This window comes from Pan troglodytes, chromosome 19 (genome assembly GCF_028858775.2).
Source record: "Pan troglodytes isolate AG18354 chromosome 19, NHGRI_mPanTro3-v2.0_pri, whole genome shotgun sequence".
NCBI lineage: Eukaryota > Metazoa > Chordata > Mammalia > Primates > Hominidae > Pan > Pan troglodytes.
Window position 1 is genome coordinate 14,940,485 of NC_072417.2, and position 254,116 is coordinate 15,194,600.

Below are 254,116 nucleotides of genomic sequence, written 5' to 3' on the forward strand. Positions count from 1 at the left end.
ATGCGGTTTGTAGCACTGGCCCACCGCGCGGGTTGTCCTCTGCTCCTTGGTCCTTAGTCTAAGGAAAGGGAGAGGGGGTGTCAACACTACAACCCTGGATCCCTGCAAGACACTGGCTGCCTCACAGAGATGCCCCTGTGTACAGAGAGCATCCAGGGGCCATGCGTTTGAAAGACTGTTCCAAGTGAATGCAAGATTTTCTTGTTCTTTTTTTTTTTTTGAGACACAGTCTCGCTCTGCCACCCAGGCTGGAATGCAGTGGTGCACGATCTCAGCTCACTGCAACCTCCGCCTCCCAGGTTCAAGCGATTCTCCCACCTTAGCCTCTTAAGTAGCTGGGATTACAGGCACATGCCATCACACCTGGCTAGTTTTTTATTTTTTAGTAGAGACAGGGTTTCACCATGTTGGTCTGGCTGGTCTCAAACTTCTGACCTCAAATGACCCGCCTGCCTTGGCCTTCCAAAGTGCTGGGATTACAGGCATGAGCCACCGCACCCAGCCCATATTTTTGAATGGGGATACAGTTCTAGCTATTTTACTGATGTAGGCCAGAGCATCCTTTGTTGAAATTCAGAGCCTACTATTACTCCCAGGCTGGTGAGGCTGATGGCCTGAGAAGCTAGATTTATTCACTCATTCAGAACACCTGTTTTGTCTTCCTGCTCTCGACAAGGCCTGGGTCAGCGGGAGGCAGAAAGGCCTCCTTTCCCTCGAGAGCCTCACTGACCAGTGGAGGAGACAGAAAATCCTAATGATGAGCAGTAAGTGTCATAATAAAGATAAGCCAAGCCAAAAGGCTTAGCCAAGCCTGGCAGCTTCCTGGAGGAGGTGATGTGTGAAGTTTGCACTAGTAGGAGGTGGCATCAACAGGCCCATGGGGTGAGTGTTGAAAGTTCAGAAAGCTGGGGATGGAGGGAGTTTGGAGCATTCTCTTTCTCCTTTTCATCTATCTCTGTCCACTTCCTCTTTCCCTTTCCCTGCTTCTCTTTTCCCAGCTTCCCCTCAGTTTGCCAGGCCCTCTCATTCCAATCTCTGTTCCCAGTTTTGGCCCACTGCTCACCAAAGCTAGGTCCCTAATAACCGTGGGTCCCTATATTTATAGATTCCAAAGGAAAGGGGAGATTTTCCACACTGCTGTCTTGTGTTTTTTTTTTTGAGACAGAGTCTCGCTCTGTCGCCCAGGCTGGAGCGCAGTGGCATAGTCTCGGCTCACTGCAAGCTCTGCCTCCCGGGTTCACGCTATTCTCCTGCCTCAGCCTCCCAAGTAGCTGGGACTACAGGTGCCTGCCACCACACCCGGCTAATTTTTTGTATTCTTAGTAGAGACGGAGTTTCACCGTGTTAGCCAGGATGGTCTTGATCTCCTGACCTCGCGATACACCTGCCTTGGCCTCCCAAAGTGCTGGGGTTACAGGCATGAGCCACCGTGCCCGGCCTTCCACACTGCTGTCAAATCAGGAGAGCCCAGGCGAAGAGGCAAACTGGGCCTTTGCAGGCACAAATTCCTGACCTTTCTGGCGTAGCTACATCCATGTGGCACCTGCAGTCCTGAGCCCTGGAGCTGTGTGGAGAGCACACATCATTTGCACATTTTGTTTAGTTTCAAAGCATTATTTTTTATTTCATTTTATTTATTTATTTGAGACAGAGTCTGGCTCTGTCACCCAGGGTGGAGTGCAATGGCACGATCTCGGCTCACTGCAACCTCTGCCTCCTGGGTTCAAGTGATTCTTCTATCTCAGGCTCCTGAGTAGCTGGGATTACAGGTGCCCACCACCAAGCCCGCACTCATTTTTATATTTTTTAGTGGAGGTGGGGTTTCACCATGTTGGCCAGGCTGGTCTCGAACTCGTGACCTCAGGTGATCTGCCTGCTTTGGCCTCCCAAAGTGCTGGGATTACAGGCATGAGCCACAGCACCTGGTGTATTTTTTATTTTTATTTCTTCATTTATTTAGAGACAGTGTCTCACTCTGTGCTCCAGGCTGGAGTACGGTAGTGCGATCATGGCTCACTGCACCTTCAAACTCCTGAGCTTAAACAATTCTCCCACCTCAGCCTCCTGAGTAGCTGGGACTACAGGTGCATGCCACCATGCCTGGCTAATTAAAAAAAAATTTTTTTTTTGTAGAGACAATGTCTTGCTATGTTGCCCAGGCTGGTCTCGGAACTCCTGGGCTCAAGCAATCCTCCCAACTCAGCCTGTCAAAAAGCTGGGATTACAGGAATGAGCCACCATGCCCAGCCAGCATTATTTTTTTTCTGATTATAAAAGCTATATATCAGGCTGGGTGCGGTGGCTCACACCTGTAATCCCAGCACTTTGGGAGGCCAAGGGAGGCAGATCACAAGGTCAGAAGTTCGAGATCAGCCTGTCCAACATGGTGAAACCCCATCTCTACTAAAAATACAAAAACTAGCCGGGTGTGGTGGTGTGTGACTATAATCCCAGCTACCCTGGAGGCTGAGGCAGGGGGATTGCTTGAACCCAGGAGGCGGAGGTTGCAGTGAGCCTAGATCGCGCCACTGCACTCCAGCCTGGGTGACAGAGCAAGACTCCGTCTTGCGGCGGGGAGGGCGGAAAAAGGTATACATCCCACTGCTTTTTCTTTTCTTATATTATTACTATGCAAGCGACACACTGCAGAAAAATTAATATACACAGATAAGACAGGGAGGCAGTACAGCAGAGAGGATAGGAGCACAGAGTTCAGAGCTACATGGGGCACTGACTTAGCTTCTTTGTGTCTCAGTTTCCTCGCTTAAAAAGTAACTATAGGCTGGTCGTGGTGGCTCACGCCTATAATCTCAGCACTTTGGGAGGCCGAGATGGGAAGATCACTTGAGCCCAGGAGTTTGAGACCAGCCTGGGCAACATGGGGAGGCCCCCTCTTTAAAATAAATAAATAAATAAATAAAAAATTAGCCAAACATGATGTTGCACACCTGTAGTCCCAGCTACTCAGGAGGCTGAGGTGGGAGGATCGCTTGAGCCGAGGAGGGCAAGGCTGCAGCGAGCTTTGACTGCAACACTGAACTCCAACCTGGGTGACAGAGAGAGTCCCTGTCTCTGCCTGCCCCCGCCAAAAAGTAAGCATAATGAGAATTTTTTTTTTTTTTTGAGATGGAGTCTTGCTCTGTTGCCCATGCTGGAGTACAGTGGCATGATCTCAGCTCACTGCAACCTCCGCCTCCCAGGTTCAAGTGATTCTCATGCCTCAGCCTCCTGAACAGCTGGGACTACAGGTGTGCACCACCAAGCCCAGCTAATTTTTGTATTTTTAGTAGAGATGGGGTTTCACCATATTGGCCAGGCTGATCTCAAATTTCTGACCTCGTAATCCACCTGCCTCGGCTTCCCACAGTGCTGGGATTCCAGGAGTGAACCACCGCGCCCGGCCAGCATAATGATCATCGCCAATTAACAGGCACTCAGCACATGGTATGTGCTCTGTTAGTGTTTGCTATTATTATTATTGGCATGTAGCAATAGAAAAAAGAAATAAAGGAAAAAAGTTTACCTATAGTTCTATGAGCCTGAGATAAGTACACTGTTAAGCCTTTGAGATATTGCCTTCCACACTTTCACTATATGAACATACTTTATAAATATGGCCAGTTCCACAACGTGGTCTAAAATATGATCGTAACTCTAATTTTCCCAATGAATTGTTCATGCTTGTGTATGCCTTATTATTATTGTTATTATTTTAGACGGAGTCTTGCTCTGTCTCCCAGGCTGGAGTGCAATGTCGCAATCTTGCCCCATTGCAACCTCTACCTCCCAGGTTCAAGCAATTCTCCTGCTTCAGCCTCCGAAGTAGCTGGGACTACAGGCATGTGCCACCATGCCCGGCTAATTTTTGTATTTTTAGTAGAGGCGTGGTTTAGTAGAGGCTGGTCTCGAACTCCTGACCTCGTGTTTCGCCCTCCTTGGCCTCCCAAAGTGCTGGGATTACAGGTGTGAGCCACCACGCCGGGCCTGTGTATGCCTTATTAAAAAGAAATCCAGGGCCAGGTGTGGTGGCTCACGCCTGTAATCCCAGCGTTTTGAGAGGTCGAGGCAGGTGGATCGCTTGAGCCCAGGAGATGGAGGCTGCAGTGAGCTGTGACCACTGCTACTGCACTCCAGCCTGGTTGATAGAGTGAGACCCTGTCTCAAAAAAAACAAACAAAAACCATTCAGGATCTTGAGACCACCCTGTATCACCCAGAAACTTTGAGAGACCACACCATGCGGGGCATAGGTCATGACTGCTATTTCCCATCATGACCACATGGTGTTGCCATTGAAGCCTGGTTGTAACCAGTCCTCAGGACTTGGTGGTAATGATGCTTTTTGAAATCGTGCTAACCTCAGCGAGAAGGGTTCTAGGCTTGAGATGTCAAGCTTGCTGTTCTCAGGGTTCAGTGGCTGTATTTCCTGCACACTTTCCACCATCTAGGGTGACTCCTAGCTCCAGGAGGCCTGGGTTAGGACAGCTTCTGACATCTGCCACCTTCTAGATCTAGAACCTAAAATTTTCCCTTCCTCCTTGGGAATCCATACCAGGAGCTCGTTTCAGCCCTGCAAGCATCGAGGCTGGGAGGTGGTTAGCCATCTGCGAAGACATAGTCTGCTTATCCCGTGGCCACTTTCTTTTTTTTTTTTTTTTCGAGACGAAGTCTTGCTCTTGTCTCCCCAGGCTGGAGTGCAGTGGCACAATCTCGGCTCACTGCAACCTCTGCCTCCTGGGTTCAAGCAATTCTCTTGCCTCAGCCTCCCGAGTAGCTGAGATTACTGGTGCCTGCCACCACGTCTGGCTAATTTTTGTATTTTTAGTAGAGACAGGGTTTCACCATGTTGGCCAGGCTGGTCTCGAACTCCTGACCTCAAGTGATCCGCCCGCCTCAGCCTCCTAAAGTGCTGGGATTATAGGCATGAGCCACTGCGCCCGGCCACCCTGTGGCCCCTTTCTTTCCCATTCTTCCTCAGAGACAGAGGCAGACTTCCCTGGCACCCACCTTCCCAGCTTCTCCTGCAGACGTGGCACCGACGTGTGACTCAACCTGGCCAGTGGGCTGTGAGGGAGCACCAGCAGGGGAATTTCTAGGGCAGATTTTCCTCCCTAATAAATACACATGAACACATTTCAGGATGAATCTCCTATCTTCTTATATGTGAGACGACAAGCCTCAAGATGGAAACTGTGGTAGCCAGCCTGCAAGATCTCGTGGCAGGGCGTGGTGGCTCAGGCTGGTAATCCCAGCACTTTGGGAGGCTGAAACGGGTGTGTCACCTGAGGTCAGGTGTTCGAGACCAGCCTGGCCAACATGGAGAAACCCTGTCTCTACTAAAAATACAAAAATTAGACGGGCATGGTGGCAAGTGACTGTAATCCCAGCTACTCTTGGGAGGCTGAGGCAGGAGAATTGCTTGAACCTGGGAGGCGGAGGTTGCAGTGAGCTGAGATTGCACCACTGCATTCCACCCTGGGCGACAAGAGCAAAACGACATCTCAAAAACAAAGCAAAACAAACAAAAAAAAATTGGCTTGAATAAAATACATAAATCTTCTTTTTTTAAAAAAGATCTCCCACAAGCTTTCCCTCCTGGTATTCATGCCCTTCCACGTGGACGGGCAGCAGAGTATGGGAGCACAGAGCATAGACTGGCCTGTGTGGCCAACGGAATGCAGCTGAGTACAGACCTAGGAGTCCAGGTCAGGAAAGATGCAGGCCAGACGCAGTGGCTCACACCTGTAATCCCAGCACTTTGAGAGGCCGAGGCAGCTGGATCACCTGAGGTCAGGAGTTCAAGACCAGCCTGGCCAACATGGTAAAACGCTGTCTCTACTAAAAATACAAAAACTAGCTGGGCGTCGTGGCATGCGCCTGTAATCCCAGTGACTCAGGAGGCTGAGGTGGGAGAATCGCTTGAACCCAAGAGATGGAGGTTGCAGCGAGTGGAGATTGTGCCAGTGCACTACGTCCTGGGTGACAGAGCAAGACTCTGTCTCAAAAAAAAAAAAAAAAAAGATGTTGCAGTTTCTGCCTTGGTCCCTAATGTATTGTTCCCCCTGCAGGAAACTAGCCACCATACCATAAGGATGCTCAAGCAGTCCTGTGGAGGGACCCATCTAGACAGGAGCCAACAGGCAGCACCAACTTGCCTGCCACGTGAGTGAGGCCCCTTGGAAACAGAGCTCCCAGCCCCAGTTAAGACTTTAGGGGACTGCAGCCCTTCATGGCAACAAGAGACCCTGAGCCATAGTCCTGCATCTCAGCTGCTCCCAAATTCCTGACCACTGAAAAATGCAAGAGATAAATGACTACTGTTGTTTAAAGCCATGAGTTCTGGGGGGATTTGTTTTATAGCAATTAATTAAGTAATCAAAGGCCAACACTATAAAGATTTCAGAGGGGAAAGATGAAAAACACTGAGTTTTTTATGATGTCATGGAGCCACTGAGTTAATCAACCCTGAAACTGCCTACTTCTTGATTTGCAGTGCAAGAGAACGAATGAATGTCCTGGTTTGGCTGCTGTTACTTCTGCTGTTACTTGCAGACAAAAGCATCCTTATTGATTCATCACATAAAAGATGACTCCCTGGGGATTTCTGAAGAGTGATTCCTGGCTGGGCTCGGTGGCTCACGCCTATAATCCCAGCACTTTGGGAGGCTGAGGCGGGTGGATCACGAGGTCAGGAATCGAGACTATCCTGGCTAACACAGTGAAACCCCGTCTCTACTAAAAATACAAAAAATTAGCTGGGCGTGGTGGCAGGCGCCTGTAGTCCCAGCTACTCAGGAGGCTGAGGCAGGAGAATGGCGTGAACCCGGGAGGTGGAGCTTGCAGTGAGCCGAGATTGCACCACCGCACTCCAGCCTGGGTGACACAGGGAGACTCCATCTCAAAAAAAAAAAAAAAAAAAAGTGATTCCTGAGTGACTTCCTGTGACCTTCTTTTTTTTTTTTTTTTTTTTTTTTGATTAAGGGTCTTGCTCTGTCACTGAGGCTGGAGTACAGTGATGCAATCACAGCTCACTACAGCCTCGACCTCCTTGGCTCAAGCAATCCTGCAATCCTCCTGCCTCAACCTCCTGAGTAGCTGGGACTACAGGCACACCACCACCATGCCTGTCTAATTTTTTTTTTTTTTTTTTTTGCAGCGATGGGGGCCTGTTGCCCAGGCTGGTCTCAAACTCCTGGGTTCAAACAATCCTGTCACCTTGGCCTCCCAAACTGTTGGAATTACAGGTGTGAACCACTGTGTCCAGCCTGTCACCTCCTATTCTGTGAGGCTGGGCATTTCTTTTGTTAAAAAAAGGACATAAATTTAAACTCTGATGGGAGCCACTCTGGAAGGGTCTCCACTAAAAATCATCTCAAATGAGCTTTTTTTTTTTTTTGAGATGGAGTTTTGCTCTTGTTGCCCAGGCTGGAGTGCAATGGTGCGATCTTGGCTCACTGCAACCTCCGCCTACTGGGTTCAAGGGATTCTCCTGCCTCAGTCACCCAAGTAGCTGGGATTACAGGCACCACCACCATGCCCGGCTAATTTTTTTGTATTTTTAGTAGAGACGGGATTTCACCATGTTGGCCAGGATGGTCTCTATCTCCTGACCTCAGGTGATCTGCCCGCCCTGGCCTCCCAAAGTGCTGGGATTACAGGTGTGAGCCACCACGCCTGGCCCCCAATAAGCTTCTGTATCAGAATTCACGAGAAAAAGCAGCCAAATAAGCTATGACTCGCCAGTTCACAAGTTTGTCTTTGATGTGTTTTTATTATTTTTATCTGAATGGAATTATCCTGGACATGGATTTTGTAGGCTCTTGTTTATTTTTCACCATCAAATTCTGAACGTCTTTCAGATCAACATAGACTAACATCATGTACAGGGCTGTCTGGTGCCTTATTGTAGGGAGGTACCATAATTTATTTATTAATTTAATTTTTTTTTTTTTTTTTGAGATGGAGTTTCGCTCTTGTTGCCCAGGCTGGAGTGCAATGGCAGGATCTCAGCTCACCGCAACCTCCGCCTCCTGGGTTCAAGCCATTCTCCTGCCTCAACCTCCCAAATAACTGGGATTACAGGCATGTGCCACCACGCCCGGCTAATTTTGTATTTTTAGTAGAGACAGGGTTTCTCTATGTTGGCCAGGATGGTCTCGAACTCCTGACTTCAGGTGATCCGCTTGCTTCGGCCTCCCAAAGTGGTGGGATTACAGGCATGAGCCACGGCACCTGGCCTGGAGGTACCATAATTTATTTAACCGGCCTCTGAAGCTGGGAATCTAGAATGTTGCCACCGTTCTGATATTACAATAACCCCATTTACTTTTTTTTAAATTGTGGTAAAATAATATAGAATTTACAATTTAGCCTTTTTTTTTTTTTTTTTGAAACAGAGTCTTGCTCTGTCGCCCTGACTGGGGTGCAGTGACGCGATCTCGGCTCACTGCAATCTCTGCCTCCCGAGTTCAAGCGATTCTCCTGCCTCAGCTTCCCAAGTAGCTGTGTCTACAGGCATGTGCCACCACGCCCAGCTAATTTTTGTATTTTGTATTTTTTTTGACAGACTCTTGCTCTGTCACCCAGGCTGGAGAGCAGTGACATAATCTCAGCTCACTGCAAGCTCCGCCTCCCAGGTTCACGCCATTCTCCTGCCTCAGCCTCCCGAGTGGCTGGGACTACAGGTGCCTGCCACCATGCCTGGCTAATTTTGTTTTTGTATTTTTAGTAGAGACGGGGTTTCACCATGTTAGCCAGGATGGTCTTGATCTCCTGACCTCGTAATCCACCTGCCTCGGCCTCCCAAAGTGCTGGGATTACAGGCGTGAGCCACCACGCCCGGCTAATTTTTGTATTTTTAGTAGACACGGGGCTTCACCATTTTAGTCAGGCCAGTCTTGAACTCCTGACCTCAGGTGATCCGCCTGCCTCAGCCTCCCAAAGTGCTGGGATTACAGGCGCGAGCCACCGCGCCTGGCCTCAATTTAACCATTTTTAAGTGTAAAGCTCAGAGGTACTAAATGCACTCACGTTGTGCAACCATTACCACCCTCCATCTGTGAAACTTTTTCATCATCCCCAACTGAAACTCTGTGCCCATTAAGCAATAACCCCATTTCTCACTCGCCCCCATTCAGTCCCTCCTAACCTCTATTCTACTTTTGGTCTCTGTAAATTCACATATTCTAGTCCAGGCGCCGTGGCTCTCATCTGTAATCCCAGTACCTTGAAAGGCCTGAGGTGGGCAGATTGCTTGAGCTCACGAGTTTGAGACCAGCCTTGGCAACGTGGCAAAACCCTGTCTCTACAAAAAATGCAAAAAATTAGCCAGCAGGGTGGCGTGTGCCTGTAGTCTCAGCTACTCGGGAGGCAGAGGTGGGAGGATGGATTGACCCTGGGAGAAGGAAATTGCAATGAGCTGAGATTGTGCCACTGTACTCCAGCCTGGGTGACAGAGCCAGACCTTGTCATTCATAAATAAATAAATAAATAAATAAATGGCTGGGCGCGGTGGCTCAGGCTTGTAATCCCAGCACTTTGGGAGGCCAAGGCAGGAAGATCACCTGAGGTCAGAAGTTCGAGACCAGCCTGGCCAACATGGCAAAATCCCGTCTCTACTAAAAATGCAAAAATTAGCTGGGCATGGGGGGCACGTGCCTGTAATCCCAGCTACTCGGGAGGCTGAGGCAGGAGAATGGCTTGAACCCAGGAGGTGGAGGTTGCAGTGAGCTGAGATCGTTCCACTACACTCCAGCCTGGGTGACAGAGTGAGACTCTGTCTCAAAAAGAAACAAATAAATAAAATTAAAATTAATAATTAATTTAAAAATTCACTTATTCTATAAATCTCATATAAGTAGAATCATACAATCAATATTTATCTTTTGCATCTGGGTAATTTCACTCAGCATGATGTCTTTTTTTCTTTTTTTTTTTTTGGAGACAGGGTCTTGCTCTGTCGCCCAGGCTGGAGTGCAGTGGCATGATCGTAGCTCACTGCAGCGTTGAACTCCTGGCCTCAAGCCATCCTCCCCCCTCAGCCTCCCCAGTAGCTGGTTTTACAGGTGTGAGCCACCGCACCTGGCCAGTTGGATATATTCTAATGCTGCTCTCCTGGCTAACACCCAGCCTCCCTGACTTGCCCAACTCCTGGGAGTTCTGGCCTCAAGAACCCCTCCCTAGTCCCTGACTGGCTCTGAAAACCACCACAGCGTCTCTTTCTTGTTGGGTAAAGGTGAGGGCTGGACCCTGGAAAGGTCCTGTTTGGGGCAGCAGCTGCTAGGTGGGGGCTGCCAAGGTCCTCACTGCTGTGTGGTTTGCATGAGTGTGTGTGAGTGGGGGTGTGGGTGCTTGTGTGCCCACCTTCTCCTCATGCACTCACACTTGTGGATGTAGCTCTGCCCACTACTCTTTGGCTCTGAGGGCAGGGGCTGAGAACAAAGTTTCATCTACGTGTGCTGGGGAAAACCTCATTATATTTAACACTCACAATACTTCCTCCATACCAAGCATAGTTCTAGGCACTTTTCAAACATCATCGTATTCAAGCCACAACAGTCCCATGAGGTGTGTACTATTTTTATCCCCATTTTATTTGTTTTATATTTATTTATTTTCAAGACAAGAGTCTTACTCTGTCGCCCAGGTGGGAGTGCAGTGGTGCGATCACAGCTCACTGCAGTCTTGATCTCCTGGGCTCAGGTGATCCTGGGATTACAGGCATGCACCACCATCCTTGGCTAGTTTTTGTATTTGTATTTTTATTAAAAATTTTTTTTTTTAGTAGAGACGGGGTTTCACCATGTTGGTCAGGCTGGTCTCGAACTTCTGACCTCAGGTGATCCACCCGCCTCAGCCTCCCAAAGTGCTGGGATTACAGGCGTGAGCCACCGTGCCCGGCCTTAATTTTTATATTTTTAGTAGAGACGGGGTTTCGCCATGTTGCCCAGGCTGATCTCCAACTCTGAACTCAAGCGATCTGCCTGTCCTGGCCTCCCAAAGTAATGGGATGACATTCACGAGCCACTGCGCCTGGCCATCCCCATTCTGTAGGTGAGAAAATTGAGATGGAGAGAGGTTGAGTGATCTGCCTGAGATCCTATGGCCAGTGAGCAGTGAGTCTAGCTGCGGAGTACAGGATCTGAAGCAGGATGCAAGACAGCCTGCACGTGCGCATGGATGATCTTGAACTTCCCCTTTATTCAGCAACTGTAGACCCCATGTGGGTGGTCACCGAGACGGTATGCGGCTGAACCAGGCAGTGGATGCCAAGGACCTCGTCATCATCGTCACCACCACAATAACAATACTCTACACTCTGTTTGTCACATGACAAGCTCTATGTTGGAAACAGTATGTGTATCTATATTAGTTCATCCTCACAATTAACCCCTGAAACACCGTCCTATTATTCTCTTTTTGAGACTTACTGAGTCTTGCTCTTGTTGCCCAGGCTGGAGTACAATGGCGCAATCTCGGCTCACTGCAACCTCTGCCTCCTGGGTTCAAGTGATTCTCCTGCCTCAGCCTCCTAAGTAGCTGGGATTACAGGCATGCACCACCACGCCCGGCTAAGTTTTTATATTTTTAGTAGAGACGGGGTTTCACCATGTTGGCCAGACTGGTTTCAAACTCCTGACCTCAGGTGATCTGCCTGCCTCGGCCTCCCAAAGTGCTGGGATTACAGGCGTGAGCCACAACGCCCAACCCATTTTATTATTCTCTATCACAAATGAGAACACTGGTTGGGCGCAGTGGCTCGTGCCTTAATCCCAGCACTTTGGGAGGCCGAAGCAGGCAGATCACCTGAAGTCAGGAGTTTGAGACCAGCCTAGTCAGTATGGCGAAAGCCTGTCTCTACTAAAAATACAAAAAATTATCCAGGCTTGGTGGCTCACGCCTGTAATCTCGGCGCTTTGGGAGGCCGAGGCAGGCGGATCACCTGAAGTCAAGAATTCTAGACCAGCCTGGTCAGCAAGGCGAAAGCCTGTCTCTACTAAAAATACAAAAAATTATCTGGGCATGGCGGTGCGTGCCAGTAGTCCGAGCTATTCGGGAGGCTGAGGCAGGAGAATGGCTTGAACCCAGGAGGCGGAGGTTGCAGTGAGCTGAGATTGCACAGTTGCTCTCCAGCCTGGGGCAACTCTGTCTCTAAACAAGAAAACAAATGAGAACTCGGAGGCTCAGAGAGGTTACAGACTTGCCTGAGGCACACAACTAGAAAGCAGCAAAATTTGATTTTGAATCCAGGCCGGTCAGACTGTAAAGCTCCTACTTTTTTGTTTGTTTGCTTTAACTTTTTTTTTAAAGAAATAGGATCTTGCTGTGTTGCCCAGGTTGTTCTCAAACTCCTGGGCTCAAGCAATCCTCTTACTTCAGTCTCTCAAGTAGCTGAAACTATAGGCACGAGCCATCAAGCCTGGCTTCTTTAATGTTTTTTAAAAATTGAGGTAATTACATTACTTAAAATTGTAACCATTTTAAAGGATATAATTCAGTGGCATTGAGTGCATTCAGAGTGTTGTGACACCATCACCTCTATCTGGTTTTGAAACATTTTCATCGCTCTCCAAAGGGACTGTCTTCCCATTAAGCATTTTCCTCTCCTGTTAGCCTCTAGGAACCATTTACTTTCTGTTTCTGTGACTATACCTGTGCAGGACATTTTCTATGAATGGAATCATACAATATGTGGCCTTTTGTGTCTGGTGTCTTTCACTTAGCATAATGTTTTCTTTTTTTTTTTTTTCGAGATGGAGTCTCACTCTGTTGCCCAGGCTGGAGTGCAGTGGCACAATCTCGGCTCACTGCAACCTCCACCTCCTAGGTTCAAGCCATCGTCCTGCCTCAGCCTTCTGAGTAGCTGGGATTACAAGTGCGGTGCCACCACACCCGGATTATTTTTGTATTTTTAGTAGAGATGGAGTCTCACCTTGTTGATCAGCCTGGTCTCAAACTCTTGACCTCAGGTGATCTGTCTGCCTCGGCCTCCCAAAGTGCTGGGATTACAGGCGTGAGCCACCGTGACCAGCCAGCATAATGTTTTTAAGGTCTATCCGTGTTGTAGCATGAATCAGTACTTCCTTCCTCTTTATGACTGGATACTATTCCATTGTATGATTATGCCACATTTTCTCGACCCATTTATCAGATGGGCGTTTAAGCTGTTTCCACCTTTTGGCTGTTATGAACAGTGCTGCCATGAACATTTATGTACAAGTATTTGTTTGAGTCTTTGTTTTCTTTTCTTTTCTTTTTTTGAGACAAAGTGACAAAGTTGCTCTGTTGCCCCAGCTAGAGTACAGTGGTCCCATCTTGGCTCATTGCAACCTCTCCCTCCAGGGTTCAAACAATTGTCATGCCTCAGCCTCCCGAGTAGCTGGGACTACAGGTGTGTGCCACAATGCCCAGCTAAATTTTTTGGATTTTTTAGTAAAGACGGGGTTTCACCATGTTGGTCAGGTTGATTTCAAACTCTTTTTTTTTTTTTTTTGAGATGGAATCTCACCCTGTCGCCCAGGCGGGAGTGCAGTGGCGTGATCTCGGCTCACTGTAAGCTCCGCCTCCTGGGTTCATGCCATTCTCCTGCCTCAGCCTCCCGAGCAGCTGGGACTACAGGCGCCCGCCACCATGCGCAGCTAACTTTTTGTATTTTTAATAGAGGTAGGGTTTCACTGTGTTAGCCAGGATGGTCTCGATCTCCTGACCTTGTGATCTACCTCCCTCAGCCTCCCAAAGTGCTGGGATTACAGGTGTGAGCCACCGCGCCCAGCCTTGAACTCTTGACCTCAAGCGATCCGTCTGCCTTGGCCTCCCAAAGTGCTGAGATTAGAGGCTCAAAAGAGTCTTTGTTTTCAATTCTTTTTTTTTTTTTTTTTTTTTTTTTTTTGAGACAGAGTCTTACTCTGTCGCCTGGGCTGGAGTGCAGTGGTGCAATCTAGGCTCGGTGCAATCTAGGCTCACTGCAATCTCTGCCACCTGGGTTCAAGTGATTCTCCTGCCTCAGCCTCCCAAGTAGCTGGGATTACAGGCGCCTGCCACCGTGCCTGAATAATTTTTTTGTAGTTTTAGTAGAGACAGGGTTTCACTGTCTTGGCCAGGCTGGTCTTGAACTCCTGACTTCGTGATCCACCTGCCTCGGCCTCCCAAAGTGCTGGGATTACAGGTGTGAGCCACTGCACCTGGCCTGTTTTCAGCTCTTTTGGATATATACCTAGGATTGGAATTGCAGGGCCATATGGTAATTTTATGTTTAACCTTTGGAGGAACTGCCAAACTTTGTTCCACTGCGGCTGCCTTATTCCACATTCCCAGCAATGCATGAGGCTTTCAATCTCTCCACCAACATTTGTTATTTCCTCTCTCTCTCTTTTTAAAATTATAGCTGTCTTAGTGGGTATGAACTGATATCTTATGGTGGCTTCAATCTGCCATTTTCCTAATGACTTGTGATGTTGAACATTTTTCTTTCTTTTTTTTTTTTTTCCCCCGAGATGAAGTCTTGCTCTGTCACCCAGGCTAGAGGGCAGTAGTGTGATCTCAGCTCACCGCAACCTCTGCCACCTGGGTTCAAGCAGTTCTCCTGCCTCAGCCTCTTAAATAGCTGGGATTACAGGCACATGCCACCACACCCAGCTAATTTTTGTATTTTTGATAGATATGGAGTTTCACTATGTTGGCCAGGCTGGTCTCGAACTCCCAACCTTGTGATCCACCCACCTGAGCCTCCTAAAGTGCTGGGATTGCAGGCGTGAGCTACTTTGCCCAGCCTGAACATCTTTTTATGTGCTTGTCGGTCACCTGTATATCTTCAGAGAAATGTCTATTCAACTCCTTGGCCCATTTTTGTCCCCCTGATGTTTTTTTTCTTTAGAGATGGGATCTCACTCTGTTGCCCAAGCTGGAGTACAGTGGCATGATTATAGCTCACTGTGGCCTCAACTTCCCAGGCTTAAGTGATCCTCCCACCTCAGCCTCCAGAGTAGCTGGGACTACAGGTCCATGCCACTATGCCCGGCTCTTCACCCATTTTTAAATTGGTTTGTCATTTTATGCTTTAACTTTTTGTTTAGATATAATTTATAACTTATAGAAAGTTTACCATATAGCACAAAGAAACTCTTATAATCTTTACCCAGATTCATCTATTATTAATATTTGCCCCATTTGTTTTCTTACTATACATATCTAATATTTTTTCCTGAACCGTTTGAGAATGAGTGGCATAAATCATGGCCCTGTATCTCTAGATACTTCAGATAAGGATATTTACTTATTTACTTACATAACCATAGTTCACAGATGCTGATATGCTATTTCTTCCTGATCCAGTTTTATCAGTTGATCCAGTACAGGAGCGAGGTTGGGATCCTGTGCTGCCCTTAATTGTCTTATTGTCTTGTCTCTCTTTTTTTTTTTTTTTTTTTTTTTTTGAGACGGAGTCTTGTTCTGTCACCCAGGCTAGAGTGCAGTGGCACGATCTTGGCTCACTGCAACCTCTGCCTCCCGGGTTCACATGATTCTCCTGCCTCAGCCTCCTGAGTAGCTGGTACTACAGGTGCACACCACCACACCCAGCTACTTTTTTGTGTATTTTTAGTAGAGACAGGGTTTCACTATGTTGGCCAGACTGGTCTCGAACTCCTGACCTCGTGATCCGCCCGCCTGGGCCTCCCAAAGTGCTGGGATTACAGGCATGAGCCACTGCGCCTGGCCTGTCTTGTCTCTTTGTCTCTTTTAATCCAAAACAGTCCCTCAGAATTTTTTTTTTTTTCGAGACAGAGTTTTGCTCTTGTTGCCCAGGCTGGAGTGTAATGGCGTGATCTCGGCTCACCACAACCTCTGCCTCCCGGGTTCAAGCAATTCTCCTGCCTCAGCCTCCCGAGTAGCTGAGATTACAGGCACCTGCCACCATGCCTAGTTAGTTTTGTATTTTTGGTAGAGACAGGGTTTCTACACATTGGTCAGGCTGATCTTGAACTCCCGACCTCAGGTGATCCACCCACTTCGGCCTCCCAAAGTGCTGGGATAACAAACGTGAGCCACCACGCCTAGCTCCCTCAGTCTTTCTTAGTCTTTCATGACTCTGACATTTTTCAATATACAGTCCCTTTAAAGAAATAGTGTTTCTCAATTGGTGCTTGTCTGATGTTTTTTCATTTTAAAAATTAAAAAAAAATTTTTTTTTTTTTAGATGGGGTCTTGCTTTGTCACCCAGCCTGGAATGCAGTGGCACGAACATGGCTCACTGCAGCCTCGACTTCCCAGGCTAAGGCGATCCTTCCTGCCTCAGCCTCCCAAGTAGCTGGGACTGTAGACGCACACCACCACACCCTGCTATTTTTTTTTTTTTTAAATTTTTAATTTTTTTGGTATTTTTGTAGCAACGGGGTTTCACCATGTTGCCCAGGCTGGTCACAAACTTCTGGGCTTGGATGATCCTCCTGTCTTGGCCTCCCAGTGTTAGGATTACAGGTGCGAGCCACCGCGTCTGGCTGATGTCTTCTCATGATGAGATTCCGGTTGTGCCTTCCTGGCTGGAATGCCGCATAGATGATGCTGTGACCTGCGAAGACCTTCACATCTGGAGGCACACGACACCCTCCTGCCTCTCACAGGTGATTTATTTTAACCCCTTGGTCAAGATGTCTGATTCCTCTACTGTATAGTTACTGTTTTTCCTTTTGTTACTAATAAGCAATCTATCAAGAGATGCTTCGTGACCGTGCTGACACCCTGCCCCTCACTGAAGTCTTCCCCCCAGATTTAGCCCCCACTGATGAGTTTTGCACACAGGCTGTCTTCTTGTGGGCAGCCCCCTCTGCTACCTTTGTTTCTCCGGGAAGGACCTTAGATCCTGGGTAGGTGCTCATCCTGCCTGGCAGTCGAGTGCAATGCTGCTGTCTTGGCCAATGCCCAGCCTTCCTCATTTGCCCCGGCTTCAAGGCATTGGTTCATAGTCCCATACGGGCAGCTAGACCATCTCACAGCAAGCAGCACTCTGGGAGGCTCATCTCATTTCCTGCCCTGGAAGCTTCCCTTCCTCACTGCAGCCACTGAAGCTGCAGGCTGGATCAAGGGGACCACAGAGTTGTCCAGTCCCCCAGGGTGGGGGTGCCAGGAGCCCTTCTCCTCTGTAGCAGGTCTCAGAGGCTGACGATGGGGAAATCGCACTGGTGAGGCTGCCGTGGGGTCAGGAGGAACCTGCGATAAGACGCCCAACAGTTAGGGCAGGTGCTTTGAGGTTTGGAGCCTGGGACCCCACAGGAAGTGACTTCATGCTGAGCTAATGTTGCTTCGTCCTGGCGCCGGTCTCAGGCCAAGAGCTGCAGGCTGGCATGGCTGGGGGGATGTCAGCGGAGTGCTCTGAGCCTGGGCCAGGAGGGCTGCAGGGCCAGTCCCCAGGGCCAGGCAGGCAGTGTCCCCCTCCCATCATGCCCACCTCCTGGAGCCTGCCCCCGTGGAGGGCCTACGTGGCTGCCGCCGTGCTCTGCTACATCAACCTCCTGAATTACATGAACTGGTTCATCATTGCAGGTGAGGAGGGGATGGCTACCCTGGGCAGTACCTGCTGCTGTGCCCACCAGCCAGGGGCTGCAGATCCATGGTGGCCTTCCAGCCATCACCCATCTTTCTGCTCCTGGGCCCATCTCTGGTGTTCTCACCTCTAGAGGTGGTTTTCAGCTGTGCTCGAATCGGGGAGGACCAACCGATGTTCCCAATCCAGCCTCAACTAAGAAGGGACACAGGCTGGGCATGGTGGCTCCCGCTTGTAATTCCAGCACTTTGGGAGGCTGAGGCAGGAAGATTGCTTGAGCCCAGGAGTTTGAGACCAATCTGGACAACATAGTGAGACTCTGTCTCTATTTATTTATTTATTTTTTTGAGACAGAGTCTCGCTCTGTCGCCCAGGCTGGAGTGTAGTGGCGCAATCTCAGCTCACTGCAACCTCTGTCTCCCAGGTTCAAGTGATTCTCCTGCCTCAGCCTCCCGAGTAGCTGGGATTACAGGCATGCACCACCACATCCGGCTAATTTTTGTATTTTGAGTAGAGGAGTAGGGACGGGGTTTTACCATGTTAGTCAGGCTGGTCTTGAACTCCTGACCTCAGGTGATCCACCCGCCTCGGCCTCCCAAAGTGCTGGGATTACAGGCATGAGCCACCGCGCCCGGCCTTTTTTTTTTTCTTGAGACAGAGTCTCAATCTGTTGCCCAGGCTGGAGTGCAGTGGCACGATCTCGGCTCACTGCAACTTCTGCCTCCCAGGTTCAAGCGATTCCTATCTCAGCCTCCCGAGTAGCTGGGGCTACAGGCGCATACCACCATGCCAGGCTAGTTTTTGTATTTTTAGTAGAGACGGGGTTTTGCCGTGTATGCCAGGCTGTCTCGAACTCCAGACCTCAGGTGATCCGCCTGCCTCGGCCTCCCAAAGTGTTGGGATTATACGCATGAGCCCCTGCACCCAGCCGAGACTCTGTCTCTATTTAAAAAATTAAAAATATTTTAGGGCTGGGTGCAGTGGCTCAGGCCTGTAATCCCAGCACTGTGGGAGGCCGAGGTGGGTGGATCACTTGAAGTGAGGACTTTGTGACCAGCCTGGGCAACATGGTGAAACCCTGTCTCTACTAAAACTACAAAAATTAGCCAAGCATGGTAGCGGGCACCTGTAATCTCAGCTACTGGGGAGGCTGAGGCAGAGAATTGCTTGAACCTGGGAGGTGGATGTTGCAGTGAGCCGAGATCCCACCATTGAGCCGAGATCCCACCATTGCACTCCAGTCTGGGCGACAGAGCAAGGCTCTGTCTCAAAAAAAAAAAAAAAAAAAAAGAATAAATATTTTTAAAAATTAAGGGAGGGCACAGTGGGGGTGGGGCCAGAGACATAATGAGGGGTGGGTGGGTGAGGACAGCAGGGAGGACTTCCAGGCAGAGGCCCCCAGGTTCTAGGTGGAGGACAGGGTAGCCTGGGCCAGACAACAGTAGCTCCTGCTGGCTGTGTTTTTAGGACAACAGGCTGCTCGCAAACCTCACACGTCCTGCCTTCCTTCTCGCAGGCTTCAGGGCTCAACCTGCTCTGTCTTCTGTCACTCATTCACTAACTCATTCGCTCATTCATTCATTCAAGACTGATCAGGGGCCAGGCGTGGTGGCTCACGCCTGTAATCCCAGCACTTTGGGAGGCTGAGGTGGGTGGATCACCCGAGGTTAGGAATTCGAGACCAGCCTGGCCGACGTGGTGAAACCCCGTCTCTACTAAAAATACAAAAATTAGCCAGGCATGGTGGCAGGCGCCTGTAATCCCAGCTACTCGGGAGGCTGAGGCAGGACAATCGCTTGAACCCAGGAGGTGGAGGTTGCGGTGAGCTGAGATCGTGCCACTGCACTCCAGCCTGGGCGACAGAGCGAGACTCTGTCTCAAACAAAAACAACAACAATAACAACAGCTGATTGAGGCTCCACTTGCTCTTCTCTTCTTGTCATTCATTCGTTCACTCAGTCATTCATTCAAGACCGGCTGAGCACTAACTGTGGGCAGGACCCCCTGGTGGCTGCTGTGGACCCAGGGAGGAAATCGGACTTGTAGTTCCTGAACTCACGAATGACCATCTCATGGGGCAGAGATAGAGGCTGGTTGATGGCAGTCCTGCGAGGCGGAGAGGTGCGGCCAGACAAGGGGGAGGCACAGGCCGGGCTGGGAGCTCAGGAGGGTGTCTGCAGCTGCCAGGCATCTCTGAGACCTGGGCATCGATCTGTCAGTTACCAGCTCAGCATGCCAGAGAGTGGCTATGGAATCATGAAACTCTAGGGGCTGCAGAGCCATCCCCAGACCTAGTCATCGTCTTTGAGGAGCTCAGACGTCAGGAGCTTCTCCTCACTTGAGGTCAGGAGTTCGAGACCAGCCTGGGTAACATAGAAAAACCTTGTCTCTACAAAAAATTTTAAAAATTAGCCAGGGACAGTGATGTCTTCAGCCTCTCAGGAGGCTGAAGCAGGAGGATTGCTTGAGGCTGAAGCGGGAGGATTGCTTGAGGCTGAAGTGGGAGGATTGCTTGAGGCTGCGGTGAGCCCTCTAGCCTGAGTGACAGAGCAAGATCTTATCTAAACCCCTAAAGACAAAAAGCCAAAACAAAGCAAAACAAAATACATGAAACAAACAAAAAACCCCAAAGGGGTGTATGGGGTGAGAACAGAGCTTCTTGGGTGCCAGACTGGGAGCTTGGACTTTCTGCCTTGGGCAATGGGGAGCCATATAATTGGATTTGAGGCCCTGATGGAGGCAAAATGAGCCAGGGAGTCAGTTCAGAGGCTGCTGTAGTGGATCAGGCCAAAGCTGAGGAGGCCTGAGTTGGAGTGTGGGCCAAGGGCACGCAAAGGCGAGAAGGAGCAAGAGGTGGGTGGGAGCCAGGAATCACCAGTGTGGAGCTCCCTGAACCCACGAGCCTGGGGACCCGCTATCTCTGCCGCTAGCCCTGGAGGTCCCTGGCTGGGCCCTAAGACCCTGAGTCTTGCCTGTCCAGGTCCCTTCCCCATCAGCACTTCCTCTGTATGTGCAAGAAAGGGGGCTGTGGTTACTGTGGGGATAGAGACCTGGAGAAGTGAAACTGTGCTGAGCATCTGGGAACTGGTGGGGGTAAACAGCTAAAATGTTCTTGCAGGAAACAGCTCTTATGGGGCCAGGGTGGTAGGCTACAGATGAAAGCAAGGGTGGGTGCACGCTTGGCTCTGGATCACCTCTAGAGCACCATGGGGCTGGGAGGAGCCCAGGAGGAGAGAAAACAAGGGGATGAGTCCTCATTCCTGAAAATGGAAGATGGGCACAATTTGGAGCATTTTCGTTTAGCTATTTATTTTGCTTACCCGTGTTGTCTACTTTTTTTCTTTCCAATGACTGTCTTCTTTGTGTATTTAAAATAATAAAAGGGGGACTTTGAGAGGCCGAGGCAGGTGGATCACCTGAGATCAGGAGTTCGAGACCAGCCTGGCCAAAATGGTGAAACCCCGACTCTACTAAAAATACAAAAATTAGCCAGGTGTGATGGCGGGCACCTGTAATCCCAGCTACTCGGGAGGCCGAGGCAGGAAAATTGCCTGAACCCAGGAGGCAGAGGTTGCAGTGAGCTGAGATTGTGTCACTGCACTTCAGCCTGGATGAAAGAGTGAGATTCAGTCTCATAAAAATAAATAAATAAAATAAAAATAAAAAACAAATAAAATATTAAAAGGGGGAAAAGACATAACCGTTTGTATGCCAGGTTGCAGTGGCAATTGGGGACAAATTAAATGTCTAAACAAAGATTTCTTTTTTTTTTTGGAGACGGAGTCTCACTCTGTCGCCCAGGCTGGAGTGCAGTAGCATGATCTCAGCTCACTGCAACCTCCGCCTCCCAGGTTCAAGTGATTCTCCTGCCTCAGCCTCCTGAGTAGCTGGGACTACAGGCCTGTGCCACGACATCTGGCTAATTTTTTGTATTTTTAAATAGAGATGGGATTTCACTGTGTTAGCCACGATGGTCTTGATCTCCTGACCTCAAGATCTGCCAGCCTCGGCCTCCCAAAGTGCTGGGATTACAGGCGTGAGCCACCGCGTCCCGCCCTGAACAAGGATTTCTTGCTTTGCTCCTCTGATCCCTTGATCTTCATGTGCATGGGGCAGCTCTTAGAGGTGTGCACGCAGGGCTTTCTTGGTGTGGGTGTTTCTGCGGGGACCCACTTGGGGGCTTCTGCTCCCCTTCTGTGGTTCTGGGGGTGTGGACAGGCTGCCTCTGGCTGAGATTTGAGCCCCAGCTCCCCCGGCTTCAGACGGGCAACCTTGGGCCGCTAAAGCCTCTGTGTCCTCATCTGTAGAATGGGGGCAATGACAGTCCCCCTCTTTTAGGATGACAACTGCGAGTGTACAGCTCAGGGCCTGGCTGTCAGTCACCTCCTGACTGATTAAAGTGAGGATTGTTCTTCTTCATAATAATGACAGCTGCCTTTAGAGGCCAGGAGGGCTACTTCCCGTTTCCTGAGCACTGTCCCTCTGTCTGCAGGAGTGCTGCTGGATATACAGGAGGTTTTCCAGATCAGTGACAACCATGCTGGTTTGCTTCAGACTGGTAAGGAGGAGCCCTGGCTCTGGAGCCGGGGCCCTGGGTTCATGCTGGGGTGGGCTCTTTCTGTGGGTCATGTTCTGTGCCCAGCTCCAGCCCCACTGGGTCCCCTGGCACAGAGGGTGGTTGGGGTATGGGCCTGAGGGACAGTCTAGGCAGGAGCAGGAGAGAGCCCGGGCTGGAACAGCCGCGGTAGTTTGAGTGTAGGGTGCCGCGGGAGAGCAGGGGGAGGTGGGGCTGGGAGAGGTCCCCGAGCCTCAGGTCCTGGCTGTGGAGCTGGCCATTCCTTCCCTTCGTGTTGGTGAGGCTCAGCGGTACACCAGAGGCTTGCTGGGCTTTGAGAAATCCTGATGTGTGCTTTCCTCTCACAGACCTGAAAAATCTGACTACTGGGACACACAAAGTCAAACAGACAGACACAGGCAGACACATCCCCCCGCATGGGCTCAGATGGACTCTGGGCCCACAGACAGCCTGACACCCAGCAGCAGGGAGCAGCCACACGTCCCATCGCAACATCAGAGCGGTTGGGGTCATGAGGCATTAGCTTTTCCCTTGTGGGTGCCTGGATGGTGACACACACCCACAGTGTGCATATCCACACACCCACATGTGCACACACATGGTCACAACACGTGATACGCCTGTGCACACACCCAGGCTGTAACCAGCAGGCACCGAGGGTCCTCACAGTCCATCATCTCAGGGCTTTAGAACATGGCTCTCAAACCGGGGTACAGGGATCCCTGGGGATACACAGTCACTTTCCAGGGGTTACATGAACACAGAGAGTTTTGAGAGACTGATTTATTTCTAGATTCTCAAGCCTGTATGTTTTTTTCCTAAAATGACCTGCCTGAGGGGGAGCCTGTGGTCGGCCTGTGGTTCTCCTTCCTCTCCTTCCATTGTACAATTCCCTGTCTACCATGGTAAGCAGAAAGGGACTCCTCTCCACATCCTGGATGTGCTTGCTGCTCCTGGGTGTAAAAACCTCCGGGGTATCAAACAGAGGCCCCCGCATGGATGCTCGGCTTCTCCCGGGGGGACCTTGGGAGCAAAGCAGAGAGCATCAAGAGAAGCGTGCTGGGGAGATTTGCCCCAGGCTACAAGCGCAGGCAAGGAGCCAAGCCTTATCTAGCTGTTTCCGTGTGCAGTGTCTACTATTTATCTACAAATTAGAATTCAAAGTGAGATAGCGGTCTCAGGGATGCATGTCAACACATTTCTTTCAATGAAAGAAAGTGAAGCCAACATTTTTCTTATAATCAGTTTGACGTCTAATTGCTTTGGCAAAAGAGGACAGGCATTATTACTTAGATTCTACTGTAGACATTTCCCATAAACTGAATAAACTCAACCCTGTAGCTCCAAGAGTTTGGATGAAAATACAGTTAAAAAAAATACACAACAACGCTGGAAATCCCATCCTTGGCAACGATTCAAACTTGGGATAAGAACATTTTAATGTTAGCTGAAAATGTGTGGAGGAGTACATAGTTCTAGAAACTTCTTTAAGAGTGACATGAGAGTCGGGTGCAGTGGCTCACGCCTGTAATCCCAGCTCTTAGGGAGGCAGAGGCGGGAGAATAGCTTGAGCCCAGGAGTTCGAGACCTGCTTGGGCAATATAGTGAGACCCTATTCTCCACAGAAAGGAAAAAAAAAAGACAAAAGAGTTACGTGAGCAACAGTTAGAAGATCATGGCTTTAGAACATGCATGGTTTCCAATTGCCCCTCAATCTCGTGGCCAAGAGGCAGCAGCTGATGCTGATCTTCCAGCCATATCTGTGGCCAAAGTGAGACCATCTTGGTTCAACACCCACAACCTTCTCGATTAAATAGATAATGGTGGTTTAGTCAACATTTCCCTTCACTGGTTCTTTTTTTTTCCTTTTTTTCTTGAGACGGAGTTTTGCTCTTATTGCTCAGGCTGGAGTGCAATGGCATGATCTCGGCTCACTGCAACCTCTGACTCCTGGGTTCAAGTGATTCTCCTGCCTCAGCCTCCCAAGTAGCTGGAATTACAGGCACCTGCCATCATGCCAGGCTGATTTTTGTACTTTTAGTAGAGATGGTGGGGGTGTGTTGGGGGGGGTCTCACCATGTTGGCCAGGCTGGTCTCGAACTCCTGACCTCAAGTGGTCCACCAGCCTTGACCTCCCAAAGTGTTGAGATTACAGGCGTGAGCCACCACACTGGCCCTTACCATAGTATGGTTCTTACCATAGTGGTCAAGATTATTACTACAAGTCCTGGGCCACGGAGGGAGAAGTGTGTGTGTGTGTGTGTGTGTGTGTGTGTGTGTGTGTGTGTGTGTGTGTGTTTGGGAGTAGGTGAAGAGAAGGGTCATCTTTGCAGAAGCAGCTCAAAAATTTCATGAAAGGACAGTGGGCTTAGAGGCCTGATGACCAGGCTGGTCTCTGGTGGCCTCAGGTGAGTCTCTTTACCTTTTCCGGTTGCCGTGCTATGGCCCTAGACCCAGCCTGTTGTCTGTCCACAGGGCTGCTGAGAAGAGGAAACTGATGACTGAGGGAGAGGGTGTTGAAGAGATAGAGGGGTTGGGCTGGGCACGGTGGCTCACGCCTGTAATCCCAGCACTTTGGGAGGCTGGGTGGATCACCTGAGTTCGGGAGTTTGAGACCAGCCTGGCCAACATGGTGAAACCTCGTCTCTACTAAAAATACAAAAATTAGCCAGGTGTGGTGGCAGGTGCCTGGAATCCCAGCTACTTGGGAGGCTGAGGCAGGAGAATCACTTGAACCCAGAAGGCAGAGGTTGCAGTGAGCTGAGGTTGTGCCACTGCACTCCAGACTGGGCCACAGAGCGAGACTGTCTCAAAAAAAAAACAAAAAAAGAGAAGAGGAGTGGAAGGTGAGAAGAGGCAGTGGTCAGGCTCCCTCCAGCCACCCATGGGATAGAGAGGCTGCTGGAGTGAGTTCATTAATTAATAATATTTAAAACTAACACTGACTTGGCCCTTACCACATGTCAGGCACGATTCTAAGTGCTTTAAATATCAACTTATTTAATCTTCACGACAATCCCACCAGGCAGGTTTTACTATTATGTCCATTTTACAGATGATGAAACTGAGGCTCAGAGAAGTTATGAGACTTGCTGAAGCTGGGATTTGAATCCAGGAAGTGTGCCTCCAGAGTCTGTCTTTTAACTCTGGGAGCATTCATTTCACCCACTGTGTCACAGAAATGATTTGAATTAGGAGACCTTGGGAATGAGGAGTGTCTGTTTTCCCCTTGGGAAGGGCATCTGCAGATTCACAGAGCGTCTGCAGGTTTAAGGCACTTAAAATAGCCTGCAAGTGATCCCTGCATGTGAGGAATATGAGGATATATATATATTTGTTGTTGTTTGTTTGCTTTTTTTTTTTTTTTTTTTGAGAGAGACTCTCGCTCTGTCACACAGGCTGGAGTGCAGTGGTGTGATCTCAGCTCACTGCAACCTCCACCTCCCAGGTTCAAGCAATTCTTCTCCCTCAGCCTCCCCAGTAGCTGGGATTACAGGCGCCCGCCACCATGCTCAGCTAATTTCTGTATTTTTAGTAGAGATGGGATTTTACCAGGTTGGCCCGGCTGGTCTCGAACTCCTGACCTCGGGTGATCCACCGGCCTTGGCTTCCCAAAGTGCTAGGGTTACAGGCGTGAGCCACCGCGCCCAGCTGGGAAATAGTTTTATAACTTTTGGATAAAGAAGATATGCATAAACAAGATATGAAATAACACTTGCCCCTCCAGAAGGTTAATAAATTTGACTACAAAGCTAAACACTTCCGTATGATGGTGATTGAAATTATGCAATCAGTAATAATAATAGATAACATTTATTGGACATTTACATGAAGCTATGCAGATAACTTTTATGTGCTTTATTTTACTTAATTATCTCAGTAACCAAACAAGGGAATAGCACTGTTGATGAAAGGGGAACACGAAGAGTTAAGGAATCTACCCAAGGTCACAAAGCTAGAAAGTGGCGAGCCAGGATTTAAACCCAGCCAACTTAGTCCCAGAAGTTGCGTTTCTAATTCTTAAAACAAATATAAAAGACTATGGGAACTTATTTCCAAAACATATTAACAAACAACAGCCCAATAGAAAAATGGACAGTGGGCCGGGCACAGTGGCCCACGCCTGTAACCCCAGCACTTTAGGAGGCCGAGGTGGGTGGATCCCTTGAGCCCAGGAGTTCGAGACCAGCCTGCACAAGATGGTGAAACCCCGTCTCTGCAAAAACTACAAAAATTAGCCAGGTGTGGTGGTACGTGCCTGTAGTCTCAACTACTCTGGAGGCTGAGGTGGGAGGATGGCTTGAGGCCAGGAGGCAGAGGCTGCAGGGAGCTGAGATTGAACCACTGCACTCCAGCCTGGGTGACAGAGCGAGACTTTGTCTCAAAAAGTAAAATAAAAGTATAAATGCAGCTGTGTCCAGGGAACATTTTACCTATGTAGGAAAACCAACTTTTTCCTGGCTTCCTGGAATCATCACTAGTTCACAGTCAATATGCTTATTCTTTTTTTTTTTTTTGAGACCAAGTCTTGCTCTGTCGCCCAGGCTGGAGTGCAGTGGCGTGATCCCGGCTCACTGCAACCTCCGCCTCCCAGGTTCAAACGATTCTTGTGCCTCATCCTCTCGAGTAGCTGGGAGTACAGGTGCCCACCATCACGCCAGGCTAATTTTTTTGTATTTTTTTTTTTAGTAGAGATGGGGTTTCACTATGTTGCCCAGGCTGGTCTTAAACTCCTGAGCTCAGGCAGTCTGCCCGCCTCAGCCTCCCAAAGTGCTGGGATTACAGGCGTGAGCCACCGCGCCCGGCCCAGTGTGCTCATTCTAAAGCGTCCTCATCTGCTGCTCAGAGTAGGCCCAGGCTGACTTCCGTCTTTCCCCGCTCCCCGTTGCCCCAGTAGGTGCATGAATGAAAAATCAGACCTGTCCCCATATCCAGGCTCACGGGGGTCATGTGTGTTTGTAAAGCCGGGAAACTGGCATCTGCTCCATGCCTCACGCTCCACATTCAGTTCCCATCTCACCTTCACCATCCTGGGAGAGGATGGTGACCTCTCCAGTGTTGGGGTGACACTCAGAGCAAGCGGCAGAGCTGGGCTTTGGGTTTGGGGCCAGATTGAGGCCTCCACACTCTGGGCTGGGGCTGCATGTTGGCCACGCACTGTGAGGTTCACCTTATCTTTTCTTCCTCATACCCTGGGCCCACTGCCAAGATGCCAGCTTGTGGCATCTGAGTCAGGCTCCTTCCCTGGGCCTGCTGGGCCATCTGCCCTGCCACGGTCGTGGGGGGAATCCAGGCTGCCCCTGTGTGTCTCCTTCAGTCTTCGTTAGCTGCCTGCTGCTGTCTGCACCTGTGTTTGGCTACCTGGGCGACCGACATAGCCGCAAGGCTACCATGAGCTTCGGTATCTTGCTGTGGTCAGGAGCTGGCCTCTCTAGCTCCTTCATCTCCCCCCGGGTACGTGTCCATGCCCCTGTCCAGGCCCCTGAGGCCCCTTCCCCACATGCTTCCTCCCTGATTCAGCCCCGTCAGAGCTGCGTGGGGACAATTCTGCTCCATTCCTGGCTGTGACTGGATCAGGGATTGCACTGAGGGCTGGGAGAGAAGGTGAGAGCACAGTCTCCAGTCTCCAGCCTGAGTCTGCACAGGGCAGAGCTGGTGGACTTTTTTTTTTTTTTTGAGACAGAATTTCGCTCTTGTTGCCCAGGCTGGAGTGCAATGGCGTGATCTCGACTCACTGCAAACTCTGCCTCCCGAGTTCAAGCGATTCTCCTGTCTCAGCCTCCAGAGTAGCTGGGATACCAGGCGCGTGCCACCACGCCCAGCTAATTTTTGTATTTTTTAGTAGAGACAGGGTTTCACCATGTGGGCCAGGCTGGTCTCGAACTCCCAACCTCAGGTGATCCACCCACTTCGGCCTCCTAAAGTGCTGGGATTACAGGCGTGAGCCACCATGCCTGGCCAAGCCAGTGGACTTTCTTAACAGGAGGCCCCCTCTCTCCTACCTCTCACTGCCGCACCAGCTTCATTTCTGCCCGACTCTGCTGGGGGTGGGGCTGGGGGTAACAGCTGCTGTCTTGGGGAACTGGCCTGGTTAGCAATGGTGGGACCCAGGAAAAGGGCTCCCCTGGGCAGGGGGGCAGGTGGTGGCTGCAGGGGACACACGTTTGACTTTGGGAACCTGGAGTGGAGAGGTGTCTGTAGCCCCGATCCCCTCTCCCTACTCTGGGGTCCTGTGTCATGAGGTCCCCTTGGCTCCTCCGACAAACCCTCGGGTCCCTGGCCCTATGGGTGATTTCTGGAACTCACCGTGGTCTTGTGCCTGCTCGCCCAGTATTCTTGGCTCTTCTTCCTGTCCCGGGGCATCGTGGGCACTGGCTCGGCCAGCTACTCCACCATCGCGCCCACCGTCCTGGGTGACCTCTTCGTGAGGGACCAGCGCACCCGCGTGCTGGCCGTCTTCTACATCTTTATCCCTGTTGGAAGGTTGGTATCACCCATGGGTCTACTTCCCCGGGTGGTAAACTGAGGCCCAAAGGAGTCAGAACAGGGGCTGGACGTGGGTAGGAGAGGTCAAACCAGGAGGGCTGGGATTTGAGTCCCAATGCTGCCCCTCCCTCACCATGTGAGTCTACCTCTCCTAGCCTCAGTTTCCTCATCTGTAAACGGGGGCAGTGACACCAGCTGATGGGCTGGGGGAGGAGTAGAGGTGATGAGGATGTGCCGTATAGATTCATACACTCGGCAGTGTGGCCCACCCAGGGAGGGGCCGGCTATGGGAGGTAAGGTGAGGAAGCGTGTTAGGGCCAGGCCCTGCACCCCACAACAGGCTAGGCCAGAGCAGGATTTGCAATCAGGACCCTGGCCTCTGACCCAGGTTTCCTGAACTTGCCTGACTCAAGCAGGGCCCAGCCTTGGGCAGGAGGGTGTAGGGTATGTGTTTCCATAGGTGGAGAGAGTGGCGCTGGGGGTGGGCCAGGAGCCAGAGGTCATTGGTGACCTGACCAAGGGCAGTGGACATCTGGGCCTCACGTGGCTTACTTTCCTCAGTGAAACAGGTCTGAGCCTGCAGAGAGCCAGCTCCCTGGGGCATGGGGGGGGGCACCCTGGGTCAGGCTGGTGGTGGGGTCTGCCTTCCGCCTCCCTCCCCTCACAGCCCATCGCCCCTGCCCCTCTGTTGCAGTGGTCTGGGCTACGTGCTGGGGTCGGCTGTGACGATGCTGACTGGGAACTGGCGCTGGGCCCTCCGAGTGAGTCCAGCTTCCTTTTCTTCCCTCCGCTTTCCCTCTGGACCGGCAGGGACTTTCCAGCCTTGGGTGACCTTAGCCACTTGGCGTAGCACCCGGCGCCATTAGGGGGGCGGGGGGGTGGTCAGGCGTTGGCAGCTTTGGACATGTGCGGCCTCATAGGGAGCATGGGGTGTGGAAGTGGTGGCCGTGGGCTCAAAAGCTGGCTGCTTAGTTTACCAGCTGTGTGATCTCAAGCAGATCACCTTCCTCTTCGGAGCCTCAGTTTGCCTGTCGGTAAAGCGGGGGTAGTAAATGCTACCTAAGGCATCTTGAGGATCAGTGAGATGAGAGATGGAAGTTCCAAGCCGCAGGGTCAGGGTGTAGAGTAGGCCCTTGAGGACTGGCAGCTAGGCTTGCTCAGCAGTTGAGCAGAATGCTCAGGAAGATGCCGGGCAGGCCCCACTGGGGCTCCAGCCCTTGTGTTTCCAACGTGGGCACGGAGAGGGACCATTCTGAAGAGGAAGGAACTCCACAGTGGAGGGTGCTGAGCTCAGCCCTGGGAGTGCAGCTTAGTGGGAATGCAGGCTGCGCGCAGACCACTGTGGAGCCAGCCCAGTGCCGGGGAGCTGGCGTGTGAAGTGCTGAAGCCAGATTTGGAATCTTGGGAGTGGGGTGGGCTTCAAGGAGGCAGGTCTGACCTGGCTTGAATAAACCTTCTCGTGGTCTCAGCTGTTTGAAGGCTGCCCCAAGGTGGGTAGTGAGATCCCCGTCCTTGGGGTTTGAGCAGAGGGGCCGCTAGGAGAGGATGCCAGGGCAGGACTGTGTGGCAGATGGAGGCCTGGACCAGGGAAAGATCAGCTCTAGGACAGCAAGTACTCAGGAGGCAGGGCCAGTGTAGCGAGGGTCCCTGTTCTCAACCGTCTCAGGCCCACTGACCTCAAAAGAGTGGTGTCTGTACTGGAAAGACGGGAATTACATGAAGTCCCAAACAGTCTCCACTCCCTGGAAAGGCTGCAGTGGTGAGGGCTGAGAAACAGTGGTACATCCTGCTCTGTGGATACCAGCATCCAGGAATCAGGTCACCCCCACTACCCCCAGGGCTTGGACACCAGAAGTCAGCCACTGGCTGATACTGTGGCCAGTTGCCCCCGGGGGTCTCTTGGGCTGTGATAATATGCGGCCCTGAGCTTCCTGGGCCCTCCTGTCCCCAGGTCATGCCCTGCCTGGAGGCCGTGGCCTTGATCCTGCTTATCCTGCTGGTTCCAGACCCACCCCGGGGAGCTGCCGAGACACAGGGGGAGCGGGCCGCGGGAGGCTTCAGGAGCAGCTGGTGTGAGGACGTCAGATACCTGGGGAAAAAGTGAGTGTCCCTGCTACCCCCTGCAAGGCACAGAAAAACCTATTTGTCTGCCCCAGCATCACTGACCCTCTCTCTCCACCTCCAGGGAGCCCTCCCTGGTTGTCCCAGTGTTCACAGCCCTCCTCTTCCTCTGAGATCGCACTTACCAACTGAAGTCCCTCTCCCTCCCTTAGGGCTCAGCCTCCATCACCTTGCCATGTGACAGAAATATGGACAGAGTGGGAGGGAGATGGCGTGAGCCCCAGCCTTCCCTCTGCCCTGCCCATAAGTGGCTCCAGCACTCACAGCCTCAACGTCCTTTGTATTCAATGGATGGAATTCTCCAGCCTTGCCCCCTTCTCCGGGTTGCTGGGAGGATGCTGGGAATTCATCACTCACCTCTCCAAGCCTCATGGCGTGCATGATCCTCTGTGCCAGCCATGCTGGGGGAGGCAGGCAGGAGTCAACTGCTGGTCCCAGGCCTCATGATTCACTGCAAGGCAGGGCATGGACAGGATTCAATTCTGTTACTGAGCTGTGAAACCGGTCGGGAGGACTCAGAGGAAGACAGGGCAGGCAGGGACAGCTTCCTGGAGAATGTGATGCTGGATGGGGGCCTCCCAGGATGGGGAGATTTGGTCCTGCAGAGAGGAGGGAGGAGGAGGCAAGGTGTGTGAGTTGGGGGGGTCTCAGAAATGTTGGGGAGGCTGGAGCTCAGGGTGCTGCCAGGAAGGATCTGGAGGCTGGAGCTTGGGGTAACCTGAGTGTCTTCTTCTTCGGAGCCTCAGTTTGCCTATCTGTAAAGAGGGGGTAGCAAATGCTACCTATGGAATCTTGAAGGTAATGAGACAAGATGGGAAAGTTCCTAGACTGCCCAGGAGTGGGGAGGAGTGGACAGGCCCCTTCAGCCCCAGCCCTCTCCCAACTCCAGCTGGGGCACCTCGTCTTGCAGCTGGAGTTTCGTGTGGTCGACCCTCGGAGTGACCGCCATGGCCTTTGTGACTGGAGCCCTGGGGTTCTGGGCCCCCAAGTTTCTGCTCGAGGCACGCGTGGTTCACGGGCTGCAGCCTCCCTGCTTCCAGGAGCCGTGCAGCAACCCCGACAGGTGAGGGTATCCGGGGGCCCTGGGCACCTGGCCCAGCTCGAGGGCTCTTGCTGAGGAAGTTCTGAGGTTCTGAGCTCCAAAATTCAGTTTCTTGGGTTGGGGCATGTGGTGCTGACAGTGGAGCTCAGGACCCAGATGGCAGCAGGAGGCCTGGCTCTGGCTCTGGCTGAGCCTCTGCCACTCTGGGTGGCCATGGCCAGTTCTCTTGTCCTCTCTGGGCTGAATTCCCCATATCTCCACTCTTGGGGCTGCTGTGGGCTCCAGAAGGCACTGGTGGGAAATGGGGGTGAGGCTTCTGTGGGGCTGTGGGATGAGAGGAGCCTTAGGCAGCCACCCTTTAGAGGGGCCTGTAGCATCTTCCATGAGGGCATCCCATTTTACAGATGGCAAACTGGGGCCTGGGAGGCCTTGTTACTTCGCTGGTTTTGGGATTTCACGTGTGTGGGAAGGCTGCCGGGAGGGGAGGCGCGGGCACTCTGCCCTCAGGGCACGCCCTCTCCCGCTTCCTCCCTGGCTGTCTGCTGCCCGGCTGGGCTCCACTTCTGTTCCTATCGCCTTTGACCCTGTTCTCCAAGAGCTCCAGTGACCACTTGATGCTGAGTCAAGGACACCCTTCAATCCTCCCTTCCTTCTCTCCTCCTCCTGGAACCCTTCACCCCGGCCTCCTCCCTGCCTCCAGGGGCTGCTCTCCAGCCTCCTTGCGGTCCCCTCCTCCTGTCTGACCCTGTCCTGGTGGGTCCTGGGGGCTCCTGGGGATGCTGTCTTCTTCCCTGGAGCTCCATCCTCCCCCAGGGTTTTGACGACACTCGTCCTCTGCTGACTGCACCTACGCCTACCTTCTCGTTCCCTCCTCCTCCTCCTTCCTCCTCTTTTCTCTCTTCTCTTCTCCTCTCTTCTCTTCTCTCCTTCCTTCTCTCTTTCTTTCTCTCTCCCTCCCTCCCCCTCTCCCCTCCTCTCTCTCTCTCTCTCTCCCCCTCTCTCTCCCTCCCCCTACCCCTCCCTCCCTCCTTCCCTCCCTCCCTTCCTTACTTCTCTTCTTTTCTTTCTTTTTTGAGTCAAGGTCTCGCTCTGTCACCAGGCTGGAGTGCAGTGGTACAAACACAGTTTGCTGCAGCCTCGACCTCCCAGGCTTAAGCAATCCTCCCACCTCAGCCTCCCAAGTAGCTGGGACCACAGGCACAGGCCACCAGGCCTGGCTATTTTTATTTTATTTTATTTATTTTATTTTTTTTTGAGACAGAGTTTCACTCTCGTTGCCCAGGCTGGAGTGCAGTGGCACAATCTTGGCTGACTGCAGTCTCCACCTCCCGGGTTCAAGTGATTCTCCTACCTCAGCCTCCCGAGTAGCTAAGATTATAGGCATGTGCTACCATGCCCAGCTATTTTTTTTTTTGTATTTTTAGTAGAGATGGGGTTTCACCATGTTGGGCAGGCTGGTCTCGGACTCCTGACCTCGAATGACTGGCCCGCCTCAGCCTCCCGAAGCGCTGGAATTACAGGCGTGAGCCACCGCGCCCGGCCGAACTTACAGATCTTTAAGGGTTCTCTTGGATGTAAGAGTCTGTGATGCTGGGAAGGCCCTGTGTGGATGGAGGGAACATGAAGGGCTTGGTAGCTGCGGCATGTCCTCTGGCTGCCCCCCCGCTCAGGGGCTGGCGGGGGTGCCTTTTCAGGCAGCCTGTTTAAATAATCAATCCTAAGTCTCATGAATATCTCGAGAACCTGCCAAGGTCAGCTCAGACCAGGACTCAGAGGCAGCTAGCATACATCCGGGATTTGGGTCATTTGACTGGGCTGAGCCAGACCTCGCACAGCTTGGAAGCCTGGGAAGGTTTGGAAAGCACTTCTTCTTCTTCTTCTTTTTTTTCTTTTTTTTTTTTTTTCATTTGAGACAGAGTCTTGCTGTGTTGCTAGGCTGGAGTGCAGTAGCACGATCTCGGCTCACTGCAACCTCGGCCTCCCGGGTTCAAGCGATTCTCCTGCCTCAGCCTCCCAAGTAGCTGGGACTACAGGCGCACACCACCACGCCCAGCTAATTTTTGTACTTTTGGTAGAGAATTTAGAGAATTCTCAGTCATTTGTGCAAAGTGAGGGTGGGAGAAGAGAGGGCAAGCTACGTCGGTCAGCGTGGACCAGTCCCACAGAGTCATCAGTGCTGGTCAGGAGCTTGCTCAGAGGATGACAGGGAGCTACTAAGAGGTTGGAGAGATCCTGGTTGGACTGGAGTTTTCAAGAGTTCACGCTGGGCACAGTCTCAGCGTTCCCTTTGAGCTCCTTTATTTGTTTTGTTTTGTTTTGTTTTTGAGACGGAGTCTTGCTCTCTTGCCCAGGCTGGAGTGCAGTGGTGTGATCTCAGCTCACTGCAACCTCCACCTCCCGGATTCAAGTGATTCTCCTGCCTCAACCTCCTGAGTAGGCTGGGATTACAGGTGCCCACCACTGTTCCCAGCTAATTTTTGTATTTTTTTTTTTTTTTAGTAGAGATGGGGTTTTGCTGTATTGGCCAGGCTGGTCTTGAATTCCTGACCTCAAGTGATCCACCCACCTCGGCCTCCCAAAGTGCTGGGATTACAAGCTTAAGCCACCTTGCCTGGTCCCCTTTGAGCTCCTTTAAAAGGGGGCTGGAGGTTGCACAATGGACCAGGAGGGTGAAGATGTGTATTCAAATCCTGGTCTGTAATTTACCAGCTGGGTAATCTTGGCCTTGACTTTTCTCAGCCTCACCTTGCTCACCTATCCATCTGGGAATTGTTGCCCAAGCTGGAGTGCAGTGGTATGATCATAGCTCACTGTGGCCTCGAACTTCTGAGCTCAAGCGATCCTCCTGCCTCAGCCTCCTGAGTAGCTGGGACTACAGGTGCACGCCACCAAGGCTGGATGATTTAAAAATTTTTTGTAGAGACGAAATCTTTCTGATCTGGAACTCCTCCCACCACAGATCTCCTGCCACAAAATGCACTCCTGGGGAGCCTGTGTGGAGGTTATTTTGGAGGGACAGGTCTCCACAGGAAGGATGTACAAGGGGAAGCCAAGCAGAGTAGAAGTGGCTCTAAAAGTGGGTGGGAAAGGGACAGAAGTCAGGTAGGGGCTGCCTGAGAGGGGTTCAAAGACGGGGAGTGGAAGGATGGGATTCAAGGAGGGAGGGCGTGTAGAGAGCCCAGACAAGGGCCAGGTGTATCACAGGGGCTCAGTAAATACATGTTTGCTTCCCTCCATTCCTCTTAGTACTGGGAGCTGGAAAGAGAGAAGGTTGGGGCCAGGGTGGGACCCTGGAATTCAGATTTTGAGTGGGGCAGTTTTGGGGGGTGAAAGGGTAAGGGTCAATGGAGATGAGGCAGGCTGGGACCTGGGGTGCAGGGTGATCACCCACATGGCCAGTGGGATCCCCAGGATGAGACAGGGGATGAGGCAGGAAAGGGGGTGGGGGAGAGCAGTGGGACATTGGTCCCTGGGAGTATCAGTGAGGAGGGTGGGTAAGGTCTGGGTCAGGTCAGGGGCCCACAGCCATATTCCCTGTAGACACCAGACCATGCACTTGAGCCGAGGGGCTAGACCTGGGGCTGGGAGCAGGATAAGAGTCCCTGTGCTAAGCTCACCCAGCTGACCAACCCTTCTGTGCTCTTCCCCATCAGCCTGATTTTTGGGGCACTGACCATCATGACCGGCATCATTGGGGTCATCTTGGGGGCAGAAGCTGCGAGGAGGTACAAGAAAGTCATTCCAGGAGCTGAGCCCCTCATCTGCGCCTCCAGCCTGCTTGCCACAGCCCCCTGCCTCTACCTGGCTCTCGTCCTGGCCCCGACCACCCTGCTGGCCTCCTATGTAAGTGAGAGCCTCTATGGAGGTGGGGACAGGGTTGGGGGGGCGAGGAACTCCTGTTTCCACAGGCTCATGCTGTGCCCGGCCTTTATGTACAATTATGTTGATCACTCCTTCTGAGTAGAGCTTGTTATCCCCATTTTACAGATCAGAAAAGAGAAGCTTGGCTGGACGCGGTGGCTCATGTCTGTAATCCTAGCACTTTGGGAGGTCAAGGCCGGCCTGGCCAATATGGTGAAACCCTGTCTCTACTAAAAATACAAAAAATTAGCTGGGCATGGTGGCAGGCACCTATAATCCCAGCTGCTTGGGAGGCTGAGGCAGGAGAATCGCTTGAACCCGGGAGGTGGAGGTTGCAGTGAGCTGAGATTGCGCCACTGCGCTCCAGCCTGGGCAATGGAGCAAGACTCCATCTTGGGGGAAAAAAACAGAGAGAGAAGCTTACCAGGAGTTCCACGGTGAAGAAGGGGCAGAACTGGGATTTGAGCCTGAGCTTTTCTGACTGTAAAAGGTGTCCTCTGAGCATGGGGTTAATGTGTTAATTTGAGAAAATAGGACTCATTTATTGCCAGGGCATATTGTGGGCCCAAGAAGAAATAGAGCAATTCTCCCCAGGTTACAGAGGAGGGAAGCAAGGCCCAGATTGGTTATGGCCAATGTGGACGCTGCTTTAAGGGCAATAATCATGGTAATATCAAGTGTTCCAAATCCACATCCCATCACACCCCTTCATGGGCCTCACACTCTGGCTGTGCCAGCCGTGTGGGCACACACTTCCCAGACTTTGCACGCGTCCATTTCTTCCACCAAGAGCACCAGTTCCTCTTTTGTGCATCCTGAAATCCTCCTTCTGCAAGACTCAACTCAAAGTCCGCTTCCTCCAAAAGCCTTCCCCTACCACTCTATCCTCACACCAGAATTCACGTTCCCACTTGGGCTCAGCACCTGTTTGGGTCCCATGAGGCACCAAGGTTTATGGGGCCTGTCCACAGACAGGGAGCCCAAAGGGCGGGACCAGAGCCAGAGGGTCCCTGTGTGCAGCCGTGTCCCTGGCTCCCCAAAGCCCCAGCCCTGCCTCTCCCCCAACATGGGAAAGGGCCACTGCTTCTGGGAAGATGACGCCAGCCCAGCCACAAGCAGAGGGGCTAGACCTCTCCTCCTTTCCCAGCTCCATGGCCCTGGGCCCTGTGGCTGCAGACACAGATGCGCTTGCACATGTTAACCAGGTTTACTGAGCAGACTGGACTTTGGAAAAGTAAACCAGCCACAACTTTATTGTCCTCACACTAGTTTGGCTGCATCTCCTACCCATGGCCAGAGCCCATCTGTGTGAGAAGCGATGTGGGACCACATGAACTAAACAGTCTGGTCCCACTGAAATCAAAACAACTTTAGCCCTGCTTCCAAATAAAGCTTTTTTTTTTTTTTTTTTTTTTTTTTTTTTGAGACAGAGTCTTGCTCTGTCGCCCAGGCTGGAGTGCAGTGGCACGATCTTGGCTCACTGCAACGAACCTCCACCTCCTGGGTTCAAGTGATTCTCCTGACTCAGTCTCCCAAGTAGCTGGGATTACAGGCCCCTACCACCAAGCCCGGCTAATTTTTTTTTGTATTTTTAGTAGAGACGGGGTTTCACTATGTTGGCCAGGCTGGTCTTGAACTCCTGACCTCGTGATCCACCCACCTCAGCCTCCCAAAGTGCTGAGATTACAGTCGTGAGCCACTGCACCCAGCCTTTTTTTTTTTGAGACTGAGTCTCACCCTGTTGCCCGGGCTGGAGCGCAGTGGTGCGATCTCAGCTCACGGTAACCTCCGCCTCCTGGGTTCAAGCGATTCTCCTGCCTTAGCCTCCCAAGTAGCTGGGATTACATGTGTGAGCCACCACGCCCAGCTAATTTTTGTATTTTTAATAGAGATGGGGTTTCGCCACACTGGCCAGGCTGGTCTCAAACTCCTGACCTCAGGCGATCCGCCTGTCTCGGCCTCCCAAAGTGCTGGGATTACAGGTGTGAGCCATCACGCCCAGCCCCAAACAAAGCTTCTATCAGGACCAGAAAACTGCCTTGGGAAGAGGCAGGGCTATAGTCCGGTTTTGTTCTCCTTGTTCCATCTTCTACCCCACATCCCTGACATCTCCCCTCCCCTTGCGATTCTGTCCTCTCCAGAGATGAGCAGGCAAGGAAGGATGACTGAGAACAGGCCAAGTATTGCCTGTGTCCGGAGCTGTTTCTGCTGACTGTCAGTGCCCCACATGTGGCAGATGCCCAGAGGCGGGGTGTGGGGGGCACTTTGTGGGCGTTTTGGGGTCTCTGGCCCTGGTTTTTGCTTTGCCCAATTCCTTGATGCAAGGGTTGCCTTTCCAGCCAGGCTGTCTTGCCCAGGTAGGCAATCCTGCAAGGGGCCCCCTCTCATGAGCACCGTGTCTCCCTCCACGGTGTCCATCTGAGCCCTGTAGGATGTCGGGAAGGGAGGCCTCCCCCACTGCCGCCCTCTCCCCTCCCACGACACTGCAGACTACTCCATCTGGCATCCCCACCCACAGACTTCCCTTGGGGGAGTCAGGGCCCAGGGTCCATTCTCCCCGAATGCCAGATGACATGCATCTGAGTGTCCTAAAGACGTCTTCTGTGCACACCCCTCAGGCTGTCCTGGTATAGGACGCTCAGCATTTAGCCAGCGTACAGTCAGGGAGAAAAGGCCAGCTTCCTTCCTGGCAAGCACTGCCCTCTGTGAGGGGGTGAGTGTCACCTGAAGCCCCTCACTCAGCTTAAGAGTAGAACTCTTTATTCTTTATTTATTAACTTTTTTAGAGATGGGGGCTCTCACTATGTTGCTCAGGCTGGTCTTGAACTCCTGGGCTCCAGCAATCCTCTTGCCTCAGCCTCCTGAACAACTGGGACTACAGGCGTGCACCACCACACCCGGCTAATTTTTGTATTTTTAGTAGAGATGGGGTTTTGCCATGTTGCCCAGCCTGGTCTCGAACCCCTGTCCTCAAGTGATCCGCCCATCTCAGCCTCCCAAAGTGCTGGGATTACAGGCGTGAGCCACCGCGCCTGGTCAAGAGCAGAACTCTTTCAATAAATCCTCCCCTGAGCATGACTTCCACGCAAGCAGTGGGGGGCCAAATGGGATAGCTCTGTTCTCTCGCCGAGTCCTGAAGGTGTGCTGGCACCTCTCTTGAGATGTGGGCGCTGCTCATCCCTTGTTCTCAGCCTTGGGTCTCTGCAGAAATTCCTGAAGACTAGAAAGTCTTGTCATTCTCTTCTGCACGTGCTCTTATTTAGTCCTCACGACTGACACTTTTGTGGGGAAGGTTTTTTCTTTTCATATTTTATTTTATTTTATTTTTTTGAGACGGAGTCTCTCTCTATTGCCCAGGCTGGAGTACAGTGGCACGATCTAGACTCACTGCAACCTCTACCTCTCAGGTTCAAGCAATTCTCCTGCCTCAGCCTCCCCAGCAGCTGGGATTATAGGGGCATGCCACTAATTGTTGTGTTTTTTTGTTTTTGTTTTTGTGTTTTTTTTTGTTTTTTTTTTTTGAGACAGGGTCTCACTCTGTCGCCCAGGCTGGAGTGCAGTGGAGCGATCTCAGCTCACTGCAACCTCTGCCTCCCAGGTTCAAGTGATTCTCCTGTCTCAGCCTCCTGAGTAGCTGGGATTACAGGCCCATGCCACCACACCCAGCTAATTTTTGTATTTTTAGTAGAGATGGTGTTTCACCATTTTGACCAGGCTGGTCTCAAACTCCTGACTTCAAGTGATCTGCCTACCTCGGCCTCCCAAGGTGCTGGGATTACAGGCATGATCCTCCACGCCCAGCCTGGAAGGTTTTTTCTTATGCCATTTGACAGGTTGGAAAACTGAAGCCCACAGATAGAATCAGGTAAATAGTGGGACAGACAAAACTCCAACACCTGGCTGGGTGCAGTGGCTGACGTCTGGAATCCCAGTATTTTGGGAGGCCAGAGTGAGAGGATCACTTGAGCTCAGGAGTTAGAAACCAGCCTGGACAATGTAGCAAGACCCTGTCTCTACAGAAAATTAAAAAATTAGTTGGACATGGTTGCACATGCCTGTAGTCCCAGCTACTGGGGAGGCTGAGGCTGGAGAATTGTTTGAGCCCGAGTGATAGAGGCTGCAGTGAGCTCTGATCATGCCACTGCACTCCAGCCTGGGTGACAGAGTAGGACCCTGTCTCAAAACAAACAAACAAACAATCAACCTCCAACTTGGCCGTGACGCCTCCAAATTCTGTGTCCTTCATAGTGCACTGATCCGGAAACAGAGCGGGGCACACCCCAGGCACTAGTAAATCCCTTAATGCTTATTGACCGAGGGAGGGGACCATCACTTCTGGCTGGTGGGAGCTGATGGGGGCTGGTGGGGCCTGACCTCGCAGGGAGGCTGGGGCCCAGGCAGATGGAGGCCCCATCAAAGCTGTCCCTGTACCAGCCAGCTGGGGCTGGGGGCCCCCTGCCAGCCCTGCTTCTGCCACTGTCTTGGTTGGTTCTGGGAGGTGCTCCTTGGCTGTGTTTTGGGGACACAGCTGCCCCCCCCCACCCCCTGCACCCTGCAGCCTGGCGCATCTCTAGAGCTGGTTGGCTCATCCAGAAATGACATTGCGTCTTGGCCGCCAAAGCCAGCTGGAGAAACTCTTCTTTAGGCCTGCCCTGGGGGTTGGGGCTGAGGGGCAGAAAGGCGGGCAGGGCCAGAGTGCATCCCTCCTCTGGCGCTGGGAAGCTGCTGGGTCTGGCGTGGTACCCACCGATGCTGAGCCTCTGCGGCCAGAACTCTAACCCTCCAGAGGTGATGCCATCCCGCCCCCACCCCTTGGCTCTGTCTGTGCCTCCGTAGAATGCTCGGATGTTCTGACCTGAGATTCTGGCTCCAGTTCTTCCTTCCCAACAACTGTCAGTCACAAAGCCCTTGACCTCTCCCAGGCCTACCCTCCTCTCCGTCCTCTCTGCCCTTCCCTGGCTCATGCCTTGCTGTCTTTCTCCAGAACTGTTCTAGAAGCCACCTTCCTGGTCTCCGTGTCTTCCTGCTCACCCACTACAATCTGTTCTTCTGTTCTTCACACACTGCCAGAGTGAGCTAGCTAGCTTGCTTGCTTTTTCTTTCTTTTCTTTTCTTTCCCTCCCTCCCTCTCTCCCTTCCTCTCCCTCTCTCTCTCCCTCCCTCCCTCCCTCCCTTCTTTCTTTCTTTCCATTTTCTTTCTTTTCTTCCTTTCTCTTTCTTTCTTCCCTCCCTCCCTCCCTCCCACCCGCCTGCCTTCCTTCCTTCCTCCCTTCCTTCCTTCCCTCCTTTCTTTCTTTTCTTTTCTTTTCCTTTCTTTCTTTCTTTCTTTCTTTCTTTCTTTCTTTCTTTCTTTCTTTCTTTCTTTCTTTCCTTCCTTCCTTCCTTCCTTCTTTCTTTCTTTCTTTTCTTTCTCTTTTCCTTCCCTTCCTTCCTTCCTTCCAGACAGGGTCTCCCTGTGTTGCCCAGGCTGGTCTTGAACTCCTGGCCTCAAGTGATCCTGCCCATGCTGCCTCCCGAGTAGCTGGAATTCAGGCATGTGTCGCTGTGCCTGGCTGACAGAGTGAGCTTTCTGACACCACCTCCCTTCCCTGCTCAAAAGCCTCGCATGGCTCCCTGGTGCCTGTGGAACTAGGCCCAGCCCCTTATCCCGGCATTTAAAGCCCCTCATGAACTTCTCCGATAACCTTAGGAGCCTTATTCCTCCACTGAAGTCCTGCCACGCAGGCCCCCTCTTGATTCCCTAGTCATGCCTCCCCTCTCCCTCTCTTTCCCCATCCTCACTCCCTTCTCCATGTGTCCAGAGCATTCTAGGCCTTCAAGGGCCAGCTTACCACCGTCTCTCCATGGATTCCTCCCTGGTTGCTGGGCCTGACCCTCTCTCCCTTAGTACACCCAGTGTTGTCTTCCTGGGGTCTCAGTTACGTACGTTCTGACTCCTCTCCCAGCCCTGTCTGTGAGTTTAGCAGGGTCCAGGTCTGGTTCTAATCTTTCTCTGCACTCCAGCTTGAAGCACAGTGTCAGGCACGTGGACGGGTGGGTGAGGTAAGTCACTGCTGGCTGAGTGAAGAGTCGAGTGACAAACTGTTTGTATTCATTTGTTTATTCAACCAATATTTATTGATTGTCAATTAAGTGGCATACTAGTTTAAATGCTGTAGATATAGGCAGCTGGGTGCGGTGGTTCATACCTGTAATCCCAGCACTTTGGGAGCCCGAGGGGCGGATCACCTGAGGTCAGGAGTTCAAGACCAGCCTGGGCAACACGGCAAAACCCTGTCTCTACTAAAAATACAAAAAATTAGCTGGGCATGGTGGTGTGTGCCTGTGGTCTCAGCTACTGGGGAGGCTGAGGCAGGAGAATCGCTTGAACCCAGGAGGTGGAGGTTGCAGTGAGCTGAGATTGCGCCATTGCACTCCAGCCTGGGTGACAGAGCGAGACTCCATGTCTAAATAAATAAATAAATAAACCAATGCCGTAGATATAGCAGTGAATAAAACAGATAAAATTGTCTCTGTCCTGAGAGAACTTACATTCTAGTTGAGGGAGATAGATAACAAACAAGATATATAAGTATTGTGAATTTTATTGTAAAATTCAGAGTATTTCAGATGATAATAAAGGCTTAGGAGAGAAGTATTGTTGGGAAGGAAACAGGGAGAGTGTGAGTATTGGGAGGAGAGGGTAGCAATTTTTTGTAGGGTGGCCAGAGAGACCTCACTGAGAAGGTAGTTGTTGAATAAAGACCTGTAGGGGGTGAAGTAGTGAATTATGTGGATATTCAGGGGAACAGTGTTCCAGGTAGAGGGAACAGCAACTGTGAAGGCCCTGAGTCAGGAGTGTACCCGGTGGGTTTGAATAACAACAAGGCGGCTACTGTGATTAGTGCAGAGAGAGAAGTGGGAGAGGGACGTGAGGACAGAGAGATGATGGGTGCCAGATCATGTAGGATGTTGTGGGCATTGGGTGAGATGGAGTTTTGTTCTAAGAAGTGGGACATCTGACTTTTGTCTTCCGCATCTATTGAAATGATCATGTAGTTTTGTCCTTTATTCAATTTCTACAGTTTATTACATTGACTGATATTTATATGTTTAACCAACCTTGCATTCCTGGGATATGTTTGCCATGGTCATGGTGGGTAATCATTTTTATATATTGCTGGATTTTTTTTTTTTTTGAGACAGAGTCTCGCTCTGTGGCCCAGGCTGGAGTGCAGTGGCATGATCTCGGCTCACTGCAAGCTCTGCCTCCCGGGTTCACACCATTCTCCTGCCTCAGCCTCCCGAGTAGCTGGGACTACAGGTGCCTGCTACCACGCCTGGCTAATTTTTTGTATTTTTTTTTTTTTTTTTTTTTAGTAGAGACGGGGTTTCACCGTGTTAGCCAGGATTGTCTTGATCTCCTGACCTTGTGATACACCTGCCTCAACCTCCGAAAGTGCTGGGATTACAGGTGTGAGCCACCGTGCCTGGCTGAATTGCTGGATTTGAGTTTGTAGTATTTTGTTGAGGATTTTTGCACGTACATTCATAAGAGATATTGGTCTGCAGTTTTCTTGTGGTGTCTTCATCTGGTTTTGGTATCAGGGTAGTGGCCTTGTAATGAGTTGGCAAGTGTTCCTTCCTCTTCTGGTTTTTGGAAGACTTCATGAAGAATTTGTTAATTTATCTTTAAACATTTGGAAGAAGTCACCAGCGAAGCCATCTGGTTCTAGGCTTCTGTTTGTGGAAAGTTTTTTGATTGCTAACTCAATATTTACTTGTTATAGGTCAATTCAAATTTTCTATTTCTTCTTGAGTTGTTTCAGTAGTTTGTATCTTTTTAAGAATTTGTACATTTATTCTAGGTTAATCTAATTTGTTGGCACACAATAGTTTATATTATATAACAGTTCCTTCTAATTCTTTTCACTTCTATAAGGTGAGCAGTAATGTGCCCCCTTTCATTCCTAATTTTAGTAATTTGAGTCTTTTTTTCTCGGTCAGTTTATCTAAAGGTTTGTCTATCTTGCTGATTTTTTCAAAGAACCAACTTTTGGTTTCATCAATTTTTCTCAATTTTTTTCTATTATTTGCTTTCTTTTCTTTTCTTTTTCTTTTTTTCTTTTTTTTTTTTTTTTTTGAGACAGGGTCTTGCTTTGTTTCCCAGGCTTGAGCTCCTGGCTTCAAGCAATCCTCCTGCCTCAGCCTCCCCAGGCGTTAGGATTATGAGTGAGCCACCCCATCTGGCTTGCTTGTGCTGAGTAGAATCACTCTGGCTACTCTGTTGAGAATAGACCTGGGGGCAAGGGCAGAAGCAGAGAGGAGTGAGGAGGCTGTTGTTAGAATGCAGGTGAAATGATGCGGTTTGAACAAGAGTGGCAACAATGGGGATTGTGAGAGGCAGTTGGATTACATATGTATTTTGAAGGTACAGCTATCAGAATTTCCTCATAAATTCCAGGAGGGGTATGAAAGAAGAGTCAGAGGTGAGTTCCAGGTATTGGCATGAGCAGCTGGAACCGGGGAGGGCCCATTAATTGAGGCAGGAAAGTGAGCAGGAGCAGCAAGTGTTTTGGGGAAGGTCAACAGCTTGGTTTTATACATTCTGAGTTTGTCGGGGGAGGTTGATATCCAAGTGGAGGTGTTAGTAGACAGTTGGATACAGGAGTCGGAAGTCCAGGGGATATGGAATCATCCCTAAAACTTCAAAGGGTGAGAACATTTTTGGGGAGCAAAAGGAGTCAGCATTAGGATGGGTGTCCAGAGGGTGCTGAGGAATTGGCTTCTGCTGGGATTCAAAATATGATGTCACCTTACTTTCTTCTACTCATCCATCCACCCATTCACCAATCCATCCATCCATCCATCCATCCATCCATCCATCCATCCATCCATCCACCCATCCACGAATCCATCCATCCATCCATCCATCCATCCATCCATCCATCCATCCATCCATCCACCAATCTATCCATCCATCTATCCATCCATCCATCCATCCATCCATCCATCCATCCATCCACCAATCTATCCATCCATCTATCCATCCATCCATCCATCCATCCATCCATCCATCCGTCCATCCGTCCATCCACCCATCCACCAATCCATCCATCCACCCATCCACCAATCCATCCATCCACCAATCCATCCATCCATCCATCCATCCACCCACCCACCAGTCCATCCACCCACCAATCCATCCATTCATCCATCCACCCACCAATCCATCCACCCACCAATCCATCCATCCATCCATCCATCCACCCATCCACCCATCCACCCACCCATCCACCAATCCATCCATCCATCCATCCACCCACCCACCCACCAATCCATCCATCCACCCACCCACCAATCCATCCATCCATCCATCCATCCATCCATCCACCCACCCACCCACCCATCCACCAATCTATCCATCCATCCATCCATCCATCCACCAATCTATCCATCCATCCATCCACCCATCTGCCAATCCATCCATCCATCCATCCATCCATCCATCCATCCATCCATCCACCAATCCATCCACCCACCCATCCACCAATCCATCCATCCATCCACCCACCCACCCACCCACCAATCCATCCATCCATCCATCCATCCATCCATCCATCCACCAATCTATCAATCCATCTATCCATCCATCCACCAATCCATCCATCCATCCATCCATCCACCCATCCACCAGTCCATCCATCCACCAATCCATCCATCCACCCACCCACCAATCCATCCATCCATCCATCCACCCACCCACCCATCCATCCACCAATCTATCCATCCATCCATCCATCCATCCACCAATCCATCCACCCACACATCCACCAATCCATCCATCCATCCATCCATCCACCCACCCACCCACCCACCCACCAATCCATCCATCCATCCATCCATCCATCCATCCATCCATCCATCCACCAATCTATCAATCCATCCATCCATCCATCCACCAATCCATCCATCCATCCACCCATCCACCAATCCATCCATCCACCAATCTATCCATCCATCCATCCATCCATCCATCCACCAATCTATCCATCCATCCATCCATCCATTCAACCACGCACCCACCCACCCACCCACCCACCAATCCATCCATCCATCCATCCATCCCCTCACTTCTCAGATGGCAGGAACCAAAGTCCTTCCTGCATGATTTCTGCTGTTGAAGGAGTAAGTCCTGGGGAGACAGGCTCCAAACTCTTCTTGGGAAGGGCCCAAGAAGGGTATAGACAGGCTCCAAACTCTTCTTGGGTGGGCATGTGTGCTGGTGTGTGCATGCATCTGAGTGTGTATATGTTCATTCTTGTGTGTAGACATTAAAATGAATATACTGGCTGGGTGCAGTGGCTTACGCCTGTAATCCCAACATTTTGGGAGGCAAGGTGGGTGGATCACTTGAGGTCAGGAGTTCAAGACCAGCCTGGCCAACATGGTGAAACCCCGTCTCTACTGGAAATACAGAAATTAGCCAGGCATGGTGGTAGCGCCTGTAATCCCAGCTACTCAGGAGACTGAGGCAGGAGAATCACTTGAGCTCAGGAGGTGGAGGTTGCAGTGAGCCGAGATTGCGCCACTGCACTCTAGCCTGGGCAACAAAGCAAGACTCTGTCTCAAAAAAACAAAACAAAACAAAACAAAAAACCAAACCTGAATATACTAGCCAGGCATGATGACTCATGCCTGTAATCCCAGCACTTTGGGAGGTCAAGGTGGGCGAATCACTTGAGGTCATGAGTTCAAGACCAGCCTGGCCAACATGCTCTCTCCCATGCCCCTGTCCCCACTAAAAATATATTAAAAATTTAGCTGGGCGTGGCGGCATGCGCCTTTAATCCCAGCTACTTTGGAGGCTGAGGTAGGAGAGTCGCTTGAACCCGGGAGGTGGAGGTTGCAGTGAGCCGAAATCGTGCCACTGCACTCCAGCCGGGCAACAGAGTGAGACTCCATCTCGAAAAAAAAAAAAAAAAAGAATATACTTGTACATACAATATACATTTAGCATGTTCATGCTAAATGTATATTGTATGTACAAATATATCTATTTTAATTTGTATGTATGTGCATGGTGTGTATAAGTGTGTCGATGTGTGCTGTTTTGTACACTTATCTGTGCACAAGCATGCACACCCAACTCAGGACATGCAGATAACTGCGTGGGACGTGCCTGTGTGCACATGTGGGCCTACAGCTAAGTATAGCTTTTCTCCTGCTACTTTTGTGCCTGTAACTGCATTGTGTGGGCAGGATGATTTTTGGTGGCACTGTGTGTCTGTTCCCAGATTTCCTGAAGTAGGGGCCAAATCATGCTGCTTGTTTCATGGAAATGAGCTTTTCTGAGAATATAAAGTCTGGTCTGGGGCCTTCCCTGGGGGAGCCCATGCCCTGTGGCCACGTACAGAAACAGAGGGTTCCATCTCTTCCATCTTTCCAGTCCTCTTGGCAAGGGAAGTGGACTTCTCGGCTGTTAATTAGGGTCCAGACACGCACACAGCAGGTCTTGGCTTATACCACCTTCGTTGGCCTTCTTCCCAGAGCTGCTGCCCTTCAGAAGAGAATAGGTTTGTGCTCAGAGGAGGGACTGCACCCAAAGCAGGGCCTCCACTGTCACTGACCTGATGGCTGGAGGATGTGGCTGAACGTCGGCTATCCCCTCTTAGGTGGGCTTTGTGGTCAAGGTGGAGGGGCAGGAGTGGGACATGGGAGGGAGCATGCCGTGAGCTGTCTGAAAGACCTGGCCATCATTCCTTCTTTCCTTACCAGTTGTGTGACTTGTGTGACCTAGGGCAAGATCTTGACCTTGCTGAGCCTCGATTTTCTTAGCAAGAAAATGGGAGTGCTACTCTTTACCTCTCGGCTTCATTAAAGAGATAAGCAAACTTTTGAGCCTGTTCTTTTTTATTTTTTTATTTTTTGAGACAGAGTTTTGCTCTTGTTGAGCAGGCTGGAGTGCAGTGGCGCAATCTCGGCTCACTGCAACCTCCGCCTCCCAGGTTCAAGCGATTCTCCTGTCTCAACCTCCTGAGTAGCTTGGATTACAGGCATCCACCACTATGCCCGGCTGATTTTTGGTATTTTTAGTAGAGATGGGGTTTCACCATGTTGGCCAGGCTGGTCTCCAACTCCTGACCTCAGGTGATCCACCCGCCTTGGCCTCCCAGAGTGCTGGGATTACAGGCATGAGCCACCACTCCTGGCTGAGCCTGTTCTAATTACTATGCATATGTAACAAAATTTAATGGCTTAAAACAACAAGAACATTTATTTTGCTCACAAATTTGCAGTTTGGGCCAGGCTTGAGAGCAAGAGGGGATGACATCTCTTTTCCACTTGGTGTTAGCTAGGCTGGATAAGGGTGAGGGGCTGGATCATCAAAGGGGTGGGGCCTGCCTGGCAGTCGATTCAGCTGTTGACTGAGACCTTAGCATTGGCTGGTACACCTGTCTGTGGCCTCTCCGTGTGGTCTGTGCTTCCTCACAGCATGGTGGCCGGGTTAAACAAGGACTAATGTTCTGAGATAGCGGGCCAGGTAGAACCGTGCTGCCTTTTATGACCTACCCTTGAAAGTTACCATGAATGTAACTTGCATTCTCTGCATTCTATTTTTTTTTTTTACCTGAGCACAACTTTCTGCTCATATTAGTGGGGCAAAGAAATGGACTCTAGGCCATGCGCAGTGGCTCATGCTTGTGATCCCAGCACTTTGGGAGGCCGAGGCGGGAGGATTACCTGAGATGAGGAGTTCAAGGCCAGCTTAGCCAACACGGCAAAACCCCGAGGCTACAAAAATACAAAAATTAGCCTGGCATGATGGCAGGTGCCTGTAATCCCAGCTACTTGGAAGGCTGATGGGGGAGAATCACTTGAACACAGGAGGCGGAGGTTACAGGGAGGTGGGATCGCCACCAATGTGCTCCAGCCTGGGTGAGGGAGTGAGACTCCATTTCAGAAAAAAAAGAAATGGACTCTATCTTTTGATGAGAGTATCAGTGATCTGAAAGAACTTGTGGAACTGGAAATATTGCAGTGACTGTCTTTGGAAAATGCAATCTCCCATCATGCCCCAGGGTTTCCTTCTCTTCTGTCCCCTGGGCCCTGCCGACATCTGACATTGCATGGGAAAGTGTTTTGTGTGCACAGTGGCGAAGCCTACCAGGGTGGGTCTCTAGTTCCACGCTGCTCTTTTGGTCTCACGGTGAGAAACCCGGACTCGAGTGCTCACCCTCACACCCCTGCTTGGCCTCATGGGCTGAGGGAGCAGGTGTGCTTGAGATCTCAAAGGGCCAAGCCTATGGCCATGGCCGGGTGGCTGAGACGCAGGTCTCCACCAGGAAAAGCAGCAATGTCCACTCACGTATGAAATCTTTCCCCAGCGCCTCCTCTTTCCCAGACGCTGTTCCAGGCACTGGAGTACAGCATGAACAAAGCAGGCAAAAGTATGTGTGTGTAATACAATAAACATGGAAAATCAACACCATAGGCCAGGCACGGTAGCTCATGCCTGTAATCCCAGCACTTCGGAAGGCCGAGGTAGGCAGATCATGAGGTCAGGGGTTTGAGACCAGCCTGGCCAACATGGTGAAACCCTGCCTCTACTAAAAATACAAAACTTAGCCGGGCATGGTGGCACGTGCCTGTAATCCCACCTATTTGGGAGGCTGAGGCAGGAGAATCGCTTGAGCCCAGGAGGCGGAGGTTGCAGTGAGCTGAGATCGCGCCTTTGCACTCTAGCCTGGGTGACAGAATGAGACTCTGTCTCAAAAAAAAAAAAAAAAAAAAAAAAAAAAAAACCAGGCACAGTGGCTCACACCTGTAACCCCAGCATTTTGGGAGGCCGAGGCAGGCAGATCACTTGAGGTCAGGAGTTCGAAACCAGCCTGGCCAACATGGTGAAACCCTGCCTCTACTAAACATACAAAAATTAGCTGGGCATGGTGGTGGTGGGCACCTGTAATCCCAGATACTCGGGAGGCTGAGGCAGGAGAATCGCTGGAACATGGGAGGCGGAGGTTGCAGTGAGCCGAGATCGCACCATTGCACTCCAGCCTGGTGACAGAGCAAGACTGCCTCTCAATAAATAAACAAACAAACACCATAGTATGTTAGATGGGGATGAGTTCTCTGGAGAGCAACAGCAGGGAAAGGGGACAAAGAGAGCGACAGGGGCAATGCATGGGGCCAGGGGAGGCCTTGTTGAGACGGAGACATTCCAGAAGCAGGTGTGGGGTGAAGCCATGTGGGTGGGGGTGGAGCGGGGAAGCGCAGTCCGTGCGGAGGGCAGCCTGTGCGGAGGCCCTGAGGGAGAATGCATGGCTGGTGTGTTGGGGAGATGTGGCTGGAATGGGGTCAGCCAGGGAGCAGCAGAGGCGATGAAGTCAGAGGTCACGGTGATGGGGGAGTGAGGGTGCGGATTATGGAGGGTCTTGTACATAGATTCACTCTGGCTTCCCATGTCACTGACATTGGAAGCCACCAGACTGTCCAGCGCAGAGGTGAGAGGATCTGACTTAGGGGTTGTATCCGGAATCTACTGCTGCAAAAAAAAAATCACCCCAAAACTTTGTGGCTTAAAACAATGCCCAATTATTTCTGATTCTGTGGCCTGGCTGGATGGTTCCTCTGCTGGTTTACCTGTGTCCGCTCATGTGGCTGCTTTCATCTGGATGATTACTGCACTGGAATGTCCACGCTGACCTTACTCACCTCCGGCTGTCCCCTGGGTCCCCTTCATTCTTCTCCGTGTGGCCGCTCACCCTCCCCTAGGCTAGACCAGCTTCCTTATATGACCATCTCAGGGCAATGCTCTAAGATAGCAAAAGTGGAAGTTGCAAAGTCTGTTAAGCTCCAGGCCAGGAACTTGAAAAGCATCACTTCCACCTGATTTATTTCATTTAATTAAATTAATTTATTTATTTATGACAGAATCTCGCTCTGTCGCCCACGCTGGAGTGCGGTGATGTGATCTCGGCTCACTGCAACCTCTGCCTCCTGAATTCAAGCGATTCTCCTGCCTCAGCCTCCAGAGTAGCTGGGATTACAGGCACCTGCCACCACGCCTGGCTAATTTTTGTATTTTTAGTAGAGAGGGGGGTTTCACCATGTTGGTTGGCCAGGGTGGCCTCGAATTCCTGACCTCAAGTGGTCCACTCGCCTCGGCCTCCCAGAGTGCTGGGATTACAGGCGTGGGCGACGGCGCCTGGCTACTTCCACCTGATTTTATTGGCCAAAGCAAGGTATAAGGCCACCCCAAGTGTACCATGGCAGGGGACTTCATACAAAGTGTGAATGTCAAGAGGCCTGATTAATTTGGGACCATTTTGTAGCTTATGGACCACGTGGTTTAACAGGCTCTCTCTGGCTGCCACGTTGAGAATAGAATGAAAGAGGACAGGCTGGGCGTGGAGGCGCACACCTGTCATCCTAGCACGTTGGGCAGCTGAGGTGGAAGAATCGCTTGAGCTTAAGCTCAGGAGTTTGAGACCAGCCTGGGCAACATAGAGAGAAAAAATTAAAAAAACAAACAAAAAATAAATTTAAAAAAAAGAAAGAGGACAAAGGCAGAAACAGGGAAATCACTCCAGAGGATCTGTAGTAATATAGGCAGGAGATAGTGATGGCTTGGACCAGGGTAGCTATGGAGGAAGTGTGGAGAAGTGGTCAGATTCTGGGTATATTTTGGAAGTAGAATGAACAGGGTTTCCTGACAGACTGGGTGTGAAAGAAAGGAAGGAGTCCAGGGCGGCTCCAAGGTTTTTGCCCTGAGCAGCTAGAAGCATATGGAGTTGCCACTTACTGTGGGGCAGGGGGCGGTGGCGGCGGGGGAAGACTGAGGGAGGGGCAGGGGTTTTTGTTTTGGAGGGAGGGATTAGCAGTTCCATTTTAGACATGTTACATTTGAGGGGCTTCTTAGGACATTCAACTGGACCTCTTTTCTTTCTTTCTCTCTCTCTTTCTTTTCTTTCTTTCTTTCTTTCTCTCTCTCTCTTTCTTTTTCTTTCTTTCTCTCTCTCTTTCTTTTTTTTTTGACGGAGTTTTGCTCTTGTCACCGAGGCTGGAGGGCAATGGCATGGTCTCAGCTCACTGCAACCTCCGCCTCCCGGGTTCAAGTGATTCTCCTGCCTCAGCCTCCCGAGTAGCTGGGATTATGGGGCATGCCACCAGGCCCAGCTAATTTTGTGTTTTTGGTAGAGACGGGGGTTTCACGATGTTGCCCAGGCTGGTCTTGAACTCCTGACCTCAGGTGATCTGCCCACCTCAGCCTCCCAAAGTGCTGGGATTACAGGCATGAGCCACGGCGCCCGGCCTCGGACCTGTTTTCTAAGACAGGTTCTTGCTCTGTCACCCAGGCTGGAGTGCACTGGTGCGATCTCAGCTCACCGCATCTTGGACCTTCTGGGCTCAAGTGGATCCTCCCACCTCAGCCTTCTGAGTAGCTGGGACTACAGGTGTGAGCCACCGTGCCCAGCTAATTTCTGTATTTTTTTTGTAGAGACGGGGTTTCGCTATGTTACCCAGGCTGCTCTGGAACTACTGGGCTTGAGTGATCCGCCTGCCTCGGCCTCCCCAAGTGCTGGGATTACAGGTGTGAGCCACTGTGCCCGGCCTCAACTGGACATATGAAGAGGCAATTGGGCCGGGCGCCCAATGCAAACATGGTGAAACCCCATCTCTACTAAAAATATAGAAATTAGCCGAGGGTGACGGTGGGCGCCTGCAGTCCCAGCTCCTTAGGAAGCTGAGACATGAGTATCACTAGGACCTGGGAGGTGGAGGTTGCAGTGAGCCAGGATCACGCCACTGCACGCCAGCCTGGGCGACAGAGCGAAAGACTCCATCTCAAAAAAAAAAAAAAAAAAAGCAATTGGATATGTATGTGTCTGGAGTTCAGGAGAGAGGTCCAGGCTGGTTATTTAAAGCCATGAGACCAAATGAGATCACCAAGGGCATGAGCATAGACCTGAAGCTCGAGCTTGGACGCATTCCACGTCAGTCAAGGCTGTGAATGCGCAGTGCTACCGTGGTGAGGTCAAGGGTGGGACCAACAATTCACTGTATCATGTTGTATCAAATGACTTTTATATTTTTATTTGGGAAACACTAAAAAAACAAAAACAAAAGCAGAAAAGTACAGAGAAGAAAATAACCGTTATTCACGTTTTCATCTACAAGAATAAATAATTCTTCACATTTTGGCCTTTTTGCTTCTATATTTGTTATTTAATTAGGTAACCGTCATTCCATACATGTGTCTCTCTATACATTCACAGGCTTATGGTTAGGTAAAAATCGTTTTATTAAACTGGGGTTATATGGTAGTGCAATTTTTAAAAACAGATTTATTGAGATACAATTCATATATCAGGCCAGGCACAGTGACTCACGCCTGTAATCCCAGCACTTTGGGAGGCCGAGGCGGGCGGATCACTTGAGGTCAGGAGTTCGAGACCAGCCTGGCCAACATGGTGAAACCCCGTCTCTACTAAAAATACAAAAATTAACTAAGTGTGGTGGTGGGCGCCTGTAATCCCAGCTACTTGGGAGGCTGAGGCTGAGAATCGATTGAACTCAGGAGGCAGAGGTTGCAGTGAGCCGAGATCACGCCACTGCACTCCAGCCTGGGCAACAGAGCAAGACCCTGTCTTAAAATAATATTAGTAATAATTAATATATTGGACAGTTCACCCAATAAAGTGTATAATTCACTGGTTTTTCGTACATTCACAGAGTTCTACAACCATCACCACATCAGTTTTAGAACATTTTGCTCACCCCAAAAAGAAATTTCATGCCTATTAGCAGTCACCCCCATTTCCCTTCAATCTATCTCTCTGCTCCCCAGCCCGGGCCCTAGGCAGCTGCTAAATCTACTTTCTGTCTTTATAGATTTGTCTGTTCTGGATAATTCATATAAATAGAATCATATAATATGTTTAATTTATATGAATCCACTTGAATAAACATAAAATCAAAGGAATTAAGTTTGAATTAGTTGTAAAACCGTGGACTTATTGATGAATACTAGCTATGAAAGAGGACACCAGCCTTCTTATACCTCCTCTCTCCCTTCTCTCCCCAACCTCCTGATTTTTGTTATATTAATATCTTTACTTTTCCAGATGTAGAGCATTCACAGTCTGTTCTTTTTTTTTTTTTTTTTTTTTTTTTTTTTTTTTTTTTTTTGAGACACAGTTTCGCTCTTGTTGCCCAGGCTGGAGTGGAATGGCACGAACTCAGCTCACCACAACCTCTGCCTCCCGGGTTCAAACAATTCTCCTGCCTCAGCCTTCTGAGTAGCTGGGATTATAGGCATGCGACACCACGCCCAGCTAATTTTGTATTTTTAGTAGAGATAGGGTTTCTCTATGTTGGTCAGGCTGGTTGTGAACCCCCAACCTCAGGTGATCCACCCGCCTCGGCCTCCCAAAGTGCTGGGATTACAGGCATGAGCCACTGTGCCTGGCCACAGTCTGCTCTTTAAGCGTCATCCTTGTAGTGGCTTGACAACAGTTTCATATTGAAGTAGATTCAATGTTTGTTATCAGTCTGTTTACACAGATTCTTTATTCCTGAGTTTTTATTTTGCTTCAACTCCTAACTGGGTAGATTTTATGATTAAGGAGTTTTTATCCACCCCCATGTCCCCCAAAAGGCTAGAGAGTTTATTTTCTTTTGGTTCATTTATGCGTGAGATTGTCTTTTCTTTGATATTTATTTATTTATTTTGAGACAGGGTCTTACTCTGTCACTCAGGCTGGAGTGCAGTGGTGCAATCATGGCTGTCTGCAGCCTTGACCTCCTGGGCTCAAGTGATCCTCCCACCTCAGCCTCCCAAGTAGCTGAGACCACAGGCATGCACCACCACACCCAGCTAATTTTTGTAGTTTTTGTAGAGACAGGGTTTCACCATGTTTCCCAGGCTGGTCTCAAACTCCTCGGCTCAAGTGATCCACCCTCCTCGGCCTCCCAAAGTGCTGGGATTACAGGCATGTTCCACTGTGCCTGGTCTGAATTAATATTCTCACTGCATTGTTTTATAGCTTGAAGCCAATATAAGGAATTTCCTTCTGCTCCTTCTCTTATCACCTATCTTTTAGGTTGGATTTTTTTTTTTTTTTTTTGAGACAGAGTCTCACTCTGTCGCCCAAGCTGGAGTGCAGTGGCACAATCTCAGCTCTCTGCAACCTCCACCTCCTGGGTTCAAGCGATCCTCCTGCCTTAGCCTCCCGAGTAGCTGGGACTACAGGCGTGCTCCACGACGCCAGCCAATTTTTGTATTTTTTAGTAGAGACGGGGTTTTACCATGTTGGCCAGGCTGGTCTCGAACTCCTGACCTCAAGTGATCCACCCGTCTCGGCCTCCCAAAGTGTTGGGATTACAGGCATGAGCCACTGCGCCTGGCCAAGTTGGATTTTTTTCTCCTTGTCTCCCTCCCTTCCTTCCTTCTTTCCTTTTCTACAATATGTATCCATAGTTTACATGCAGAATACTTTCCTCTGAGCTGGGTGTAGGCAGCTCTGCTCAGAAACTGAATTTGCTTTGATGTAATGTGGATGACTCTTTGTCTTTGACTCTCCCTGCCTTCTCTGTGACCATTCCGTTGTCCAAAGGGGATGCAGTTTGAGTTGAGCTTAGGCTCTGCAGACTTTTCTGTTGCCGGAGGGAAATGCAGGGCTCAGGCAAATGAGGAGTCTGTGAAAACACCTGGGCTCTGCTCTGTCTTCTGGGATTCAGGTAAATGCTCTACAACATGGTTCATTCTACTTAATTACTGGATGCATTCCCTTCTGAGATGGGGGTTGCCCTCAGGCCTTGAGTGGAGTCCGTGATTGGAGCCATTGTTGGCTTTCTCTGTTTTTCCTCTCCCCAGCAGCTTTCCCTGCTGGCTCTCAGTTAGGGACTACTACTCAGTTAATTTCTCTCCAGATATGGGGGTTTTAGTGAATGGCTTTGGGGAGGGGAAGCCGAGAAGGGTATTACTCTCTTCTACAGAATTGTCTGCTCTTTTGCTTGGCAGCCATTTTTTTTTTTTTTTTTTTTTTTTTGAGGATTTTGCTGTCACCCAGGCTGGAGTGCAGTGCAGTGGTGTGATCATGGCTCACTGCAGCCTCAACCTCCCAGGCTTAAGGGATCCTCCCCCTTCAGCCTCTGGAATAGCTGGGATCACAGGTGCATGCCACCATGCCTGGCTAATTTTAAAATTATCTGTAGAGATAGAGGCTCACTATGTTGTCCAGGCTGGTCTTGAACTCCTGGGCTCAAGCAATCCTCCTGCCTCAGCCTCCCAAAGTGTTGGGATTATAGGTGTGAGCCACTGCGCCTGGCTGCCAGTATTGAATGTTTATTTCACTAGGTTTTCTTCTTTTCTTTGGTTAAAAAATCACTTTTTTCTGGCTTACTGTTTCTTGCTTCTGTGTGGGAACTCAAGTCTATGACGCAACTTTCAATCCTCCATCTTTGCACAGGAGTTGACCCAGCTGATCTTGAAGGCTGCTCCTTGCCCAAACTTCATGATAGCTCTGAGTTCCCTCCTTGCCCAAGGAGAGATGTGGCCACCACTGCACAGAGCAGAGCCAGCATGGCCGTCACTGAGGCCTTTAGATCAGGGAGAGGACACTGCCCTTCCCAGTCTTTTTTTTTTTTTTTTTTTTTTAAAGAGAGAGAGTCTCACTCTTTTGCCCAGGCCAGAGTGCAGGTGCGATCTGTCAACCTCCACCTCCCGGGCACAAGTGATTCTTGTGCTTTAGCCACCCGAGTAGCTGGGATTACAGGCACCCACCGCCACACCTGGCTAATTTTTGTATTTTTAGTAGAGAAGGGGTTTTACCATGTTGGCCAGGCTGGTCTCGAACTCCTGGCCTCAAGTGATCTGCCTGCCTCGGCTTCCCAAAGTGCTGGGATTACAGGTGGGAGCCACTGTGCCCAGCCCCTTCCCAGTCTTGAAGACTCCTGAGTGAGGACCTGGGATGGAGGCCTGATAACTGCCCATCTGGTGTCCACAGGGGAGCTTGCAGGGTGGTTGGCAGAGATCAGCCAGGACGTGGTCCACCATAGCTGTCATCAAGGGTCAGCCCAGGATGCAGGGGATGGCTGTGGGATCTGCTCTGTGGCCCCTGGAGTGGTGCGGAAACCTGGGCTATGTGAGCTCCCCAACTCTGGGAAGCGTTCCTACCACTTCCCAGACTTGGCCCTTAGAGAGCCTCTTGGATAAGCCCTTTCTACCTGGCTTTCTGGGCTGGACAAACCAGGCCCCACCAAGGGCTGTCTGAGAGGGGCTGAGACAGGCCCACTCGTCCTTCCTCTGAGGGCCCCACCTCTCTGCCAAGATCTAACAGGTGTCTGTTGGCTGGCAGCACGGCCCACCAGAAGAGCTCACAATCTCAGCCGAATTGTCTGGGAGGACGCAAAGGTTTTGCTCCCTTCACTGCCTCAGTCCCCACCTGCCTGCCCACTGGCTTGTTGGGCTGCTGCCGGCCCCTGGAAACCAGGCGGTGCCCTTGTGCCCCAATGCCAGTCCTTGCAATTACAGGTTGGCAAGCCCAGGGACAAAGCGTGCCAGACGGTGCAGCAGCTTGCTGGCGGCTGGTCTGTGTCCTGGGGCCTGTGTCCTGACTGGCTCAGGCAAAGAGATCGTCCGTGAGGGAGGAGGCTTGGGTCTCAGCTCTGCCCCAGGGACAGCGAGCCCCTAGGGGATATTGGCCTTCTCCCTTCTTGGTGGGCCCAGAATCCATTCTTTGCAGTTCAGAGTCAGTTACCGCCCAGTTGGAAGAAGGTGGTGTTGAGATTACGGTCTGTTAATAGTATGGTGATGCCAGCAGCTAGGACTGGGAGGGATAGGAGAAGTAAGACTGAGCTGAACCAAGATTGAAGGCACCGCCCCTGCCACCCCACAGGGGCTGACCCTTTCCTCCTGCTTCCTCCTCCTGCTGACCTGTGCGTGCAGGTGGACAAGAGGAGAGGTGTGTGTGTACGCACATCCACTCTTGTGCATGGATGTGCACAAGAGTGAGACACAAGCATGTTTGTGTACGTGTGTGTGCGTGTGAGCATAATTACTATGTTTATGATGAGACCGCAGGTATGCGTGGGTACATGCCAGGCTGTTATTCGGCAAGTCCACCCCAACGAGCCTGTGCCAGGGTTTATAGTCATGATCTTTCTGGTGCCCTCGCCACACGTTTTGATATTTTGAATGGCTCCCTGCATATGTACGTAGTTGTGGCGTGTGAGTTCTTCGTGTGTGTCTCAGGTTATGGGTGTCTGTGTGTGGGTGCATGTGTGTGAGTGTGCTTGTGTGTTGGTCTCGCGTGCACGTGTGAGAGGCCTCAGCTGTGCGTGTGTCTGGGCATGTTTGCGCGGCCGCCGCATGTGTGACAGTGTGAGCATGGATACTTCTGTGTGTGGGTCTCTGTGGCCGGGGATGACTAAAGCCAGGGACATTTATCATCACTTTCCTAGCTCGAGGGGGAAATTCTCTTGGTCTGGAATGGCAGAGGCCAGGGGCTGAGGGGCTCCATGTTTCTCAGGCTCCAGGCAGTGTTCCCAGGCCCTATCTCCCAGAGGGATCTAAGTCAGGGTGCAGGGAGGCCACACAGACTCTGAGGAGACAGGGGCAGAGTCAGATTTCTGTTTCGGAAGTCCCCTCCAGGGCTGGTGTCTGGAGGGATGGTGGGGCCTGGGAAACTGGGGAGGAGACGGCCGGGGAGGCCTGGAGTGCACTGGCCAGCGGCCATGGACAGGAGGAAGAGGCAGATTTGAGGAACATGCGGATGCAAAACGGACAGAAATCAGTGATGAGGGGAGTGAGGGTGAGGAAGGCATGTAGGGACCCCCCAACCCCAGCGTCTGGCCTGGGTGATGGGGACCAGGCGCGATTCCTGAGCCAGAGGAGATCAGCTCCGGCAGCTTGCTGGTGACCAGTCCGCGCTGGGGCCTGTCTCCTGGCTGGCTCAGCCACACTGGGCAGGAACAGAGATGTTTGGGGACAGGGGAGAGAATGAGTTTAGGCAGCTGTTCAGTGTGAGGTGCCTGTGGCCGTCCAGGAAGGACCTGGGACTGCAGAACTGAGATGCTCCTGTAGGAGCAGCTTCGAACAGTCAGCTGAATTCTACAAACCAGGGCCCTTTTTGTGTGTTTTCTTTGCTTTTGAGTTGTGGAGCCCGGGTTTGAACTGCTCATGGAAGCCACTGAACGCTAGGACCCAGCATGCACTGGCCTGTGAGGAGCCCCAGTGCAAAGCGGGGTTACCAGCTTAACAAGCAGGGGCTGCTGGTGCTGAAGGGCCCTGGTGGAGCATCTGGGGCACCCTGGCATCGTACCATTGGGGAAACCAAGGCCCAGAGGCGGGGACCACCCCAGGCCTGCTCAGCAAGGCAGGGTGGGGCTGCGCCCGTCCACCCCAGGAGGTCACACCCCTTGGCTGTGGAGCCCCTCCTGGAGCTGAGTCAGCCCTGGTGGCCGCTGCCCCGGGAGACTGTAATTACAGGATTAGAAGGTGGCCTCTCCGCAGCCGAGCCCTTTGCCCCTCAAAGCTGCCAAGTGGAGACGAGGATTTTTGGTGCGGTGCCGGCCTCCAGGTGTGTCTGAGGAGACCTGGCATCATCGGGCGGCTTCTTCAGCCTGAAAGGCCCCATTGTAGCTGCAGCCTCCCTCTGATGGGCTCTATTTTGGAGCCGGGATCCACCCTGTCCCAGCTGGAGGAAGGAAAGGGTGTATTTCAGCATGTCCTATGGGTGTGGGGTGGCCGGGGAGAGCAAAACGGGGGGCTGGTTGGGGGACAGCGTGCCTGGGCTGCACAGAGGTCGCAGAGGCAGACGCTGGCAATGTGAAGGGGGGAGAGGCCTGGAGGGCCAGGTGCAGGTGCCCGGAAAAAGTCAGAGGGAGATGGGTGTGAGTCGGGCTGGGCTTTCATGTGGCCCCAGGAGGCAGCTGGCAGACCCTGCTAGGCTGGAATGTGGATCCGCAGCTACCCAGGCCCCGCCTGAGACCTGCCTGCCAGCGACTTCCTGATTCCTGCCCCTGTGGGTGCCCGGCCCCATGTCCTAGGCCTGAGGGAGACCCACCTGCCCTCAGGGGCCTCTCAGTTTGGGTGCCAGGGACCAGGCACTGCAGTCCCAGGGGCTGGGTTAGGCCAGGAGAGCGCATGGCTGCTGGGACTCCTTGGCTGGTTCTGCTCTCCCTCCACCAGAGCTGGGCCGCGTTCCTGCCCTGCCCGGCATGGTGGCCACATCCCAGCCCCTTGCCTCCGCTCCCGTGGGTCCCCGGCTGGCGTGGTCTTGTGGCTGTCCTGGGCCTGTCCTGATCCTGACTGTGCTTCAGGGCTCTCCCTGGCACCACCTCTGTCCAGGGGCCCCCTGCCCATCTCGGGGTGTCCTCTGATTCCCCAGTGCTAGCCTCACCAGGTACTGTGGATGCTGGGAATCCCCCCTCCCCTCTTCCCCCCGTGGCCTCTTCACCCTCACCATGCACAGGCCATCACGGCGCTGGGGGGTGGGGGGCGCTCACCAGGACGTGGCTTGATGCATGCCCTCCGGCCTGAGTTTGTCTGTGAAATGGGTGTAATGACGTCTGCCTTACAGGGCACCTGACCTGAGGGGTTAGACAGGGTCACAAGAGAGGACAGGGCTGGTGCGTGGCAGGTGTTAGGTTGGCGGTCCTTCAGGTCCTCCATCCCGGGTGCTCCCTGGCCACTGATCATCAGGTCTCTGGGTGCCTGAGCCTGGGCTACCCTGGGGACAGCCCCGTGATCCAGGAATGACTAATTCCACCCCTGCAATAAGCTCTTGGAAGCTTTGAGAAATGAGACTTTTTCTTCTCTCTTTCTTCTTGCTGCTTCATTAAACTCTTCTTGAGTGAGGGGAATGAGGATTGTCCTAATCCCTTGGCACGAGGTGAAGGCAGGGGGGGTGTTCTGGGCTTGTGGTGACCAGAGGACACTGGGAGCAGGGCTGGGGGTGGGCACTGGGCAGGGGCCGGAAGCCTCACACTCCAAGCAGGCTTTACCCAGGGGCAGCTGGTGACCCCAGACAAGCCCCGTCCTTGACCAGGCTCAGTTTGACTGTCCGCATGATGGGTGTACCAGGCCTCGCCCACCTCCCTGTGCTGCTCCAAGGGAAGGGGATGGCCCGGAGGGTCCTTTGGTGGGGTGCCTGGGGCTGGGCACACTGGCTGGCACACGGTAGGTGCCTTATCAGTGTATACGGACTTTTGGGGAAAACAGAGGAGGGGTGGACAGCCTCCGAGTTGTCTTTTACTCTTTGTCCTCTAAAGTCTGTTTTTTTTCACTTTTCCTTTTTTTTTTTTTTTGAGGCGGAGTCTCACTCTGTCACCCAGGCTGGAGTGCAGCGGCGTGATCTCGGCTCCCTGCAACCTCTGCCTCTTGGGTTCAAGCTATTCTCCTGCCTCAGCCTCCTGAGCAGCTGGAACTACAGGTGTGAGCCACCACACCCTGCTAATTTTTGTATTTTTAGTAGAGATGGGGTTTTACCATGTTGGCCAGGCTGGTCTTGAACTCCTGACCTCAAGTGATCCGCCCACCTCAGCCTCCCAAAGTGCTGGAATTACAGGCTTGAGCCACCATGCCTGGCTTAAAGTCTGTTTTCTTACCTTTAAAAGTGGCCTGGGAGGAGGCCTAGCTGCTTCCTCCTGGGCCCCAGTGAGGGACTCCAGGGGCTGGACACTCGCTTATGGGTCCTGGCTCTGTCTACCTACCGTCAAGGCTGCTGGAACTGGAAAAATAGTTCTAGGCCTTCCTCGCTCACTCCAATAAGTCTCAATAATGCCTTTCTCTGTAGCGTCCCAGTCTCTCCTCTCCACAGGTGGGAAGCAACAGGTGGGGTTGGTGACTGGGATCTGGGAATCCTCACCCAGGCCACCCTCTGTCCACAGGTGTTCCTGGGCCTTGGGGAGCTGCTTCTGTCCTGCAACTGGGCAGTGGTTGCCGACATCCTGCTGGTAGGTGTGGGAGTCGGGGTGGTGGGCTGAGCAGGGGGAGCTGGAGAGGATTGGGCCTCTGCTGCTGAGCAGCTGGGCACTGGCGGCGACATCAGAGACCATACATTAGGGGACCAAAGCCGTTCACGGTTATCTTGGACCAGAGGCCTCTCTGACACTCTCAAACATCTCTGACCATCATCCCGATTTTGCAGATGAACAAATGGAGGTTCAGAGAAGGCAGGTGCCTGTTCCAAAGTCACACAGCCCCAACGCAGGGAGCCAGGACCGGAACCTAGGCATTTTGACTCCCTGAGCTACTTCCCTCCCTCTTTTCTTTTTTGAGACGGAGTTTCACTCTTGTTGCCCAGGCTGGAGTGCAATGGCCTGATCTTGGCTCACTGCAACGTCTGCCTCCTGGGTTCAACTGATTCTTCTGCCTCAGCCTCCCAAGTAGCAGAGACTACAGGCACCCGCCACCATGCCCGGCTAATTTTGTATTTTTAGTAGAGACAGGGTTTCACCATATTGGCGAGGCTGGTCTTGAACCCTGACCTCAGGTGATCTGCCCGCCTCGGCCTCCCAAAGTGCTGGGATTACAGGCGTGAGCCACCGTGCCTGGCCCCTCCCTCCTTCTTTCTGTAGCATACTGCTTCTCAGCAAGCAGGTTCCTTGGCCTCTACTCTGGGGCGTGCAGACGGGATGCCATCCTTCAGGACAGTAGCCACTGAGGCCCATTGTGCCAGCCCACACCAGCTCGTGTGTCACAGGCTGCCATGCAAGGATCAGCCCTGCCTGTAAGAGGCCTGACACTGTCTCGACCACATGGCTGCTGGTCCAGAGTCCCACACGGCCCCTCCCTGAGCCCCATGCTCTTCGTCCAGCCTCCTTGCCTCCTTCTGGGAGGCATACAGGGAAGGACTTTGAACACATGAAGGGCTGTGCCTTTGTAGATAACGCAGGGCCCTGGGCCTGTGAGCACCCCGAGAGCCTTCCTTCTGCCTCCTGGCAGCCTGGCACAGTCTGGTGCTGGCCACAAGGGAAATGGACCAGACTGGCAGTCAGCTGAGAGCTGTCCTGAGGGCATTCAATGCCACGGCACCAGCCTGGATTCAGAAAACAGACCTGGCTGTCAGCCCTGGTCCTGCCACTTATGGGCTGTGTGGCCTTAGGCAAGTCCCTGTGTGTCTCTGAGCCTCAGTATCCGGATGTGGAAAGTGGGGATGATAATGGCACCTGCCTTATGGATTGATGTGAGGGTGAAATGAGAAGATCCATCTGCCTGGCACAGAGAATGCTGGCTAGGATTCTCACAGCAATCCAGAATTTTCCATTTTCTCATTTTCTATCCCCCAAAGAAATCATGGTGCCCTAGAATCTGAGTTTGAAAGGGTTATGGGCATGCATAGTCGTTGAATCCGTCAACAAACCCTGCTTGAATACTACTGTGGACGGGGTGCTCACTCCCTGCCAAGATGTCTGCCCCTCCCCGGCAGATCCCCTGACCCCTCCCCACGGCCCAGGCCCAGCGAGTGTGGAGAGGCCTGCCCTGTCTTTGGCTCCTGGGTGAGTGGATCAGCTGCAGGACTGGCAGGTCTTCCCTGCCCCTCCCTCCAGACAGGAGACTTGGGCTCCAGCCCAGAGTCAGCCGCAGACCTGCTACATGGCCCTGGGCCTCAGTTTCCTTGTCTATAAAAGGGGTAATCACCACCTGCCCGGTAGGGTGAGCAAGGCAGCCTCCAGGAATGCTCAGGAAAGGGGAAGGCATTGGCAAATGTTTTATTCATGGGATTGTCCACTTTTAGGCTCAGGGAGATTAACATCCCCCCAGCATAGCTGGTTCTCTCTGAGGTGGTCCAAACAGAGCTGCACCTGCCCCCACAGCTTCCCTGGCCTGCCCCCCACGGCGCAGCTCCCTCTTCCACATGACAGCCCCACAGATATGTGAAGGCTGCACCCGTGTCCCCCAGCGTCTGCATTTGTAAGAATGATTAACCTGGCAGAGCCAGGCTCTTTGTGGGGTTAAAGAGGAGAGTGTGTGCTGGAGAGGGCGGGTGGGGGAAGGGTGGAAGGAGAGTTAGGGGCTGGCCAGCTGCACAGTTTTACCCATTTGGGGAGCTGCCCAGGGAGCCGGCTGGACAGGAACCAGCCCACCTCAGGGCTCCCTGTGGCCCTTCCTTGGCTTGGAGGCCTCCAGCCACAATGCTTTGCACCACCATCCCAGAGCCTCCCACCCCCTTCCCTGCCTTCCCACCTGCCCGGAGCCCCGTGGCCAAAGATGCCTTTTGGCCTTCGGGGATCAGAGCTGAGCAATCCTTGTAGCCCCTACAGTTCGGTTCCTCCATGTTGCTGCTTCCTCCCTGTAAAGGCAGGTGGTGGGGGAGCCCTTCTGTGCAGTGGAGGGGCAGATGCCAGCTTGGAGCCGGGTGAGGAGGGCAAGGGAGGGGAAGCAGGACACCGAGGGTAGACAATTCCCTTGAGGAGCTGAGCTGACAGGAGCAAAGGGCATGGTAGCTGGAGTTGGCAGAAGATCCCAGGAAGCTGGCATTGCTTTTCAAGAGGGGAGGACAGAACAGCCTCCAGGGAGCAGAGAGGGGCAAGCAGGAGGAGAGAGGGGGCCATGTTCGAGGGTGAGCTGGGGGTGGGATCCAGCACTGGGGGAGGAAGTGGCCTCCCAGCAGAGCAGGGGCAGGAAGTGTGTGGGGACAGGGTCTGTGGCAGGAAGTAGAGGAAGGTCCCCTTTGCCGGCCGGCACTGGCTCCTGAGACAGGAGATCGGCTTCTCTTTCAGCAGGGGCCCAGGGAGGGAGGAGGCCTTAGGGTGTGTGTGAACAGGGGCCACAGAACAAGGGAGCAGGAAGCTAAGGGCAGGGCACATTCACGTGAACAGCTTTGGGCGGCCAAGAAAGCCATGAGGAGCTGATAGGAAAATGGGTGGAAACTGCAGGTGTCTGGGTGGTTGGAGCCTGTGGGTTAGGTCAGAGGGCAGAAGGCAACAGAGCCCAGGCTCGAGGACTCTGCAGCAGCCCATCTGCTCCCACTCCCAGCCTGGCTCCTCACTAGCTGTGTGACCCTGGCCAAGTGACTGAACCTCTCTGGGTCTTGGTTTGCTCACCTGTCCAGTAGGTAGAGCGGTGGCAACCACCAATGACACCCCAGGCTATAAGGATAGAATGAACTCACACCTGCGTCCTGCAGATTCCTGAGTGGGCGTGTGGGCCCCACTGACTTCCAGATCATCCCTTCCTTGGGACACTGCTCTCTCTCTCTTTTTTTTTTTTTTTTAAACTTTTGAGACGGAGTCTTGCACTGTCGCCAGGCTGGAGTGCAGTGGTGCGATCTCAGCTCTCTGCAACCTCTGCCTCCTGGGTTCAAGCAATTCTCCTGCCTCAGCCTCCTGAATAGCTGGGACTACAGGCATGCGCCACCACGCCCAGCTAATTTTTGTATTTTTAGTAGAGACAGGGTTCACCATGTTGGCCAGGATGCTCTTGATCTCTTGGCCTCATGATCCGCCCCCCTTGGCCTCCCAGAATGCTGGGATTATAGGTGTGAGCCACTGCGCCTGTCCAGGACACTGTTCTCTTTGATGCCATCTCCACAATGGGGAGAATCCAGGTTCTCTCTGGAGAAGGGACCTCAGGGGCTCTCCGGTCCAGTGGCTTGGAGACGTCATTGTGCATGAGAGTCAGATTTGAGGGAGCTTGTGACAAACCCAGATTCCAGGCCCTGTGTCCTCTGAGTCTGATTCAGTGGGTCTGTGCTGGGGTCCAGGGACCTGCATTTCTGATGAACTTCCCAAGTGATCCTGCCGTAGCGTTCCGTAGAGCACGCTTTGAGAACACTGGTCTCACACCGCAAGCTCCCCAGTCCATAAATGCTTTGCCAAATTCTAGCCATCCCCTTGTTGACATACGCCTCCAATGGGGAGCTCATTCTGCATACCTCGGGCAGCCCCTGCCTCTCGGGGGGCTTTCTGTTGATGAAAATGATTTGGCTCAGTCACAGCCAAGACCCACCTCTGCCAGCCTCCCCTTGACCCCGCTGGGCCATAGAGGGGCCCTGCTCCCTGGAGACTGAGATTGTGTCCCCTGAACCCGCATCTCCCCAGGCAGAGCTCCCTGCCTCCCCAAACCTAGTCATGAGGTCTTCAGCTCCCTCCCAGCCCTGCTGTCTGTCCCCGCCCCACTCAGGATGGCCCAGAGCCAGCTCACCCCAATCCCCCTCCAGGCAGGGGACAGTTGGGGGCTAGAGCAGAGGGGAGCTCGTTCTCTCTTTCTCAGGCCTGTCCTCCGGGGTCCTGGAATCCAGCCACAGGCTCATCTCCCACCCCTCAGCAGACGTCCCCACAGTTCCCCGGAGAGTTGTCATCTCTGCGTTCTCCCCCTGCCCCAGGTCTCAATGCTTCCCTGCTCAGCCTCTGCCCCTCAGGTAGCTGTCTGCTCACTGGCCTGTCTCACCCTCCCAGGGGCGTCTGGGGGCGAGGCCTGGGTGGGGGTGCGGGAGGCAGGCTGCCTGGTGGCTGCTGCTCCGACTTTCTGCAAGCCCTTGGGTGGCCCTGGTTTCGCCCTGGGCTAGAAAGGGAACGGCCCTTCTAAGAAGGGAGAGCCAGAAACAGAGGTGTTTTTGTCTCAGAATAGAGTGAGCCTGGATTTTTGGGAACCCAAAGCCTCTTATTTCTGAAATTACCCCCTGGGCTCTCCAGCTTCTGTGGGCCCAGCCTTGGCTGCTGGCTGCACGGAGACAATGAGGACTTGGAACAGGCTGGGGGAGACCCACCTCTCTTGCCACTGGCAGCAGTGACTGAGCTGGGCCCAGCAGGTTGGGGTTCCTGGGAGAGGAGGAAGGGGCCAGCCTACCTGGACCTAACTGTGGGGGTCCCAGCAGCCCCAGCCTCCGTGTGGACCTTTTTGGACATTTGGGTTCCTCCCTCCAGGAAGCCTCACCTGCCTTCCCAGAGCCACCAGTGAGTAATCACATAATTATGGGGTGAGAAGGAAGTCCTTGGGGAAGGTGCAAAGCTGTTGGTCAGTTCCTTCTCAGGCCTGTTGACAGATCCTGGTGATGGCAAGAGGCCCGGTTTCTCTTGCCACCTGCACATGCTGGCTCAGTGCCAGTGACCCTGGGACCAGCGAGTCACTACAGTGACTCCTGCCACTCTGCCCTGCCCACCACCAAACCCCCTGCATCTGTCCCCTGGGATTCTGGAATCCAGAGATCATGTCCCTGGGATCCTCCCTCCACACCGTCGCTTACACTGTCCCCTGCCTGGAATGCCTTTCCCCGTCTCTTTGCCGGTTACTCTGCCATCCGTTTACAGGGCTAGTGATGAACTTGTCCTCCTCATCTTTCTCAGATTTCTGAATGTTCTATTACAAATGCATAAATATTGCTAGAAACACCGGCTCCTCCTTGCCCATCACAGCAGAGTGGTCAAAAGGCCAGATCCTAGAGGGAGAAGGCCTGCAATCCTCTCTCAGCCCTGTTATTTCAGGCTGGGTGATGTTGGGCAAGTCACTTGCCCTCCCTGTGGAGGTTTTCCTCATCTGTAAAAATGCAGGTGATCATCATCTCTCTCTCATGGGTTGTTCAAGTTGATATATAAAATGTATACAGCAAGCATTCAATAAATGTTGGCAATTATTATTATTTTATTATTTTTTTTTGAGACAGGATCTTGCTCTTTCACTCAGGCTGGAGTATAGTGGTGCCACCTCAGCTCACTAGAACCTCCACCTCCCAGGTTCAAGCGATTCTCCTGCCTCAGCCTCCCGAGTAGCTGGGATTATAGGCACCTGCCACCACACCCAGCTAATTTTTGTATTTTTAGTAGAGATGGGATTTCGCCATGTTGGCCAGGCTGGTCTTGAACTCCTGACCTCAAGTGATCCACCTGCCTCAGTCTCCCAAAGTGCTGGGATTACAGGCGTGAGCCACTGTGCCCAGCTAATATTGATTAACTCAAGGCCTCAGATCACGGACACCTAGGTCTTGGGGATAAGGCTCCAGGGTGTAAGCGCCCCTGTGGCTGTCCAGTTGGGTTCATGTGACCATGTGGTCTCTGCTTGAGTCCCCTCCCCCTCCCTCCTTCCATCCCCTGCTGTAGCCCTGGGTTCTGGCAGACTTTCTCCTGGGAATAGTCTCCCAGATGGACCTACTTGAGTTATTTGGTTGGCAAACTTTCAGCTAGTCCCCTCTGTGCCTGGTGTCTTGCAGGGACCCCAAGAGAAATTAAGGGTCTTTGTTGCCCACACAACATAGGGAATAAGGGGTGGTGGACAGAGAAAGGGCCCCTCCCAGTTCTGGGAGACATGCGTTAATTAGGGGTGTGCATAGGAGTTGCGGGAGCTCAGGGCAGGTACCTGAACTCTGAGAGGGCTTCACAGAGGAGATGACCAAAATGTAAGTCCTAAATGACAAATATAGATGCTCCAGCTGGACCAGAGAGTGGAAGGCACACCAGGCAGAAGGCGCAGCTGAGTTCAAGGGCCTGGAGCATTCTGTCTCAGAGCGTTATTTTGGTCTGATGTCCACACGAAGCCTCCAGGTAGCAGACGAATAACGATAATGAATAAAACTCTCAAGATCAGTACCATTATTACCCCCATTTGGGGATGGAGAGACTGAGGGAAGAAAGGTGAAGCAGTTTGCTCAAAGTCACACAGCTAGCGAGTGGGGATCTGGATCGGAACCCGAGAGTGTGACACCAGAGTTCTTTCTTTTTTTTTTTTTTTTTGAGATGGGATTTTGCTCTTGTTGCCCAGGTTGGATTGCAGTGGTACGATCTCAGCTCACTGCAACCTCTGCCTCCTGTGTTCAAGCAATTCTCCTGCCTCAACCTCCCGAGTAGCTGGGATTACAGGCATGTGCCACCACGCCGGCTAGTTTTTGTATTTTTAGTAGAGACAGGGTTTCACCATGTTGCCAGGCTGGTCTTGACCTCTTGACCTCGGGTGATCCACCCGCCTCGGCCTCCCAAAGTGCTGGGATTACAGACGTGAGCCACCGCGCCTGGCCCAGAGTTCATCTTCTTAATGTTCTCAGCCTTGTCCGTGGAGTCGTGTGGGCTTCTCCAGCAAGGCTGCCTTTGGTCTCTGCCCCAGGGGCCTTGAGGTTCCTGAGAGGACTGAGCCCTCCGTACCACCCTTGCCCAATTGCAGACACCTGGCATGCACCCGCTCTTCGCCCTGCCCGCTTGCGCTGCTGCATCGTGGGCCCCTGAGCTGGGACACCCCAGCCTCATTCACTGTGGTCACATGCATGCTTGGTTCCTTCCCAGTTCAAGAGCAAACTCTCAAGAGGGGTGGCCCTGATCAGAGGCCTTGGCACCCCCATCCTGGGGCACTGGGGAAGCTTCAGATGGGCTTGATGTTCTGGGGTGGGACTTCAGACCTTGGGGACCGTCGACTCCCTCCCATCCCACTCACCTGAATGGCCTGTCACTCCTCCAGGCAGGTCCTTGGCAGGTGGGGAACAGCAGGCAAGGGTGCCCTCACTTGGGGTGCCCCCCTGCTGTGCCTATGTTTTGCAGTCTGTGGTGGTGCCCAGATGCCGGGGGACAGCAGAGGCACTTCAGATCACGGTGGGCCACATCCTGGGAGACGCTGGCAGCCCCTATCTCACAGGACTTGTAAGACGTGTCTGCGTGTGTGGGGTGGGGAGGGCCTGGGGGCCAGCCTGGTGGGCCTGGCAGACCCACCCCTGCTCCTCTGCAGATCTCTAGTGTCCTGCGGGCCAGGCGCCCTGACTCCTACCTGCAGCGCTTCCTCAGCCTGCAGCAGAGCTTCCTGTGCTGCGCCTTTGTCATCGCCCTGGGGGGTGGCTGCTTCCTGCTGACTGCGCTGTACCTGGAGAGAGACGAGACCCGGGCCTGGCAGCCTGTCACAGGTACCCTACCCCTTGCACCAGGCCCGGCTCAGGGCCGGACACCCTAGGGACAGACAGCACTGGCCACCCCCTGAATCCCTGGCCAGTTTGTTTGTTCATTCATCCAGAAATGCTTAGTACACCCCTGCTATGTACCAGGGAAGGTTGCAGATGCTGGGGAGTGAAAGAATGAGGCCAAGTCCAGGCCCCTGTAGAAACTGACACTGTAGTTGGTAAAGACAGACCAGAAACAGAAAAGGTTAAAGATATAGCATGTTCAGGGTGACGAGTGCTATGGAGAGGTATAAAGCAGGAAAGGAAGGAGAAAGGGGCCGGGCACGGTGGCTCACACCTGTAATCCCAGTACTTTGGGAGGCCAAGGCAGGCGGATTACAAGGTTAGGAGTTCAAGACCAGCCTGGGCAACATGGTGAAGCCCTGTCTCTACTAAAAATATAAAAATTAGCCAGGTGCGGTGGCACACACCTGTAGTCCCAGCTACTCAGGAGGCTGAGGCAGGAGAATCACTTGAACCCGGGAGGCGGAGGCTATAGTGAGCTGAGATCTCGCCACTGCACTCCAGCCTGGGCGACAGCAAGACTGTCTCAAAAAAAAAAAAAAAAAAGGGACAGGTAGGTGCAGGCTGCAAGGATCCCCACTGCACAGGTGAAACTAGAGCAAAGATCTGGAGGAAACGAGGGAGTGAGCCGTTCAGCGACCCGGGGAAAGACGCTTCCAGCAGTGGGGACAATCAATGCAAAGGCCCTGCCATGGGAATGCACCTGATATGTCTGAGGATCAGCAAGGAGGCCAGTGTGGCTGCAGCAGGAGCAAGAGGGACAGTGGTAGGGGTGAGGGATACGGGGCCAGAGCAGGCAGTCCTTGTAAAGACAGTGGCTTTTGCTCAGAGTGAGACGGGAGCTGCAGGAGAGGAGCACTGAGGTGGTCTGATTGATGTTGCCAAAGCATCTCCCTGGCTGCTGTGTTGAGAACAGACTGTAGGAGGGTCAGTGTTGAGGCCGAGAGGCATAGCCGACTCCCCTTCCAGGGGAGAGTGGTGCTAAGACCACGCCAGTGGCATTGAAGGTGATGACAAGGGGTTGGATCTGGAATGTATTCTGCATTTGGGACAGAGAGGATTTCCTGACAGCCCGTGCCCAGGCTTGGTCCCAAAGCACCTTCTGCAACCTTCGGGCAGGCTGAGCATCTTTCCTCCTGCAGGGACCCCAGACAGCAAGGATGTGGACAGCAACGACCTGGAGAGACAAGGCCTGCTTTCGGGCGCTGGTGCCTCCACAGAAGAGCCCTGAGGTCCCTGCCTGCACTCGCCCTGCCTGCAAGCCTCCCGTTGGTCCCCACAGTAGCAGTGGCTCGGTTCCTCTTTGGCTGTCCTCGGGGACTCTGGCTGAGGCACATCTGCCACTTTTGAATTCCCGGCTGGAGAGCTGGCAGGACCCTGTGGCTGGGCTGGGAATGGAGCTGTCAGCACTCTGCGTGGGAGGCCTGGGCCTGTGCCTGCATCCCGCTCAAGGCTGCCCCAGCCTGGGGTCCCCACCCTGGCTGCTGCTGGGCCCTGAATAAAGAGAGGCCAGTACAAAGCCCATGGATTTTGGGCCTGTAGACAGCCGTGTTATTTATAGCCTCTCGTGCCTCTGCTGGAGGGGAAGTGGGTGAGAACGGGATGGGCAGTCCAGGCCAAGGATGCAGGGCTGTCCTAAAGTGGGGAAGCTGAGGGGCTGGCTCGGCATGGGTCTCTAGGGGTCCGCAGCCTGGACCTCCCACTCTGACCCAGCTTCTCCATTCTGCAAAGTCATAGGCACAGGACACCCTCTATGTGATTCCACTCTTTGTTTTGTTTTTTGTTTTTGTTTTGTTTTTGAGATGGAGTTTCGCTCTTGTCCAGGCTGGAGTGCAGTGGCACAATCTCGGCTCATTGCAACCTCCGCCTCCCAGGTTCAAGAGATTCTCCTGCCTCAGCCTCCTAAGTAGCTGGGATTACAGGCATGCGCCACCACGCCCAACTAATTTTTGTATTTTTAGTAGAGACAGGGTTTCACCATGTTGGTCAGGCTGGTCTTGACCTCCCGACCTTAGGTGATCCGCCAGCCTCGGCCTTCCAAACTGCTGAGATTATAGGCATGAGCCACCGTGCCCAGCCAACTCCACCCTTTGAACAAAACGTGGGGGCTGAATCTTGCTCTTGGAGATGAGTTTCCACTTGGGCGCTGGGGTGGGGATGTGGCTCCAAGTTCCAGGGAACCACACAGAGGAGCACCCACGCCTATACAGACACGGGCGCAGCTGCCCCAGAACCCTGCTGAGGATTTGAGTGGCCGTGCAGGGATCCTCCTGGCCTGCCCAGTTCTGTAGCCCCGGTCTTCCCTGGGTCCACGCTCTGACCCCAGCACAGCGTATGGGGAGGGCTGGCTCTGCGGGGCCCACGCTTGCCACTGGGTTCAGAGCAGCTGGGCTCAGCGGGCCCTGTGGGAGATCAACAGCTTCCAGGCGGGCAGCAGTGGGGAGGCTTGTTCTCATGTTCTTTCCGCCTCCCCTGGTGCCCAGCCAGGCGATCACTTGCTCACTCACTGATGGCCACCTTCGCTGTGCCAGGCTGTGCCTGTCTCCCAGCAGCTGCAGGCAGAGCAGTGACCGAGACTCCTGTGCAGCCCCTGATGCCTGCTGCTCTGTCCCTGCCTTCTGTGGGGTGCCCCCCAGCCCTCCCTGTTGGCTGCAACAAGCCCCAGGAGCAGGGCCGCACCACAGCCAGCCCTCCCTGCAGGCTAGCCAGGCCCTTGACCGTGACTCAATGCTTGGAGCTCATGCAACAGGCAGCCCTTCAAGTTACAAGGTAAAAGATCTGTGAGGATATTTTGTTTTTCCTGAGAAGGAGGCAGCAACTGGGCAGGAGCCAGGATGCCACGGTCCCTCTCAACATTCACTGGCTGTGTGACCTAGGTGGCTCCCTGACTCCCTGAGAGCCACTGACTCCCTGGCTGTGTTTGAGAGGTGTGTTGACATGGCTTTCTAGCCTGGGCCTCATGTGATTAGCACAGGCTGGGTCTAGACCCACAGAAGCCCAGCTCCAGGGTCTGAACCTTCCTCCCAACAGCCCCAGGGAGGACCCCTGCAAGGCGAGGCTCCCGGAAAATGAGTGAGGGCCGCCCAAGGGTCAGAACACTCAGCTGGGCACAGCGGCTCACGCCTGTAATCCCAACACTTTGGGAGGCAGAGGCTGATGTATTGCTTGAGGTCAGGAGTTCAAGACCAGCCTGGGCAACATGGTGAAACCCCGTCTCTACCAAAAATACAAAAACGTACCTGGGCGTGGTGGCACGCGTCTGTGGTCCCAGCTCTGGGAGGCTGAGGTGGGAGGATCGCTTGATCCTGGGGATGGGGGGTGGAGTTCGTCGTGAAGGGAGATGGCACCACTGCACTCCAACCTGAGAGACACAGTGAGACTTTGTCTTAAAAAAAAAAAAAAAAGAACACCAGCCGCCACCTCCCCACCCAGAGTCCAGTAGAGGAAGAGCAAGAACCTCGTTCATGCCAACTCTACAAACATGCATTGGTATCGGCGGGTGCCCATCAGGGTGTCCAGCAGTGAATCAGACTCCAGCCCTGCCCTTGGACCTCGCAGCCCACAGCAGGACAGGCAAGTGTGGCACACCTATGGGCAGAGTAAGGGCTTCCGTGCCCCAGAAGCCTTCAAGGAAGTGGCTTTGGAGTTGGTAACAAGGTGGGGGGCAAAGGGAATTCTAGGTGCAGGGGATGGACCCACAAAGAGGGGGAGAGTGGGGCAGAAGATTTGCAGTGAGTCATGGAGGGGTGTGGTATGGCCAGAGAGGAGGGTGCGTGTGTCATTGAGCGGGGAGAGGAGGTGAGAGAGGCCATCTGGGATCAGAGGGGCGTCAGATGCAGGTCCAGGAGCTGGGGCTTTAATCCTATAATCCAGGGTAGTTTCTTATGACTCAAGTGCACTCTGATATTTGGGTTGCTGGGCAGGGCAAGGCGGTACTTCCCAAGGCTGAGCCACACGAGGTGCCCAGCTGGGAGTTTATAGGAAGCTATTGTCTAAAGTGGTTTGGGGCAGATCGGGAGCTCTGGGGCTGGTGGACGCGGCAAGTGACAGAGACCAATATCTCCTCTGCAGCCAACCCAGACTCCCACCTCCTGCCTCTTTGGGGCCAGTCCTGGTGGGTCGAAGTTACGATAACAGCCTGGGGGAACCCAGCCACTCAGGCTGGAGTGGAGTCTGGTAAACAGAACGCATCTCCCTCGCCTAAAGGCCCTTGTTGGGTAATCTCAGCCACGAATACTCTGGACTTGTTTGTTGGGAATGTCAAGAGGAGGAAAAATGCTGCTCAGCAGGATGAGTCCTTAAGCCTGACCTGACTCTCTTTATGTGTTAATTGCTCTTTCCAGACATAAGCTGCATTCCAGCTGTCAGGTATTATCCAGGCATGGAGGTATCTCTGTGTGCGTGTGCCTGTACCTGTGTGTGCATCACCATGTTGGCGTGTGGCCACATGGGGGTATGCTAGCTATTGGAACCAATACCAACAGGTATTAGTAAAGCTTTTTTTTTTTTTTTGAGATGGAGTTTCACTCTTGTTGCCCAGGTTGGAGTGCAATGGTGCAATCTCAGCTCACTGCAACCTCCGCCTCCCGGGTTCAAGCGATTCTCCTTCCTCGGCCTCCCAAGCAGTTGGGATTACAGGCATCCACCACGCCCGGCTAATTTTGTATTTTCAGTAAAGACGGGGTTTCTCCATGTTGGTCAGGCTGGTCTCGAGCTCCCGACCTCAGGGGATCTGCCTGCCTCGGCCTCCCAAAGTGCTGGGATTAAGGCATGAGCCACCGCACCCAGCCTTAATTTTTCGTATTTTTAGTAGAGACAGGGTTTTGCCATGTTGGCCAGGATGGTCTCGAACTCTTGAGCTCAGGCAATCCACCCGCCTCAGCCTCCCAAAGTACTAGAATTACAGGTGTGAGCCAATGCGCCTGGCCTAAAAGCTCTTTTTCCACTTTGTCCTGAAGGTTGCGGGGGTTGAACCTGTGTGTCTGGATTCCCACACCCTAACCCTGGCTTGTTCCTCTGCAACATCAAATATTGGTCTGTTTCATTCCCTAAAGTGTTTGACTTTCCTTTGTGCCCAGGTGGGCTTGGGAGGTTGTTTAATCTAATGCAGCCTCTACAGACAAAGCTGGCAGCAGGCAGCTGGAGGTTCCGGGAGCCATGCTTTATCTCAGCACAGACAGGTGTGTGACTGCGTGTGCTCCTGTGTGACCATATCAGTTTGGGTTGTGGGGTTGTATGCAACAGAAACAGACTGACTACCTCTACCAGGCAAAGGATGCATTGAAAGCACATCAGGAACTCATAGAATTGATGAGAAGGTTGGAGATTCAGGAGCCAGGGTTCCTGGGCTATATTATTTTGGGGTCTGTGCCAGAACTCCAGATATTTTATCCCTATTCTTTTGCCACCCTCCTCAAGATTTAAAGCCCTGGGCAAGAGATTCCAGTTGGGTTAGCTTCGATCCTATACCCATGCCTTGGTTTATAGCCGCATTAAGACCAGCAGACCAGTGTGCTGTTAGGAAGAGGAAGGAAGTCTCAGCACCAAAACAAAACAGGAATTAAAACAAGATGACAGGCTGGGCGCGGTGGTTCATGCCTGTAATCCCAGCACTTTGGGAGGCCAAGGTAGGCGGATCACCTGAGGTCAGGAGTTCAAGACCAGCCTGGCCAACATGGAGAAACCCCGTCTCTATTAAAAATACAAAAATTAGCTGGGCTTGGTGGTGCGCACCTGTAATCCCAGCTACTCAGGAGGCTGAAGCAGGAGAATCACTTGAACCCGGGAGGCGGAGGTTGCAGTGAGCCGAAATCGTGCTCCAGCCCGGGCAACAAGAGTGAAACTCCTTCTTGGAAAAAAAAAAAAAAGAAGAAGAAGAAAGAAAACAAGATGACAGAAAACAAAAACAAAGGTAGCATCCACTACAATATCTCGGGCAGGCCACTGGCCATCTCTGAGGTGCAGCCTCTCCATGGGATGGGGAAGAGGCTGGAGTCGATGCCCTTCGGTGGAGTCTTTATTTCTGATAGTCTGCATCCATGATGAAAAGAGACTGAAGCTTCTGTAATGTAGAAAGTGTTAAAAATGTTCAAATGGCAGAACAGGAACTTCTGTGTTAGTGGGGACTCAGAGCCATCTGTTCTGAGCAGGAGAGAGAGGCAGAGACGAAGCGTTCTGAGCAAAGGCAGGCTCAGGCTGGGGGAGGGAACGGGGGCCCCAACCAGTCCTCAGCTTGGCAACAGCAAGAGCAGAGAGGAGGTGCCTTCTCCCCACCGTGGGTGGTGACCTGCGGGGAAGGCTAATCAAAGGGTAGAGGCAAACGGCAGGTGGAAGCTTATGGAGGGTGGAGTCAATCAGGAAGAAAATGCCTTTTCCAGAGGAACCAGGAGACGAATCTGGTTCTGAGTCATTCAGAGCAACAGACACATGATGCAAATCAATGTACATTTCCTGAGCACCTGCTAAATGTCATTTACTCATTCAATCAACAAACATTCTTTGAGCACCTCCTCTGTACTGGCTCGTGGAGATGAATCAGAAAGGGTACGGGCCCTCGAGGCTCCCGGTCTGTTGGTGAAGGGCGGGGGACAGATTCTTGCACCGACAAAAATCAGCACAGTGTTGGTGTGATGGAAGGATACACAGGTTGCTCAATAGCCCAGAGGAGGAAATGGTTGTTCAGGTGGGCCGGGGAAGGCTTCCTGGAGGAAGCTGTTTCTGTGCTGGGTTCCTGAAGGACAAGTGGGAAGAGTGAATAGGCCGCGCAGGCAGAGCATGCCTCAGTCAGGGTCGGGGTCAGGGGTTGCACGTGGGATGCTCTCCATGGTCCTGAATCATCGCTGTGCTAGTGGGACAAGGGCTTTTTTGTTGATAGGAGGACAGGGGCTATAGAATAGTGCCCCAATTCTTGCCCCTCCCCCAGGCTCCAGGAAGTATTATAACTGTGAGTTCAAGAAGCTCCATGTTCAGTGTGGCAGAGGGTAATTTTGAGAGATGGGCCGTAGGATCTGAGGCTGGAGATTGTCATGGGTTGTGAAAAGTTGTGAAGGCTCTTGGAGATCATTAAGGAATGTAGTTTTTTTTTTTTTTTTTTTTTTTTTTGAAACAGAGTCTCGCTCTGTCACCCAGACTGGAGTGTAGTGGCGCGATCTCGGCTCACTGCAAGCTCCGCCTCCTGGGTTCTCGCCATTCTCCTGCCTCAGCCTCCCGAGTAGATGGGACAACAGGCGCCCGCCACCACACCCAGCTAATATTGCTTTTTTATTTTTAGTAGAGACAGGGTTTCACCGTGTTAGCCAGGATGGCCTCGATCTCCTGACCTCGTGATCTGCCCACCTCGGCCTCCCAAAGTGCTGGGATTACAGGCGTGAGTCACCGCGCCCGGCCAGGAACGTAGACATTTTTAACCCTATAGCCAGTGAAGAGCCTTAGAAAGGTTTTGCTCAAGGTAGTGATGAGGTCCTTTGTGGGATTCAGAAAGTGACTGATAAGCAATATGGAGAAACGACTGGAGGGCCGGCCGAGCACAGTGGCTCACGCCTGTAATCCCAGCACTTTGGGATGCCAAGGTGGGTGGATCACTTGAGGCCAGGAGTTCGAGACCAGCCTGGCCAACATGATGAAACCCCGTCTCTACTAAAAATAAAAAAAATTAGCCAGGCATGGTGGTGCACACCTGTAATCCCAGCTACTCAGGAGGCTGAGGCAGGAGAATTGCTTGAACCCAGGAGGCAGAGGTTGCAGTGAGCCGAGATTGTGCCATTGCACTCCAGCCTGGGTGACAGAGCAGGACTCCGTCTCAAAAAACAAACAAACAAAACTGGAGGGGTATGTGGGAACAGGTAATGTTGAGCTTTACAAGGGTCCAGGTAAGACACAGAGAGGCCTGAGCTAAGCCAGTGGGCAATGTGGACGTGGGGAGATGTTCAAGAGAGGAAATTGAAAGCCCTTAGATGTGGGTGTTGAGGAGAAGGAGCCCCACATGGCTCCCAGGCTTTCTGCTTGGCGACAGTGTGGATGATGGTGTTTTTGACAAAAGATAAATGATACCAGAGTGGGAGCAGGTTGGGGGAAGGATGACAAGTTCAGTTTCAAATGTGCTGAGCCTAAGGTGCATGTGGGATATCTGGTGGGGGGCACATGTAGGAGGCTGCATATGGATCTCGTGTTTGGAGATGAGGCCCTGTCTAGAGATGGAGGTTGGGGTGTCATAGTCACATGGATGATCATTGAAAGTTGAGGCCACAGCTGCACATGGTGCTCACCCCTCTAACCCCAGGATTTTGGTAGGCTGAGGTGGGAGGATCACTTGAGCCCTAGAGTTTGAGACCAGCCTGGTCAACATAGTGAGACCTTTTTCCTAAAAAAAAAAAAAAAATTGCTGGGTGTGGTGGTGCACGCTTATAGTCCCAGCCTTTTAGGAAGCTGAGGTGTGGATCATCAGGAGAGGAAGACTCTTCTTTTTTATATATATATTTTTATTTTTTATTATTATTTTTTTCTCCCTGAGATGGAGTCTTGCTCTGTCACCCAGGCTGGAATATGAAAGTCTCCGTTTCTCTGTCTTTGCTCCTCTCTGTCTTGGCTCTCTTTTTTTTGTTTTTTGTTTTTTTGTTTTTTGTTGTTGTTGTTGTTTTGAGACAGAGTCTCACTCTGTCACCCACGCTGGAGTGCAGTGGTGTGATCTCGGCTCACTACAACCTCCGCCTCCTGGGTTCAAGCAATTCTCCTCCCAAGTAGCTGGGATGACAGGCGCATGCCACCACACCCAGCTAATTTTTGTGTTTTCACTAGAGATGGGGTTTCTCCATGTTGGCTAGGCTGATCTTGAATTCCTGACCTCAAGTGATCTGCTCGCCTTGGCCTCCCAAAGTGCTGGGATTACAGGCATGAGCCACCACGCCCAGCATCAGGAAGCCCCTTCTTAAGGAGGATCCCTTGAGCCCAAGAGGTCAAAGTTATGATGAGCTATGATTGCACCACTGCGTTCCAGCCTGGGTGACAGAGAGAGACCCTGCCTCTTAAAAATTTTTTCAAAAAAAGTAAATTTCAGGCCTAGGTGAGAGGCTGCCAAGGGGGAAGGGAAACAACCGAGGCCTGAGCCCTGGAGACACTCCCATGTGGGAGGATGGGCAGAGGGCAGATGGTCTGAGCTCCCAATTACCAGCCAGGGAGGAGCAAGTGCATTCTAGGCCAGTGTTTCTCAGAGTGTGTCCTGCAGAGCTCTCGTCTTGCAAGACATTCTGTGGTCACACACACCTGGGAACGTGGCATCCTATATCTCCCTCTGGGAGACTCAGAGCATGTATTCTCATAGTAAAGGCTCTCAAAAGTGCCTAAGGAAACCTACTTTTCTGTGTTTATCCCACTACTTCCCAAGTATGCCTGCTCTTTGAATAATGGCCATTAATGTTCTGTGCCCCATTTTTTTTCTTTTTTGTGTGTGTTCTTTTCTTTTCCCCCACCCCACTTTTGTTTTTTGTTTTTGTTTTTGTTTTTGAGATGGAGTCTCACTCTGTCACCGAGGCTGGAGTGCAGTGGCGTGATCTTGGCTCACTGCAACCTCCGCCTCCCAAGTTCAAGCAATTCTCCTGCCTCAGCCTCCTAAGTAGCTGGGATTACAGGCGCGCCCCACCACGCCTGGCTAATTTTTGTATTTTTAGTAGAGACGGGGTTTCACCATGTTGGCCAGGCTGGTCTCGAACTCCTGACCTCAGGTGATCCACCCACTTCGGCCTCCCAAAGTGCTGGCATTACAGGTATGAGCCACCACGCCCGGCCCCCATTTGTTTTGAAGCTGTGATCTAGACCTAATGAATGAATATCAGAAGGTCCTTTAGCCACGGAGTTCAGCCTCCTGTTATACTGATGAAGAAACAGAATCCCGCCCAGTCTGAGGGCAGCGTGCAGTGGAGGAAGTGCTGGATTAGAGGGCAAACACACCTGGGTTTAGTCCATGCACTGTCATTTACCAGGTGTTCGACCTTGGGCAAATTACTTCTTTTCCCTGGGCCTCAGTTTCTTCATTGGCGAGATGGAGGAAAGAATACCAGTCCTCTGTCTGACAGCCCCAGGTTACTGCCAGAGCTTCTCAGAAGGCTGTAGGGATTTGTCCTGGGCTGCACAACCAGAAAGGGCTTCTTGTCCTCCCTGTCCCTCTGCCCTTGGTGGCCCCTTATCCCACACAAGGACTTATTCTAGAGACTGCCTTTGAGTTGAAACCCCAGTGAAACACAGTGGGAAGGGCTGGCTTGCTTGGTGGCAGCTCAGAGGTCCCCCAGGTTTGAAAGGCTCATGCCACCCTCTTCCCCTGCTCTGGGACCTTCCCAGTGGTGAAAAGGGAAGGCAGCAGAAAGAGAATGCTCCCCTTTCTGTCAAGGCCGAAAGTGTCCACCTGGACAGGACTGTGGCCAAAGGGATGAGGAGTTTTGAGGCACGGGAAGGGGACCCTGGGGTTGGGTCTAGAGTTGTGGTTGTGCCTCCTTCACCACTAGACACAGTTCCACAGCTGGGCAGCCTCCCACAGCTGGACTCTGTCCACCTGCTGGCACCATCACACACTTATGAGATCATTGCTGGGGCCGGGTTCTAGCCCCATGGAGCTCCTAGCTCTCTGTCCTTGTTTGTTAATCACCCGTCATGCCAGGCCACCATGGGGAACTCCCCCCATCCGCCTTTGCAGGCCTGAGCTCAGCGAGCTGGAAAGAGGCAGCAGGCAACTTTGAGAATGAAATCTGTTTTCCTAACCCTCCCGTCACAGTCATTCATACCCAGCACGCTGAAGCATATTTTTAGTCACTTTGCAGAATTAAAATACACCTCGAAGGCGCCAAGAAACACCAGCTTGGGGATTAACTCTGCTCACAAGAGACAGTGGAGGGGGGCGGGGGGGTGCCTCGTGCTGTGTCACCCGTTGGCTATGCCATGACTCACTGTGGCCGACAGCTTCATCAGATGCACCTGCCTGTGGACGTGGGGTCCGGAAAAGCCTGTAGTGGGGAGTGAGCTCCAGCCCTCGGGGATGATGCCAGAGCCTGGGGCAGCTCCAGCCCTGCCACAGCTTCACTGCCTGTTCGTAATGGGTCACATTCGTGCCCTGGGACTTGTCTGTGAAACACAGGGAATGATTAACTGGTTTCCGAGGGTCTGTCCAGTTCTAACATTCTGTCCTCTGCACTTTCTACAGGATTTTAATTTCGATTTTAATTCCCCAAACAGGTGAATGGGGGAGGGAAGGGGGAGATCGTCACAGAGCCACAGCACCTCTAAGGAGGGGTGAAACCGTGATGGGATGTCAGGAACACAGAAGCACCCCAACCACTCTCCATAGGAGGCAGACCCCCGCCCCCTCCCACCAAGGGGAGGTGACCACCCGTGGATTTCCAGACTGAATCCCATCCTGCCATCTGCCCCCAGATACAGAAACGGAGACCCAGAGAGTGGGTGTCACGTTCAGGATCATGCCACACACCAGGGCAGAGCTGAGCTAGGACCCAGCCTCCTGTCTGCCACTGGGGGCTTTGTACCCTCTCTAGCACGTACCTGGAAGTCTGAAGCTTGGAGATGTGGTCCCTCAGGAGAGAAAGCCCCTTCTGAATATCCTGTTTCTGTTGGGCCCCAATCACAGCCCTTGCTCTCCCCGCCAGGGGCTGCGGGCCACTCTGTGGGGCAAGGGTAGGGTCCGGGTGCCCACACAGGAATGGGACCGGGGTAGGTTGGGGGCTGGATCTGGGTTGCCCTGGGGAGGTGGGCGACACAGCCCACCATGACTGGTGGAGGTCTAGGTTCTGGGCCCTCCTGAACTGGTTAAATCCGGGCGTGTGAGTATCGGAGGAGCCACCGGCTCTCCAACTGGCGCCCCTGACTTTAGCCATCTGAGACTCCTCTCTCCAGTTCTCCCAGATACGCTAGGCTCAAGCCCTCAGCCCGGCTCCCAGAGCCTCCGCCGGGAGTCCACGCCCGAGGCAGGGGTTGGGTGAAGGGTACTGAGTAGGTGCTGGGAGCCCCGTCACCAGCACCCTGCTCCCAGCTCCGTAGCCAGAGCAAACCCTCTCCCGCTCCCCGCGGGCGTTCGCGGCCGGGCGGCCCCGGCGTGACTGCGCCCCCATTGGCAGGAGGGGCTCTGCCGCCCGGGCCCCCAGTCCCCGGGCCCCCCACCCCCAGGGCAGCACGTGCGGGGCGGGGCTGTGGCCCGAGCCCGGAGCTGATTGGGCGCGGGCCTGGTGGGCGGGGCCGGGCCGCAGCTGTCAGAGCCGCGGCGGCGAACGAGGCGCAGCGAGCTGAGCTGTGGCAGCGCCGCAGCCGGGGCCGGAGCGCAGGAGCCGACGGTGCCCGACCAGGATGGTGCAGTGGCGGCTCCGCGGCGCACGCACGCGCTGAGCGGGCCCAAGCTGGGCCCCGCGCCCCCCGCGCCCCCCGCCGCCCCGATCCGGGCCGGCATGATGTGCCTGGAATGCGCCTCGGCGGCGGCGGGCGGCGCGGAGGAGGAGGAGGCGGACGCGGAGCGGCGGCGCCGGCGCCGGGGGGCGCAGCGAGGGGCTGGCGGTAGCGGTTGCTGCGGGGCGCGGGGCGCGGGCGGCGCTGGAGTCTCGGCCGCGGACGATGAGGTGCAGACGCTGTCGGGCAGCGTAAGGCGGGCCCCGACCGGACCCCCCGGCACCCCCGGCTGCGCAGCTACTGCAAAGGGCCCCGGCGCTCAGCAGCCCAAACCGGCCAGCTTGGGCCGCGGGCGGGGGGCAGCCGCCGCCATCCTCAGCTTGGGCAACGTGCTCAACTACCTGGACAGGTACACCGTGGCAGGTGAGCGAGTGCCCCACCCAGCCCGAGGACCAAGACCCCACCCCATCCCACCACCCGCCTCGAGGGAGGTACCCCAGAGAGCTTTTGGTCCCAGGCCTGCTATCTCCAGGCCCTACGTGAGGTCCCTACGGACCCTCTGCTCAGGCACAGCTGGGCAAGGGATGCCTCCGTGCACCACGGGTACAATCCAGCTCCCCGCTCATACACACCCGGGGCCAAGGGTTAGAGGAGTCCCCACCCCTGGAGCAGCCCGCGCGTCCTCGCCAGCCCTTGACGGCCCATCCGTTGTCCTCTTCTCCAAGAGTCTCCTCTGCGTCTCTCTGTCTCCTTGTCTCTGCGCCCCCTCCGACCCCAGCTGCAGGTTCCCGGGCCTCCTTCCCTTCCCCCAGCCCAGGCCGTCTGTCCGTCCATGGCCCGTCAGTTCCTTCCTTTCTCCGCCGCCTCCACCCCCCTGCGTGCGTGCGGCGAGTGCGCGCGCCCCTTGCGGGTGTGCGCTAGGGAGACCGGGTGTGTGTGCGCGTGGCGGCGCGGTTGTGTGTGAGCGCGTGGCTGACAAAGGCTCCGGGCTGCGGGGAGCGGAGGGAGGGGCGGGGCGGGTCCGCGGCGCCTGGGGACCCAGGCTGCGGTTTGCAGCTGGCCCTGTACAGAGGCCTGGAGACGCCTCCCCCTGCTCTATGGTGCTTGGGGTGTAGGGTAGGGCGCAGGCCTCTGGAGCTAGAGACGTGGAGCCTCATCCTCAGGGAGCATCTCTGGGAATCAGCCTTGGGGACGGGATTGGGATCGATAGAACAACTGGGTTCTAGCCCCAGCTTTGCTCCTAATGTGCTTGGTGTGTGACCTTGGGCCAGTCTCAGCGTGTGTTTAGGTCTGTTTGCCCGTTTGTGAGTTGATTGATCATTGGGCCTTTGGGGGACGCACGTGTTTCTGGAATTGCCTTCTGCTGGCTCCCTTCCCCAGCAATTAGGGGTGGGTCTAGGGGTAAGAATTTGCCCTAGACTGAGCCGCTACTGGTTGGGAATGGTGGAGCTTTGAGAGGGAAGGACTTTGGCCAGACTGGCATAGGAAGGGGCTCCCTGCAGGAGGAGAGCAGTACTGTGTGCCTGGCATGCTGGCCCAGAACCTGCGTAACTATAGCTTAGTAAAATCTGGAGCTACCAAATACACACACAACAGAGAGAGAGAGGAGATAGGAGAGAGGGAAGGATTTATTTTTGGACAGACTCTAAAGAGAACTTTGCGGCAATTGAGAGAAGAGAGCCCGGGCATAAACCACATGCCACCTGGTGCCCTTCTCCGGGCCTCAGTCTCCCCGTCTGTTAAATGGAGTTTTGTGTCAAATGGAAGGGAAGAATTCTGATGGGAGGGCAGAGGCTTCCCCCTCCCCCCATTCCTGCTTTCAATCCCCCTTGGCTCTCTGTCCTTCCACTGGAGGAAATTGGAAGTGGGTACCAGTGGCATCAGTTTCTGGGTCGAGCTATCCCAAAGAGAAACTTACTTTGGTCTAGAAAGCAGGAATATTGAGCACCTCCCAAAAACACCAGCCACTGTCACGCATGCACCATGCTGCCGGGGACCTGGGAGCATAAGCGCCATCCTTTGGGGGAGAAATCAGAGAATACCTGGGACCTGTAGTCAGTTCACAAAAGGCTTCTGTACACAGATAGGGGGACCAATGTCCCTGTACAGCACCTGTTCAAGATGGCCAGGAAAGTGACTGGCAAAGCTGGTGTTAGATCTAACAGTAAGGCTCTGCCTGGGAGGAGGTCTTCCCACCCTTTCTCAGCTGAAGAAGGAATGGTACTACTTCTGGCACTGTAGCGCTCTCCAACTTGTTTTTTTTCCGGCCCCAGACCACCCCCTTTGACGTTCTTAGGGGAACTGCCTCTGCCAGGGGCAGAGCCAGAGAGGGTGGGATCAGGGAGGGCTGGCACTTATCTGCTCCCACTTCTACTCAGGTCTCTGAGTCAGATTGTCAGAATGGGGGAATGAGATAGGAAATTTGTGGTGAATTGGTAAAGGGAGGTGGGGAGTGGCGGCTAAGAAGGGCGTGGGGCAGTTAGGGAGGAAGGCCCGGAAAGTCCTGTGCAAACACTTGCCTGGGCTGTGCCTCCCTCCCTCTCCTGGCCTGGAGTGGGAGCTCACGCACTACCCCACCCCCAACACACAACAGACACAGGTTTCCTCTCCGGATAAGCCTGGTTGCCCCTCTCTCTATGGTAGATTTCCCCATCTCCACTTCCCCAAGTTCAGTTTTTAGGAATATTTATTATCTCTATGGTAACTACTATGGCTTGATGTGCTAGGGCCAGGGGAGTGCTCATCCCAGGCCTGAGTGCACCTGTTGCTGGCTGGCCCAGCTGGGACAGAGATGGGGATGCAGAGACTCAATTGCTCAGTCTTTGATGCTTGCACCTACCTGGCCCCAGCTCCCCACCAAAGATGGAAGGGAGGTCCCACTCTCCTTCTTTAACTCTGTCCTTTAAATCTGTTTTTTCATAGTGTAGACTAGCTTTGTCCGAAAGAAATATAATGTAAGTCACATATTCCTGTCAAATTTTCTGGTAGCCGGACTAAAATAGTACAAGAAATAGGTGCGATTAATTCATAATATATTTTATTTAACTCAATATATCCAACATATTTCAACATGTAATCAATATAAAAGTTGTTAGGGCCGGGCGCGGTGGCTCACACCTGTAAACCCAGCACTTTGGGAGGCCGAGGCGGGTGGATCACCTGAGGTCGGAAGTTCGAGACCAGCCTGGTCAACATGGTGAAACCCCCATCTCTACTAAAGTAAATACAAAAATTAGCTAGCATGGTGGTGCACACCTGTAGTCCCAGCTACTCGGGAGGCTGAGGCAGGATAATCGCTTGAACCCAGGAGGTGGAGGTTGCATTGAGCCAAGATTGCGCCACTGTACTCCAGCCTGGGTGACAGAGTGAGACTCTGTCTCAAAAAAAAAAAAAAAATTATACACACACACACATATGTATGTTGTTAATGGGATATTTTGCCTCCCTTTTCATACTAAGTCTTTGAAACCCAGTATGTGTATTTTCCATTCACAGCACATGTCAGTATCACGGTGGCCAGGGGCCACTAGAGTGGACAGTGCAGGTCTAGAGTCTTTGTTGCCAGAGTTCGAGCCAAGGCTCTTCAGCTTCCCAGCCGTGTGACCTTGAAGACATCACCTGAGCCTTCTGTGTGATCATTCCCCTCCCGCCTGCCTCCCGGGTTGCGTGGGATAAATGAGACTGTATCTCGAGCACCTGGGACGGGGCCAGATTCCTAGGAGGGCTTCACGAGTGCCAGCTGCCTTCTCCTTCATGCCTCTGCTCAAGCTGGCCACGATGCCTTTCCTGGGTTTTTTTTGTTGTTGTTGTTCTGTTTTTTGTTCTGTTTATGACAGTCCTTTCAGGACACCTTTGCGAACCCCTCCCTTCTCCAGAGGGCTGGTCTCCATCCTGGGAACTCTAGTAGCTTCTGCCTCTGCGCAAGCATTCCCAGCGCCACCCGGTGAACCTGCTAATTACGGCCTCTCCTCCGCCCCATGAGAACCCCCTGAGGGCAGCAGGCCTCAGAGCGGGTGAGGAGGGCCAGGCTCCTGTGCTTGCTCTTCTTACCGAGCGTTGCTTCAATTGGATGAAATTGAGGTAGCCCAGAAACCTCTTCTAAATCCTTCCTTGCACCTCCTTGTGCAGATGGGAACACAGCCATCCAGAGAACAAAGACACTTACCCAAGGTCACACGCGGGGCGGAGCAGGGCCACACCAGCCAGAGCGGCATCCTCTCCAGTCCCAGGAGCCCCAGGTGGAGGTAGGGGCATGACCCTTGCTTCTGGCCTGGGAACGCAGAGGCTCTGCTGGCTTAGGCAAGAGCCCTTTGGGTAGATGAATTTCAGTTTAATTGAGCCAAGGCAGTTTGAGCTCCCCTAGGGCACATGGCTCCTGCTCCCATGGTCCCTAGCAGCCACCCACTCTGCATTCTGAGCCCACTCCTCGCTGCCAGGTCAGGAGAAGGAGGGAGTCCCTCAGACGGGGGTCTCACGCCCCCTCTAACTAGCTCTGCTTCCTGGTGCCAGAGCCACCTCTGCCACCCAGGCTGCCATTCTTACCTCTGTGAAATGGAAGCAGAGCTGAGGGTGTAGGTGGCAGCATTTTGCTCCTGGAACCAGGCCCCACAAGAGGGAGGTGGCCCTGGCCTTGTTTATGGGTGGTGAATGACTATTTGGGAACTGAGATCCTTCCCCAACTTCTGTGGGGTACCTGTTCTCTTCTCGAGACCTATTTTCTTTCCCTTTGATCCAGCCTGGGGCAGCCTGGGCACTTGGAGTTGGGTGGAGTGGGGGCTGTTGAGGAAAGGCAGAGCCTTGCCCTGGGGGAGTCCTTTTCTGCCAAAGAAGCTGAGACTGGTATCCATGGCAACTGCTCACTAACACAAACCCAGAAGGAGCGATGAGCATAGGGACCCAGCTGGGAACACAAGCAGAGAGGGACTTGGGGGCTTCCCCGGAGCAGCTGAGCTGGGTGCAGGAGGAGGGGGTGCCAGGCTGGGGCTCACTCTCCTATTGGCTTTTTTTTTTTGGTCTGTCCTGTTAAGTCTATCCAGAATTGAAAGATGGGGAAACTGAGGCCCAGGGTCTTTTATAGGGTCACCTGGTGGGTAGGGGCTAAGCCAGGCCCTGTCTTGTGGCTCTGTGGCTCTCTCTTTAGATAAGGATGGCCACCTTAAGGATAAACAGTGCCCCTGCCTTGCCCTCTTAGGTGGCCTTGTCCTGGCCACTGCCACATCTGCACTGTGGAGAAACCCCAGCTGAGGTCTGAGGGGCAGGGCATCCAGAGTGTCTGACTGGCAGGCTCAGCACCCAGGTGAAGCGCCAGGTGGCCTAGAATGTCAGCGCCCTTGTGACTAACTGCCTGCTGCCCACTTCCTTGCTCCTGCTTCCTTTTCAAGGCACCTTCCAGCAGGCTCTGCCAGCCCCTCCGCTGTGCTGTCATCCATCAGAGGAAGTGCTTTGAAACATAGTACCTTGGTCTGGGGCCCTGGACCGGTGATGGGCCTGGCCTGTGCCTCTGTTTCTCATTTTGTGGATGAGGCAGGAAGGCTGCAGGTCTGCAGGTGATAGGCTGTTCTGAGAGGGAGGCTGCCCTGTTCACAGCTGCTCAGAGGAGGAGCTCCTTGTCCCTTCCCCAGAACCTTCTGCAATAGGAAGTGGCTTTTGTTTCTGCCTGTTGGGGCCTGAAATCTTGAAGGTAGAAGGGGGATGAGAGTGAGGGAGTCCAGGAGAACACTGGCCCGATCCCTAGGCTTCTGGGGCTGGGCTCCCTCTTGAGCTCCGAATGTCTTCTGGGCTGAGCTTCCTGTTCCTGGCTCTGCCAGCCTTCGCCAGCTTTACTGTGTGACTGGAGGCAAATTCTGACTCTCTCTGATGCCTGAATCCATGACAGATGATTTTTGTCCCTCTCTTGCTGTTGTCAGTGTCTTGCTCCCAAGGATAGTGTGGTGCGCTTGGTCTCAGGAACTCCAGGCTGCTGGTCCCTGGCTCTGCCTGCACCTCCTTTCCCCAGGACAACCAGATGTGCTTCCCGGGAGCTACAGTAGCCAACTGCGCTTGTCCCTGGTGGGTCTCAGCGGTGTCCTCTTTCCAGGATGCCGTCTCCAGTGCTCTGGTTTGAACCAAGTGCCTAACTCCCGGTTTTGAACTGTGCTCTGCTCCGCCTCCATCACAGCACCTATCCCCATGGAGAGTCACCATCCCCCTCTAGCCATGGTCACACCTGGGACCCCTGCATGCATAGGAGACTGCCCCAGGCTTGAGCTCTGTTGACTGAGTCACAGACTCAGTTGACTGAGACTTGGGTTGACTCATACCTGCCTGACCCAAAGCACATCCTTCTGGGCTGAAAGGGCACTGGTAGGTTTGGACAGCTCAGGTGAAGGGCCAGGCCCCTGTGCTGACATCAGGGTTTCTCCGACAGTGGCTGGTGCTGTCTCTTTGTTCTGACCAGGGCTCACAATGAGCCTCAGGGCCTGAGTCTCCAGGAAGGAAATGAGAGGATGTAGTCAGGCAGTCCCTGTCTACCCAGTCCTCAGCCCTGACAATGAGGCCGCCCAACCCCCAAGCTGGGCAGAGCGGCTTTTCTACATGGCTTTTCTACATTCAGGAGGGCACAGTGGCAGCTTTGCCCTGTCTCTTCTGCAGATAGGGCTGGCCCAGGTCACACAGTGAGGCCGTGTGAGGAAGAGCACCGGTCTGCTCTGGGCCTGGTCCTCGCCTGGTGGCTGGGAGGTTGGTGAGTGGGGCCACAGGGGAGATGAGAGTAGAGCATCGGCATCGGGGCAAGAAACAAACCTGGAACGAGGCACTAGCCAGAGCTTGGAGGCTGGGGACAGGGTCCTGTCCTCCTGCCTCCCGTTTTCCTCGGCCCTCTTGGAGCCCTTGCTAGGGTCTCCCCACTCCCACTCCTAGAGCCACGAGGTCTTCGTGATTCCTTCCCTGTCAGGCATGGGGTTCCTGAATGGGCTTCCAGGAGGCAAAGAGCAGGATCAGGCTTTGTAAACTGAAAAGGGCTGTGCCTGGGGAGGGGTGGGGTTACTTGGTCACACAGCTGTTTCCAGCACCCGTGTGGGGATGCTAGGGTGTTGAGGGGTGACTGCTTGCAGCCTTTTTGTGGGGAGTTGTCGGGGTGCAGGTGGGGAACATAGGCCAGATGTGGGAGCCTGGGGACCAGCTCGGCCTGGCTCCTGCAGCCTCTGTCCCGCTCACGTTCTGCACGTCAGCTTCCATCCGAGGCGGGGAGCAGCAGTCCCTGGCTGCCTTGGCTCCTGAAGCAGCACGTGGGGAGAAGGCTGAGGGTTTGTGGGCTTGAGGGGAGCCATTCTGAGGTCTCCTATCTCTTCCCCACCCTCTTCCCCAGGCCCCTGCCTTATCCTGTGTCTGGCTGGCATATCATGACCCACTGGCCACACCCCCTGTGGGTCACGATAAGGCTGTGGTCACCTTATCCCTGGCCCCTGGTGGTCTTGGGAGTCCCTGGGCCAGGACAGGGCTGGGGAGGCTGAGCTGGGGAAGGAGTAGCCGTGCAAAGCCCCCAGACTGCTAAGGCAGAGCCTGGTTCCAGTAAAGCTGGCCCCAAATGATAGACTAGAACCACAGGCCAGAGGCCCGGCGGCCCGGCCCCGCCCACTCTTGGCATAGAGACACAGCAGGGAGGAGGGGGACACTCTGGGCTCCAGGGTGGTGTCTCTCTAGGGCTAGCGGGGTCTGCGGGCAGGACTCGTGGGCGGGGAGGGGTGTTTCTCTAAGGGGCCAAGGCTCTGGGCTGGGGGCCTCATCCTCATGGTCTCTGCAGAGACTGATCAGTAAGCTGCTCTGCCATTAATGACCCAGATTTGCAGGGTGGCTTGGGGGTAGGGGACCAGCAGATGTAGAACAAACCCAGTTGAGATTCAGAAATGAACCCAGCAGGGATGTCTTGGGATTCTGGGCCACTTCTGAAATGGGCAACCTGAGGCCCAGCTGCTCCTGAAGATCACAGCCTCCTGCCGGCAGACGGGGGCAGGATCTTGCCCTGGGGAAGCCTGGGGGTGAGTAGGAGTGAGTGTGCCTGAGTCCAGAGCCCTGGCTCAGGGACTGCCTTGGCCCAGTCCCTAGGCTGGTGGGGTGCCGGCAGGGCCGGGCTGTGGGTTCCCAGCCTTAGCCATCCAGCGCCAGGTCAGCAGAGCCAGGCTCTCAGGCCCCTGTAATTACCGGGGTGGGAGCTGCAGCCGAGCCGTAGCAGGGGTAAGACTCCCAGTGTGAGCCAGCACTGAGGCCTCCACATGGGGACCTGGGTCCCTCTGAGAGAGACTGGTGAAGGGCATCAGGGCCCATCCTTTCAGATCCCTAGGCCCTGTCTTTCCAGGCATCTGCCCCCATTTTGGATAAAAGAAAACCAACGTGGGAATGCCCCATTGTTCTCAGGTCATAGCTGGGGCTGTGTCCTGTCCCGCTAGTTAACAACCAATGATAACATTTATGACATTTATTGAGGACCTACTATGTGCCAGGCACTATTCTAAACACCGAATGTGGATTAACCTACTTAAACCTCACAACAACCATATGAAATGAAGCAGGTCTTCAAATTAAGCCATATTAGAGGAGGAAACTGGCACAGAGAGGTTATGTTATTTCCCCAAGGTCACACAGCAGAGAAAGTGGGAAAACCAGGATTTAAACCCAGATGCTCCAGTTCCAGAGCCCATGCTCTTGAGAATTTAGCTAAGCCACCTGCTGCTCTGAGACAGGCTCAGGTAGGGTGAACGTGGGCTGATACTGACTGTGCTTGGGGAAAGCAGGGGGTACGTGGGGACAAGCTTGAGTGCCAGGTGCCCTGTCTGGGCTGCCTAGGAAGGAAGAGACCTCAGGATCACGCTGTTGGCATCTTGCATTTGAGGCTGGCCTGAACCGAGGGCTCTTGAGGTCAGTGTGGATTTCCTCTTACACCTTGGCTTTTCGAGGATTCTGTGATGTCAGCAGATTGGGCCTGGCTCGAGGAGGGAGGAGGAGGCCAGAAGTCCTGGAATCGGGGCTTGACTCCTCTCAGGGCTACTGAAGAACCAGCAGTGACGGGGAATCACTGTGAGTGTCTGGGGCAAGCTGTTGAGTGCGTCAGGGCCAGAGTCCATCCAGTTCTGGGGGTGCCCTTGAGGTTACAGGTACCACTTCACCAAGAGCCTCAGAGGAGAGAGGCAGGTATCCTGGTAGATGCGACCTTGGATCTGCGCCCTAGAGGTGAGGCAGGTCTTAACGGCTAGAGAGGGATAGCCCAGGAAGAGGCACAGCTGTGGCCAGGGCTGGGCGGCCTACAGCCTGTGATGTGTGATTCCAGGGAACTCAGAGCAGCCCGGCCAGTGGTTTCCAATCACCTGGGCGGTGCGTTTATAGATTCTTAGGTCCCACATCTAGAAAGGGTGACTCTGCAGATTTGGGGAGGGCCCCAGGAAGCTGTATTTTAATAAGCACCTTCCCTAAAGGTGATTGGGATTCTCAGGCAGGTTTGGGGATCTTCCCAGTCTCTGCATTTACACAGGAAGAAATAGGGGTCCAGGGAGGTGAAAAGTCATGGCTAGCGGCATTTCCCTTTGCCTGGAGTCAGGGGCTGTATGTGTGTGCAGTGGGCACTGTGGTTGGGAGAAGAGCTGGCTTAGGGCCAGACCGTGGAGGCCTCAAATGCTAGAATTCTGGGCAGCAATGGGGCTGCTAAGTGTGAGTGGGCAGCCGTACCCACTGGGCCAATAATCGTAGAACAGCGCCTGGCACAAAGTAGTCGGCGGATACGTGTCAATATGTGCATTGTCGCTGTTGTTATTGGTACCATTACTGAGCCAGGGGTCTGGGCCAGTGGATCTTAAAGGACTGATGGACGATTCTGAGGCCAGAGGTCACCAGTGGGCCACAGCGTTAGCTCCTTGAGTCCAGGCACTGTCTTGGGGTCTCTAGAGGCCCAGACCAGGACTTAGAACTCAGTAGGAGATTCGTAAGAGCTTGTGAGATCAGGCAGCAGGAGGGATGCCGGCCGGCCGGCAGGGGCTGGAGGCAGGGAGTCCAGGGAGGAGGCTGGATGATAAAGCAGATGGAGAATCACCAGGGCCCATTCATGAGGTGGAGGGAGCCACAGGGGTATCCTGGCTGACTCCCAGGGTCCTGCAGTGTCCTACAGGGTCCGCTCAGGGAATGGGGACCCAGTGGTGAGCTGAGGAATCAGAGTCAGGAGGCTGGAAAACAGGGATGAGAGCGTCCGGGGGTTGGTTGAGCATCCAGGAGGTGGTTGGTTTCAGAGGAGGAAAGGAGGTGAGAATATTGACTTGGGAAGGGAAAGAACTCTCCAGAGTTCTTAGCCGAGTGTCATGGTCCACGCCTGTGGTCCCAGCTACTCGGGAGGCTGAGGCAGGAGGATGGCTGGAACCCAAAAGGCTGAGGCTGCAGTGAGCTGTGATTGTGCCACTGCACTTTAGCCTGGGTCAGAGAGCAAGACCCTGTCTCAAAACAACAACAAATGCTGTCACCTGTGAAAGAAGGAGAGGAAAGGAACAGCTGGCAGAGGGGACAAGTCAGAGCTGTTCTCACCACCAGGGTGAGGGAGGTGTGGGCGTGTTTGTGGGCTGCTGTGCAGGAGCCGGAAGCCAGGGAGAGGCTGAGTGCACGGGCCCAAGCCAAGGACTGACCCAGCGCAGCCTCCCTGCCAGGCGAGAGAGACAGTTGGCCCAGAGTAGGGGACGTTGGCCTCAGACAAGAGGTGAGACCTCCCGGGGCTTGGGAGGTACGTAACTTGTCAATGGATGTTGTTCCAGAATGTTTTCTTGGATGATGAGGACCCTGTGGCCAGGAGACGATTCCGGCTGTGGATTTGGGGTACTGCCTGGAGAGGCCTGCATTGTGGCTGTGTTGGCTGGGGTCTGCATCTGGGGTAGGAACCCCACTTTGCATGCACGCCTGGCGGGGTGGGCTTGGCCTGAGCTGTGGGAAGCTGCTCCTGGGCGTGAGGCCCGTCCTGTGACCCACCAAACCTCAGCCTCCAGGAAAGAGGCTAAAAATAAGGCTGTGGTGAAGAAGGGAGGGGTGCGTGGGCCTGAGCCGTGCTGGAGCCCAAAGGAAAATCTGAGGCGACCCGCCGAGCTGCTGTGACACACGCTTCCCGTGCCAGCGGCCAGCGGAATCTCGCCCTCCTGTGGCTGTGGCCGCCTCCAGGCCCGGAAGAGGGAAAGCAAGCCGGAAAGATTCAGCCCAGGTCCGACCTTGGGCCTCGCAGCCTGCAGGAAGCCCTGCTCCCTGGGAAGGTTCTCTCTGGTCTTCTTCCTGGAGCTTGGACTTGGACCCAAGACTGGGCGCTGGGGAGTGGTGGGACGGGAGCAGGCCATGTTATCCAAAAGCTTCCTGTGTCCTGGGAACTGCCCAGGACTTCCTAGAGACCTTAGACGCCCATCTGGATGTGGAGGAATGTTCTCCCTCTACCAGGAGCTCTATGTGGTAGGAAGTCAGGGGAAGGCTTCCTGGAGGCAGAGGCAAATCCTGGACCTTGAAGTCATCGGATGGGGAAGTGTGCAGCTGGATGGCTAGATACTGCAGGGAGGAAGCGAGAGTGCTTTGATTTGCCGTGGACACAGGATGTCGTCATGATGGCTATTTTGATATGGCCTCCCTCCCAGAAATGGAACCTGCAGTTACTGCAGACCCGTGTCCCTCCTCTGGACTATGGATGGGGACCCTCCTGCCTCCTCCTGACTCCGCCCATCCTCTTGTCCACCCGACACCAAAATCGTGACAGTCCCTGCTCTGGGTCCTGGAGATGACCGGCCACGGCTCCTGCCTGGCTTGTGGTCTAGTGGAGGATGAAGACACATTCACCCACGTGTGAAGTCCCTGTGGGCCATGTGTGTGCTGGGCCCTGGAGGACACCAGCAAACCACGCAGAAGGCAGCGTGGCAGGAGAACGAGCTTTGGTTTTTGGCAATAGACCTGGTTTCAGATCTCACCTCCAAAACAGAATGTACTGTGTGACAAATTACTTCATGTCTCAGAGCCTCGGTTTCTTCCTATATAAAATGGGATGAGAATCATAAATACCAGCACAGATAGTGAGGACAGCGTCTGTACCATCTTCAAAGCCTCACGCAGTTCCTTGGAACTTAGCGGGAAGCAGTAACTAGCGGCTCTCAGCTCAGGAGGAGCTCATAGCTGTGCTTCTGTGTGCATTCCCTATAGAACCCACTCATCCTGGTAGGCCCAGTGCTAAAACGAGTTTGGACGGGGGAAGAGTTGGGGGCAACTAACTTATTGAGGGTGGTGGGAGGGGAGCAAGCAGGGGAGATATTCCAGAACAGGAGGCATCTGAACTGGCCTTGAAGAAGTGGCAGGAGTGAGCCTGGTTGACGGAGTTGTACCGGAATAGAAGAGGAAGTGTGCAGAGTCAGGGGGCCATGAGTAGTTTGGGGTGGCTAGTGGAGGGGTGGTGTCCTGAGAAGTGAGGCCGGAGGGCGGGGCTGGCAGGGCCACACCTTCACCCTGTGGTCTGGTGAAGGGCCTGGACGCAGGGGAGCCCCAGATGACAGTGACTGTGCCACAGAGGGATGAGATCAAACCCACACATCAGGAGGGGGAACAGAGTCCTGACCCAGAAAGGAATGGGTTGTGGGGCTGTGAGCCTCTGGGGCTGGGTCGGGGCACCTCAGAGGTCCCTCTTGCTGGCTCTGCCATCCACAGGCCTAGGATTGGCCCCGGCTTCTACCTTCAAGGCAAAGCCACAGCCTCTGCCTTGGTTATTAAGTCATTAACTGGGCCTCACACAGCCTCTTCATTACGGGTAATTATGGTCAACCCACTCAGGGCATTAACAAGGAGGAAGACAGCTTCTCTGGCTGTCAGGCTGCTGGGACATCTGCCCGTCTGTCCTGCATTCCGGGAAATTGCTCAGGATTCCAACCTGGGTCTCGGAAGGGACAGTGACGTTCCAGCCTCCCCACTCCTTCCACACCCCCAGTCCCAGCTGCCAGCAGGATCCTCATACAGCACCTGGAGATTCCACTTTTTCCTACTTCCCTGTGGTGTGACTTTGAGCCCACGGCCTAACTTCCTATGCTCCAGTTTCCTCATCTGTCAACTTGGATCCTAGTACCAGCCTCCTAGGGCTGTGTGAGGATTAAACAGGCATTTAATGCTCAGTTCGGCAAACCATCATCTGTTGAATGCTGCCATCATCATCGTCATCATGAAGAGCTCTGGAGTCCCCCAAAGGCTTCTGTCCCTGCCTGTGAGGCCCCCAAAGGCAGGGCCATCTCCTCTTCCTTCTTCCCCTGTCCCTTCTCACTGCAGATGTGCTATGGTCAGCGGGGCTCTGGCCTGTGGCCTGGGTCCTCCTGCCTCAGAGATCATGCAGGCAGGGACCCTGAGGCCCACGGGGATGGGGGTTGTGCTTACTCAGGAGCCCTGGCTGAGTGCTGCGAGGGGTAGAAGGTCCAAGATCCTGCCTGTCCCCCAGAAGCCATGGCTCTGCCAGTCTGCTGGGGCTGTGGGTGGTTTCTGGGTGGTCCAGCTGCTGCCCCCACCCCGTGACGTGCAAAGCCCTAAAGTAGTTGGGCTTGGAAGCGGGTGTGGCCTCAAGAAATCCACTTCTCCCAAGAAAGCGGGCCTGGAGCCCCGCCTGCTTCCCTCTGTACCCTGGGCCAGAATCTGAAAATGGGGGGGCCCGGTTATAATACTGAGGGCAGCTGGGGTGACAGCGTGTGTGTGTGTGTGCGTGCGCAGGTGTGTGTGTGTGCGCGTGGGTGTGTATGCGTGTGTGCAGGTGTGTGCGTGCATGTACAGGTGTGTGTGTGTGTGCGTGCACATGTGCATGTGTGTGCGTGTGCGAATGTGGTTGTGCACATGTGCAGGTGAACCAGAGTGAGTGGCTGCCCCTCCCAGGCCAGAGGGCTCCCCGCAGCTTTCAGGGCCCCTGCTGCTCTCTGGGTCATGGGCTTTGTGGTCCCCCTGAGGGAAAGGCCTATGTCTATTGCACTGATCCACGGCCTGGGCCACAGGTAGGGAAGAGGCCCAAGCTGGCAGATAGGAGGTGTGGTTGCCCATGGGGCAGAATGACCACAGAGGAGCCCTGCCTTTCCCTGCCCCTCGGGTCCTTGTGAGTGATGGGAACAGGCTGAGGACAGGAGGTCCCCGGGGAGGCAGGAGGGAAGCCTGGGAAACCTGGGCAGGGTAGAGGTCGCAGCAGAGCAGGAGTGCTGCAGATGCAGCCAGGCTGGGCCCTGCAAGGCGGGAAAGAGGCTGGTCTGGTCTGTGGGGACACCAGCCATCAGACTCGGCCAGTGAGCACCCTCTGTCTTCCCTCCAGGCGTCCTTCTGGACATCCAGCAGCACTTTGGGGTCAAGGACCGAGGCGCCGGCCTGCTGCAGTCAGGTGAGGCCCACCTCCCACCTTCCCCCACCGCCCAGGCGTTGGTGTCGTGGGTCCTGTCCTGTTGGCCGTCATCTGCCACCCGGTCTGTCTTCCCCTGTCCTGACTCCTGGAAAGAGTGGGCTTTGCATCCCAGTCTCACTATTGCCGCCTGCCAATGGCACTGCTTCTCTGAGCCTCTGCTGCTTTTCTTGTGTAACAAAATGAATAATACCTGCCCTGAGGGGCTATGGCAGGTAAAGGAGAGTGCAGGCAGAGGTTGCAGAGGTGACCTTTCTCTGGGTCCTGGGGCCTCATCGGGACCCAGTGATCCAGGCTCCTTCCTGAGGCTCGTGCAGGGAGCTCCTTAATTCAGTAAGTTGGGCAATGCCAACAGAGCTGTGGTGACCCTGTTTTTATCTCCTGCCCTCCCCCACATTCCTTCCAATACCATCAACCCTGGGAATCACCTCTTAGGTGACGAGGCAGAAAACTCCACCTAGTCAGCCCCAGAGAGGTTCCCAAGCCCGGGGCAGGCGCCTGAGAATCTGGGCCCCGGACTGGACGTGGGCCTGAGGTTCCCTGCCACCCTCTCCCCTGGGGCCCAGGCTTCTGATGGGCTGCCAGAGCAGGGCCTGAGCCCCCAGGCTGCTGGAAGCTGGGCCGGGACAGTGTGGGAGGCCATTAAGCACTTATGGCAGCCCACCAGCCCCTCCCTCCAGGGAACGTGCCTCCCTTGTCCCTGCCCTCCCCATGACATGGCCCTGTGGGAGCTGGGCCCTTGGCTCCCTGGCCTTCCCACTGGCTGAGGCCATGTTGGCGATGCTCTTAGCAGCACCCCTCAGGCCTGGGCAGAGACTAAGGCCAGTGCTGCCACCCAGGGCTGGGGGCAGGAGGCCTGGTCCTGACTCTGCCCTAGTCATGCTGTGTGGCCCCAGCCTGGATCCTGCTTTCTCTGGGCCCTTGGCCCTGGAGTCCATCTGGCTGTGAGCCCCAGTCAGATGCAGGATGAGGTCCCCACGGTCTGCATTCCAGTCCAGTCGGTGAACCCCTTCCCCTGCCTGGGCCCTCCTGGGAGGGAGGGGGTGGAGTGAGCTCGTTCTGTCCAGGAACCTGCCTGACCTGTCTAAGTGGCATTCCAGTACTCACAATCCCTCCTGAGCTCACAGAATGCCACAGCCACTCCCCCCACCCCCCTTCCTAGCTGTCCTTACAGCCCAGATGGGGACTTTGGGGCTCAGAGAGAGGGGTTGCGATGGTTCTCAGGCTCAGGTGAGACTTGACTGTTCTAGGATGGGGCAGGGCTGTGCGGTCCAGTATCCCCTATAGGTGGCCAGGTCCCTGCCCTGGCAGACATCATGTTTTCCCAGGCCATGAGCCCAGCGCCTCCCCTACCCCTTCCTGGGTCTCCCTGGCTAGGCCAGAATAAGTCTGCCTGCCCTGCCGCCTGAGACAGGTTCCTCTAGCCCTCTGGGCTGTGTGCATGCAGTGACCAGCACTGCAGCCGGGAAATGGAGTTCCAGCCACATGGGCGCATGGGAAGGAGTGGGCTGCCAGGCTGGCAAGGAAAGGGTGGGAGAAGGCCTAGCTGCCCAACCCCCGCCCTGTGTGGCCCCTGACTCACTGGGAACCTGGCCCGAGCCTCATCCCCCTCCTGGTCCCGGCCTCACTGTCTCATCTGGAGCAAGGCTCTACCCCACGCATCCTCCATTTAATGACCACTGAGCATGGTCGGGGCCAGCACAGCCCAGGGAGGGGGCGGGAGGTACAGGGAATGGTGGGGAGGGTCACAGGCCGGGCAGGGGGTGGGGGGCTCGGCTCAAGGCAGGTGTGAGGGTTCCCTGGTTCTTTCTGCGGTTCTGTCCCAGGCTGGCTTCTCGGGCTCATGAAAGAGAAGTCACTCCGTCCCTCCTCATCCCGGTGGCCTGGCTGGAGGTGGACAAAGCACACACAGGCATTGTCTTGTTTCATTCTTCCAGTAACCCTACGGGCTCTGTTTGTCAGCTGCACTTACCAGATACAGGGACAAAGGCCCAAGACAGGGAGATGGCTTGTTCGAGGGCTGGCAGTGGAGAGCAGCCGGCCTGGAATAGGGACCTGGGCCTCTGCCTCTGCTGCCCATAGGCTGGGGGGGAGCCTGGATACCTGGCATCTCAGTGTCCCCAGGGCAGGTGCCTCTGGGCCATGGTGAGAATTGCCAGCATTCTCAGGGACCCTCTAGTCTGTACACCATGGTCCTCACCTGTCACCTACCCCTGGCACAGCTAGGATGGCTCCCCAGGGTGCCCTCACCCCTTTGGCCACCTAAGCCAAGAAGCCAGTCGAGTAGACCATGATGTGACTCAGTGGACAACTAGGCAAGTCACATAATTGGCCTGTGTCCCAGGCACCTGTGCCTTCCCCAAGCCCGATAAGGTCGGAGCCAGGTGGAGGGCGCCAGCCAGGTGTTGGTGCTTGCCCAGATCAAAGGGCCAGGGCTGAGAGCTGGGCTGCCTGCTTATTTGTGGGCACCAGGGGCTGCTGGGCCAGGAGACGGGGAGTGGGGGTGGCTGAGGGTTAGGCCTGGGCTTGCCCCTGCTGTTTCCCTCTTGGGACCAGGCAGGAAAACTGCTGAGGATGAGCCCACTTTCAGCAGCCCCTTTGCAGATTAGATGGCTGCTGGTTTGGACCTGGCCCCTGGACCCCCTGCAGGAGCCATATCTCAGCCTCTCTGAAAGCCCACAGCAGAATTACAGCTCATAGGCTGGGCGCCTATGGCTTACGCCTATAATCCCAGCACTTTGGGAGGCTGAGGCAGGTGGATCATCTGAGGTCAGGAGTTCGAGACCAGCCTGTCCAACATAGTGAAACCCCATCTCTACTAAAAATACAAAAATTAGCCAGGTGTGGTGGTGGGTGCCTGTAATCCCAGCTACTCGGGAGGCTGAGGCAGGAGAATCCCTTGAAGCCAGGAGGCGGAGATTGCAGTAAGCCCAGATTGCGCCATTGCACTCCAGCCTGGGTGACAGAGTGAGACGCTATCTCACCAAAAAAAAAAAAAAAAAAAACCGCTCATAGGTTTTGCTGTTTTGGGAAATCAGGAGCCCCCATGGCCTACACCTAGAGAGGCAGCTGCCACTAAACCTACTGCCTGGCAGGCCGTGTGCTGGGCTCTGCCCAGACTCAGTTCCTACCCTCAGGTAGATTCCCTCTATCTATGGGGGCAGAAAACGTATCATCAAGTCACCACCCAGGCACAGGGGGCTGTGGGAGCCTGGGTGGATGGCAGAGAGCGTGCACCTAGCTCTGGCCGGTGGCAGGTGGAGAACACTTCCCTGAGGAGGAGACGTTTGAATGGGGCTTTGAAGGATGAGTTAGAGTTTGTAGTCAGTGTGTGAGATTGAGTAGATGTGTGAAGCCCTCCTTTCCCCTCCAAGCTAGATAAAATATGCCAAGAAAACATGTTGAAATTACAAAGCTGAGCTTGACAGCTAAAGCTAGCAGGGAAATTCCCAGATGCCAGAAGCAGAGAGCTGAACTCAAAAACCGGAGTGGGAGCTAGAATTGAAGCCAAGTGATGCAGAGTGTTTAGGGACCAGATAAATGTCTTCGAAGCTTGTTACAGTATTTTCAATATAAACATTTTAATCATGAACAATTTTAAACAGACATAAAAAGTAGTGAGAATGGCGCAACAAACTTCCATAGAACACATCACCCAGATTCATCAAGGGAACGCCCGCCTGGCTCAGTTTCCGGGCCTGGGGTTTCTTCGTTCTAACCGTGGGTGATTTTGTTTCCATCCAAGCTTCCTGATTCCAAGCTGTGTCCCCAGGCTGCTGGGTAGTTTTTCTGGTAGAGTTCCCTTTCGAGAATGGGCATTTCCCACCTGGCGCTGGCTAGTTCCAGCCCCTGCTCCGTACAGGCCTGGGGCTTCCACTTCCTTCCCCATAGAGGCCCCCTGTGTTTCCAGGGACCCCGGCAGAAGCAAATCCCAAACCATTCCTTAGGGAATTCTTCATGACCCAGAGCCTGCATGGGACACAGGGGACAATTTCCACTGAAGACTAACTCAAATTCAAAATTAATAGAGCCGGCCGGGTGCGGTGGCTCACACCTGTAATCCCAGCACTTTGGGAGGCCGAGGCGGGTGGATCACGAGGTCAGGAGATCGAGACCATCCTGGCTAACATGGTGAAACCCCGTCTCTGCTAAAAATACAAAAAATTAGCCGGGTGTGGCGGCGGGTGCCTGTAATCCCAGCTACGTGGGAGGCTGAGGCACAATCGCTTGAACCTGGGAGGCCGAGGTTGCAGTGAGCTGAGATTGCACCACTGCACTCCAGCCTGGGCGACAGAGCGAGACTCCATCTCAAAAAAAAAAAAAAAAAAAAGGCCGGGCGCGGTGGCTCACACCTGTAATCCCAGCACTTTGGGAGGCCGAGGCGGGTGGATCACGAGGTCAGGAGATCGAGACCATCCTGGCTAACATGGTGAAACCCCGTCTCTACTAAAAATACAAAAAATTAGCCGGGCGTGGTGGTTGGCGCCTGTAGTCCCAGCTACTCGGGAGACTGAGGCAGGGGAATGGCATGAACCCAGGAGGCGGAGCTTGCAGTGAGCCGAGATCTCACCACTGCACTCCAGCCTGGGCGATAGAGCGAGACTCCGTCTCAAAAACAAAACAAACAACAAAAAAAGATGTGTGTCTCAGGATATTCATTCTGGGACCAGGTGTGGAAAGGGGCAGCAGAGGAAGCTGAAGGCTACTCAGGGCCGGGGTTTGTAGGCTCACGAGGAAGTGCCAGGATGGGGATGGGGGAACGGAGGGAGAGTGGGGACAGAGAAAGAGCCAGCTCAAACCGAAACCAGACAGTGCCTCTGTTTTGGGGGTAAGTCTCCTTCTGCCTGTTCTCCCCTCCCCTCTTTGGCCAGCCCAGCGACTCCTGCTTCAGCAGACTTGGGTTCTGAAGGCACAGCCGGGCAGCCCCTGCGGCTGTTCCCCAAAGCCCTCCTTTTCAAGGGGTGGCCCCAAAACCTCATTCACCCTGAGGCCTGAGAGCCCAACACAAGGTTTACATCCTGAGTAGGGGATCACAGAGCAGGTGTTCCCGTCCTTCCACCGGGAAGTCTGAGTGTGGTGAGCTTTCAGGCGCTGATGGGGCCATCTGTCCTGAGCATTCTCCGTCAGCTTGGCCAGCCCAGGCCGTCCCTTGGATGGCAGAGCCTGGCCCCCGCCCCACCCGTGCCTGCCTGAGCACCCTCCCTGCCCACAGGATGTGGAGGATGGTAGGTCTTCTCCAAATAACAGATCAGCCATGTAAAAATAGCCGTGGTTCTGCCCAGGCCGAAGCAAGGGCTGAATGCAGGCTCCAAGGCCACAGAGTGGGGGCTCAGGGCTCCCCCAAGCTCAGACTTGCCCTTTCCTGCTCCAAAACTGCTTTCTGGGGTCATACAGGCCATGTGTGCCATGGGGATGGCTCCGCTCACCATGGACAGGGGTCTTGGGGCTGCCCACCAGGACACCGAGGGCCCGTGGGGGTTCTGAGCTCTGGGCTGCCGTGAGAGGTGGACAGCACTGGCTTTCTGACGGCCTCCTGCCAGCCTGGCGAGGAGGAGGGAGTGAGGCCCTGGCCCAAGACCCCGAGGCAGGCGGGCTGGTCTGACCCCTCCCTCCCTGCTGTCACGGCCCTGCCCGCTCGGCCCTGGCTCCCTGCCCTGCCTCTCCATTGTCCTAGACCTGTGGGCTCAGCACACGTGAGCTGAGCGAGGGCTTCCCCACACCCTCCACAGGATGTCCCTGCGGGAACTGCTGGGAAAGCCGCCCCTACCAAAACCAGGGGTGGGGCTGCCAGTCTGCCCAGAAAGCTCTCCTCAAACAAACAAAGACCACGGGATTGCGGGGTGGTGGGCAGGGGAAGCTTCTAGCTTGGAGGCCCAGCCCAGGCTGGTCTTTATTCTCAGCAGAGTTGCCTGCTGGCCTCTGTGTCCCCATCGGACACAGTTCACATGGGCAAGGCTTCGCCTATCCTGTCCCTTCTGCCAGGAACATTCTCTCAGCCCCCTCCCCGTCCCTACCCTGATTGTGTTCAGGCCCCTCCATGGCCTGTGACTTCCAGGGGGCCAGGCGGGGTCCTCCCTCCTGTCTGTCCTGAGCAGAGAGAGGGCAGCAGTGATGGATCCCACCTCCCTCCTGACCCTGGACTGCCGTGTCCCAAGGGAAGACACTGAGGGGCAGGCTGGTCCAGACTGTGCCTTCCTAATTTGGTCTGTCATCTCGGGCAACTTCCTCCACCTCTTGGGGCCTCAGTGACCTCAGCTGTTAGATGGGGATGGACGTGGGGAGGATTAGGTGAGCTAAGGGCACGTAGGTGCTTGGGCAAGTTCATCAGGCTGGGGCCGGTGGGTGGGGACGGGGCGTGCCAGCTTCTGCCAGGAGTCCACCTGCAGTCCTGGGGACTTCTGCCCATCTAAGTGAGTAGCCAGAAACCAGGGAGGGGTTGAAAGAGCTAAGAAGGGCCCGTGCTTCCTGCTCCACTGTGGGCAAGAGGAGAGAATGGAGCATGATGGCCGGGGTCTGGCGAAGGTCTGGGTCACGTCCCTCCAGTCCCTCGTCACCCCCCCGGGAGGGGGCTTTTTCAAGGGTCCTACCATGGTGTTGGGGGGCAGGGTGGAGAGAGCGCGCTGTGGTTCTCTGCCGCCTTCTAAACACCAAACCCTGTCCTGGTCCTCCCTCCACAGCCTCATCTCTCGCTGCTTCCTCTTCAGCATCCTCAGGCCATGGCCTGACCTGTCTCCTTGCTGTCCTCAGCAGGCCCTGAACTTTCCCTGACCTTGGGAACATCAGCTGGGACCTTCCCCCTTCCCAGCATGGCAGTCTGGGGAGTGATTTAGAGCAAGGACTCTGGAGTCTGCCAAACTGGGATTTAAACTCTGGCTCAGCCGCACACTCGCTGTGTGACATCACTTCTTTTGGCCTCCATTGTCTCCTCTGTAAAATGAAGAGAACAGAATCAAATGAGATCATCTGTGCATATGTCAAGGCTGCATGCTGGGCCTTGCCTATAGTAAGTGCTCCATAAATAATAACTGCAGTTATCATGAACACTACGCATCATGCCTCGTGAACCATTATACAATGTTGCTGATAAGATCTGAAGTTTATATTTCAGTGTGTATTCTTGATGTTAAGTATCATCTTAGCGGTAAACTCCTATGCATGCTTCAGTGCCCAGCTTTGACACCACCGCCTCCAGGAAGCCTCTCTTCATTATCCTGGCAGGATCTGGAGCTCCTTGGTGGTTCCCCAGCATAGGCTGTCCTTTAAACAGAGCAACCTATGAACAGGATCTGCCCCTGGCCAGACAGGGGGAAACTTCTCTTCTGATTCCTTCTGTCCACTTGCCACCTAGCACAGACAGGCACAGGGAGAACAATTCCTCCTCCTCCCCCTAACATGTGTCAGTCCTGATGCAACTGGAAATCTCCCTCCTGCCACATTCTGATCTGATCTCAGGCAGGTCCTTGGAGGCAGGCCCAGCAGGAAAAATTCTTTTTCTAAATGTGAGGAAATAATTTCTGCCTTGACTAATTTAAACAAGGGCCCAGTGTTGACCAAGGCCGGCCTGCTCTGGGCAGGGTGTGGCATTAAGCATCTTGCACGTGCTATCCAGCACCCAGACCCACCCTGGAGAGCTGCTATTTTTATCTTCATTTTACAGATGAGGATGTTGGCATGTTGGCGCTGGCTCAGGCCAGCTCATGAGAGTCAATTGTTAACATTTCAGGAATGGTGTGTGAGCTAGTCGTAAAATACAACCATTGTTAAAAACTAAATGATATCAGCTTACAATTAAATAATTAGAAACAAGGTAATAACTACTCAAAAGTCCTCACTTCCTAATTATTTTGCTGTGTTTCAGCGTTATCTGTGGTCCTATGGTGAGTGGCGTCTGTTCTATTTGTGTGGTAGAAACACTGGACAGTGGCGTGTTCCCGCACATCCCTTTCCAACGCCCATCAGTGACACGACGTGGGTAGCTTGAACTCAGCCAGGGCGGAGTGTTTACACCACAGAAATGGGCAAACATGGCCGGGCACGGTGGCTCACCCCTGTAATCCCAGCACCTTGGGAGGCCGAGGCAGGAGGATCACCTGAGATCAGGTGTTTGAGACCAGCCTGGCCAACATGGCAAAACCTTGTCTCTACTAAACATTCAAAAATTAGCCGGGCGTGGTGGCAGATGCCTATAATCCCAGCTACTTGGGAGGCCGAGGCAAGAGAATCGCTTGAACCCGGGAGGCGGAGGTTGCAGTGAGCTGAGACGGTGCCACTGCACTCCAGCCTGGGCGACAGAGCGAAACTCCATCTCAGAAAAAAAAGAAATGAGCAAACACGCCACATCAGGGCTCCCCTCGCCCCTTTTTCAGAGCCAGTTAAACATTTATCCGCACACCACTGAAGGTGAGACACAGAATGGCTGTGGCCTGACTGAGGTCACCGGCTGGGAAGGAGCGGAGGTGAATTTGAGCCCAGGGAGTGTGTCTCATGCCCGGATTTGTGCACCTGCATGCTGATTCTACCCAAGGCCTCTGGAATTAACAGGTCTGCTCGTACACCCACCACCCACGCACACTCACTGGCCTGTTCTTGCTGGCATGAAAGAGGGGCAGTCACTCCTCCAGCCAGGTTCAGGGGAGCTCTGCCTGGCCCTCTCGCCTCTCCTTCACCTCTCTCTTTTCCTCCTTCCTCCCTCCCTCTTTCTCTTCTCTCAGGTCCCATCTCGCCAGGGTCTCAGGCCCACGGAGGAGCAGCCGGGACCACGCACACATTCAGCCTGGCGGTCAGAGGCCAACTGGCTGCCATGTCTGTCACTCCCAGCCTTTGTCTGGCCATCTGCCCATCAGCTGTGGGACTGCTTTCCAGGGGGAGGGATGGGGGGCCACCTCGCTGTCTGACCTAGGGTCTACCCTACCTTGCTCTGGGCCTCTTCATCCCACCTGGGACCTCCAAGGCCCCTCCCATCACTGGCAGTGGCCTCCCTGTGGAATCTTCTAAACCTCTTGTTCTGGAAGAACAAAGCCAGGTCACGGCCTTTGCTCGACATCCCCTCATGTTTTCCTTTCTCACCCATGGACGTCACAGTCATCACAGTGGGCTCCGGGGCCCCACCCCAGCCTCTTTCCTGCTCCTCCAACATGCTAAGTAAACTCCTGCCCCAGGGCCTAGGCACTTGCTGTTCTTGCCCCAATAATTGCATGATTTGTTTCCTTACCTCCTCCAGGTCCTGGCTGAAATATCCCCTTTGACCGCTCTATTTAAAATTGTGGTGGCCGGGTGCAGTGGCTCACGCCTGTAATCCCACACTTTGGGAGGCCGCGGCGGGTAGATCACTTGAGGTCAGGAGTTTGAGACCAGGCTGGCCAACATAGAGAAACCCCGTCTCTACTAACAATACAAAAATTAGCTGGGCGTGGTGGCAGGCGCCTGTAATCCCAGCTACTCAAGAGGCTAAGGCAGGAGAATTGCTTGAACCTGGGAGGCGGAGGTTGCAGTGAGCGGAAATCGCACCACTGCACTCCAGCTGCCTGAGCAACAGAGCAAGACACTGTCTCACAAACAAATAAAACATCAGCTAACTATATCAATAAATTTCTCTCAGCCAGACACGGTGGCTCACGCCTGTAGTCCCAGCACTTTGGGAGGCCGAGGCAGGCGGATCACCTGAGGTCAGGAGTTGGAGACCAGCCTAGCCAACATGGTGAAACCCCGTCTCTACTAAAAATACAAAAATCAGCAGAGCAGAGGTGTGTGCCTGTAATCCCAGCTACTTGTGAGGCTGAGGCAGAGGTTGCAGTGAGCTGAGATTGCATCATTGCACTCCAGCCTGGGTGACAGAGTGAGACTCTTGTCTCAAAAAATATAAAATCGTGGCATCCACTTGCTCTCACACACACCCTTCCAAGCTCCTGTTTCAGCCCCTCCCACCCTCTGTAGCACTTGCCACCATCTGACAAGCCGTGTTATTGATTTGTTTATTTCTTTATTGTCTATTTCTCCTCATTCGAATGAAAGCTTCATAGGATAGGGGTTTTTGTCTCTTTTGTTGACTGATATATCCCAAACACCTAAAACGGTTCCTGGTGCATTGTAGGTACAAAAAAATTGTTGTTGTTGAATGACAAGACGGTAGAATGGACAGATGGATGACAGTGTTTTCAGCCATTAGGAAAGGCCCTGCGGCGCGCTGGGAGTGAGGGCAGCTGTGTGGTCTAGCAGGTGCGAAATCTGGAGTTCCAGGCCCAGTTCTGCCTGATTTGCTGTGTGACCTTGCGTAGATCTCTTCCCCTCTCTGAGCTTCTTTCACAAGTAGAACAAGGGGTGCAGTGTGGTAAAGTATAAGGAACACAGGCTCTGGAGTCAGGCAGCTGGTGTCAGATCCCCACTGGAACATTTACTGCCTGTGGGGTCTTGGCCAAGTCACTCTCGCTCTGAGTCTGTCTCCGCATCTGTGAGGTGGGAGGGGGCTGGAAAGATACGTAATACATGAGATACAAAGATACATGATGAGATATGGCTGGGCGCGGTGGCTCACACGTGTAATCCCAGCACTTTGGGAGGCCAAAGTGGGTGGATCACTTGAGGCCAGGAGTTCAAGACTAGCCTGGCCAACATGGCAAAACCCCATCTCTACTAAAATACAAGAATTAGCCAAGTGTGGTGGCGCATGCCTGTAATGCCAGCTACTCAGGAGGCTGAGGCATAAGAATTGCTTGAACCCAGGAGATGGAGGTTGCAGTGAGCCGAGAGTGTGCCACGGCACTCCAGCCTGGGTGACAGAGCGAGACCCTGTCTCAAAACAATAAAAATAAAATTTTAAAAAGATATGTGAGATATGACATGGTGAGCCCCTAGCATAGTGTGTGGCATGTAGAAAGTGTTCAATAAATAGATCTTGACTCTTTTAAAAAGTACCCAAAGGGCTCACCCAAACCTGGACAAACTGGGCGAACTGGACATACATGGGAGAGGATGGCGTCATGGACCTGCCTGACCTCGTAAGGCCTTTCCCACCTTCCTGGGGTGCAGGTCGGGCCGAGGTTTCCTCTCTGGGCTGCTTCCTTGGTCCCTTTGCTCCACAGACTCTTGGCCTCAAGCCGGAGTGAAATGGGCCGGGAGGCCGGGGCGCAGGGACCGGGGCTGCCCCTCAAGCTCTCCTCTCCCTGCAGTGTTCATCTGTAGCTTCATGGTGGCTGCCCCCATTTTCGGCTACCTGGGCGACCGCTTCAACAGGAAGGTGATTCTCAGCTGCGGCATTTTCTTCTGGTCGGCCGTCACCTTCTCCAGCTCCTTCATTCCCCAGCAGGTGAGGCCTGGCTCGGCTTCTCCCCGACCCCTGTGTCCTGGTCCCTCCAGCGAGTGGCTAGTCTTATTGGCCTGTTGAAGAATCCAGCCCGGGGCTTCCAGCTCCTTTGCTTGAACCCCACTGTCTTCCCAGTGCAGAAGGACAGGTGGTCTTCGGGTATTTTTATAAACCAGCCCTGCGGCTGGGGCCTTCCCCACGCTGGCCTGACCTGCGAGCCTTCCAGCCCATGTGGCCTCGTGACTCTTTCTGAGCATCCCTCTGATTTGGGATGGATGCAAAGAACAAGTCTGGCCTAGGAGTGAGGGCCTTGCGTCCTAGCCCTGGCTCTGCCATTATCTGGCTGTGTGACCCTGGGGGAGTCACTACCCCTCTCTGGTTCTTCCTCAGTTTGTGCTTGGTCTGATGACCAGCTGACATCTTGGATCGACATCCCAGAGAAGCAAACATCAATTCAACACAAACAAGAGTCTTCTCATTTAGCTCCCACAGGCCTGGGCTTGAATATCCCAACTTTGTTTTCTACTCAGCTTTGTGACCTGGAGGAACTTAATCTCTCTGAGCCTCAGTTTCCTCATCTTTAAAATGGGGATAATACTTCCCAACTCGAAGGTTTCCCTTGAGAAGTAGCTGAGCTGTGAAGGTCCAGACCCTGGAACACGGCGAGTGCTCAGCCAGTCATTGTTTCTGTTCCTCCTTCCAAAGATGAGATTGTTGCCTTGTGAGGTAGTGAGTTCCCCATCTCGAGGCGTATTCAAGCACAGAGTGGCAGTCACATGGCGGCTGCTATAGAGAAAGATGAAGGAAGAAGGGGAGAGCATGATCTGTCTTCAAGGAGCTTTCAGGATAGCCCTGTCCTTGGGAGCACCCAGGCTTCGGGGTAGGAAGATTTGACAGGAACTCCTGTGTTCAGAGCCTTCAAGAGGTGTAGAAAAAGTGCTGAGAGTCCTCACTAAAGAGACAACAGTCTCTTGAAATCCGTGGGGTCAGGGAAGGCTTCCTGGAGGAGGTGGTGTTTGCGCTGGGCAGGCAGGACTGTGAGATCAGGCCTTTTGGTGAAGGTAGCATGGGCAGAGGGAGCCAACCCACTGATGCAGAAATGGTGGAGTGTGTTGAAAGATTGAGGATTGGGCCAGGTGTGATGGCTCATGCCTGTAATCCCAGCACTTTGGAAGGCCAAGGCGGGTGGATCCCCTGAGGTCAGGAGTTCGAGACCAGCCTGGCCAACATGGAGAAACCCCATCTCTACTAAAAATACAAAAATTAGCCAGGCATAGTGGTGCATGCCTATAATCCCAGCTACTTGGGAGGCTGAGGCAGGAGAATCGCTTGAACCTTGAAGGCGGAGGTTGCAGTGAGCAGAGATCGCACCACTGCACTCCAGCCTGGGTGACAAGAGCAAAACTCCATCTCAAAAAAAAAAAAAAGAAAAAAAGAAAGAAAGATTGAGGATTGCATTTTCACTGGAAAGAAAGCAGGGACTGGGTCATGGAGAACCTTGAATGCCAGGCTAGAGGGCCTGGGCTTCCTTCTGTGGCAGTGCTGAGCTCTGGAAAAGTTTGAAGAACAATGGCGGGGTCAGATTTGGGTTGATGGTGGGGACATTGGAGGGAGGGCAGAGAGAATCAGCAGGTTTGCCAAGGACATCCTTGCTTCATGGGGCAGCTTCACAGAGGAGGGTCAGGTCAGGTAAAGCTCCAGGCCCAGGATGGCAAGCAGAGCCTGGTGGCCACAGTCAAAAATAAGGACTGGGCCAGAGGCCTCTAGGGCCCCTCAGGACCTCGTCTTGCCCCTGGCCAGGCCCCTGGTCACCAACCTCTGAGGCTGCTCCTGGGACTGACCAGTAAGTCTAGGACCACCATGCCAGGTCCGGGTCCATCTCTGGGTGTGTGGAAGGAGACAGAAGATAAGCAAAGGCAGAGAGAGAAACAGGTCACCTCCAGTGAATCCATAAATGCATTGAAATCACAATTTGCATCCCATAGGGGTTTCTGGTAGACCTCGGCAATGTGATTCTGAAGTTAATTTGGCAGAGAAAATGCCCAGGAACAGCCAAGAACATTGTGAAAAAATAACAGTGAAAGGGGATTTGCCTCTCAGTTATCAAAATACAGTGATTGTAACTAAAACAGCAGAGGGATGGACTAAGATCAATGAGCCAGAGTCCTCATTTCTGTGGGGATTTGGTGTAGGATGAAAGTTGCATCTCAAATGAGTGGTTTGGGAAGAACTATCTATCCATCTGGATTGAAAGAAAAGTTTGGCCTGTGTTCCAAACCATCTTGCAGAATAAAGTCCCGATAGGGGAAAGTAAAGCAAAAAGCAAGCTCTTAAAATCTAGAACTATAAATCAACAAGAAAAAGACAAATAACTCAGTAGAAAAATGGGCACGGGATAGCTACAGACAGTTTCAGGAGAAGACACCCAAACGGCCAATACGTGTAGGAAGAGACAGGGCTCAGCTTCTCTAGTAATCAGGGAAATGCAAATTAGAACAACAATGAGATCCCATTTCACACCCGTCAGATTGGCAACAATTAAAAAGGCTGACAATACCAAGTGTGATCAAAGCTGTGGGGAATCGGGGACTCCAGCCCTGCTGGTGGGAGTGTAAATTGGTAGAGCCTCTTTGGAGAGCGAAACGGCAGGATATTGTAAAACTCTGTTTATCTCCCGTGGCCCAGCCTTCTACTTGGGGTATATACCCAAGAGAGAAACTCCAGCTTGTAGACACATGCATGTAAGAAGCACTGGAATAGCCAAAAAAAAAAAAGGAAGCAATCTAAATGACCATCACTGGGTGTGCACAGATTAATGGTGTGTATGTATGACTCTTTTCTTTTTTTTTAGACGGAGTTTCGCTCTTGCTGCCCAGGCTGGAGTGCAATGGCACAATCTGTGTTCACTGCAACCTCCGCCTCCTGGGTTCAAGTGATTCTCCTGCCTCAGCCTCCCAAGTAGCTGGGATTACAGGCACGCGCCACCACACCCAGCTAATTTTTGTATTTTTAATAGAGATGGGGTTTCACCATGTTGACAAGGCTAGTCTGGAACTCCTGACCTCAGGTGATCCTACCGCCTCAGCCTCCTAAAGTGCTGGAATTATAGGTGTGAGCCACTGTGCCGGGCCCTGTGAGACTCAACAGGAAAAGAATGAACTAGATCTTAATTAACCAGCATAAATGGGTTTCAAAAAGATAAGAATGAGGGAGCAAAAGCAAGTTACAGGATAAGATGCGTGGAGGGTTTCCTTTCATGTCCATTTTATTTTTAAATATTGTTTATTTTGAGACAGAGTTTCGCTCTTTCACCCAGGCTGGAGTGCAGTGGCGCAATCTCGGCTCACTGCAACCTCTGCCACCCCCTGCTCCACCACCGGGTTCAAGCGATTCTCCTGCCTCAGCCTCCCGCGTAGCTGCGATTATAGGCGACTGCCACCATGCCCAGCTAATTTTTGTATTTTTAGTAGAGAAGGGTTTTCACCGTGTTGGCCAGGCTGGTCTCGAACTCCTGACCTCAGGTGATCCACTCGCCTTGACTTCCCAAAGTGCTGGGATTACAGATGTGAGCCCACCATGCCCAGCCTTAAATGTGTTTTTGAGACAGGGTCTCGCTCTGTCACCTAGGCTGATATGCAGTGGTGTGATCACAGCTCACTGCAGGCTTGACTTCCTGGGCTCAACTGATCCTCCTGTCTCAGTCTCCTAAGTAGCTAGGATGCATCATGATCCCGCTAATTTTTATCTTTTCTTTTCTTTTTTGAAATGGAGTCTTGCTCTGTCACCCAGGCTGGAGTGCAGTGGCGCAATCTTGGCTCACTGCAACCTCCGCCTCCCGAGTTCAAGCAACTCTCTGCCTCAGCCTCTCCAGTAGCTGGGATCACAGGCACCCGCCAACACGCCCGGCTAATTTTTGTATTTTTAGTAGAGATGGGGCTTCACCATCTTGGCCAGGCTGGTCTTGAACTCCTGGCCTTGTGATCCACCCGACTCAGCCTCCCAAAGTGCTGGGATTACAGGCGTGAGCCACTGCGCCTGGCCCGATTTTTATCTTATTTTTAAATTTTTTTAGAGACGAGGTCTCACTATGTTACCCAGGCTGGTCTCGAACTCCTGGCCTCAAGCAATCCTCCTGCCTCAGCCTCCTAAAGTGCTGGGATTATAGGCACGAGCCCCCATGCCCAGCCTCATGTTTGTTCTTTAAAAGCACACAGGGGGCCGGATGTGGTGGCCCACGCCTGTAATCCCAGCACTTTGGGAGGCTGAGGCAGGCAGATCAAGAGCAGCCTGGCCAACATGGCAAAACCCCGTCTCTACAACAATTCAAAAATTAGCTGGGTGTGGTGTCGGGTGCCTATAATCCCACCTCCTCAGGAGGCTGAGGCAGGAGAATCGCTTGAACCCGGGGGGCAGAGGTTGCAGTGAGTGAGATCGCGCCACTGCACTCCAGCCTGAGTGACAGAGGAAGACTCCATCTGAAAAAAGAAAAAAGAAGAAAAAAAAAGAAATCAATGCAAAAGAGACAAATGACCCACCAGAAAAACAGGCCAAGGCTGTAGGCAGGTGATTCCCAGGAAGAGAAATAGAGGCGAGGAGCTAAGGGCAAATGGGGAGATGGAGAGAGAGAGACAAGCATGAAGGGGTCAGAGATGGGCCAACCCAGGCAGCACCTGCAGGCACAGCAAGCCAGGAGCGAGGTGAGCAGATGGAGGGAAGTCAGGGAGACCCGGGGGAGGGCTGGACGCGGGCGATGCTGGCCAGATGGGTGGCCAGGGTGGGGCTGGGGAAAGATGACCAGGCTGGGTTCTCAGGCCCCGGGCAGCTGGGGGACGGAGGGAGCAGGTCCACATCAAAGGGGTCATGCTACCAGCAGCTGGCAGGGCCCCACCCTTCCCCACTCAGCTGGGCTTTGCCCTTTGGTGTGTGCAGGGGGAGGGGCTCTGGGTCCCCTGGGCTTCCCTGCCAACTCCCCACTTCACACTGGGCCCTCAGTGCTGCCAGGGTTGGCCTAGCCACCCGGCTTGGGAGAGACACACAGAGTGGAGGGTGGTGGCTTGAGGCTCCCGAAGTGGAGTCAGAACCAGGGAGGGGTCTCCCAGTTGGTGGAGTAGTGGAGACATAGGCTTGTGTCCCCAGTGCCTATGAGGACAGAGGGGGCCTACCTGGGCCATACCACTCTCAAGCTGGGATAGTCCCGTCCCATACCAGCACTGGGCCGGCCAGGCCCCGTCAGACCCACTATACAGAGGGGCAAACTGAGGCCCGGAGTGGCTGGGGGAGGTGGTCTTTACGGAGGTGCAGCCCCCCAGCACCCTCACCCTTCTCTCCCCTGGCTCCTGGGCCCTGCAGGGGGAGGGAGCAAAGTGGGAACAAGGGATGAGAGGCAGATGGCGGGTAGTCGGTCCCCCAGCATCCTCCACCCCTCCTTACAGTACTTCTGGCTGCTGGTCCTGTCCCGGGGGCTGGTGGGCATCGGGGAGGCCAGCTACTCCACCATCGCCCCCACTATCATTGGCGACCTCTTCACCAAGAACACGCGTACGCTCATGCTGTCCGTCTTCTACTTCGCCATCCCACTGGGCAGGTGAGAGCCGGAGATGCCAGGGTCTGGGTGAGGATCTGGGCAAGGTTCCCTTGGACTTCTGAGTTCTCCCACTCCCTGGGGTTCTAGCCCAGGCAGGCGTCCTCGAGAGCTAAACATGTGGGCGGTCAGCCTTTGAGAATCTCCTGGACCTGCTCCCTGGCCAGCTGGCTGGGTGGGGAGGGTGGGCAGCCTGCCTTGCAGACCAGCGGGCACTCCCTGTCCCCAGCCCCTGTCTCTGCTCAGCCTGACGTGTGTCTCTTCTCTGCAGTGGCCTGGGCTACATTACTGGCTCCAGCGTGAAGCAGGCAGCCGGAGACTGGCACTGGGCATTGCGGGTAAGCCCTACGTCCCTTCCCATGAGGACACTCTCCGGTCCAGACCTCGCCCCAGGGTTGCCCAGAGATGTAGTCCAGGCTAGGACCTAGGCCTCCAGCATTCCTCCCCCGGCTGCCTGGACTCTGAAATCCCTGCCCTTCCAGATTAGTCCAGATTGAGGTATCAGAGCGCTCAGATGTCCCGATTGAGGTGTCAGAGCCAGACACAGCCCCGCCGCCCTCAGGGCCCCCAGGCTGAGGGTTGGAATCTCCCGCCCGGGAGTCCCAGGTTGAGAGAACCAAGGATTCTCCCACCACGTCAGGAAATTCCAGGTCCATGGCGGTGCTTCCTGCTTCCAGCCCTGGCGCTGTGCTAGGGTAAGGCTGGGACAAGACCTCTGTGTGGGGGCCCCAGAGTCTGGAGCCACTTCCGGCCTCGCTGGGTTTGGGGCAAGTTACCAAGGCCCCAGGACAGTGCAATCGGAGGAAACAGAGATCCCCCGTCTCTCGGAGGAGCGGAAGCTTAAGACAAAGTGTTTTTTCCTGAAAGCAGGAAGGAAGCGGCCTCCGTGGAATTTCTTAGTGGGGTGGGGGGATGAGGAGGCGAGAGGGAGGTGGCAGGCAGAGGAACTCCCCAACCCAGGGGCTCCCAGTCCCGGGGGCATGGGGGAGAGTGTTCTGCGTGGCTGGTGAGATGGAATCCAGGCTGCCAGGATGTTACCCTCCCACCCGGAGAGAAGCCTGGGGCCTTGGAGGTTCTGTTCTGGAAAATGGGCTGGACACGGGGAAGATCCAAAAGGGCTCGGGAGCCTCTGTGGGGCCTGCATCGGGCCCCCACCAAATGCCAGCCCACTTGATCTGTCAGTCCAGCGCTTCATACCCAAACAGCACCTTCCCAGGGCCCCGCGGCTGAGGAACCTACGTGGGGAACCTGCTCCAGGAATTTTCTCCTCCTTCAAAGTCATCATCCCATCTGGCTATCTACTTATTTTCCATCCGTCTGTCCATCCATCCACCATCCGTCTGTCCTTCCGTCCGTCTGTCTATCCGTTCATCCATCCACTCATCTATCTGTCCATCCATCTGTTCATCCGTCTGTCCATCTATCCGTCCATCCCTCCATCTATCTCTGTCCATCTCTCCATCAACCTCTTTAGCCATCTCTTCTCTATCTATCCACCCACTGCTCCACTCACCCACCCCTCCTTCTTCCTTCAGTCTGTCTGGCTTCCCTGCACCTTCCCACCTCTGGTCCTGCCCCTGGTCTGGACAGGCCATCTCAAGCCTCCAGTCTCTTGACCGACCTCAGCCCCAGCTTTTCTCAGCAGCCCAATTAGGAAGGCTGGGCAGATACCTGCTCAGAGGAGAAACCTATGGCCCAGAGAAGGCATGGGCTTGCCTGAGTCCCTCCTTCTGCAGCAGGGACGAGGCTCACTGGGCCTTGGTGTTCTAACTTCCTGCTCCCTGGCAGGTGTCCCCTGTCCTGGGCATGATCACAGGAACACTCATCCTCATTCTGGTCCCAGCCACTAAAAGGGGTCATGCCGACCAGCTCGGGGACCAGCTCAAGGCCCGGACCTCATGGCTCCGAGATATGAAGGCCCTGATTCGAAAGTGAGTACCGCGGGAAGAGAGAGGGGTGCTGAGATGAGAGGGCCTGTCCCTGCAGGGCAGCCCACCAGCACCCTCAGCCAGACACCCCACCTCTGCTGTCTCAGTGCTGGGAGGGACATTTTGGCCCCAGAATCGATTATTCCTGCAGCCTGAACCCTCACCCCTGGAGCCTGTAAGACGAGGCATTTGGGGGCCTCCTGTTCCCCCAGTGCATGGGGCTGCCTAGGGGGGTGAAGGAGGTCCCTGAGCTCAGTGTCACTGCCTGGCCTCTCCCCAGCCGCAGCTACGTCTTCTCCTCCCTGGCCACGTCGGCTGTCTCCTTCGCCACGGGGGCCCTGGGCATGTGGATCCCGCTCTACCTGCACCGCGCCCAAGTTGTGCAGAAGACAGCGGAGACGTGCAACAGCCCGCCCTGTGGGGCCAAGGACAGGTGGGGCCCCACGGGGTGGGCCCAGGGCTGGCGAGGGACCTCGGACAGGAGAGCCCTGAGCTGCCTCAACTCGTGCCCCACCATCCTCTGTCCCCACAGCCTCATCTTTGGGGCCATCACCTGCTTTACGGGATTTCTGGGCGTGGTCACGGGGGCAGGAGCCACGCGCTGGTGCCGCCTGAAGACCCAGCGGGCCGACCCACTGGTGTGTGCCGTGGGCATGCTGGGCTCTGCCATCTTCATCTGCCTGATCTTCGTGGCTGCCAAGAGCAGCATCGTAGGAGCCTATGTGAGTGCAGCGGGGGGCAAGGGTGCTGGGGGAGCTGGGCCTGGGCCGCGGGAGGGTCTGGAACAGGACATTCGGTCTGACTTACTGGATGTTCCCTTCCCTCGGGGAGGCTCCTGTTCTCTGGCTGCCCCTGCTCATCCCCAGCCTGGCCACACACAGCCTGTCCAGGGCCTCTGGGTGCCTCAGGGCCGTGGGCATGGCTTGAAGTCTCTGGATAGCCCATGAATGGATATGGGCCCGGGAGGGGTGTGAGGTTTTGTGGGCTCCCTGCCAGCAGCCAGTGTGTAGGGAACAGAGGCTGTGGCTGCTGCGGATGGAGGGACTGCTGATGGTGGTTTGCCTTCTCCCCGGCAGATCTGTATCTTCGTCGGGGAGACGCTGCTGTTTTCTAACTGGGCCATCACTGCAGACATCCTCATGGTGAGCCAGGCAGGCCGAGGTCACCTTGTGCTGCTGACCCAGGCCTCTTGACCTCACAGGGGTGCCTGGGGAGGGCGAGTGAAGGGGCGGGAGAGCTGGTAGGGGGTTGGGAGGAAGGCAGGCCTGCCAGGAACGTGAACCCAGAGGCAGGGAGTGGATCAGAGAGTTTGGGGTCTGCCTCTGGCCAGGACTGGAAAACAGGGTTGGGCAGGCAGACAGAGCGCGATGTGGAGACTGAGTAGGAGGGGGCGTCTCAAGGCTCAGGTTAGTGTCTGGGAGGCTGGCAGTGCCAGGCTGGCACTGAGGTGGTGCTGCCTGCCAGCCCTCCTCCCCCCGCTGGGTCTGAGCATCCATAGGCTCTGCCCTCCCTACTCAGCCTGGCTCCCAGGCGTGCCTGCCTGAGTGCCTGCGGCTGGGGCTGGGCAGACAGAGGCTGTCTTCACAGGGCCAACAATGGGCTCTAGCCCAGCCAGCCGGGGACAAAGGGCTGTCTGAGCAGCCAGCAGGGGCTTGTGTCCCTGGGTGGGGATGGAAGCACCCTGGGAGGAGCCAGGAGTGGAGCTAGGAGTTCGTGGCCCTCTGGGGGTGGCAGGGGTGAGTGTGACACTTGGTCCTGTGCCCAGGGATCAGCCTGGCCAGGGTCAGGAGGGGACAGGGGAGTGTCTGGGAGGTGTCAGGGCAGAGAGGAAGGACTCAGGGGTGGATTCTCAGGGTGCCCGGGTTTGGGTGCCCCAGCATGGGACAGCCCGGGAGATGAGTCTGCCAGGCACTGCGGCCCCTGCTGGCTCCTGCACTTCGGGAAGCCTGCCTTACCCCACCCCGAGCCTCCGGGGGTATCCGCTTGCCCCTGGGGTGGCTGTGTCCTCCCGAGTCCATGGGCTGCCGTGGTGGGGGGGAGGTCTGACGCAGTTCAGAGCCTCAGCACAGAGCCAGGCGGTGGCAGGGGTGCGCCGGGGTCACTGCACATGCCCAGAGTAAAGGGAGGAGCCCGTGCGGATTAAGTGCTCTTGGTGCTGGGCAGGACCCCCTCCCCTGCCTCCACCCCCGGGGAGCCCCTGACAGCTGCCGGCAGGGTCAGGGTCCCAGGGAAATCGTGTCCCAGTTTATTAAGTGTCACAGTTTATTCCTGCTGGAAACAGGGCCACTCGTTTCATCAGATTCAGGCCCTTTTCCACCCGCCCCCCACCTCTCCCGCAACGGGGTGCCCCGTGGGTGCTGGTTGCTTGCACACAATGCCCACTAAGGCTGGCACTCCAAAGAGGCGAGGCAGCTGGAGCTTGGGGCACAGGGGCTGCCTGGGCACCCACAGAGCTGGCTGTGCCTGTCCCGCCCCCACCCCAGCCCCTCCTGTCTGACTCTGGCCTGCCCAGCTTTGAAGCCAACCTCCTGTAGGTTGGGGCCTGCTTGGTCTGATGGGGGTCTGGGGCCCAGCAGTGCCTGGCATTTGGTGCTGAGGGTGCCCGCGGGTGCGAGCAGAGGCTCTTCCAGGCAGGGGCCTGCCTCACCAGCTCCTGTCCCAGGCCAGTCGAGGCCTTGCTTGGTCCTCAGGGAGGGGAACCAAGATGGGTCTTTAGCTTGATGGGAGGTGAGGACAAATGGCTGTGGCGGGGGTTCGGGTTCCCTCGGGAACATATGTCTCTCTAGACCTCAGTGTCCCCGTGACCCAGGTCCAAGGGCAGAAGCCAAGGCACCCTGGTCTCAGGAATGGAGCAGGAGCCGCGCTGGAGAGGCGGCAGCATGGCCATTCCTGATGGCTCGGGTACTCCGAGGCTCGGAGGGCTCTGGGCTAATGGCCTCTAGTGACTGGCGCCTGGGCAACCCCCAAAGTATCCTTCCTTGACTGCATGTAGCTGGGAGGGAGGTGAAGATTCCCATTTCAGAGGGGTGTGCTGGGGGCACAGCAGGTTTGAGGCCAATGATGCTTTCAGTATGGGGCAGGTTGCAGTGGTCTGGGTTGGAGGTGTGGAAGCCCCTGGGGTGAGGGTGACTGCAGCTGTGTGTGGGTGGGAGGGGCTCAGGGAGGAGAGGGGTGACTGGCGGGAGAGAAGCAGCCAGGCTGGCGGGGTGGGCAGTAGAGGGGACTGTGGGGAGGAGGGCAGGGCCCAGGGGAGAGAGGTATCAAGACACAGGGCAGGAGTGAGTCTGAGGGTGTGGGGGCTTCCGAAGTGCCACGGCCCGGGGCTGGGGCCAAGCGGGTCAGCCTTTCTCCTCTGGCCGCTGACCTGCCCGCCTGTTCCACAGTACGTGGTCATCCCCACGCGGCGCGCCACTGCCGTGGCCTTGCAGAGCTTCACCTCCCACCTGCTGGGGGACGCCGGGAGCCCCTACCTCATTGGCTTTGTGAGTAGCCCCGGGGTGGGGCTGGCCGGGGGAGGCTGGGGGTCTTCAGGAGGGCTCTGCCCTGACCTCCACCCCCAAATCCTCGCAGATCTCAGACCTGATCCGCCAGAGCACCAAGGACTCCCCGCTCTGGGAGTTCCTGAGCCTGGGCTACGCGCTCATGCTCTGCCCTTTCGTTGTGGTCCTGGGCGGCATGTTCTTCCTCGCCACTGCGCTCTTCTTCGTCAGCGACCGCGCCAGGGCTGAGCAGCAGTGAGTGGGGGGGGAGGGGAGGCCCCGCTGCGCAGCCGGGAAGTGGGGACCGTGATAGCCACTGTGAGCCCTGCCCTGGGGCGGGGGGGGGGGGGGTGCGGGGAGGGTACAGACCTCCCATGCACCCAGTGGGTGACCTGGTTGCTGGGGTCCAGCCCTGAGGCCCAGTGCCAGGGTCAGCCTGGAGCTGTGGGAGGCCACGGGGGTGTCTGGTGGATTCAGACTTGGGTTTGTCTCTGGACTCAGTGGTTTTCAAAGCTGGGACCCCTCCCCTTCCTCTTACTTTCTGACTTCTTTCTCCTTTCCTCTTTACTCCTCTCTCTCTCTCCTCTCCCCACCCCTGGGCTCTCCCATCTCCCCCTGGGGCTGACGAGGTCCCTGCCCAGCACCTCCGGTCAGCTGGCCCCCACGACGCGATGTGCCAGAGCAGTGCCCGGGCCCGGCCCCCGCTGATGCACCACCCTGACCCCCGCCCGTCTCTCCCCCAGGGTGAACCAGCTGACGATGCCGCCCGCATCTGTGAAAGTCTGAGGTGGTGAGTGCAGGCCGGGAGGCCCGTGGGGGCTCCCTGCGGAAAGGGGAAGGCCAGGGTTAGGCAACAGGGAGCACTTTTCCTCCAGAGTCACCTCCTACCCCAGCACATCCCACCAACTCTGGGCTTGGTCTCTGAAGATGTTGCCAGAATTTACTGATGGAGCCATGGGTGGGACAGCAGGCTGCTCCTTCCAGTAAATTAGCTCCCCTTTCCTTCTTTTCAAGGGCTGGGTGGGGCCTCGCATAGATCAGGGCCAGGACTAGCCAGGAACTCCTCACTCTGTCCGGACTTCTGTTCTCCCAAATCCTCCTGGATGTACCAGGGCCTGACTCCTTGGCCCTTCCCTCTGGGAGCTATAGCTTCCCAGCAGCACGAGACCCAGTCTCACAGCCGCAAGTCCAGGGGAAGGCTTGCGTCTCCAAACAGCAAGAAAAGGGAAGGAGGGAGGGCAGCCTTGGCACGGGCCCCACTAAGCCCCACTGCTGACCTGACACCCCTTTCCCCAGGTGCCATTGGGACAATGAAGAACCCACACTCCCACCTCGTCTGGGAGGTGTCCTACAGCGTCCGGGACCGGCTGGGCTGCCCCAAAGCTTTCTGTGTGATCCACGGCTAGGCACCCACCCTCTCTGGCCCAGGCCTGCTGAGTGGCCCTGGCATCAAGAAGAGGCTGTGTCCTCAGTTACCCTGGAAGGATGTGTGTGTTGGAGCCACACGGTTGGACAGATTCCCAGCCCTAGGTTTGGGCCGCAGGGCCCCTGGGGCCAAGGAAGAAGACAGCCCCAAGTGGGTGTCCGGGGAGAGCCTGGCCTGCCACCAGCTTATGTGATCTTGGGCAAGTCCCTGCCCTCCCTGGAACGAAGGGCCAGGGGGCTGGACTTTCCCACACAACTTTCTGGGCAAAGCACGATCTGCAGCTTTGAAGACTCAACAGACCCTGGACCATACAGAGAGCAGGTGGCCCAGGCCTCAGGGCGGCAGTCCCGGCTTTGAGACTCACGCGAGGGCCTGGTGTGCAGGGACCACTGCTCAGCTGGGCCTCGGACCTTGGGGATATTGGACTCAACGTGGCAAATGAAGCTGGGCACCCAAGTCTCTGGGTACTCCCTGGAGGACACTGTCTCGGGTTGGCTCCCAGCCTGGAGGTCCCAGATGGGGACTGTTCTGACAAGCTGGCATCACCAGGGGTGAAGGCCCTGGCTGCAGCTGTACACCACCTGTGCCCCCAGGCTCAAGGTCTCTGGGAGGTGCACACCAGCCCACCTCTGCAGGGCTTCTCTCCCTGCCACCCACCCCCCAAGCCAGGAACCCACTCCTTCCCCGAGGCTGAGCTGAGCCTTTTCCAGGGGCAGGGCCCAGGAGACCATTCCCAGAATCCATGGGGCAGTAGCCAGGGCTCTGGCTGCTGGAGGAAGCAGCTATCCACAAAGCTTCCTGCCCCAGAGCTGAGGCTGAGGCCCCGGGAGAGGCCGGCCCCTACCCAAACACTGACTGCTGGCATTCCACCAAGTGACCCCGGGGGCCAGGCCTTCGATCACCCACCTCCCATCCATGCACACACCAGGATGCAGCTGCCAACTTCACACCAGCCCCAACCCGCTTTGGGGGAGCTTAGCCCCTGCGTCACCCACTCCCTGCACTTCTGCTGCAATCAAAGTGGTTCTGGTGCGGGGGGCGGGGCTTGTGGCCAATAGGAGACCCCCAAGAGCCAGCTTGGACAATGCTCTTCTTGCCCCTTAGTTACTGGCTGGCTGTGGCTTCAGTGGTGTGTAAGCTAGTGGAATACTCACCCACCAAGCTCTGGGGTACCCCAAGGGCCTGACAAGAGGATGGGGTGGGGGTGGTATCCTCCAAAGACCAGCCTCCACCCCCACTCCAGCCTCAGCGGGGCCCCAGCGATGTTTTCTTGTTGTACAAGAACCAGGTCCGAGTGTTGCCTCCTCTTCCTTCCGGAAGCCAAACTGCTCCTTTATTTTTTAGAGCTGCTGATTGTGAATCTCAGAGTCTTAAGAGAGAAACCAAATATATTCCTCTTGTAAATGAAGAAATAAACCTATTTAAATCACCCCCTGGTGGCTCCCTCACAGCAAAAAAGCCTGGGGGCAAAGGGGTGGCAGGCACGAGAGATGGTCACACCTGCCTGCAGCCAGCACATCAACCTGCGCCCACCCAGGCGAACACCAGAGCCCTGGAGCCAGGGTCCCAGCCCAGAACCGGGGGCGGGGAGGTCTCTGCACCCTGGGACCCCTGCAGGAATGGCTCAGGCTGTGCTTGCCAGAGCAGGATGCCCGGGCAGGCGGCAACAGCCACCCTCCCCAGTGGCAGAGCTGGCGCCTTAGAAACAGCTTGCGTATTAAAATCATGATTAAAAAAAAAAAAAAAAAAATTAGGCGTCTCAGGCAGATGGAGGCAGGGGCTGAGGGCGGCCCGTACCTGTGCTGAGGGCGGCCCGTACCTGTGCTCAGGGCTTCCCTGCCTTCCTCAGCTGCACTTTCTTCTTCTTGGCCCCACTCTGAAGCAGGCTGGGACTCCTGATGACCAAAGACAGCCTTGCCTTTTTCCGTGCCAGCGCGGACAGTGGTGATTTGCCCAAGACCCCCTTTTTGGGAAGAGCCTTCTCATGCTGCTTTTGGCCTGCAGGTTCCGTGGGAGACCCGGGAGCTCCATTCACCTGGGACGGCTTCTGGTTTTTCTTCTGCAGTTTTGGGTATTTGGCAGGGGTGCTGGGGCTCAGGGTGGGGGCGCCAGGGGCTGGACTCTTGGTGGTTGGCGTCCCGTTTGCCTGGGCTGGGACCTTAGCCTTTGTCCTGTTCCTCTTCTTCCTGCCCATGCTGGGGGGCTGGCTCCCGCCGGTGGCTGCAGGTGTGCCATCCTCCGCTGGCGTGCCATCCTCTGACTTGCGTTTCTTGCGCTTCTTCGTCTCTGGCAAGAATCCCTTTTTCTTCCGCTTCTTGCTGATGGGGCTGTGGGTGGCGCTGGGGACCTCCTTGGCATCCTTCTTCTCCAACTTGGGGCGCCTGAAGGGAAGTGAGCAAGGTTAGAAGGTGCCCAGCGAGGGCAGCAGCCACCGCCACCGCGACTGCTACCTCCACCTGGATCCTGAGGGTCCTCTGAGGCCCCTGGGTTCTGTGAGGCCCGTGAGGCCCCTGGGTCCTGTGAGGGTCCCGTGAGGGTCCCGTGAGGGTCCTATGAGGGTCCCGTGAGGGTCCTACAGCTCCCACATCTGAGCATGCGCTTGAGTGCGTGTGTGTGCAGCAGCGTGAGGGTGTTCCCAGCCTCTGCCCAAGGTGTGCGTCCCCCTCCCAGAACCTACTGGACTCCCAGGGTTTTCATGGCCTGCCAGTAGAGGTCGTGCAGGCGGCTGGAGCCGGTGGAGTGTGCCCCCTGCTGTAGGCTCTGCTGTTGCCCCTGCAGCACACCCAGGAGCACCGTCAGGTCCAAGGTCAGCTTCTGCAGAGGGTGGGAAGGCAGAGCTGTGGGGGCCACAGAGGGCAGGGCCTCTCGCGGGCTCCCAGTCTTTCCACCTTTGCCCTGTTGCTGCCTCACCAGTGACCCCTGCCCCTTCCTGGGCCTCAGCCTCTTCTTCTGCCTGTTAAGTCATCCGTGTCTCTTACCGAGGGAGGAAACACGCGCCCCAGGTGTTGGTTCTCCTCCTTCCCATAGCCAAAGGCCTGGTCTCAGAGTCTCGGTGTCCTCCCCTCCAGCAGTGGCCCAGGCCCACCCACCTCCAAGAGGGCCACTCCCCAGCACTCCATCACCGCGGTGCTGCCAAAGCGCTTCCCCACCCAACCCTGCCACCTTCCTGCACATCCTGAATGGGTTATTGTTGGAATCCGCTAGCTTCCAGGAGCCCTGCTCTCCTGGCTTCCTCACTATCAGCCAGTTTTGTAAGGCCCCGTCCCAGGCCCCGCCTCTGCCTGCCAGCACACCCTTGGCAAGCTCTCCCTCCACAAGGGCTGACTAGCACCTATGCTGAAGATTCCCAAACCCTGCCCTCTGGGCCAGACCGGGGGACCCAGATGGCCACCTCCAGCTGCCTCCCAGCCCTGCCCTGATGGCTGCCCACACTCCTGCACCAGGCCTGGAAACCTGGCTGCTCACCCTGAATCTTCTCCAACCCTTCCACAGTCTCCAGCCCTGCCAGCCCCTTCTCGGCTTTCTCACGGGATGTGGCAGTGCCACCCCCTCTCACCCTGCCCTGCAGGAGGAGGACAGGGTGGCACAGTCCCTTCCCAAGTCACTCACCCATCCATGGTTTGGTAACTGCCCAAATGGCAGCCCAGAGCCCTGGCCCAGGCACTCAGAAGTTTCCCCACATGACCCCCATTCCCACAGTCCAGCCCGGGCATGGCACTGCTGGCCAGGAGGCCCCAAGGCCCCCAAGAGGAACCCCAACACAACCCCGGACTGGGCCCCCGCCTCACCTCATGTTTGCAGGTCCTGAAGAGAACGTTGAGCAGCTCCAGGGAGGACAGTGCCTGCTGATGCTGCGCCTTGGTCTGCGCCTCCCCCAGCACGCGCAAGTTCTAGGGAAGGGTGGCCAGGCTGAGGCACTCCGGAGAGCTGCTCAAAGCCTTTCTGTTTCCCAGCCGGAAGTAAAGCCCAGAGGCAGGGACCGTCTCCTGGGACAACCCCAGTTCTCCCCACTCTGGACTCAGGCTCCAATCCTCACTTCTTTCCCAGAGATCGGTCTCCCGGAGAACTGATTCTGAGGGGGTGGGGAAAGGGCCCCCCCCCGGCTGTTACCTCAGTGACCTTTGCTAGGACCTGGCCCATCAGCTGCTTCCACTCGGGGTCCTCAAAGCACGACCTCACCTCCCGCATGGACAGGGTCTTCTGGAGCAGCAGGCAGGCCTGTGGGTGGGCAAAGGTGGGTGGCAGGAGCCTTGGCACGTTGGGTGCTCACGGCTCAGGGATGCATGAGGGCTCAGGGGCCTGCTGGGCACTGCTGTGGGCAGCGTGTGAGGCTGCCTGCTGCTCTGAGGCTGGGCTCTGTGACTACCTGCTCCTGTGCCTTTGTGTGCAGGTGGGGACACCAAGGCCTCCCAGCTGGATAGAGGTGGGACCTCAGGTTGGGACAATTCCTGCCCATTATTGGCTTAGTGCCATCTTCCTCCAGCCTGCCCCCAACAGCCCTGGCACCAGAGCAGACACTACCAGGGGCATCCTGTGTGTGGCCAGATGGGCAGCAGTGGCTGCGGGAGTGAGGCTGGCCCTGCCCCCTCAGCTCCTCTGTGTTCACTGTGTGGCAGGGGCCAGGGCACGGCCACCCCCTTCAGAGACCGTGTACCACAGCCAAGCCAGTGGGGCAGGGACAGCTGTGCCCGTGCTCACCAGGACAGCGCTCTGGGGCCTCACAGTATCCAGTCAGAAGAGGGTTAAGCACAGGCCCTGTGCTGGGAGCTGGGAAGTCTCTCACCTGATGACGGGGCCGCACCGGGCCTGTGATATGCTGGACCAGGATGGGGAACAGGCTCTGACAGAGCACCTGGTGGGGAGTGACAAGGGCTGTGAGGTGCAGGCTGGGCTGAGCAGGGACCATGAGGAAGCAGGGCAGGCCCCAACACTCACCGGGTGCCGGGAGAAGAGGCTGAGGAACATGGGAACTGTGAGGGGGCTGTTGCGCTTGGTCAGGAAGGAGCTCAGTGCTGTCGAGTACACCCGGGTCACCAGGTTCAAGTCCAAGCAGCTGGCAGCCTAGGCCAGGGGAGAGCGAGCTGGGTGAGGCCAGGAGAGGGGTCCCTGGGATGGGAGCAGAGCCTGGCCTACCTTCATCAGAGGGCTGAGGGTTGGGCCCTGGGGAAGTCCCGGCCTCCACTCCCTGGCTGTGAAATGCCTGGGGCTGCTCCTGGGCCAGGCCCTGCTCACCTGCGGGCCCGTGGGCATGGGGCTGGGGTCAGTGCTGGCTTTCTGCTTCTCCTGTGTCTCATGCACGCAGCCCTCGGCAGTGTTGCCCTTCAAGACCCGGAGCAGGTAGAGAGAGGCGTTGAAGTGGTAGAGGGCGGTGGGGGAGTCGGGCTGGCGGCCAGCCTGCTGCACCAACCGCTCCACCTGGGCGTGCAGGGCCTCTGCGCGCTCACCCAAGTCGTGGCAGTAGCGCCGGGCACGGCACAGGTGGTGCCTGTGGGTGGTGAGGACGAGAGCTGGTCAGAACATTCTTGGTCCACCCTGCTCCGCCAAGCAGAGCCAACCCAAGTCCCACTTTATAAGTGGGGAAACAGACCTAGAAGACGACAGAGGCGACCCACGCCACAGAGGAAGGCCCAGGGCCGCCTGCAGGCTGCCTGGAAGCTGTGTGGGCTCAGAGTGCTGGGGTGACAGGGGCACTCCAGGGGAGAACAGAACAGCTCCCTGAGTGGAGGCTGCACCAAGGGCCAACTGCCTGCCTGGGGCACCCCTCCTGTCCACACTTGTCTCTCATGGGGCAGTGGCCTTCAGGCCTTTTGTAAAGCGAGACAAGGGTTCATGTGCTTAGAACCCTCTGTGGCCCTGCAGGGCCGGGGATACAATGGGGGCAAGAGGCAGGATGCTCAACAAACGACACTGTCCACGCACGATGGCAGAACTATCTGAGAAGGCGTGGCCCGGGCGGGCCTGGGTTTGTGAAGAATGCACTGCCAGTCACACTCCCCACCCCTCCTGACTATCCACGCGGTGCCCCAGCTCCCAGGCGTTCACTTCCCAGCACCTGAGCTCTGAAGGCAGGTCTACCAGGTGCCTGCCTGTCTCTCCCACGCCTGCCACCGCCTCCCTCCTGGGCCCCCTGCCTCCAGCACAGCCCCTCCCAAACCCTTCTCCACGCTGCCAGCCATTTCTGAAAAGGGAAACCAGACTCAGACCCTTCCCCACGCCAGTGCTCTTGCTGATAATGCCTCTGTGGCCCCCAGCACCGCTAGGGTCAGGGCCTGCGAGGGTGCAGGGGTCTGTGGCCTCGCTGCTTGCCTGACCTTCCAGCTGCGTGTCTGACCGGCTCCCGTCGGGATGCTCTTCCTCCCTTTCTGCCCTGCCCAAGGCCTCCCAGCCTGACAAACTCCCATGCACACTACACCTCCGAGGACTGGGTTGGGTGTCCCCTGCCACAGGTGCACCCACTGTCCCCCTCCACCCCAGCACAGCCCCACTTGAGACTGTCAAGGGCAGGAATGAACCCCAGCTCCAGGGCACTGTTGGCACTGTGTCGGGAGAACACGGGGATGAAGCAAGGACTATGGGAATCACTAAGTGACGCGTGCCTCTAGGGCTGAGCAGTGAGCCTGCGAGCTAGGGGCCCAGGCTGGAAGCTTGGCTCTCTCCTTCCTGTGCAGACAGCAAGCCTAGAGCTCTGGCTCTCCTGCGCCTGGGGGCTGCCGGCCACACCTGCCCGCCCTGCACCCCCGTGCTCACGTGAAGATGCGCGCCGTCTTGTGCAGAAGGTCCTGCTCCTGTTTGGAGCTGCTGCTGCGCAGGCTGCGCCGAATGATGCTCAGCAGCGGCTCCAGCAGCTCCAGGACCAGGGCATTCTCGGGCTGCTTGGTCACTAGCACCTCCACCAGGTCCAGCACCTGCGGCCAGGAAGGCAGGTCAGCAACACGGGGGTGGGTGCACAGGGAGACGGGGGTGGGTGCACAGGGAGACGGGGGTGGGTGCACAGGGAGACGGGGGTGGGTGCACAGGGAGACGGGGGTGGGTGCACAGGGAGGCAGTGGTGGGTGCGGCCCGCCCCCAGGTTCACCCGGATCTGGAAGTCGCGCCGCAGAGCCTTCTCCTTCTGCAGCTTGTTCTTCTCGTCTCGCCGGGCCTGGATACGCAGCTTCTGCTCGGCAAAGAGGCTGGCGAGGCTCTGGTCCAGGGCCATCATGGCCTCATCCCCCAGCTCCTCCTCGTTCTCACTGTCCTCTCCACCCTGAGGGACAGAGGCCCAGCGGTCAGCCTGGCCTCGGGCAGGCACACAACACGGGGACACCCGAGCCCTCCCCGGCTGCCCCACCCTCCACCTCCCCCACTCACCAGCGCCTTCCCAGCCTGCAGCACGGTCATCAGCTGTTCCCGGAAGCCCTGATCCACGTCCCCGTCGCGCTCCTCCTCCTCGCTCTCCTCCCCTTCACTCTCCTCTTCACTCTCTGAGCTTCTGTTGTCCTCGCCTTCCTCACTCTTGTCCTGTGTGGTAGAGGCAGGCGCGTCACACACCTCCCGGATCGTCCCACTCCCCACCGCCCCCGCCCGGCCCGTGCTGGCAACACCTCTGCACCCTTCAGCCGCCGCTCATCAGAATCGTCCGTCACCACCACACGGTCATTCTCATCCTCACTGGTCTCGGGGTTCAGCACCTGGGGAGGGGTGCCAGCCACTGACCCATTTGCGGCCCCCGCCCTCCTCTCCAGGCCCCACTCAGCCTTGACCAAAGGCCTCCATTTCTCAGAAGAAAACAGAGCCTAGGAGAGGTGGCCAGGCCAGGCCAAGGCCTCATTGAGACCCCTCCCACCGGCCGCAGGCTCCCAGCAGGGAGGCTGGAGGCTGAAGCAGCACCCCTGGTGCAGCTCGCTGCTCAGTGAGCCCCAGCCCACATTCCACTCCCAAAGGTCCCAACTCACATCCAGAATTAGCTGCAGGGCACGCGGGGTCAGGTGGGAGCAGATGTGGCCAAACACGCTCCGGGCCACCTGGCGCATGAGGTGGCTGGGCTGGGCCAACAGGGCCAGCAAGATCTCCACCAGCACCTCTACCCACGGGGGCTCCTGGGGGTCTGCAAGAGGGAGGGGTTGAGCCCGGATAGGGGACCGCTGGCCCCACCCCACCACTCTAGTCCCTCTCGTGACCAAGGACACACCCTGTCCCAGGAGCAAGGACCCACCGATGGTCTTGGTGCGGCTCCGGCGGGGCTTCTCTCCCAGACTTTTCCTGATGCAGGTCTGGATGTCACCCAGCAGGTCACAGCTCTCTGCAGGGGACTGCGGGCAGGGTAGGACACACACTGGGGCCAGGCCCTGTCCCCAGCCCTTCTAAACCAGGCAAGGAGCTGGCCAAATGGCAGCAGTGGCATCAAGAAGCCTCCAACACCCCAGCCACTGGCCCACCCTGGCCAGTCACCCCCACAATCCAGAACAGAAGACCCCAGCTGGACACCCCAAAAGCTGAGGGCTTTTATTTGAGATGGAGTCTCACTCTATTGCCCAGGCTGGAGTACAGTGGTCTGATCTCGGCTCACCACAACTTCTGCCTCCCAGGTTCAAGCCATTCTCTTGCCTCAGCCTCCCAAGTAGCTGGGATTACAGGCGTGTACCACCATGCCCAGCTAATTTTTGTATTTTGAGTAGAGACGGGGTTTCACCATGTTGGCCAGGCTGGTCTTGAACTCCTGACCTCGTGATCCACCCCCTCGCCCCCCTTGGCCTCCCAAAGTGCTGGGATTGCAGGCGTGAGCCCCCGCGCCCGGCTAGCTGAGGGCTTTTTCACACCTAATACGCAGTTACAGGATCCAAAAGCCTGCAGGGGACAAGGAGTCCAACTCCCCCTTGGACACTCAAGAAAGGCAGAGCCTGACAAGGATGGTCAGGGTCCCAGAGAAGCCAGCAAGCCCCAGCCCCCAATTCATAATTCTAGATTATTCCCTCCATGCTTGGCTTGGCATGAGAGACAGAATTGAAAGTCATTAGTTTTAACTAAATTAATTACATTGAACTCATCTGACTGGGGATAACCCCAGACTCGAGTGAGGTGGCGTGGTGTGCGCATATGCGTGTGCAGGAGCTCTTGAAAACTGTGTGATCTTTGGTACCTAAAAAGCAGACTTTCCCCTCATAATGCAGTCGGCAGCTTGAACGTTTAGGCCAGGGTGGGACAAAGCAGCCCAAAGCCCTTGTCATTGCTCTCCGGCTCCCAGGCTGTGTGCCCAAGCAGGTCCCCGTCCTTCTCTGGGCTGCATCTTTTTTTTTTTTTTTTTTTTCCTAAGACAGAATCTTGTTCTGTTGCCCAGGCTGGAGTACAGTGGTGTCATCTCAACTCACCGCAACCTCCGCCTCCCAGTTTTAAGCAATTCTCCTGCCTCACCCTCCTGAGTAGCTGGGATTACAGGCACCTGCCACCACACCTGGCTAATTTTTGTATTTTAGTAGAGAAGGGGTTTCACTCTGTTGGCCAGGCTGGTCTTGAACTCCTGACCTCGTGATCACCTGCCTTGGTCTTCCGAAGTAATGGGATTACAGGTGCGAGCCCCGCGCCTGGCCAGGGCTGCACCTTTTATCTAAGGCTCTGACACAGCAAACTGCAGCCTCCTCTGTCCAAGTCAAGTTCGGAGATCCCAAGGCTGGGGGCAGGCTCCACATGTGTCCTGGAATCACCGGGACTCTGCTGCTATCAAAGGCCTGACGCCAAGAATTGGAAGGGGCATCGTGGCCAACCTTTCCCCAAACAGCTCATCCACATGCTGGGCTCAGAATAACCAAAGCTGGCAAGTAAGGCAACCACAGTCAAGTGGCCAGACAGGAGCAAGCGAGAGACCCACCTACTCAGGCTACAGAAGACCTGAAGCAGCCCCAATAGGAGCATCTTATGTCATGAGAAGAAAACTCAAAAGAAATCAGGGTACTGAGCCTCAAATGTGGTCAGGGCTTCTTGATGGGAAGAACCAAGCGGGAGAGCCCGTTGCCAGAAGGTGTTCCCACAGCTGGGGGTACAGTGCAAGCTCCTTTGCCTCTGAGTCTTAGTTTCTCCATGTCAAACATGGAGAGGGGGTGTCTGCCTCAAAGCTGTGGGGATTACGAGATCCTGCATGGAAAGCCTAGGACACCAGCTGGTGCCGCTAAGTGGCCGGAGGGATGTTTCCACCTGTGACAAGGTTGGCTTCAAAAACCTCCCAACTTAACTCCCCCAGAACCTTTCCTGGAAACCCGCACAGCCCTCAAGCCTCTCGGTAGCACAGCCCTCAAAAGCCTCTCGGTATGGGGCCCATTGTGCCATAGAACCCCAGGCTCATGGCCCCTCCCTCCCAGGCCCCAGTACCTTGAGGAGGTGGATGCCCACGAGGAGCAGAAGGTGCTGGAAGGCAGCAGCCCTGGCCTCTGCGGAGTGGGCCTCCAGCTCCTTCAGAGTCTGCAGCATCCTGCGGGGAGACAGGCGATTCCCAGGCCCCTGCACCAGTCAGACTGCAGCGTCCTGCCCACCCCCTGGAAATCCCACGTGCTCACCGGTCCCAGGCCTGGCGCTGCTGCGCAGTGAAGGGTGTCACGGTGGTCACGTTGTGGCTGTGATTCAACAGGAGGTCTGCGAACTGCACCAGGTGGTAGGTCCAGGGCTGCCCACCCTGGGTCTGGCCCGGTGCCTGCTTGAACTGCGTGCTGAGGGTCTGCAACAGACTGGGCAAGGGATGGGGCTTGGGGTCAGCAGACCGGATGAGTCAATGTAGCCGCCTCCCTCCGCCCTCCCCAGGGCTCGGTCTCCCGCCTCTCCAGGACCTACTAGAACTCCAGGGGCCTCTGCCATTGTTCCCAGCTTAGGGGACCTGGAGGGAGCAGGCGCCCTCAAGGCCTTCCCACCTTCGGACCTCTCCTGGGCTGTCCAAGACTCACCTGAAGAAGGCACTGCTGACAGCCTCTCGGGCCTGGTTTTCCAAAGGGAAGGAGAACGGATGCTTTGTCTCAGGGATCTGGGATGTGGGCTTCTTTGTGACAAAGAACGAGTGGAACAAACAAAACCTGGGGAGGGTGGGAGAGTGGCCATAGCCATTCACTGCCATTGGTTTTTACAGGCTCCCCTCCTTGGATGGTACCACCGAGGGTACAAGGCCAGGAGGAGGAGGAGCCGCCCTTCTGCCCTGGGTACAGTCCTTGGGGGCCTGACGGGCAAGGCTGGAGGGGGCTGGGCTGGGCTAGGATGGGAAGGGGCCGTTTCTCTGGTCTGGATCCCCAGCTGAATGCGGTTTAACCCGAGCTAGAGAGAGTCAGTGCCCCTCTCAAGGAACCAACAGATGGGAGGCTGTGTGGTCATGGCCAAGTCAGGTCACTGCTCCTGCGAACATGGGACAGCCCCCTCTTGCAACCGTGCATGTTGAGGGTGACGTGAGCACCCAGCTCTGCACTGGCACAGACGAGGCAGGTGTGGGGCAGAAGGCTTCCCTGACACCTCCCACGTGCAAAAGCTGCCTGCAGGGCGCGCAAGAGCACACCTGAACCTTTTAGGCCCCTGCAGCTGGGGTGCCTCCTGGGCCCCTTCCCTTCACGGGTTCCTGAGGAATTCCCAAGTCCCCTTGTGCCTGCCCCCCACTGATGACTCAACCCAAAGGCTTCTGGCTCCAGGGGATGCAAACTAGAACGAGTTAAGGGGCCCCATTCCTTGGCCACACGCCCATGGGAAGCTGGGAATCCAGCACAGCTCGCACCTGGCCACCTGCTCAGTCAAGGCCTCCTCCATCTCCAGGTGCAGGCTGTCCACAATGCTCACCAATCGAAAGATGATCCATTTCCTCAGCCGGAACACAGCTCGCTCAGGCCTAGCGGGCAGGAGGCGAGGTCATGTGAGCCACTTAGAACTGGCAGAAACAGGCTGGGCCCAGTGGCTCACACCTGTAATCCCAGCACTTTGGGAGGCCAAGGCTGGCCAATCACTCGAGGTCAGGAGTTCGAGACCAGCCTGACCAACACGGTGAAACCCCATCTCCACTAAAAATACAAAAATTAGCTGGGTGTGGTGGCGGGTGCCTGTAGTCCCAGCTACTGGAGAGGCTGAGGCAGAGAATCACTTGATTGCTTGAACCCGGGAGGCAGAAGTTGCAATGAGCTGAGATCACATGCCACTGCACTCCAGCTTAGGCCACAGAGTGAGACTCTGTCAAAAAAAAAAAAAAAAAAGAACCGGCAAAAACAGGACATTCCTTTGCCTGATCTCAGAGACAAGACTCCAAGATCTCCCCATCCCAATCGCCAGTGTGGGGACACACAAGTAAACTGAGGCCTCATATGAGAGCTAAGGCTCTTCCCCCTCGCTCCTCTCATGGTTTAGAGCCAGGACGCTGTGGAGGGCGGGCTTGGGTCGCGGGGCTCTGCAGGCCTAGGAAGTTAACTCCTAAATTAGGTGTCCTCCCCCAAGGTCCACTCACATGTGGAGCGATGAATCCTGGGCTTTCTTCTGGTTGTTGGTGCTGAAGTCAACCAAGGAGTCCAGGTCTGGCTGGAGAAACATGGCCCGCAGCCAGGCCACATAGCCCCGCAGGGCCGGAGGGCTCAGGAACCGCACGACCCGCCAGAAAGTAGGCGTGACAGGGAGGCCTTGGTTGGTGACAGATGAGAAGGCCACTAGCACGGCCAGCTGCCGCTCAGGGTCATCCTGGCACCCCTCTAGGAAGGTGCCCACGTAATCGTCCATCTCTGGGGCAAACTTGAACTGCTTTGGGAGCTGCAAGAGTTAGGCATGGCGCTGAGCCCACCAGCCCAGGGGAGCAGGCGGTTAACAACCCAACAGCCAAGGGGGCAGGCGGGCAACAGCCCACCAGGCTTGTGCCCACTACAGGTTAAACCGAGCCCCGGAAATCTCCTGTTGTACACAGCTAGGCTGTGCCTGAACTTGCAACAGTCCCGTCACCCCAGTGCTTTTGTCTGGCGTCAAGGCCTCTGTGGGTCTGACTGCCCCAGCTTCAGCACCTCCGGCCCCAGAAGGCCCCTCTTTCCGCCTTACTGGATGGGGATGGCCTGTTTTCCTGGCTCAACGCAGGGCAGAGTGGTAGTTAAGAGGCGAGACTGACCTGGGTTCAAAGCCCACGCTGCCAATTCCTAGCCGTGTCATCTTCGGGACCAAAAACAACCACCTCTCACGCGCTTACTCAGTGCCAACACCTGCGCTCCGCCTTTTTGGGCGGCAGCTTAGCATTTTTAGCAACCCTTTGCAGTTGGCCAATATTGCCATTGCACAGGTGAATACAGTGAGACACAAAAACACCTAGAGGTAACTTCTCAGGGTCAGAGGCTCCCAGTGGGATAATGTCCAGCTTCACAGCCCAAGCTGTTTTCCTTTCAATTTTTTAGACTTGTGCCCCTGGCGTGCAGTGCCATGATCATGGCTCACTGCAGCCTCAAAATTCTGGGTTCAAGGGATCCTCCCACCTCAGCCTCCCGAGTAACTGGGACTACAGGTGTGCACCACCATCCAACCCAAGCTCTTAACCACTGCCTGATACTTCAAGTCTCCCCCTCACCTAGAATGACAGCTCTCTGAAACTCACTGCAAAGATAAAATGAGCTGGTGAGAACAGTCAACCCAGCAGCACTTACTGGGCACCAGGCTCACTGGTGCCCAAACATGGTCATGACGACTGTTCTCATCACTGCCACATGGGTGGGGGCGGAGGGAGGTCTGAACAGCCCGCTGGCTATCCATGCCCACAAGGGGGCCTGCTGGCAGAAGGGCCTGACTTTATCAAAACTGTCAGAGGGAAGCCAGGTACAGTGGCTCACGTCTGTAATCCCAGCACTCTGGGAGGCCAAGGCGGGTGGATCACCTAAGGTCAGGAGTTCGAGACCAGCCTGGCCAACATGGCAAAATCCCGTCTCTACCAAAAATACAAAAATTAGCTGGGCGTGGTAGTGGGCACCTGTAATCCCAGCTACTCAGGAGGCTGAGGCAGGAGAATCGCTTGAACCTGGGAGGCGGAGGTTGCAGTGAGCCAAGATCTCACCACTGCGCTCCAGCCTGGGCGACAAGAGCAAAACTCCATCTCAAAAAAAAAAAATTTGTCCGAGGGAAAGGGGTTCAGGCAGCTCACTACCCAGACGGAGGGGACACCCATAGCTCTAGCCAAGCCCCCGAGGTGCCCTGCTCCCCTTTTTGGCAGGGAGAGCTCCACGTCTAGCCTTTCTGGCAGTGTCGAGCTGCACGGGCATTACCCACCTTAGCAGTGCACACATGCTCCCCGTAATGGCGGATCACGTCTCCCTGCATCACCAGGTGCAGCTGCTCCTTGGTGAGCAGGGGCAGGGCCACGCCCAGCAGGCGGAAACACAGGTAGCTAAAGGGGGTGCAGGACAGAGCCTGGTCAGAGCCCTTGGTGCCCCTGATGGGGATCTCAGGACTAGTGGCCTAGCCCACTTCACGGACAGGGAAGGGGGCCGAGAGAGGACACGCGTCGCCCGCACCTGGCTGGCCAGAACTGCATCTTCAGCAGCCCTTGTTCCACCACCTCCTTCCAGAACCGTGGGAACTTGTCTTCCTTGAGCGCCAGGCGGAGCAGGTCCAGAGCAATGGCGGGCAGCTTGCGGTCCTTCTTCACAGAGGAGGCGGCCATCTTCAGCACATTCACCAGCCTGCGGAGGGCAAGGGACTCAGAGAACACTTGCCTCACAGGCAAGGGCCAGGGTGACAAGAGCAGCCGGGACACCCCCAGGCCAAACGACAAATCTGGGCCTGGCCAGATGCAGTCCCTTGGCCCCAGGGAGGGCAAATCCGCCCACCTCCATCACACCTGGGGACATTCTCATCCGAGAATAGGTTCACGGATCCCACCAGCTTCTTGAGCTTGGAGGGCACCTTCTGCTGGGCCAGGAGGAAGAGCTCTAGCTGTTCAGGGGAGCTGAGTATTATATTCAAGTCGGCTTTGAGGACCTCTGGCAGGATCTCCTGCAATGTGGCCTTCGAGACCTAAGGATGGAGGGAGAAGAAATCGTGGCTTCCTCTGCGGGGTGAGCCTGGTGGATCCTGTTCTACCTGCTCCTGACACGGGGCCACCTGGTGAGGTATCAGAGTCATCAGAGGCCATTTGCTAACAAAACTCAAATTCCCAGGCAGCGAGGTTTTTGACAAGCATCCCACTGACGCTAACTGGCCCCTGGAGGTACCTGCCCCCCACCCCCTTTTTTTTTTTTTTTAAAACAGAGTCTCACTTTGCCACCCAGGCTGAGTACAGTGGTGTGATCTTGGCTCACTGCAACCTCCGCCTCCCAGGTTCAAGCAATTCTCCTGCCTCAGCTGGGATTAAAGGTGTGCGCCATCACACCCAGTTAATTTTTGTATTTTTAGTAGAGATGGGGTTTCACCATGTTGGCCAGGCTGGTCTTGAACTCCTGACCTCAAGTGATCTGCCCACCTCGGCCTCCCAAAGTTCTGGGATTACAGGCGTGAGCCACCATGCCCGGTCAAAGCTACCCTTTTAATTATTCCTTTTTTTGGTATTTCAGAGTACTAGCTCATTTCATACACAAGGAGCCCTAGGTGGAGAGCTGGGATTCGAATTCAGGTCCTTCTGGCTCTGACGTCAAGACTGCACAGTAAGCCCTGGCCTGGGGACCTGCTACCCCTGCCTTTCTCTTCGGTGGCAAAAGGGCCTAGGGTGCTACCTTCCCAAGTCGGGCAGTGGAGGCCCACAAGGGGCCAGCCTTGACCAGGATAACAATGGCAAACGTTTTGTATAACTTGCCACGTGCCAGGCACAGTTCTAGAGCTGCACTGCCCAATACGGTAGCCACAGCCACACAGGGCTGCTGAGCGCCTGAAAGGTGGCTAATCTGAACAGGGATGTGCCTAAGTGTAACATACACACTGGATTTTGGAGACACCTGACAAAAAGAGTGTAAGATATCTCAACACTTTTTTATACCAATGCACATTGAAATAATATTTTAGATATACCAGATAAAGTCAAATGTCACTAAATGTTACTAAATGACACCTGTTTCTTTTTACCTTTTCAACAAAGTCGCTGAAACGCTTCACATTATACATCTTTGTATTTCTATGGAACAGTGCTGTTCCAGATTCTCATCCGAGCCCCCTTGATGTCTCTGTAACAAAGTGTTGCCTGAGCCCGCACAGCTGGGGAGCTCCTACCTCGGAGAGGATGTCCACCAGGGCCTTCCGGGGCTGCTCCTGCAAGTGGTTTTGGTACTGGGCCAGGGCCTGCAGCAGCTTCACCGACTTCATCAGTGCCTCCTGGTCCTGGTCCCCACAGAGGGACAGAGGGTATGAGCAGGGCACACGACTGTCCCCCACCCATCCCAAGCCAGCCTACATTCCCCCAGTCCCTCCAAAGCTCTTACCTTCACCAGCCGACCTGACTGAAAGAGGGCGAGCACTCCAAACAGGTTTGCAAAGAGAGCAGGTCTCAGCATTGCCTAGAAAAGGATTCCAGGCACAGGCATGAGGGGCCCTGGGACTCCCCATTCCCCAAGCCTCCCACCCCTGGGGCTGCTGACCTCCCTGGCCCCACTCTCACCTTCTTCACCTGATGGAGGTCATATTTTTCTTGTATCTGCTGCAGGATGCTGCACAAGGGGAGGTCTTCAAAAGACTGTAACAGCTGCCAGGAGTTGTGTGGCAGGAGGAAGAGGGTTCAGGAGAGTGGCCCAGCTACGTCTTCACAAACCTTAACCTCCCTTCCCCCTTCAACTTCTCCCAAGAAGCCTCAGGTCCCTAGTCCCACCTTCTATGTACCTTCTATGGCCCCTAGATTACTAGTCTGAAATGCTCAGCCACTGGGTCTTCTCTCCGCACGTGGTCTGAGCTCCCCTCAGGCTGATCCTGCAGGCCTGGGTCTTTATTGCTGTGCCCCTTGTCAAGGCTCCTCAGAGAGTGGTCTACTCCAATCAGCTGAATGCCTCTGCAGGCCTAAGGGAGCCCACCCAGCGCTCACTGCTCCCAGAAAGTGTACCTAAGAGGCCGGGCAACCCAAGCACCAAATAGAAAACCTGGCCAGGCCTTGCTCACACCTTCTCCACTTTCATGAAGAGGCCTCCCTCAGGTTGGCCTCCAGTCAGCTCTGCCACTCCCGACCTCTCTCTCGGGCTGCCCCTCCGCCACAGCTGAGACACCACACCGGCCCTCCTCATACCCCACCATTTTGACCTGGATGGCTGGGACCCTGCCAGGAGCACCACCTCACCTGTGCCAGTGCCAAACTGTAGCAGGGCCGGGCTGTTTCTCGCCCGACCCCGAGTCCCGTGATTAGACGCTTCAGGGCATATTTCATCTCGGACCCCTGCGGAACCAAGCACACCCTCGTGTTCAATGGTGACAACAAGGTGCACGCCCCCGCGCACCTTGGCATCCAGGTTCGCGACCACGTGCCCCCAGTCTCAAATCCCCGGGCCCGCCGCCGCTTCCTTGCCGGGATATGCGCAGCCTCTGCCCCAGACCCAGCCACTCCACCTTCGGCCTGCCGCGCAGATACTCCAGCAGCTTCTCCGTGGCCGCAAGTCGCGTCTCCTGCTCGGGCTTCGCAATGTCCCAGAAGAAGTCCAAGAACTCGCGACTGTGCTTCAACAGGCCATAGCGGTCGGCAGGCCGGGCGCCACTCTGCGTCGCTTCTCCAGGCGACATCGGCTCGGCGGGATCCCGGCTCTCCATCTCCGCCACACTCACCGAAACACGAAACACGTGTGCTCTGGCCCCAGCCGCTTCCAGGTCAGGGCACGGCGCATGCGCACCGGTTTGTGTCGGCTCGGAGGCGGAAGAACCAGGAGGGGCGGGGGAACCGAGAGAGACCGGCCCAAAGAAAGAGGCGGAAGAACCAGGAGGGGCGGGGGAACCGAGAGAGACCGGCCCAAAGAAAGAGCGGCATTTCCGCCGCAGCTCTGAGCGGAAGTCCCTCGCCTAGCGGCGCGCGGTGTTTCCCAGCCTTCTGCTCACACCCGCTCCGCCCTGGCGGCTGTGGCATCTGCCCCTTTGGAGCCCCAGGGGGGCATTTCTAAGGGCCCATCTCGGAAACAAACCGAGGTGTAGCACTTCGATCCGCCTCGTCCCAGAGCGGCCCCTGCGCTTCGAACATTGAGCCATTCAACAATTACTGGGCTCCTGCTGGCGTGCCGTGCTAGGCGGTTGGAACAAAGCCTCTGCTCTCGTGGAGGAACACGGAGCCAAATGCATTTAAAAAGATCATAATTATGAAGAGAATTAGGAATGCAAGGGTCAGAAGGAGGCATTTAAATGCTGGAACGTGAATACATCACCCGTTAAAAACACAGCTAATTACTATTCAATAGGGTCTACAATAATGATTTGAGGGGTTGGTCAGGGAAGGCCTCTGTGAGGAAGTGGCATTTGGGATGAGAGCTGAGTGACAACAAGGGCCCACCTCCCCCGTACTCCTGCAAGGATCTAAGGGGACGAAATCCCAAGCCTTGCAACTACAAAGACCCAGGGCTGGAGGGGCTGAGGCTGGCGAGAAGCAAGGCTGCATGGGGCCCGGGGCTGGGATTTCATTCTGAGGGTGATGGGAAGTCACTGGTGAGTTTAATGCAGGGGCAAGCCTGGATCCGATTTACATTTTAACAAGATGATGCTGGCTGCTGTGTGGGGGATGGACTGTAGGTCTGCGCAGGTGGAAGCACGGGAAGACCATTTAGAGACAGTGGTAGACTGGACCCAGGGAAAATGAGAACAGGTCAGATTTGGGCTGATGTGGAGCAGGTGGGGTGGGTGATGGAGTTAGATGTCGGGGGAGAGGAAATGAGGGGGATGCCAGGTTTGGGACTAAAATAACCGGGTACATTGTGGTGCTATTACGGGGAAGAATTTTCTTGGGAGTGGGAGGTAGAGGTGGTGGGATCAAACAGTCTATTAAATCAGAGAAGCCTTTTACAATGGCAGGGGAGGGGAACAGCTACTGGTCACCCTCGCTTCTTGGTTTGAGAAGCTGTTTATAGAGGGCTGTGGTCCAGAGAGGACCTAACCCTTGGGGGAGGTCAGGGCTAACCTTCGCCTTGAATTTCCACACGCTCAGCTCCAACCCCTTTGTACCCAAGCCCCTGGGGCGCCTTCTCACCCTCTCGGCCGCTTCCCTGCTTTGCTGTCTGTTCTAGAAAGTGAAATGAAAACATTCACCTTGCACATCTGGTGCCCCAGGAGGCAGGAGGTGAGCGGAGCAGGGGGAAGCTGAAAGATACCAACCCAGGCTCTCCCCTCTCTGGTTGTTGGTCACCTGTGCTGCCCATCAGGGAAGGCCTCACTCCAGTTGCTTCAAAAGCTGTCGGAAAATTAACCAAGAAGCAGGAATGGTGCTTGGTTTCCGGGAGACTTGATCTTTATTTTGTACCCAGTCTGGTTGAGGCAGATAGGTAAGGGGTGTCCTGAAGGGAAGGACAGAGATGCCAACAGTACCCTGGGCTCTGCCTGTCCTGCTTCGTGGGGCCCAGGGCCTAGGCAGAGGCTCTGCACTCTTTCCACTGTCCTCCTGAAAGCTGGATCTGAACTCAGTGCTAGCCCCAGGCCCTACTGCTTTTTCGTTATTACCCTGATGTTCTTAGCTGATAAAACAGCTAGAGATTCCATCCGGTGTGGGTGATCTGAAGAATGATTGTTAGCTCTGGATGCCAGAACTCAAGTCTAGGTAACTTAAAAGGCCAGAGGTTGGGGCCTGAGCCAGCAGTGAGCACATAATAAATCCTTTTTTTTTTTAGACAGGGTTTCCCTCTTGTTGCCCAGGTGGGGTTGCAATAGTGCGATCTTGGCTCACTGCAACCTCCACCTCCCGGGTTCAAGTGATTGTCCTGCCTCAGCCTCCCAAGTAGCTGAGATTACAGGTGCCCGCCACCATGCCCAGCTAATTTTTTGTATTTTTAGTAGAGACGGGGTTTCGCCATGTTGCCCAAGCTGGTCTCGAACTCCTAGCCTCAGGTGATCCACCTGCCTTGGCCTCCCAAAGTGCTGGGATTACAGGCATGAGCCACCGCACCCAGCTATTTTTTATTATTATTATTATTTTAAAGACAGGGTCTCACTCTGTTGTCCAGGCTGGAGTGCAGTGGTGTGATCCTAGCTCTCTGCAGCCTTGAACTCCTGAGCTCAAGCGAGATTCCTGCCTCAGCCTCCCAAGCAGCTGGGACAACAGGCATGTGCCACCGCCCCTGGCAAATTTTTAAATTTTTAGTACAGATGAGATCTTGCTTTGTTGTCTAGGCTAGTTTCAAACTCCTGGCCTCGAGGTATCTTCCTGCCTTGACCACCCAAAGTGCTGAGATTACAGGTGTGAGCCACCACACCCTGCGGGTGCACACTCCATTGCTGCTGTGTCTGCTCTGCTCCTGCCCCCATGCTTCAGATAACTCTGCCTTCTGCCAGACCCACCCCCATCCTGTTAGAACCCCTGGAAGGGGCAGCAGGCATGGGGGACACTGGAGACATGGGCGTGCTCTGTGTGGGCTGCCACCTGGAGCAGGGTCCCTTGGCCACAAGTGCTGGGATGCTCTGTTGGTTCTTGCTGACCCTGATGCTGGTGCTGGGCCTGGGTAGGGGGCCTTGCTGCCAGATGCCTGAGTAGGGTGTGAGTCATGACCCTGGCCACATCAGGGGTCCCTGAAGCCACAAGCCCCAACACATCAGCCTCTGTGTCATCCAGGCTGCCACGGAGGATGAGGGGGCAGGCCCAGGCACTAGTGGTAGACTTGGCCACCAGGTTGCTGAGCAGAACCCCAGTGCTTGGGGACAGGTGTGCAGAGCCAAAGGAGCAGTTGAGCGAGGAGGTGAGAAGGAGCACAGAGCCGCTGCTGTCCACGGCGGCCAGGGCACTGCTCTCGGGGCTCACAGCAGTCTGCAGGAACGGTGGGCAGGGGTCAGGGATGGGCGCCCCGGAGCGCAGGGCTGCCTCCAACAGTGCCAGCAGTTCTGGGCCAGCTGAGGGACTGGGGGTGGTGAACAGGATGCCCTGGGGCACAGGTAGCTGCTCTGCTGGTTCCAAAGTGGGCCTGGGCACAGCCGAGGGCACCTCCACCCCCAGGTCTCCCGCCAGCAGACTCAGTAGAGCATCCCCAGCAAGGTCTGAGGTGGGAGCAAGGGCTGCCCTGCGAAGCACAGCTGCCAGCTGTGGGTTGGTGGCTCGGGCCCCAGCGCCCAGGGGTGTCCCATCAGCATGGCAAAGTAGTGGACAGAGGCCTTCTGTGCCCCGAGCCACCAGAGCCCTTGCCAGGGGTGTGTCCACCAGGAAGCCCAACTGAGCCAGCGTGGTGGGGCCCACTAGCAGGCGTGGCCAGGGCAGGCGGCCGAAGCGTGCATGCAGCAGGTGCAGGGTGGGCAGAGCCGCGGGCAGCCCCAGGCCGGGGGCCAGGGTCTGTGCTGGGCCTGATGTCAGGGCCGTGGAATTGCCTGAGGAACTATCGTGGAAGAGGCCCCAAAACATGGCACCTGCAGGAGACAGAGGGGTCCCTCAGCAGCCGCAGATCAAGGGTCACTGACTTGTTTCAGTCAAGATCCCTTGACTGAGCCTGGGATCAGGAGTTACTGACCAGGCCTGAGGTCAAAGTTCCACAGACCCGGGCTCAAGGGTCATAGCCTGGGGTTGGACTGCTGCCCAAACCCTAAGTCCTGCTCACTTAGCAGCCTTGAGGTCAGTGCTACTGACTCCCTAAGTTCCAGGTCACTGATCAGGCTGTGGGTTGGGGTTGCACTCTGGGGTCAGGGGTCACTGACCTAGCCCCGTGGCATGAGGATGCACCACTGCCAGGCACAATGCAGCTCCAACTCCAGCATCCACGACGTTGCCCCCGGCAACAAGCAGCTCTCGGCCTAGGTGGGAGCATGTGGCTGCAGCAAGGAAGGCACTGTCATGCAGCAACGAGGGGGGCTGGGCTGGTGACCCCTGACCCTCCCCTCCCCCAAGCCGCCCCCAGCACTGACTGACCTGCAGGGCTGATGATGGCACCGTGGTGGTATACGCCAGGGCTGTGGGAGTGTCCGCCGGGTGGAGGGGCCACAGAGCCCAAGCTTCCTGTCGACCTGCCCTGATTCTGGAGCTGCCTCACAGCCAGGGAGCAGCCAACAGCCAGCAGCAGCAGGGCTGCCACTACACGGGCCCAGGTTCCGGGCAGCCCGCCAGCCTTGTTCCTGCAGAGGGGGGGTGTCCTGAGCCACGGCTGGGACAGAGGGATGCCCAAGGACCCCAAGAGACCCCAGGGAATATTTCCCAAAAGGTTTGATTTAGCAAGAGGAGCACAAGTCAGCCAAGGAGAAAGGGCTTCTTGGCAGCGGGCACAGCTTGGGCAAAGACATGGAGATGGGAAAGCACCTGGGGAAACTGAGCCTAGCTAGGGAGGGAGCCTCTGGAGGGGAGATTGGTGGGGCAGTGTCCACTCAGGTGGGAGGGAGGCCCAGTGGGGTGCGGCAGGCAGGAGAGAAGGGGCTGGGGAGCAGGCCCAGCCAGGCATAGCCAGGCCCCAACCTGCCCAGCAGGTGCCTCCTGCACCAGGACTTGGGGGCTGGGGACCTTTGACAAAGCAGCAGATGGGACAGAGGCTGGCTTGGTACAAATGTCCCTCCAGATGCGCAGACATTTGATTGGGTCAGGCCAAGTCTCGGGCTACAGCCTGGGTTTTCCCCCACATTGACCGTACAGTGCCTGGAGCTAAACCCAGCAGGGAGTCGCCTGGTCCCCCTGAGGGGCTCCAGAGAGAGGGACTTGCCAACCTCAAGCCTGGGGAGCCTGGTGCCCAGACCCCTCCCTTACTTACCTGGAAGAGTCCTGGTGCCTCCAGGGGTTTAGAACCAGCACCTCTGATGTCTCCTCCTCCTCCACTTCCTCCTCCGACTCCAAGCTTGGCTCCCAGGGGAGCAGCTTCTGATAGACCACGGGCTCTTCTGCCCGCTCCATGGCCCCCCAGTGCTCGCCCCAGCCCTCCTGCCTGCCAGCCTTCCCGGCTGTGTCTCAGAGGCCCTGCCCAAGCCTGGCAGGTAGGAGGTGGCAGCGACCTTGGGGAAGGGTGGGGGTGGAATCCAGAACAGGTCTGGGCAGGGCACGGGGCCAAGGAGGCTGCATGTGAGCCTGCCCCATTAGGACACAAGGCCCGAGGAGCTCTCGCGACAGGGTTCCCGGTGTGACTGCCTGTAAGGGGCCACAGCTCAGTGAGGTCGAGAAGGAGTTCAGCCTTAATGCCACAACCTTGATACCCAGGCACCTACTGGGCTCCTCCCCTTGGGGGATGTAGCCCATGGATCCCACCTGGGACTCTAGGGACTGTGGACTTGAATTAGAGCTACGGTTACACGGTGGCTTGGGTCAGAGCTCCCACGTGCTTGAGTCTGCACGTGACTAGGTTCTGGCGTAGGGGTGTCTGGTCTCTGGCCGGGGTCAAGGCTCAGCCTGTGGCTACTCTGGTCTGGGTTTCTTTGAGGAGCAACTTGGTTCGTAACTCCCTGTGCGTGTTTTGCGACTCTTGTCCAGAAGGTAGCGCCACAGCCTGGAAACCAACATTTCTAAATTCATTCTAGGATTCCCATCAAGGACTTGTTGCAAAACAGTGCTGTTTGTAACAGTCCCAAATTGGAAAGTGCCCAAACATCCATTATCGTTAGAATGAATGATGTAAGTCACAATGGACCACTCTGCAGCAAAGAGAATGAGTGATCTACAATTATATGCAATAATATACACAGGTCTGACAAGCATAAGGACGAGGGAAAGCAGCCAGGCAGGAGACAGCACACGCTATATGCTTTCATTTACACAAAGTACACAAACAGGCAGCAACAAAAGAGCAACAACAGTCTGCCCTTAGAAGTCAGATAGTGACTGGAGGAGGTACCAGGGGGTTTCTGAAATGCTGGAGATGTCCTTTCTTTCTTTCTTTCCTTCCTTTCTTTCCTTTCCTTTTTCCTTTACCTTTCTTTTCTTTCTCTTCTTTCTTTCTTGACAGAGTTTTCGTTCTTGTTGCCCAGGTTGGAGTGCAATGGTGCAATCTCAGCTCACTGCAACTTCCACCTCCTGGGTTCAAGCAATTCTTCTGCCTCAGCCTCCCGAGTAGCTGGGATTACAGGCACATACCACCACGCCTGGCTAATTTTTTGTATTTTTAGTAGAGACAGGGTTTCACCATGTTGGCCAGCCTGGTCTTGAACTCTTGACCTCAGGTGATCCGCCTGCCTCAGCCTCCCAAAGTACTAGGATTATGGGTGTGAGCCACCGCGCCCGACTGAGATGTTGTTTCTTAATCTGAGTGTTGGTGACACAAGTGCCCTGGGTGTGAAAATGCATCGAGTTGAGCATTGATGACGTGTACTTTTCTATGTGAATATTGTCTTTCAATAAAAAAGTAAAAATGAAAAAGCTCAGGTATTTTCTACATGAAAACAACAACCATAAAAATCATCCTTTGAATCATCCATCATCCCATCTGGCTCTCCAGCTGCTTCCCTTTCTCGCGGCCTCTTCACGAGCAAGTACACGGGTTCTTTAAGATTGGTGTGCATCACGATCACCTGAGGAGCTTGTTAAGTCAGCTCGCTAGGCTCCCCTCCTAGAAAGTCTGGCTTCAGGTGTAGGGTCTAGAATGTGCTTTCCTAATTGCCACAGTCCTGGAACCACACCTTCAGTCTAAAAAAAAAGTGTGCACCTGCTGTGTTCACCTCTTTCTCTCCTGTTTCTTCCCTTAGCTGGTTTCTGTCTCTAGTTCCCCAGAGAAACCTTTGGTTTCCTTTTTTTTTTTCTTGGGCCAATAAAAAACCAACCAACCAACCAAATAGAGCAGCCTAGGGTTGCCACCTTCTAATTTTGCCAATGGTGGGGAGATGGGAATCAAAATGACCATTTTTATGATTTTATGACATTTATGTTATAAAATAATTTGGTTTCACTTTCTGTTAACACAGGGTAAGAAGGTTAGAATCTCAGAATGAAGGTCCATCCTTCCTTCCTGGGAAAAGGCATCTGAGAGCCTTAGGGCTCTGTGCTGCCCCCATCTCCTGCCCCAGCCTCAGCCTGGCCTTCGGGCTCCTAGCATTATTCCTTTTGTCCAGCAGGCAGAATTATTTTCGGCCCCTACCCTGCCCAGCCAACATTCCTCTGCTCTTAGAGCTAGGTCCTGACAAGCTCTTTGGGACAAGACCTCCACAGGTTGGGTTCTGGGAACATTTCCTAGTTCCCAGAACCTCTCATTCCTTTCTCATTCCTGCAGCTCTGGACCTATTAGCTAAGCTCCAATTCGATGCAGCTGGGTGCTGGGGATAAACGTGCTCAGGCCAAAGTAGCTTCAGGGGTAGATGGAGTCAGTCATTTGAGGGCTCAGAGTAGGGGTGGGGGTTGGCAATGGCTTCAGGAGAACTGGGTCTAGTTCTGTGTCTGCTAATAACTGAATATATGACTGCAGGTGAGACATTTAACCTCTGGGAGTCTTGACTCCACTTCTGTAAAATGAGGATAACAATATTTATCCTCCTAGGGTTTTGAGGATTACACAAGAAAATATGTTTAAAGCCTCCAGACCAGTGCTTAGTACAGAGCAGTCCCTCCAAAAGCATGAGTTCCTTTCTCTCTGCTCTGTGAGCCTCAGTCTCCCCAGTGATTATTATGGATAATCTACATTCGCATGTCCATGCACACACACACACACACACACGCAAAAGGTGGCTTGAAGTCTGTAGATTCATTAATTTCTTCATTCATTTCTTCATTCGTCCACTTATCCTAATGGTTCTCAACCTTAGATACACATTACAATTACCTGGCAAGCTCTGAAAAATTCTAATACCTATGCAGACCAGTTAAATAATGAAATCAGGACCTCTAGATTGTAGCTTCATCCATTGTTGAAGCTTCCCAGGTGTTTTCAATGGGCAGGCAAGGTTGAGAACCACTGCTTTAGCTAGTGATGTCTGCAATTGAAATCACCTGTAGCAATTGGAAAAACCCCAAACACCAATCTCCTGGTCCCTCCCTTTCTCATACTCCCACGCCAATTGAATCAGCTTCTCTGAAAGTGAGTCTCAGTCATGATGATGTTTTGTTTTGTTTTGTTTTGAGATGGAGTTTTGTTCTTGTTGCCCAGGCTGGAGTGCAATGGTGCAATCTCAGCTCACCACAACCTCCGCCTCCCGGGTTCAAGCGATTCTCCTGCCTCAGCCTCCCAAGTAGTTGGGATTACAGGCGTCCACCACCACGCCCGGCTAATTTTTGTATTTTTAATAGAGACAGGGTTTCACTATGTTGACCAGGCTGGTCTCAAACTCCTGGCCTCAGATTGATCTCTCAGCCTTGACCTCCCAAAGTGCTGGGATTGCAGGCTTGAGCCACCGCACCTGGCCTCTGACTGCTCCTTCTAACCAAGAAGGGACCCCTGAGACGAGGAACAAGGAAGAGTATGGACCCCACATGTGTCTAAGCCTTTCCCCAGGTTGACTTTATAATTGGCCTTCTTGGACATGCTGGGATTTAACTCTAATTATAGAATGGAGACAATGACGTATGCGTATGTGGCAGGGTTGGGGGTGGGGATAGAAGGGGCTTTTCTTTGCAAGGTATCTCTCTCTGTGCAATGTGACCAAAATACCAGAATATTATTGTTAAAGTACTTTTAAAAAATTATTCCAGGTGATTCCAGTTGTGATACAATGGCATTCAGAAATTCTTAACTCAGAGCCAGCATCCAATAGTCCCTGAAAGACATGGGTATTCCCATTTCCTGAGTTTACAGTTACCCTAGTAAATGGCAAATCCTCATTCTTTTTTTTTTTTTTTTTTTTTTTTTTTGAGATGGAGCCTTGCTCTGTTGCCCAGGCTGGAGTGCAATGGCACGATCTCGGCTCACTGCAACCTCCACCTCCCAGGTTCAAGAGGGAACAAGAGGGAAACTCTGTCTTAAAAAAAAAAAAAAAGGCAGTGATTCCTATCATATTTCAGTTTAATTTAGGGGCTTGTACAAGGCAGAAGACAGATGGGCCTTGGAAAATAACAGGAGATATAGTTTAAAAAAAAAGTCACTCAAATTGTAGCTGCTGTTCTAGGTGTTTCTTTTTCTTTCTTTCTTTCTTTCTTTCTTTCTTTCTTTTTTTTTTTTTTTTTTTTTGAGACAGTCTTGCTCTGTTGCCCAGGCTGGAGTGCAGTAGTGCAATCTCGGCTCACTGCAACCTCCATCTCCTGGGTTCAAGCAATTCTACCTCAGCCTCCCGAGTAGCTGGAATTACAGGTGCCCGCCACCACACCCGGCTAATTTTTGCATTTTTAGTAGACACAAGGTTTCACCACGTTGGCCAGGCTGGTCTTGAACTCCTGACGTCAGGTGATCCACCCACCTCGGCCTCCCAAAGTGCCGGGGTTACAGGCATGAGCCACCATGCCCGGCCTCTAGGTGTTTCTTTATGGGGAAAATCAACATAGCTCCTAGAAAATGCTTTCTTTCTTTTTTTTTTTTTTTTTTTTTTTTTTGAGATGGAGTTAGTCTCTGTCACCCAGGCTGGAGCACAGTGGCACAATCTTGGCTCACTGCAACCTCTGCCTCCCAGGTTCAAGCGATTCTCTTGTCTCAGCCTCCCGAGTAGCTGGGATTACAGGCATGTGCCACCATGCCTGGGTAATTTTTGTATTTTTAATAGAGACGGGGGTTTTACTGTGTTGGCCAGGTTGGTCTCGAACTCCTGACCTCAGGTGATCTGCTTGCCTCGGCCTCCCAAAGTGCTGGGATTACCGGCATAAGCCACTGCACCCAGCCAAATGCTTTGTTCTTTATCCCAATAGCCAGATAATCCAGAAGTCATTTGTTTTTACCTGGTAGGGACAGCAGTGCACCTTTACAATCTTGCCTCAGAGTTGTGGCAACACAGTATCTAATGGTCAGTGTCAGGGATACAAACCATGGCAGCTGGTGCTCAGATGAGGTGGAGACAGTGGTGCCTTCCCCAGACAGTTCTGCAACGTGATTTTGAGCACTGGTCTTGGCTGCATAGCCTCTGAGCTAGCTCTCCAACAGCTGTACCCCCCATCCACTTTCTGTGCCCATAGATTTTTCATAAATTTATTTTCTATTTAACTCAGGCAGAAGCGTGTCTTTTGTTTACAATTAGTAACACTGACTGATGCATATACTTCTAGGAGTCCCTAGAGGGCAGCAAACAGCACCTGCCGTTTGAAGCGGGAACAGGGAGGCAGAAGCAGCGCCGGATCACATTGGATCACGCTGGATCACGTTGGACGCTGGCTCAAAGTCTCTGCAAAGGTAAAGAGGGCATTTGTGCTTTCCTGACCTGTTGGCTCTCAGGAAGAGTGTGTCTTAGACCTGGACTAAGGAGACTCAGACTAAGGAAGTTCAATTCCAGCAGGAGCCCATTGCTTTGTCAATTTTTTTTTCTTCATATTTCTAAAGCAGAAGGGATGAATTATGAGGCGCTTGTGGTGTCTCTTTCCTGGTAGCATCTACTTCTTTATTCACTGCTTTTACCTCTTGTCAAACGTATTTTAGTTGCCTTTGGGCCTCAGCCTTTGTCCTGTACTGAGAGTCTTATTTATCTTAGACATTACCTGTGTGCCACCACAACCAGGTTCCTGGCTGCCTACCCTCCATTCTTCTCCCTAATAGCATCCAGATTTTCTTTTTCTTTTTTTTCTTTTTTTTGAGACAGAGTCTCGGTGTGTGTGCAGTGGCGCGATCTCAGCTCACTGCAATCTCTGTCTCCCAGGTTCAAGCGATTCTCCTGCCTCAGCCTCCCAAGTAGCTGGGATTACAGGCATGCACCACCACGCCTGGCTAATTTTTGTATTTTTTTTAGTAGAGACAGGGTTTCTCCATGTTGGTCACGCTGGTCTTGAACTCCCAACCTCAGGTGATCTGCCCACCTTGGCCTCCCAAAGTGCTGGGATTACAGGCGTGAGCCACCATGCCTGGCCCAGATTTTCTTTTCTTTCTTTCTTTCTTTCTATCTTTTTTTTTTTTTTTTTTATTTGAGGCAGAGTTTTCCTCTCCCAAGTAGCTGGGATTACAGGCATGCACCACCATGCCCGGCTAATTTTGTGTTTTTTTAGTAGACACAGCGTTTCTCCATGTTGGTCAGGCTGGTCTCAAACTCCTGACCTCAGGTGATCTGCCCACCTCGGCCTCCCAAAGTGCTGGGATTACAGGCATGAGCTACCGCGCCTGGCCCAGATTTTCTAATAGGGAATTATTCCTTGCTACTGTGTGTCAAATCCTGGGGAGAGAAGCCAAGGTCATTAGCAGTTCTAGGGTTTGGGGCTGACCTAGAGGAAAATGACCACGAGATGGCAGTAGCAGGCAATGAGCTTTATTGGGATGGCTCTGGGACAGAGTTACCTGTGAGGGGAAGTCCCCCGTAGCAGGGGTCCTTCTAAGGATAGTGATGCAGGGCCACCATCCAGGAAGAGAAGACAAGAGAGCTTCTGGGGAGAGGGGTATCAGAGAGGGGGTTTACATGTCTAGATGAGGAGGGGTGTCTCCAGGTCAAAGAACTGCCAAGGGCAGCCCTGGCTTGGGCTTTTATAGCCCCAGGGTTTGTCCTCTCTATGGCCAGCAGATGTTGGGTGCAGTTTGGCAGGGTATATAAAGCAGGCAGGCTCTAAGTGGCTAGAAATATGTTTATTTGGGCTTTTTAATTTAAAGCAATTGGATGTGTAAAAAACTGAGTTTAGCTCTCATGGGGTTTTTGAGCTAGCAGTCCTGTTGTGAAGAAGTAAACAGCGTAGGACTCAAGGTACAACTCATTTATATGACAGAGGTGAATAACAGTGCCTGCCTCCCCCACTCTCTCCCACTACAGAGGTCAAGGGAGCAGATCCTTCCTCAGTCTCCCCTGCTTGTGTAGCCAAGGGCAAACATGGGGCCTAAGCTCAGTCAGTTCGGGAATTGTCCCCAGGTCTTTAAAATTTTATTTATTTATGTATTTATTTTTGAGACAGGGTCTTGCTCTGTTACCCATGCTGCAGTGCAGTGGTGCAGTCGTGGCTCACTGCAGCCTTGATCTCCTAGGCTCAAGTGATCCTCCTGCCTCGGCCTTTTGAGTAGCTGAGATCACAGGTATGCACCACCATGCCCAGCTAATGTTTACATTTTCTGTAGAGATGGGGTCTTGCTATGTTGCCCAGGCTGGTCTCAAACTCCTGGCTTCAAAAGATCCTCCTTCCTTGCCCTTCCAAAGTGTTAAGATTACAGGTGTGAGCCCACCTCACACCTCTCACTTTTTTTCGTGAGACAGTATCTTGCTCTGTCTCCCAGGCTGGAGGGCAGTGGTTCAGTCTCAGCTCACTGCAACCTCTGCCTCCTGGGCTCACGCGATCCTCCCACCTCAGCCTCCCGAGTAGTTGGGACTACCGGCATGAGCTACCACATCCAGCTAATTTTTTTTTTTTTTTTTTAATAGAGATGAGGTTTCGCTATGTTGCCCAGACTGGTCTCAAACTCCTGGGCTCAACCAATCTGCCCACCACCTCCCAAAGCATCTAGATTTTCTTTTTCCTTTTTTCTTTCTTTTTCTTTTTCTTTTTTTTTTTTTTTTTTTTTGAGATGAAGTCTCGTTCTGTCACCCAGGTTGGAATGCAGTTGTGCCATCTAGGCTCACTGCAACCTCTCCCTCCCAGGTTCAAGTGATTCGCCCACCTCAGCCTCACAAGTAGCTGGGACTACAAGTGTGCACCACCATGCCTAGCTAATTAATTTTTGTATTTTAGTAGAGATGGGGTTTCACCACGTTGCCCAGGCTGGCCTCGAACTCCTGAGCTCAGGCAATCCGCCCACCTTGGCCTTCTAAAGTGCTAGGATTACAGGTGTGAGCCACCGCGCCTGGCCTAGATTTTCTAACTGGGAATTATTAAATAGCCTGGGTTTGAGCCACTGTACCCAGCCCTCCCCAGGCCTTTTCATATGTGTGTGTGACTTCAGTATTTGGAGATTTGGAGATTAGAATCATTGGCCAGTCTGGCCCTATCGAGAGACTCTGCCATGCTGCTTCTCGATTCTTTTTATTTACGTATTTATTTTAAGATGGAGTCTTACTCTGTCATCCAGGCTGGAGTACAGTGGCATGATCTCAGCTCACTGCAACCCCCACCTCCCGGGTTCAAGCAATTCTCCTGCCTCAGCCTCCTGAGTAGCTGGGATTACAGGAATGTGCCACCACAACCAGCTAATTTTTGCATTTTTTAGTAGAGACGGGGTTTCACCAGGTTGGCCAGGCTGGTCTCAAACTCCTGACCTCAGGTGACCCGCCCGCCTTGGCCTCCCAAAGTGCTGGGATTACAGGCGTGAGCCACTGAGCCCGCTACTTCTCGCTTCTTGATCCTTTAGAGCAGGCTTTGTCAACCAGGTCACTCCTCTGAACCACAGAACTCAGGAATGATTTTCCCAATTCTCCAAAGAGCCTTTGCCCTTTCGCTTTCTTCCTGCTGGAATTCCGACTCTAGGCCTGGGCCCCGGGGATGGCAAGGCTGCGCCAAGGACAGTGCGGCAGGCAGTAAACGGAGGCTGGGCCTTACTGACATCTCAACCAGCGGTGTCAGCCCTGGACTCTAGATCTTTACGTTTCTTGTCACATGGGCAAAATAAAGCTCTCCTTTGTGTAGCTGTGAGGTTGAACAAATAGGACTCACAGTCTGCCTTTATTTTAATCTCCTAATCTCCATTCAAATGTGTTTTGTGGGGATGGCCCATCACCATTCTTTTGAATGGAATATAGGGCAGGCCCATGTCTTTTTGGGACACTCTCTTTTGGTAAAAAGTTTTTGGGTCACTTTAAGTTATAAAAGTTTCATTTCAACCAGGCGCAGTGGCTGCTCACACCTGTAATCCCAGCACTTTGGGAGGCTGAGGCGGGTGGATCGCCTGAGGTCAGGAGTTTGAGACCAGCCTGGCCAACATGGTGAAATGCTGTCTCTACTAAAAGTACAAAATTAGCCAGGCAGGGTGGTGGGTGCCTGTAATCCCAGCTACTCGGGAGGCTGAGGCAGGAGAATCACTTGAACCTGGGAGGCAGAGGTCGTAGTGAGCTGAGATCGCACTACTGCACTCCGGCCTGCGAGATTGAGTGAGACCCTGTCTCAAAAAAAAAAAAAAAGGTTCATTTCAATAATTGCAATTAAAAAATAAGCGTGGTCCCATTCATGGAGCTGGAGGGTAGAGCAGTGGTTGCCAGGGGCTGGGGGAGGCGGGCTGGGACTTGTTGTTTAGTGTGTGTGGGGTTCCGTCTGGGATGATGAGTAGCTTCTGTGGATGGCTGCGCAACAGCATGAGCATATTTGGGGCCACTGAAATGATTGTAAATTGGTTAAAATGGTAAATTGTGTGTTATGTATATTGTATCATGATGAAAAAATGCAAAAAAAAAGTATAAGCCAAAAAAACCCAAAACACCCCACAGCCCCTCCCCCAAATGTAAAAGTCCATTTAAAGTTAAAAACTTCTCCCTTGCACCTTCTCAGTCTGTTTTGGGCAAGTAGCATGCAACAGGAAAAGGGTGTGTGTGTGTGTGTGTGTGTGTGTGTGTGTGTGTGTGTGTGTGTGTGTGTATGAAAGGGTATGGTGAAGAGGGAGAGACTCTAATTAACTTCTCAATGTACCCTCCAACCCCCACCTGCTCCTACGCCCTGGGATTCTCCTCCTCACTCACTTGGCTGCTTTTGTACCCCCAGGGTTGACATGGCGCGGGAAGAGGTAAAAAGGGGCAGGAAAGATCTGATTTTGTATTGTACGAGCTGGTACAGAAGCTTCCTGGGCTTTGTATACAGCTGACTTTTTATCTATTGGGACACTTTTTAAAGTCCTTCCAAGACCTCCAGCCGACCCCATTATTGGGGTCTCACCTCCAATTCCCCGGGTATAGCTGAACTCTTCTTGGCTCACAAGCAGCTCAGGCATCAGTTTCTTGCTGCTGGGGCCGCATCTTTCTCTCCAGGTGGTGTTCCTGGGCAGGTTTTATTCTTTGTTTGTTTTGTTTTGTTTTTTTAAATAACTCTTGCTCAAGGTTTGGCAGGTTTTAATGTGGCCTGATGCTGGTTCTCCCTCCCTCATAGCTCACATCTGGTCCATAGGAAACAATCACACATCCTTTTCCTACAATAGATTTTAGGGGTACCAGTTTCCAGTGCAGCCAACTCTCTTCAAGATGTGATCAAAACCACTATCAGCTAGCACATCTCTCATGCACTGAATTTAAAAACTTTTTTTTGTAGAGATGGGGTCTTGTCATGTTCACCAGGCTGGTTTTGAACTCCTAGGCTTGAGCAATCTTCCCACTTCGGCCTCCCAAAATGCTGGGATTATAGGCATAGCCACTGCTCCAGGACTTGGATTTTAAAAATCTGATTTATTGAGGTATTTATATATATATACGTATTTATATATATATATTTATTTATTTTTTTTTTTTTTTGAGACGGGGTCTTGCTCTGTCACCCAGGCTGGAGTGCAGTGGCACAATCTCGGTTCACTGCAACCTTCGCCTCCCGGGTTCAAGCAATTCTCCTGCCTCAGCCTCACAAGTAGCTGGGACTACAGGCGCCCACCGCCAAGCCCAGCTAATTTTTGTATTTTTAGTAGAGACAGGGTTTCACCATATTGGCCAGGCTGGTCTCGAGCTCCTGACCTCGTGATCCACCCACCTCAGCCTCCCAAAGTGCTGGGATTACAGGCATGAGCCACCGCGCCCAGCTGAGGTATAATTTACATAAAGTAAAAGTCACCAATTTTTGTGTATATTGCCAGCAACTGACACCACAATTAAGACAACAAAGGAACCGATTGCTCCCGCAGCCAACACTATAGTTCACCATGGAGGACCCCGTGGACAGTTCCAAGCCTCCCTCTGCATGACCATTTCCTGGGCGGAAGTCCTTTGAGCTAAGTGGGAAATTTGGGCAGTACCCAACCTATGTAGATGAACCACATCCTGGCACTGGGGAAGTGGAAAATTTGGAGCACCCAAATTGATGCTCGATCCAACCCACTGATGACACCTCATCCCATCACAGCAAGTTAGGTGTTTCTTTGCTTTTTGTTTGAAGTGTTAACGTGAGAATCTCTTATCTGTAGGACTCTCCAGGGAGTTGTATCTTGTGATTCCAGTAGTGGAAAGAACAAAATCAAAACACTGTGTGGCGAAATCCTCAAAGGGAAGGACCCGGAATTCACATCCTTCGAGATATCATCTGTACCTCAGCACTGTTGTGACCCGGTGGGCAACATAGTAGCAGGGTCGAGGGACAAAATGCATGCTAATAGTCTCTAGGCTCAAAAATGATTCAAGACCCTGATGGTGCCTCTCCAACGACCAACACACAGGGATGGTGCCAACCTGTCACTCAATGACAACGCAGGGCTGGCGACTAACTGGTTTAATTCGAGACCGTGTGTTGGACCACTTGTCTGTGCTTTGATAATGGAGAATTTGAGTCCCCGGAAAAAGAGCTACTCGACCAGGTTAGACTAGTGGCTGGTAGAGTGCGAATGACAACATACTATACCATCAAGATGTTCCTGGATCAGTGTACCGACCGATCTATTGCACTACTGTCAGTTGTAACCAAGATTGTTGTATTCGAGGAGAAAGACACTTGCCTGGAAAACACACGGAAAGTTTTTTGAGTATGGGGGAGCCCTGCACCACCCCATTATGATTTGAGGTCTCTCCTCGGATGCTCCCAAATCTGGCAACGGTGGCAAACTATTGGGCTGAAAGACTCAATCCAGTGTATTCTGGATTTAAGGCTCATGACATAATGCCCGGAGCGAATATCACACTTCCACTTACTCAGATGGCTGCCTCTCACTGAGTGTCAAGAGGAACAGGGACGGGCATATGGTCACTCCAACTTTGAACATCCTAAAGGATTATGGGGTAACAGGCTACAAATGAATACGGTCAGTTCCCTATTAAAAAAAAAAAAAAAAGCCCCTCATCAGACCTCAGCAGCCAAGATGGTGAAGGAGATCGAGAGCAAGCTTGCTTTTTAGAAAGCCTTGGATGCCACAGGCGATAAACTTGTAGTAGTTGACTTCTCAGCCACGTGGTGTGGACCTTGCAAAATGATCAAGCCTTTCTTTATCCCCTCTCTGGAAAGTATTCCAACGGGGTATTCCTTGAAGTAGATGTGGATGACTGTCAGGATGTTGCTTCAGAGTGTGAAGCCGAATGCATGCCAACATTCCAGTGTTTTAAGAAGGGACAAAAGGTGGGTGAATTTTCTGGAGCCCATAAGGAAAAGCTTGAAGCCACCATTCATGAATTAGTCTAATCGTGTTTTCTGAAAACATAACCAGCCATTGGCTATTTAAAACTTGTAATTTTTTTAATTTACAAAAATATATAAAGCATGAAGACTATAAACTCAAATACCATCTGGGTGACAATAAAACATTAATTATAACACTTTAAAAAAAGACAAAGACCATTTCCAACAACCAAGCATTTTCCTAGTACCCCTTTGCTCCACCCCTCACCTCTGCTCCTTGACAACCACTCATCTGATTTTGATCCCTATATGTTGCTGTTTACCTAAGAAATCATGTTGTGAGGACTTATATATTGTAAATGGAATCATACCAGATGTACTTGTTCACATCTGGCTTCTTTCACTTAGCATGAAGCCTTTGAGAAGCATCCATGTCATTGCGTGCATCCGTTTTTTCTTTTCATTGCTAAGTAGTGTTTATTGTATCTATGTACCACAATGTATCGATTCACCCATGGATGTAGACTGGATGGTTTCCAATTGTTTACTATAATGAATATAGGCATTATAAGCATTTGTGTACAAGGCTTTGTGGGGAGGTATGTTTTCATTCTTCTTGGATAAATATCTGAGTGAGATTGCCAGGTCATATGGTAAGTATATGGTTAACTCAGCAAGAAACCACCAAATTATTTTCCAAAATAACTCTGCCATTTTGCTTTCCCACCAGCGTTGGATGAACGTTCAGTTGCTCTATATTCTTGGCAACACTTAAGTATTGTCAGTTTTTAAGGTTGTGCGTGTGTGTGTGTATGTGTGTATGTGTATGTGTGTGTATGTGTGTGTGTATATATGTGTGTGTGTGTATGTGTATATGTATGTGTGTGTGTGTGTAGTGGTATCTCATTATCGTTTTAATTTCCATCTCCCTAATGTCTAATGATATTGGATATAATTTTATTCACTTATTGCCACTCATATATCTTCTTTGCTGAAGTGTCTGTTGAAATCTTTTGCCCATTAAAAAATCAGGTGATTTTGTTACTGAGGTGTTGTTATTGTTGTTGTTTTTAGATAGAGTCTCACTCTTGTCACCCAGGCTGGAATGCATTGGCGCGATCCCGGCTCACTGCAACCTCCGCCTCCTGGGTTCAAGCGATTCTCCTGCCTCAGCCTCCTGGTTGTGAGGTTATCTGGAGAGTCTGTAAAAACCAAGGCCATCTGTTGGTGGCCCCAGCTTGGTTCATATTGGGCTGGGCTCCAGACAGAGGTTTCCTCAGAAGTGTCTACTATGGGTCTCCACCTCATGTGAGTGATACATTTCTGGGAAAGTCCCTGTGAGCTTGGTGGCTCTGCTGAGCCACAGGCACGTGGCGTGGTCTTTGCCATGACCTTGGAGAGGAGGCGTAGCCACTCTGGCTCATGCTCACTAACTGGCAGCGTGGGTCCCAGTGCCAGCCAGGCTCAGGCCCCAGTCCTGCTCGGCATCTACACCATAGCCCATCACCTCCAACTTCAGCCCTGCTGTCTTCCCCGCCCCCAGAGACTGCCAGCACCAGCTCCTGTCTCCCCTGCCTGCTCCTGTCTCCTTTCTCTTAAGGAGAGGTCTCCATTTTTGGTCTACAAAACTGTCTGTTATTGATCATGTTTGTGTCATTATTACTTTTTAAAAGATCTCATGTCTATATGTTTGAAGCAGAAGGAGATGGTTTGAACTATCTCAATCAGAAACATTGTAACTTATCTACGTGTGTGATACCACTGCTGTTAACTAAATTTTGTTCCACAAGCAGATCTGCAGAAACGCACATACCCCGGAGCTGTGTGTTATTCTTCAACTTGCATTAAAACAACTCACATCAGGCCTGTTTGGACCTGTTGGTGACCAAGGTCCAGCTCAGCCTGGGGCAACAGAACAAAGGTGAAAGCAACCTCTAGTTTTTATTAAGAGTCAATTTTAAACATATATGCATATTCATTCATTTTCTTGTGTGTGTGTGTGTGTGTGTGTGTGTGTGATCACTATGTAGCAGACATAAGGGCCTTCGTAAGGGACTTACAGACATAAGCTAATTTAATCCTCATAACAATCCTAGGATGCAGATACTGTTATTATGATCCCCATTTTACAGATAAGGAAACTGAGGCCCAAGGAGTGGTGAGCCATGACTGGGATCCAGAGTCCCGCGGATCTCTCTGCTGTGTGTGCACCTGTGTGCCCTCGTGCCTTAGCTTGCATACAAGGATGGGGGACATGAAGTCCATGCTACCTCTGACAGTGGCGTGCTTGTCCACAGCCAAGAGTGGAAGGGGGAAGGACAGGAGAGGGGCAGACTCAGGGCCTGGCTTGGGGACACCAGCCCTCTGACCCAGACATGCTCTGCCCACTTCCCCCCTGCCTACTCACTAGATTCAGACGCAAGAGTCCGAGACTGCCAAGGAGGCCTGGCTGCAGCAGGGTCAATGGGGTCTCTCTCCCACTCTCTCCCATCCCCAGCCCACCATCAGGACCAATCTGTTCCCTGCAGGCTGTAGGGACCAGGGCCTGGAGAGGAGGGAGATATGTGAAGACAGCTACCTCCTTAGAGGAGAGGGCTACCATGCCACCTCACTGCGATTCTTTATGTCTAGAGACACAGCAAGATAGAGAGAATAAGGGATACAGGACCCAGGAGAGAACAAAGAATACAGAGGAATACAGAAATACAGGCTGGTGGCTCACGCCTGTAATCCCAGCACTTTGGGAGGCCGAGGGGGGTGGATCACTTGAGCTCGGAAGTTCGAGACCAGCCTGGCCAACATGGCGAAACCTGTCTCTACTAAAAATACAAAAAAAAAAAAAAAAAGAAAAGAAAAAGAAAGAAGAAAATAAAAATTAGCCAGGCGTGATGGTGGGCACTTTTTGTCCCAGCTACTCAGGAGGCTGATTCAGGAGAATTGCTTGAACCCGGGAGGCGGAGGTTGCAGTGAGCAGAGATTGTGCCACTGCACTCCAGCCCGGGTGACAGAGCGGGACCCTTGTCTCCAAAAAAAAAAAAAAAAAATACAGAGAGCCAAGATGGAGAGGAGCAAAGACAGAGAAACAGAGACTGGGAGGTGGAGGGAAGTACCTGGAGGGCAACTGAAAGTGAGCCTGTCAGGAGAGGGGGCTGGGGTGAGTCAAAGCTGGTACAGGAGGTGGCCGTGCAAGGAACGATTCCCCGGCCATGGTGGGTTAGAGCTCTGGGGAGTCCGAGTCAAAAAGGCCTGGAGCCAGGGGTTCCTCCCACCACCCGTGCGGCCCGGTATCAGGTGGGGCTGGGCTGGGGCTGGAGTAAGCGTGCATATTGTATCTAGTCCCTCCTGGCTGTTGGCCTGGTGTCCCTGGATCTGGGGATAGGCGCCCGGCCTCGTGGTGCCCTCCTCCTGCATGGGCCAGTTGGCTCCACCCTCCCGGTGCCAGTGTCAGGTTCCAGGCTGTTCCCCGGGGGAACTTTGATCTGGAAAGAATGAGGGTGACCGATCTGGCTGCTGCGCAGGGCCGAGCCGTGTCACCGAGACCTGGCCTGAGCTGCCCCTGCCACCTTCCCGCCCACTGGGACACCAAGCGGTTACCCTGGGCTCAGGAGACACAGAGGGGGTCTTTCCTGCTTCCCTTCCCTCCCTTCTCCTCTTCGTCATCCATTGTTTATTCAGTAATTCACTCATTCATCAAGTATTGGCTGATGGAGTGGGGGTGAGTGATGGGGACAGAGGGACAAGGAGACAGGGTCCTGCCCTTTAGAGAGCCCCTCACCTGATAGGGGGCAGGTGGCCCACACAGACACACCCTAAACAGAGACCACTGCTTGAGAAACACGAGCCCTGCTTTGGAGGAGGAAGATGGGGCGTGCGAGGAGGGATGTGTCCTGGTGGGCACCGTGCAGGGTTAGTGGAGGTAAGGAGGTAAGGACAGGCTTTATCAGGGAGGGCTTCCCGGAGAAGGGGGTGGTTAAGCTGGACCCTGATCTGGAGAATGAGCAGGAATGTGTCCGTTTGAGAAGTAGAAGGCCAGGCACAATCACAGAAGCATGAAAGAGTTTTGTGTTTGTGTGTTTGTGTGTTTGTGGGCGGCAGCGGCTGAGAAAGGGGGGTTGGAGAGGTGGGTGGGGGGCTGGTTAGGAAGGGCCTTGAATGGCCCCCTCAGGCATTCTCCTGTTGGCGAGGGGACCCATGAGTCAGGGGTAGGGGTCCTAGCTGGGACAGGTTGTCAAATCAAGATACAGCTGGGGGCTGTAGGGGAAGCGGCAGCTTGATGGCACCTCCAGGCCTTGCCGAGGAGGGGCTGGTGCCTCCGAGACCTCCCCTGCCAGCTCCAGCCCCAGTTAGTCTCCACAGTGCTTTTGAGGAAGCCCAGCTGATCTATGGGCTGCAGTGGCTCCAGTGGGCTCCAGGCCCAGGGCTCAGCCCAGCCCCCTGCCTTGGCCTGGCCTCCCCACCCCCACTGCCCACTCTGACTGACGCAGCCTTTTGCTGGGCTGAAAGCGGACACTGCCTGGCCTGTGAGGCCCCTGGGGAAGGCCCAGGGAGCAGAGCCCTGGAGCTCGGGCTCCTCTTGTCCTGAAGGCTGCTGAGCCGGGGCCTATAAATAACCCCTCCCCCGGCCCCGTCTCTGAGAAGGGGGAAGGGAGGCAGGCCCAGGCCAGGCTGAAGGCACCAGGTCTTTTGGTGGGAAGCTGTGGAGGGAGTGAGGGAAGAAGGGGACAGGGCCCACGGTTGGAGATCCTCTGGGCTGGAGCAGTCAAGCTCCACAGGGAGAGTGCGTGCAGGGACTGTTGTTGTAAGAGGAGCGGCCGGTCCTCCTTCCTCCCATCTCTGGGTGGGTTTCCGGAGGTCCAAGAGTCCGGATATGAGCTCTGAGGGCCACCCAGGCTGGGCCTGGCCGGCCCCCAGAGACCCCTTCTTCAATTCCCAGTGGCCCAGGACAAACTTGTCCCTGCTTTGCCTGAAGACCTTAAACATGTGCCTGTTCTTCCTGGACTCAGTCTCCCCTCCTGGCTTTGCAGTTTTCAAGGTGGGAGCTGAGTGAGTCCGTGTAGAGCCCTCTCCAGGCCATGGGGCCAGGGCTTAGGGGCTGGGACCCAAGGGGGAGGATCCTGGAAATGGAAAATCTGAGCCCAACAGCCTTATCTGGGCTGGAAGCAGCTGTCTCCACCCCACACCCTGCGCAGCCCCCGCCTCTTGGGGGAGGACAGCAGCCCCTCTGTGCAGGAATAGGTGGTGTTTGTTCAACGGGTAGCCTGGGCCTCCACAGAGGCCTGCGGGAAACTCTTCCTTAGTGGGATCAAGAGGGCCCAAGGTTGGTGCAGGAGGGCAAGAAACTCTGCTCACTCTCTTCTTTCCCCACATCAGAGCCATCCTGATTTTTTTTTTTTTTAGACGGAGTCTGGATCAGTCATCCAGGCTGGAGTGCACTGCAACCTCCACTTCCCCAGTTCAAACGATTCTCGTGCCTCAGCCTCCCAAGTAGCTGGGATTACAGGCGCATGCCACCACGCCCAGCTAATTTTTTGCATTTTTAGTAGAGATGGATTTTCTTCTTTCTTTTTTCTTTTTTTTTTTTTTTGAGATGGAGTCTTGCTCTGTTGCCCAGGCTGGAGTGCAGTGGCGTGATCTCTGCTCACTGCAACCTCTGCCTCCTGGGTTCAAGCTATTTTCCTGTCTCAGCCTCCTGAGTAGCTAGGATTACAGGCACACGCCACCATGCCTGGCTAATTTTTGTATTATTTTAGTGGAGACAGGGTTTCAACATGTTGGCCAAGCTGGTCTCAAGCTTCTAACCTCAGGTGATTCGCCCACCTTGGCCTCCCAAAGTGCTGGGATTACAGGCGTGAGCCACCTTGTCCAGCCATATGCTGAGAATTGTAGCAGACCCCAAAGCAGCCAGGATCTGCCTCTTCTAGAGACCTACTTCTGATTAGAGTGAGCCAGAACTGGGGCATGTGATATACGTGTTCAAACTCATGCTCACACAACACTATACATGCAAACATTTAATATATGGAAGCATGTGTACACATGTGACCCATGTACAAGCATGTGGACAGTATCAGCTGCATAGGACACATCCTGATGTCTACACTGACACAGGTACTGGAGGCATATATACGTATGTGTGCATATAAACACATTCCCTACCTACAAGCAAGCGCATTGAAAAACCCTCCTGTAAACATGGGTACTTACAAATGTGCACATACTCCACACACCACCTATCCTCGCCGGTAAGGAGTATAAACACCTGAACTCCCAGCTCTTTCCTCTACACAGACACACCCACACATGCACATGCAAGCATCACACATGCCCAGACGCATCCTCAGGTACACGGGAAAGAGATGAGCATTGAAAGGTAGACGTGTGTCTGGCAGAATGTCTGCTGGGATGGATGGATGGCATTTAAAGGAGGGTTTGGTGGAGCGGAGTTGAAGTTATCCAGAGGGCAGGAGGGTCCCAGGATCAGCCCCTGTGGCTCCGCTTCAGGCAGACAGAGCTGTGGGACTAGGGCAGAGACCCATGCATCCCTCTCCTGGGCACTGCCCTGGGACCCAACTGGAGATAAGACTTGGAGGCTCCAAGACGTGCCCAGCATGGGGCCCCCGCTCCTGCACAGCCTCCACCAAGTTCTCTACCTCCCTCTTTATCGCTCTTCTTGGCTCCTGAATCCAGCAACCTGGCAGGAAAAGATAAATCTAAGCCCTGTGTTCCCACCCCTATGGATCTCATAACAAGGCAACAGTTTCCAGGGCAGAGGCTGGATTTCAGGATTTGGGAGGAGGAGGGGTAATGGCGTGTTTGCCAGGGTGGTGGGGTCCAGTCCTAGAGTGCACGTCTCCTCTGAGGCCTCATTAGCTTGCTCCCTGTGGGTGCCTGTGGCTGCAGACCACGACGAGTCAGAGGGTATGGCAGGATGCACACACCTTCCTGACTGTGACCTTGATGGCCAGGCCGGCTAGCTGCCCCAGACAGTGAGACCTCTGTGGGGGTGTGCCAGGGCCAAGAAGGGCCTGACCCTCCAACCTGACTCCTTCCTGGTGGAGGGGCTTGGAGGGATCCCCAGTGAGGTGTGCAGCTGCCTTTGACCCAGTGAGGAGGCTGATGCGAGCTTGTAGACAGGCCGGGGAGCCCCACAGCTCACTATCCCTCTAACGCACCTTCTCTGAGACCCATTTTATTTTATTATTTTATTTCATTTTGAGACGGAGTCTCACTCTGTCACCCAGGCTGGAGTGCAGTGGCATGATCTCAGCTCACTGCAACCTCTGCCTCCTGAGTTCAAGCAGTTCTCCTGCCTCAGCCTCCTGAGTAGCTGGGATTACAGGCACACACCACCATGCTTGGCTAATTTTTTTATTTTTAGTAGAGACAGCGTTTTGCCATGTTGGCCAGGCTGGTCTCGAACTCCTGACCTCAGGTGATCTGCCCACCTCGGCCTCCCAAAGGAGGGATCCACGCCTGGGATTACATGCGTGAGCCACTGCACCCAGCCTCTGTGACCCATTCTAATGAATGGTACCTCCATATCCCCAAGTCAGAATTTGGGAGCCATCCTTGCCTCTCTCCCTCCCTCATTCTCCATTGTCCATCCATCCAGCATCCTATCGGTTCCACTGACTCCAGTGAGTCCCCTCTTCCAAGAGGACCCAACTAACACATGTTTATTGAGCCATTACTAAAGCCAGCTGCTGCCCCAGGTGTGGGGACAGCCTAATGGCTGAGACAGCTCCTGCTCTCCAGGGATGGAGTCCAATGCGTGACCGTGTGTGTGTGTGTGTGTGCACCATGCATGTGGACCTGGGGTGCAGAGGGCTGGAGGGGTGGCGCCAGGCAGGTGGACAGAGCCCACTCCCACCTCAGTTGGGGGATTCAGCCGTCCCACTCCTTCTGTCCTTTCCCCACGCTGTAAGCCCTGCTTGTGTTCCCTCAGACCTGAGGAGTCTGGAGAGTGTGTGGGAACTTCAGGGGAGAGGCTGGGGGCAGGCGGAGAAGTGGGAGTCGTCGGCACTGAGGTGAAAGCAGTGTGCAGGTGTGGGGGTGAGTGAGACCACCCAGGCAGGAGTGCAGGTGAGAGGGAGGAGGCCCAGCTCAGAGCCCTGGGGACCACCTCGGTGAAGGGAGGAGCAGAAGCACAGTCACTCAGGAAGGTCACTGGGGAGGGAAAGAGGAGAATCACGTAAGTGAGGAGGAGGAGGGAGTGGTCCTGGGGGGTCCCGAGGGCCATGGGGGGCACTGGAGACCTCTGAGGAGCAATTTCAGGGGAGTAAGGCCTCCGGCCAATCCGGGGAGCAGGGAGGAGCTGCTCTGACCTGGTGGAACCTGACTGCTGTACTGGGAGGTGAGCTGGGACTGGCGTGCAGGAAAGAGGGTACTGCACCTCGGGTGTGGGGGCAGGGCCCGGGTTCCAGTACTGTCTCCGCATGCCTTGCTGTGTGGCCTTGGGCCAGTCCCTGCCCCTCTTAGGGCCTCAGTTTCCCCGCCTCAGGCCCAAAGATGGTAACTTCCCTAACTGTGGATTTGATTTTGTGAGACATTGGCAGGGGGGCTGGGGAAAGCTTGTCCTGCATCCTGCATCCAGCCTAGACTCAGAGCAGAGCAGGACGACGGTGGGCAGCAGTAGGGGCAGAGCCAGGAGACTGGAGTGGGAAGGGCAGGCGCCAGGGCCCCCAGGCCTTGGTGGGAGGTTGGCCTCCACTTGCTTGCTGACATCAGGGCTGGTGAATGTGCAGGGAGTCCAGCCAGGTTCACGGGCCCTCACCTCCCTCGCAGCCTGGTACTGGGCAGGAGTGGAGCTAAAGGAGAGTGGGGGAGGGGCCTGCAGGGAAGGCTCACAGGAGCCCCTGGGCCTGGGAACAGAGCTGCAGCCTCGGTCCATCTGTCATGGAGCCAGGTCGGAGGGTGGTGCTGACCCTCCATCCCGCCCCCTTCCCACCCCAGAATCACTCTCTTCCTCATGCTCCTGGCTCTTCTCTCCTCTCCTGGGTGCATCTCCAGCTACTGACTCGGGGATCTGACTGCTGAGAAAAAGGAGCCAAGGGGGATGGTCTTGTACCATCTGCCTTCCCAGAACCCACAGTGAGCCCCCATCTCTGCCCTTGACAGAGTCCCGCCTTCGGTCCCAGAAGCAGCCATGCCCCGTCCCCGAGAAGTTCCTCCTAGAGATTCCCATGTGGCTCAGGAGAGACCAGATAACTAGCCTGAGGCTGGAGAGTGTGGATGGATCCCGGGCAGCCACAGGCTCTACGATCTGTCACCTCCTCCTCCCTGCCAGGCTTCCCACCAATGGCCCAGCCAGCCTGCCTTCTCCCGGAGGATGGAGAGAAGCCTAGAGACCAGCCTGTCCAGTCCCTCTCAAGGCTTCTCCACACGGTCCTTCCTTGGATCTTACAAGGAAAGGGACTGGGCTTCTGTGGCTGAGACCAGGGTTTTTGAACTCCAGGTTCTTGTGCTGAGACCTGGAGGGGCTTTGAGTGCTGTCTGCGGCAAGAGCGGCAGCAGTGTCTCTGGAGGCTGCTACTAAAGATTCCACCTGGAGAAAGCATTCGGGGAGCAGTTTGGCTCACCCTGTCCAGATGGCTACCTGGAATGCAAACACATGCTCACACATATATGCAGCATGCACGCCTTTTGGCATTTGACTTTTTCATGAAATAATTGCTGGAAGGCTCCTTGGAGCAATTGGGTAACCCAGCGTTCCTTCCTGTCCCCTTGGGGCTGGGGGCGGGGGAGAGAACCAGCATTTAGCATCTGTCAGGCTGCTCCAGTTCCTTTGGGGCAATGACGGCCAGTCCAGGAGGGTTTGTGGGCTCCAAACAACCTTGGGAGCAGAACATGATATGAACAAGCCTTTCAGACTTCTCCTTCCTGCAGGTCAGCTGGCTGTGCATGCCCAGCCTCTGGGCCTCTTTCAGGCAGGCCAGGCTTGGGAAAAAGAAGGCCAATTAGGAAAGGTTTTTTGCACAAAGGAGGATATGTTCTCATTTTTGTTTTAAATCAGCTTTATGATATAGCGAAAACTTAGAGTTAGCTTTGCCCATCATCCCATCGTCCTAAAGCAACACCTGTTTCCCTTCGTCCCTTTTCTGGTGATGGTTTGGGGTGTGCATTTGGAAGGGGGAACTATCTGGGTTCAGCCATAAAGAGCATTGAGAAGGAATAGGGGTAAGACCCCTGGCCTGCGGGTAGAGGCCAGTGACTGAGACTCTTATTGCGGGAGGGGGCGATTAGTCGCAAAGCCGCCCATTCCAGGATTTGGAGATTCAGCTCTAGCACACCCTTCTTTCTCTGTCTGCCCTTAGCCTCTCCAGGATCTCCTAACGGAGGTCCCTTGGTGGGTCGGGAGCCTCTACCGACCACTAGTGGGAAGGGCACGAAGATCTTGCTATACAGAGTAGGACTGGGAGGGGAGAGCGCATAGTCGCAGAGTCAGGGAGGGGACCTCACCACCTGTCTCCTCCCTGAGGTCTTAGAACAGATACAAGAAATTCCAGGCGAAGGTCCCACAGGTGAGCGTGTGCCTGCGAGAGCCGTGGCCGCTGCATAGGGAGGGCCCCGCGGAGTGGGGCGGCAGCTCTGGGAGCTGTAGGTGTCCCCATTAGCGCGGGAGTCTCCGCCCCCGGAGGAACCTGGGCCTTGCGGGTGAGAGTCCCGAGCGAACGCGTCAGCCCGGGTGTGCTCTCTACGGTCCAGGGGGGCCAGGGCCTTCTTCGGGTGGGCCCGCCGCCCCTCCCGCAGGCCGCAAGCCGCTCCTCCGGGGTCGCAGGGCTCAGTTAAGAGCCGGGGAGGGGAGAGGCTGGGCGAGCTCTCCCTCCGCACCGTCCCGCTGGGCTCCAGGGCAGGGGGGTGTCCCGGAGTCGTCCCCGGCTCCGCCCCCGAGGCCCCGCCCCGCGCCCGCCTCCCCGGCCGCCCCCCGAGCGAAGCCAGCCGCGGACGGCCAGTCGCGGCCCGGAGCTGCGAAGCTCGGATCTTCTCCCCCGTCTGGCCCGCTCTCGACCCGCGCGCTCTGCTGGGCCATGGAGCCGGCCCCCGACGCCCAGGAGGCGCGCACTGTGCGCGAGGCGCTGGGCCGCTACGAGGCGGCGCTGGAGGGTGCGGTGCGCGCGCTGCACGAGGACATGCAGGGCCTGCAGCGCGGCGTGGAGCGGCGAGTGGCAGAGGCGATGCGCCTGGCCGGCCCCCTGGCGCGCACGGTGGCCGACCTGCAGCGGGACAACCAGCGGCTGCAGGCGCAGCTCGAGCGCCTGACGCGCCAGGTGGAGGCGCTGGGCTTGGCCAGCGGGATGTCCCCGGTGCCCGGCACTCCTGGCACGCCCAGCCCCCCGCCCGCGCCCGGGGTTCCCGACCGCGCGCCCCGCCTGGGCAGCGCACGCTTCGCCAGCCACGCCACCTTCTCGCTGTCCGGCCGCGGCCAGGTGAGCTCGGGGGAGCGCGTGCGCTGGCGCCAGGGAGTGGGGCTCCGAACCGGGTGCCGCCCCTTCGCCCCGACTGCCTGCCTCTGCTCGCGTCTGCGGGTTTGGGGCCTTCACCGGCCGCTCGGACTAGGTGATGGGGGTCCTGCCGCCCCTCCGGAGTTGGAGAGGGCGGGGGGAGGACCGCTTAGCCTGCCAGCTGCACCTGTCTTGGTCCTCCGCCCTTTTTTAGAGCCAGGCTCTGTTTGCTCAGAGTCCTGTCTCCCTCTCTCCTCTGTCCCATGACATCAACGGCTTGGGCGCCGAAGTCCGGCCCCTGACTGTTCAGCACTGCCTGGAGCCACGCGGGGCATGTTAGAATGGTCGACACCCCTGCCTGACCCCCACCCTCCATTCACGCTCCCCTGCGTTGCCGCTTCACTGAGGCCTGACGGCTCCGGTTATTGATTAACTCAGATTGAGAACTCAGGCCCCTGGATGTGTGGGGAGGGGGGCCGAGGGGGACGCGATCAGCAGCGGCTTTTGGGAACTCTCCATCGCAGGGGGCAAATCCCTTACCGTGAAGGGAGAGAGGTGGAAACCCGCCTTGAGCCGTGTCTAGATTCCTCGGGTCAGTGACTAGCCAGAGGCCCACACCACGTGGGGATGGGGCGGAGGCCGACGTGGACCAGTCACTACCTTGCGCATGGGCCACCCAGAGCAGTTAGAATGTTTCCATGGTGTGTGCAGTGGCCCTTGGGTGGGATTTTCCATCCTGATCAGGCATGTGCTCTCGGGTTGGGTTCCCAGGATCTGGGGCTGTGTAGCCTGCACCTGCTCCCTCCTTGGTGCAATCCCTGGGGCTCTCAGATTTCCCGCTGTGGGCTGGGCTGGACCTCAGGGGGCCTGGAGGAGGGTATCAGATTGGGCCTTCCCCCTGGAGGTCCCATCCAGGGTGGGAGATGGCCCCAGACCAAGTTTAGGCAGCCAGAGATGTTTTGCTCCAAACACAGTAGTTAGCCCCTTCTCAGTGGGTATCTCAGCAAGGCTTTGTGCTGGGGGCCTGGGGCTTGCTGCTACTGGTGCAGATGGGGGTGGGGTGGGGGCTGTGCAGGAAGCCTCAGAAAGGCTGAAAGTACTCACTGGTGAGTGCAGCCTCGAGGTATGCGAGTGGAGTGGGCAGTGGCGAATGCCCCTAGTGTGCTGGGCAGAGGAGTTGGGCTTTGCCCGGCCTGTAAGAAGTTCTTAAACATGTCATGGTAGCAGAACCCGGGAGTGTCCCAGTGCTCCGTGTGAAATGTCTGGAAATGTGGATACACTTAAGTCTGTCTTATGAACATGACACTCTACATGACCATGGTCTAAAATCACCACTGTGAGCTCACACGTGCCTCATCAACTGTGTCATCGGTTGTTTCTGAGGTTTTATTTGAACATGCATTTGCTATTTGTCTGCTCATAGCAGCAGCTGTCCAAATTAAAAAAAAAAAATGTCAGGTTCACATATACATGTAGATGTGTGTGTACACACAAAGAGAGAGAGAGAGAGAGAGAGAGGGAATTCTCTCCAGTCGTGATTTTTGTCAATGGAGATTAGCCATTGTTCACTGGCACCAAACTAGTCCACTAGGTTAGGAGTTGGTGGGTGAAGCTCAGGATGAGGGTCTTCTTTGCATCTGGCAAGCCCTCTTAGGGGTGGATGGAAGGTGGAGGGTGGCTGGAGGTGGGTAACTTGATTGTGATGGTCCAAGGAGAAAGGAAAGGTCTGAGCTGGGCCGTGGGCCTTGGTGTGTAGAGGGGCTGCCTTGGACAGGGTTTCAGAGGGGGAATGGGCAGATGGGGTAGTCTGAGAGGGGAGCTCTGACTTGGGGGACTGCTGGGTCACAGATCTGGGGTGAGATGCTGGGTTCCACCCGGGTCGTGCTGAACATGAGGGGACTATGGGAACTCCAGGTGAAGCTGTCCCAGAGCAGGTGGATTCATGGATCTGGTGCTCCACACAGTGAGCAAGCCTGGAGATTAGGGAGCTCTCTGGGCAGAAGCAAAGAGTCTGAAGGAAATAAAAAACAGACCGGGGAACTGCCAGGGAGTGAGGAGGACCTGAGTGCACTCTCAGCAAACCAGAGAGGGAGCCCTCCTGGAAGAAGAGGCTGGGATCAGCGAGGATGCGTCGGCCTGTTGGGGAGTGAGGATGGAGACCCAGGCACCCAGGGGCGTGAGCAGCAAGGGTAGCTGAGCACTGTGGGTGGAACATGGCTATGGTCCCCAGTTGGGTTAGAGGCTCTGCACCCCTTGAGCCCTGGCTCCCGGGGCCTGAGGCAGCTGCCGCTGGGCTGACCCCCGAAGCACCAATCCCCATCTCTCTTGCTGTCCTCCGTCTCAGGAGCATTGTCACAGCCTCCAGACCAGTGTCCAGCATTGAGAGGAGGGACTGTGTGGAGCCATCCCCATGCTCTGGCTCATGTCCTGTGACCAGCACGATGTGATCAAGAGCTTGGTCACACTCAAGGAGCCAGGGCTCAGGGTGAGACTGGAGTGTGGACCATGGACAGAGAGTCACAGCCGCACACCAGGCTGCTGGGTGTCTGACCTCTCAGACTTTGTGTCTGTGTAGTGGGGGTCTGGGTGGGACAGTCTCATCCCATCCACATGAGCCAGGGATGGCTGTACTACCTGGCATTGTAGAGGCTGGTGTCACACTACCCCTCTGTAACAAGCAATGACATTTAGAGACCCAATTCCTTTCAAACTGGGGACTGAAGGATTGGAGGTAGATTGTCTCCAATATATAAATGTCCCCTGAACTCAGTACAGGAAGGGTTGATCAAGTAATCCTGTCTGGCTGAGAGCAGGGAGCTGGGAGCCAGCTTGGGGCCGGGGGTGGATGGTGGCAGCTTGAGGCCAGGCCCAGGCCCCAGCAGGTTGGGCCAGAGCTGTGGCCTGGAAATGTCATCCTCAGCTGAGCTGGAGCCACTGGGTCCCTATGCCCGAGGCAGCGGAGGCCCCAGGAACAGCTGCCAGGAGCCCCATGTCAGAGGCCCGACCATGAAAGAAGCCAGACTCGCCTTATCTGCCTTCCTTTCCCAGACACACTGTGCGATAAGAGAGTTAAATGCTTTAGGGAGAAGTTTGAATTAAGTCCTTTCAAACGGTGGTGTGAGTGGAGGAGGGCCGGGTCAGCAGTGTGAACTGTCTTAGGATGGGGCTCTGGCCCTGCGTGGGTCTCGTCCCCATGGATGGGCCCGTGCAGATCAGGCAGCACCCAGAAGGCCTGAAATATTCTTCCTTCCCCTACAAAAATGTCTAAAAGCTTTTCCAATAAGAAGGTCCCTGAAATCAGACTTAGCTCATCACCCTTCCGCCTTTCCCATGAGTGTCTCAGGCCTGGGCTCCCTCATGGGGCACCTCCCCTTTCTCAAAACAAAGCCGAGCTGGGGAATCTTGGGGGGTACCAGGCCAGCTCAACAGGACCTGTCCCCAGCCCCAGGGCTCTCCAGCGATTTCTGCCCCGGTCCCAGCATACCGAGGCCCCTCCCTGGTTTCCTTCCGCATGACGGCGACAGGCTGCCCCCATCAAAGGAGAGCAGTAACCCACTGGGGACTCTGCGGGGACAGCTCGTTCCAGCCCAGCCCTTTGGTTGAAGAGCTCTGAGTTCTGTGAAGGTCCCACTGGGTGGTGACCCCAGTCCCCCGCCTTTTCCTCACACTCATTGGCTAAGACAGATCCCGTGGGGCCGGGGCTCATACTGACCCAGGTCCTGGAAGACAACTTTGCCTTGAGTTGTCCTCTCTGCCCCCTAGAAGGCCAGAGCACTTTGTGGACAGAGCCCTGGTTTGGGGTGGGAGACCTGAGTCCCGTACTTTGGCTCTGCCACTACCTTTAGTCATGGTGTGGGGTTTAGGGGTTCCCCCTGCCCCGCCCCACGTCTTGCTTTCCCCATCTGTGTGATGATGGGTTGGAGGGTGGTCTCAGAATAGCCCCTTGCGCCTTGACCTAAGGCACGGGCAGACCCCTTTCCCCAGGTGACGAATGCTTCTAGTCGTGGGGCAGGGGAGCTTGGGAGTCTGGGCTCAGCCCCACACCCCAGCCTGCATTAGCCCAGCCCCTTCCCCTCCTCCCTTTGCCGGAGAACCCTCAGCAGTGATCTAACCAGAATAGAACTTACTCCCAGTCTGGTGTAGCGCCTGGTCCCCTGGGGCATCATGGGGGTTGTTGAGGGGGCTGCAACGTGCAGGGACAGGCGTCTGTGGAGGACCCCCCACCCACCTATACAGAAACATATTTCCTGGGAAAATGGTTTCACCCTCAGCCTTTCCCCCCAGGGCCCCGCCTGGACCTGTGGAACCTGTCAGACGAGAGCAGGGTGGGTGAGGGGGCACGGAGACCCCAGAGCCTGGTGACTGTGGGGGCTGGGGTTCCAGCTGGACTGGCTGGTTCTCCTCCCGCTGCCGACATGGTCTACACGGCCACAGTGTGGCTCTAGGGGCACCCATTCTGCTCTGCATGCTGGGAGACGCCCTGTGCTTTTCTTGCATTTCTGAGAATGGGCCTGGCCTCTCCTCCTCCCACTCTTGAATCAAGAGCTGAGGGGTCGCCGCCTCTCCAAGGCTGGCTCTTCCCAGGCTCTGGGTCCTATCTGCTGTGAGCTCCCCAGTGACCCCACTCTGCAGATGCTCCCCTCACCTTTCTCACCCTATGAATGTGGTCTTGCCTCTTCCTTCTGGAAAAACCCCTCAGACCCTTTCCCCTGGCTTCGCTCAGGGCTAAAGTTACTGCGCTGTCTTCATTTCTCTGGGACCCCTCTGCTAGGCCATCTCCTGTCCCCCGACCCCCTGTCCCCCGCCCCATGCTTCTGATCACCCATGACCTCTTCTTTTGCTGAACCCAATGGATGCCTGGTTGGATTTCCTCTTCACCTTTTCCTCAACCCCAGGCTGCCTTTGGACGCACCTGGCTTTTTTTTTTTTTTTTTTTTTGAGACAGAGTCTCGCTCTGTTGCTCAGGCTGGAGTGCAGTGGTGCAATCTTGGCTCACTGCAACCTCCATCTCCTGGGTTTAAGCAATTCTCATGCCTCAGCCTCCTGAGTAGCTGGGACTACAGGCACCCACCACCATGCCTAGCTAATGGTTGTATTTTTAGTAGAGATGGGGTTTCACCACGTTGGCCAGGCTGGTCTTGAACTCGTGACCTCAAGTGATCCACCCGCCTCGGCCTCCCAAAGTGCTAGGATGACAGGCGTGAGCCACCGCGCCTGGCCCCGTGCCTGGCTTCTTGACTCCCTTCCTTCCTGGCCTTGGCTTTCTCACCATTCTTCAGGGGCTCCTCCTATGTCTCTGGCTGCTCCTCATTCTCCGCAGACTGCTCTGTTGCTTCCTGAAATGTGGGGGCCTCATCCCAGGGCCCCTAAGCTGCTCTTCCTCTGCTGGGCTTCCAGGAGCCCAGTGGATGCCCCTGACTCCTGTTTTTCCATGTTCATCCTTCTTTTCTCTTAAACTCCAGACTCAAAAATCCAGCTACCTCCTCAGCTCCCTGATGCTCCAGGTGCCCCAGGCCCTCAACACGTCCCAACTGAAACCCTCATTTAGCCCCTAAACCTGCCCTGACCCACCAAGTCTGGGCTTGGGAGAGGCTTGGCACCCTTCCTCTTCCATGTCCACCCAGTCTCCCAGCCAGATCCCTTTTCCCCAAAGCTCCGAGTCCTTCTTGCCCGTGGCCCTCCCAGTGCCCCATCTCCCCTCCCCAGGTTCCTGCCCAGGACTAGTGAAGTGTCTTGCCATCTGGTCTCCACTCTCTGGCATCTTCTGAAGGGTGTGCCTGAAACACAGAGCCGAGGACCTTGGGCTCCTTCTTGTCTAAGGCGTCGAGTACCCAGGGCAGGCAGCTTGGGCGGCAGGGCCGGCAGCTTGGGCGGCAGGGCACTTCTCCATCTGCCTGCGTCCTGGACGGGCATGATCAGAATACCTGTGCCTTGATGTCTCTCTGCAAAAGCAGACACTAATCACTCTGCTGGGCGTGCCCTCCCTTGCTCCTCCACCGGGCTCACTCTGGATGTGGCTCAGGCACCCCTGCCTCTGAGAAGCCCTCCTTGCCCCACTGGGTCAGATGAAGCCTGTGTGAGGCATCCTTATCCTGACACGGCCCCCTCTGTTCACCAGCCTGGCTCCCCTCCCGGACTGATTCCCCCACGGCAGGGTGGCACCTCCCGCACTGGTTGCAAGAGGAGCTGAGCCATCTGGGGCCAGGGATGCATCATCATTTGCCTGGGAACCTTGTAGACCAGGGGGCATCTGGGAGAGGCACAGCCGACCTCTCAAGCCGCTCGTCCTGGGCTCGTGGTGGAGCCCCCACCAGCCCCACAGACACTCTCAGCCGTTCACACGCCCTGGCTGTGAGGAGGGCAGGACCAAGGTTGAGGACTTCTCCCCTGGCCACACGTGCCAGCTGTTTTTCGCTGTATAACTTTGGGCAGGGCACATGCCCTCTGGGAGTCCTCGGGCCCCATCTCTTAAATGGCTCTGGCAGCACCTACCGGGGAGGACAGTTGCTATAAGTGGTGTTTAGAAGGTGTTGCTATAAGGATAGCACCGGAAGAAGGGCTGGATGTTTGGTAGATGCCGAGTGGCACTTGCCTAGCCTGCTCCCGTTTCTCAAACAGGGAAACAGACCCAGAGGGGAACTGATGTGGCCCAGGTCACATGGGTGGGTGGCAGCACAGCCTGGATCCCAGGCTCCCCACTGGCTCTTGGCCTTGGCTGTCTTGTCTGCCCCCACCTGCCCCACCCACTACTACTGCCCAGCTGGGATGGATGAGTCGCATGGAGCTGATCAGGCGCTTGCACTCTGCATAGCCGGGTAAATCTTGTGTCCCCGCCTCCCACGGAAAGACCTCATCGTGATCAGGGCTCTGTGGCTCATCGTTGGCCCAGAAGGACCTGGTGCCACTGGTTCCTGCTGCCCCTGCACGGGTAGCCATGCCGACCTGGCCCAGCTGAGAGGGGCAGGGGGCGAGGCACTCCTGACCCCATCATCTGGTCCAGCCTGGGGGAAAAGGTGAGGTGGCCTAATGTCATTGGAACCCTCCATCTTGACTTCTGTCCTCAGCTTTTTGGGACGCTGGGAGGAGCCCTGTGGAGGTGTTTGCCTCCCAGGATCGCAGGGGCTCAGCAGTTGGAGTGGGGCCATCCCAGCTTTTGCTGTGTGACTTGGCCCGTCACTTTCTTCCTGGGGGCTGTTGTCTCTCAACATGATTGGTGTTTTGCCAGAACAGGAGGGGATTTGGGGGTGGGCAGCTTTTGGGGGTGGGCAGCTGGCCCTAGCTGATGGGGTCTCGGTGACATTTGTGTCTCTGTAGAGTTTGGATCACAATGAGGCCAGTGAGTCAGAGATGAGAAAGACCTCAAACTCCTGCATCATGGAAAATGGGCACCAGCCGGGGGCAGGTAGGGCTGACGGCAGAGGAGGGGTGGCTGGGTAGGTTTGGGGGTTAAGTAAGGCCTTGGTCAGGTATCTGTGCCAGGCTGGCCCTTGGCCTGGCATCGGGGGGACTCTATCCTGAACCCCAGCAGGGAGAGAGGCTGCCAGGAGAGCAGCGTCATTCAGTAGAACTTGTGAAACACAGAGGGAAGTTGGGAGATCTCAGGAGGTAGTGAGCTCTCCTGTTTCTAGAGGAAAGCAAATAGAGGCTGAGGAGCCGACTAGTATTTATTAAGCTGGCCATGAGGGGAAGTTGGGAAAAATCAATTCTGGTTGGAGCAGTAAGATATCCCTGGTAGGGGAGGTCAGAGAGGCTGGAGCAGTCAGGGAGGCCTTCCTAGAGGAGGTGGGAGGAGGGCCCAGGGAGGCTAGAGCCCTCCTGGGAGGTCTCAGGCCCCTGTGGCTGCCACAGCTGACCACCCACCCATGCTGGTCACATGTTCCAGGTCCAGGCGATGGACCCCCTGAGATTGCCCAAAACTTCTCAGCACCAGATGCCCCCAGGCCTCGTCCTGTGAGCCTCTCCTTGCGGCTGCCCCACCAGCCAGTCACGGCCATCACCCGAGTCTCTGACAGGTTCTCTGGGGAGACCTCAGCTGCAGCTCTATCACCCATGTCTGCTGCCACCCTGGGGGGCCTCAACCCAAGCCCCAGCGAGGTCATCACGCCCTGGACTCCCAGTCCTAGCGGTATGAGCTGGAGAGCGTGGCCTTGGGGCAGACCTCCCCTTGGGATGGGAGAGGGAAGGCCGGGGCTGGGGAGAGGGAGTCGGTGGGTGACATGGAAAACGAGGGGCTAAGCCCAGCCCTGCCTCTGCCTGCCATGTCAGCCCCTTCCCTTAGCCCATCCTCCCGGGCTACTGCCCAGAGATGCTGTGAAATAGCGTCATCCCCTGGTGGGGGCGACCGTGGCTTTTATTACAGTTGGAAGGTGGCCTCTTGCCCTGCACGTTGGGCACTGTCCCCTCCCTCAAGGCCCCAGGCCTGACTTGGGCCTGTGGCCAGTCCTCCGTGGTATGTCCTGGAGGAAGCTGTGTGGGCCTCTATAGGGAGGGTTTGGGAGCAGTGTTCACTGGATACATGGCACGGGCCCTGGGCTCTGTGCTCTCAAGAGCAGGGCGGGGACAGTTGAAAAGACCTCTTTGATGTTGTTGCTGTGTGTGCCCATCCTCCTTTCTCCTCCACTGTCTGCTGAGGCAGGGCCAGCTTAGCCCAGAAGGTTAGCTCATCCATGCAGTGATGCCGGGTAAATGAGGCAGGGCTGGGTCAGAGGAAGGGAGGCTATGGCGGGCCCTCCCTGGGGCCAGGGTTTGTTACTTCTCTCCCTCTCTCTTCCACAGAGAAGAATTCCTCTTTCACGCGGTCTGTGCCAAGCTCTGGCTACGGGGCAGTGACAGCAAGCAAACATAGCAGTAGGTGAGTCAGGGCCCGTGTTCCTGTGGGGTCGCTGCGCCCCAGGTGTCTTCTCTGCTTTGGACGCAGGCCGCCCAGGGTTGGCCCTGGGGTTGGTGCCTCCAGGTAAGGCTCGGGGCTGGATCTCGGGAGCGCTGGGCGGCAGGATGGGGGGAAGGTCTGAGCAGGGGGAGTGAGGCAGTGGGCCTCGGTGGAGAGTTTCATTTGGAGAAATATGGTCACAGGCTGGTTTCTTTGTGGGCCCTTCAAGTCAGTCAAAAGATTGGAGGAGTGGCCGGGCGTGGTGGCTCACACCTGTAATCCCAGCACTTTGGGAGGTTGAGGTGGGTGGATCACCTGAGGTCAAGAGTTCGAGACCAGACTGGCCAACATGGCGAAACGCTGTCTCCACTAAAAATACAAAAATTAGCTGGGCATGGTGGCGGGTGCCTGTAATCCCAGCTACTTGGGACGCTGAGGCAGGAGAATCGCTTGAACTCGGGAAGCGGAGTTTGCAGTGAGCCAAGATGGTGCCACTGCTCGCCAGCCTAGGTAACAGAGTGAGACTCTGTCTACAAAAAATAAATAAATAAATAAATAAATAAATAAATAAATAAATAACAAAAAAATATTGGAGGAGGCCTCTCAGCCGGCAGGAGGGAGAGGACAGGAGCTTTGTCTTCTTCCATCCCAGCCAGCTGGGGTCCCTCAGAGCCCGGAACTTCCTGCCCACGGGCTGCGAGCAGGGGCAGGTGAGCAGGTCCTTCCCTGTGGCACAGGCCTCCCCTGCCAGCCAGCCAGTGGGACTGTGATTGGGGATGGGGGTAGGGTAGCAGGCTTGGCTTTTTTTTTTTTCTTTAATAATAAAAGGAGAATTGTGACTTTCTGGCAAACCGTTTTGGGGAAAACAAAGGGGGTCTTATCGCATGGTGGTGGGGGCAGGAGGCCTGGTCCCTCCGGGGCTGGTTCTGAGCACACCTCCTGCCTGAGGAGGGGGTCCCTCTGTCCTCCCCAGGCATTGACACCTGCAAAGGGGTGGTTATGTCCAGATCGGGCCCAGCGTCTCCTGAGTTGAGCCTATTGGCCAGTCCCTCCAGCCAGCACAATTCAGAAAACCTGTCAAACCAGCTAGGGACGGGAGCAAGGGGGCCTCTTCTCTGAGCGCCCATCAGGGTGCAGGCTGCCTTGTCCACACTCAGTGCAATGGAGACCTTGGGGCCTGGTGAGCTAGTGATGGCTGCTGGGCCCAGGTCCCAACTCGGCGATTCTTTCCTCAGCCCACCGCTGGTGACACCACCCCAGTCGCCCGTGTCCCCGCAGCCGCCAGCCGTAACTCAGGTCCATCGGCAGGGGGAGCGTCGCAGGGAGCTGGTGAGGTCGCAGACGCTGCCCCGCACCTCGGAGGCACAGGCCCGGAAGGCATTGTTTGAGAAGTGGGAGCAGGAAACGGCGGCCGGCAAGTACGGATGCCCACTCACAGACAGGCCCGGCCCCACGGTGTGCCCAGACGCAGACGGGGGTTGGGTGGGTGCAGCAGAGCAAGGTTCAGCCCTGTCCTGTTCCCCAGGGCGCTGTTGCCCAGGACAAGATCTCTTGGGCAAGGCACAAAGTTAGGGCTGGGCCACAGGGCAGCTTGGGGGGACAGGGGACCCCAGTTGTTGGGGGAAGATGGCTGTGAGGCAGGGAGCCAGGAAGGCCTGGTGAGAGCCCCTCTCTCCTCCTCCATTCCCGAGGCCCCCTGTCCTGTCTCTGGTGCCGCCAGGCTGCCCTCACACCCACATTCCCCAGGGGTTGTGGCTCCTCTGGTTTCTGGGCATGACCGGGGACTGGATGGGGACTGGGATTCCTGGCCAGAGCTGGGAGCCCCAGCATGGGGTTGGTCTTGCCCGAGGACCGAAGGTGATGCCACGGGGCCGAGTGGCCTCCAGCCTGCTACTAGGTCTCGAGAGACGGCCCCTCGGGCTCCAGCCCACCTTTGCATATTCAGCCAGTCCTCGTGTCAGTGCATGGTATTGATGCCTGCTGTGTGCAGAGTGTGGCCCAAGCGTGGTATTGATGTCTGCTGTGTGCAGGGTGTGGCCCAAGCGTGGTATTGATGCCTGCTGTGTGCAGAGTGTGGCCCAAGCGTGGTATTGATGTCTGCTGTGTGCAGGGTGTGGCCCAAGCGTGGTATTGATGCCTGCTTTGTGCAGAGTGTGGCCCAAGCATGGTATTGATGCCTGCTGTGTGCAGGGTGTGGCCCAAGCGTGGTACTGATGTCTGCTGTGTGCAGGGTGTGGCCCAAGCATGGTATTGATGCCTGCTGTGTGCAGAGTGTGGCCCAAGCGTGGTATTGATGTCTGCTGTGTGCAGGGTGTGGCCCAAGCGTGGTATTGATGTCTGCTGTGTGCAGGGTGTGGCCCAAGCGTGGTATTGATGCCTGCTTTGTGCAGAGTGTGGCCCAAGCATGGTATTGATGCCTGCTGTGTGCAGGGTGTGGCCCAAGCGTGGTATTGATGTCTGCTGTGTGCAGGGTGTGGCCCAAGCATGGTATTGATGCCTGCTGTGTGCAGAGTGTGGCCCAAGCGTGGTATTGATGCCTGCTGTGTGCAGGGTGTGGCCCAAGCGTGGTATTGATGTCTGCTGTGTGCAGGGTGTGGCCCAAGCATGGTATTGATGCCTGCTGTGTGCAGAGTGTGGCCCAAGCGTGGTATTGATGTCTGCTGTGTGCAGGGTGTGGCCCAAGCGTGGTATTGATGTCTGCTGTGTGCAGGGTGTGGCCCAAGCGTGGTATTGATGTCTGCTGTGTGCAGGGTGTGGCCCAAGCGTGGTATTGATGCCTGCTGTATGCAGGGTGTGGCCCAGGCCTTGTGGGATAATGAAGACGACAGCCAGTCCCTGCTCGACTCTAGTGAGGGGGACCGACCCCGGACATCTCCCCACTGGCCCCAAACAACCTGGCCTAGGCCATTAGGGACTGTCCTTGGGGCCCAGAAGAGGAACTCATCCCTCCTGGCTAGGAAAGAGCCATCAGGGAAGGAGGCACCCCATTAAGAGGGGAGCTCAGAAGGAGGGGTGGGAGGAAGGAACCGGGAAAGGTGTTCCAAAGCAGAAGCAGGGGCCTAGGGCCATGTGAGCCAAGGTCTTCTGTCTCAGGATTCCCAAGTGACCCCTGCTTCCTGGACGGGGAATAAACAGGGGACCTGGAGGGCTGTAGGGGTGTGGACGGTCCTGCCACATACCATCAAAGGAGGCTGTGTCGCTGGTACGTGGGCCGTGCCGTGGACGTGGGCACAGCTGAGCCCACGTGTGCCACCAGCATCTCCCCTGGGTGAGCAGAGCAGGTGGGGGCACCCTCCCTGGTGGTGCCGGGACAGCCTCCCCTGCCCCAGGCCCGCACTGGGAGATGGCAGCTGGAGGGGCCCCCGCAGCAGGCCTGCCGTCTCTCCGCAGGGGCAAAGGCGAGGCCCGGGCCAGGCTGAAGCGGTCGCAGAGCTTCGGCGTGGCCAGCGCCAGCAGCATCAAGCAGATCCTGCTCGAGTGGTGCCGCAGCAAGACGCTGGGCTACCAGGTGAGCCCCGGCTCCCCTCTGGCTGCTGGGACGCCCCAGCCAAAAGCTTGACCAAGCGTCGCTCCTGTCCTTATTCTCCCGCCTGGGCAGGAGCCCGCTGAGGCTGGGGTTAAGGGGTAGGAACCACGGTAATTATGCCTTCCGAGTGGGTGCCCAGCTGCCCTCCCGCACTGACCCCACTCACCCTGTTGCAGCACGTGGACCTGCAGAACTTCTCCTCCAGCTGGAGCGACGGCATGGCCTTCTGCGCCCTGGTACACTCCTTCTTCCCCGATGCCTTTGACTACAACTCCCTGAGCCCCACGCAGCGGCAGAAGAACTTCGAGCTGGCCTTCACCGTGGCCGAGTGAGTATGGTGGCTCCTGCTGGCTACCAGCCCCAGCCCAGTCCCTGAGCCCAACTTCTTCCCCAGGTGGGGCATGGGGGCGAGTGGGATGTCGGGCCGCTGTCTGCAAAGCTGAAGGACCCTGGGGCCATGTGGTCTGTGTACCTCTTGTGCAGATGGGAAGACTGAGGCCTGGAGAGGGATTTTCCCAGAGTCACACAGCACTCAGTGGTGGAGGGGGACTCTGTTCCTGGGGACCTGCCCTTTTTGCTAGGTGCCCAGCTTCTGAGGTGCACTCTGGGAGACCAGCCACAGACCAGGCATGAAGGGCAGCAGGACAGGGTCCCCCAAAGCTCTGAATCTGTCCTCTCTGGACTGATGGAGAGATGCCGTTGCTTGCATGAGCCACAGCTGCCAGTTAGCAAGGAACTGGATACGACCTGGGCCACTTAAAAGGAGATTTTTGCTTCCAATAAGATTTTCCTTCCCGAAATGGTGTTCTGGCATTTATTGTGAAATTGCCTAGCTTCTTAGGTCCCACCTCTAGGGTGAAGATTTGGGGGTGGCTCTGGGGTCAGGAGGCACCTGGAAAGCCAGTTCGGGATTTGGTTTTTGGCCGAGGGCCTCAGGAGAGTTGGCAAAGTCAGGTCTGTCTGCCAGGGCTCCAGCGGGGGACGGGGGCACAGTCAAGAACTGCGCGAGGAGAGTTTAATAAAGGGACCCTTTACAAAGGCGTGGGCAGGAATGAGGTCGTGGGTCAGGCCTCATGCAGCAGCCTCGGGATAACAGCAGTGTGGCGGATCCCAGCCCGTGGCCTGGGTGCGGAGGACTGTCTGATAAGAGCTGCGCTTTGGGCAAATGGTTGCAGTCAGCTCACTGCGACTTGGCAGGGAGGGAGCTGTGGATAAGTGTCCCAACCTCATTCCCCTCCTGCCTCACGCCAGGGCCTCATGGTGACTGAACCCAATCTGAAGACAGAGGGCCAGGGCTGTGGTTCATCCTGGCCCCCAGGGCAGGGAGCAGGGCACAGATGAGTGGTGTTCGGGGCTGCCCAATGCTAAGCTCTCTGAAGCTCAGAGAGCAGTAAGGCCGTCCCCAAAGCCGAGTCTTCTGGAGGGCGCGTTTGTTATTCTCTCCCTGCCTTTGTGCCTTGTGTTGTCAGCCTCTGACGTCGGTCTACAACCGACCTTGTTTGTTTCTGGTCTGAGTCCTCAGTGCCCACATTTAAGAGTGGTCCTTGGCCGGGCACGGTGGCTCCCAACTGTAATCCTAGCACTTTGGGAGGCCAAGGCGGGTGGATTGCCTGAGCTCAGGAGTTCGAGACCAGCTTGGCCAACACGGTGAAACCCTGTCTCTACTAAAATACAAAAAATTAGCCAGGCATGGTGGCAGGCGCCTGGAGTCCCAGCTACTCAGGAGGCTGAGGCAGGAGAATTGTTAGAACCCAAGAGAAAGAGGTTGCAGTGAGCTGAGATCGTACCACTGCACTCCAGCCTGGGTGGCAGAGTGAGACGCCATCTCTAAAAAAAAAAAAAAAAAAAAAGGGAGTCCTCATGGGCTTGTTGGGTTACAGGAGCCTCACCCCAGGCCTCACCTGCCTTCCTCATTCCTTTCCCAGCCCAACCACCAACCACCTGGCCCCGGCCCCAGCCCTGGCCCTGGCCCACCACCCCGGCCCCTGAGCCTGGCCAGGGAAAGAATCAGAGCCAGTGGGTCTTGTAACCTGCACTTGGTATTGTAAGTCTCGCTTTGACCTGAGACAGCTGCCCCTCTCTGGGGCAGCAACTCTCACTCCGAGGGCAGAATCAAGACTGGCTCTGAGCTCCTTAGCCTGAGTTTTTGGAATATTGGTATCAGCCCTGTTATGTTGCCTTGGATGACGCGCTTGGACTGAGCCCCCTGGGGTCACAAGAACTCCTTGTATACTTTAAAAGCCTTTCTGTCTTGGCTGCTTGGGGTTAGCTGTCATCCTAATTGCAGAAACAGCTCTGGACGAGCGTGTTGTGCAACTGGATCCAGACGATGGTGTGGTGGAGCCAAGGGGAATGGGTGGTGCAGGGAGCGGGCAGCTCATGAGGATGGGGCCCAGCTGCCGAAGCCCAGACGTGGCAACCATCAATCAGACTGTCAGAGGACACAGGGTCAGGGTATCGGGGTGGATACCCCAGCACCCACCCCAGCGGCAAGATCATCCTAGCACCCACTCCAGTGGTGAGGTCATCCTAGCACCCACTCCAGTGGTGAGGTCATCCTAGCACCCACTCTAGCAGCGAGGCTGTCCTAGCACCCACTCCAGCGGCAAGGTCACTCTAGCACCCACTCCAGCGGCAAGGTCACTCTAGCACCCACCCCAGCAGTGAAGTCATCTAGCACCCACTCCAGTGGCGAGGCCATCCTAGCACCCACCCCAGCAGTGAGGTCATCTAGCACCCACTCCAGCGGCAAGATCATCCTAGCACCCACCCCAGTGGCGAGGTCACCCCAGCACCCACTCCAGTGGTGAGGTCATCCTAGCACCAACTCTAGCGGCAAGGCCGTCCTAGCACCCACTCCAGCAGTGATGTCACCCCAGCACCGCACCCCAGTGGCAAGGTCATCCTAGCACCTACCCCAGTGGCGAGATCATCCTAGCACCCACTCTAGCAGCAAGGCTGTCCTGGCACCCACCCCAGCGGCAAGGTCACTCTAGCACCCACCCCAGTGGTGAGGTCACCCCAGCACCCACTCCAGCGGTGAGGTCATCCCAGCACCCACTCCAGTGGTGAGGTCATCCTAGCACCCACTCTAGCAGCAAGGCCGTCCTAGCACCCACTCCAGCGGCAAGGTCACTCTAGCACCCACCCCAGCGGCAAGGTCACTCCAGCACCCACCCCAGTGGCAAGATCATCCTAGCACCCACTCCAGTGGCGAGGTCATCCCAGCACCCACTCTAGCAGCAAGGTCACTCTAGCACCCACCCCAGTGGTGAGGTCATCCTAGCACCCACTCCAGCAGCAAGGCCGTGCTAGCACCCACTCCAGCGGTGAGGTCACCCCAGCACCCACTCCAGCGGTGAGGTCATCCCAGCACCCACTCCAGTGGTGAGGTCATCCTAGCACCCACTCTAGCGGCAAGGCCGTCCTAGCATCCACTCCAGCGGTGAGGTCACCCCAGCACCGCACCCCAGTGGCAAGGTCATCCTAGCACCTACCCCAGTGGCGAGATCATCCTAGCACCCACTCCAGTGGTGAGGTCATCCTAGCACCCACTCTAGCAGCAAGGCTGTCCTGGCACCCACCCCAGCGGCAAGGTCACTCTAGCACCCACCCCAGCGGTGAGGTCATCCTAGCACCCACTCCAGTGGCGAGGCCATCCTAGCACCGGCTCCAGCGGTGAGGTCACCCCCACACCCACCCCAGGGTGAGGCCACACTGTCTTGTAGGATTCTTCCTTGTCTAAGTCCAGTGATGCCCGCTTATGCCCTGGTCACCTTGGTCACCCTCTGCCCTAGACCAGGCTAGGCTGTGGCAGGGAGAGGGATGCCCCGGGCCATGGGGTGGTGGCCCCATGCCCCAGCCTGCAGGGAACACAGCTCCCCTTGGCAGCCAGAACCAGAGCGATTCCGGGCTGTGTTTCCCCAGCACGAGGTTTGAGTTCAGGGAGCTTCTAGACTCCAAACAGATGTTTCTTCTATTCCCAGCTTGGTGGGGTGATGGGGAGGCAGCGGCGGAGGCTGGTCCAGGTTTTGCCTTCTGCCTTCCCGGAGCACACAGCAGGGTAAAAACGTGGGCCCCGCCTCCCGGTGGCCTGGGCCTGCTCCAGCTGTGGAGGGGGCAGGGAGGATGGGTCTGATGAAGCCGCTGAGATGAGTTCTTGCTTTTCTGCTGACGTTCTGCTTTTTTTTCTGGCGTGGGGAGGGGCGTCCACCGCAGGCCTGTGCGGGGGGGGGGGGGGGGGTTGGGGGAGTTTGCTCAGAGCCTGGGAAGAGGCCTCCCCTCATGACTCATCCGTAAGATTATCTCCCAGGTACTAGGGGGAGAGGGCTGGGAAGACTGGCTCGCCTGCCTGGGGCCTCTGGGAAGGACGACAGCTTGGATCACCTCCTTTGTTGGACAATAGGCTGGTTAGAAGAGCTGGCGGGAAAGCGCAGGGACACCTGCCTGAGGGTACTAGCTGTCAGTGTCCTCACCGATGTTCCTGAGGTTTGCGGCGAAGGCTGAGCAGACGCACGCATGCTGCTAAAGCCACCCAGGGTCGTGCAGGCAGCAGGACCACAGAGCTAAGAAAGGCAGCCTGGGGGCAGGCAGGGTGGGATGAGAGGAGCCTGGGGTCTGACAATGACAACTTCTGGAAGGGAAAGGAGGACACAGGTCCCCAAACCACGGGTTCACCTTGCGTGAGGAATGAAGCATTTCCCCGAGCAAGTGCCTTAAAGGCACAAGGATCAAGGATGCACCAGGGACCTTTGGAGTAAAAGTGGTGTGTGCTGCCCTTCCCCAACCCCCACCTGATAATTTATGGTCCCAGAGATTCCCGGTGGCCTAATCTGTGTGAATGATGCGGTGTTGACAGCACAGCGAGCTTCCCTTGCCTAACAGGTGTTCAGGGTCTGGAACGAGGGAGGACCGGCCCCTTTTATGGAAGGGGCTGAGTCGGGCGGGCGCCTGACCCTTCTGCTGCAGAGGCCCAGTGCAGGACGTGCAGCCCCAGGCTTCCCGCTTGCCCTGCGGGGAATGTGTCCTGCTCTCGGGTTACGCTGGAGCAGAAGGGCCTTCCAGGCTATTTGTAGTGCCCATGTGTCTCTGTCTAAAACCAGATAGGAGGCAGTAGTCCCAGTCCTGGCATCCTGGTCTGCATTTAGAGCAGGCTTAAAAAAATAAAAATAACCCCCAAGCCCATCCTCCAGCTCCCTTACAGGCCAGCCCTGTGGTAGCTGAAGCTCACAATAGACAGGAGTAGGAGAAAACCCTTTCAGCCTTTTCCCCACCCCACTGATGCAGGGCGTAAGCAAAGGCACTTTAAAAATGGTCGTTGGGATTGGCCGCGCACAGTGGCTCATGCCTGCGATCCAATCCCAGGACTTTGGGAGGCCAGGGCAGGTGGATTGCTTGAGCTTAGGAGTTTGAGACCAGCTTGGGCAACGTGGCAAGACCTCACCTTTACAGAAAATACAAAAAATTATCTTGGTGTGGTGGTGCACACCTGTGGTCCCAGCTACTTGGGAGGCTGAAGTGGGAGGATCGTTTGAGCCCGGATGGCAGAGATTGCAGTGAACCCAGATGGTGCCACTGCACTCCAGCCTGGGCAACAGAGTGAGACCTCATCTCAAAAAAAAAAAAATGTAGTCAGCCCATGTTAACTCTGGTTCTTGCTATGGAATGGCAGTTAAAGTGATTTGTACTTTCTCCTTTGAACTTTCTGTTTGAATGATTGACTGAGTGATTGACACAAGGTCACACTTTGTCTCCCAGGCTGGAATACAGTGGTGCAATCACAGCTCACTGTAGCCTCAGACTCCCAAGCTCAAGTGATCCTCCTGCCTCGGCCTCCCAAGTAGCTGGGACTACAGGCACATACCCCCACACTTCGCTATTTTTTTTTTTTTTTAGAGACGGGGTCTCACTATGTTGGCCAGACTGGTCTCAAACTCCTGGCCTCAAGTGATCCTCCCGTCTCAGCCTCCCAAAGTGCTGGGATTACAGGCATGAACCACCGCACTTGGCCTGTTTGAATCATTAAAACAAACCTGTATCATTTTTACAAAAGCAGTTGTTGTTTTTTTTTAATTTAAAAGGCAATTGGGACCTCTAATATTTGGAGACTCAAACATTTTTTATAAATGTCAATGCTGATCATCACTTTCTTTTTCTCCTGTCTCCCAAGTTTTGTCCAGCCTATGTCTGCAGCTTCCAGGAATCTTGCCATCATAGGTCAAATATCCCTTATCCAAAATGGCCTGGGACCAGAAGTGTTTTGGATTTTAGATTTTGGAATATTTGCATTATATAATACTTACCGGTTGAGCATCCCAAATTTAAAAAATCCAAAGGCTCAAAAATCTGAAACTTTTTGAGTGCCAGACACAATGCTCAAAGGAAATGCTCATTGGCGCATTTTGGATTCGGTATGATGAACCTGTGCCATTGAAGCTGGCGCCATGTCTCTGAGGGAGAGTGCTCCCTTTGCAGGGACAATCTGGGGTGGAAGGCAGGTGCTTTTTTTTTTTTTTTTTTTTTTTTTGAGATGGAGTTTCGTTCTCGTTGCCCAGGCTGGAGTGCAGTGAAATAATCTCAGCTCACTGCAACTTCCACCTCCTGGATTCAAGCGATTCTCCTGCCTCAGCCTCCCGAGTAGCTGGGATTACAGGCATGTGCCACCATGCCCAGCTAATTTTTGTATTTCTAGTAGAGATGGGGTTTCACCATGTTGGCCAGGCTGGTCTTGAACTCCTGACCTCAGGTGATCCTCTCGCCTCGGCCTCCCAAAGTGCTGGGATTACAGGCATGAGCCACGGCACCTAGCTAATTTTTGTATTTTTAGTAGAGACGGGGTTTTGCCATGTTGCCCAGGCTGGTCACGAACTCCTGACCTCAGGTGATCCGTGGAAGGCAGGTGCACTTGAAGGTCTGCTGTGAGCTGTGCTTCAAAGACAGAGAATGCTCTCTGCCTGTGGGAGGCGGAATTTGGAGCTCCCCAGGAAAAGAAGTGGGTGAAGAACAAAGGTGGCAGGTGAAGAAAAGAGGGAGCCAGGAGACGGCGGTTGTGTGTTGCATATTGTGACCCCTCCGTGCTCCCCTAGGAACCCCTACACTCTCATGTACTCAACTTAGAAATAACAACAGTGGGGACCAGATGGATCATGGCCCAGTGCCTTTGTTGCCTACTGGGGAAGCCGGCGATCTGGACAGCGGAGGATGACACAGGGCATGGCATCCACTCCCATCCTGTCTGCCACCCTGGACTTGAAGACTTGCCACCAGGGCAGGGGCCCACCAGGGGTCATTATCAGAGGGTAAACACAGCCTCTAGAATGAGGAGGGGGTCAGCTTGCTGTCTTCTGCAGAGGCTGGACAACACCCGGAAAATGCCGGCAATTCTGAGGGCCTCCTATGAAGTGGGTTAGGGAGTGGCAAGACCTGGTTCAGAGAGGTGGGTCCTGGGTATCCTTTGTGGGGACAGTGAAGGAACCAGAGCTCTTTAGTTCAGAGAAAGACATGGAAGGAAGGTTTTCTTCTGGCGTGTGAAGGGTTCTTACATGGGGGAAAAAATTAGACTGAGAATAAGTAGCCTTATGGGGTCAGTAGGTAGAAAGTACACACAGGCACAAACAGCGTAAGAAATGTTAGAAGAACTTTCTCGTGGTCAGAGCATCTGCAGAGGGTTCTGAGCTGTCCTTGGAGGAAACTGGGTCCCCTTTCCCTGGACCCTGAGATGAACAAGCTGAGGCAGGGCCTTTATAGAGGTGATTGGTGCTTCTGATGGGGGTGTTTGGATGGTTGGAGGTCCTAGAGTCCTTATGCTGTCCCTACTTAACATGTGGCACCACTGAGGCCACCACCGTCAGTGCTGATAACCAGAGCATGTGTGGAGCCTGTTTCTACACACCTGGGATCCTCCAAATAGCAGGTGTGGGAGTGGAGGTGCCCCAGCTGTGTGGCAGGTGGAAAGGAGGGCACCAGATATGAAATGATCGCTCAGGAAGGTGAACTCAGGTCCCCAGCCTCTCTGAACTCAGATTTTCTTTTCTTTCCTTTTTTTTTCCCTTGAGATAGAGTCTCACTCTGTCGCCCAGGCTGGAGTGCAGTGGCATGATCTTGGCTCACTGCAACCTCCGCCTCCCGAGTTCAAGTGATTCTCCTGCCTCAGCCTCCCGAGTAGCTGGGACTGCAGGCATACGCCACCACACCCAGCTAATTTTTGTATTTTTAGTAGAGACGGGGTTTCACCATGTTGGCCAGGCTGGTCTCCAACTCCTGACCTCAAATGATCCGCCCACCTCAGCCTCTTAAAATGTTGGGATGACAGGCATGAGCCACCGCGCCCGGCCTGAACTCAGATTTTTCAATCCTTTATCATCGACAAAGCACCTTTGCATGCCTGCTCACATCAGAGGGCCAACTTCCCTGACATCGAGCCCTGCCCTGGCCTGTCCCAGGGAGAAAGGGTGCCCGCTCATTGGGCCAAACCCACTCATCACCCGACCAAGCCTGTTGGATTCACTTACAGGCCACCCGCTATAACTCCAAGCAGGAGGTGGGGAGGGGATCCAGGGCAGATGTCTCCATTTCGCCTTGACATTTGGTTTCTGATAGGAGGCCTGGCGTCCAGCCAGCACAGCAGAGCAGGGCCTGTGGGTTATGTTACAGTCTTGTCTCTGGAGCACACAGCCGCGTGAGTCCTGGTAGAAAGTGCTGAGTGCGTCGTGCCAAACTGGGATGGGTCAGAGGAGTCTTGCTCGCTCACTGGGGTCTCCCCTCTGGCTGGGCTCTCTGGGGAACAAGATGCATAAAGACACATTGTGGAATCACAGCCTCACAACAGGCCCACTGGGAGGGACAGCAGAGGTGGTATTCTGATTTTTTTCTTTTTTTTTTTTTTTTTGAGACGGAGTCTCGCTCTGTCACCAGGCTGGAGTGCAGTAGCACGATCTCGGCTCACTGCAACCTCCACCTCCTGGGTTCAAGCAATTCTCCAGCCTCAGTCTCCCAGGTAGCTGGGATTTCAGGCGTGCACCACCATGCCTGGCTAATTTTGTGTTTTTAGTAGAGACAGGGTTTCACCATGTTGGTCAGGCTGGTTTGGAACTCCTGGCCTCAGGCGATCCGCCTGCCTCGGCTTCCTAAAATGCCGGGATTACAGGTGTGAGCCACCGTGCCTGGCCAGTATTCCGATTTTGTGCTAAGGAAATGGGCACAGAACAGTGAAGCAATGGGAGGAGTTGGGGTTTGAACTCGACTGTTTTGATTTCACATTCAGGCCTCTTCTCTGTGATCCACCCTGCTTCTTAAAGCAAGGCGTGATCATCAAAATGGCAACAAGAATAATCTCTGACTTTTTTGTTTGTTTTTGTTTTGTTTTTTTTGAGGCAGGGTCTGGCTCTGTACCCCAGGCTGGAGTGCAGTGGTGCAATCTGGGCTCACTGCAGCCTCCACCTCCTGGCCTCAAGCGATCCTCTCACCTCAGCCTCGAGTAGCTGGGACTACAGGTGCACACCACCATGCCTGGCTAATTGTTAAAACTTTTTATAGAGACGGGGTTTTGCTGTGTTGTCCAGGCTGGTCTCAAACTCCCAGGCTCAAGTGATCCTCCTGCCTCGGCCTTCCAAAGTGCTGGGATGACAGGCATGAGCCACTGTGCCCGGCCTAATCTTTAACATTTATTAGCTCTTTCAATGTGCCCTTTGCTGTTCCACCTGATTTGCATGGGTTTATAATTTTCATACCACTCTTTCGAGGTGGATATAATTCACAGATGGAGAAACTGAAGCCCAGAGAAATGAAGTGTGTTGCCCACAGATACATAGCTCGGAAGAAATGGAGCTGGGATTTCAACCCTGACAGCCACGCACTTATTGATGGAAAAAAAAAAAAGACTGGAGACCCCTGGAACTACAAAAGTACACACAGCTGCTGAAGGAAGGGCACTGACAATCGGGCCAAGTGCGATCGTTTTTGCCTTTTTGGTTCTGCCTGATAATGTCAGGCCGGCTCCATCTGGTGCCCAGGGGACCCAGGCATACTGTAAGCAGAGTCAGAGGAGGCAGGGGGCGCAGGGCTGGGCATTCCAGAGGCTGGCTGTTGTTATTTCAGGACTCGCTGCTGAGATGAGCAGGGCGATGCGTCTTGACTGTTGACGTTCCTCCTCCCACGCTCACAAGGCCTTCAGCCTCCCTCTGAGCCCCAGTGAAAGGCCACAGTGTACACACGAGTCTAAACCAGTGAGCCAAAAGTGAAACCAGTATTTCCCAGGGCAGGAGGCAGAGGGCCCTGGGGGGCTGGGGGCGGTGCGGCAATGATTTTAGGCAATCTCTTTTTTTTTTTTTTTGAGACGGAGTCTTTCTTGCTCTGCCCCCAGGCTGGAGTGCAATCACACGATCTCGGCTCACTGCAACCTCTGCCTCCTGGGTTCAAGCAATTCTCCTGCCTCAGCCTCCCGAGTAGCTGGGACTACAGGCACACGCCACCACGCCCGGCTAATTTTTGTATTTTTAGTAGAGACAAGGTTTCACCATATTGGTCAGGCTGGTCTCGAACTCCTGACCTCAGGTGACCCGCCTGCCTCGGCCTACCAAAGTGCTGGGATTACAGGTGTGAGCCACCACATCCAGCCTACTTTTTTTTTTTAACTTAAATATAGTTTCACTTCAAATTTAAATACAATATGCCAGGTACTGTGGGTCACCTGTGCCTGTAATCACAGCTACTCAGGAGGCTGAGGTGGGAAGATCGCTTGAGGCAGGCGTTCAAGACCAGTCTGGGTAACATAGTGAGACCCCATCTCTACAAAACTATTTTTAAAAAACTAGCTGGGCGGGGCATGGTGTCTCACACCTGTAATCACAGCACTTTGGGAGGCCAAGGCAGGTGGATCACCTGAGGTCAGTAGATCGAGACCAGCCTGGCCAACATGGTGAAACCTTGTCTCTACTAAAAATACAAAAAAAAATTAGCCAGGCGTGGTGGCAGACACCTGTAATCCCAGCTACTCGGGAGGCTGAGACAGGAGAATCACTCGAATCTGGGAGGCAGAGGTTGCAGTGAGCCAAGATTGTGCCACTTCACTCCAGCCTGGGCAACAAGAGCAAAACTCTGTCTCAAAAACAAAACAAAAAAACAAACAACTAGCTGGGCATGGTGGTGTGTGCCTGGAATCACAGCTACTTGGGAAGACAAGGCGTGAGGATCACTTGGGCCTAGGAGATCGAGGCTGCAGTAAGCTAGGATCGTGCCGCTGTGCTCATGCCTGGGCAACAGAGCAAGCCCCTGTCTCTAAAAAAAATGCCAAATTAAAGAAAGTAAGTCTGTTTAAATGAAAACATGAATTGTACAGGTGGCTCATAAATCTGGGAGTTTGGGAAACACTGTATTGGAGTCAGTGACTCCAAGGGTTCTGCCAGGGTTATCTGAATTCCCCGCTGGTGGGTCCTTGGGAACCTCTGGCTGCAGGCTGAGCTCTGTGCCCGGGACCGAGACACCGGCCCTGTCGCGGCTGTGGGGCTGGCTGATGGCTGGGACCGCCGTTCTGACGGGGCTTGTGTGTTTCAGGAATCTGGCCAACTGTGAGCGCCTCATCGAAGTGGAGGACATGATGGTGATGGGCCGCAAGCCGGACCCCATGTGTGTCTTTACCTATGTCCAGTCGCTGTACAACCACCTGCGTCGCTTCGAGTAAAGCCCCTGAGCCTGGATTGCCAAAGAGCAGCCCCAGGAAGAGGCCGGGGGTCCGCTTGCGATTCCCCAGCCAGGATGCCCCCAGGAGCCTTGCCGTTTGGTGTGAGCGCGCTGTTTGTTCTGTGGCATGTGACCGCACTCCCCTTCGAGCCCAGCTGTGTTACTGATTAAAAGTACTGCTGAGCTGTGGTCCGACAGCGCTGATCGCAGCCAAGGGCTCGGAGGAAAAGGAAAAATTATGAGAGAGAGAGAGAGACATTGGTGCTAAGTAATGATCTTCCTAAAGAAATGCTTGTGTTTATAGCTTCCAGAATGCTAATCTACAATTTTCCCTCTGGTCAATTCGATACATCGGCTTTACAGGGTTACAGTGATTACCAAGTGTTTTTTTTATCAAAATACCCAGAGTTTTTTACTTCCTCACGCGATTGTAGGTTCCTCTCCTCCCGCCCTCTGGGCCACTGCCAGGAAACAGAGAGACCGCTTAATCAGCAGCTTGACAAAGAAGACCGCAAGTCTTGGGAAGAAACAGTTTAATCACTCCCAAGTCCTGGGCAACAGATGACCTTCAAGTCACCTCCGCTCTCCGGGGAGATGGGAAGGCTCTCCTCTTGGTCCCAAAGTCCTCCTGTTCTTCCCAGGAGGCCCCACAAGTGTTTGGCTAAGCACAGGCTCTCGGGAATTTAACACTTTTGGGGAAGGAATAGGCCCTTTGTGCTGAGAGAGAGTTTTTATTCACATCTTTTTTAGGGGATTTGCTGCAGATATTTATAAAAAGTAACTCCCTCTGTACCACTGACCCATTTGTACATAAAAAAGATGTGCTGAATTTTGCTTGGGGTTTGTCATTTCTGTTTGGGAGATGGGAGTTCTGTGAATAAGAGACTTTGCACACCTTCCAAGTGAATATCCACTACATTCCACCCCTGTTCCTGCACTTAAATCACTGGCCTGGAAAGCTGAAGATGGCATTTGCTGTCATCTCTGATCATCTCTGAGTGTGCCTGTCTCCCATCTCCATGTTGTGGAAGGAGCGTCAACAGAAAGTTCCCCTTGAGATCTGTCCTCTGGATGTAGACCGCAGTGTTTGTGATAAACAGTGGCCCAAGACAGCAGGGTTTGGGGTGGTCCCGCACTTGGAGGAAGCCCATCAAGGAACGTTGGTTTATTTTCACAGCTGTTTGGTGGTAGGACTTTCATAGAAAAATCTTGAGATTCTATAGAGCTCCAGCCATTAGCTTATTCTCAGCCAAGAATCATTGTATAATTGGGTTGGATTTTAGCCATGCACTTCTAAACCTTCCCTTTAAGGAGCGGATCTGTGTCTTCACCTCACGCAGCCGGCTCTCAACACCAGTGCCTGTGTGCCTTTGTGGGGTCCCACGTGTCCCTTGGGTGGTATATTGGGGGGTGGGCAGGAGATCCCTGGGGGTGTCAGGAGGAACATGGCAGAGCCTGCAGGTGGGTGAGCAGTATTCTCCATGGATTGGTTGGTCCAGGCTGCAGTCTTGCCCTCTCTCTCAGATTCTCCCACTCTGGAAACCATTCCCTTGCTAGCTCTCTCGTCTCTTGTACGCCTGGGGAGGTGAGACCTATTATTAACAGGACACATAACTGAAGCTTAGGGTTTCAAACCTAAAGCCAATCTGGGAACACAAGGGCTCTGTAAGAAGCATGGCTATATGTTACTGAGTCCTCGCACACGTTAAATAGAGCTCTCCCGAGTTGCAGACATGGCCATACGCCCTGCGCATGAAACAGAGCAGATCCCGCCAGAATGCAGAACAATTTCTTTTAAACTTTAGGAATGGTGTCCCTCATGTCTCACATTCAGAATGAGACAGACTCGAGATTTTAAAGTTGGTTCCATGATGTTCTTGTCTGTGGTCTTTGTTGGGGGTGGGGGGTGAGAGATCATAAGACAGTTTGTGAGTTTCAAACGTGATTTTACCTCTAAGACAAAGCATGAGAAGAAAATCCAGGAAGGTCTCACAATCCCAAGATATTTGGAAACCACTATTTTAGGTCGGGGTTACGTGAACGTTCCCCATTTGTGAGACCCAATTTCATCTTGCTTTCTACCCTGGTATGGAGGAATTCACATCTTTTTTCCCCTTTCCCGAGAGAATTATTTCTTGGAGCTGCTCATAAGAGGCTTCGGTTTTTCCAGATAGATTCCTTCACCTGCATTTTGTTAAACTTATTAAGTCGGACCAAATTGGCTTGTGTGTTTCCCTGAAGTGAACGTTTCACCGGAGCCACGATGGGTTTTAGCTTTTCTGACAGCTGATGGATATTTTTCAAGGCAAGCGAGAGCCTATAAGCACTTTCTGAATATGACAGAGCACATGCTGGTGAGAGGAGACCGCACAGGCCAGGTGTTTGGGGAACAGTTTGTTAAAGCCAATGAATTTCGCAAATGTGCTAGATGATGAAGAGTTCTCAGCTTTCCCGGTTGCAGTGATCAGAACTCTGTAACTGGAGACCGGTGTGAGAGAAGATTTTATTCTCTGCCATCATGACCGGGTCTATACGACTGCAGGCAATTGCACAGAAGACTAGAAATGCTGATTCAGTTGGTCAGTTTGGGGTGGGACATCTTACCAGTCCAGCAGAACCAACTCTGGCTTGGGTTTTTCTAGCTGGTGACAGGTGACCAACTCATTCTGATGAGTTGATTACGCCTGTGGACGTGGCCCACTTGATTTATTTTTTCTCCCTCTGTTAGCTGTGCTCTCCCAACCACCTGATAAATGGACCCAGTATGATTATTTCTGAGCCATCTTATCTCTCTCACTTTTAAAGCTTGGATTGGGTTTGCTTTTAGAGCTTTTGATCTCTTATCTCTTGGTTCTTGGACTTGCTTTGACACCAAACAGCCCTCATAGTCTTTTGAAAGAACACCTTAAAAATTCCTAGGCTGGGCGCGGTGGCTCATGCCTGTAGTCCTAGCACTTTGGGAGGCCGAGACAGGACAAATATTTGAGCTCTGGAGTTTGAGACCAGCCTGGGCAACAGAGTGAGACTCTGTCTCTACAGAAAGTTTTAAAATTAGCCAGGTGTAGTGACACATGCTTGTAGTCCCCATTACTTGGAAGGCCAAGGCGGGAGGATGGCTTGAGCCCGGGAGGTCAAGGCATCAGTGAGCGATGGTTGTGCCACTGCCTGGAGATAGAGCGAGACCCTGTCTCAAAAAAAAAAAAAAAAAAGAAAGAAAGAAAGAAAAATCCCTAAGACCTGACCTGCCTACTCCCTAGAAAGCACCAAATAAGGAAAAGCACTCTGGAAGAATGAAGCTAAGAAGGCTGCGCTCTCCGAGGCATCCGGGCAGCCTTCACTGGAGGGACAAGGTCCAGGTAGGTGGGATGACAAGCTGGGAAGGGGCCCTGAACCAGAGGCAGGTGATGTGGGTGGTGGCACCAGAGAGACGCCAGACGGTGTTACCGTAGGTCTTGACTGTCCACCTTCATTCCTGAAGTTGATCCAGCTTTCTTACTGTCACGTAGGTGGATATAAAATCGATCTTTAGGGATCTGATTTTTTGTTTGTGTTTTTGTTTTTTTTGAGACGGAGTCTCAGTCTGTCTCCCAGGCTGGAGTGCAGTGGCACAATCTTGGCTCACTGCAACCTCCACCTCCCGGGTTCAAGCGATTCTCGTGCCTCAGCCTCCTGTGTAGCTGGGTGTACAGGCGCCCGCCACCATGCCAGGCTAATTTTTGTATTTTTAGTACAGACGGGGTTTCACCATGTTGGTCAGGCTGGTCTCGAACTCCTGACCTCAAGTGATCCGCCTGCCTTGGCATTCCAAAGTGCTGGCATTACAGGCATGAGCCACTGCGCCCGGCCGGGGATCTGAGTTTTAATCACTCCCAATGCAAGCGTCCTTATCTGGTTTGCAGACTGAGTGGCATTTGCACTGCCGAGGCTCTTCCTGGCTTGCCCTCCTCTCTGGCTGTTGCTTTCCCTCCTCTGTTCATTACAGCCTCCTCTCCTCGGCTTGTTGCTCCTATGTGCTGTGACCTAAGCTCTATGCTCCTTCTTCTACATTAGGGTTCGTAGCCCAGGACTTTGGGGAGTCTGTGGATGTCCAAATTGAGTGTTTTACCTCAATTTGGTTGAGGTTGCAGTGAGCCGAGATTGAGCCATCGCACTCCAGCCTGGGCAACAAGAGTGAAACTCTGTCTCAAAAAATTATATTTCTGGCTGGGCGCGGTGGCTCACGCCTGTAATCCCAGGACTTTGGGAGGCCGAGGCAGACGAATCACGAGGTCAGGGGATCGAGGACATCCTGGCTAGTATGGTGAAACCCCCGTCTCTACTAAAAATACAAAAAATTAGCTGGGCGTGGTGGCGGGCGCCTGTAGTCCCAGCTACTCAGGAGGCTGAGGCAGGAGAATGGCGTGAACCCGGGAGGAGCTTGCAGTGAGCGGAGATCATGCCACTGCACTCCAGCCTGGGTGACAGAGCGAGACTCCATCTCAAAAAAAAACAACATATATTTCTTTGATGTTTACTGGCTGGCATTCTTCTGTAAAGAAAGTCTTTGCCTCCCTCTAACTCAGTTTTTGAGTGTTCCTGGAGGCCCATGGATTCTTTTTTTTTTTTTAAATTCAATGTGTTGTAATCGCTTACTGTTATAATTTTTTTTGATGCTTAAACTGTTCAGAGGGAGAAGACAGCTCTTGTGTCTTTTTGCCATATTCCCATGGTTCTTTGAGCATTTTATTTTCTTTTACTTTTTTGAGACAGAGTCTCACTCTGTTGCCCAGGCTGGAGTGCAGTGGCGTGATCTCAGCTCACTACAACCTCCACCTCCCAGGTTCAAGCGATTCTCGTGCCTCAGCCTCCTGAGTAGCTGGAACTACAGGCATAAGCCACCATGCCTGGCTAATTTTTATATTTTTAGTAGAGACGGGGTTTCACCATGTTGGCCAGGCTGGTCTTGAACTCCTGACCTCAGGTGATCTGCCCACCTCGGCCTCCCAAAGTGCTGGGATTACAGGCGTGAGCCACCGTGCCCGGCCTTTGGGCACATTCTTGCTTTCTGGCACAAGGCGCTCCAGACTGACCTTTTACTTTCCTTGCCCCAACTGTGGAATCAGTCATTTATTCAGATCCTGGTCTCTTGTGGTGGAGAATTTTTATTTCCCAATGAAGGTCCAGGGACTTGGTTGCCCGTTTTGCTGGGTGTCCTGCTTCTAGGCCCTGGCAGTGAACAGAGCTAAGATGTTTTAGAAGAGCCTGCAACTATACTGAAACCTCCAGCTTCAATTCAGCACCACAGGCCTCATCTGTACATTAGTCCCTATTTTTCCTTTTCTCAAACCATCCTGATTCCCAACAATTTCAATACACTTACAGATTTCTTCTGTACTGCAATATCCAAATTCTGAAACAATAGTTTCCGAATTCTTAAACTGATGTCACTGCCAACAACAAACCCACCAAGTAAGGTTTGGGATTTCCCTTCAGCCCCTTTCCCCACCTTTGGGTATATTCCCTAAGGGTGCACAGGGTGCTGGATTCAAAAGTTACTTGAGGCCAGGCATGGTGGCTCACGCCTGTAATCCCAGCACTCTGGGAGGCCGAGGCAGGCGGATCACTTGAGGCCAGGAGTTCAAGACCAGCCTGGCCAACATGGCGAAACCCTGTCTCTACTAAAAATACAAAAATTAGCCGGGTATGGTGGTACATACCTGTAATCCCAGCTACTAGGGAGGCTGAGGCAGGAGAATTGCTTGAACCAGGACCTGGGAGGCGGAGGTTGCAGTGAGCCAAGACCACGCCACTGCACTCCAGCACACGAAGTGACAGAGTGAGACCCTGTTTCAAAAAAAAAAAAAAAGAAATAAAAGTTACTTGAATTATTAATTTTCTCTTGGAAACCATGTTATGAATTTGATATGCATGAGGTTGACTTGATTCTGTTTGTATTCAATTAAAGGTTTGTTTCCATCATTTTTATTTTCTTTTTTTGACTATGTAAATACTTCACCTAGGTCAAAAGTCAAAACTCTATGAAAAGGTATATTCCCATTCCCATTCCTCCATCTGTTCCCACCCTTAGTCTCTGTTTTCTCCTCCTTGCCTGTCTTTTCCCTTCCTCCTTTTCTTTTTACCTTCCTTCCACAACAATAAGCAGGTATATATCTATCATCTCACAGAGATCCTTCTCGTCCTTTTTTTCTTTTTCTTTTTCTTTTTTTGAGATGGAGACTTGCTCTGGAGTGCAGTGGTGCAATCTCAGCTCACTGCAACCTCCACCTCTTAGGTTCAAGCGATTCTCCTGCCTCAGCCTCCCAAGTAGCTGGGACCACAGACACCCGCCACCACGCCTGGCTAATTTTTGTATTTTTGATAGAGACGGGGTTTCACCATGTTGGCCAGGCTGGTCTCGAACTCCTGACCTCAGATGATCCGCCTGCCTTGGCCTCCCAGGGAAGTGCTGGGATTACAGGTGTGAGCCACTGCGCCCGGCTGATCCTCCTCATCTTTAAAAAAGTCCTGCATAGGCCAGGCACGGTGGCTCATGATGCCTGTAATCCTAGCACTTTGGGAGGCCAAGGTGGGTGGATTAACTGAGCTCAGGAGTTCGAAACCACTCTGGGTAACACGGTGAAACCCCGTCTCTACTAAAATACAAAAAATTAGCTGGGTGTGGCAGTGTGCGCCTGTAATCCCAGCTACTTGGGAGGCTGAGACAGGAGAATCGCTTGAACCCTGGAGGCGAAGGTTGCAGTGAGCCAAGATAGCACCATTGCACTCCAGCCTGGGAAACAGAGCAAGACTCCATCTCAAAAAAAAAAAAATGCCTGTATAGTCCTCCACTGTGCTAGCTGATCATTTGTTCAGCCCGTCTCTGAGGCAGGGATATCTTGGGTTTTTTTCCAGTATTTTGCTATTACAAACAGGACTGCGGTGAGCAGCCTTGGGTGTATGCTGTTTTGCATTTGTGAGGGTGGATCTTCAGGGTTAGTTCCCAGGATTGAGATTGCTGGGTTCAAGGGTAAATACATATTTTGTTAGACATTGCCCAAATCTCCTGTTTTGCAGTCTCACCAGACACATGAGAATGCTTGCTTTTCCCCAACAGCGAGTGCTGTCAGGTTTTTGAATTTTTAGGAGACAGATGGTTTCAGTGTAGTTTAAATGTGTATTTCTCTTATGAGTGAAGATGAGCATATTTTCATGTTTACGGGAGACTTGTATATCTTGTTCTATGAACTCTTCTGTCTTTATTCATTTTTCTATTTTTTCACTTGATTTTTTCTTTTAAGACAAAGTTTCGCTCTCGTCACCCAGGCTGGAGTGCAATGGCACGATCTTAGCTCACTGCAACCTCCACCTCCCGGGTTCAAGCGATTCTCCTGCCTCAGCCTCCTGAGTAGCTGGGATTACAGGCATGCGCCACCACACCTGGCTAATTTTTGTACTTTTTTGGTAGAGACGGGGTTTCTCCATGTTGTCCAGGCTGGTCTCGAACTCCCGACCTCAGGTGATCCACCCGCCTTGGCCTCCCAAAGTGCTGGGATTACAGGCGTGAGCCACTGTGTCTGGCTTTTTCACTTGATTTTTAAGAACGTGTGTGTGTGTGCGCACATGTGTGTGTGTCAGAGTCTCACTCCCATTGCCCAGGCTGGAGTGCAATGGCATGATCTTGGCTCTCAGCCTCTGCCTCCTGGGTTCAAGCGGTTCTCCTGCCTCGGCCTCCCGAGTAGCTGGGATTACAGGTGTGCACCACCATGCCCAGCTAATTTTTGTATTTTCTGTAGAGACAGGGTTTCACCATGTTGGCCAAGCTGGTCTCAAACTCCTGACCTCAAGTGATCCGCCTGCCTCAGCCTCCCAAAGTGTTGGGATTGTAGGCGTGAGCCACCACACCCAGCCAAGAACTTTTTCTATATTAGAAAGATTTCTGGGCTGGGCACAGTGACTCACATCTGTAATCTCAGCAATTTGGGAGGCCAAGCTGGGAGGATTGCTTGAGTCCAGGAGTTCAAGACCAGCCTGGGCAACATAGTGAGACCCCCATCTCTATAAAAAGTTTAAAAATTAGCCAAGCATAGTGGTATGCACCTGTAGTCCTAGCTACTCTGGAGGCTGAGGTAGAAGGATTGCTTCAGCCCGGGAGGGCAAGGCTGCAGTGAGCTGTAATTGCCCATTGCACTCCAGCCTGGGCAACAAAGTGAGACCCTGTCTCAAAAAAATAAATAAATAAAAGATTTCTGTCTCTCTCCATCCCAGCTCTCTCCACCCACTCTGCCTGTAACCTGACCTAGCTCATGTCACTTCTCACTTGGATTAGAACAACTACCTCCTAAAACTGGTTTCCAGGCCTCACTCTTGTCCTTCTCTAATCCATTGTCCATACTGGAACTAGAATGATCTTAAAATGCACATCTGATCATGTCACCACCTCCAGTGACTGGATTCCTGTTGTCCTTGGGATAAGCAGTTTCTTAGCGGAGCACTGGGGACCACCTCCCCTGGCCGTGTGCTGTGTCCTCTTTTGCCTTCACAGCATCTTTTCGAAGAGCTGTATGTGGTCACAGAACGAGGGGCTTTGTGAAATTACACTGGCAGCAGAAATGGGCAGACCTGGTTTCTTAGGTCGGCTACATTGTCTCATTGTCTAAACACCATTTCCTTGGCGAGGCTTCATCAACATCCCACCATCGTCTCTGTTCCCGGGGCACCGTGAACTTCATCCTGTCACTCACAGCTCCTGTTTTATCACTAGACTATAAGCTCCCTGAGGGCAGAGCATGCGCCTGCTTCCCTACCGGATCTAGCAGGCGCTCCAGCAGTACTTTTTTTTTTTTTTTTTTTTTTTTTTGAGACGGAGTCTCACTCTGTCGACCAGGCTGGAGTGCAGTGGTGCGATCTCGGCTCACTGAGATCGGCAAGCTCCGCCTCCCGGGTTCACACCATTCTCCTGCCTCAGCCTCCCACGTAGCTGGGACTACAGGTGCCCGCCACCACGCCCAGCTAACTTTTTTGTATTTTTAGTAGAGACAGGGTTTCACCTGTTAGCCAGGATGCTCTCAATCTCCTGACCTCGTGATCCGCCCGCCTTGGCCTCCCAAAGTGCTGGGATTACAGGCGTGAACCGCCGCACCTGGCCTCCATCAGTATTTCTTAATGGATGGCTTGTACTGTGGAGTCGACAGGTTGTTTGGTGCCAAGTAAATACAGGAGGAATGGAATGAAAGAATGAGTGGTTCAGCCCAAGCTCCTGAAGGTTAAGTGCTTACTTTCAGAATTAATCAGGTGCCATTGAATTTCTTTCCAGTGGGACCTTCTTACTCAAGATGGCTTCAATTCCAATCACCAGAGAGTTTTGAGAACCAGTGGGAGGGGTTCCTGGGCAGCGGGGCTCTGCTCCCACCGGGATTTGTTTATTCAGCTGATGTTAATAAATGAAGCTGAAGGTAACAAGCTGTCACTTAGCCTCTCCAGGCTGGACCAGAACTGCCATTGGTTAAGTTTCAGACTTCAGCCCCAAAGTACAGTGTCACCACCTTGGATGAAGGATATTAATTAGTGTCATGAGGGAGATCACAGTCTCATTCCCCTCCGTCACTAGCACGAGACTGAAAAAAAAAAAGAAAATCAAATTCAGTTAGAACAGAGACGTGCTGAGAAGCTGGGCCAGAGACCCCGCGGGGAACCTGCCGTTGTTTGTCAAAAAACGAGGCCAGCGAGGAAGAAGCTAACCATGCCTCCCGCTCCACTCGCTTTGGAACCCACAGAATGTTCAACAGGGCAGCACCTTTCAGTTAATAAGACACTCAGATTCCACCCTGGTGCAGTGAAGCAAACTGGATTAACCACGCGGCACGTGGCAGAGCCACAGCGCAAACCACGGCTCCTGCTGCTGAGGAAAATACACGCACCTCGGCCACTCTGGGCTGTGGGTCCGATGTGAGCAGCCTCGGGGCAGAGACGGATTCTGTTCATGTCTGTCCCCTCTGCCATCCCAGGTCTCAGGGGTTCTGTTCACCTGACCATGGCAGAGTTGTTTTGCCCACCTGTGAAAACCACTCCAACCATCATGGTTACCATTGCATTGCATGTTGGCAAATTTGGGGAACATCACCTTCCAGGCCACTTACAGCACTCGAATAAGGGCTTTGACAAAACACAAGCGTTATTATGAATACAATAATAATCAGCGTTAGTTGGCTGTCCTGGCGGTCTCTGGTCTGCAGAGGGTTAACAATGATGACAATAACGTTGCCTCCCGGGCTGAGTTTCTCATCTGCTCTATCAGGCCCACCCCCTACTCCGGACTGATTCTCCACATCCCAGATTCATGTCCCCCACCCCCACCGCACCAAGGGCAAGAGAAAAACCCGAAGTTCTGCTCAGAACCTTGTCCCCTGCCCCCTACTCCCCTCACTGCAGTTTTCCTGTTAGCCAAGGAATTTCATTCCACAGATCTGTTTGCTTCTTTCTGTTGCTTTAGCCAGCAGGCTTACCCTGACCTGAGGAGGGTGACTAAGGGGAAACGGAGTATTTTCAGCCAGGGGCCATCACAGTTGCTGTATCAAGTATCTTTTCCAGGCAATGGATTTCATGATAGGCCTATCTTTATTCGGGAAAATTAACGCACTTAATTTAGAGGGATGGACTTCCCTTCCAGGAACGTTGCCCCCCTCATCTGTCCCCCATGCCACCTGCCGGATCATCTACAGTGACAGCAACCACCATTTTTATCCTGGAGACACCATTAAACCTAAGCCAGGAGGTCTGGCTTTAGTCTGCACTCCACTTTTGATGAACACGGGAACTCACAGAGCCAGTTTTCTCCTTTGCAATGGGCATGAGACCGGGAGGATCGGGGAGGGGGTTACTGAGCACCTGAGACTCGGGGAGCTGCAGTGGTCCTTGGTGGGAGATCCACAAGGTGAACTGATCGTGTGAATCCGAGCACTCTTTGGAGCCAGAGACACCAAGGAGAAGGCACAGAGGGGAAAGGGGACTGGGCTGGAGTATTTCCTAAAATTGTACTTGCTAGGCCGGGCGCGTTGGCTCAAGCCTGTAATCCCAGCACTTTGGGAGGCCGAGGCGGTGGCTCACCTGAGGTCAGGAGTTTGAGACCAGCCTGGCCAACATGGTGAAACCCCGTCTTGACTAAAAATGCAAAAAAATTAGCCGGGCGTGGTGGCGCATGCCTATAATCCCAGCTACTCAGGAGGCTGAGGCAGGAGAATCGCTTGAACCCAGAAGGCAGAGGTTGCAGTGAGGTGAGATCGCGCCATTGCACTACAGCCTGGGTGACAAGAGCAAAACTCCGTCACACACACAGACACACAAAAATTGCGTTTGCTATAGGGATGGGGCTATTTTTTATTTTTTAACTTTTTAAATTTTTGTGGGTGTTTTTTTTTTTTTGAGATGGAGTTTTGCTCGTGTCACCCAGGCTGGAGTGCAATGGCACAACCTAGGCTCACTGCAACCTCCGCCTCCCGGGTTCAAGTGATTCTCCTGCCTCGGTCTCCCAAGTAGCTGGGATTACAGGCACCCACAACCAAACCCGGCTAATTTTTTTTGTATTTTTAGTAGAGATGGGGTGTCACCATGTTAGATAGGCTGGTCTTCAACTCCTGACCTCAGATAATCCACCTGCCTCGGCCTCCCAAAGTGCTGGGATTACAGGCGTGAGCCACCACGCCTGGCCTTAATTTTTATTTTTTAACAGACAAGGTCTAGTTCTGTAGCCCAGACTGGAGAGCAGTGGTTCAATCACAGCTCACTGCAGCCTCGAACTCCTGGTCTCAAGCAATCCTCTCACTGTAGCCTCCTGAGTAGCTGGGATTACAGATGCTCATCACCATGCCCAGCAAATTATTTATTTATTTTTATTTATTTATTTATTTTGAGACAGAGTCTCGCTCTGTCACCCAGGCTGGAGTGCAGTGGCACAGTCTCACTGCAAGCTATGCCTCCCGGGTTCACGCCATTCTCCTGCCTCAGCCTCCAGAGTAGCTGGGACTACAGGCACCCCCCACCACACCCAGCTAATTTTTTGTATTTTTTTTCAGTAGAGATGGGGTTCCACTGTGTTAGCCAGGATGGTCTCGATCTCCTGACCTCGTGATCCACCCGCCTCGGCCTCCCAAAGTGCTGGGATTACAGGCGTGAGCCTCGGTGCCTGGCCTAATTTTTATTTTTTAGAGATGGGATCTCACTATGTTGCCCAGACTGGGGACATTTTTTTCTCTCATTTTTAAAAATTTTGAGTTAAAAAAACTTCTTTGTTTTACATAAAAGATATATGGAACACTTCACGAATTCACGTATCACCTTTGCTCAGGGGCCGTGCTAATCTCGGCATCATTCCAATTCTAGCATATGTGCTGCTGAAGTGAGCACTATTCTATCATTTTTAACATCAATTTTATAGAAATGAAATTTACATCCTTTTAAAACAGTTATTTTACCAAGTAATACATGTACACAAATTAAAAAGTCAAATGGAGGCCAGGGACAGTGGCTCATGCCTGTAATCCCAGCACTTTGGGAAGCTGAGAGGGGAGGATCACCTGAGGTCAGGAGTTGGAGACCAGCCTGGCCAGCAGGGTGAAACACCATCTCTACTGAAAACACAAAAATTAGCCGGGCGTGGTGGCGAGGGCCTGTGGTCCCAGCTACTCAGGAGACGGAGGCATGACAATCGCTTGAACCCTGGAGGTGGAAGTTGCAGAGAGCTGAGATTGCACTACTGCACTCCAGCCTGGGCAACACAGTGAGACCCCGTCTCAAAAAAAAAAAAAAAGTCAAATGGTACTAAAAGCCATATTGAAAAACACTGGCTGGGTGCGGTGGCTGATGCCTGTAATCCCAGCACTTTGGGAGGCCAAGGCGGGCGGATCACAAGGTCAGGAGTTTGAGACCAGCCTGGCCAATATGGTGAAACCCCCACCTCTACTAAAAATACAAAAATTAGCTGAGCGTGGTGGGGGGTGCCTGTAGTCCCAGCTACTCGGGAGGCTGAGGCAGGAAAATAGCTTGAACCTGGGAGACGGAGGTTGCAGTGAGCCTAGGTCGTGCCACTGCATTCCAGCCTGGGCAACAGAGCGAGACTCTGTCAAAAAAAAAAAAGAAGAGAAAGAAAGAAAGAGAGAGAGAGAGAGGGAGGGAGGCAGGGAGGGAAGAAAGAGAGAGAGAAAGAAAGAAAGAAAAGAAAGAAAGAGAAAGAAAAAGAGAAAGAACAAAGAAAGAAAAGAAAGAAAGAAGGAAGGAAGGAGAAAGAGAGAGAGAGAGAGAAAAAGAAAGAAAGAAGAAAGAAAAGAAAGCAAGAAAGAAAAAAGAAAGAAAGAAAAACACTAACCCCCTTCCCCCACCATCCCGCTCACCCCGTCTTACTCCTGGGAAGGAACCATCCTTATCTCTTCTATGTATTTCGCTTTGTATTTCTCCCCGGATTTCTGACATTGTCCTACTCTTCTTTCTTGATCCTTTCTTTGTAGGTGCCCATTGATTTCCCACTGTGGGGGCTGGGAACTGGGCCCTGTCCCACTGTGACCCCATCACTTCCTCTGCTCAGTCCTCCCACAATGTGGTCATAGCACAACTTTGGTTAAATTGATAGTGCTTTTATTTTAATCACTATGCAAATAATATTCAACTCAAAATGTTCCTCAACTCTTACGGTCTCCCCAAAACCTGCCGAGGTGGTTTTAAAACATATCTGCAGATTCTCGGACTCTCCTCTCATCAAGACGGGGAATCTGATTCCCTCCCGCCTTGCACATGGTGGCGGAACTCTAAGGAACACAGTGCCGCTGAAGTGACGCTGTGTTGCTTCTGACGCAGGTCGCACAGCACGATACAGCTTCCCTCTCATTTTAGGACCTGAGCCTTTGGAGCCCTGGACCACCGTGCAGGAAGCCACCAGCCACCATGCTGGAGAGATCATGTGCAGAGACCACGCAGAGAGAGGCCCAAGGAGCCCCTCCTAGTCCATCCTTGAGCTCTAAGTGTCTTCTAGTAGACGCACCAGACATGTGAGCGAGGAGGCCTTTGAGATGACTCTAGCCCCAACCACCGAGTGAGACCTGCCTATCTAAGCCCAGTCAACTGCCAGGGTCACCAGAGCTGATAATAATCAATGACTGTTGTTTTATGTCTGTAAATTGAGGTTGGTTCAGTAACAGGTGATGGGAACATTGTTCCAACTGTGGTCTCCTCATCTCATTTGACTGCAGCTTCATCCCTCCAGCTGCTCAGGCCATCTTTGATTTATCTCTGTCTTTCATACCTTGCATTCTGTATGTCAAGGAATATTTGGCTCTGCCTTCAAAATATCCAGAATCCAATCGCTTCTCACCACCTCCAATGCTTCCACCCTGGTCCAAGCCACCATCATCCAATGGGGCCATCAGTATGGTCTTTCCCCTGGATCACTGCAGTGGCCTTCTGACTGCAATAGCATCCTACTTCCACCTAGTCCCTCCTACCATTTATTCTCAACACATAGGCAGAATTATTCTGCCAACATGTAAGTCAGATCATGTCACTCTTCGGCACAAAACACTGCAGCAGCTCCCATCTTGCTCAGAGTCAGTGCCCGAGTCCTCACAATGTCCTGACCCTTCTTGTCTCTCTGACCTCATTGCCTAGTCCCCTCCCCCTCTCCAGTTCTGCCGCAGCCCCACTCTTCTTGTTAGTCCCTGAATGAGTTAGGCTCACTTCTACTTTAGGCCCTTTGCATGAGCCATACTCTTCATTTATTTCCTGGAATTTATCATTACTTTTTGTTTGTCATTTGCCTACTATTCTATGTGGCAATTGCTCATTTTTTCCCCAAGTGCTTTCATGTTTCTGGATACTATTTTCCGTATCCTCAAACGTGTCATTTTCTTTGATTCCTTGGGTGCCTCACTCCTGGTGCCTGCCATCCTGCTCCCCTCTGGACTGGTAGCTCTCTATCCACTATCATCCTGGCATTTCTCTTCACTGCTGTTCAGCATTGAATCCCATGACTTCTAGTTCCACATTATATTTCTTAGTTTACTTTCTCATTTTGTGGGTGCACATCCTGCAGTAGCTACTTAAGAGAGGACATACATGTGAGGTAAAATTTGACTCCTTGCATGTCTGAGATGCTTTTATTCCACCTTCCTATTTCATTGATCATCTGGTTACAAGTATTCTCAGCTGAAAATCATTTTCACACAGAAGCTTAAAGGCATTGTTTTCTTTCAGTGTGGCTATTTAGAAGTCCAAGGCTGATACCTGGTCTTTCGTATGTTTTTTTCTCTCAGGGAGCTTTAGAAATCTATTCTTTATTCTGGGTATTCTGAAATTTGTGATGATGCACCTTGGGGTGGGCATTTAGTTGGGCCTCTCAATCTGGAGACTCACATCTTTCAATTTTGTGAAGTGGTATTATTTTTACTCTCACTCTCTCTCCTCTATTTTCTCTTTATAGAATTTCTATTAGCTGGAAATTGGACTTCCTAGAGTGGTCCCCATTCTTATATTTTTTCAATTATTATTATTTTTAAATCTCTGTTTATTTTTGTTCTACTTTATCTTCCACCAAACTTGCTTTTAAATATTTTATTCTTACTCTTCTTTTGAACAATTTCCAAAATTTCACTTTTGATTTTTCATTAATTCCTTTAAAAGTAACATCCAAAATAGAGAATAAAGCATCTAACTCTTGTTTAATGGATATAACATCTTACTTTACTTTTCTGAAGAAATTATCAAATTTTTTTTTTCATTTTTTTTCTACTCCTTCCATCATCTCTGCTTTCTCCAAATTCCTTTATCCTATTTGCCTGGATCCGTCTCTTCCAAGTTGGAGGCTGTCTTTAAACATTGGGTGATCCTGGGCTGCCTGTTCTTGTCTAAGTGTGACTCACTAAACACATGAGTGGGAACGCTGAGTGAGTGGGTGAGGCTTGTCCATAGAAGGACTTACAACAAGGTTGTTGGATAGCAAACTGGCTTCTTTGTTTTCTTTTTCTTTCTTTTTCTTTCTTTTTCTTTCTTTCCTTCCTTCTTTCTTCTCTTTCTCTTTTCTTTCTCTCTTTCTCTCTTTCTCCTTCCTTCCTTCTTTCTTTCATTCTTTCTTTCTTCCTTTTTATGGAGTTTTGCTCTTGTTGCCCAGGCTGGAATGCAATGGCGCAATCTCGGCTCATTGCAACCTCTGCCTCCCTGGTTCAAGTGATTCTCCTGCCTCAGCCTCCTGAGTAGCTGGGATTACAGGCCCGGCTAATTTTGGTTCTTTTTTTTTGGTAGAAATGGGGCTTCACCATGTTGGTAAGGCTGGTCTCAAACTTGTGACCTCAGGTGATCCACCTGCCTTGGCCTCCCAAAGTGCTGGGATTACAGGCGTGAGCCACTGCGCCCGGCCCAAACTGGCTTTCAAATTGGGGCAGGACTCCAAGATGTCAGAATGTGGAGGTCTTTTCTCTGGAGCCATTCAGTTATCCAGAGAGAATGTGTCAAATCTCCTACTGGCAGTGGGGGTGGGGAAGCATGCAATGGGTGGAGAGAGCTGGGGTGCGCCTGCTGTAGGAGGAGGAAGGGGGTCCATCCTCCCCCTATACAGGCCACGTAGCCCCCCTGTTTTTAGTCCCATGCCTCATGCCCACCTTCTGTAGATTTGGATCTCCCCGTCCTCAGCACCTAGTGTTCTATAAGACCACCCCGCTTCTGCTTATTAGTTTCCTCATCTGCAGGGAGCCAGGTAGTGATCCCCAGCTCTGCCAAGTCAGCTCCTGCTCCTCTCCCTCTTCCAGATATTTGTGGGACTCTCTCATCCATGTTCATCTCTTCCCTCATTTTATCTCCTTATGAGTTTATATATTCTTGATTCCTTTACTGCCATTTCAGTGGAGTTTTGGAAGGGGGAAGTGAGCAATCTGCCATGCTTACTCAGAAGTGGGCTGCATTTTAAAAACAAAGTTGGCTGCATTGCTCAAAGATGAGGGAGGGTTTAGGAAAACCAATTCGTGTACAAGACATACTTTCTCATGCATATATGTACACAGGCCTTACATGATGAAACTCCTGTGAGAGGGGCCAGCCCGTGAAATTCCCAGATAGTGAACATAGGCCCCACCTCACTGAATTGCTATGAGGACTAAATGAGCTAACACAAGTAAAATGCTTAGCACAGGGCCTGGCATTTGAGTTCTCAAGGGATAGCAGTGATGATTATTCGGATAGTTTTGGGATGAACTTGACTAAGGGCTCTGGGGATTTAGGGGAACTTCTCTCCGTCCTCTTCTGTGCCCTGGAGGAGGAAGCACCTTCTGCAGGCTTCTCCTGGGAACCCCACCAGCTTGTGGATCTCAGAGCTCTTTGGAGTTTGAGAAGGCAATGGGGAAATCCCTCTGGTCTTGGCCACTCTGACACTGCATAATTGGCATAAATGGGGGATCCCAGCTCAGCCTGGAATGTTCTCGTTTCTTGGCATGAACCTGTCTTTTTGCAAACACAGTCACTTTTTGTCTGGCCCATCAGCCGTCTTCCAAAGGTTTCTTCTACTCAGTCCCGCCATACACATCGTTTTCAACATTAAAGTCACCCTTTAATTTGTAACAAAGAGATATGGGTTCTAGTTCTGTCTTTGCCACCAATTGCCTAGAAATAGCTCAAACTTGGGATCTAGATTTGATCTGCCCGGTTTGAATCCCAACTCTGCATGAGCCATGTCCCATGGGCAAGCACTCAGTCCTCTATGGGCCTTGGTTTCCTCGTCTATCAAATGAAGATAATAATAGTTCCTAACTCATAGAGCTATCATGGGGCTGAAAGAAATAATCCATGTAAAGCGCCCAGCCTGGTACTCAGAGTTCAGATAAAGCTGGCTGTAAGGATCACTATCTTTCCCAATTTAAACTCTCCCGCAAACTTCGTAGCTCCAGGCACAACTGGAGGTGAGGACTCAGGCATATGAAGCTTTTCCAGGGGCTGAGGCAGAGGAAATGTGATCTCCTGGATTTTGTTTGTAGCTTCTACTAGACCACATAGCAACCGAGCAACATAGCAACCAACGAAAGCAATTCCATTTAATTCCAAGTCAAACAACTTACTTTTTCAAAAGTATGTCATTCCGACTTGAAAAAACCAATCTCCCTGAGTAGTCTTCATGTCATAGAGACAAACACTTTATGGTAAAAATGCTATTTGATTTTGTTTCTGCTCAAAGCAGTTCTCATCACAATCTTTTGTTTGTTTGTTTGTTTGTTTTTTGAGACGCAGTTTTGCTCTTGTTGCCCAGGCTGGAGTGCAGTGGCGCGATCTCCGCTCACTGCAACCTCCGCCTCCGGGGTTCAAGCAATTCTCCTGCCTCAGTCTCCCGAGTAGCTGGGATTACAGGCATGCGCCACCACGCCCGGCTAATTTTTTTGTATTTTTAGCAGAGATGGGGTTTCACCACGTTGGTCAGGCTGGTCTCAAACTCCCAACCTCAGGTGATCCGCCCGCCTCGGCCTCCCAAGGTGCTGAGATTACAGGTGTGAGCCACCGTGCCCAGTGCTCATCACAAATTTTAAAACTGTTCACAAAAGTTTTCCTCTGTTCTTCCGAGCCTACCGTTTTATAAACGAGTTACTATACTGCCCTCTCGTGGAACATAATGATTTCTGTGAGTCTAAGTCCGCTTGGATTTTTTTTTTTTCTTTTTGAGATGGAGTCTCACTCTGTCACCCAGGCTGGAGTGCAGTGGCACGATCTCAGCTCACTGCAACCTCCACCTCCCGGGTTCAAGTGATTCTCCTGCCTCAGCCTCCTGAGTAGCTGGGATTACAGGCACCTGCCACCATGCCCAGCTCATTTATGTATTTTTAGTAGAGATGGGGTTTCACCATGTTGACCAGGCTGGTCTTGAACTCCTAGCCTCAAGTGATCCACCCACCTCGGCCTCCCAAAGTGCTGGGATTACAGGCATGAGTCACTGCGCCCAGCCATCCTTGCTTAGATTTGAAATAGGACTCCCATTTATAATTTATCATTCATAGTATTAGGCTCATCGGAAAGTATGCTTTATCCACATATTTCACAAAACTCTTTTAAAAATTAATTATGATTTCATTTTCAGTTGTTCATACTTGGATACTTTATGTTCACTGATTCTGTCTTCCTACAGCGATTCTAGCTGATGGGTATGTCAATTCTGCTCCTCGAGCTTCCTCTGGGTTCAGAGGGCTACTCATAAATTAGTCCACAGCAATTCAGGCATAGTGGGGACAGCAGGCCACAGGCCAATTGTTCTGCAGGGGTTGCGGTTAGAACTCAAGGAAACTGCCTGAAAGCCTCCTTTGTGCCAGCCCCCGTCCAGCCTCACCCCAGCTGGAGATGCTGATGATCCTAAAGAGGATCACAACACGCCACCCCCAAAATACGCTACCTCGGCAAAAGAATACTTTGAGCTATAGACAATGAAGAAATAACAGATGCAGTAAAAGTTCTCTGTCCTCCCTTAACTGCCTAAACGCAGGACCTAAATTTTGCTTTGAGGAAGATGCCCCTCTGTACCCAGAAGAGAGAGAGTGACTCTTATCACCGGTGACAGGAGTTGCATTGAGAAGAGTCTACATAAACAAACAAATGGAAGAGAGATAACTGTTCTCATCCATTAATTTCTCCCATATATTCCTAAACACTTTCTTACAGTTTATTACCCCGGAAGCCCAAACATTCTTTTCTTTATTCAGTCACTTCTCTATAACCTATCACCCTTTGCTCAAATAGTATATAGTTTCTCAAGTCTAAACACTTATTGGAGTTTTCTACTTCTTTTTGTGAAGCTCCTGTACCCATAAAACATTAACATTCGTAAAATTTGTATCCTTTTTCTCTCGTTAATCTGTGTTCTGTCAGTTTAATTTGCAGGTCCCCAGCAATAGAACATAAGAGAATATGGGATAAATGTTTCCTCCCCTCTAATCCCAGGTGTGGAGTTGGTCGGTGGAGGGACAGGACGAGGGTCAGCAGCCTTGATGCCCTTTTCCAGGAGAGCTTCTTGCAGTGGGTTCGGCTCTTGGAAGTTACTCACCTGCTTCAGCAACTGCAGCTGCTGTGCCCGACAAATGGCAAAAGACAAGACACCAACCACACGAGATCCCAGTGCGCACATTACCTGCCTCATCTTGACTTTCAGGTGGCTTTATGTGCCTATGCAGTGTTGCAATGTTAATCCTCAAGGGTGAAATCCAAGCTGGTTTATCCGCAGATCTACCAGGGCCAGTGGTGATGGTGAGCAACGAGGCACTAAATTTCTTCTCCTAAAATACAGAGGATCTGTTCAACACACTCACAGTCACAGCACAAAAAGCTATTCTGTATTAGGTCAGCAAAGGAAACCAGTCCAAGTGCAAAGGCAATTTTAGATCTATTCCTGTTTCCTGTGGAAACGCGAAACTAAAGGGAAGCTCACTGGTAGGACAGAGCAAGCACCCGTGAAGGTGCAGCCTTTTTTAAACTTAAGTTCTGATTCAGTGGCGGGTCCTGCGAATCCATCCTTTAACAAGCATCCCCTGTGGGAGGGGCTCTGATGCAGAGTGTAGGAGGGCTGCCTGTATTCCGAGAAACACTGGATGGTGTCTGCCACGATTCAATAGCAGACATTATTACAGTTATTGGGAGACACAGGCTGTGCCAAATAGTAAAATAAGAATAAATACATTTACATTTCCCAGGGTTTGGCCCAATCAGACTGCTTGGCTCACATAAATGCCAGCACATAGATATTTGCAAACAATAAACATATGTTTAGCATCCTAAACTCTACTTTGAAATAAAACATTAAGGAAGTCATTATTTATGCAATTAGTAAGCCCATAATTAACACTGAAGACAACAATAATTAACACATAATTTTTACTATGCAATACTAATTTGAAAATACCTTACACAACTCAAGGGATCAGGCAGTTGTTCAAATTTTTCTAGAAGGCCTGGCTTACACCAGCATCCATGACCATCTTCCATTCTTGGAAACTAGACCTTCAGATCTTATTGTGTTTGATAATTTCATCATAAAGAGCAAATACAAATGCGATGTGCAGACATTCTCTGCCATAGTGTGAAATCGTTCTTTGTAAAAGTTTGTTCAATACAAACTTTATATGAAAAAAAATTGCCCTTCAAGAAAAAAAAAAAAGCCCTCAAAAGTTTTTCGTGGAAGCCCCTGGTATTTGCATTGGGAAATATGATCCAGTTGAAACATATATTTTTAATTTTTTTGCTCATTAACTTAAAAAAAGATTACTGAATGCCTATTTTGTTACAGATACTCTTCTCAGTATTGGCCTAGCACCGTCCTTAAAGCAACCTTCAGTGAACATAATATATAGATATATATATATGTTTTTTGAGATGGAGGGTCTGTTACCCAGGCTGGAGTGCAATGGCACGATCTCAGCTCACCACAACCTCCACCTCTCGAGTTCAAGCAATTCTGCCTCAGCCTCCCGAGTAGCTGGGATTACAGGCATGCACCACCATGCCCGCCTAATTTTGTATTTTTAGTAGAGATGGGGTTTCTCCACGTTGGTCAGGCTGGTCTTGAACTCCCGGCCTCAGGTGATCCGCCCGCCTTGGTCTCCCAAAGTGCTGGGATTACAGGCGTGAGCCTCTGCCCCCAGCCAGGAAATATTATTTTTAAAGTCTGAAATCCAAAATTGCTTTCAAGGTGAATAAAAGGATTTTAAAAGATTGTAATGATTTTATTTCTGTGATGATCATTGAGTGTAAATTTTACATTCTCTATCAGGAAATCCATCTAAGACTTCAATAGAAGTGAAAAAATATATAGTTTTTTAGTCTGTGATTAAGGGGAACTATTTCATGGGATGAGAACTGATATAGGCCAGGCACGGTGGCTCACACCTGGAATCCCAGCACTTTGGGAGGCCGAGGCAGGCGGATCACCTGAGGTTGAGAGTTCAAAACCAGCCTGGCCAACATGAAATCCCATCTCTACCAAAAATACAAAAAATTAGCTGGGTGTGGTGGCAGGCACCTGTAATCCCAGCTACATGGGAGGCTGAGGCAGGAGAACCCGGGAAGCAGAGGTATCAGTGAGCCAAGATTGCGCCACTGCACTACAGCCTGGGCAACAAAGCGAGACTCCGTCTTAAAAGAAAAATCAGACCAAACATTGCCAGTATGTCTTCTGTAGAATTAAACAGAATCAGAGGCAAGAAGCAACTTTATTCACATTATAAATGAAACACTTTTGTTTTGTGTATACTGTTAGTTTGTTTTAAAATACTCACAGATGATCACATTAAGAAATAAAGGCCGGGGGCGGTGGCTCATGCCTGTAATCCCAGTACTTTGGGAGGCCAAGGCGGGTGGATCACCTGAGGTCAGAAGTTCGAGACCAACTTGGCCAACACAGTGAACCCTTGTCTCTACTAAAAATACAAAAAAATTAGCCGGGCATGGTGGTGGGCGCCTGTAATCCCAGCTACTTGGGAGGCTGAGGCAGGAGAATTGCTTGAACCCAGGAGACGGAGGTTGCAGTGAGCTGAGATCGCACCACTGCACTCCAGCCTGGGTGGCAGAGCAAGACTCCGTCTCAAAAAAAAAAAAGAAAATTTCCAAGTTTATTTTCCCCAAATTGTAACATGATACAGAAGTTGAAGTTCATTGAATCCGTTGTTGTACTCATTATGATAATAATGAAATGTTTAGTCTTCTTCCAGTTAATTATATTAACTTGCAGCTTGCCAACTGGTGAACGGCAGATGGGTTAAGACACCGATGCCTCAGGCTGAAGTCCTAAGGCCACGTATCTCCAGCCAGGAGCAGCTTCTTCAGTTCAACCAGCTGACTTTTGTTTCATATTTTCTGCTTGAGCCTTGAAATGAAAATCTTCAAACATTCTTGGGACTCACTATGTTAATGGTTTCCTTTGTAGTGTGTCTGGTTTCAGGACACAAGTTAAATCCTATCCAGTTAGAAGACAATTTTTAATTTTTAAAAATTTTTAGGCCGGGCAGGGCGGCTCACACCTGTAATCCCAGCACTTTGGGAGGCCAAGGCAGGCGGATCACCTGAGGTCAGGAGTTCGAAACCAGCCTGGCCAACATGGCGAAACCCCATCTCTACTAAAAATACAAAATATTAGCTGGGCGTGGTGGCAGGCGCCTGTAATCCCAGCTACTTGGGCGGCTGAGGCAGGAGAATTGTTTGAACCTGGGAGGCGAAGGTTGCAGCGAGCCGAGATCGCGCCATTGCACTCCAGCCTGGGCAGCAAGAGCAAGATTCCGTCTCAAAAAAAATAAAAATAAAAAATTTTTAATTCTTTACCACATCAAGCATATGAACCCAGAAAATTTTGATGCTCTATATTTTGCCAATATTTTATTTAAAATAGTTCAGTCCTAGTTCTTCTCCATCTTTAGCGTAAAACAACTTTTTATTATTGTTAAACTCAATTTGGGTTCAAAATCCTATTTCCAGCCTAGGCAACATAGTGAGGCCCCGTCTCTACGAAAATAAAAAAATATTAGCTGGGCATGATGGCATGAGCCTGTAGTCCCAGCTACTCAGGAGGCTGAGGTGGGAGGATCATTTGAGCCCAGGACGCTGAGGCTGCAGTGAGCCGTGGTGATGGCACCACTGCACTCCAGCCTGGGTGTCAAAGTGAGACTCTGTCTTAACAACAACAAAAAAATCATATTTGATTCATAAAAGGTGTGGAGTAATATGTATTATATCCCCCTATTCTAGTCTTGAAATGGTTTATATAATTGTGGCTATTTGCCATATAGATCTGAATGAAGAAAGAGGAAGAGAGAGAGGAAGGAAGATAGGAAAGGAGGGAGGAAGGAAAGATGAGTAAGGTCCCAGGTGATGCCTCTGGAGTAAAATGTGTTCACTGGGTGCAGAGACCATGAAAAGGTGCCCCTCTAGGGAAGGTGGGACATGGGAAGAGGGTGGGACTTGGGAGGGCAGGGCTGTAACCACGAAGGGGTCAGCTTGTGGCTTGGGTGATGGGGGCTGAAATAACCAAAGGGTGGCGACGCTTAGATGGCCACACTGTTTTCCACCACGCTGGGCCGCAGGTACTCGTAGGGCATGTCCAGCTTTGCATTCCGGATCTCAATTTCCTTATCCAGGGCAGCCAGCTCCTCCCTGAACTTCTTCAGCACAGCCTTAGGCTCGGGGCCCGAAAAATACTCCTCCTCATGCTGGCCCACAGCCACCTGGGAGGGAGAGGAAGAGGTGGCTGAGAGCCTTATGACCCCCAGTCTGGGATGCCACACGTCCCCACAGCTGCCTCCTTCCTTAGGGCCCTGGGCACTCAGCTCTCACCATAACGGGCTGGCGTCTGCCCAGCTGCCAAGTGATGGACATCTGGAGAGAAGCCTGGTGGAAGTTGGGCAGTGTCGCCATCACTGTCTCCAGCGTTGCATCCTTGGTGGTTGGCGGGGGCAGCCGCATCGTGCAGGGTGCATTAGGCACCCAAGAGTACCAGTCCAGCTAAGGAAGGGCAGGGATCCAGAGTCAGTGCCTGCCAAGCACGCGAGCCCTGTGGTCCACCTGCACACAGACCCCTCCCTCACTCCAGGCCCCAAATTCCCAGCTGCCCATCTCTGGTAAGTACCTGGCCCAGGTGCACAGAGGCGTGTTGGCCGGTGCAGGTGAAGATACACATGGTGACAAAGTGGCAAACCTGGTCCCGAGCCTGTAAAGAGACAGGAAACCCTGCAAGGGGTGAAGAGAGTTAGAAGCTGCGAAGACAGGAGTAGGGCAGCGCTCAGAGGAAGAGGCCAACAGAGGAGAACAAGGGCGAGAAAGAGCGGCAGGAATGCTCAGTTAACTCTTACAGGAATTACCATGACAGCAGGTTGGGGTGGGGGAGTGGGGAGCTCTGCTGGGAGGGTCCCACTCAGTGGGGTGCTGCTGCTGACTCACACTGGCTCGCAAGAGTCAGTCCACGACGTTAGGTGTTTAGCAAGCTGGTCAGCATCACCTTGGTAGTCACAGTAAAAATATTTATACCATGGAAATGTGCAAAAGCTACAAATCAGGACGGTTCTTCCCGAGAGTCAGTTGTTAAACATTTATGAGCAGCCACTGGTCCCGCTGCATCTGGCACCTAGGGGTTCTCAGTGTGTAGGACGGGGACCTGTCTCTAGGTGACAGGGAGTGGAATCTGAGAAGGCCTCTGGAGTTCTCATAGGTGTTGAAAATGCTTCTGGGAAATTTCACAGAAGCACAGGGGATTCTGGGAAGATCTCTTGGGCTTTGTGTCTGAGATCTCAGGGCAGGGACTCCTCTTACCTCGGTCCTGGGCCCCTTGCAGCCCGATTTCAGTGATCTCTCGACACCAGGTCTGCAGCTCTGGGTCGTCTTTCACAGCCACGTCTGTCTTATAGTGGAGACTCACGATTCCTTCCACATACCTACCAACCAACGGAGCAGGGCCAGGGAGCTGAAGCCAGCTCTGCCCCTGCTCACATGGCCAGGTCAGGGCCCCAGGCCCCCAACCAGACACAAACCTCCTGCTCTCCTACATGTCTTCTCCACCCCCACTTGCACCCCCACTGGCCTTCCCGCTTGCCTCACCGATAGATGATTTCCCAGAGCCGCAGTGCATCTTGGGCATAGAAGGAAGACTTCACTCCCAGGAGCCCCCGGTCAGCCAAGTCATCAGGGGGACAGAAGGAGCTGTAGGTTAGGAAGGCTCCAGCTTGCTTGAGCAGCTGCACGTGGCCTCCCCCACCAGTGCTCATTATCTGAGAAGTGAGGGTGAGCAGGGTCAGGCGAATCGACCTGCCCTGAATCCAGAGCAGGAAAAAAGACAGACCCAGAATCTCCCTTTCTCTTCCCATACCTGGTCGAAAATTCCCATGTCAGAGACCAGCCCAGTCCTGGCCCGGACGTTAATTTCCAGGGTGTATCGCAGGTGGGGAATTATAAGCTAGAGGGAGAAACACAGGGAAGGGCAGAGTCAGAGGAGAGCTGCAAGATCCCTGCAGGAAACAAGGGCTGACAGCAGGAAAGGCACCAGGTCTTCAGAAAAAGCACAGACGTAAAGTTCAGTGGCCTCTCAACAGTGAGTTTTCAGAAGTACCATTCAACCCAGCAATCCCATTACTGGATATATACCTCCCAAAATATAAATCGCCTTACTATAAACACACATGCTCACGTATGTTCATCCAGCACTACTCACAATAGCAAAGATATGGAATCAACCTAAATGCCCATCAACAATAGACCGGGTAAAGAAAATGTGGTAGACATATGCTGTGGAATACTATGCAGCCATGAAAAAGAACAAGATGATGTTCTCTGCAGCAACATGGATGGAGCTGGAGGCCATAATCCTAAGTGGACTAACACAGGAACAGAAAGCCAAATATGGTATGTTCTCACTTATAAGTGAGAGCTAAACATTGAGTACACATGGACACAAATAAGGGAACAACAGACACCAGCATCTACTTGTGGACAGAGGGTGGAAGGAGTGAGGGGATCCAAAAACTACCTATGGGGTACCATGCTTATTACCTGGTGACAAAATAATCTGTACACCAAGCCCCATGACACACAATTTACTTACAGAACAAACCTGCCCATGTATCCTTGAACCTAAAATTAAAGTTAAAAATAAATACATAAAAATAAAACCACTGAGCTTTCAGTTGATTTGCATCAACTATTTCCATTCCACAAACCAGACTTAGTGCTTTATGATAATTGAAAGAAATCATTCTTCGTTGTTGTTGTTTTGTTTTGAGATGGAGTCTTGCTCTGTTTCCCAGGCTGAAGTACAGTGGTGTGATCTCGGCTCACTGCAACCTCCGTCTTCTGGGCTCACGCGATTCTCCTGCCTCAGCCTCCCGAGTAGCTGGGATTACAGGCGTGAACCACCGTGCCTGGCCTCCTTTTCTTTTCGTATTTTTTCATAGGTCTAGACCAAGATTTCTCAACCTTTTTTTTTTAATCACCCACTAAGTACCCTTTTGAGATGTTTTTTCCCAATCTCACTCCACCTCATTAAATATTAATGCTACATATATACTGTATATCTGTCTATGTATTGCATTATATCTGTGCTTTATATAGATATATATCACATTATATCTGTGTTATATAAAATAATAAGATTTGGCCGGCCACGGTGGCTCACGCCTGTAATCCCAACACTTTGGGAGGCCGAGGTGGGCGGATCACCTGAGGTCAGGAGTTTCAGACCAGCCTGACCAACGTGGCAAAACCTCATCTCTACTAAAAATACAAAAATTAGCCAGGCATGGTGGCACGCACCTGTAATCCCAGCTACTCGGGAGGCTGAAGCAGGAGAATTGCTTGAACCCAGGAGGCAGAGGTTGCAGTGAGCCAAGATCGTGACACTGCACTCCAGCCTGGGCAGCAATAATAATGATAATAATAATAATAATAATATTTTTCACACACATTTTCCAACCATCTTCATCCCTTGGGGGACATTGTGCCCCCACTGAGAATGGATGTTCTAACCACTGCCTCCCTCCAGAGCCTGGTCTCCCTCTCTCCTTCATCCATTACGCTAGCCTTCTTTCAGTTCTTTAAAGAAGACAAGCTTGGACCAGGCGCAGTGACTCACGCCTGTAATCCCAGCACTTTGGGAGACCGAGACAAGCAGATCATCTGAGGTCAGGCATTTGAGACCAGCCTGGCCAACATGGTGAAATCCTGTCTCTATTAAAAATACAAAAAAAATTAGCCAGGCGTGGTGGTGCGCGACTGTAATCCCAGCTACTGGGGAGGCTGAAGTGGGAGAATTGCTTAAACCCAGGAGGCAGAGGTTGCAGTGAGCCGAGATCGCATCACTGCCCTCCAGTCTGGGCAACAAAGGGAGACTCCATCTCAAAAAAAAAAAAAAAAAAATCAATGACTGTCTGAAAAAGATCTTTTTAACGTTATTTCACGGGTTCCTCTTATTGGATGGAATCCTTGGTCATTTGCATGTACTGTGCTTTACATATAAAAAGAGTAAGATTATTTTCACCACTTTCCCAGGTGGGAGGTGCTATCCCCTTTGAAAATGCATGGCCAGCCCTGCTCATTCTCTGTTGCTCTCACACTGTCCATTCATTGTTTCTCTCTCTACCCCGAGACCCCACAGAGAGGGAGCCTCCAGAGGTGGGAACGTGCCCTGGGGCAGAGATAGTGGCAGGCAAGAGAGAAGGGGATAAGGAGTTACCTTGAAGATAGGATGTATCGACGGCAGGCACCTCATGGTGGCCACAACAATGACCTCAGCCATCAAGTGTCCCCTCAGAAGATGAGACTGCAGCTCATGGAGCTGGAAGTCAGAGCTGCGCACCCAGCATTTGGCCAGAAGCCAGGCCATTGGGGGATCCGTGGGCAAGAAAAGGGGAGGTGGTGGGGATCCTGTGCGGGGCAGCTGGAGCTGGAGCAGGGACAAGTGTGGGGAGAGAAGGCATGAGTGCCGGGCACTCAGCGATTCCCGCCCCCCTTGCATGTTAACCTCGCCCTTCATCCTCCAAACCTGTTCCGCTTTCCCCATCTCACTCCTGCCGCTCCCTACGGCTCCCGTTTCCTCCCCTCCCCTTCCTGCCCGCTCAGTGCCTTAGCACCCTGCAAGCTGCTTTGCCTCCAGCATTCTGCAGAAACTGCTCTTCTGGTGCCTCCTCCAGCCTCCACTTCCCCTTTCAGTCCCCACAGTGTGGACAAGATTCAAACCACCTGCTTCCTTCATCCCACACTGTTTTTTGAAAACTCATCTTTTGGCCCCACCTCTACACAAATGACTGAATCTCTTGTTCTCAGCTGCCTGCTGGACAATTTAAATGTCTTCCCGTTACCTCAACATTGGCCAGACAAAAATCCACCTAGGCACCCTGTTCTCTTTATTGGTGCTATTTCTGCAGGCACCTGGCCTGGCTCCCCTTTTCCCTCTCCTTGATCTCCCTCTGCATTCGCATCCACCTGTCCTCTCCATCCTGATGGTCACTACCCACATCCGAGCTCCCCTCCTCCTGGGGTCAGTGCTGGGGCATGTTGCCCCAGTCCCTGTTTCTAGCATCTCCCCTCTCCAACCCACCCTAAACACCACTGCCCACACCGCGTGCCCACAGCACGTTTCATCACAGCCTTCTCCAGCTTCCCACCTCATACTCCTTAGCATGGCTTAGTCTGGCTTCTGGTCCAACTGTCCCCTAGGAATCTCCTGACTCCTCTACCTCAGCCTCTGCCCAGTCTGTCTTGCCCCTGAGGACCGGTCCTTCCTCTCCCTCCTGCTTGTCTGAGACCTGGCCCTCCTCCAAGGCTCGTGACACCCCACCTCCCCAATCCCTCCTGGGCTGTCTCTGTCCTCAGGGACTTCCTCAGTCCTGGAGCTTCTGCAGACTGGCCCAGTCTGTCTCTCCAGCTACACTGCAAGGCCTTGGAATAGAGACTTGGCGCATTTCCTCCTTTCGCGTCTCCCGGGTGCCTTAGCCCAGTGCCTTTGCAGATGGTGCTCAGTAAATTTTGATAAGGGGCTGAGCTTTCTCAAAAGCCAGAAACTGGGAGCAGAAATCCTGAGTCCTCTTACCTGGATGACCATGGGCAAGAGTTTCCCATCAGGCTGCAATTTCAGCATGACTAGAGGGGCAGCCAGGTGCTGCTGGCTACAGAGAATGACGTTGGCCTTGATCCCATCCAGCAGGGAGAAGTCAGCTTCGAACAGTGTGCCTCCCTGGGTGGGGGAAGAGGTCAAGAGCTGCTATCAACATAAAGCATCTTCTTCCTACTCGGATTCCTCCAAGCGGGAAGAGAGAGGAGCTAACTCGTCTCCATCATCTACTTTATACCAGGTAATGGATCATGTGCTTACTTCCTCATATCATTTTTTTTTAATCAGGGTCTTACTCTGCTGCCCAGGCTGGAGTGCAGCGGCAGGATCACCACGGCTCACTGCAGCCTTGACTTCCTTGGGCCCAGGTGATCCTCCCACCTCAGCCTCCCAAGTAGCTGGGACTACAGGTGCATGCCACTACACCAAAAATTACAGGTGATAATTTTTGTACTTTTGTAGAGACAGGGTTTCACCATGTTGCCTAGGCTGGTCTCCAACTCCTGGGCTCAGGTGATCCTCTTGCAGCCTCCCAAAGTGCTGGGATTACAGGTGTGAGTCACTGTGCTCAGGCTTATAATTTTTATACCTAGTTGAATGAGCCTCAATTTTACAGAAGAGGAAACAGATAATCAGAGAGGTTGGGTATTTTGCCTGAGGTCACACAGCTTACAAATAGCAGAACCAGAATTCACATCCAAGCCTATCTGCCCTTAATCCCATGAATTTCCTCTCTGTTGTTCCATATCGCCTCCTGATGAACAGCCACAGCACTCTGATCCTGACTCTCTTACTCTGCACACTCCCCGAATCCCTAGCACCAGGGGCCAGTCACATTTCTTCATTTGACCCTGTTTCTATCAACCATTCCATCTTGCACGCCCTCCCTCCGCAGCTACTCTCGTGTGGGAAGGAGGCCGAGCAGCTGAGCTTCTCCAGGGTCCCTCAGGACCTCTCCTGCAGAATCCGTCCTTGCTGGCTGGCAGCAAGCCAGGCCCACAGTGGGTCCCGCAGCAGCATCATTGGCACTAGGCCACCCCACTTCACTGCTGAGCTTCCTCAGGGCTCTGATGTCCATACCTCCAGCTCCTTCTCCAGCTGAGCCTGCAGTTCCTCCATGCCTGGAGGGAACACTAGGCGAGCAGGAAGATGAGCAGAGCGCCTCAGCACCACGGGGTTGGCGCCATTAAGAAACTGGTACCCAAATAAGGCATCTTCCTTCCAGGAGTCCCGCACGCGCTCTGGGGAAGGCAGTTGTTGAGCAAGTTGTAGGATCTGAGCTCTTGGTCCTTCCAACCCCACCAACCATGCCCCCTTGACTCCAGCCCACCAGAGGGACCCAAGTCTCTGGTCTCCCCACCCTGCTTCTTTCAATTCCCCTGGGTTGGGTGGGATCTGGGTGGGATCTGGGGGGTTGGGAGACATACTGGGGTGGGGGACTGACCAGCCAGCTTGCTCTGACCACACCAGAAAATCCGGTTGAAGTCATCTAGATCCTTCCAGCAAGTCAGAACATTTAGAGAGTCTTTGATAGCGAGGTCGGCCAGCCTTCAGGGCAGGATGGGGCAAAGGGTTCGAGCATCATTCTGAGGCTCCAACATGACGACCACAGGCACCGATCTCGGGCCGGTCCAATGCAGTGCAGCCCATAAGCCCCTTGGCTTCCACTAGACCAGGACACCTCCCTCTCACCCAGCCTCCCCTTGCTCTCACCCCTTGGCCAGCGAAACCTCAAAGTCAACTCTCTTGTCTTCCAGAAATCGCTCATCCACAGGGAGGTCATATAGTTTGGCCCCAGCCATATTCAGAATTAACCCGTCCTTCCAGTTTCCCCACCTGTGGGGCAGGAAGGAAATCAAGTATGGGTGCTGGAAGCATCAGCAGCTCACGTGGGGTCAGGGGAGGAGGGCTCACCGGTACAACTTCCTTCTCTCTTCCAGCTCTTCTTCCCGGTGTTTCTGGAACAGGCCCTGAGGGTCCTCGCCCACAGTGCGGCCTAGAAGGACAGAGGAGGACTTGGCCAGTGACTTTTGGTGAACGCCTCTTCTCGTCTCTGCCAGGAGAGCCTCAGCACCCCGTCCTTCTGTGTGGCCCCTGCCTCTTGAGCATCACGCCCCTCCCCCAGGCTCCAGCCACTCTGTGCCAGCTGCAGCCACCGCCCCTTCGACACCCCCAAAGACCCCTACGCTCCAGGTTCCAGCACCCCCATCCTGCGCCCTCTTCTCCACACGCGCATCCCCCCAGCTTCTCACGCAGCCCAGAGGCCTCCTGACTCCCTCAGCCCCACGCTTACCGGTGCCTTCGGGCAGGCTCAGGACGCCGTTGCCCTCCACCCAGCGGTAACAAGGGAACCTGACCTCGTCCCCGGCTCCGGGGCCCTGCACGGAGATCCAGTTGCAGAACCAGGCGTCGTCCTTAAGGAGGTGCCGTTTGCGCAGTTTCACAAACAGCAGCGGCCCCAGATACTCCGGTACTTCCACCTTGAATTCTGTCTCCTGCGGGCGACAGAAGAGGCTCAGCCCCGGTGGGGCCTGGCGGGAGGGGCACCCGGCTGAGCCCTGCTCCCTCCAGTGCCCACGCCCTTCCTCGGAGCCTCTGAGAGGAGGAGACGTACCGGGGTGGGGGGACTGAGCCAGAGAGAGACCGCCCCGAGCGGGTGGCCCCAGGACTCGGTTCTGAGGGGACTGGGACGGCAGGTGGGAAGGTGCGCTCCTGCCTTCACTTTCTCCTCGCTGTGGTCATTGACTGTGCCAAGCGCTGGGCTGAGCGCTGCCGCGCCCTGGACGAGCGCGCTGTGGAGCCGGGACGCACTGGTGGCAATTCCCGCTGTGCGACCCCCCACCCCACCCCGCCCGAGGCTGAGGACCTGCAGGGGCCCCACCGGCCTGGGGACAACCTTCCCGGAGACCTGGAGGCGGAGAGGGCTCAGCCCGGGAGAGTGACAGAAAGGGAAGGCAGGGGAAAGGCGCGCAGAAAGAGAGCGGCGGGGAAGGGAGGGCGAGCAGCATCTTGGAGCTGGAGCTCAGAGCCCAGGTGTAGGGGGTCAGCAGGTCCGGAGGCTCTCGAAGGTGGCGCCAGGGGCTTTGGATTTGGTCCCGAGAACAAGCGGGAGCCGTTCGAATGTGTTAAGCAGGGGGAGTGAATTAGGGAGAAATCATTCCGGCTTCAGAAGGGCTTGGAAGGTCTGCAGCAGAGGTGGCGAGGCCGCTGGAGGTTTGAAATGGCTTTTAAAATGGAGAAAGCGGGAGGACCGACGACCGCTCCGGCGACCGCAGTTTCCAGACACCAGAGCTGTTTGGAATGAGGGGCGCTCAGGAGCATCTCCTTAATTCCAAGGAGATCGAGTAGCGGAAACATTTATTGAGCGTTTACTGTGTGTCACCAACTGCCCACCATAGGGAGGAAAAAAGGGAGGAGGGAGCGCGCCTTTCCACCTTCCGTGCCCCGTCCCCTCACCATGGAGTCGCGGGGCCACCTGCTCCGTGCGCATTTTCTCTCTTTCTGGCTCCCTTTGCCCCGCTTTCTCGGAAGCTCGGAGCAAGGGCGTGGGGTACGGGGAGCAGGGCTCCGCAGGTTCAAGAGGACGCGGGCGGTCGGGGGCGGGACGGATATTGGGCAGGGACGCGGGAGATGCTCAGGGTCTAGAACTGACTGCGCCGGATTCTTGTTTAGAGGGAGGTGAAGAGAGGAAGGAGGCGCGGGTGACACCGGGGGAGGCAGGAGGAGAGGGCTGGGAGGTGGGGAGAGGGGAGGACCTCATCCGGGCATGTTGCTTTGACGTTCCCTGAGACAGACATCCGGATTTGGGGATCTGGGAGAGAGCTAGAGCAGTGACGGGAATTTGGGCTTTCGCGGAAGAAAAAAAGTAACAGGACCGGGTAGAACACCCGGTAGATATGACATGAGATATGACGGGAGGTGGGTCGGGAAATCGAGAGCGTTCTCCTGTCTTGACTCCCCATCCCTTCCCTCTCACCACCCACTCCACCCCAGGTGATAAAGCCTGAAAGGTCAGAGATCCAACAGCGCTAGCGGTTGAAACGTTTTTTAAAATAGAGAAAGCGAGAGGACCGACGGCGGCTCCGGTGACTGCTGAGTTTCCAGACAAGGGAGCTCTGTGCAATGAGGGGCGCACAGGAGCATGCCCTCAATTCCAAGGAGATCGGGTAGCGGCAACATTTATTGAGCGCTTACTGTGTACCACCAACTGCCCTAAAGCCCCCCACCCCCGTGGCCTCCGCGCGCTTTGAGCCCAATGCGCGGGCCCTTGGCAAAGACGGGGGCGCATGTCCTCCCCGGTATTTGACTGACTCGGAGCCAGGGGCGCAGCCCACCCCGCCCGGCTCTGGGGAGCTCACCTTGCCCCGTGCGGGCCACAGTCGCGTCCCGAGTGCCGCCTCCCCGTGCTGGCCGACCAGCCACAGCTGCACCTGGTTGTTGGAACCGGCATAGAGCGAGGCCCCAGTGGACACGCGGATGCGGTAGAGACCCATCTTGCTCAAAGATGTTTCGCTCCTTCTGGTGGAGAAGGGTGGACGAGCTAAATAACCCAGCCTGAGACCCCGCCCTCTCGGAGGTCGCTTGGGGTCGGAATGTGGGTGGCAGGTCTCCAATCAACTCCGCCTACCGCTGGGGCCCCCAGCTCCAAGGGGCAGAGCTTCAAGGGGCAGAATTCAGCCCCAGTCCAAAAGGCGGTGTCCTGGCGAGAGCAGGGAGTGGAAACCACTATCTTGACGGGAGGGAGAAAAAGAAAAGTATTTGGACCGAAAACACGCAGGAAGAGGGAATCAACGCCTGGTACAGCAGGCAGGCGAGGTGGGGGTAGGAGTTATGCACGTGTGTACCACGGACTTTGGGCCAAGCCTGGGTGGCTGGGAAGCCAACCTCCATCTAAACGCACGCGCGCACACACACACACGCACAGACACGCACACACATGCAAGGACACACACACACGCGCGCGCGCGCGCACACACAAGCACACACACACGCCTCACAAGTTGGATTGCAGGAGAGGGTGAAGTGGGCGAGGAGACCCAGTTTGCAGTGGCATTTGAGGAAGGTACATTCAGGCCACGGAATTCATTCGACCAGCTTTGCACACTTGCCTTCTCTGTGCCAGCCACTGGGACTCATTCCTTTTGAGCATAAAAGCCGCTCCCTCCCTGTTGCCTGCAGAATAAAAGTCCAAATGTTTCTGGCATTCAATGCCCTTGCTAACCTGACCTGCCCTCCTCACCTCTCATCCCACCGCACCCTGGCATCTCCTGTGCTGGAGCCATGTGTTCCCCGGAACCCCCCTTCCCCCCGCCGCCCCTGCTGTTCTCTCAAAGAACTCACTTCTGGGTTAGTCTGGTCATGCTTCTAAACCCTAATTCGTCTCCAGTTTCTTTTTGGGCTGGAGCCATGTGTTCCCCAGAACCCCACCTGCTGTTCTCTCAAAAGAACTTGCTCCTGGATTAGTCTATTCATCTATTCATGCTTCTAAACCCTAGTTCATCTCCGGTTTCTCAGGAAAGTCTTACCCGGTACTTTCACCCCCCACCACCCCACCTGAGCAAATTAGCTTTCCTTTTTTTTTTTTTTTGAGATATAGAGTCTCACTCTGTCACCCTGGAATGCAGGGTGGAGTGCAATGGCACGATCTCGGCTCACTGCAACCTCTGCCTCCCGGGTTCAAGCAATTCTCTGCCTCAGCCTTCCGAGTAGCTGGGATTACAGGCGCCTGCCACCATGCCTGGATAATTTTTGTATTTTTAGTAGAGACGGGGTTTCTCCATGTTGGCCACGCTGGTCTTGAACTCCTGACCTTGTGATCCACCCACCTCAGTCTCCCAAAGTGCCAGAATTACAGGTGTGAGCCACGGCGCCCGGCCCAGCTTTCCTTTCTAACACTTTTCTCCTTGTGCACACTTCTACTGTTGCACAGTTACTACTGCAGTGTGAGCATTTGTTTGTATGTGTGTATCCCCCACTAATGTGAGCCCGTCCTAGGCAGGGACTACACACCCAGCAGGACTCACTTTTGTTTCCCCTGGAGACGGCACAGTGTCAGGGTTTGAGTGTGTCAATAAGTGTTTGCTGAAACACACTGAGCTGAAAAATTCATTATAAATGAATCCTTCCCTTGGGGGAGACAAAGGGAAACAAATAACTATCAGGCAATGTAAACAAAAGGGGAATAGTAACATAAACTTCATGGCATGGATTACAATCAGCCTGGTAACACAAATGAAGTGCAGGAAAATATGTCTGTGATGCATATTTTCTGGTTTGCTTGTTTTTTCTTTTTGGTTTTTTTTTTTTTTTTTTTTTTTTAATGAGACGGAGTCTTGCTCTGTCGCCCAGGCTAGAGTACAGTGGTGTGATCTCGGCTCACTGCAACCTCCACCTGCCGGGTTCAAGCAATTCTCCTGCCTCAGCCTCCAGAGTAGCTGGGATTACAGGCACCCGCCAACACGCCCGGCTACTTTTTGTATTTCAGTCGAGATGGGGTTTCACCATGTTGGCCAGGCTGGTCTTGAACTCCTGACCTCAAGTGATCTGCCCGCCTCGGCCTCCCAAAGTGCTGGGATTACAGCCATGAGCCATCATGTCCGGCCCTGCTTAATTGTTTACTGGGAAGTACATTCATGTGATTCAAAATTCAAAAGGTACAAAGTGATATTCACTAGTTTCTCCCTCCTCTTGGCCCCAAGCCACCCAGTTGCTCCACTCCCAGCAATCACTGTTACCAGTCTCTTCTGTGCACTAATATTACTGAGCAAATACACACCTATCTTTTTGTCTTTTTCTGCACATTGTAGCACGCCTTATTCTGCATCTCGTTTTCCCATAGTGCAACAGGAGGTCATTCCACATCCATGCATAAAGAGCTTCCTTGTTCTTTGCTAAGGCTGCCATTTGCTGTTAACGCCATAAATTCTACTAGTCTCTTGTAGTGGACACAGGTTAATCATCTTTTGTAGCTATGAAAAAGTGCTGAAAGAAATAAACCTTGCATATACAGCATTTCTCGTATGAAACTATCTCTGTAGAACAAAACCCTGGAGATAGAATTTCTGGACCAAAAGCATATCGAATTTAGGCAGAAACTGCTCAATTGTCCTCTGTAGAAAGTTGTACTGATTTAGACTCCCACCAGTGGACTGTGTATGAGAATGCCCATTCTTCCTCACTCTTGCCAATGGTGTGTTCATAACCTTACCTTAGCCAATCGGATAGGTGAAAAATGGTACCCTAGTTTTAATTTTAATTTGCATTACCCTTATTATGAGTAAAGTTGAGGTTTTTTTTTCTTTTTTTGAGAAGGAGTTTTGCTCTTGTCGCCCAGGCTGGAGTGCAGTGGCGCGATCTTGGCTCACTGAAACCTCTGCCTCCCGGGCTCAAGCAATTCTCCTGCCTTAGTCTCTCGAGTAGCTGGGATTACAGTCGCCTGCCACCATGCCCGGCTAATTTCTGTATTTTTAGTAGAGATGGGTTTTCGCTATGTTGGCCAGGCTAGTCTCGAACTCCTGGCCTCATGTGATCAGCCCGCCTCAGCCTCCCAAACTGCTGGGATTACAGGTGTGAGCCACCGTGCCCAACCAAAAGGTTTTTTTTATAAGTGAAATTCAGAAAAATCAAAATGTGGTGGGTAAAATTCATCTTCCATAGAAATGGCACAAACCCAGTAATTTTCTTGCAGATTAAAAGTGTGATTGAAGAGTTGAGAAGACTTCCAAAAGCAATTCACAGTAACTTGTGGGTAGACTGAGTGAGGTTAGATTATGATGCAGTTGTGATGGGAGAGGAAAGACCCAGGCCATTTCTTCCCGTCTTGGATAGGGATATCTATGGTGGTTAGCCTATGCCTGTTCCAACATTGTATGTTGGGGGTGGGGTCAGATGACTTTCTCTTTAGTTTACAGGTCTTCAGAAGAAGAGGAGCCCAGGCACGGTGGCTCATGCCTGTAATCCCAGCACTTTGGGAGGTCGAGGTGGGAGAATCAGCTGAGTTCAGGAGTTCAAGACCAGCCTGACCAACATGGTGAAACCTCATCTCTACTAAAAATACAAAAAGTAGCCAGGCATGGTGGTGGACACCTGTAATCCCAGCTACTCAGGAGGCTGAGGCAGGAGAATCGCTTGAACCCCAGAGGCAGAGGTTGCAGTGACCCGAGATCGTGCCACTGCACTCCAGCCTGGGCAACAGAGTGAAACTTCTTTAAAAAAGAAAAAAAAAAAAAGAGGAGGAGGAATTGTACTCTGGAAGTATACTTAAGGTAATACAGTTGAGAAATCTCATCTATACACGGACCTGATTTAGATGATGAAATTCTAGACTTTGAGCTGATGCTATAATGGGATTCGACTTTGGGGTAGCTTGAGAGGGGGCGAGTGTATTTTGCATGTGGAAGGAATGTAAATCACCGGAATTCAGAGGGCATGCTCGTGGTGGCCATTCTTTAAAACATCCCCCAGTGATTCCGACCTCCTGATATGCATGCCTTTGCATAGTCTCCTACATTGTGTCTGGGTTGGTCTGCAAAGCCAATGCAGTATGAAATGATGTGTGTGACTTCCAAAGCTAGGTCCTAAAAGACATTAGGGCTTTCCTTCTCCTCCCTCCCCACTCTCCCTCTTTCTTGTTCTGCTTTCTCTGAGAGAAATTAACTACTATGTCATGAGGTCACTCAAGAAACTCTATGGAGAGGTCCACGTGGCAAGGAACTGAGCCCTCCTGCTACGAGCCAGTGAGGAACTGAACCCTCCAACTACCAACCACGTGTGGCAGCCATCTTGGAAACAGATCCTCCTGCCCCGGTTAAGACTTCAGATGACTACAGCCAATCTCTTGACTGAAACCTCATAAGACTCTTGAACTAGAACCAACTGACTCCCAAAACTGTGTAAGGTAATGGGTGTTTTTTGTTTTGTTTTGTTTTTGAGACAGGGTCTTGCTCTGTCACTCAAGCTGGAGTGCAGTGGCATGGTCACAGCTGACTGTAGCCTCCACCTCCCAGGCTCAAGTGATCTTCCCACCTCAGCTTCCCAAGTAGCTGGGACCACAGGCATGTGCCATCACACCACTGAGTTTTGAGGTCGTTGTAAAGCAGAAATAGATAACTAATACGGTCTGCATGCTTATTTTCTGAATCCTCAAACTCCCAAGCTTATGTAAAGCCAAAAAATATTCAATGAACTGACCACTTTCAAAATTAGTTCACTCACCTCTTCCTCTTTTTTGTGGTTTTTTTTTTGTGTGTGTTTGTTTTTGACCCGGAGTCTTGCTGTCACCCAGGCTGGAGTGCAATGGCGCGATTTCGGCTCACTGCAACCTCCACCTCCCAGGTTCAAGCAATTCTCCTGCCTCAGTCTCCCGAGTAGCTGGGAAAACAGGCGCTTGCCGCTACGCCTGGCTGATTTTTTGTATTTTTGGTAGAGACGGGGTTTCACTGTGTTGCCCAGGCTGGTGTCAAACTCCTGAGCTCAGGCGATCGGCCCGCCTCGGCCTCCCAAAGTGCTGGGATTACAGGCGTGAGCCACTGCACCCAGCTCTTCCTGCTTTATTAATGCCAGCTACCTTTGTCCATCTAACTGGCTACAGAGTGAAATTTCAAGTCTTGAAACATTAGAAGACTTTGTAAAGTCCATAGAAGTACTGTTAGAAAACGGATCAGTCAGCAAAGCAACTGACAAATAATGTTGATGTTGAAAGAAGAGGCATCCACCTGAAGTGGTTCAGATGAGCTGAGCAGGGACAGGAGAGGGCCAGTCAATAGGTGACACATTGGCTGCAGTCAAAGCGACAGGCTTGGACAACGAACAAAGCTTTTCTATGCAGGTGATGTCCACTGGTCACTTATGTGTACCCTCTCTGTCCCGATGTGGCTCCAGGACACTGACATCAGATGATATTTCCAAGATAAGTGCAGAGAAGACCCTGGATGTGGACTTTGCTTCTCCATGGGCCTCCTAATGCCTGGGTTTTTGAAACTCAAAAATCCAAAACTGAGCTCAAGTGCAGTAAGCCCCAGCTGAGATTATGAAAGTACCAGGATCATAAAGATACATGTGTCCAATGGGTGCAGTGGCTCCTACCTGGAATCTCAGCACTTTGGGAGTCTGAGGCGAGAAGATCACTTGAGCTCAGGAGACCAGCCTGGGCAACATCGGGAGATTCTGTCTCTACAAAAATAAAAATAGGCTGGGTGCGGTGGCTCACGCCTGTAATCCCAGCACTTTGGGAGGCCAAGGTGGGTGGATCACCTGAGGCTGGGAGTTCGAGACCAGCCTGGCCAACATAATGAAACCCTGTCTCTAATAAAAATACAAAAATTAGCCGAGCATGGTGGTGGGCAACTATAGTCCTAGCTACTTGGGAGGCTGAGGCATGAGAATCACTTGAACTCAGGAGGCAGAGGTTGCAATGATCCGAGATCGCGGCCACTGCACTGCAGCCTAGGTGACAGAGCGAGACTCCATCTCAAAAAATAAAAACAAAAATAAAAAATATTAGCTGGGCATGATGGTGTTTGCCTGTAATCCCAGCTGTGTGGGAAGCTGAGATGCAAGGATCACTTCAGCCCAGGAGTTCGAGGCTGCAGTGAGCTATGATTGTGCCTGTGAACTCCAGCCTGGACAACAGAGGGAGACCCTGTCTCTAAAAAAATCAAAAAAATATGTTAATATTGTACAAGTATTATTTTGTCAAAGTGGTGTCGAGAATGTCAAATATTGCTTCTCAGCTGGGCGCGGTGGCTCACACCTGGAATCCCAATGCTTTGGGAGGCTGAGGCGGATCACCTGATCAGGTCAGGAGTTCGAGACCAGCCTGGCCAACATGGTGAAACCCCATCTCTACTAAAAATACAAAAAATTAGCCAGATGTAGTGGCAGGCGCCACTACAGGATTACAGAATCCCAGCTATTCAGGAGGCTGAGGCAGGAGAATCACTTGAACCTTGGAGGCGGAGGTTGCGGTGAGCTGAGATCACGCCGTTGCACTCCAGCCTGGGCAACAAGAGCAAAACTCCGTTTCAAAAAAAAAAAAAAAGTATTGCTTCTCACAGTCCTAGAAGAAAGGTAGCAGGATATGGAGGGAAAAGACATCGTGGAATGCTCTGTGTTGCATGATGTGCTTCCTCCAATAAATTTCGGGAACTTCCATACAATTTGTAAAATGCTCGATGTAATGTGAAGTGATTTGGAATGAAGTAACTGAATTTTGTATATAAACGTCCACCAGGGCCATCCAGAGACATCATATTGGGGTCTGGGATTAGAAGCAAAAGACAAACTAAGGCCGTAAGTCTGAACGCTTCCACAGAAATTTGGGGGAACCCTTTAGATTTCTCCAGGCCATTAAAATGTGAGGAGTGGATAAGGAAATTTCTCCTAGAATGCAAGGGACAGGGGTGTCCCTAATTGACCGTTATGCTATTTTTAGGTCCCATCCAGGATAGTCTGAGATAAGGTGGGGTAGCCAGCTACGTGTTGGTCCTGAGCCAGAAGTGTACTCCCACTACTGCCAAACTTTGGATAATTGTTGCAAGGATATTAATATGAATTCCATACATGGCACTATGGTCCTAGGAAATCCACTTAAAAGACAAAGGGAAGTTGTGTTACACTGAAATCAGCCTCCCAGCCTTCAAGGAATGAATGGGTGCACAGTCTCCAATTGAGTGTTTACACATTCAACAAGCAAGCCACGCACACATCATTCCATGAACTTCATAGGGCCACTGAGCCTGAGCTGTTTCCTGGTGAAATCACTGGTGGCAGAAGACCTCAATATCTGGTGTTTGCCGGGCTCTACAAACATCCCATTTCATACGACTTTTAGAATCTCAGGAAGTGCTTGTGACGTGCTTGAAATTAATCAGCCTCCACTCCATTTCTTCGGCTGAGATAAGATTCCCTGAAGGCTGATTTATGTGCACAAAGGCGCACTCTGAAACCTTTGGTTAAGATCACCTGCTACCAGAAACTAGAGATATTGACATTCTCAGGGGGTACAGGATTGGGACTGAACAAAAGGATTTGGAATTGTGGTCAGAACATGTCACTGAAGGCTGGACGTGGTGGCTCACGCCTGTAATCCCAACACTTTGGGAGGCCAAGGCAGGCAGATCACCTGAGGTCAGGAGTTTGAGACCAGCCTGGCCAACATGGTGAAACCCCATCTCTACTAAAAATACAAAAATTAGCCAGTCATGATGGTGCGCACCTGTGATCCCAGCTACTTGGGAGGCTGAGGCAGGAGAATGGCTTGAACCTGGGAGGCGGAGCCTGCAGTGAGCCGAGATGGCGCCATTGCACTCCAGCCTGGGCGACAGAGCGAGACTGTGTCTCAAAACAAAACAAAGAACATGTCACTGAAATGTAGGCCTGAGGGAAAGAAGCAAACCATCAGTGGAATTTTTTTCTGCCCAGTGTTAAAAATTGAAATTGACCTCCAAGCTGTCAATGCCTTCAACTCTACCATTGCCCAACAATTCTCAAAAAGATACAGGGTTTGGACATCAGACTTCAGATAAACATACTCCCACAAGCAGGAGGAAAAACCACTCTGCCCGTGTGGGTTAAGGCTAGAGGAGCTTTAGATGAACAAAAGCACCAAATAATACGGAATGCAGTTTGGAAAACAAGGATCGGTTAGAGGAAGATGGTAATTTATAGAGGGGCTTCATTGGGAAAATTCAGACTTCAGAATAACCTGAAGATCTTCCTGAATTCACACAAGGGAGGGAGAGGGTATCTTCTACCTTAGAAAATAAAATAAAACAGAGTTGGTCCTGGAGGAACCACCTTAGATTTTGGAGCAGAAATTGATGTGAATCTGGCTCAGCCTCTAAGGGCAAATTCTCAACAATCAAGATGTCAGGGAGTGGGGTTCAGTGGTCCTCCCACTTCTGATTTCCTAAGAACAAGCTGATTGGAGGCTGTTGGCGCCCAGAAGCTATAAGCAGAACTAGAAGCAGAGCAGGCTATATGATTGATTAGGGGTGCATATTTGCCTTTCTCAGTTGGTCCTAAGTGGAAGTGGAGACAGAAATGAAGAAATCTGGCAGTTATTGACCAAGCCCTTACTGTTTGAGGCCAATTGCTGTAGAGGATTTGTTTGGCTTCCTTCCGGGGCTGGTTGCTACAGAGGTTATGGGACAAAGGTCTGTGTTTATATTTGATTCTGTCCATTGTCCTTTTGTATAGTCAGTCTCTCACTAGCGATGTATGACAGTTCCAGCTGCTCTGTATTCTCACCAGTACTTGGTACTGTTTGTTTATAGAAGCAAGGGATGGTTTGTGGGGGAGTGGGGAGGCATTAGCCATTCTAATAGGTATACAGTGGTATGCCGTTATGGTTTTAATTTACATTTTGCTAATGACTGACTATACTGAGCATCTTTTCAAGTGTTTATTTGACATTTGTATATCTACTTTGGTGAAGTATCTATTCAAACTTGCGTGGATTTTTTTTTTTTCCTCGTTGTTGAGTTTTGAGAGTTATTTATATATTTGTGGAGCAACTCCAGCTTGGATGCTAAGCAGCCATGTTGACTTTTTTTTTTTTTTTTTGGTGGAGACAGAGTCTCATTTTGTCACCCAGGCTGGAGTGCAGTGGTGCGATCTCGGCTCACCGCAACCTCTGCCTCCTGGGTTCAAGTGATTCTCCTGCCTCAGCCTCCCAAGTAGCTGGAATTACAGGGATGCACCGTCACACCCAGCTAATTTTTGTATTTTTAGTAGAGACAGGGTTTCGCTATGTTGGCCAGACTGGTCTCAAACTCCTGACGTCAAGTGATCCACCCGCCTTGGCCTCCCAAAGTGCTAGGATTCCAGGCGTGAGCTACCGTGCCCGGCCTCATGTAGACTTTTGATTAACCACAGTTCAAGGAGCCTGTAAGATTTCCAGTTTATCTATCGTTCCTTGTGTAAGAGTATGTACTTACCATAAAGCCTGCCCTTCAGCAATTGTCCTATACATCCCTTCTGAAGCATGCACCCTTTCCCTATGATATATAAGGCCTGGGTCTAGGGAGTAGCGGAGAGGGGATCCACGATCTTGTCTCACCACCACCTGAGACACAGATGTGGCTTCTGTTCCTAAGTTTCTATTAAATGTTTCTGAGAAACTAGATATGTCAGCCTCTTTCTTCGGCCTCTCAGCTTCCTCAAGACTTTTGCAGATAGGTTTGCGTAAGTCTGCCCAGCGTGGAGCAATATTTTAGATATTAAGTCCTTTTTTATTTATTTTTATTTTTTTGAGATGGAGTCTCACTCTATTACCCAGGCTGGAGTGCAGTGACGCAATCTCGGCTCACCGCAATCTCCACCTCCCCGGTTCAAGCGATTCTCTTGCCTTAGCCTCCCAAGTAGCTGGAATTACAGGCATGTGCCACCATGCCCCGGCTAATTTTTGCATTTTTAGTGGAGGCAGGGTTTCACCATGTTAGCCAGGCTGGTGGTCTTGAACTCTTGACCTCAGGTGATGCGCCCTCCTCGGCCTCCCAAAGTGCTGGGATTACAGATGTGAGCCACTGCGTCCCGCCAGATATTATGTCCTTTGAAAGACGTGTGATTTACAAACATTTTCTCCCCACAAGCAGCATCTCAGAGTGAAGATGCCTTTTTATCTCTTAGCAGTGTCTTTAGCAGAGGAGTTTTGAATTATGATGAAGTACAATTCATCAATTTTTTTCATTAAGGATTGTGTTTTGCCTATGCCTAACAAAAGACCATAAAGATTCTCTCCTGTTTTCTCTAGAAAGTTTATGATTTCACACTTTAAGTCTGTGATCCATTGAGTTAAATTTTGTATGAGGTATGAAGAATGGGTCAAGTTCATTTTTTGCATATGAATATTCATATGCAAATATCGTTCCAGCACCATTTCTTGATTCCTCCATTGAATTGCCTTTGCATCCTTGCCAAAAATCACTTCACCATACCTATGCCTATGTTTGGGCTATTTTTCTCCATGATCTACGTGCTTATTATTCCACCAATACTACACTGACTTGATGACTGTAGCTTTATAAGTATTGAAATCAGGTAGTACTAGTCTTGAAACATCGTTCTTCATTTCCAAAACTATTTTAGATATTCCATTACCTTAGCCTTTTGCTATAAATTTTGCAATCGGCTTATTGATATTGATAAAAATTATTAGCATAAATTCCTACTGTATTTTTGGCCGGGTGCAGTGGCTCACGTCTGTAATATCAGCACTTTGGGAGACCGAGGCATGAAGGTGACTTAAGCCCAGGAGTTCGAGACCAGCCTGGCCAACATGGTGAAACTCCGTCTCTACTAAAAATATAAAAATTAGCTGGGCATGGTGGCGGGCACCTGTAATCCAAGCTACTCAGGAGCTGAAGCAGGAGGATTGCTTGAACTCAGAAGGCGGAGGTTGCAGTGAGCCAAGATCATGCCATTGTACTCCAGCCTGGACAACAGAGTGAGACTCTGTCTCAAAATAAATAAATAATTAAAATCCTTTTTTTTTAAATTGGGATTGCATTGAATATATATATATTTTATATATATATATATATATATTTTTTGAGACAGAGTTTCGCTCTTGTTGCCCAGGCTGGAGTGCAATGTCGCAATCTTGGCTCACTGCAACCTCCATCTCCCAAGTTCAAGTGATTCTCCTGCCTCAGCCTCCCAAGTAGCTGGGATTACAGGCATGCACCACCACGCCTGGCTAATTTTTGTCTTTTTAGTAGAGACGGGGTTTCACCATGTTGGCCAGGATGGTCTCGATCTCTTGACCTCGTGATCCGCCCACCTCAGCCTCCCAAAGTGCTGGGATTACAGGCGTGAGCCCCTGCGCCCGGCCGTGACTTCTGAGACTAGGTCAAATGCCATGCAATTCCTTTCACTTTGCTGCCTTGGGATCACTCTTGCTAACTCTGAGTGAGCCTTTGCTCACTCTTGGAACGGTCACCATGCTGTGAGGAAACCCAGGTGGCATGGAGAGACCATGTGTGGATGTCCCAGCCGATAGCCCTAACTATAGATCCAGGTAAAAAGCCAGTACTGACCACCAGTATGACTTAGGAAGTCTTCCAGATGACTCCAGCCTCAGCCACTGTCTAATTACAACCACATGAAAGTCTCCAAGTAAGGATAATTTAGCTGAGCCCCTGTCAATTGTCAAAACTCTAAACGCTAATAGTAAAATAATGATTGATGTCTTCAGTCGTCATTTTGGAGTGATTCATTATGCAATAACTGGAACAGACATGCAGAAGTCAAACAGAGAAAGTAGAAGAAGGCCTGGAGAGATGAACTAAGTCACTCCTTGTCTCAAGAAGTGTTGGCCAGGCGCAGTGGCTCATGTCTATAATCCCAGCAGTTTGGGAGGCCAAGGCGGGTGGATCACCTGAGGTCAGGAGTTTCAGACCAGCCTGGACAACATGGTGAAACCCTGTCTCTATGAAAAAACTAAAAATACAAAAATTAGCTGGGAGTAGTGGTGCACACCTGTAGTCCCACCAACCGGAGGGGCTGAGACAGGAGAATTGCTTGAACCCGTGAGGTGGAGGTTGCAGTGAGCCCAGATCACACCACTGCACTCTAGCCTGGGCGACAGAGCGAGACTCCATCTGAAAAAACAAAACAAAGTGTTGGCGGAAACCACAGGCCCCCTTGCCTTACAGGAGACTTCTGAAGCCTAGAGGATAAGGCATACCAGCTGCAAACAGGGCAGACATCCACCCAGTGGCACTCCACTTTGGGGATGCCAAGAGATGTGTGGTGGCCGGGCATAGTGGCTCAAGCCTGTAATCCCAGCACTTTGGGAGGCCAAGGCGGGTGGATCATGAGGTCAGGAGATCAAGACCATCCTGGCTAACACGGTGAAACCCCGTCTCTACTAAAATTACAAAAAAATCAGTCAGGTGTGGTGGCAGGCACCTGCAGTCCCAGCTACTCGGGAGGCTGAGGCAGGACAATGGCATGAACCTGGGAGGCGGAGCTTACAGTGAGCTGAGATTGCAGGAAAAAAAAAAAAAAAAAAAAAACGTGTGGAGCCCACTAGCTGAATCTAGTGTGAAAAAACAAACAAAAAACAGGCAGGATATACCAATAGCTCTCCAGGTCATCCTTTAACTGATTATTTTCCAGCCCCACCCAACATCAATTAGCCATATGTACTGATGGAAGTCATGTAGGTCGAGCACAGGAGACATCACAGAGAAAAGAGGAAATTTAACCAGTTGCTAAACCAGAAGGAACCAGGAAATAATCCCCCAAAAAAGGGCCTTAGGGAAGGATCCTGTCCAACCAACCCTTTTGGAGGAAATGAGAGGAGTACTGGGCTTAATCATTGGCTGTAAGATGACGATGACTCCAGCCTTGGTCTAAATACACTGTCCATCATCTGGGTGAAGCTGACGAAGACGAGGTGAGTTCAAGAACTCCAGAATTCTTATTAAATCCCAAGTCTTTGATGTGGAAATAAAGTCTAGGAAATGGTTATGAAAGAAAAATGCCTTGTAGAAAACTTCTGAATAATTTTAAATTAAGAGGAACAGTGGTTGAACTAGGTAAATCAAGAAGTATGAGTACATTTATGTTTACAGAAATAAAGATTGACTAAAATATGAAATACCACAAATTCAAAGAATGCAGCAAGTAGGACAAATTTTGATTTTATCTTCATCTTGAAATAAATTAAACATGGAAAATTCAATGAATTAGATTTTTCTGACTCTAATGAATAAAACCCATGTGTGTTATGTATGTGTAGTGTGTGTGTGTGTGTGTGTGTTTTCAGTTCTATTCAGGACATAAGTCAAGCTATTAAAAACAAATATTTACAATATTGGCTCAAACTGTGCCTGTTTTCAGAATGAAGTTATCAGGATTTTGGTCATTTGGAAGTAATAAGGTTATACTTGGCTATAATGTATTAAAAGCATTGCTGAGAGACTTGGAAAGAAATAAGGTTTTTTGGAAACCTCAGAACCTGAGAAAAGAGTTGGCAACTGGAAGATTTTCTAGTGAAATTCCAAGTGATATGGTGTCATTTGAAAATGATACTTAGTCCTGCAAACAATTTACATGGAATTAGTTGTTTTCAGTTCAGCTGGTTCACTTTGAACTTAAAAGTGAAAGATAGGCCGGGCGTGGTGGCTCACACCTGTAATCCCAGCACTTTGGAAGGCTGAGGCGGGTAGCTCACCTGAGGTCAGGAGTTCAAGACCAGCCTGGCCAGCATGGTGAAACCCCCACCTCCACTAAAAATACGAAAATTAACTGGATGTGGTGGCACATACCTGTAGTCACAGCTACTCAGGAGGCAGAGGTGAGAGAACTGCTTGAACCCGGGAGACAGAGGTTGCGTGAGCCGAGATCATGCCATTGCACTCCAGCCTGGGCAACGGAGGGAGACTGTCTCAAAAAAAAAAAAAAAAAAAAAATGTAGTAAGAAGCTTTGACCACCCAAACCCACCCATGACTTGTGAATGTGTGTGCAATTTTGGAAACACCTGAGATTCAATATAAGGTAAACTGGGCCATAGATACCGCAGTAAGATTAAGAAAAACAACATACTTGTAAGTGTTCTAACTGAAATGTTGAACTGAAGACAGAGTATGTTAACATAAAGAGGAGGCTAAAGAGCAAGAGTGTATCAGGTCAAACTGTCACCAGGATATCTGACAAATGTCGCTACCTGAAATGCCTGTGAGGAGACAGATGGGGAAGAGCCTTTGCAACTCTCTCCTTGTGGCAAACGGTAGGCTGTGGCTCAAAGATGAGTCAAGGAATAGGGTTGTGTGGAAGTCCCTACAGTCTGCCTCAAGCACAGAACACACAGTACATAAACACACGGAAGATTGGCCTCTGCCATTTTTTATTCCCAAGGTGATAGATCCATCCATTCCACACTATGCCTGAGAAAGCTGGCCTCAGTAACCAGGGTGAGAACACTACCTCTCAGTCCAAAGAAATACTGCAGACCGTCCTGATTTAAAAAAAAAAAAAAAAAATGGGGAGGGGAGAGAAGGAGAGGGGAGGGGTCACAGTGGCTCACACCTGTAATCTCAGCACACTGGGAGGCCGAGGCAGGTGGATCACCTGAGGTCGAGGGTTCGAGATCAGCCTCACCAACATGGAGAAACCCCGTATCTACTAAAAATACAAAATTAGCTGGGTATGGTGGTCCATGCCGGTAATTCCAGCTACTCAGGAAGGCTGAGGCAGGAGAATCGCTTGAACCTGGGAGGCGGAGATTGTGGTGAGCCGAAATCACGACATTGCACTCCAGCCTGGGCAACAAGAGCAAAACTCCGTCTCAAAAAAAAAAAAAAAAAAAAAAGCCAGACGCCGTGGCTCATGCCCGTAATCCCAGCCCTTTGGGAGGCCAAGACAGGCGGATCACCCAAGGTCAGGAGTTCCAGACCAGCCTGCTCAACATGGTGAAACCCCGTCTCTACTAAATATACAAAAATTAGCTGGGCGTACTGCCACGCACCTGTAATCCCAGCTACTGGAAAGGCTGAGGCAGGAGAATTGCTTGAACCTGGGAGGCGGAGGTTGTAGTGAGCCAAGATTGCCCCATTGCACTCCAGCCTGGGCAACAGAGTAAGACTTCATCTCAACAACAAAAAAAATTGTTTTAAATATATAAACTTATAAGAAAAAAGACAGTAGGAGAGATTACAACTGCAGGTGAGATTTAACAGATTTTGTCACCTGGAAGCAGCCAGGTGATAACTGACTTAACAAATTAGAAAATGATGAAAACGGTGGGCCCAAAATTGGTGGATTCTTGGGCTCACCAACTTCAAGCATGAAACCCCGGCCCCTCGCAGTGAGTGTAGCAATTCTTAAAGGCGGCGTGTCCTCAGTTCGTTCCTTCTAATGTTTGGATGTGTTCGGAGTTTTTTCCTTCTGGTAGGTTCGAGGTCTCGCTGCCTCAGGAGTGAAGTTGCAGGCCTTCGCGGTGTTACAGCTCTTAAGGCAGGACGTCTGGAGTTGTTGTTCCTCCCAGTGGGTTCATCGTCTCGCGGTTCAGGACTAAACCTGCAGACCTGCAGACCTTCGCAGTGAGTGTTACAGCTCATAAAGGCAGTGTGAACCCAAACAGTGACCAGACTTATTACAAACAGCAAAAAACACAACACGCACAGGAGTATTCGAGCTGCTTGTTTCTGCGACCTCGGGCAGCCTGCTTTTATTCTCTTATCTGGCCCCACCCACATCCTGCTGATTGGTCCATCTTACAGAGAGCTGACTGGTCCGTTTTACAGAGAGCTGATTGGTCTGTTTTCACAGGGTGCTGATTGGTGCATTTACAATCCCTGAGCTAGACATAAAAGTTCTCCATGTCCCCACTAGATTAGCTAGGTACAGAGTGTGGACACAAAGGTTCTCCAAGTCCCCACCAGAGTAGCTAGATACAGAGTGTGGATTGGTGCATTCACAAACCCTGAGCTAGACACAGGGTGCTGATTGGTGTGTTTACAAACCTTGAGCTAGATACAGAGTGCCGATTGGTGTATTTACAATCCCTTAGCTAGACATAAAGGTTCTCCAAGTCCCCACCAGACTGAGGAGCCCAGCTGGCTTCACTCACCCGGTGGGTGGATCCCGCACCAGGCCGCAGGTGGAGCTGCCTGCCAGTCCCGCGCCATGCGCCCGCACTCCTGGGCTCTTGGGTGGTCGATTGGACTGGGTGCCGTGGAGCAGGGGGCGGCGCTCGTCGGGGAGGCTCGGGCCGCACAGGAGCCCACGGAGCGGGGGTGGGGAGGCTCCGGCACGGCGGCAGGCTGCGGGTCCCGAGCCCTGCCCCACGGGAAGGCAGCTAAGGCCCGGCGAGAAATTGAGCACAGCAGCTGCTGGCCCAGGTGCTAAGCCCCTCACTGCCCGGGCCGGGGCGCCGGCCAGCCGCTCCGAGTGCGGGGCCCGCCGAGCCCATGCCCACCCGGAACTCACGCTGGCCCGCAAGCACCGCGCGCAGCCCCGGTTCCCGCTCGCGCCTCTCCCTCCACACCTCCCCGCAAGCTGAGGGTGCCGGCTCCGGCCTTGGCCAGCGCAGAAAGGGGCTCCCGCCGTGCAGCGGCGGGCTGAAGGGCTCCTCAAGCGCGGCCAGAGTGGGCGCCAAGGCCGAGGAGGCGCCGAGAGCTGCCGGCACGCTGTCAACTCTCAACGAGATGTGCTGGGGGACAGAGCTGGGGTTGTGAGACCACCAAAATGCATGCCAGTTCCTGACGCAGTGTTACCGAGTGAAAGGGCTCGCTGCCCCATGCACTAGAAGCCGATACTATGGCACCAGGTTTTTGAGAAAACGAAAGCTTTTTATCGCAGTTCGACCAACAAGGAGACAGAAGTCCAGCTCAAATCTTTCTGTGCCAGCTTGAAGGCAGTGTCTTCATTAGAAAATGTTTAAGCCGGGCGCGGTGGCTCACGCCTGTAATCCCAGCACTTTCCGAGGCCAAGGCGGGCGGATCACGAGGTCATGAGATCGAGACCATCCTGGCTAATACGGTGAAACCCCATCTCTACTAAAAAATACAAAAAAATTAGTGGTGGCAGACGCCTGTATTCCCAGCTACTCGGGAGGCTGACGCAGGAGAATGGCGTGAACCCGGCAGGCGGAGCTTGCAGTGAGCGGACATCGCACCACTGCACTCCAGCCTGGGCGACAGGGCGAGACACCGTCTCAAAAAAAAAAAATGTTTAGCGGGTGGATTCTGAGATGAGTAGGTGATTGGTGGAAGGGAAGGAAAGGTCTGGAAAGTCCTCGGGCCTCCACAGTGGTATCTTCATGCCTCCTCATGGGTCATAGGTGCAAATTTGGGGGGCGCTAGTGTGAAAGGTGCAGTGGAAAGGCTGTGAGGTCAGCGGGCTCATTCTGCATAGACTCCAGCTGGCCATATGGATTCCAACTGATTTCAGCCAGTTTTTTTAATCTCATTAGCAGAGGAAGTTTCAGCATTTCAGCAAGAGGTTTCTTTTCTTATCTGCCATCCTGCAAACTTAAGAATTTCTGTTAGTCATTGGTTTCTTTCTCTTTGGGGCATAGTTTCAACAGAGTCCTGAAAAAGCTCAAAAATTGAAGGCACCAATTACCGCTGAAGGCACAGACATAGAGTAAGATTGGACACAGAAAATCAGCTGAAAATAGCTAAAGGCAGCAGTTAGACCCCCAGATCTCTTTCCCCAATCTGCACAGCCAGGAAATTACCTCTGCCTAATCCTGGGGGAAATATAAGATTATTTTTGGCTGGGCACGGTGGCTCACGCCTGTAATCCCAGCACTTTGGGAGGCAGAGGTGGGCTGATCACAAGGTCAGGAGTTCAAGACCAGCCTGGCCAATATGGTGGAACCCTGTCTCTACTAAAAATACAAAAATTAGCCAGGCATGGTGGCGGGCGCCTATAGTCCCAGCTACTCGGGAGGCTGAGGCAGGAGAATCACTTGAACCTGGGAGGCAGAGGTTGCAGTGAGCCAAGATCGCGCCACTGCACTCCAGCCTGGGCGACAGAGCCAGACTCCGTCTCAAAAAAAATAAAATGAAATAAAATAAAGATTATTTTCTGGGGAAACCAGGCACAGCTGAGTGTCAGGTTGCAATTCTATGCTGAAAACAACATACTGGACAGGGGGATTCCCCGCCCCCACACACCCAAGCTTCCTGGACACCGGCAGCCTGGCTTAAACGCTCTGAGTCAGAGATAAGAGATCTGGGGAGACTGAGCATAACCAAGAGACATGGCCTAGAGATGCTGGCATCTGGCATCCCCATCACCCCCAGCAAAGTCCTCTAGTTGAAAAGTTCCAGTAATGCACACAGTTTCCAATGAGCTCACAGGGCCTTACTTTAACTATGACAGTCAAGCACCACCAGATATTTAAGGAAAGCTCCCACTGTGAAATAAAGAGACCAGACAGAAAGGGAACTTGGAGAAAAGACAGATAAGAGCGTGCAGAGGAAAACTTTTTCAAAATATTATCGTAACATACAAAGAGAGATAAGAGAAGATATTGCAGCCATGAAGCAAGAACAGGAACCTATTTACTACAGCAACAAAAAGAACATTCGGATTATAAGGAATCTAAACACTTGGAAATCAAAACTTGATAGCAGAAATTAAAATTTCAAAAGAAGGATTGGAGGAAAAGTTGATGAAACATCCCAGAAAAAAAGACAAAGACATAGAAATCAAGAAAGAAAAAGTAAGTAAAATTAGAAAGTAAGTCCAAAACTCAACATCCAAACAATAGAATTTCCCGAATAAGAAAAAAATGTGAGGAAAACATTTAACATAAACAAGAGAATTTTCTAGACCTGAGGACATATTATTAGTTCCAGGTTGATACACCCTACCAAGTGCCAACAAAATGAACATAAACAGACCTGGACCCACGCATAGCACTGCACAATTTCAGAAAGCTGGGGACAAAGAGCAAAATCCTAAAAGCTTCCAGAGAGAAAAAAAAAAAAAAACACTGCTTACATACAAAATGACAAAATGAGCCAAAACGACCTCAAACTTTTTTTTTTTTTTTTGAGAGAGAGAAAGTCTTACTCTGTCACCCAGGCTTCAGTGCAGTGGCACACACATGGCTCACTGCAACCTCAACCTCCTGGGCTCAAGCAATCCTCCTGCCTCAGCCTCCCGAGTCACTGGGACCACAGATGTGCCCCACCATAGTCAGATAATTTTTTAAATTTTTGTAGAGATAGAATCTTGCCATGTTGCCCAGACTGGTCTCGAACTCCTGTGCTCAGGCAATCCTCAGGCCTCTGCCTCCCAAGGCGCTGGGGTTATAGGCGTGAGCCACCGGGCCCATCAAACTTCTTAATGGCAACACTGGAAAACAGAAGAAATAACAAAATGTCTACAGGATTTTGAGGGAAAAGAATTTCTGATCCTTGTACCTGGCCAAATTGTCAAATAAACATGATGATAAAGTTATTTTCAGAAATGCAAGGAGTAAATACCCCTTTTACCTCCTACACACCCGTTCTTAAGAAGCTGTTGGAGGATGTGGTCCACTGAAATAAAGAAATAAGCCAAGAAAGAGGAACGTATGGGATCCAGGAAACAGAAAGGCAAAAGGAAATTCCCAAGGATGAGGAAGAGAAGTTCAGAATAAAATAAGAGGAACAGTCAGTCCAGAGTGCAGCACGAAGTATATCTCCAAGAATAAATGACCGAATGAACGAATGAATCTTACTTTGATTAAATATAAATTATAATAAGATGCAAGGCCGGGCGCGGTGGCTCACGCCTGTAATCCCAGCACTTTGGGAGGCCGAGGCGGGCGGATCACGAGGTCAGGAGATTGAGACCATCCTGGCTAACACGGTGAAACCCCGTCTCCACTAAAAATACAAAAAATTAGCCGGGTGTGGTGGCGGGCGCCTGTAGTCCCAGCTACTCAGGAGGCTGATACAGGAATCGCTTGAACCCAGGAGGCAGAGGTTGCAGTGAGCCGAGATCACACCACTGCACTCCAGCCTAGGTGACAGAGTGAGACTCCGTCTCAAAAAAATAAGGGCCTTCTGTGTTGTTACAAGAGCAACTGTATCCCCTGTTCAGCGTGACCCACAAGTTTAGGAGTCTTTTTCAGTGCCCACATTCAGTACTCTGCAGAAACTGAAGAAATAATCCAAGCAATAAAACTAAGCTGGAATTTTGTTTTCTGGGTTTTTGTTTTTGTTGCTGCTGCTGTTCTTGCATTCCAGTGGTCAAAGGTCCCACTCTTGATGAGCGTGTGGTCAGATGAGAACAGAGAGAGGACTAGTGGGATCCAACCATCTGCTAACCTGTCAATTCTGCCACAACCTGCACCTTATCTTTGCCTGACAATATACAGCATTCTTGTTCAACAGGCATCCTTTTAGATAAAAGTTGTAAGTTTCCTGTCATTCGGGATTATTTTTGCTTTTGACTGGAGAGACACAAAAATGTGAGGCCAGGCGCGGTGGCTCATGCCTGTAATCCCAGCACTTTGGGAGGCCAAGGCGGGCAGATCACCTGAGGTTGGGAGTTTGAGACCAGCCTGACCAACATGGAAGAAACCCCTGTCTCTACTAAAAATACAAAATTAGCCGGGCATGGTAGCGCATGCCTGTAATTAATCCCAGCTACTCAGGAGGCTGAGGCAGGAGAATCGCTTAAACCCAGGAGGCAGAGGTTGCGGTGAACCGAGATCGTGCTCCAGCCTGGGCAACAAGAGAGAAACTCCATCTCAAAAACGTTTGGAGTTCAAGACCAGCCTGGCCAAGATGATAAAACCCCATCTCTACTAAAAAATACAAAAATTAGCCAGGTGTGGTGATGTGCACCTGTAATCCCAGCTACTTGGGAGGCTGAGGCAGGAGAATCACTTGAACCTGGGAGGCGGAGGTTGCAGTGAGCCGAGATCCCACCACTGCACTCCAGCCTGGGTGACAGAGCAAAACTCCATCTCAAAAAAACAAAAACAAAAAAAAAAGGCTTTAACGGCTAAGTAGAAGTTAGCACAGGTGGTCCATGCTATAGAGATTCCGCTAAGGGCCATGAATAGATACATGTAGGGGTCAGGGAAGGAATGAGCTTAGGGATGGGATAAGGGACAGAGTTCGTGTCCGGGATGGGACCTGTGAATTGGTGACATAAGAAGCTGAAATTCACAAACAGCTATAAAAGACATTAATGGGAAAATTCACATATGGACAACATATTAGATAACAGTATTCTCTCATTTGTTAAAATTCTTGACTGATAATTGTATCGTGATTGTGTAAGAGAATGTCCTCAATCTTGGGAAATATTATATAAATATTCAGGAGTATATTAGTGTTTAAGAATAAGGTATCATGATGGTGCAACTTACTCTCAAATGGTTCAAGAAAGAAAATTCAGATATCGCCAGGCGTGGTGGCTCACGCCTGTAATCCCAGCACTTTGGGAGGCTGAGGCGGGCAGATCACGAGGTCAGGAGATCGAGACCATCCTGGCTAACATGGTGAAACCCCGTCTCTACTAAAAATACAAAAAATTAGCCGGGTGCGGTGGCGGGTGCCTGTAGTCCCAGCTACTCGGGAGGCTGAGGCAGGAGAATGGCGTGAACCTGGGAGGCGGAGCTTGCCATGAGCCGAGATCGCGCCACTGCACTCCAGCCTGGGCGACAGAGTGAGACTCCGTCTCAAAATAAATAAATAAATAAAAATTAAAAAAAAGAAAGAAAGAAAAAGAAAACTCAGATATCAAGAAAGTGAATGTGGCAAACTTTAATATTTGGTTAGTCTAAGTTCAGGGTAGCTTTTGAACTGCTATTGTTATCTTTTCTACAGATCTGAAAATGTTTGGGGAATAAATGAAGTTCTAGATGTTTGTCAGCTGAAATACTAGTTTGCTATAGTATAAAGGTCAAAATGTCCCACTTTTTGTCTCCAGCCGCGTAGGACTGGTAGAGCTCCCCAACCTTCTTCTAGCCAGAATACCTGCCCCTCAGACTGTCCAAAACACAGGCACTACTCTCCAAAGCCCTTCTGATACCTTTATATCTTCCCACCACACTCAACCCCTTTATGGACCTGGCAGCTCTCTCTTGGGGCTCCCATTTGTACTCTATTACCTAACAATTTCCCTTCATTGTATTTATCCATTTACCTTTCTCTTTCTCGGGAGACTGAGAGACCCCTGGAGACAGTGACTGTGTAGTTTTCATTTTTATCTCCAACATCTAGCACAACATGTGGCCTACAGGAAGTACTATATGCATGTTGCGGAAGGAACAAGTGAATGAAAGGCTTGCTGGGTGGAAAAGCAGACAGTGTAGTTGCAGTACGACAAATGAGGCCAGGTGCGGTGGCTCACGCCTGTAATCCCAACACTTTGGGAGGCCAAGGAGGGTGGATCGACTGAGGTCGGGAGTTCGAGACCAGCCTGACCAACATGGAGAAACCCCATCTCTACTAAAAATACAAAATTAGCTGGGCATGGTAGCACATGCCTGTAATCCCAGCTACTCGGGAGGCTGAGGCAGGAGAATCGCTTGAACCTGGGAGGCGGAGGTTGCGGTGAGCTGAGATCGCGCGCCACTGTACTGTACCCTAGGCAACAAGAGCGAAACTCTGTCTAAAAAAAAAAAAAAAAAAGACAAATGAAAGCAGGGCTGGTTGGCAGAAACTGAACTGGTCAGAGTGTAAATGAGTGCAGGTTCTTAGTGTTCAAGACCCAAAAGTGTGGCTTCAGCACCATGTTTCACAGGAGAGGCTGAGAAACCAAAGACATGGGAGACTTCAGGGAGTTAGATGTCCGAAAGGTGAAGAAATCTGGGGCAACACTGAGTTCAAGTGTTGGGAAACATTAGAACAGCATGAGATAAGGCAGACCAAGGGTCTTTGCAAAGGACTGAAAACGAGAAGAAACCTCTTGAGCTCTGGATCCCATGCGGGAGCATTTCATTGACTTCGTGTGCACAAATATCTCTTTATGCCGAGTCTTTTGCCAGGAACCACATGGAGAAAAGAAGGCCTAACACACAACCCTTGTCCAGGGGGTCTACAGATTAGTTGCTATTTAGGGAAATCCACTGGGCAGTTTGTAGGGAGGTCACTCATCCAGTATTTGAAAACAGATTTGCACTGGACCCAGACAGGTCAAAGACTAGAAGTGGAAGTGACCCAGGCCCCGGGACTGAGGATCCATGAGACCCCACAGTGACAAAGTCCTGAGAATGGCACCCTGTGGGCTCCCTAGGATCTGTGCCCTGAGAGCTGCCCCTCAAAGTCTCCTTGGCTTGCAAGGGGTGAAGCTGGGGGAGGGTGTGCCATGCTAGGGGTGCCCTACCACCCCAGCCCATTCTTTTTTGTTGCATTCAGTCAAAAGGGAGCAGGCTGCAACAGACGGTGTGAGAGGAACCCGAGCAGCTAAGCTCCCATCAGAACTCAGTTTCTCAATCCGCTCCAGCAACGCACATCCACCCCGCTGGAGAGGGAGCCTCCCCGGGTTCTTGCAGAGCTTATCCTACTGCAGGTGATGGTTTGCTTATCTCCCACGTTCAGCTCAAGGAACTGAGGAGGAACCACAATTAGACATTCGTTTGTTCATTGGTTCATTCATTCATTCGTTACTGAGCCCCTTCTACATAACAGGAATTTGGAACTGGGGATGCAGCAACAGACAAACCAAGAATGTCTCTGCTCCAATGGTGTTTACATTCTATTGCGAGGAGACCAACTAAATATTCAAAAATATATATCATATATATCAGGTGGGGGGTGGGGGAAGCAGGAGCTAATGAGGGGAGATGGAGGCAAGAGGGGTATTTTAGACAGGATGGCCAGTTAAGGCTTCTGAAGAGAAAGCATCCAACCTCTGCCTCTGGGTGGCCAGGGCCCAGAAGCCTGACATCTTGGAGCTCTGCCTCTCTGTCCCTGCAGACTGAGAAGGAACCATAGAGAGGCTGAGGAACAGCTGCTCCCTGGCCGACAGAAACCATTCAAAGAACATACCATTCAGGAACCAAGTAGGGCAGGCGCCTGGGTCACCACAGTCCCTGTGCTGAGGTGCGAGTGGCGGCGGAGCAGGGCCGGCACCTCACCGCACCATCTTCTCTCCTTCCTTCACGAGGTCTTACTCTTCCCCAGATCCAATGGACATTTCTCAACAGCACGATGTTTTCTATGTTTTCTGCCTCCTGTTTGAAGTTCTTTTCTGGGACATGGCCCTCTCCAAGTCCTCTTCACGCTCCTTAAAGGGGCTCCTCTTGCCCCTAAAATGTGGTGTGATGTGGTTCCACTTAAGCCCACGTCTCTTTCCACTCCAATCATCCTCCCTGGGTGACCTGCCCCCTCCCAAATCTTCTCCAGCCCTGAACCCTGTCCTCAACTACACACCTCACATATCCAGCTGCTTCTTACCCCAGAGGTACTGCTCATTCAAATGTTCTACATTATTGTCAGCCTGTGAATTCCCTTGGAGCAGCATCTTGGATAATATGCATTTCCCCAATGCCTGGTGCCCTGGCTTGTGCACCATAAGTATTCAATAAATGCTTGTTTAAATCTTTCTTCCTTTCCCTTTCCCAACCCCAAACTACTCCTATCTTGGCTACTCCCAGGTCCAACTCTCCTCCACAGCCTGCCAAAGCTGGTCAAAAATAGGAGTCACTTCCCTCAAGGATGAACTGTAAAGGAATGCCTGCTACTTAGAACACAGCCCAAGTTCCTGAGCACAGCTTTCGAGGCCCTCACCACCTGACCCCCATAAACCTGTCCAGCCACATCCTCATGCCTCCTTTCCTGCGTCACCTGCTCCAGCGAACTAAAGCAGCAAGGTGCCCTGAAGGTCTCCACCCATCTCTGAACCCCCCTATTTCTGCTAAGCCATTATCTTTCTCCTGCACTTAGCACAACTGAGGGGCTCAAAGACAGAGCCAGTCTAAACCCTGTGAAATTTCACCATGCAACTTTTTGAAATTCCTTGTCAGACAATTCCAAATAGACGCTAGCCATCCAATTGTGTCCCATGCACCCATGCAAATTTAATAAACAGATCTACACCCAAGCTAATTGCAGTGGTTGCAGTGGTTTTTGGTTTTGAGAATGGGTCTCCCGGTGTTGCCCATGTTGGTCTCAAATTCCTGGGCTCAAGCGATCCTCTTGCCTCAGCCTCCCAAGGATCTGGGACTTCAAGCATGCACCACTGCACCCAAGAAACCTTCTCCAGGATAACCCTGATATATTATCCTTTGAGTATGATTATTAACTGTTTGAAGAATTTAACTATCCTAACATTCAGCCAACCCTGTCCTCGAGCACAGGGCTGTGCTTGTCATAGACTCTTGAAGAGCCTGTGGAAGTCAATATCCTGCCCGTATTTCCCCAACTAGCAATTCCAAAACCCAGGACTAGTCTGACAGGCTCTGTTTGGAACTGCAGACCCATTCTGGCCCCTACCAATTGTGTTCTTCCCTAGATCAAGCCAAAACACACCTGAATAACCTGCTGTTCCTCCCAGATATTGGAACATATCATGAAACCACAATAAATATGTGCACACAGGCAGATCGATGGAATAAAACACAAGGCCGAAAATAAATCCAAATACACATAGGAATTTAGAATATAATAAGAGAGGTGTTTCAAATCATGAAAGGGTATTTTGTTTACTAAATGACATTAGTACAAAACTGTAAAGTTAGATTTGTACCTCATGCCTTACGCTAAGATAAACAAATTCCAAATGGATGAAAGCTTTGCATGGGAATACTAAAACCGTAAAAGCATTAGGATTGTGAAAGCATTCACGCATTGTAAGCGCTTATTAGCACCAATAAGACGTCAGGAAAAAATGTGAGAACATTCCAATAATCTTCAAAGCCCTTTAAAAAAATACTGTCCAAAATCCAGGAGCTTTTAAAGAATAAATTCAACTAATGAAAATTAAATTTTCAGCATGGCAAAAAAAAAACCCACTAAAAGTCAAGAGAGAAAAACAAACTCCTTAAAAAAATGCAACTCTTATTACAAAGAGCTGATGTTCCTAATATACAGAGCTATGAACTGAGAAAACAAAATCAACTTAATAGGCAAAGGATATGAACATTTCACACACACAAAAAAGGAAATTCAAAGAGTTGTTTTTTGTTTTTTGTTTTTATGGAGTCTTGCTCTGTCACCCAGGCTGGAGTGCAGTGGTGTGATCTCGGCTCACTGCAACCTCTGCCTTCCGGGTTCAAGCGATTCTCCTGCCTCAGCCTACCCAGTAGCTGGGATTACAGGCACCCACCATCATGCCTGGCTAATTTTTGTAGAGACAGGGTTTCACCATGTTGGCCAGGCTGGCAAAGAGATCTTAAACACATAAAAAGAGGCTCAAACTCTCTCACAAGAAAAATGTAAATTAAAACACATTGATGTGCCAATTTCCATTTAACATATTGGCAAAGATCACAAAGTTAACTGTGAACACACTTTGGCAAAGGTTCGGGGAAACACCCATACTCCTGGTGGGAGCAAAAATTGATACAACATCCACGAAAGAACTCAGCATTTCTGCTTCTTGGAATTTATTCTACAAATACTCACTTATGTGAAGAATGACATGTCCACGTGGCATTTTATACAAATATATGTCTGTTTTGTGGCAGCAAGAGATAAAGCATCAACCTAAATATTCATCATCGGGGACTAGTTTAAAACATTATGATACAATGAGATTCTAGGCAGCTGTCAAAAGAGAATGAGGAAGCTCTGTATGAACAGAAATGGAATGATCTTCAAATTCTGCCAACTCCGCCTTCAAAAACTATCTAGAATCCAACCACTTCTCCAACACCTTAGTGGAAGGTATCATCTCTTCTAGCTGAATCTGCTTCCTAGCTGGTGTCTCTACTACCCTTTCTTTTGTCTGTTCCCCAGGAGCAGTGACATGGGTTCTATTACAACATAAATTATGTGACATCAATTATCGGCCTAAACCCCTCCAGTGGCTTCCCACCTCACCAAGTAGAAACCCTAGGCCCTGCCTCACTGCCCCCCCATCCCCCAGCCATCCTCTTTCACCCTATTATTACTCTGACCTCATTCCCTTTTCCAACCTCACTGGCCTCCTTGCTTTCCTTGAACACACCAAGAATGCTCCTGCTTCAGGATCTTTGTACTTGCTGTGCCTGGGCCCCAGAACTCCACACAGCTCTCTCTCAACTCTTTAGGGTCTTTAGAGTCTTTATTCAACATCACCTTCTCAGCAAGAGCTTCCTCAACCATTGCAATTAAAATTGCACACACACACACACACACACACACAAATGTAGTAACATGGTAGACATGGGTGTTCTGGGTGTAATTCTTTCAACTTCTCCGAATGTTCAAAAATTTTCATTATAAAATATTGAAAACAGGCTGGGCGCGGTGGCTCACACCTATAATCCCAGCACTTTGGGAGGCTGAGGCAGGTGGATCACGAGGCCAGGAGTTCAAGACCAGCCTGGCCAACATGATGAAACCTCGTTTCTACTAAAAATACAAAAAGTAGCCGGGCGTGGTGGTGCATGCCCGGCTACTCAGCTACTCAGGAGGCTGAGGCAGGAGAAGTGCTTGAACCCAGGAGGCAGAGGTGCAGTGAGCCGAGATCATAATGCTGCACTCCAGCCTGGGGCAAAACTCCATCTTGAAAACTAAATAAGTTAAAATTTAAAAATTCAAAATACTGAAAACAATACACCCACACGAATCTATCCCTTTCCTTGCTTTATTTTCCCACTGTGCTCACCATCAAATATACATCTTACTTATTTGTCTACCCCCCACCCCCAAAATATCTAGAATATAGATCCCACAAGGGCAGGGCAGAGATTTCTGCATTTTGTTCACTGCTGTATCTCCAGCTTTGTAAAACAGTGCCTATCAATGACTACCAACATCAAATTTCTGGTTTTACTGTAATAATGCAAGATGTAACCACTGGAGGAAACTGGCTGAAGGACAGCTTGTCACACCTACCCTCTCATTAGCATCTCTGCAACCTCCTGTGGACCTATAGTTACATACATTATATACACACACATACATATATATACACACACATACATATATATACATACATGCATATATATACACACATACATATATATATATATATATATTTTTTTTTTTTTTTTTTTTTGAGACAAAATCTCACTCTGTTGCCCAGGCTGGAGTGCAGTGGCGCGATCTCGGCTCACTGCAATTTCCGCCTCCTGGGTTCAAGCAATTCTCCTGTCTCAGCCTCCCGAGTAGCTGAGATTACAGGTGCACTCCACCACATCCAGCTAATTTTTTTTTTGAGATGGAGTCTCACTGTCGCCCAGGCTGGAGTGCAGTGGCGCGATGGCTCACTGCAAGCTCCGCCTCCCGGGTTCATGCCATTCTCTCACCTCAGCCTCCTGAGCAGCTGGGACTACAGGTGCCTGCCACCACACCCAGCTAATTTTTTGCATTTTTTAGTAGAGACAGCCTCTGATTTATGTTACGTGATAATATACTACCATTTGCATTTAAAATTATATATATATTTGTATGTGCATACAATATCTCCAGATGAATATGCAAAAACTGATCATACTGGCTGCTCTGGCAGAAAATCTCATGGCTAAAGAGGACTTTTCAACAAACCTTTTGTACCTCTTGACTTTTGAACCATGTGGATGTTTTCCCGATCCAGAACACCATTCAAATGAGAAAAAATTCTGTTCTAGCCTCTTCCCCAAAATCAATGTCAACTTCACCTATCTACAGTTTCCAGAAATCAGGTTCTTTCCCTTTCTGAAAAACCACTATTGCACTGTTCACACTACACCCTTGTCCTTGCAGTGATCCTTAAACCTTCCAGGGCCTTCTCCACCTAGAAGAAATTCCTCTTGAACTCAGAGGAGGAAAAAAAAAAAAAAAAAAAAGCTATTAAGACATTTTAGGAATAGGAAAATTTTAATATCACAATTATCACTGGATTACTGTTATTTTTCTTAGGTTTGATAACGGTATCAGGATTGTGCAGAAACACATTCTTATCTTAGAAGATAATTCATGTTAAAGAATCTGGGATGGGAAGGGCCACGGCATCTACAGCTTACTTTCACGTGGTCCCATGAAAAAAGAAATGTGTATAACTACAGATGTATAGATGAGACAGATATATGGGTGTAATATAGATACATGTCTACATGTAGATACACAGTTTATAGGGATAAGAGCTAACATGACTAAATGTTAATTGGCAAATCTAGGCAAAGGTTATCTATTATACTGTTCTCACTTTTCTGTTTATTTCGAAAACAAGTTGAGGGGTAACTTTTTAAAATCCTACTGAAGTTTCCAAAAATTAGCTCAAATGCCACCTCCTCAAAGGGCTCTTCAGGATACATGTTGGGAGAAATGACTCCCTCTTCTGCATTGCGAAGGCACTTTACTTACGTTCATGATTCAA

At 53.0% G+C, this 254,116-nt stretch overlaps 6 protein-coding genes, 1 long non-coding RNA gene, 1 other non-coding gene and 1 pseudogene across 26 annotated transcripts; 4 read left to right on the top strand and 5 right to left on the bottom strand.

Annotated features, from left to right (window-relative positions):
- Nucleotides 1–17,031: 17,031 nt before the first annotated feature.
- SPNS3 (SPNS lysolipid transporter 3, sphingosine-1-phosphate (putative)) lies at nt 17,032–72,729 on the top strand. Of its 3 annotated transcripts, none has more exons than XM_016931258.2 (12): nt 17,032–17,534; nt 22,028–22,093; nt 27,321–27,565; nt 28,443–28,594; nt 29,292–29,358; nt 30,549–30,697; nt 31,629–31,781; nt 35,414–35,603; nt 61,500–61,565; nt 69,075–69,173; nt 69,259–69,430; nt 70,630–72,729. In XM_016931258.2, exons 1-12 carry the CDS (start codon nt 17,336–17,338, stop codon nt 70,716–70,718), a joined length of 1,647 nt encoding a protein of 548 aa, XP_016786747.1. In that variant the 5' UTR covers nt 17,032–17,335; the 3' UTR covers nt 70,719–72,729. The 3 variants fall into 3 exon arrangements, with proteins under 3 accessions (XP_016786747.1, XP_016786748.1, XP_054527045.1); XM_016931259.2 differs by having other exon boundaries at nt 27,429–27,565; XM_054671070.2 differs by lacking the exons at nt 61,500–61,565; nt 69,075–69,173; nt 69,259–69,430; nt 70,630–72,729 and adding an exon at nt 35,748–37,027.
- LOC107969114 (uncharacterized) lies at nt 69,302–82,789 on the bottom strand. Of its 4 annotated transcripts, XR_010153186.1 has the most exons (6): nt 81,029–81,627; nt 80,420–80,593; nt 79,430–79,605; nt 75,221–76,217; nt 72,727–72,848; nt 69,302–69,390 (listed from the first exon to the last, which is right to left on the bottom strand). It is a non-coding gene; the product is annotated as an uncharacterized LOC107969114 (long non-coding RNA). The 4 variants fall into 4 exon arrangements; XR_008540471.2 differs by lacking the exons at nt 75,221–76,217; nt 79,430–79,605 and adding an exon at nt 82,495–82,789 and having other exon boundaries at nt 81,029–81,147; XR_001710706.2 differs by lacking the exon at nt 75,221–76,217.
- Nucleotides 81,758–121,384, top strand: SPNS2 (SPNS lysolipid transporter 2, sphingosine-1-phosphate). Of its 5 annotated transcripts, none has more exons than XM_016931265.3 (13): nt 81,758–82,285; nt 96,159–96,224; nt 107,408–107,544; nt 112,974–113,125; nt 113,394–113,460; nt 114,911–115,053; nt 115,331–115,483; nt 115,583–115,772; nt 116,127–116,192; nt 118,434–118,532; nt 118,621–118,784; nt 119,273–119,319; nt 119,826–121,384. In XM_016931265.3, the coding sequence occupies exons 1-12, from the start codon at nt 81,925–81,927 to the stop codon at nt 119,313–119,315; spliced, it is 1,641 nt and encodes a 546-aa protein (XP_016786754.1). In that variant the 5' UTR covers nt 81,758–81,924; the 3' UTR covers nt 119,316–119,319; nt 119,826–121,384. The 5 variants fall into 5 exon arrangements, 2 of the variants coding, with proteins under 2 accessions (XP_016786754.1, XP_054527046.1); XR_002940154.3 differs by having other exon boundaries at nt 81,792–82,285; nt 119,159–119,319; XR_002940156.2 differs by lacking the exon at nt 116,127–116,192 and having other exon boundaries at nt 81,910–82,285; nt 119,159–119,319.
- Nucleotides 121,253–138,244, bottom strand: MYBBP1A (MYB binding protein 1a). Of its 3 annotated transcripts, XM_063799504.1 has the most exons (27): nt 137,422–138,244; nt 137,156–137,251; nt 136,490–136,573; nt 136,314–136,388; nt 136,105–136,212; nt 134,744–134,919; nt 134,418–134,585; nt 134,173–134,290; nt 132,389–132,684; nt 131,672–131,782; nt 130,863–130,988; nt 130,482–130,649; nt 130,297–130,396; nt 128,150–128,246; nt 127,890–128,041; nt 127,539–127,625; nt 127,306–127,455; nt 127,031–127,201; nt 126,703–126,860; nt 125,188–125,440; nt 124,891–125,016; nt 124,739–124,807; nt 124,066–124,173; nt 123,744–123,845; nt 122,633–122,769; nt 121,775–122,336; nt 121,253–121,324 (listed from the first exon to the last, which is right to left on the bottom strand). In XM_063799504.1, the coding sequence occupies exons 1-26, from the start codon at nt 137,617–137,619 to the stop codon at nt 121,781–121,783; spliced, it is 3,990 nt and encodes a 1,329-aa protein (XP_063655574.1). In that variant the 5' UTR covers nt 137,620–138,244; the 3' UTR covers nt 121,253–121,324; nt 121,775–121,780. The 3 variants fall into 3 exon arrangements, with proteins under 3 accessions (XP_063655574.1, XP_024205955.2, XP_016786743.2); XM_024350187.2 differs by having other exon boundaries at nt 121,253–122,336; XM_016931254.3 differs by having other exon boundaries at nt 121,253–122,336; nt 128,126–128,246.
- A 1,028-nt stretch (nt 138,245–139,272) lies between these two features.
- Nucleotides 139,273–143,188, bottom strand: GGT6 (gamma-glutamyltransferase 6). 5 transcript variants are annotated; one of them, XM_063799507.1, is made up of 4 exons: nt 142,713–143,188; nt 141,887–142,089; nt 141,676–141,771; nt 139,273–140,800 (listed from the first exon to the last, which is right to left on the bottom strand). In XM_063799507.1, the coding sequence occupies exons 1-4, from the start codon at nt 142,850–142,852 to the stop codon at nt 140,643–140,645; spliced, it is 597 nt and encodes a 198-aa protein (XP_063655577.1). In that variant the 5' UTR covers nt 142,853–143,188; the 3' UTR covers nt 139,273–140,642. The 5 variants fall into 5 exon arrangements, with proteins under 5 accessions (XP_063655577.1, XP_063655575.1, XP_016786750.1 ...); XM_063799505.1 differs by having other exon boundaries at nt 139,273–141,390; nt 142,713–143,185; XM_016931261.3 differs by having other exon boundaries at nt 139,273–141,390; nt 141,676–141,789; nt 142,713–143,184.
- A 4,872-nt stretch (nt 143,189–148,060) lies between these two features.
- LOC134808935 (thioredoxin-like) lies at nt 148,061–155,276 on the top strand (annotated as a pseudogene).
- Nucleotides 155,277–165,542: 10,266 nt separating this feature from the next.
- SMTNL2 (smoothelin like 2) lies at nt 165,543–191,478 on the top strand. Of its 4 annotated transcripts, none has more exons than XM_003315310.5 (8): nt 165,543–165,657; nt 173,893–173,980; nt 174,461–174,703; nt 175,354–175,429; nt 176,683–176,865; nt 178,838–178,955; nt 179,150–179,301; nt 190,524–191,478. In XM_003315310.5, exons 2-8 carry the CDS (start codon nt 173,926–173,928, stop codon nt 190,648–190,650), a joined length of 954 nt encoding a protein of 317 aa, XP_003315358.1. In that variant the 5' UTR covers nt 165,543–165,657; nt 173,893–173,925; the 3' UTR covers nt 190,651–191,478. The 4 variants fall into 4 exon arrangements, with proteins under 4 accessions (XP_003315358.1, XP_016786756.1, XP_016786755.1 ...); XM_016931267.4 differs by lacking the exons at nt 165,543–165,657; nt 190,524–191,478 and adding exons at nt 166,069–166,563; nt 179,555–180,086; XM_016931266.3 differs by lacking the exon at nt 165,543–165,657 and adding an exon at nt 166,070–166,563.
- An 11,445-nt stretch (nt 191,479–202,923) lies between these two features.
- Nucleotides 202,924–203,027, bottom strand: LOC112206113 (U6 spliceosomal RNA). The gene has a single exon (XR_002940322.1). It is a non-coding gene; the product is annotated as a U6 spliceosomal RNA (small nuclear RNA).
- Nucleotides 203,028–212,793: 9,766 nt separating this feature from the next.
- On the bottom strand, nt 212,794–240,358 carry ALOX15 (arachidonate 15-lipoxygenase). The gene is made up of 17 exons (XM_016931269.3): nt 239,986–240,358; nt 238,479–238,593; nt 225,312–225,375; nt 224,562–224,721; nt 222,497–222,698; nt 222,118–222,199; nt 221,917–222,039; nt 221,648–221,751; nt 221,284–221,444; nt 220,183–220,326; nt 218,827–219,036; nt 216,469–216,555; nt 216,201–216,370; nt 215,916–216,037; nt 215,236–215,336; nt 214,944–215,111; nt 212,794–214,834 (listed from the first exon to the last, which is right to left on the bottom strand). Exons 3-17 carry the CDS (start codon nt 225,350–225,352, stop codon nt 214,655–214,657), a joined length of 2,055 nt encoding a protein of 684 aa, XP_016786758.2. The 5' UTR covers nt 225,353–225,375; nt 238,479–238,593; nt 239,986–240,358; the 3' UTR covers nt 212,794–214,654.
- Between the last annotated feature and the right edge of the window lie 13,758 nt (nt 240,359–254,116).

Excerpts from the sequence above, each read along its gene's own strand:
- SMTNL2 (XM_016931266.3), top strand. The coding sequence starts at position 166,165 with ATGGAGCCGGCCCCCGACGCCCAGGAGGCGCGCACTGTGCGCGAGGCG. Across the intron at positions 166,564-173,892 it reads CGCTGTCCGGCCGCGGCCAG|AGTTTGGATCACAATGAGGC; the intron begins GTGAGCTCGGGG and ends GTGTCTCTGTAG. Across the intron at positions 174,704-175,353 it reads CTGGACTCCCAGTCCTAGCG|AGAAGAATTCCTCTTTCACG; the intron begins GTATGAGCTGGA and ends TCTCTTCCACAG.
- MYBBP1A (XM_016931254.3), bottom strand. The coding sequence starts at position 137,619 with ATGGAGAGCCGGGATCCCGCCGAGCCGATGTCGCCTGGAGAAGCGACG. Across the intron at positions 137,252-137,421 it reads ATCTGCGCGGCAGGCCGAAG|GGGTCCGAGATGAAATATGC; the intron begins GTGGAGTGGCTG and ends TTGGTTCCGCAG. Across the intron at positions 136,213-136,313 it reads AGTCAGGTCGGCTGGTGAAG|GACCAGGAGGCACTGATGAA; the intron begins GTAAGAGCTTTG and ends TGTGGGGACCAG.
- SPNS3 (XM_016931258.2), top strand. The coding sequence starts at position 17,336 with ATGGCTGGGGGGATGTCAGCGGAGTGCTCTGAGCCTGGGCCAGGAGGG. Across the intron at positions 17,535-22,027 it reads GAACTGGTTCATCATTGCAG|GAGTGCTGCTGGATATACAG; the intron begins GTGAGGAGGGGA and ends CTCTGTCTGCAG. Across the intron at positions 61,566-69,074 it reads TGGTTGCCGACATCCTGCTG|TCTGTGGTGGTGCCCAGATG; the intron begins GTAGGTGTGGGA and ends TATGTTTTGCAG.
- SPNS2 (XM_016931265.3), top strand. The coding sequence starts at position 81,925 with ATGATGTGCCTGGAATGCGCCTCGGCGGCGGCGGGCGGCGCGGAGGAG. Across the intron at positions 115,773-116,126 it reads GCAGCATCGTAGGAGCCTAT|ATCTGTATCTTCGTCGGGGA; the intron begins GTGAGTGCAGCG and ends TCTCCCCGGCAG. Across the intron at positions 118,533-118,620 it reads GCCCCTACCTCATTGGCTTT|ATCTCAGACCTGATCCGCCA; the intron begins GTGAGTAGCCCC and ends AAATCCTCGCAG.
- ALOX15 (XM_016931269.3), bottom strand. The coding sequence starts at position 225,352 with ATGCTCAAAAGGAATGAGTCCCAGTGGCTGGCACAGAGAAG. Across the intron at positions 221,752-221,916 it reads GAGGTTTCGCTGGCCAAGGG|GCTGGCCGACCTCGCTATCA; the intron begins GTGAGAGCAAGG and ends CCTGCCCTGAAG. Across the intron at positions 216,038-216,200 it reads CTCTGGGAAATCATCTATCG|GTATGTGGAAGGAATCGTGA; the intron begins GTGAGGCAAGCG and ends GTTGGTTGGTAG.
- GGT6 (XM_016931261.3), bottom strand. The coding sequence starts at position 142,852 with ATGGAGCGGGCAGAAGAGCCCGTGGTCTATCAGAAGCTGCTCCCCTGG. Across the intron at positions 142,090-142,712 it reads AGGCACCAGGACTCTTCCAG|GAACAAGGCTGGCGGGCTGC; the intron begins GTAAGTAAGGGA and ends CCCCCTCTGCAG. Across the intron at positions 141,391-141,675 it reads TCCTCATGCCACGGGGCTAG|GTGCCATGTTTTGGGGCCTC; the intron begins GTCAGTGACCCC and ends TGTCTCCTGCAG.